We start from the raw sequence: 281,340 nt of genomic DNA on the forward strand, positions 1-281,340 counted from the left end.
AACCTCCCCACAGTCCTCGGGATAAGGGCTGTAAGCCAGGCAATTCATTCATTTCTAACACATAATAAATGTTATTGATAAAGTTATGTATTTTGGACTTTACTTTCCAAAAAACAAAAAAACAAAGGGCATTCAGGTGAGCCTTTCAAAGAATGTTGAAAGAGTTTTGAATTAAATAAAAACACTTTATTTGCATACCAAAAAGACAAAGGACATTCAGGTTGTCACAAGGGCTTAACTCAGGAATGACTACGTTTTTAATTTGGATCTTTCTGGAAATAATAAGGGAGATAATAAAAAAGGCAATATGTGCATGCTAACACTACCAATACAACTATCACCACTGCTACTGCTACCATTAATACTACTGCTACCAAACTACTCTGTTTACAATATTCAGGGAAAATTTGAACTAAAACAAAAGACGCTACGTGCGTGGACACTGTCAACAGAATGCATCTCAAGAATTGATTCGTGTATTAAATTTTAACTTTCTGAGAATGCTTGAAGGGGAAGATCATCTGACCAAAGGCAATATATACATGCTACTATTGATATTACTATGGCTACTTCATTTACCACTTCTACTGCTACTTCAACTGCTATTTCTATTGCAACTATTTGTAAGGCTAAGAGCGTTGAAATTAAAATTTCAAGAAGTATTTGAACATACAGGTTATCAAAAGGACACATCAGCCCGCCATAGCAATGACTTGTTGTATTAAGTTAAAACTTCGAGGACTTCATGAAAGAGCCAGTTTTTCGTCACTTTTTCAACTGATGAAAAAGTAATAGGTTAATACTACTGCTTCTACTAGGACTACTGCTATTACCATTGGTGCTACTAATAGTAATACCAATGCTACTGCTGTGACTACTAATACAACAATGCCTAATAATATGAAGATGAAATTTTAAAGTATTAAGGGGGGAAGGTGAAATGAATCACCACACGTCTTCTGTATGCAGGTTGTAAAAAGGAAAATAACAGCAATATCTTAGAAACAGTTTGGTTTGTGAAGTTGAAACTAACAGGGCCTGTTGTGGGAGATGTTGACCTAACCAAAAGGAAACATTTGCATCCTAATGCTACTGCTTCTGCTACTAGTACTACAACAATTATTACTATTTCTACTACTACTACTGCCACTAAAGCTAAGGCTACTACCATTAATTCCATTGCTACTACGTCTACTGCTACTATTGAAACTAAGGGTATTAAGGCTAAAATTTGGAATGTATTGAAACAGAAAGGAACTTAACCTAAACACACTATGCCCACACTGGTTGTCAAGAGGAAGTATCAGAAATGATTGACAATTGAACGGCTGATGGTATGAAGTTGAAACTTTTAGCTTGTGTTGAAGGGGGTGCTGAAGAAACCAACGGTGTTATGCGCATACTGCTACTATGGTTACTACAACCATTGCTACTGTGCAGGCTAAGAGAGATAAGGTGACAATTTTAAGGAATATTTAGGCAGATGTTTAACTAAATAAAAAAAAAACCATGAACATATGGATTTTCAAAAAGGTGACAAAGCAATATCTCAAGGTCAGCTTAAATTATCAAGTTAGACTTTTACGGGTAAGTTGAGGTGGATTTTGAACTAGTTAGAAGGCGTTATATGTAAAATATTAATGTTACCACTACAGTTTACTGCAACTCATGACGCTAAGGGTACTAAGGTGAAACTTTTAAGGGGGCGTTAATGACTAGTTTCAATTAAACGAAAAAACTATATTGAATTTCGCCGAGTTGTCAATTCGCAAAATTGAATCTGAGAAATGTGGAATTTTGGAAAAGAATGAGATTGTTAAAAGAGGGCTTCAATAAAATTTTGAATGTTTGGTAATATTTCGACTCTCTTGTAGAAGAATGAAGAAGTATCTGTTTTGGAGCAATATCGAGGTTTTGACATAAAAAATGTTTGATGTTGCCAGTTAGTTTGAAAACTTGACGTGAATAGTGAGTGATTTTCACGCTTGTCCTCTGTCTTTGTATGCATTACGAAGTCGTTCTTGTGAAAATTGTGTGATTCCCAATTGATTTGGTAAGAAGTGTCTATTTTGCAATCCGTACAAGTTACATAAAGGGATATCCAATTAAATTAAAGTACTGTAATATAAATGCTCCTATACTCCAATGGTAACTTCTATAGGTGTGAGCAAATGCAAAACACCTATCCTGCCTTAATTGCGAAAATTCTCGGATTAAGTTTTAGTTTGTCAGTAAAGGACTGCTTCCGCAGAAAGGTTAAAGTGGTTGTGGTAAGAGGAGCTTGGTTCACATTTCCATTGTTTGAACAATAATAGTATTGTAGTTAATATGTCATTGCTGTGAAAATATTGTAAATTACAATTAGACACCAACAGATTTTTATTCGGAATTTACTGATAGGCAATAGTGACGATTCAATGGTGTCTTCAGTGTGTGATATTAATTCAAATAAGCAAATTCAAATATGTGAATTCCCTAACATATATGAGAAAGATTGACCGTGAAAAGGAAAGAAAAAAGAATGAAAGAGTACTCTACTAAAATGTAAGCCTGACTTTTCACTCTGAAATGAATATGCCATGAATTCACATAGTCTAACACCTCTACTTACTTATGTTGAATTTTTTTTATGTAGAAGAGGACACAACTAAGAAGGGTCGATGCTGTTCAGGCTAGACACCTGCGTCGAGTCAAAGGTTTCAAATGGTATGACAAGATCCGCAATACTGAGATCCTGAAGACCTTCAAGCTGGCGAACATCTCTACCCAAGTAGAAGCCCGCTTTCTAAAGTGGTACGGCCACCTACTCCGTCTCCCGCTAAGTACCCCTGCAAGGATCATCTCGGACTTAAATCCCTCGGAAAATGGCTGGAAACTCCCTCGAGGAAGGCCACACACTAGATGGGCTGATGTAATAAACCAACGCCTGCTCAATCGCAACAAAACCCAAATGAGGCCCCATCCTTAGCCCTGGACAGGGTTACTTGGAGAAGACTGACAGCGTTGTCAATGGGTTCCCTCTACGCTGGTGACCCTGCTGAGAAAGAGCGTTAATTCAAAGTAAGTCAAGAAGAGGAAGTATAGTGAAGAAAAAATCTCAAGAAAATAAATCAAAATTTTGAATAACATCAAATCTGTACATAGTTATAAAACCTACAATAATCATCTTTATTAGGCTTTATTCTCATTTAGCAAAATTAATAGCGAATATGTTAAATTAGAGATTGAGAAAAATAGCACAGTTTCAATTTCTGAGGTGAATATTACGGGGTTATAAAGTAAGCATAGAAGTCTATATTCTCTCACGCTAATTGAGTGTGATAGGGTAACTATATTTTATATTCATTTGAAAAGTTGACAAAACCGAACGTTATTGTATAAAAAAGAGAACATCAGTTCACTCTCGCTTGATCATCTTGAAGTATTCTTTTGAGGTTAAATGGGCTAATTTTTGTTAACTCCTTTTGAAAAATCGGGCGCACCCCGCTTTCTGTATTCACCTTCATATGAGTGGATAAACTGGAATTCTGAGAAAAATTTTTACGCATCATCTTAAATTTATGCGGTTTTTCTTTCGGACGAACCCTCATATGGGTGTGTGGGTGTGTAAATTAGAATCTTTAAGAAAAAAAAAATGATGCAGACTTAGGAATCATGTAGTTATTATCCAATTTAAACTCTCATGTGCGGGGATAAAACCTGTTCTCCTGTACGAACCTTCATATGTCTAGATAAATAAGAACTGAAGTAGATCTGTTTTGTGAACATCTTGCATGTATAAGATTGAATCCTTATTTCCTTGGTTTTGGAAACCTTTTCCTTTGTTTTTGATTTGCTATCTTCTGAAATACCTACTCTTTAATTATTTGATAATTCGAAGGATATCCACTTGACAGGACAATTTATCCAGAAACGCAACTACTGTTAGGTAAATCACCACTTTCTTTCCATCCAATTTGATTTATAGCGTTGGGTGTAATAGTGTATTTTTATCATTAGTTTTAAAATCTTCATCTTTATTTTCTTCAGAAATGACTTTTCAAGACTTATTTGACCTACAATTTCCTCATCTGACTTATTTTGAAAGTTGGCAACAACTCAAAAAATTTTTCAGTTTGTAAAATATGCATTGAAATTTCAAAGGCAAATTTAGAACTTAATTTAATGCTGGACTGCTCGGAATTTACATTGGGATCGGGCTAATGCAGTGACGAAGTCTAAATATTTCACATATTTAATCGATTCCAAGATGGTCATTGTAGAGCTTGTGCTTCTCTGTTGCTGTTGTTTTTTTTGTTTTTTGTTTTTTTTTGGGGGGGGGGGAATAAGGCATTATCAACTATTAATAATCTGATTCGAAAAACAAAATGTATTAGGGGTATGTAGATGGCGTTAGAGAGTAGGCGTAGCTAAGTTAGTCTTGTCTGTAGGATGACAATTCCATGGATTATTATGAATAGTAAAGGGATATAAATAAAGTATAGAAGGCATCGAAGTTTCACATTTATTGGTGATTTTGAGCTTCTTCTTTCGAAATGTTGTGCTGTGGGTGAATAAATGTGTGCAGTGTGTCTTCATTTCACTTGATCAGATCTAGTCGTCCATATTTAGTCCTTTAGATCAGATCCATAGAATGGAATATTCTTATTCACTATGGTAGGTTAATATTGATATTGAAAAAAGACTGATGATGCAAGGGGGTCTGTGAAGCTAATTGGCTGGAAGTTGGGATAGATTGAGTTAGCCGTGACGAATTTCTCATATTGGCCGTATTGCATAGTCGTATTGCATTGTGTCTTCTTGAATTGTCTCTGATACATTCCCTCTGCTAGGTTTCAATTTGTTGAATTCTTTCTGTTGATCATTGTAGATTTGCAGGGAATTTTCGGTCCTGGGTGAAAATATTTTTCAAAACTTCCTCTATGTATTCTGCTGTAGCCCTAAAAGCCATCAATGTATTCCATTCAAAGAGCCTGAGAAGGATAGAAGGTCAGCAGTAGTGTGACTTTGTGAGTAACTAAGAACTGCTGCAGCTCACCAAGCAGTCTTGGTTTTCGGCCCAAACAGCCAAGCGTACCTTACGATAAATAATTTTTTACACCTCAGTGCTGTTCCATTTACTGAATTTCAGAGACAGAAACAAGATTATAATGAAAAAAACAGTGGAATAAAACAACAACGACAACAAGCTTTAAATAGTAAAAATCCGAATATTATGACTCCACTTCCGGGAGCCTTTATCGACGGGGGAAAACTGTCAACGGATCACAGCTAAGTTAGCAAATATAAAAATCTGTTCAATATGCAATACATGTGTTTCTTTTACCTGCTGTCATATACAACCTTAAATTCCGAATATAGTTCAAATGATCTTAACCAGTGCTGTCACTTACTTGAAGTACTTTTACTTGAAGTACTACTTTAGTAAAATTTTCCATTACTTGTACTTGTACTTAAGAAATTGCCTACGGATTGTTCTGGGTACCCGGCTGACTGACCGTATTTCAAACAGTAGGTTGTACGAAAAGTGTGGTTCAATCCCGCTTTCTGGGGCTATAATGAAAGAAAGGTTGAGATGGCTAGGCCACGTTCTACGGATGAAGGATGACAGATTACCGAAGATTGTCCTTTTTGGCCAACCGTCTGGGGCTACACGGAAAGCAGGTCGTCCTTGTCTGGGTTGGGAGGATGTCATAAATAAGGATTTAAAGGAAATGGGAACTTCCTGGGAGGGTGTAAAGAGGGAGGCTTTAAATAGATTAGGTTGGAGGAGGAGCGTGCGTAGCTGTGTTGGCCTCAGGCGGCTTGGTGCTGCAGTGAGTTATTAGTAGTAGTAGTAGTAGCTTTATAGAAATTAAACCCGTTTTTTCTTCAATCAATTTTTCGTAAATGGAAAAGCAGTGTGGTCTAAGAAATTATTGAGATAATTTTTTTTATCGAATGGATTTCACTTTTTGGTTTCAAAAGTAATCTTTGGTCTTCCTGTTATGTTCTCTTTAAGTTAAAAAAGAAAAATATCCTGTATGCGTTTTCGCAGAGAAACGTGTGAAAAAAAACTCTGTCTTAGAGATTTCTGATATGCTGAATTTGATTGTGTGATTTCTTTCAAAATCCCTAACATTTTTATAGGTATTTTCTCCCTTTCAAAAACTAGACAATTTTCTAAGGCTCGTAGTTTTCGGTGCGTAATTTTCAAGTTAATTCAGTGTTATCCTATAGTTTAACTTGATTTTCTTAGCTGGGTGATATATAGGAGATACGCGTTTTAGACAGCCTGAAGGCAAATGGCACATTTTAATCTAGTTCAACACACCCCTCAACATTTTTCGAAAGCTCCCAACCCATGGTCTAACGAATTCTAAAAATTATCCCCGCACTTCCTTTTAAAAATCTCGATATATATATATATATATATATATATATATATATATATATATATATATATATATATATATATATATATATATATATATATATATATATATATATATATATATATATATTAATTTAATTCAACAGCACACACGTCCTGAAAATTCTCAACCCATACTTTAAAGTGTTTCTGAAATATTGTAGATATGGTATTTGATAACCCGGCTGTACGTAGCATCGTTTGATATAGTTTATCAACAACTTTAAAGTGCCCTTAGGGTTTAGACTAGCCCCTATTTACATTAAAATGAATGCACCATTTACGGTCCTTGTCTAAGGCCCGTTCGGACATGTGCGTGATTACATAAGTGAACTTGTGTGAGAATCAAACCGCAAGAACATCCAATTGTAGGAAAATTTATCTTAATGGCTGTTTCATTATACTTAATTTAAAAAACACTTTCCGACAAAAAAGGTGTTTAAAGAAAAGCAAAGAGTCATATCATACTTAAAACGAGCAGAAATAAAGTCATATTATAATTCGAACTCAAAACGACCATACATTACGATTAAAAAATAAGGAAAACAGATACTGACGTAAATGAATAAATTATTCTTAAAACAAGTAAATATTAAATTGAACATTCAAGTCAAGCTTAGAACGAAAAAAACTTCTTCAAGCAGAAGTTAGCTACAGTCCTCTCCCCATTCTCTAGCCGTAAAAGCTCTAAAGCCTATTGCGTCATTTGCTTTTTATTGAAAACTAATTGTATTTTGAACAGTGTACTTTGTTTTTCAAAACGCTACCGACATATGAAAAATAAATTAATATAATAATCAAGATCGCTGGAAATAATAAAATAAACTGAATATTTAATATAGAATAATATTAGTGCCTGGAAACACAGTAATTCAAGATTTTTTCATTTCTGTTTTTTATTTTTCAAAATTAAGAAAAAAAATGTGCATAGGCCTTAGAAATCTTAGGGTTAGAGGAGGGGGAAGGGTAGCAGTAGCTAAACTCGTGCTTGAAGCTTGTCCTAAACTCGTCTTTGTTTATTTCAAATTTGACTTGAATTTCTAATTAATTTTTGCTCGTTTTAAGCTTTATTTATTCATCTATATCAGTATCTGTTATTTTTATTTTAGATATGAACATTGATTTTAATTTCTGTCCGTTCCGAGTTTCATTTATTCTTTAATTGTATTTTCTGACCGTTTTGAGTTTGAATTATTATAAGACAATATTTCAGCTTGTCTTTAATTTTTTTAAACAAATTCTTTGTTGGAGTTCTTTTTTACATTAATTTTGGTTTGTTTTTAATTGCCAAAGTTTTTTTTATTGGTTAATATAATGAATATTTTCCCAGTTTTCCCAAAACTTAGTTTCTGAAAAATGGAGAGGAAAGGAGAGCAAATGCAAAACTTTAAGAGAGCGTAAATTAGGTTCAATGAGATATCAAACTTAAAACAAGCTAACATTACTGTGGAAAAAGTTAAAAAAAAAACTCAAACGAAAATAGGATCTACGATTCACCAATTCTCGGTTAGTCAAATTTCAAATTAATAGGATCTACAATAAATATATTCGGTATTGCCAGCCCTCCAAACTTCAAAAGGTCAAAGTACCATTTACACTCTGCTAAAAACCAAATAGATAATTGAAATTGAAAGCTTTGTTCAACCATGAATTACCTATACATCTATAAAAAAATTTGACGGAAATTTTAATTCATTCCAAAATCGTTTCAACTTTCACTTTGTTGTTCATTGTTCAAAGATTACTCAGAACTGAAATTCGATTTGCTAGATTTTATTGGGTACCGGAATGTGCAGGCTGCTACCCTGACTTTTGACACCCTTGGGTCATGAAGCTAGGAGACAGTTATCTAGATTTGAAATCTCAAAGAGCACCGGGCAAGGTACAAAGACCCAATTTAGTGAGAACCCTTTCAAAACGTTTAATATCATGAAAAGAGAAATCACCAATGCAACAGCACAAACACAAAAAAAAAAAAAAAAAAAAAAAAAAAAAAGGAGACAGAAGGAGAAAAGGAAGACTGTTTTCCTAAATTAGTGATTAATATAGACCAGCACTTGAATGAGGCCTTAACCCTACTCATCCATACAATCACATAGGTCAAACAGCATAGCCATACACAATCAACCATAAAGAATAATCCATGGACAGGCAGTCATGTCGTCAATAAGTATAAGTCGTCATTTACCAAACAATAGAAAAAATAATATAGACAAATAATTCAGAGGCAACACCCAACACAAGGGCTCATCAGGAGAATACACTGGCCTATATAGGGTTTCGCCACTTTAAATTCTCTACCCAGCACAGTGTTGTGGCTACCACAGAATATCCATGGCATCCCCGTGTCAGGTATCACCCCCAAAATACATGCCTATGAAAGAAAAAAAACAGCAAATGTAAAACCAAACCAAAAGCAAAACCTTAGTATAAATGGATGGAGAAATTGAGGGGATACCAACCCCCACGCATGTACAGAAATTTCTCTGTTTCTAAAGTTCTAATATTATACTTTAGTTTCATGTGAAGTGACTCGCGTTTTTTTTTTTTTTTTTTTTAGAATGCACGATAAGTGCCCACAAGCTTTATCATTCTCATTTCCTTATTATCTCCGGAAACGACAAAGGTAAATAGATAAGTATTATCACCTTCAGTACGTCAGTTTTAAACCAGTGTTTAATATGACAAAATTAGTACTTTTATTTTTCGCGCTTGGGATATCACTTGGTCAAGATGGGCCAAATAGGGGAGACACTGCAAAATCCCGTTCTTTGGTGGAAGATATAAGTGGCGATATTTGCTCAAGGGGTGTGACAAACTGCGGGGAATGCTTGCAGAAGCCAGGTTGTGTTTGGTGCGCCGATAAACAAGTTGGTGACAAAACCCGAGTTAGATGCAAGCCTGCTTTTTCTGAAAATGAATGTGCCAAAGTGGTTAATCTAATCCCTAGTGTGAAAGAGATAGCTCAAACTGGGACATATTTATCCCCTAAGAACATAAAAGCTTCTTTAAGGCGAGACCAGCCCCTAAACATGACAATAAAATATGTACAAGAAGATTTTCCAGTGGATCTATATGTTCTTCTTGATTTATCATACAGTATGAAAGATGACAAGGACAAATTGTCAACACTTGGCGGGGCTATAGCAGAAGAGATGAGAAATATAACAAAAGATTTTCGACTTGGTTTTGGTTCTTTTGTTGATAAGACAGTATTACCCTTTGCACGTCCAGTTTTGTCACAAATGGATATAGACAAGGGAATTACGGTCCTCACCTACGGATTTAAGCACCATTTGACATTAACAGATGATGCTGTAGCTTTTGAAGAAAAAGTCAAGGCCACGAGTGTTAGCACGAATATTGATAGCCCAGAAGGAGGCCTAGAAGCATTGGTCCAGGTAAGTAGTAAGGGAAGTACGATAAGACAGCTCAAACCCTTCCCCCTTTAGACCTGCTCTTTAAAAAAAAGTACATCACCTATCATAAAAATCCATGCTACTTACCAGTTCCAATAATGTCCACTTTAGGACACCCAGAACAAACTGAAAAATGTAAATTGGCTGTTGTAGTACATTTGTTTTCAAAATTTAACAGCTGAACGATTTTCAAGGCTGAACAGACATATGCCCATAAATTAATTTCTAGAGTGGGGGGAGGCTTGGGTCTAGTGAAAATGGGAAACTTGGAAAATATACACAATCAAAATCTTATAACGATAAAAAGAAATAATAAAGAAAACTGAGAGGGCAAATGCCCAAAGCCCCAGTGCACATGATTGAGCTGAACCACTATCTGAAAAACGAAACCAAGCCCAAAAAAATTGGATGTTAGTCATGCTTAACCAAGGAATTTCCATAAATAGAAAACAGGGCCACTCACAAGTCCTATTTTAGAGGGAAGGGGCTATACAATTTAATAGGTGAGAGAGGAAGGATTTGTCAAAGTTTTTTCCTTAATTTTTTTTTTCTGGGTATTAGAAAAAATGTTGCCCTTTTAGATCTTCCTGGGAAGGGGCAAATATCCACTTCCCACACTACTCTGTGACTCACCCTTAAAATCTATTTACAGTGAAATAAAGCTCTAAAGAAAGGCAAATAAACTCCTTAAAAATGAAGTCGGAAGAAAAACAAGCCAAGTCCTGACTCCGGACAAAAATGTATCAAGACCAAACTAGAGACTGACTTAGTGCAAAAATAGACTAACTTCTTATGCATCGTCAAAACAATCCTAGTCCAGACTGCACATTGTCCTCCATCCCTGCTACCTTTTTCATTTTTTTTTCAGAACTGCAGGCAGGCAATTCCTTGTTTAAAAAAAAAAAAACACAAATTGTCTATTTGTGTAATACTTTACAAAAAAAAGCTATACTTTTTTTTCCTTCCTCGTTTTCAACTGTTTTGTGCAGAGGCAAAACATAAGTCTTTGGCCCCTGCAACCAGCATCAACAATTGGAGGGGGGATCCTAACTCTCTAGACTTTGAAAATAGCTTGTAACAAGATATTTACCCCAGCAATGGGTACATTTTTCCATGTTGTTCTATTTTCTTTGCCATAATTAAAAAACGGAAGAAATCCTGCCTCTCCCCTTATATTTTCATGAGTTGACGTCCTGGAATCTACCCCCACCCCTCTGTTCTCACCCACCACTCACCACCAACTTTCCGGGAGAACAATTTGATAATTGAACATTGTCTGAAAGGGTTAGTGTTTTTACACTTTAAAGAAAACAAGATATACCCAGAATAGTTTTCAATTTTTCGTTGTAAGATTAAAAATTAAATACTGCTCTTGCTTCTTGGAAATCTATTTTTCAAATATCAGCATATCTGAAATAATCTATTTAGTTTCACTACTCTTTGTATGCAAAACTGGCATTTTCTTCTTTTTACATCCAATCCTCTCAAAAGCATAAAAAATCAATTGGGGAATCATACACTGATTTGCCAATCCAAGATATTGCTTCAACAAACATAACACATGGTTTCAAAAATAAATAATTAGCGTTTCGAAATTTTTACTTAGGCATCAACTCTCTGTCCTTTTAAACGGAAGGGAATGAAATCTTGAATAAAAATAATGGTTGAGTAATGAAAACTCAAAAAAAAAAACATCTTGGCCGACATATGATATTCCTTTACTATGCAATTTGCAAATAAAGTTTTCATTATATCGGAGTGCTAATGAGATTCAATGACAAAACAAGATTTGTTCAAAAGGAAGTGCGACATTAAAACTTGGAAAGAAGAGAAATTAATCCTTATATGAGGGGGGCTTCTCCCTCGTTGACCCCCACTCTAAGTTTTAGATTGAATTACTGAAAGTATTTGAGTTAAAAATGTAGCAGATGGGTAGATGCAAGTGTCTTATATATCAATTACATTTTTAGATATTTGAACTGAAAATGTTATTGTTTAAGGCAAGTACAAGTAAATAAACTCTTCATTCTTGAGGCACTGTGGAAAATACTTTTCATCCCTTACCAATTGTCCTTCTGTCTAAGCAGTTGTGCACTCTATCTAAGCAGCTAAGCACCTAGGACAAAAGTTGAACTTCATCGTAAAAATCGGAAAACTCTCCGTGCGGAAAATCCTCCCACGTCCCCGAAGAAAGTTACCCCAAAAAAATTTCCGTAGGCCTTTATTTCCCAATAACAAATACTTATGTGTATTTGTTTGGGGGGAAAAGTTTCCCTCAATAAAAAATACTATCTGTATATTTTTTGGGGGGAAGAAAGGCGTGGGAGGGGGTCAGGTACGCTCCAATCTTTTTGATCACTTAAAAGGGACACTAGAACTTTTGATTTCCTTCTGAATGAGCTTTTTCTCAATCTTCTAGGACCATTATTCCGACTCGATACCCCCGGTGAAAACAAAAAATAAATGAACATGCATCCGTGATCTTTCTTCTGCCAAAAATACAAAACACGACATTGCATTGCATTGAAAATTCAGCCTTACATTGGATCTGGTTGCTACGGTTGGTTGCTAGGGTCTCATGGCTATATGCAAATAATATGTCGGCTGGATTAACATAAAGAATTGTACCCTCTGCAGTATAGTCATTCTGGTTACTAGTAAAGGTCCAAGATTGGATCTGGTTGCTATATAAACCGGTTATGAAAATTCAGTGCTAATATGGTTATAATAATGAGGTACGTCCGGGAGTATCGCATGCCTATGACAGTATATGGGTGTAAAGTCCGGATTTATTAATAATATACTACTATTGTCCCTAATTTTCTTACATTGACTAATACATTTATTGACTAATAAATCTGTCCTCGTTTTACCGTTCTTATAATTTTCGTTTTAGTGCCGTGTTTGTTTTTAAGTTTGACTCTGAAATTTGAATTCGGTTCATCTGGGCTTGTGAAAGTTACTTTTTAGAAATAAATCTTATCTCTTATCATGTGAAAGCTTTGAAAAATGTAAAACAGTAAAAGTAAAGGAATTTTCATTTGTAAACTCATAGCAAAAAAAAACCGTCTCTTTTTGTCAAATGAATTAAAAACAGAGCCATTTAAGAATAGGAAATGAATTTCGCGAGAAAGGAATATATTCATTCCAATTATATTCAAAATTATACGAACCTCAGTCAAAAACTGTGTTTTGTCACAATGGGGCATTCAGAAACCAATAAACTAGATAGAACAGTAATGTTATGTTATAAATAAATAAAAAATTCAAACGAAAGTAAGGAGTGGCATTAAAACATAATACGACCGGAAACTGCTCCTTATGTGAGGGGGCTGCCTTCTTAATAACCCACCTCTATTTACGCTAAATAATATACTTGCCCCAATTCCTTAAGAACGAATAATTAAATACGCGGAACGTTAAACTAGAATAAGAAGTAACTACGATAACTTTGAAACTGAAACCAACTCGCGAATGAAAGATCATAGTTGTAACAGTCTTCCTCCTTTCCGACTCTTTCTGTCAACTCCACTTCTTAAAACAGTGAAAAACTGCAGCGTAAATAGTGGGGCGTTGAGGATGGAACAGCCCCTTTCATATACGGAGAGATTTCTGTTCGTTTTAAGTTTTAATGTTGCTCCTTACTTTCAGTTAAAAAACCTCGTTTTATTTTTATTTAATTTCTGAACGTTTTTGAGTTAATACATGTTTTGATTTTGGCTCTCCGCACATGAATAATTAAAACAAAATTTGTATATTAATTTATTTTAAAGTCTACGAAAAAATGTCGATGCCATAGAAGGTAAGACAATTGAGAGACATAAAATATTAGAACTTTGCTGTAGCAAAATTTTGGTCATCGGCAACGCAATAGCGCTGCCTAAGTAAAGAGCCATGTGGAAACAATGTATCATTTAAAATCATATATATATATATATATATATATATATATATATATATATATATATATATATATATATATATATATATATATATATATATAAAATACCATCATTATCAATTTCTGATTATGGCCCTTCAAATAGAAGGAACTATCGTATAAACTTCTAAAGATGTTCGTTCGATTGGAAATTGAAAGTTCTAGTGCGCTTTTAAAGAGTCAAAGTGATTCAAGGGTACCAGCCACCCCTCCACCCACATCATTTCACCAAACACATCTAATCAAAATTTCGAGATAGGATTTTCGTTCAGCATAGTCGGAAGGTCCGATAAATATGCCTTGGGGGATGACAACCCCCCCCCACCCTACATCCCTTAGGACAAGGGCTATGCTATAAGTTATAATAGTTGCACATTATTAACATATAAGATTTTTATGGAAAGGATGGTCGTATAAATTTCAGAGCGAGTTCATTTGATTGGAAATAAGAAGTTCTATTGCTCTTTTTAAAAATCAAAAGTGATCAGAGGGCAACTACCCCCTCCCCCGTGTCGTCTTTTCCCTAAATCTATTCATTAAAATTTTGTAATAGCTAAATTTGTTCAATAAATGGTCCAAAGATCATATAATAAGGCCTTCAGAGTCGACGACCCCCCCCAGAGCCTTAGTGCAAGGGCTATAAGTCATGACTACGGGACATCACACTCATTTAATTGAGAGTTATATTTCCTTTTTAGGAATCATAAGGGATTTTGAGCGCATTTAAGCGCCCCCCCCTTCCCCGACGCTCTCTTTTCCCCAAACCAGTCTGATCGAAATTGTGAGATAGCCCTTTGCTTCAAATTAATCCAAAGAACATATATAAGTACCTCCAGGGTTGACACAACCCCTCAGAGCCTAGGGGCAAGGGTTGTAAGATAAGCCGCGGGGCATATAAGATTTTGTGGAGTGGGTGGTCGTATAAACCGTATATGGGGTTCATTTGCCTGGAAATCGACATGTTAGTGAAGATTATTTTGCAATTTACTGAAAACAAAATATATTTTAAGTATTTTCACTTTTTTAACATTAACAGATCAAAAACTATTAAGATTTTAAGGAATAAACATCAGTATATGTATATTAAACTGTCAATCCACAATCAATAGTTTTTTTTTAGTAAAGTGCAAATTATCTTCTGGTCTTGAGAAGGCATGGATGTTATTAGCCCTATTCATGTTAATTTCTGCTCGTTTTGAGTTTGACTCGGTTATTTATTGTAATTTCTTTTCGTTTTTTGTTTCATTTATCTAATGATGGTGATTTGTGACAGTTTTATGTTTTCAAGATTAATTGACTTTATTTCTGCTCATTTTCGGTTTCACGGAGCTCTTTAATTCCTCTGAAAAACTTATTTTGGGGAATTTCTTTAAATTAACTTCTTACAAAGTGCACTACAACTTTTAATTTACTTTTGAATGAGCCCTCTTCTGATTTTCTAGGACCATTGGCTCGATAAAATAGCCAATGAAAAAAAAAATATCCAATCGTGATGCTCTCTCTCGAATAAAAATGCACAATTCCGAATGTACTGAATTTGATGGTGTAATTTCCATTAGCATCACTTACTTCTTTATGGTTATTTTCCTCTTTTTCCAAAATCAGGTAATTTTACTCAGGCTCCGAGCTTTTAATGGGTAACTTTAAATTTGATGAATTGTTTTTGGAGTCGTCATAAAGAACAGATTCTTTTGGTGTATAAACTGTTATAAAAACTGCTTTTTTAGGGCTTGGGATACACTTAGCAATGGTACACTGCTTACTTGTAGCTTGTTCCCACGAACTGTTTATTACATGAGTGCCGTCAGAAAACTTCAGGGAGGGAGTTCAGGCATTTTGAGTAAGCTGATAAGTCGAGCTTTACAGACTCTTTTTTACCAGCTCCTCTTAATGACAATAATTGAAAACAAAATTACTACAAGATTTTTAGGATAAATATTACTTTTCTCTTTCAGGCAATTGTTTGTAACGAGATAGGATGGCGCAAGGAATCAAGAAAACTCATAATATTATGCACAGACGCTGATTATCACGCGGCAGGGGATGGCAAATTGGGAGGTATAATCATCCCAAATGACGGCAAATGTCACTTATCAAAAATCCCAGGAACTGAAGAATATAATTATGACTGGGTAAACAAGCATGATTACCCGTCAGTTGGACAACTAGCCTACATTGCTTCTAAGAACCGTGCAAATATAATATTTGCGGCAACGCGGGAAAAGGTTGATGTTTACAAAAGATTAGCAGCAGAAATAAACGGAGCTAGTTCTGCACAACTCACAGATGACTCTAGTAATATAGTCGAAGTTGTAAAGAAAGAATATCAGAAAATGTCAGGGACAATTATACTACAGGATGAAGATACTCCCAGTCATATTTCTTTAAAATACTTCGTAAAATGTGGACAAGAAAGTGATTTCAAAGAAAGGCGTGGTTGTGATAATGTGAAAAAAGGCGAAGAACTGGAATTTAGAGTTCAAATTGCATTAACCAAATGTTTAAGTGGTGACACCAGAGACGTATTTAAAATATCTCCAGTTGGATTGCAGGAAGAGGTGTCTATTGAGGTTATCAGCATGTGCGAATGTCCCTGTGCGAGTTATCCAGAAATAAATTCGCCTACATGTCTTGGAAGAGGGAACCTTTCTTGTGGAATCTGCGAATGTGCACCACTGTATTCTGGAAACACATGTGAATGTGACATAGCTGACATATCAGACAAAGGTGATGAATGCAAGCAAGAAGGAGACCAAATTGAATGCGGGGGTCGTGGAGAATGTAAATGTGGAAAATGTGATTGCAAAAGTCGATACAGTGGAAACTATTGCGAGTGTGACAACGAAAGCTGCACGAGGAGAAATGATGAACTTTGTTCAGGGGAAGGTAATAGCCGAGCCTCTTAGAGGAAAAATTAATTAAGCACATTCTTACATTCTTTTTTTAGAGGCTCTGCTTCAATTATTTGATGGAATCTTAACTTTGCATTTTCATAATATTTATTTATGAGATTCATATTCAGAGCCAATACTCGTGTTCTCTCGTTACCGGGCTTAAATATTTGAGAGATTTAAATCTCATAAAAAGGAAAATGGGCTAAAAAGGAATAAATAGACTTTCAGAAACTATTTTCCAACACGGTCCTTCCTATGATTTTTTAAGTTTTACAAGTAAAATAGGCTTTAAGTCCTTTTTGTTAAAATTTTTTTTCTATGAATGAAAAAAAGGAACAAATGAAAGTACATAGGTAAATCCAATAGCACATTTTGACCAATCCTCGGGTTTCTAAACTATAGGTAATGAATTAGTTTTCTGCATTTCCCCCCCCCCCTGCCTTAATGAAGAGATTAAATCCCTTCGAATAAGCTCTGGGGATCACAAATACCTACAGAACTCTTATCAGCACAATAAGTCTGTTTTTGGGAGAAGTGCTTGAAACATCCCTTGATTTTGGGAACAAGGATATACGTTCCACTCATTTCAAAGATAATTAAACGTTCCTTTTATCGAAAATGTATATAAATAAAATTCCATGACAGGAAAAACAAGAAAAAAAAGAATTAGGCAGTTCTACAGGGTCCTTTGGCAATCTACCACAATTTTATGAGAAAAGCTTCGAAAGCCTAAAGTATCCTAAGTGCATACCAGGTATGGGGTCAGTACAAGGGAATTGAGGAGATTTTCCAAGAATGGGGGAAGGGGTAAAAACAGAAATACCAGACACTAGCCTAGAGGGAGGGAGTGATTTCAACCAATCCTAAGATCTTCAAATACGATCTATTTCCTATTAGTGTTCATAGAGGACAAATAATAGAGAAAATCCAGATGGTTTATGCTTTAATTCTATATATCTGGAGTAAAAAATCAGTTTACTTGTGCTGCCATTGCTAATAGCTGTAAACATCATCTGATGTTTATTTCACTGCTACTCTCACCCCCCCCCCCCTTTGGAATATTATAGACAGCTAGAACCGAATCCGAAAAAGATCTCTGAATATATTTTTTACCCCGTGATTAGCTTTTTGTATTCTAATTTGTCTATTTTTTCGTCTTTCCCGTTCCTTGATGTGAATCCCTGCATACGAACCTGTTTCCCAGCTCATACATACGCTTTTAAACCCTGAGAGAGATTATCAGAAAATTCTAATTCCTAACCACCCAAACCTCCAAAAGGAACGGTGTTCCCTTTTAAGAACTGTATTTTTGACATTGTTTTTTTTCCGTTATTTACTTTATTTATCATGTTTTTTTTTTCCTAAACCTAAACCAAACATACATAATTCTGACTTGGTAAAATAGCAAAACTAAAAATAAAGAAAATGAAAAGATTTATTATAGCATAGCTTTTTTACATGCAAAAGGTAGAATATCATTAATAAAAATATCAATAAAAATAATTATTAATAGTTAATCGGACAAGTACGAAAGAGAAGAAACGTTCAGATTCACAGTCACCAGAACTTTGATAGTTTTGGAGTTTGCCGCACAATATCTTGCATTTTCTAAAAAATCCAACTTATTTTTCATAGTTTGTCAAGGTTGTCCCCGTGTAAAAAACAAGATATTACCACAAAACTGAATAAAGACATTACTCTAATTTCATTGATAGATTGAGGATAGATAGATCTAAGGAAAGAAAAAATTACAAAAAAAACTCGTAAATAAATAAAGAAAAGTAAATGTTCTAAGACACACTAAATAACAAATAGATGATAGCTTATCCTGTTTAAATTAATAATATACTGTGCACTAAATGTAAAAGATAAGATCAAAGTTTCTTGCACCATATATATTTGATTAGCCAATCCAGTTACAGAGCTCTGAATCTTGCTTAAATTTTAAAATGTGTAACTTTTTTATACCAAAAACTGAGTTAAGCAGTGAAATCATTTTAAGAATCTTGAAAAATTACGTGATTTCGTTTCTGATGCTTTAAAATTCTTCCAATATGATTCATCGTATGTCAATTGTCAACATTAAAAAAGACTATATTCATTATTGATAATACCACTTTTGCAGTTCGATAAATGTTCTCTGAAAAGGTTTTCCTAATTTTTGGTTTGTTTTATTGCAACATATTTCACGCAAGATGCCACAATACTCGAAAATAAACAGCTTTTATAACGTTTTTTTTCAGCATTGTCTTTCCGTGGCAGTTGGTATCTAGTCTGCGTATGCCACACGAACACACTTCAAAAAGTTTCTTAACAGGCTTATAAGCAGTAAGGGGGGGAGGACTTCCTGCGAAACATTAGGACTTTTGCAATTTCTATTAGACATTCCTATATATATATTTCTCATAATTTGCCAGTTTTTTTTTCATTTCCACGAATTTTTCCCCTCCCTGAGATAAACTCTGTATACATTACTAATTCAGTTTCTTGATTTTGCATAGTACTTCTCTTTCTGTTTTTAAACTGTATTAGCAGGAAATTTAAAACTATTTCGGGCATGAGACTCTTTTCCAAAATGAACTGATATCTTAGACAAACACAGCCAAATTACTTTAAGAATCCTTTGCCATTTTAAAAATTTAGCAGTTCGTCAAGTGAACAAACCGGACATTATTTTCTCATCAGAATTTAACAAAATAAACAAACATACAAATCAGTAAATATCAAACGTAACTAATATTTATTAATACGAAATTACATATAAATACTAAACTAAGTATTTGCAATAGGTAATTACTTGCAGTGTCAACCATATGCAAGCAGTTATTGCTCTATTGGTCAGCGCAGTTAGTGCGAGCGTTTCCTCCCAATGGTGGAACGACAGATCCTGCCAAAATCAGAAGAGGTGTAAGGCAAGGAAGCTTTACGAATCCCCTCATTTTTAAACATTTAATCTCCAAGACTCTAGACCGTATTTCACCCTCCCTTCCCCTTCATAGTACTGACCTGTCTTACTTGGCAAAGACAGACGACATACTTCTGATCAGTTGATCCAAAGCTGACTTTGCAAAACGTTCCAAATATATCTGTTAAGTGAGAAATATTTGCTCTATAACTGTACAGATTTCCTTCAAAACTCAGATCTTATCTCATAAAACTCCAACATAGATTCAAAAATAACTGAAAATCTTGCTAAGCACTCTTGCTTAGCAAGATTTTGATAGCCAGCAAACTTCATAGCCAGCAACTTTGATAGCCAGCAAACCTCTTGATAGCCAGCAAACTTCAGCGTGCAGAAGTGACCGATTACGAACTTAGTTGTTTTTTCCATATGGCTGAACAAATAACCGAGAATTCAAAGAACTGTTTCGAATCTCGTAGACAGGATTTATAATATATTGCATTGATCGGTGCGATCTAGACTTCTGCTTTTTTGCTGCTCCATTCTGCGAATGCTGTCAGAGAATCATTCAGGGAACGATCAGAACCTGTACCTTAGGCAATTGACAGTTTAAGTGAGCTATAAACAAAGAGACAAAAATAGATTGTGTGCCATTAGTCACAATAGAACCAATTATCTTCAAAGGAATAGCTTTGTCGGTAAGGGAAAAAACCTCTCACGGCCTAAAAAATCGATTCTTCTCTGGTATCATTCTCTAAATATGTAGATAAAAGTTGATTTTGGCATATATCCTCATCTTTAATATATCGAACAAGCAAATGTCCGTGGAAGAGTTGTACGTTCGAACTCATTATCTAGCTAATTTTTTCTACGCCACTCGACTTGAGTTTTTTTTAAACACAACAATTATACTTCATACTAAATTATTAATAATTCTTATAAGAAGTTGGTAGAGATGACACTACTTGTACAGTATTTTTTAAATTTCAGACAAAAATTACGTCAATTAATAGCCCATCGACCTTCGATTTTAGAGCCCATCAACCACAAAAGTCTGTTTTCGCTTAAATTGACCCCCTTAGAAACCGACTTCAACTCTAAGGGGTCAATATCGACCACTTTAAGAATAGATGCATTAGAGGATAATCTGTCATTTAAGGGATATAAAAGGTGTTTTTGGGTATTTCAAATCCGTAAAAGAATTCAGAAGTTAAAAAGTAACAATAATAATGAGCTGATTGAAGTCTTGCGTTTCAATAATGTTGAGATCCAATTCAATAATTTATTCTGTGAAGTCCAAGTTAAATTTTGTAAGAGAAAAACGCGACACGGGCAGTCAAAAATAAATATAATGAACATAGGGTAGCCCGCTTTAAGGATCGGAGATTCCTTTTTTAATTAAGTTTCAAATGAAGCAACATAATTATTTAAGGCATATTTTACACTTCTTGCTATTTTCCAAGAACTAATTTTTTGCTTAGTTTTGGTGCAGAAACAGCAATTTAATACCTTGGTGCCAAAACAGTACTAAAATTGATAATCTAGACCGTGTTGTTATACTATCTCAAATAATGGGTCTCAGTGAAGCTCTGTGTATGACCACTTAAGATTTTATTTCTGAATGCGATCCTCATTATCCTTCCTGAAATTTTTAGCGTGTTTTTTTTATGCACTGAGTGCAGCCGTTTTGTTTTTCTTTATTTCATTATTCTTTACACCCCACATTGTTGTTTTCTAATGCCCTACATAAAAAGTAAATAATAATAACCATTTAAGAGTTGAATGTAAATTTTTTATTCCTCTACTACGATAGCCATTGCTTGATGTCTTTTGCTATTTCAGATCATGGCCAATGTGAATGCGGAACATGCAAATGTAAGCCCGGCTGGTCTGGCGAAGCTTGCGAATGTTCAACAGCCACAGACAAATGTATACGAGCCGGTGCAACCGATATTTGTTCCAACTCAGGGGACTGTTTTTGTAATAAATGTTCCTGTAAAATAACAGACGAAGGAAGATACACTGGTGAGTTTTGTGAAACCTGTCCAACCTGCAATGACCAGGAATGTGAAAAGTACAGAATAAGCGTGCATTGTACCGCTTTTGGGGAATCCCCATTCATAGGTGGCAATTGCGATCAAGTTGATAACGTTACAGTAGCGTGGATAAACTCAACAGATGATACTTATTTGAACGAAGATGAACGCATTTGCCGATTCCAGGACGACAATGGCTGTACTTATAGATTTATTTATTTAACAACGGATGTTGTAAAAACATTTAAAATGATTATGTTCGGAGAAGAAAAAAAGGATTGCCCTAAACCTGCCGATATTGCTGCCATTGCCGGGGGAGTAACAGCGCTAACGTTGCTTATTGGTTTGGGTTTAATTCTGCTGTGGAGAATATTGACATATATTCATGACAAGCGCGAGTATGCAAGATTTGAAGATCAAAGGCTCAAGGAGCAATGGGCTAGGGATGATAATCCGATTTACAAAGATCCAGAAACTACATTCAAAAATCCAGCCTACGGAAAAGGTTAATTTGACAGAAAAAATGAGGACTTTCTGAAGCCTACATTACAGACCTTCCATTTTGTATGACTAAAGGTAGGCTTGTCCCAGCATCTGTAGACAACTGAAAATTGCCAGCAACAAAACGTGATATAAATAGCTTTGGAAAAAAAAGTATAGCTTCTCTTTTTTTTAGCAAAATACTGTCAATAAATATATTTACTCTAGCAATGTTTATAGCATTAAAATATTATTTGTTCTGTAATATGTAATTTTCAATACATCAAAAAGGAAGTATACTCATATCAAGAGTATATTGTTGGGTTTCGATATAATTCTGGCAAGTTACTCTGCCACGTTTTCGAATTCATTTTTCCATTCACTGTAGTAAATTCATTGTTATGGTTTGCAATTGGTTTTGGCATGACCTTTTTGGGGACTCTTGAGGCACAAATATAGATTTTCTTATCGATCATAAGAACAGCCTTTTGAGATGATACCTATCACTTAGCTGAAAATTCCCCAATGGCGTAAATTTGTCACCAAAAGGTATCAAATTCTCTTCTCCCACTGAGAGTTCACTTATTTTCTTGCATAAGAATAAATGTTTGATGCAAAGAAATTCATTTTTGACCTTTAGTACTCTAAAATGCTTTATAACTTAACTCTGGATATATTTTGAAAAACTAAGTGATGAAAAATCTTCTTTAACGTCACTTACTTGCATTAGTCGGCCATCAAAATTGAAATCACTCCTTGCCAAAAAATCTTCAGTTAGACACAGCGCAGATGGTTAACAGCTCCATATCGACTGGTGACGTCTCTGAAGACATTTTAGTTGTTGACTTATTCTGTTCAAGACATATTAATAACCACTACTTTTAGTTTGACATTGCAACTTTATACTGCACTCCTCAAAGCTAATGTTTCGCAGGGAATATGCCACGTTTTGGGTATTAAAGGCCTCTCCGCAGGGGGTCTAAATAACAAAAAAAGTGCGCTTTTAGTCTTAAATCATTGAGATAGCTTCGGAGGGGCAGGGGGAGGTTCTTTTTGCAACAATCCTTCAAGAAATTACCTTGTTCAATAATGTTTCCAGGACCTAGATTAACGATTATGAAGCCACGATGGTACGACGATATTCAATGGTATCCAGATTAGATTTTTTAATACATGATCTCGGCACAGGCACACGTGCAAAAAAGAGGGGGCGCTAAAAACACATGCCAGCTTTCCACAGTCTTGGATTTTGTACACATTTTCTGAATATTTTCCATTTTTTACATATTTTTGGAAAATTTTTCTAAGTTATGCCCCTTCCCTTCCAACATAAAGCCATGTACACGCGCCGACCGTGGTAATTTACTAATTATACTAGGTCACCCAATTATTATTATTGTCAGAACTAACCAATTTTAATTCCGTCGCTGAGATAGGTGATAGTGCCTGTACAATTTCGAGCGCTGATAAAATAATTTTCCTGTTTGCAAGAAAACCAGTCTCATTTGATATTTTGAAACCATGTACAAAATTTCAAAGGCATAAACTGATCTATATAAGGGATTATATCCCAAGTATTGTACTTGAGTAAAAAACTTAAAAGAAATAAACGAGTTGTTAACATTTCTGAATTTACAAACAGGTACAAGAAGATTAAAAATTACCTTGGATGGTAATCTCGAGTCATTTTCTCGAAACACTGGACTGAATTCAATAGGCGATTATCTGTATTATTTTCCTTCTAAATCGTGAAATTGAGACGAGATTTATTTTAGTATAGTAAGCATGTATAAATATGGTGCTTAATCTTGAAAAAGTGTACCTCAACTTAGCCCTTTTAGAACATATACTGTGTAGTAGAATAAATGAATCAAAATGTATTTGCATGGCAGCCTTGTATACTAAAGTTTGATTCAATTAAGATAGATGCAGCTTACACCAAAAATCCTGTCATTTCATGTCATCAGACACAAAGAAGTAGTAACACACCAAATTTAGATTCAGAGACACAGGAGCTAGGGTTAAAAACACAAGGGTTAGAAATCTCAGGGCCATATTTAACACAGAATAGCTTTCGAAGGGGATGGAGATTAATATCTTGGCCCCATAAAAAAAAAAAAAAAATAGGCAAACCCATTCTTTACATAATTGACCTATAATTTGAGAAAAAAAGTGATCTTTTGAAAAATTATTTTTTAAGGCGAGATCTTTTCACAGTAAATTATTTATAAATAAATGTTAAATGCTAAATAAAGAGGGGGACTGTCTATACATATAGAAAACACTCAGTTCTTTTAAGTCCTCGGCATCATGTCAAAGAAAAGAGCAATTTAGGCTTCGATCGGTATTTTCCAGAATAGAAGCTTTCTGGTACTCCCAATGATAACATAGGGCAATGTTGGATGGGATTGAAGACTTCTTCCGACCTGAAAATATATACCATGGATTAGACAAGAATATGACGGAACTTTTACTTCCTATGGGCAGGTGCTACCAGGAGTTTTAAAATGCCAATGGTACAAGAAGAGTAAGAATTAGCTGGGATGGTACTTGGTTGGATTTATATGGCAATCTATATCACTTTTCTATTTATGTTTAATATTTTACAGCTTTTTGATCCAAGGGGTGCATTGCTCCCCTATGTAAAGAGCGACCGCTGTCAATAGAAATCGAAACTAAAAAACAAAAGTTTTGATTTAAAATTTATGCAACAAGGATATCTATTATTCATGCTGATTTTTCAAACAGTTCGTGGTAACAAACTGTAGTAAGGAGCGACCCGGCTCAATAGTAACCAAAACTCTAAAAAACATAATTTTGATATCCATAGTTGCATCAAAAGAATCGCATTTTAATACTGATTTTAAATATATAAGTTTCATCAAGATCAGTTATACCCATCAAAAGTTACGAGCCTGAGAAAAATTGCCTTATTTTAGAAAATAGCGGGAAATACTCCTTAAAAGTCATAGAATCTTAAGGAAAATCACATCATCAGATCCAGCGTATCAGAAAACCCAACAGTAGAAGTTCCTATCTATAAAAATGTGGAATTTTGTATTTTTTGCCACAAGACAGATCACGGATGCGTGTTTATTTGTTTGTTTTTTGTTTTGGTTTTTCCCTAGGGGTGATCATTTCGACCCAGTGGTCCTAGAATGTCGCGACAGGGCTCATTTTAACGGAAATTAAAAGTTCTAGTGCCCCTTTCAAGTGACCAAAATAATTGGGGGGCACCTAAGCCCCCTCCCACACTAATTGTTTTCCCAAAGTCACAGATCCCAATTCTGAGATGGCCATTTTATTCAGCATAGTCAAAATTCAAAAAAATATGTCTTTGGGGACGACTTACTCCCCCACAGTCCAAGTGGGAGGGGCTGCAAGTTACAAACTTTGGCCAGTGTTTACACATAGTAATGGTCATTGGGAAGTGTACAGACACTTTCAGGGGGATTTTTTGGTTAAAGGGAGGGGTTGAGGGGAGGGGGTTATGCGGGAGGGGGAGCTTTCCATGGAGGAATTTGTTCTGGGGGACGAGAATTTCCATGAAGGGGGCGCAGGATTCTTTGGCATAGAGCAATGAAAAAAAATGGTTTCTTCAGCTGAAAGTAAGGACCAGCATTGAAACTTAAAACGAACAGAAATTATTACGCATATAAGGGGTTCACCACCTCCTAATACCTAGCTCTTTACGCTAAAGTAATTTACTAATTTCAAATATTTAATCTACGGCCTTTGTGATTCAGGGGTCATTCTTAAGGAATTGGGACAAAATTTAAGCTTTAGTGTAAAGAGCGAGGAACGTATAGGTAGTATAAACATACGAATTTAGAGGTTCGTTACGTAAGTTAATTCGTAAGTTACGTATAATTACTAATAAAAACGTTCGTGAAATTTAAAGTTCTAGTTTCCTTTTTAAGTAACCAAAAAATTGGAGGGTAACTAGGTCTACTCCTCCGCTCCTTTTTTTCTCAAAACTGTCGGATTAAAACTATGAGAAAGACATTTAGCCAAAAAAAATAAATTAATATGCAAATTTCGTTTTAGTTATTCATGTACGGAGAGCCAAAATCAAAACATGCATTAATTCAAAACTTCCAGAAATTAAATAAAAAAAACATGTTTTTTAGCTGAAAGTAAGGAGCGACGTTAAAACTTAAAATGAACAGAAATTACTCCGTATATGAAAGGGGCTGCTCCCTTCTCAACGGGGCGTTGAGGAGGGAACAGCCCCTTTAATCTCTGTAATCTCTAAAATGTACATGCATCTGATTAGATCTACCATTGTAATTATAAAGGTTTACCATAACATCAGCTGGTGTTTCCATTGACAGATCTTTCTTGACCACTTTAACCGTAGGTCCAGGAAAACCAAGAGACGCCAAAAAATTCCCAACAGAACCGAGAACTATTTTAGCCACATTTTCAGCATGCAGTTTTTCATTACATAGAGATCGACTAAAATCATAAAAATTTATATGATTATGTACAGCTAAAAGATTGATACTGTTCTGCAGGAGCGGCTTAAAACACATGTCACTTTATCGTTTCTAATGATTCATCGTTAGTTTCAGTGACATCGTTTCTTTCAAAATATATACATACATATATATATTTATATATATAATGAATTAAGAAATCATCAACGCAACAGCACAAACACAGAAATAAACATACACCATAAAAAAACCCATATAAACAAAGACAGAAGGAGATGTGTGTGTGTGTATGTGTATATGTATATATATTTCTGCTCCATTTGGATAAAAAGTACACATTATCATGGAATACATATTCACAATCATCGTAATTTTGATTTAATACTTCTTAAATGATTTTTTCCGATCCTCGTCTTCAGGGTCATTATTTAAATGACCCCTTTTGACCTTACTTCGAGTACATGAATACAAAAAATACATTTTTTGTAAAAATTTCATTTTAATCGAATCGCTATTGGCTCTCAAAAAAGCGCATTACAATTTCGGTTTCCAATCGAAAACGCCTTCTACTAACTTTCCAATGATCCTCCTCCTACATTTAAAAATAGCCCTTTCTTAATTTTTTGCGACAATCCTTCCTATATGAGTGGTCGGAAGAAAAAAAAGAAATAAGATACACAGAGGCCACGCCGTTCTTTACTATAATAAATAGAGCAAAATAATCTTTCCGAGGTGCCCCTACCAGAGGGCACTCAATTACAAAAATCTTCACTAAAGAATCTCCACGTGGAACATCTGGATTTTGCTACATAATGGTCTATTAAACTTATGCAGAAATTAAATGAATCTATATCAGAGTTCATATAAGAGATAGCATTACATTATGAACTGTCGACCCCTCAGTTGAAGGAACAGGTAGCAAGCCTGTCCCTTGACCTTGCGGCAACTGGCATTGAAACCATAGGCCCCCTACTGCCCACCATAGATCAGTCCGCTAACCACTGTAATATGCTACCTAAAAAAAAAGAAAAAGACTGTATAGCCATTTTTCATTTCATTGCCTTTGAGAGTACTCATCTTTCTTGTGAAGCAGGATGGAACTAGAAAACCTTCTCTCAGGAAGCAGGTATTATATAAATGCGAAACAATCATTTTACTTTTAGAGTAAGGAGCTGACGTATATATAGCAAATAATAATGGGCAAACACGATTATTACGGCAAAAAATAAAATTAATCGCAAGTTGACCAAATTGCTTAAAAATTATAACGCAAATATATCAACTACGGAGAAATACAAAAAGTAATTTTTTAATATATTTAAAATATTAAATAAGACTAAATTAAAAAATATATACATCAATTGCCTAGTAATTGGTCCAGTAATTACAGCTAGTCCAATAGTCTGGAATGTGGTTCTCCAATGTTAACGTTTAATATTAAAGCTACCTTTGTTAACTACTACCAGTACCACTAACAACTCGCCGCAGCACCAAGCCACTTGAGGCCAACATAGCTACGTACGCTCCTCCTCCATCTAAATCAATTCAAAGCCTCCCTCTTTACACCATCCCAGAAAGTTCCTATTTCCCTTAAATCTTTCCTCACGACTTCCTCCAACCCCAACTGAAGACGAACTCCTTTCCGTTTTGCTCTAGACGGTTGGCTAAAAGGGGAATTTTTGGAAATCTGTCATCAGTCATCCGTAGAACGAGTCCTAGCTATCTCAAATTTCCTGTGATTATAGCACTAGAAAGCGGAATTGAACCACACTTTTCATACAGCCTACTATTTAAAATACGGTCAGTCATTGGGGTACCCAAAATAATCCGTAATCAATGTCCATGGAAAATATCTAACAAATCTGCCTCCGTTTTTCAGAGCGCACATGCTTCAGAACCGTGTCTGACCAGTGTTATTACTGTAGCTTCCAATATTCTAATCTTGGATCCTAGACTTATCTTTCTATTCCTCCAAACTTTTTTTAACTACGAAAAAATACCCTGAGCTTTACTTTTAAGGCCAGGAATACCCTGAGTTATTCTACTTTTAACATCTTCACAGCACCCACCGTCTTTACTAATAATACTACCAATGCAAGTGAGGTAGTCCACTTGATCAATCTTTTTGTTACCATACGCCACCTTTTCATCTTCACTTATTCCTAACTATAGCGACTTGGTCTTCTGAACATTAATTTTCGAACCAATTCTAGCCCCCCGAATTCGCAAAACTCCGACAAATTCCGAATTTACTAGACTCCGATAAATAAAAAAGAATTGTCCACAGTTACTGACTTGCTCAGCCTATAGTGCTGAGAGATATCGCAAATCATTTGTCCCATACTTTACCCGTCATTTTAATAATATTGACGCGACTAATATTTAATGTTTGATTAATATGTGTTTGATTAATATAATGTTTGTTTAAATTTTCCTGTGAGTGTTTTTGAAGGTATAAATTATTTTTGTCATGACATGCTAATGCTAGCTCCGGCTATTGTAGTGAATAAATATATTCTATTCTAAAACCTATAAAAGTTTATTCATTTTGCTGACACTTTCATCTAGAATGCTTATACCATCAACATCATCTAAGTCCAGGGAAGTTTTTCTTCCCATTTGACTCTCAAACTACTTAAACATTATAAGGCAAATCCATCAAATGTCAAGAAATAGAAAGAAACATTTTTTTACTGTATGTAAAATATTTAATAAGGCTAAATGGAAAAATATATACACCAATTATCAAGTTATTAGTCGGGCAACCACTCCTAGTCCAATAGGTTGTAATCTGCTTATCCAATATTAACGGTAAATATTAACGCTACCTTTATTAACTGTAACCTAAACTAGTTAACGGTAACCTAGCAGAATACGTAGTTAATTAAAGTAGTACGGTAACTATCCTTTCCAGTCCAATTGCCCAGTAACAACTCTGGCTAGGAGATTACTGTGACTTCAGTAACTACGGTAGCTGCTGTAGTTCGATAATTACGTATTCCAGTAAATACGATAGTCCGGTAGCTACGGTAGTCTAATAACTCCTCTAGTATCGTGCAATAGCTCTGGTAGTACGGTAACTAAAATAGTTATCGTAAGAAAAAAATCTTAATAAAAACTTTGTATCCCACTGCTCTTGTCACAGAGAATTTGTTCTTAAATATTAGGGAGAAAATTCAAAATATAGCAAATAAAACAGGGGAACAGCGGGGAGACGGCAGCCCCCATATATTTAGACTAATCAATAAATCAGTCGAATAAAACTAGTAAAGAGCAACCCGTGCCAATAGTAGCCGAGATACTAAAATCAGGAATTATTATAACAATATAGATATTTTAAAAGGAAATCTGCTTTTTATGGTGGTTGTAAGTACTAAACACCAAAGTACCAGAAAGTTTTTTAAGACAGCATTCATTAAAGTCTGTGAAACCTAAATTAGAAATTCTAGCCCCCTTTTTAAGTAATAAAAGTGATCACGCCACAGCAGAGTAAGATTTTCGGTAATTTCGTTGCGCAAAACAACAATATCGGCCAATTGAAAAGCACAATACAATTAACTTAAAATAACAGACAGCTATCAATTTAGAGCGGCCGAAACGTTATCAATTCACCTCATTCCTCTGATGCAATTTTAGACTATAATTTCTGCACTTTTGGACTCTGGGGTTTAAACGCCATCTTCCCAGTAAGCGTAAATAGAAATAGTTCCATCACTAATTCTTCAAAAAAACAAAACAAAATAGAATTTTTTCCACAAAAACGTTATCTTTTTAGATAGATTTGAAAACTTCGTTTTTACCACGCCTCATTTGAAGGTTTACATGACATTCTTGATGCAAAAGCTATTTTGATAGCCACTCCAAGTCCAATGCTTAGGGACATAGGATTTGTAATTCCATCTAAACCCTAAAAATTCAAGCTACTATTCTGAAATGAATGAATTTTCATGAATTCTCTCTTATAGCTGAATATTAATATAAAACTAAACGTTTTCAGGTATTTGGTATTGAAAAATCGCTTTTATATACGACTAGTCTATGTTCTCGTCTAACAATGAGCCAAATTGCAAATTCTAAGCCATTTTTTATATATTCATACCTGTTTTTTATTTCATCATTGACATAGTTGTTCATGTCTGGAGTTTAATTTTTCGATCAATACAGTTCAAAATTTTCTGATCTTCTTGCTAAGTGGCATGTTATATATATATATATATATATATATATATATATATATATATATATATATATATATATATATATATATATATATATATATATATATATATATATATATATATTTGCAGGAATTTACGCATTTTCAACTAGTAAGAATACTACCTTTGCGCACACTTCCTTTCATTATTTTTCTAACAAAAGTCCCCAATTTTCACCTCACCATCAAAAGTGCATACCTAGACTGCTGTAAATCAAATTCATAAGCATTCGATGAGGCACCAACCACGATTCTCGATTTCTTCTTGAGGTCCCAGTCGACGGATAAAACAGGAGCTATATCAGATGCATCCACTGTTTGAAGCACTTTATGACTAGTACAACAATAAAAACGAATCTTTCCATTCTTTTGAGCAACCAAAAATTTAACCAGCTCCTCAGGATGCCAGCAGACAGCAACACCTTAAAGACAATAGTTTCGAAGAAAAATTATAGAAAAGGAATCACTATAACTATACATCTTATCACATGGAAATACTACTACAATTATAGAGAACTCACCGCAGAATCAAGGCTGCCAAACACTGAAATACTGGGTAAAATTAGTTTTTTTTTTTTTTTGGGGGGGGGGGGTAAGTATGTTTGGTAGTGATTGTGTTTCCTGATTAGACTTTTGTAGAGTTTGGGAGAGGACTATCCCTTAATTTCTTGTCTTTAGGGTGTCTACCAGAACAGGTTGTCGGATATCAAACAAACTTAGAGGTAAATATCACCTGGTGTCTCATTTATGGCTTTTGGAGATTTAAACTTGATCCAACCTTTGCAGGGAACGAAGCCCTGAATTCTTGTCAAGATAAAAACTACTAGTACAGGTTTTCAGAACTCAACCAAAGATACTGGAAAGCTAGCGTTATATGGCTTTTAGAAATATGAACAAAACGCAACCTTTATATGGAAAGGAAAGGGGACATGTCCCTAAATTATTGTCACAGGACCCATACTAAATTGGCCGAGACCTATGCTAAATTGACAGACCACAGTGACTGCAAGACCTCAGCCAGACCTGCTCAAAATCCAAATGAAAAGTCTTAGCTGTGTGTTTTGAGGCCTTTGGCCATTCTTGGCTTTCTGGAACAAGGGGTCCTAAAATTCAAATGATTACGAAATCTACCCTAACATGGTTATCAGATCTCATCCAAACATGGTGGGAAGTAAGAAGGAGAATCCTGACCGTGAATTTTGGAAGCTCTTAGCTCCCCTCCACTACATGAGGGAAAGGAGCCTTAACTCTTGTCACCAGGACATTTACCTAAAGGGGGTATAACAGAATTATGTTTTGAGGCAAAATAGAAAACACTGTCGTATCGAGATAAGAACATTGTGGAAGAACTCCCTTTACCCTCTCGAGTAATCTCCTCATAACATACCTTGGATGGAGTATGTTGAAAGTATGAGAATCGGGAAGTTTGGAACAAAAATGTGTTTCTCCGATCCCCAGACTCTTTCTACTCAAACAGAGCAAACCAATGATCCTCTGTGTTTGAAGACTGGTTTATGTTGCTGGGTCTCCCCCAGGTGAAGAAAAGAACAGGGGTGAAAGTTTTTTGGGGTGACGACCTGTCTTCCCACTTTTCTGCCAAGGTCTGCAGAGAAAACAACAGTCACTTTGCAAAATTTCTAATAACAGCTACGACCAATTGACGTCACTTTTTTTGCACCAATGAAAACCATAAGGAGGAAAATGCTCGGCGATTACAAAATGGACAATCCAAAAGAAAAGGTAGTAAGAAAAGACCAATTCTCCAGCTTTTTGAAGCTAGTTTGGAATCTGTAGCAACAAATGGAAACGAAAATCTCAACGAGTGGTTCGGCATGTGCTTACCATGTTTCAGATACCCCCCCCCCTGAGACCACCTACTCCCGGGTCACCAAACTCACCAAGAGGTTGCGGACACTATCAGTAGTTTTATTGGATATCCTATAAGTTCGAAGATTTGCAAAATCTGTAAGGAACGTCACGCGCAAGCTCCTTAGCGTTGCACTAGAGATGCAAAGGCATTACGTGACCAACACCACTATCGTATCAGAATGAGAGAATAAGTTAAAATTGGAAGCTGATGAGTCAGCGTGTGCTGGCTCTTCTACTCTGTCAAGCCGGGCAGCAGCCAAAAATGGGTTCAAATCACCCAACAGCCTGTGTTTGTGAACATTTGTTCATCACAAAGTTCTTCAAGGGTTATACTTACAAGTATTTTGCAGTGTCAGAGGTAAATGCTCCCTTTTCTAACAGCTTGCTGAATGTGATATGTGTGCAGAAAAACAAGGACCGGTCCTTCTATTTTCCCAGGGTAAAGACTTAAAACCCACCAGTCCGGGCCAGGTAGAGGGATATCTTCCAACCCCGACCCATTTACGGCACAAAATTTGAATTTGATCATGACTTTGGTAATCTGATAAATCACTAATTTGACTTTTCTTTTTCCTTTTTATTTAGAATGAATACAGTATTTCTCCCATACGATTCTTTTTTTACTGCATGTTTTCAACTATAAGAGTTGAAACTCCTCCAGCCCCTGTTCAAAGTTAATTGTCAAAGTTTTTAGTGTCCACAGCAGCGCAACTTTGAACATAATTTTAGGATTGGTGTAGCTCTCACAAAATAATAAGCAGCAGTTCTGAATATATAAAGTTATTTTCGGAATACATTTCAGATGAGTTCAAACTGTTAAGAAAACGCTTTAAAGAGATTTTGTTTTTAGTGAAATCAAAATACTTACAGAAAAATTTACAGGAAACGAAAGCCAGAGTATCTTTCAGTTCATTAGACTAACTCCACCCTCAAACACAGACATATACATAAATGCATTACTCTCCTTAGACTCCCCAAGGCTATACAATCCTTCAAATTTTAAGGGAATGGAATGAAACTCCCTAACCACACCATTTCAAATGAAAAAAAAAAAGAAAAATATGGTTACAAAAAAATCACAAAGACAGTCAAAGAATCCATAGAAGTTAGGTGAGAAATTTTCGATGTAAGGGAGAGCCACTTAAGTTTTTCTCTGCTAATTGGCTGAATCAGTCTGACTTTCAAAGCTAGGCTAGATCAATACAACTAGAAACTCAAGTCCATCCAATGGAAAAACCCTCAGCAACACTGGCTAACTTAGAAATCGGTTATATTTATCATGGATTATTTTTTGGTTTTATTTAGACTGAATACATTTTAACAGTTCTATTCTCCTCCTCTCCCCCCTAACCCTCTGTTTTTCAATCATTTTCATGCAACTTATGTCCAGTTTCAGGCAGGGGATGGGATCAGAGCATTTTCCCAGGATATAATGTTTAAATACTTGACATTTTTTTCCAGATTTTCGGATTCTCCCTGCTCCATTTACAAAATGGCAGCCCAAAATTAAGCCCAATAGCATTCCTTTTTAAGACATTTGGTTAGATAATTTCTTCTATCCCCTTTCTATACACAGGTATAGCTATTAAAATCTCGACCTACCTGGCGACGTAAGGTTATATATGGACAAACAGGACCCTGTTTCTGTGCTCCATAATCTGCACGTGTGATCATCTGAGACAGAAGCCAAATACTGGCCATACATTTTGTCAAAAGAAATTGAGTTAATGCAATCAGTGTGACCCTTCAAATCCTGAAAGATGGGAAAAAAATGTCAGAAAAGTAACTGGAAGAACTGCCCATTATTATCTAAGAGAATTGAAGAGAGAAGTGACATCCTAAGTAAAGATTCAAACAAAATATCCAGAAAAGCGCAAGATGTATTACCATCATCTTGTTTTTAATGTAATTTGAAAGCTGTTGTACTAACAGAATCGTGAATAATAAAGGAGGAAGGAGTTGGATGTTAAAAATGCTACCCTCTCCCATTTTAATATTTTTCACTATACCCCCTTCTCCTCAGTAAATCAATGCCCTAGTATGATTAGCGAAACAACAAAAATTATGACTGAAGGTTTTTTTTCTCAATATTTAGTCCGCTAACGAGTATCAAACGTTAGTGAACTACTCGCAAATCGTCGCAGTCACAGTTGCAAGCAGTTACAGTCACCAGTGGTTGCAATCAAGGTTGGAAGTACTCGCAGTCGCAAGTAGTCGCAGTCACTGGTAGTCAGAGTAGTTGCAGTAACAACTAGTCACGGTCACAGTCGTAAGTAGTCGCAGTCTCAGATAGCTGCAGTCGCAAGTAGTCACAGTCCCAAGTAGTTGCTTTTAAATTCGCAAGTAGTTACATGTATTAGTAGCAATATTCACATGTTGTCGTAGTAGCAGTCATAAGAAGTCACAATCACAAGATTGTTGCAAGAAGTCGTAGTCCCATTCGCAGTCACAAGTAGTTGCAGTTACATTTGCCACTATTCGCAATCGCAGGAGCATGAAATCACAACCACGAGTAGTTACAGTGGCAGGCGTAAATAGTCGCATAAAAAAAGCAGGAGTCTTCGTCCCAAGTAGTCATATTCACAGACACAAGTAGTCAGAGTTTCAGTTAAAAGTAGTCACAAGCTCAGTTGGAAATAGCCTCGATCACAAGTAGTTACAGTAGCATTAGTAGCCGAATTAGTGGTAGGAACTGTAGCAGCAGCAGTAGCAGTAGTAATGGTATTAATGGCAGTAGTGGTAGAAGTAGTATGCACATAGCGTCTCTTTGTTAATTCAACATTCCCTGCAAGTTTCATCTTAGTACCTAAGACCTTTTTGGAGACCCAGGATCAAATATACCTCCCTTTCCCATCTCTATGATGTTTCATTAGTCCATTAGGTGTGTCAAAAGATGCAGGTTTTAAAAGGCAGGAGATGAAAAAGACATAAAAATAAACAATTATTTTTGGGGGGCAATCTTTGGAAGAATCTTTGAGAATATATAATATTTTCAAAGATTCAAAGATTTGAGAATATATAATAACAGAGAATACCTCCAAGAAATTATCAAATAGCATTAAATGGTCATTGAATTCGTTACACGAGAAAGGTGATAATGAAACTTCATAGATCCAAAAACTGTGCTGCGCAAAGAAGTCAAATCAATGTTTTTTCCATCGTATTTTACAAAAAAAATCATATAAAGATTCAAATAGTTGAAAAAACATTTGACAAGAACCCCGTTTTACACTGGTTGGATTTTCCTGGGCCGCTTTCAAGGACTATAATGAGAGAAAGGTTGAGATGGCTAGGACACTTTCTGCAGATGATGGGTGGTAGATTGCCCAAGATCGTCCTTGTCGGCAACCACCTGGGGCCAAACAAAAAGTAAGTTTCCTACCAGTGGGGTGGAAGGATATTGCACAGGAAAATTCAAGGGAAATGGGAACTTCTTGGGAGGGTGTAAGGAGGGAGGCTTTGAATAGATTAGGATGGACGAGGAGCTCAGGCGGCTTGGTGCTCTAGTAGCAGCAGTAAAAGGTAGAATCTAGCCAATTAAATTTTGCAACAGCTAGATTTCCCAAGGAGTATTTGGCTTGTTAAATTTTATACTGGTTGAATTTTCCAAACGCTGCATCTTTTTGGGTAAAATTTTCCTAGTCCGACCTTTTCCAGGTGTTCAATTTTCTATTAGTAGAAATTTACTTGAAATTTACAATTTCAGGGGTTAAATTTACTAGGCTACACGAAGAATTTTAGCTGGATGAATTCTTTGTTTAGCCTCCTCAGCTGGCCCAAATTCCTTGTTGATTCATGTTATTACTCAGAGATATCGAAGGACTTAAATCCCCGTTCGCAAGGAGCAGCTTAACAAGTTTAGGATCTTTCCTTAAATAAATACAGTTCCTCTAGGTCTTTCATTTATTGTTTTTCCACAGTAAATGTTATGATATTTCGAGCTTTGTATCTTAGATATAAGACATTCTGTTTTTCTCCTGTGTTTTTAACGTGTGGGTCATTGTTACATCTCTTTGCCTTACTCTATGCTAATTATATAAGTTTATATATTCTTTAACCTGGAACATGAGTTTGGCTTTATTAGCTTGTGATGGTTACTGGTCAATGGAACGCTATCTTTTCCTATCCCTTTTGTTTGTGTACCTAAAAATGATTATGTCTATTTATTATTGAACCTAAATATCAGTCTAAGAAAACCAAAACATAACGAACTGAATAATATGTAGGTTTCTTACAATTAACATTTCTAATCAATGCGTCTGAATTTCCAGGACTGACTATCTACAGAATCCCAATTTCTAGTTGCACTTTTAGTTTACCTAATATAGTTATACAAGTTATTATAAAAATATTAAAAATAATAAATATAACATGGCAAAACTCACAGAGACAACACCAGTTTCTTCATTCGTAGGACCAGTTTGGAATATTCTAATTATTTTGTCAGTCCCAACAGTCGCAAATACTATTTTACGAGGAAGTTCAGTAAGGCTCGTTGCAGAGCTAATAGCAATAAGATTGACGGGAACTGGATGATTCATGGATTTCAATATATTAAACTTGAAACGCAGACTTGATTCTAGTTCTTCCTGAAAAGAAAAATTATTAGCAATTAACATGCCCAAAGTGAAAGAGAAGGGGGGGGGGAATGGCAGGCTTATCACCTAAGATTTGCCTACCATGATCGCCCCATCATGAAAGAATTAAAAAAGTAAGGCTTAAAACTTTACTTTTCTGTTTAAACCTCCCCTCCTTCTACCAAAGGAACCTGACCTGTGTCCACCAACATGTAATTTGTAGTTTTGACTCTTCACTAATAACATTAAAAAACGTTCTTTTCTCTCTCCTTCTTTCATTTCTCTCTCTCTCTCTCTCTCTCTCTCCTCTCTCTCTCTCTCTCTCTCTCTCTCTCTCTCTCTCTCTCTCCTCTCTCTCTCCTCCTCTCTCTCTCTCTCTCTCTCTCTCTCTCTCTCTCTCTCTCTCTCTCTCTCTCTCTCCTTCTCCTCTCTCCTCTCTCTCTCTCTCCTCTCTCTCTCTCTCTCCTCTCTTCTCTCTCTCTCTCTCTCTCTCTCTCTCTCCTCCTCTCTCTCTCTCTCTCTCTCCTCTCTCTCTCTCTCTCCTCTCTCTCTCTCTCTCTCTCTCTCTGTCTCTCTCTCTCTCTCTCTCTCTGAAAGTTTTGTTATGTAATTTTTTATTATAAGATTGTGTATATATATTTGAAAACCCTATTTCCGTTGCTAACCACCCATCTAAATTCAATATCATTCACTGCCATCAAATTGTAGTCTTCTTCTTTATTTTATACACCACTTTTATTCTGTCACTGGTGAAAAAGGCATGTTCCCAGTTTCTTCTGCTTCCAGGGATATTTTCTTCCATGAAGGAATACTTTTTGAGTTGAAAAATTACCTGTTAGATATTCCAAGTATAGTTAAAATTACTTTGACAATGTAAGTACCATAGTGATTCAAATACATTGAACTCCCTGGCAATTAGTAAATATATTCCTAATTTATCGAAGCCTGCCAGACAGGATAGTTGTTTTCGAGTGCTTCTACTAAATATCCAGGGTCTCTGCTCCTCAATTTACCATCTAATACAGATCATTTCTGACAGGCTACCTGATGTTATCTGTCTATGTGAGACTACTTTAGATTACAGAAATACTATCCTTCTGAATAGGTTACAAAATAGAACTTAGACTCTATGGAAAAAAAATTATTGAATGTAAATTTACGAAACTGAATGTATTTCCATGAATTGACATATTTATAAGTTTTGTTCTAAAAATTCTTCGAAAATTGCTTGAAAATCTAATTTCCTTGTGTCTTCCTTTTCAATCGACATAATTGCTAAGATATTTAATCCATCCTGATTCATTGTTAGTCTCAAGCAAATTTTTTATTAGTTTTAGCCAGTAAAATCGTCCCTCTCCAGAAGCAACACAAACTGGAATGGAAATATTTGAATATTTTAACCGTATTTTCAAAAAATTATGAAGGGGGAAATAGATTTTAAAGCTTCCATTTCTTAAACTAACATTTTTCCATCTATATCAGCTTCTTCCAACTTCAGTATATCATTGTCTGTTAACTTACAATGTATTAGAGAAATTTCTAATTCAGCTGTTTATTCTGGAAGTTCTTCTTTTTCAATATTTTGAAATTTTCATAGAAAACCAAATAATTCATTGTGATTTTTTAATTGTTAAAAATGACCTTTAAGTGACTCACAAGTTTTATCTAAAACAATGTTAAAAAAAGATATATCGTATGTATTTATTGGATTCTTCAATAGGTTCATCATTACCTTCATTATCGATATGCTTTTTTCTTTTCTGAAGCTTTTTATTTCAAAATTCTATCGATGCTTCCAAATCTTCTGCAAATGCTTTTGCTTGAACTAAAAGTTGTTTGAATCCATTATTTTTGTAGCTCCTTAGGCATTTAAAAAAAATTTCAAATGAAGAAAGTGCAATGGATAAGTCTGCAGATTCACTTTGAAGTTCCTTGCTAATATAATTGACTTGGACCAGTAAATCATAGCAGAAAACCAGTGATACTAAAAATTTATAGTCTTTTAGTCTTTCATTGCATTTACCAGGGATTCTGCTTTGATTTTAATTTGTGAATCTTCGAAAATTTCCGAAGTTTCCGGAAATATTTAAGAAGTACTAGCCATCTTTTTGAAGATACCGAAAACAAAAGATATAGGCATTGGAGAATACCAAAGAAGGTTAAAGGTTATGGGAAAATTTTGGCCACATCTCTCAATATTCGGTTATAATTGTGACAAACGAAAGTTGTTTGCTTTCTGTTTTCCTTTTTGCACTTAATCTCCTTTTTAGAGTACCACTATTTTATTTTTTCCCCATATCTCTTTCTTATTTCAGTGGGTTCAACATCTTATGACAAAACTACGGGTAAGGTATCCGTTTTCCACATAGTATGCTTAAATTTTCAATCTAAAAAATATTGGTTTGTTAATAAAGATTATGTAATACAATTAGTACTTAAGCTATTCAACAATTATTAATTGTAGTCAGAAGAATAAATGAATGAATGAATGAACTTTATTACCCGTAAAAGTAATAAAAAACACAAAGTACGGAGTATTATCAATAAACAAAAACAAAAACGATAAACAGCGACGAAAAAAAATTCAAACTAACAAAACACAACATGGACTAATTAACCAGTATCAATATTATTAGTACTCTAATAATTATAAGAACTAGAAGAATAGCAAACTACAAATCCAAGAAACAATTTTCATTTAATACTGGCTATATATCCAGTGCTTCCAATCTTGACTTTTAAAATTCAGGAAAAAGTTAGATTTTTTTTTTCGTTTAGGGAATTAACTGATGAAAATTTATATTATTGGTATTATTTACTTTCCGAGTGAAAGAAATTAAAGCTTTTAATATTTCTTTTTGTTAAAGAAGTATTCTTTTGCTTTTGCTCTAAGTTTATCGGGTGGTAGGAGGTTTCTGAATTTTCCTTTCCTTCACTCAATGTTTCATAGTCCTTCTAACCCCCTCCGGGAAGGAGGCCAACCATCTAATTGGCTTTCAGAAGCTGATATTCCTATATTTGTATCTCCAATATATGTTGATGATAGCCAGAATGATACCATGATTACTGTCTCAGAGACCCCAATCTCCAAAACTGATACTCAGCCAAATGATGATTTTCAGACAGTGAGCAGAAAACAGAAACGTGAAAAGCCTTCTATAAGTCCTCCTGAAATGACTGGAATCTTAAACTCAGTCCAAGCTATGGAGATAAAGGACAAACCCATTATCCTATTTACTCCAACAGTAAAAGACCAATCCTTTTCCACCAAACATTGCTAACATTAGAATGAATCTTTTCAAATCTTTTAAATGCAGCTTCACTGTGAATGTTGACAGAGATGAATCACTAACAGTTTTGTTCCTAGACAGAAATGAAGCCTGCAAATCTCTTAACCTACATAAAATTGACAATATCTCCATAATATCAGATCAGAGGCGGCATTGCCAAATCTTGGGGTGGGCATGGGGCATTTGACAGAGCTTGAGACTTTTATTATGAATCTAACCTACTTTCAAAGTTTACAATGATTAATAGCAAATAGCGTAATTACCCCAAGGGCCATCAGGTAATTACGCTCTTTGGCTAATAGGCGTGCAGTTAGTTCAAATCATTTGAACAGAATGGATTATGTTGGACATAATGGATAATTATGGCCGGAAAAGGGCCCTTTGTGGTGGAAGCTTGGGCCTATGGAAAATCAGGGGTGGGCATTTGCCCACCCCTGACCCCCCAAAATGGCGCCTCTGCATCAGATTGGTGGAAACCACCTCAGAAATATTATAAAAAAGTATAGTTTTGTACAATATACCATTAGAACTGTCAACTGAAGACTTGAATGATGGTCTTATGAACAGCAAAGGGGAAATGCTAGAGGTTCTTGAAGTTCATTGTATGGGCAAACCAGATTCTATGGGACTAATAAGCAGTAAAAGTGCCCTCTTTATCTTACCTGCCAGTTTCCAATTTGACTCGGTTTTCCTTTTTGGTCAGCTAAAAGCTCATAAAATATACTAAGAAAAGCCTCTCCATCGCTCGAAATTTTTAAGCTTGGTCAATTGTCTAAGAACTGTTCTTCCTCTGAATTAGGGTGCCCCAATTGTCTTGGTAGTCACTCCTTGTCTACAGAAAGTAGATGTATTGCAGTTCCTAAATGTACCAATTGTGATGGTAGTCATCAATCAAACAGATCATAATTTATGTCCAAAATATGTTCAATGGGCCAAAGTTTAAGGATTGCCCATCAAGAAAATGCTCCTTTCCCTTTAGCTGCAATGGAGCTGGCCAAGCTTTCCAAAGTGCCATCAGGTCCAAGATCTAATGAGACTAAGGAAGTGAATTTAGCCCAGCCTCCCAACCCCTGACTACAGGTCCCAAAAACAACTAAAATCAGACACTCCTACCTCCAATTGAGATATCTCTCCTCCATTTGGTTAAGGAGCAACCCAATATTGTCAAAGCAAGTCCAGCCCTCCACAATCCTAGAACAATCCCAAATCTTGGTCTGAAAGAGTGGCATCTTCTCCTAATATATCAACTCAAGTCAACACTATGCAAGATAGAGTTGGACCTCATATTAAAAATTTAATTAAATATGTTGCATCAGTGGATCAAATCTTCCAATCAAATTTGTCTAAAGACAAAAAAACTAGTATAACGAAAGAAATTGCAGAATACTACTTTTCCAATTCTATTTTCAATGAGATAGGAACAAAATTATCATTAATTCTCTCAAAGTATCATGCATGTCACCTATTCAACTTCTCCTATGTTAGCTAAGCTGCAGATCCTACAATGGAATAGTATTTCTTTAAATTTAAATAAATTTGCTCAGCTCATACAGTGTGCAAATAATAGTAGGATTATTTGTCTCCAAACCCCTGGGTACAAGTGCTACAGGAAAGATAGATCAACTAATAGAAAGGGAGATAGTGTTGCCATTTTTGTTCATGATTCAATCCAAATTATCCTCAACCTTTAATTATCTACAGGGATGAAATTGATGCTGTGTGTATAATAATTACCCTAGCTAATGGCAATTATCTTGGCATAAAATCACTGTAAAACCCATGTGGGAGCAAGGACATCCAAAGTGTCTTGGAATCTGAACTATCAGGTAACAATAACTTTATCCTAGGTGATTCTAATTCTCCTAGCCCTCTCTGGGAACAATCAGCTGGTAGCAACAAAGCAGGACATTGTGTCTTATTTTCCAGACACTGTGATTTTCACTCCATTTAATTTCCAGACAAGGTATAACATTTAAGCTAACTCTTTCTCAACTATAGATTTGCTTCTGGGTTCTTCTTCATACTATGATCTAGTTCAGATGGTATTGGTCCCGTCTCTGCAATCGGATCATTCTGCAATTCTTACATCCTTTTAAAATTTATACTATTCTCTCAAACTCCACATACCCACATTTAACAAATCTAAAGGCAATTGGTACCTTTTTCGTGAGATACTAAAGGAAGTAGACTTTTCCTTTGTTTCTTCCAATTCTGATATTAATGCCCTTAAGTCTAACTTGAAATCAATCCTGTTGCAGTCAGCTAAATTGGCAATACCAATGACTAAGTTGCATTTGTACAATGACTCCAAAAGACCCGAGAACTGGTGGAATGACAAGTGCAGGTTTGCAGTTCAGGCCAAAAAAAAGGCTCGTAAAATGTTTCAAAAGCACCCATCTCAGTCAACAGCAATCTCTTATAAGCAATCATGAGCTAAGGTGAAACTAGTTTGTAGGAAAGCTAAATAGGGTACACAGTTGAATTTTAGCTCAAGTATTAGCTTTAGAACACCAATTTCAAAAGTTCACCGTTTCATTAGCTATCAAAATAGTGGGAAGCAGTCTAATGATGACCATAGATATGATATCAGTCAGGACAGTTATCCAATTGTCTTAGACAAAAAGAAGGCAGATGTTTTCTAATATCTATGAGAATGACTGCTCAGATTTTCATTCCATCTGACCTCCTTTTTACACTCTACCTCTTACCTGTTCATATAAAGGCACCATGATGAAACCTTTTTCCCAAGATGAATTCAGTGTAGTACTTTAACCCTTTTAATATCAAGCCTTCCCCAGGTTATGATGGTATTTGTATGAAGCGGATTCTTGAGTCCCTAAAGGTGGTTCATACTGCCCTCGTAAGTCTTTATGATCTTATTTGGTCAAGCCAAAACTTCCCAGATGCTTGGAAGATTGCGCAGGTATTTCCAACTTTAAAACCCTCTTACTCATCTAGTGATCCCAAGTCTTACCGTCCTATATTAGTTTTACCTGCCTTTAGTAAAGTTCTGGAAAGACTTGCCTTATCAAGAATTGAGTGGTTTGCTGAAGTCAATAATCTCTTTCCTAGTGAACAAACAGGTTTAATAAAAGAACATCGCTCTTTAGACAACATTACCCTGCTAATAATTGATGTTTGTAACTCTCTCAAAATAAGAAATGTCACAATGGCTGTTCTGCTTGACTGGTCAGATGCCTATGGCAATATAGTTCACAACATATTACTGGAACTTTTAATCAATCTTGACTTTCCTTACTCTTTCATAATTTTTATGAAGTCCTTTCTAACTAATAGATGTTTTTATGTTCAAGTAAATCAGTCCAGAGGTGAGTTAAGTTCCGTTATTAGAGGTCTTCTTCAAGGTGCAATATTGAGTCCTCCTCTTTTCAACTTGCATGTGTCTGAATTTCAAGCATCTCATGCATCATTTGGCTTTTGTGCAGATTATTTGATTATTTGGAAGTCTTGAAGGGATATTGGCCTTCTTCAAAATCTTACTTCACAGGATATAAGATTAGTCCAGAGATTACCATTAGCTTTTGGCTTCCCAATCTCAATCAGTAGAAATAAAACCATTATATTTACTAATGGTACTACAGATCCTCCTATTACACTAAAAAAAAATTTACAGGGAGATCCCATATTGCAATTCACTGAAGTAAATTGGTGTACAGGTGGATTCTAAAATACAGTAGAATGAACACACTAATTCTTTAAAATCTTTGATTATTCAGAGACTTTGTAGGCTATTTTATAGAGACTTGCTGGAAGTAAGTGGGGATGTCATCTTAAACTTATATTTGACTTCCACAAATTATATATTTATTCAGATCTAGAATACGGGATCCAATTTGTTTCAGCTCGTCCCCCATCCTTGTTTAAAACCTTTAAATCTTTACAAAATGCTGCTATTCAAATAGCTTTGGGTGTGCATAGGCATACTCCTCTGTCAAAGTTAAAAATATTGTCAGGATTAGTGTCTCTAAGTGAAAGAGCTGTTCTAAGGATTAAATATTTGTTGCAAATCCAGGCTCATGGAATCAAACATGCTTTATATACACATGTCTTTGCTGGGAAGTCATCCTGTCCCAATGCCTATTCATCATGGAATCAATTTCAACTGGAGGTCCAAAATTCAAATCAATACTCTCCTTATGCATACCCCTTTACTGAGTCCCCTCCACGGGATATGAGTCCATCAGGTTGTCAAGTAGAACTTATCTCAATTAATAAAAACCTGATTCCTAATTATGAGATCCAGACTATTTTGGCTCAACAGATCTCAAAAGCAAACACTAATCATGGAAAAATATATACAGATGGATCTGTCCAGAGTGAGAGAGCTGGAGTAGGAGCATGTATCCCATCCCTGAACTTGAATATCTATTCTCTTCTCCCATTGGTATCTTCTATTTTGTCTACTGAATTAAGTGCCATTCAACTGACCCTGGATGCACTTATAAATTATAACATAGAATCTAAAAATATACTCTGTCTCTCTGAATCCAAATCAGGATTACTATTGCTCCAAAAGATTAATAGAATTGCCAATGACAAGGATTTATATATATTAGAAGACAGCTTCTTAATCTTAAGACTAAAGGCGATCATATTTATTTCCAACATATTCCAAGCCATAAAGGCATCAAATATAATGATACGGCTGATTCTCTAGCAGCAAAGGCTTCCATGTTAGTCCCTAGTCCTTCATCTGATCTCAATTCACGAGATATTATCAGGCAAAGATCCAATGTTAATCATAGTAAATTAATTTTATCCCTGTTTCATACTAGACTAAATTTTGTGCTACATTACCGGCTGAAATCAGGTACGCTACTTCTAAATAGCTGATTATTTAATTGGAAGCTACATCTATCCCTTTCTTCTGTGTCTGCTTCTCAACAGATGAAACAATTCAGCATGTATTATTTGATTGCCAGGCTCTGAGTGATGAGACAATTTCTATAAAGCATTTCTGCTTCTTGGCTAAGATTCCAAATACTTATGTAGCTATCCTGAATTCTAACCTGTCTTGGCATATTGATTGTAAGATATTTAAGGCATCTATTGACATCTTAAAGAAGAGACAAATTGTTTAATGATGATTAAAGCATAAAGAAGTCAATTGAAAAGGAGATGGGTTACTTATAGATTTTGATTGTACAGAAGAGAGCAGGAGTGAGTAGGAAGAGCTGTATTGGTACTGGCCAGCCTAGTGGCCTTAAATTCCTGGGGACAGGCAGCTCAGGTACCCATACTTTACCTATATTACCTAGTTTTACCTATGAAGGAGCCAAAGAGGAGAAAGGACTTGATGTTAATCTATATACCTGTCTACAATTTTTGGAACTGGCTTTGGGTAATTCTTAGGGACACACATAAAATGGGATTTCAGTGCAAAAATCTGGGAGCCCAAATTGGATTTTGGTTCGTTTTCAAGCTCCAGCATAGCTTAGATATGTGTAAGGAATCAAGTGATTTTTCAAAATAGCTTACATAGCAAAAGCATGGGGTGGAAACTCCTAGCTGAAAATACTTTTGGCTGATATTGCAGTAAATACTTAAAACTGTTTTCAAAGTAAAAACAAACGGCTGAAATATACTTTGATGCTCTATAGCTTTAGCTTTTATATAAATTATCTTTGTTCTTTTAGCCTAAAAACAAGGCTGCTATGTTGCTTATTTTAAGAAAGATGGCAAAAATAAAGCATGGAAGGGCCATAGTTGCATACAGAGCAACAAAATCTGCAATAATTTCTCCAAACTAATGGACATTCTTTGGCAAGTGGACAGGAGCTTACACAACAAATGACTACCATATTTAGATAGAGCATTGAATGGTGAACAGAAATAAAACGATCAGATATCTATTTTATCACCACATAAACTAAAAATATGAAATTCATTTTAAAATACTTTTTTGGGGTGTGTCAAAACAAAAACCCAAATGGAGCAATTGGAAAAACAATAAATAACCAGAATAACTAGAAAAGTGAAATAAAACTACACTTTTAAACACATTTAATGGGGCAACATTAAATTAGTGATCTGGAGATAACAGAAGCTGCTTAGCAGTCACATTAGCCTTAACGCATAATAATAGTTTTGTGATCTCTCTATTTGTGATAAAAGAAGAGTAATCCCATCCAATTGCTTCATTTCCAATTTGGTTTGCATAATATTTGTCGCAGAAATTGTTGCCAAAGAGTTTTGTGTTTCTGTTTTCATGTCCTTGTGAGAGAGTACTGAACAAGCATTCTGTCATAACATTTGAAAATGGTAGTGCATATTATTGTTCATATAAAAAGGGCTCTAGGAATTTCAATTTTTGTGTAATTGAGCCCTCTCTCAATCCTCTAGAACCATTTGTTTGATATGACTACTCCTGGGGAAACAAAAAAAACACCATCAATTAATAAATGAAACCAAAAACAGAGAGAAATTACAATAAATATCCAAATCAAACTCAAAATAAGCAAAAATTAACAGGAGTAGTGCTGAAAACTCCATACCTTCTTGACACCAGAGAATAATTTACACTTTTGCTGAAAAAATAAAGATCATTGTGAATTGTCAGCTTAATATACATCTACTGATGTTTTTTCCTTAAAGTTTCAAGAATTTTTATTCATTATAGTTCAAAAGTGAAAACATTTTAAATGTATTTTTTTTTCAGTAAACTGCCAATTATACTCTGGTCTTGAGAAGGTATGGGAGTTGATAGCACTACTCCTGTTAATTTTGCTGGTTTCTGGTTATGCTGGTTATTCTAATTTCTTTTTTTTTTTGGGGGGGGGGGGGGGGGTGGGGGGTCATTTATTTATTGATGGATATTCATGTTAGAAAAACACTTGGAAGATTGCTAACTTTATTTCTGCTCATTTTCGGTTTAATGGAGCTCTTTTCTTTGAAACACTTGTTTTGCAGAAAAAGTCTGACATAGTCTTTTTTGTGGGGATTTTTCTGTTATACAGTTTATTTATAAGAATCTGCAGTTTGGCTTGGTATTTGTACATTGGAGAAACTTGTTCACCAATGTTTAATCCTGACACTATTAGTATAATTTAATTTTAAAATAATTTAATTTAATTGTATGCCTCCTCAAGTTGAGCTGAAAAATGAAGCATAATATCATTTCCAAAACATATTTTCTATGCTCTTTGACCACTTGAACACACTTGCACTCTTTTGATTTATTTAAACTGTGACAACAGAAGTAGTAATAGTAGTAGCCCCAAAAGTTTCAGCTTGATCATAGTTTGTTTTGATTTAGTTTAACATCCACCTAAATATTCCTTGAAAGCTTCACACTAATACTCATAGCTTGCATAGTAATACTCTAAGCTTGCAATAGTTGTAGTACCATTAGTAGCAGTTTGCGCATAGCACCTTTGGTTTCTTCAATATATCCTCCAACATATGCTGAAAGTTAAAACTTAATACCATGAACTGTTCCTAAGGCATTTCTGGCATGTGCTCTTAACAGCCTGTGTGAGCAAAGTGTGTTTGAATTTAGTTCCAAACAGTTTCAATATTTCCCAATTTTTTTTCATTTAATGCCCTTAGTTTTAGAAGTAGCAGTAGTAGTAGTAGCAGTGTAATTAATACCAGTAGCCTTAGCTTTAATGGTAGTAGTATTACTAGGAGTAGAAGCAGTATCAAAAGGATGCAAATATTTTCTTTTGGTTATTTCAACACCCCCCTCAACAAGCCCTGTCAGCTTCAACTTCTCACACCAAACTGTTCCTAAGATATTGGTGTTATACCCTTCTGACAACCTGTATACAGATGGCATTTTTTGACTAAGTTCACCTCCTCCCCCCCCAAAAAAAAGAAAATTCCTTAAGAATTTCACCTTCACACCCTTAGGTATAGCTGTAATAGTACTCATAGTAATAGTATTTGCATTACTAGTAGCAGTAATAGTAATAGCAGCAGTACTAGTTGCAGCAGCCATATTACCTTAAATCACATTGTCCAGCAAAATAAGGATTAAATCCTGTAGAATCGCTGGTTAGTGGTGATGATGGATGGACGTCTCACCGGCATCCCACTCAGTTCGCTACAGCTTTGATTACCATTCTCCATCAACGGCTCTTTTAAAGGCAGCAGTGCTGGGGGTAGTGACTGCTTTTTTGGTGAGAGAATTCCACAAACACACTATTCTGTAAGTGGAGAAGTTATTACATAGTCTAGTGGCAGTTTTCTTCTGATACAGTTTCCAACTATGCCCCCTAGTTCTGGAAGACTGGTCAAGTTGAAATAGCTTATTTAATGGAGATTTATAATTCAGGATCTTATGTATCATAATTATATCACCCCTTTTACGTCTGTTGAGATTTCGTAGTGAGTTTTTGTAGTTGAGCTTTTGTAGCCTGTCTCTGAACTATTCCTAACTTCTGCTGGTCACCTTTGTTGAGGGGGCTAGCAACACACATGCCAAACTCCAAATTAGGCCTGACCAATGCCTTATATAATTTAGTCATCACCATAGGTGACCAACTAGTGATTGTTCTTTTTATAATGCCCAGGGTTTGGAGTGCTTTGGCTACAGCTGTCTGTGTGTGTATAGTGAATTTTAATCCTTTATTGACTATGAAGCATATTGAAGCATTGCCATTACAAGTAGTTGCAATAGAGGTAGTAGTTGAAGGAGTAGTAGTGAAAATAAATGTAGCAGTGATAGAAAAACTAGTAGTAGTGTGAAAATATTCCCTTTTGGTCAGGGGACTTTTCCCTTTTAGCATTCTCTGAAAGTTCTAATTTAAGAACCAAATCAATGTTTGAGATATACTCTTTGCACAATGTGCATACACATAGCATATTCCATTTAGATCAAATTTTCCTTCAATAATGTAAATGGAGTAGCATGGTAATAGTTGTAGTAGTGGTAGCATGCACATTTTCCTCTTTTGATCATCTTCCTTATCATGTCCTAAGAGTTCCAAATTAATATACCTAGTCATTTATGAGTTATGCCCTTTTGACAATCTGTATACACATAATGTATTTTGATTTAGTTTAGCACTCTCCTGAACATTCTCTGAAAGGCTCACCTAAATGCCCCTTTTTCTTAAGGTAATTTAATGTTTCAACAGGATAATGTTTCAGGTAATGATTCAACAGGATCAAAAGTCCTTATTTCACTCCAAGCTGTGATTTAAGGTAATTTTAAGGTCTTTTTGGATAATAAAGTTCAAATATGTATACTTTTCTTAACAGCATAAACTATATGTAAACAATGAATGAATTGCCTAATTTACAGCCCTTAAACTGACAACCATGGGGAGGTTGACATCCTCAATTACCTTATATTACCTTAAATCACAGCTTGGAGTGATATAAGGATTATCAAAGACATAACTACTGGATCCTTCAACAATGCTGAGCAAAATTGTTCTCTTCAAACTTAGATTGGATGTGTTTTGGGGAGTGATAGGCTTGTAGGGGAGGGGCTGGTTGCCCCCATACACTTTCAACTCTTAAAAAGGGCACTAGATATTCCCAACTTCCAATCAAATAAGGCCCATCTGATCCAAAATTTATACAACCATCTGTATAATAAAAACCTAATATGTTTTAAGCATAACTTACAATCCTTGCCCCTCAGCTCTGGAGGATTATATCCGCCTTGAACATATAATTATATGCTCTTTGGACTATTGTTAACAAAATGGTTATGTCACAATTTGGATTAGATGTTTTTGGGGTAAAGAGGGTGTTAGGGATGGAAAATGCATAATTACTGGACCTTTGAACTATGCTCAACAAAATGGCTATGTCAAAATTTTATTCGAAATATTTGGGGAGTTGTGGGATGTGTGTGTGGCAGGGGATGGTTGCCCTCCAACCTCTTTTGACTATTATAAAGGACACTAAGCATTCCAATTTCCAATTGAATTAGTCCCTGAAGTTTCAATGAAAACTCCTTCTATACAAAGTGCCCTAGTCTAAAACCAAAAAAGGGAGGAGAGGGGGCTAGTTGCCTTCTGATCACTTTAACTCTTAAAAAGGCACTATAACTATTCACTACCATTCTAAGAGCCCCCTCCAAAGTTCATATGACCATCCTTTATATAGAAACCTTGTATGCCCTTGGGGCATAACTTCCAACCCTTGCCCTGAGGGTGTGTCATCCTTGAAGACATAATTTCTGGACCTTTCAACTCTGCAAAGGCTATCTCAAAATTTTGATTGGATGTGTTAGGGGTAATAATTGGTCTGAGAAAGTATATTAATATTAGGCCTATGTTGTGCCCACATTGCTTTTTACTTAGGCAATGCCATTGTGTTGCCTATGCTAAAAATTTAATTGTTTATAAGTTAATTTTTTGTATAGCCTAAGGATAATTAAGACTGAAACAGTTAATGGTGGTTGGGGCAGGGTCAGATAAAGGGCAATTGGAATGATTGGGCTTAAAGTAATACAGGGCCCAATTTGACCCATTTACTCCAATTGTCCTTTATGTCCCTACCCTCACCTATACAAACAGTTTCATTTACCCCTAGGCTACATAAAAAACTAACATAAAAACCATAAAACTTTTTTTTATAAAATAGCCTATAGTGTATTTAAATAATTAGATTACCAGGTTTCAATCTACTGTTGTTCATATTTTAACTCATTTAATTTAATATTTTTTCTCACCAAATAACCAGCACAATCACTCAGGCTAAACTGAACATCTTCAAGTCCTCACAGGGTTACCAGTGTTACAACTGATCAATCAAATGGAGAGAACAACAAACAAACATGTTATTATGGCTAGCCTATATGTGTGTTCACCATGGGGGGGGGGGGTTCTCATTGAAACAACTATTGTGTTAAAAAGGAACATAAAATAGGAAATTTAATGGTATAATTTTTCATATATAGTCTAGGGCTACATAGATGTGGAGAGAATGTGGAGATGAATTGTCAAAATTCAAAACACACAATGAAAAGAGCATTAAATTAGCAATTTGAAAGTATCTCATTTTTGTCTTAACATGTCTTCTTCAGGAGAACTACTATTTTTCACCTTTACTGGCTATATTTAGTAGAGTAATCATAAGTTAAAAATATAGCCTAAATATACATAAAAAATATGATAGATAGCCTAGATAGAAAAAAAATAGATAGAAAAGATAGAAAAACATGATTATCTGATTAATATGAATATGCTGTATATTATAAAGTAATAATTTGTTTGTGTCTGTGTTTTCCTTTTGATTGTCTATATGTCTTCAGCCTATAGCCTAGGCCTATATTGAACCATCAGGTTGGCTGGGGGTGGCATAAACATGACTCTAAACTGTGAAAAAGCAAAAAGTAAGCTACCTAAGAATACTTTTCTTTCTTACCATGCTTACCCAGGGAGAGCAATTACCCTGTGATTTCAAGAACATTTTTAACAGGCACAGCCTATAAAGGGGCCTAAGCTAGTAGCCTAAGCTGCAGTCATCTTTTAACAAGCAAATTCAAGAAGGAAATGTTACCTTGAGCTGTATCTAGCCATCTTCAATAGACTGTTTCCTTACGGCACAGAAATAGGCCTAAGTTAATGGCACTGGTAGGCATATACCCAAATTTTATTTGTAATGCTAAACTGCAAACTTTGCCACTCACCTCAGCCTCTAATATTCCACAAGTAACTGAGTTTTTAGAACCAATAACAAGAATAACTTTTCCGTCTCTAATGGATGAGACATTAAAGCACCTGCAATCATTTTCCAACAAAATTTGGTAGACGGGCGAAGCTAGTGGAAGCATTTTTAATTCAACCGGATTTGAAAATGCAGCATTGACAATGTTAAAATTTGATATTAATTGTCGAAGGAAAATGTTGATTAGTTTCTGAACTTTGGGGGTTTTCCGTTGACAATCCAGATTTTCTTTCTGAATTGTAAGATTGCAGAAAGAAAAGTAAATTTCACAATCAGAATCGTGAAAATCTCTGAAACCTGATAGTATAGAGAAATAGTACTTAAGCACTATATTTGAATAGCCTAAAAGGTGGAAACTATCTAAGAATTAGACCCCGATTTACAAGCGGCGTGCCGCGTACGAAAGACACGTCAACGTCGAGAGATTTTGGTAGAGCACTGAAGTGCTGCTGGTACTATTAGTGTGGCGGCACACCACATATTTGTCTATATTTAGCCTTATGTTTTGCAGTGATTTATTAATACCGGTGTGCCATATAAGCTAGCGTGCTAAGGAACTTTGTAAAAGCCTTTTAATATTGATTTCTAAACAGAAAATGGAAGTTAGAGATTACAGAAAAAGTATGCAGAGGCCTAATCTCAAAATTTTGCCCCCCTCCTCCAAAAATTTTATGATACTTTCTTAAATAGCTTATTCTCTCATACATAACAGTTTTCTCGATCTCTAAGAGCATGGTTTGATTATTTATTTGATTTGGCTCATAGCCATAAAAATTTTCTCCTTTACAGATCTTGTGTTGCTTTTATGTATCTACTAGGATTATTCACTCTTATGCTTTATCTCACGTCATGAGCCGTAATTTGTAATCCCCTTGGTCATTCCCTCCCTTCACAGCGTGTTTCATTGCAAAATTTTAGTTTTTTAATTTTAATTTTGGGATTAATGATTATCAGTTTCTGCCTTTCTAGTGACTCAGTATGCCACGAAGCGTCAAGATATTTCTAATTTAAAGGATTACAAAGAGTCATTTAACGTAAAATTTTCTTCCTTTACAAAGCAACCTCAAACTGTCATTTACTAACAAAAGATTTGAACCGCTTGGATCTAAGATAGTATTAAAAAAAAAAAGCTTTTTTGATTTTTTTCGAAATTTACGTATTAAAAACTTGAAGGATAATATCTTCAATCATTATATTTGTTTTAAAATGCAGATGAAAGTTTTGGCTCGCATTAACGATTCTAAGCTAAGAGCATATCTAAGAAGCCGTGAGTTTGAAATTAAATTTTTGAAATCTTCCAATCAAGGCCATATTTTACTTATTTTATTTCACTAATCACTGTTCAACTTCGGCGGAAGAAGATAAGACATAAATTATGTCAAAGCAATGCAAAAGCAGTAATTTCGGTTAGAAAATAACTTTTTTCCGGCTAGAAACAGGTTTTACTTTGTTAGTTTAAATCGGGCCTATTTGGCAAAACTGCCAAAATAAAAAGTTAACAAATTTCATAATTTATCATATTCGTTACAGAGAATTTATTTGAATTTCGAAAAAAAAATGGAATAAGATTAAAATCTTGTGTGAAATTCCATCAAATTCCCAACTTTCCTTCGATTTTTGCAAATAATTTTAGATTTTGATTTGACTTTAAATATATTTAATAACTAGACATATACCTGAGAAACTTCTGCCGCAGAATTGATAAACTCTGCTACCAAATTTTAGATCTCTCCTAGCTGGTCTTGGAATTGGTATCAAAATTTGATTGAAGTTTTAGTCCCCCTGAAATACTTCTGTAACTACTAGGTTTTTTTTTTCGATTCAGTATAATTTAGAGCTTTTGATCCAAATTCTACTGTACCTCAAAAGTTATTGCCCCCCCCCCCCCCAGTTACGACGCCCCAGTCTGCTAGAATGGAGATAGAAAACAACATCCCTTGTGTTTACATGCATTGTGGCTTCCACTGTTCAAATTTGTCCTAGTTCAGGCTTACAAACTGGGTCGAATTTAAATGCTACAAGGTATTTACAAGACGTTGCTATTTGTTGTTTTTCTTCCTCTTCCCCAAACGTACATAGTCCATAGCTACTTTTGTGTTCTGCTGCACAAGAAGAACAAAAGCTGCTTTTCTATTGTGGCACACACTGGGTTGAAAGGTGATAGTGTGATTACTGGGTTTCAATGAGTACATCAACAGGTTTCACAAACACACAGACACAGAGGGAAGCAAACGTTACCGTTTATTCTGAAAAAAAACTTTTGATCCTACCAATTTTTAGTGATAGTTCTTGTGTCGCGTTTTCTTCGAATTTATCAGTGTCACCATGTAGTACGTACAATCGGAGTTCTTAATGGGTTTTAACGGACTCACTTTTTATTTGGATTTGAAAGATGCATTACTCGGAACGTTTTGAACAGACTTGACACTCTTACCTAGTAAGAAAAATTAACGTCAGCCGATGGGGCGCTACAGTTTTCCCTAAAATTCAGCTATTCGCATTCGAAGAGAAAACCTGCGCCGTCTCGGGGTCTACTAAGAATAAGGTAAGAGTGCAAGGCTGTTTGAATTATGGGAAAATTTGAATAGGCCCTAGGAGGGGACAGGGGTATAGCTAAGTATATGTATCAATACTCAGAGGCCTATTGAGTCAGTCTTTTGTTTTTGTTCAGCGAAGACTTACAAAACGTACAAAGCTTACAAGTAAGATTCTTTCTATGACTGAGATGTCCGTATTCTTATTCAGTCCTGTAGTTTCTTTAAAAAAGGTGTTCAAACACGCAGAAGTTTTTCGTGTTTAAATGAGTCTTCTAAGAAAAAAAAATCAAAATTTTATCCTACCAAAAAATTAATTCTCAGTCTAACGAAAAGAAAATCTATCCCAATCCCCAAGATCAGTTAGGAAAATCAAGTAACATAGTCCTTGTTATCTTTATCATTTTAAATCATGTGGCATTAAAAAAATAATTAGTTAAATTCACTTTTCAAAGGTTCAAATACGTCTAAATTTGTTCACATATAATGTTAAGAGTTAAGTGTTGAGGAGGAAGATGGAAATGCACTATAACAGTTTGGTATGTGTAATAACCTAGTCACAGCCAATGCAATGATCGGTAATATAATGGCCCATGAGTTAACAGGGTTTCCATAGGATGTTAAGACAATTAATCTTATCAATTATGTTATTGCAAATCAAAGACTGGAGGGATTTGTAAAATATTAAAATATATAGGAATGCCGTTTTTGACGCTAAAAGTAAAGATCAGCATATTTTAGTGCCTGAATTGGTTTAAAGCAGAAATTTAGGTGTGGTAACTACCTTCCGAGTAGTTATGACCTTGATAAGTCTCATGGATGATGAGATTTGATGATAAACTTAATAGTTTAGAACTTGCACAATATATGAAACAGTTAAAGTAATTTTAGGAAGATAGTTCAGGGAGTAGCATAAGATGTGTTAAGGCATAAGATAGGATATTTAATTTCCAAAATGACTATCACAAGCCCCGAAGGAACGAATTCGCATTTCGGAGTCATAAAACCATTAAAATAAAAATCATGAAAATAGCTCAACAACAAAAAACTGGATAAACATTGACAAAAACACTAAAATCAGAAAAGCAAAGATATTCATTAGTAAAAAAAAAAAAACAAAAAAAAAAACAGACTTTCTGAATTTCAGACAGTTAAAAAAGTAAAAACTAAAACAAGAGAAAGAAAAAGAGTGAGATAAAATGATTATTGAAAACGTTTAAAAGAGAACATATAAACATTGGGGAGGGAACAAAAGATTCAAACATAAAACTTGGGTATCACCAGTAACAAATAAAAAATGGAAACTAACTGTTTATTTTATCAGTAATGAAGGAGACAAAGCTTTTTTCAAACCAGGAGGTTAAGCAACGGATGGGGGACAAGATAGGAACGAGTTCAGAAACAGTACATGGCAGGCGGTGTCTGATTGGGTAGTGTCTTTTGGGGAAAATGTTGTCAGCACGAAGGTTTATTATTGCATTTTCGCAAAACGGACGTACAACGTTCCTTTCCTGTGCTCAAGAGTTTCCAGTTTGGCCTTTTTTTTTAGAAGAAGCGAGTATGGTACCTTAACTTCTTTAAAAATTATTCTCAGGGCTCTTTTTTGAATAGATCCAATTTTTCTGATTCATTATGGGATACCAGGATGCCAAACTGGACACGCACATTCAAGATGCGGGCGGAAAAAGGAAGAATAGATCCGTAAATAATGGAATGGGGGGGGACGTTAAATTTATTCAAGAGCTTTAGGAGAGACAAAGATGCATTAGCTTTATGGACAATATTTTTAACGTGAATATCCTACTTTAAATTAGAGGAAATTGTAACCGCTAGTAATTTTAAGGAAGACACAGAAATATCTGGGGGGATAGGATTAAGGAAAATGGGTGAAGTCTTAAGGAAACATATTGACATTATCATAGATTTAGAAAGGTTTACTCTCATGCCCAAGACCGTAGCGTCCTCTACAATATCATTGAGTATACTTATAGAATTGCTTGCTAAGTTTGGTAGCCGGTTTCAACAACCATTAGGTCATACAACAAAGTTCTACCTGTCGGGACATTCCTTAGCAAGTTTATTTATCATATCAGAAAAAAGGGGACCTAGGAGAGCACCTTGGGGTAATCCACTGTGGACAGGGAGGGGACTGGAATAATGATTCTGATATTTGACTACCTGTGATCTATTTGATAAAAAGGATCCAGGAAAGGATCAATATTAAAATCAGTTACAAGTTTCTCAACCAAAATATTAGGTTAACAATGTCAAATGATTTTTGAAGGTCAATAGAAATTAAATTTAGCCAGCAATTAGGTTTTCCGAGAATTTTTCCGATTGAGTTAATAAGAAAAACAATGTAATGGTAAGTTGAAGTGGATTTGATGTTCCCGAATTGTCTCAGGTCAGTAAAAGGTAAGATTTTCTCCTTTAGCCAATCCGCAAGGAATCCTTCATATAGTTTAGAAAATATAGGAGTGAGTGAAGTTGGATTAAGGAGGAAAGTTAGATACGCAGGTAGCAGCAGGACTATTAAAAAAAATGCTTTAAGCATGGAAGAAGAGAAACAGATTTATACTAGAAGTTTCAGAGTAATAAATTAAATCTTAAGAGAACAAGAGAATAGTAAGGGAAGAAGAGAAGCCACCAAAGTGTAAATTAAGGAGATGTCAAATGGAATCCGTGGATAAAATTGTCATGCAGCCAGACAGCATAATGCTAAGATGTTGTAGAGGCATGTGAAGAAATTAATAAGAAGTTGTGCGTATGGACATGTCCCTGTTAAAGATAGAAACGGGACCTTAATTGGTAATAAGGAGAATGATAAAGAAGGATGGGTAGAACATTCTGAGAATAGGTCGAACCGAGTAAAAGGTGTAGAAAATCATAGAAAAAAGGTACAAGAGCTTTCCAAGAATTTAAAAGTGAAGTCAGATTTAATTTTTCAGAAGTTGGAGAAAGCCCGAAAAAGACTGACAAATAATATGGTCTTATTTTATGATCCCCCTGAACCAATTATAAGACAAGCCTGCAGCTGTTACTTGCTCAAGAAGGACACAATACTTATATCATTAGATCCATTAGTCTTAAATCAATCCATTTGCCGGGCCAGAATTACGCTAATGCTCATACTTCTTCTCGTGGAATCTTGTGGAAACTGCCTTTTTTTCAACGAATATAAACCATTTTCAGCTATTTTCAATCTGGAAAACCATGTACACCAATTTTATAATATGTAACTTGAAATAAGAATGGGCTAGAATCATATCTATAAAATGATATCAAAACTGTAATCTTTTGTTAATATATGATAGCCAGAGAAGAGCAGCAAAACGACATGCTAAAAATTTCACCGGGAACATAAACCTTAAGGATATTGTGGTAAACGAGCTTTTGAAATATGGTGTATGTAATACTGGAGATAGATTTCTAAAGTTTATGAATTTGATTATAGAAGAAAGAAAAATATGTCATGATTTTAGGAAACTGGTTGAACCACTATATAAGGAAGGTGAAAAGGGCGATTGTCCTAATCACATTAGCTTGATTTCTGATGAAACTAAATTACTTAGAATAAATCTTAAAACTGATTAATGCCGCAGACAAATTTTAAGAGAAGAAAAACGCCGTTTAGGCAGTGAAGGACCCAGGGGGCCCTGCCTCCCCTCCATATTTTTCCTGGCGCAATAATTCCTTGCTTTTTTTAGAATAAATTTGTCAATTTGGTCAATTATTGACACCTCTTTCGCATTGGCTCCTCCCCACCACCCAAGATTTTGCTCATAGACATCCTTGTTACACTGGGTCCCCCCAAGATTTTGCTCTAGATCCACCTCTGGGTTTAGGAAGGGGAAGGGATATGTCGAGCAAACTTTCCCTCTTAGATTAATAACTGAGAAGCGCCTTAGTCATCAAATCACTTTAGTCCTAGACTTATTGACCATGAACAGGCATTTGATTTAACTGATAGAAAAGCTTCAGTGAAGGTCTTATCCTTGTATGGCATGCCAAATAAGTAAATTAAGGTGATTAGTTCTATGTATAAATGAAAAAAAAATTCCGGCTGAAAGGAAGAAACGACATAAAAATTTAAAACAAACAAAGATTATTCCATATATGAGGGTTGCTGTCCCTTCCTCAATCCTCAGCTCTTTACGTTAAAGTCTTACAAATTTTAAGAATATTTCTCATTCAAATTCAACAGCCCTCGTGTTTGAGCAGTCTTTCATAAAGAATTGTAACAAAAAGTTAAACTTTATCGTAAAGAGCGAGGATTGATCAAGGGACAGCCCCCCTTATATACCAAATCATTTATGTTCGTTTTGAATTTTGTAGTTACTCCTTGCTTTCAGTTTAATTTAATTCTTGACCGTTTTCCGCACCATAGGGCTGCCACAAGTTCAATGAGTCAAAAATAGAATTTTTTGTGTGGAAAGAACTCTTAGGGACTTTCCTGGCACCGAAAAAGGGACAAATAGGGACCAGATCGAGCTGTTGTTTACCAAACGAATGACACAATCAACATCATACACGATATTCACACCGATCTTTCTAAATCTAAAACCAGGACGTGATCGCTTGTAGCGTCATCATCTTCTAGAAAAGACCTTGGGTAATATCAAGATGAACCGATCACTTTGTTTTTTTGTCTTTACTTCCTATAGACTTCTTCAGAAGTGCAGTTTCCAGCAAATGCTTTTTTTCTGTTCCGAAAGAAAAATTCGAGACTACAAATTATTTATGAATTAAAAATGTAGACTGAAGAAAAAACATTTTCTTAGCTGAAGAAATGACATGGCTTCATCTTGCAAAGAGGGACTTACAGGGAATTGAGAACTGTTTCAGGGGATTTGAGAGACCTTAGCCGATTTTAGGGACCAAGTGGCAGCCCTGAAACCAGGCCAGGATATCCCCTCCTTCCGAGTATAATTAACCCAGAAACTTCCCTCCCTACGAAAAAATTTCTTAATTTACACACTTACAGAATTACATTACATATCTTCAAAACCGTTCCAAGAGTTGGTGTCTAGGGAAAAATTAATTATAGCGTCCCCTCCCGACTCAAATATAAGCGAAAAAAGCAAAATCAAAGTGAAAATTTTGATCAAAGTAGGCGACCTGCCCCCCTCCAGCCAAAACACCCTGGGCTGCTCCGTCGGTTGCCCCCCCCCCCTTTCAAACAGGTCGGCCGATCTTAGACAAATCCTCCCTCCATAAATTTCTGTATATTTCCGAATAACAAATAGCCTACTATATGTAAACAACAGGCATATTGCATAACTTACAGCCCTTTACTCAATGACGGTGAGGGATCATGCCATTTCCAAAGGCACAGTTATTGCATATTTCAACTATGGTGAATCAAACAGCAATTCAAAATTTCGATCTGACGTCTTTGGAGAAAAAAGGGGCGTGGGAGGGGACTAGCCCCCCCCATTTTTACGACAATTAGGTAAATTTTCTCCGACTCGTAGCTTTTGATGGATAACATTAAACTTATTGATCTTTGTGTATCTGGAATCAACATAAAAAGTCAATTCTTTTGATATATCAATTTTTATCAGAATTTTGTTTCTTAGAGCTTCGGTTACTGTTGGTTCGACTGTTACCATTAGGCCCACGCCCATTTATATCGATTATTTTCATAGATTCTGTCCTAAGGAGCATGGCAAAGGCTACGGGAGATCTCGGTATCAAATGGGAATATAAAATCTCCTAGACTTAGATTATACAGAGGATTTGAGTGACTCAAATTGAAATGGTAGCAAAATTCATGGATTTCCAGAGGTTTTGAGGGTTCAGTGTGTAATTTTGAAAATTAATGCTAAGCTATGTTGAGTAGCGGAAAGATTGATCAAGGGAATATTTTCGCTCACAGGGTAGTATTATTAGAAAGATGATAGATGTAGAGAAGATGTAAAAAGTAGAAGAACCATGGGGTACCTTTTCTACCTCATAAGTTTCATTGCCGTGATCAAAATGTATTGGGCTAATTGAGACACTTTACTACTAAGCACAGCAGTACTAGATAATTCCGATTGGGTTCAGGCTGCATTACTTTAAAATGCAGAAAACTAAGAAATTCGGCCATCCTTTTAGAAATAAACCTTCAAATTTAGGTTTATATAAAGGGTTGATTTGAGAACATGCTATGGGCTCCTCCAATCTTGTCTCCGACTCAATCTTCTTCTGAAATCATAACCATGCTTTTTCAACTAACAACCTTTTCGTTTGGTCTTTACGACAGTTGGAATGTAAAATTGGCTGATTTACCATGACCCAGTAAAAATTAATTTTCTTAACTCATTCTATATAAGATTTACATGCCCGATTTATAGAAGATGAGATTCATGAACTTTGATAATAATCTAAAAATCGTGTACATTTCATCAGAAAATAGTACAAAGTTGCGTTTGTTCCATTTTTGGCCTAATAATCGTGGTTGCACACAATGAGTCCTATCCTTTTGAAGTACAGATTCGTGCACCAATTGGCAACACTGGCCATGGATAACTAATATAAAGTGTTACCATGATTGTAGTAGTGACAACCTGCTCGTGGTGCCCTTGAGAGTAGTGAGCACAAACGGGGGTCTAGTACTTCTAATTTCTGTCCCCTTCCAGCTGCTGAATGTCCTGCCCAGTGTCTGACCATTAGGCAGGATATTTTATGGAACATGCTTCTAACACTAGATGGACGAAGACCAAAAACAGGTTCAACTATTATCCGCGGATGCCACTCCCTTGCGCAGAAACAGCAAATATCCCTTAAAGAGCAATCTGAGGTGAAGAAAGAGGCTCTCTTACTAGTACCGATTCTGAGAACCAATTACCACTTGCCACCGATAGCTGGCAAGTGCTGGGTCACTACCCTCTCTCCTTTGTGGGACGCACGATGCTGGCCCAAGTTGGTCTAAAGCCAGACAACTCTAAACTACCAAGGAAAGCTCTACTAAAAAGAGAGGAAAAGATAATTTCAGGAAAATAGATATCATGGTATCTTGTCATCTTTTGTTTGGGGAAGGGGGTAAAGCAATGGGTTTTTATTGCCTGAGCCTTACCCTGTTTTTCTGTCTACTTATAACAATAAATAAATGAAGTGTTATCATAGGCATTACATTCGCAATATTTAATTACGATTCAACCAAAAAGTTGAATGTCGAAAACATAAATTACTTCAATGTCGTTGAATTGATTCCTTTAATAAGTAGTCAAAATAAATTTTTCCAGTCCCAAAGTGAGTAGATGCAAACATAAGAGCACTAACATAAAAATAAATCAAAGAACCATGAACCAAACAACCTTTCCCCTTGTATGTGGCTGTTTTCTCTGACTTTTTTCATTACAATGTCAGTCTAATAACCGGCAAACTTAATGACTAATTAATATTTGCCTTGATAGTGCTGGGCTAACTCCATCCAATGTAGGTCCATCTTAACTAGTTACAAGGCGTCGAAAATGGTTTGTCTGGTTCACTAAACAATAGTTCACTTGGGTGGAAATGTTGAATAGCACCCCTCATCACAGATAAGGATGCAAAGCTCTAAGAATAGGGACAACTATCGGATGCCAATAGACTGATCTACGTTTCTTTATAAGTTTTACTACAGGCGTCAGTCCCATAACAATTTTGTCACCATGTGAACTCAAAAAGCTGAAAAATACGCATAAAGATAAGAACGTTTTCATTAAATACATTCTAAGAACTCTAGATACATTTGTCCAAAGTTTTCAATAAAAAATTCCAATTCATTTCTTTTATTTTATGCCATAGCCTACAACTGCTTTGGAAAACTATAAACACTCTATCAACGTAATCCAAGTATGCAGGATTAATCATCCCCAAAGTCAATGTCCAGGGGTGATATACATTCATTTTCCTTTTGTTTAGATAGAGCGTGAACTAGTGCAAAAAAATAAACTATTACAATATTTCAACATGTATAAAACTTCTTTCTTTTTAGCTAGATCTGTGCTTTGTCCCACTGTGCGATGGCAACTTTTTTCCTAGCCTATTTTCACTATTTGATTCTATGCAGCAACTACACATAATCTCGACATTTAAAAAGAAGATAAGGAGAGGTATGTTCATAAAAAAGAACAGGAATAAAATTTACTTAGAAAAAAAAACTAAAAACAGGCTATATTCCAAACCACGAAGGAATTCCAGGTCGATTTTGGTTAACTTTCTGCCTTTCCCTGAACACTTTTTTTGCTTCTTCAACCTGATCCTTCTGTTTTTCATATTCATCTTCTCCTTTTGGAAATAATTCTGGAAATTCAAAAGTTTCGTCCTTTGCCTAAAACAAAGAGGAGAGAAGACTTAATGATCAAAGGAAACATAATAGTAATAGATGCAGAGTCTATAGGACTATAAGTATTAAAAAAAACTTTATCCCTTACTCTTTTGTGAGAACTAGAGAAAGAGTATTCTGCTCCTGTTCCCTCAAAATAAAACTCCCCTTGTCCCCTCCTCAAAGGAAACTTTTTATAAAAGTTTTGACTCGACCCCTAAGCTGTGAGAAAAAACAGGATAGACTTACCGCAACTACGCATAAAATTCGTCGCCATTTAATGAGATCTACTAACTGGAAGATACTAGCTTCACTTCAGGTTTCAGTTTCCCTCTTTATAATCTTACACGGTTTGTTTTCAGGACTGATGATTCGTGATTAGCTGGGAGTTACTAACATATGGAATTATACAGGTAGATAATAAGGTTGTGGTAAGGTAAGCATACGAATAGGTCTTCTGTTCATTCCTATTGGAAGTCTTCTCACTTTTTAAAGAAACTCAGATGACGAGCACAGGTAACAAGTAACAGCTAAGAGTAACAGGGAGGAATTAGCAGGGAATGTTGAGGGGGATGCTGACTTAAATAAATAGACTTAAAGTTTCCCCAAGTTGTCAAAATGGCATATATGCAATATCTATGGAACTGCTTAGAGTATTAAGTTGAAACTTTTAAGGAAAGATGAGGTGGATATAACACGAAACCAAAAGACAAAATGCGTATTGAGATTGTTAAATACGTAAGCGTGCAATATCTCAGGCATAGCTAAGGGCGTTACATCGAAACTTTCAGGGCTTTAGTTGGGGATGTTGAACTAAAGCATAAGACAATTGTGAACATCCAGGTTGTCAAAGAGATGCACCTACAATATCTCAGGAATGGCTAAGTATATTAAGTTGAAACTTTCAGGGAATGTTAAACTAAATCAAAAGACTATGTGGAATGAGATTGTCAAAAGGGGGCATCTGACAGTGCAAAATACACTCTAGTCTCTAAAAGGCGTGGGCAGTGTTATCCCTTCTTCTTTTTGTGGTAATTCTGTTAGATCTAAATTTGACTTGGATATTCATTCCATTGTGTTCCTTTTGGATCTCTTCTATTTATTGATTATAATTTCTGTATGTTTTAAGCTTTAATTATTATTTGAGTTTATTTCTGATCATCTTTGTTGTAATTCAGCTGTTTACTTTTTTTTTCAAAAACTTCTCCTATGGAAAATGTTTCTTTTTATACTCACATTTATGAAAAACCTATTAAAATCTAGCATTTAAAGCTGTTATCTACAAACATTTGTGAAGAGGCAGAGCTAAATTAAGATTATCAACTATTAATTAAGGACAACGGGTTAGAATTACCAAAAGGAGACAATTTAAGTCTGCATAAAGAGACCATCATCATGGAGACTGCCTGATCTTAACACAAAACGTTTAATATACACAGAAAAGATAAATTTTTCAGTTCTTACCAAGGTTATATAAGCCATTTTATAATCATCATCTTTGACAATATAATTCTTCTCATTCTTTCTGAATCTTCCTGAAAGAGAAATAAGTAGAAATAATTACATACCTGACGCGGGGATGCCATGGATATTCTGTGGTAGCCACAACACTGTGCTGGGTAGAGAATTTAGAGTGGCGAAACCCTATATAGGCCAGTGTATTCTCCTGATGAGCCCTTATGTTGGGTATTGCCTCTGAATTATTTGTCTATATTATTTTTTCTATTGTTTGGTAAATGACGACTTATACTTATTGACGACATGACTGCCTGTCCATGGATTATTCTTTATGGTTGATTGTGTGTGGCTATGCTGTTTGACCTGTGTGATTGTATGGATGAGTAGGGTTGAGGCCTAATTCAACTGCTGGTCTATATTAATCACTAATTTAGGAAAACAGTCTTCCTTTTCTCCTTCTGTCTCTCTTTTTTTTCTTTTTTTTGTGTTTGTGCTGTTGCATTGGTGATTTCTCTTTTCATGATATACAAAAGGGGCATGGACTGTTTATAGTTGAGTCATATTTTTATGCTCAGCAAGCAGCTCATTAGAGTTAAATGAGCTGTCGGTTTTCTACAGTATTTTACACATTCATTTACAAAGTAGCAGTTTAAACTAACAAATAGTAAACACTGCTGGTTTTAACTCGATGCCGCAATTGTTGGGTTGAAAAAGTCCTGATTATTTTTGTCCCTCCTCTATACATTTTTCAGCATTGAAAATATATTAACTACATCCAATTCAAATTTTAGGAAAATCTAGCTTGAGATCTATTACTCAATGGGCTTTTTTTTATTTTGAGGCATTACTCCCCTTGGCTAAAATTAGATATGAACAAAAAAACAACAACAGGTAAATCAAGTGAAAATATGTTAATTTGAGAATCAATCAAGAACTTTATCTGTAAAATCATTAACAGTTATTCAGCCTTACTGAATCCATGGAAGATAAATCAATAACAAAATTTGTGCACAAAGTTATTTTTCAGTTTCCTCAAAACATGTTGATCCCCAACAATTTACAACATAAACAAATACCTATATATTCCTTTTTGGAACTGACAAATTTTGGAACATCTTAATGAAGAGCAATTCATAAATCAATTTAAGCTCTTTTGTTTTTCTAAAATGGTTTTACACATCTGCAGTATCTTGCCAAAAACACTTTCTAATATAAAACGTATTGGAATATAAGAAAAGTGACTAAAATGTTGTAAAAGCAAGAAGGATTACATAAGCACTGTACAGGGTGGCTAGAATGTTAAACTGAAATTTCAACTAACAACCCAAACATTTTTCTTGTCTTTCTGGTCAAAATTAAACTTTAAGCAATACTGAAAATACTTGTATATTTTACCCAATTGACACACTAAGGTACATTAGGCAGTCATGTCCATGTAAGATGTGCTCCCTAAGTGAGGCAGCAAATGAAAATTTGACTATGGCAGTCAATAACAAGGATATTAGTTTTATTTTCACAAAACAAAAGAACAATACAGTAAAATTAATTATATAAGTGAAAAGAATTTCCTTCAATTCCTCCCTGCATTCTATTTATATTCTGAATATATTCGACTTAACCTGCTGAAGCCATATCTTTGTTCTTGAATACATAAATTGTATTAACTTTATGCTAAGGCTCAATAATACTATTTCTGAACAAAGGGGGAAAGGTTAGGTTGGTGCTAATACTGAGGCTATTAAAATTTTCTTTAAGAAGGATTGGGTGTCTATGAGTCAGAAAATACAAACAGACTTTTGGACTGGGTGAGTATAAAGGCTCTGGAAAAAGGCACAATGTCCAAATTTTTAAAGATTTGGACCAACTGTTTGCAACCAATAATTTATGCTTCAGCTATCTAGAGACACTCTTAGCCATTTAATTTTATTGTTTAGTCAAAACAATCTGGGTCGTTAGCTTTCTATCCTGCCTCCTCAAACACAGGACAACAAAAAACAGTTTCTCTAAGTGAAGCAGTTAAAGTTAAAGAGCTTGACAAGCATATATATAGCTCTGCCATATAAAAGAGTTCAGTCTGGCACTAAATGCAGCCAAAGCATAATATTACTCTACTCTTAAATTGGGTTGAAAATCCTTTGAATTTCTAGCATTTTGCACTATTTTACATCTACTGAGAAATCAAATTCTATGAAAAAAAATATTCAAAGTTGATCTTACCTTGCATCATGTTCACTTTAACTGTTATTGGTTTAATGTTGTAAATTTTCTCCAAATAATTTCTGACATCATATTCAGTCATTTCATTGGATACCATCAGATGTACCTTATTGGGAGGAATTGCTTTGGCTGGCTTAACTACCTTCATCCAAAAGTTAGGCAAAAATACACGAAGTTGAGGATTTCCTCTTTGGTACAAAGGATATCTGGAAGATTATAACAAAACAAAGTAGAGTGAGGAACTTAATTAAAAACTTTGAATTATTATATAAAGGTTGCAGGTCAATGTTTATACAGAAATCAGCAAGTAGAGGCAAACATATTTTTGATCTCAATGAGGATTTCAAAATTTCAAAGATATTCTTAGTGTTTCTTGATAATATTTTGGGAATGGATGCCTCAAATCTCGCCCATTTTCATGAAGGCTTCAATTATACTGCTCAATTATACAATTTTTTACTGCTCCTCTGTCTCAATCCCATACACAGAAAATAAGACATCAATTCAAGTGCAAACAGAAATACCTTGTGGCAATAGATGACAGCATTTTTGGACCTATGGGAAATGCTACATTTATGGATCCCAGCTTTTGTTCAATTATGGAAAAACATCCTGCATTTTGGCTAGTATTTTTTTGACATCTTCATGGCATCCAACACTGATAATTTAACCAAGATTGGTGAAACTACAAACTCACTCAATTAACTTCTGATTTTACACCAAACTATGGGGGCAGTGGTGGCCACCTTCCCATGGTGCCCCTGAGTGTATTGGGCTTAAGGTAAGAGCTGGAGGGAAGGCATTTTGGTCTCTGGAAATGTGTAATCTGGGAATGGTGTCAGAGCCTGGAGCCTGCCTGGCCAAAACATTTAGTTTCTTAAACTGCCATTCAACATTGGATTTTTTTTATTAATTTACTCTTTCACCATTACATGGCGAGAGTCTCCTTTTATTTTAGTGGTTGTTTTTACTGATTTTATTTTTTACAGCCTGTTTTTATTTTTCTATTTATGCACTGAGGATTGTTGAGCAGATGTCTTGGCCCAAATATTTGCATTGTATTTTGATTTTTATTGGCTGGAAATATCTTAATTTTCTTCTTTTCAAGTTTTTTGTCATCTTGTCTGTGGTCTCAAAATTACTTACAATTAAAGAGCATAAAAAATGTAGCCAAGTTAAGGTTGGTTTCAAATTGATATAAATTCTTTGAAAAAGGGAAAACCCCACTATGTACAACCTAAGTTGTTTGTCATTGATTAGTATCAACAACAAACTATGGAGGATAAGATAAGCCAAGGCTAGACCTATTGGCTCTCTTGATGTTGAGGAGTCAAAAGCCAATAGCTGGTATATTACCTCAAAAACAGCATTCATGACATTTTAACATGCTCAATGTATTGAAGAGCTTGAAAGAACATTTCCAGCAGCTAGTTTAAAGTATAGAGAAGTCTACCCTGCATTCATTCCTGAATATTTTATTCATTTACACAAAGGCCAGCTCAAAAGCATCTCAAGTGAACAAAACCTATGAAACTGTAATGCTACCCCATTTAACCATTATAAAAAAACTAAAGCAAAATTCTAATCTATGCACTTTTTGCTAGCCTATTTAGAAAATTAGTTGAGTCAGGTGAATTGAATTTTCATGAGTGCATCTATAGCCTTAATGATCTCCTGGGAAGAAATTTTGAAGTATATATATATCCTTCTGGTTCTAGAGGGTACTGAACTTTGATAATCTTAAATAACCTTTTTTAATCTTTTTAATAATCTTTGCAAGTAAAACCTTGCAAAACAGGTCTTCTGCTAAAATATTACTGGACTTGATTATGTTGATGACTTGACCATCCTAGATGAAAATGCTAGCAAAATGAACAAGCTTTTAGAGTTTTTTCAAGTCCATATTGAAAGAATAGGTTCAAAAATGAATGTTAAGAAGACTAAGTTGCTAAGACTAAAAATAAGTGAAGGTGATATTGGGTAACAAAAAGATTGATCAAGTGGACAGCTTCACTTATCTAGATAGTATTATCAATTAAGATGATGGGTGCAGTGAAGACATTAAAAGTAGAATAGCCAAGTCCCAGGGTGTTTATTCAAAGTTGAAAAATATGAAAACACATCTGCAGCCCAAGATTAGAATACTGGAAGCAACAGATATGACAGTGGTTAAGTATAGGTCTGAAGCATGGACACTCAAGAATTTGCTAGATGTTTTAAGAGAAATTGCCTATAATTTGATTTAGGTACCCAACTGACTGACCATGTCTCAAACAATAAGCTGTTTAAAAAATGTGGTTCAATCATACTTTCTAAAGAATACAGTAAAAATCATTAATAAGTGAAAAGAATTTAATTTAATTCCACCCTGTATCTTAGACTACTTATATCCTGAATATTTGACAAAATTTGCTGAGGCCATATCTCTGTTCTTGAATGCATAAACTGTATTAACTTTATGCTAGGGTTCAATAATACTATTACTGAACAAAGGGGAAGAAGTTAGGTTGATGGTAATGCTGAGGCTATTAAATTTTTTTTAGAAGGAATGGGTGTCTATGAGTGAGAAAATGCAAACAGACTTTTGGACTGGGTGAGTACAAAAGCTCCAAAAAAAGGCATAATTGTCCAATGTTTTTCAGATTTGGACCAACTTTTTGCAACCAATAATTTATACTTCAGTTATACAGGAAGTAACTCTTTGCCATTTGATTTTACTGTTTAGTCAAAACAATATGGGTCATCAGCTTTCTATCCAACCTCCTGACACACAGGACAAAAAAGAACCAGTTTCTCTAAGTGAGGCAGATAAAGTTAAAGAGCTTGACAAGCATATGTACAGCTCTGACATATAAAAAAAGTTCAGTCTGGCACTAAATGCAGCCAAAAGCTTAAACTTACTCTGTTCTTTATAAATTGGTTTGAATATTGCTTGAGTTTCTAGTATTTTGCACTAAACTATTTTACATCTATGCCTACTAAGAAATCAAATTCTAAGAAAAAAAATACTAATAGTTGATCCTATCTAGCATGGTTGCTTGAGAATTTACTAGATGTTTTCTAAAGAAAGTGCCTAATGGTTGTTTTAGGTAGCCTACCCAGCTAACTGACCATGTCTTAAACAATAAACTGTTTAAAAACTGTGGTTCAATCATACATTCTAGGGCTATAGTGAGAGAAAGATTGATATGGCTAAGGGATGTTCAGCAGATGAAGGATGACAGATTATCAAAGTTTATCCTCATTGGCAAACCATCAAAAGCCAAACAAAAAGCATGTTGCCACTAAACAGGGTGGGATGATGTGGTAAGGAAAGATTTAAGAAAAATGGAAACTTTGGTAAAATTCTAGTTAATTGACTTCTTGCTATATCAGAAAGGGTTTAGGTTAGGAAAATGAAACTTTCAGGGATAAATCTACAGACTAAAATATGCCCAGGGAAGGTATTTTGAAGCAAATACCTCTACTCCTTCTCCCTCTAGAGGGCCCTGACCTTTGATGACCTTTAAAAATGTGTGTGTTATGAAAGTGAAACCTTGCAAAATAGATCATCTGCTTAATTGAAGTACAACAAAATTGTTTTCAGCTTCATAACTTTGCTCAATTCCATTTTATAAGGTTTGAAAGATATTCAAATACATTTCCTAAATTTTGAAAAAAAAAACATTGATATGGTACAAAATTCTACTTGAATAACAGGAATTGCCTTTTCAGAACTAAAGGCAGAGAAAAAGCAACTAGTAACTAAAAATTAAGGTAAAATGTTGTTTTGTCAAAATTTCAATAGGTATAGACCTGTCATGTAGGCAAATTTCAGGGCCCTCTTGAGGGAGAAGGAGAGGAGGTGGGTACTTTAAAATACCTTCTCAGGACATAGGCTACTTTAGCCTGTAGATCCATCCCTGAAAGTTTCATTTTTCCTAACCTAAACCCTTTCTGAGATAGCAAGAAGTCAATTAACTAAAATTTTACCAAAACTTCACATGAGGGTGTTAAGAGGGAGACTTTGAAAAGATTGGGTTGGAAGAGAGCATGTGTACCTGTGTGGGTCTCATGCAGCTTGGTGCTGCACTGGGCAGCTAGTAGGTGCATCCGTGTTTTTCCTAAATTTCAAATAAGGATAGACCTGTCATATATGAAATCTTCAAAACCCTAAAAATGAAAAGGGTAGACATAGCAATACCTTACCAGGGAATACTTTGTCCTTAATTACCACCTGACTAGACTAATTTCCAAGATATCAAGAAGCCTCTAAACTATAATTGTACCGGATCTAAGACTATCACTATTCTTAACCCAGCATGTAATACAAAGTAGGCCAGTTTAAAAACATTTTCAAAGAAACGTACAGTCTTGTTGACATTTTAAAAATTTATTTTACAGTGAAGTCAAAGAAGATTGCCGCTGATGCTGGAAGCCATGCCGGAAGCCAGAAGCCACGCTGGTCTAGCTAAAATTTAGTGACGTGCATCTATTTTTTAAACTTCACTAAAACTATCTTGTTGTTATATGCAATGAAGACTTCCTACCAAATATCGAGGGTGGTGCTCATAACTCATCATTGATAATTAGTGTGCTCACCTCTTCTTATATTGGCTGCAGAATACATATTTTTGGAATTTTTCTAAATATTAAATCTACTTTCTACTTATATTTGGAGGTATCCACTTACTTTTCACTTATTTTTGGGGGCTTAATTTTTTGTGCCGGCTAAATATTTTGGTTTTGATCCTGTTGATTAATAATCCCATAATGTTTTATAAAATGAAAAGGTCCAATTATTTTTAGCAGTGGCATCTTTTTCGGAAGCGGAATCTTTTCATATCTTAAATGTAATACAGTTTTCAGTTAATTCAGGTAATTTGGAAGCGATTTAGTTCGTTTCATATCTTGTTTATAATCATGTATACTTTGCGTCGTCTTAATTGGGCCGTTCAGGTTAAAACTGACAGAGTTAGTGAAGCATTATTCTCCGGTTTACTATCTGGTATCTACTGCCAGCAGATGAATAGCCATTGAGGTAGTTGAATATGGAATCCAAGGAACCTTCTGCTTCTTCTCAGATCAAGAGAATGGTAAATATATTTTGTTTTATCAGTTTCTGCAAATGAATTACTTCAAAACAAAATATAATGTTCTGCGTTTTCATCACGTGCGCATCAGCATCCTATTTTAAGGTGTTTTATTTTTAGTATTTCTGAAATAAGTTTAATCGGAGGGTTTTGGAGTCACTCAAAGCTGTATATTAAACGAAGGATTACTTGTTGTTATATTTACTTATTTTTACTATTTAATAGGCAGGATAAAACTTTACAATATATAGCCTATAGAAAAACCATAGTACTAAAAACCTGTTTGCACTTATTGTTTGTGATATTTTTTTAGTTGTCAGGTTACGTTCCAACTTTTTTTTTTCTATTCTACGCCTGTATGTCGAAAGTTTTCTTGGGTTTAGCAGGAGGGGGGTCTTTATTTAAAAGATTTAAAGATAAGAAAATTTTGCTTATGTTTTGAAATCCTTGAAAATTTTCCTTAGTAAAATAGTTACTTCTAAAACGACAAGGAAATTGATACGTGGTAAAAATCTTATAAATTATTTATTGGCTGCAGTTCATATTTAATGTAGAAGAGCGCATGTTTTCTTGCCTGCTCTGTAAGGCATCAAACTTATTTAAATGTTAAACCCATTGTTGGAAGAATCAGCTAGTTCCATGCTACATTCCTATTATCTGTGCCTAAACATGTATTGTTTTGTAAAGTAAAGATGATAAAATTTTTGTTATAAACTTGAAGTTTTGCAGGAATACTCAGCCAGCTCCGTAGAAATATGGTTTATTTTCTGATACTACAAAGGTACCAAAAAAATAAGCGAAATTTTGTAATTATTTATTAATTTTTCTGTTACAATGTATCCGTTGAAAAAATAAGCAGAATTTTGTAATTATGTATTAATATTTCTATTACAATTGATCTTTCAACACACAGTGGATTTGCAACATCCATAATTACGATAGATGGTCCAATGTAATATCCTTCAATGTCAAATAACTTCTCCAGGTGATGTTTCTATCCTTTTAGACGATTTTTAGCGAAATCTAGAGATCCCTTTAACCTTCTAAAAAGTACACAAGTACACATCCTTCACAATCACAAAAAAACAGTTGCCAATACCTTGTTGACAAGAATTTTTGCATTCTTTGAGTGTTCCTCGTATTTTCGCGTTTTGTAGCACCGCGAGGGCAAATTTGGACCCAGGAGTATCAATTGAATCATGGGGACGATGGATGTATAAAGTTCTATTGGTGTCCATACAAAAATAAATAATAGAAACTTCTTTGTTTGAATCAGGCTAAATGATATAATTTCATTAAACTTTAATTTCATGAAACTTATGCCTAGGTTTTCAACACCTTGAAAATCTTCTTTGGAAAAATAGATGTTTCTACAATATTAAGGAAATCGATGCGGGATACCTATCTTAGAAGTTAATTCTTAGTGTACAGTTCATTTTCAATGTAGAAAGGCTTGAGAGCTAAATAGTCTTCGAGAGAGAGGAAGCTGTCATAACTTTTCAGAATTGTATAAAAATGAATATTGTCACTTCTTGATGATAATCAATCATCGTAGGTCAGAACTAAGCCAGACAGTAAGACAATAAGGGTAATCTAGATAGTCTAACTAAATATCTGTTCTGTGAGCCACACGTAGGCAATTTGAGACAAAATGATTCTAATATTTATGACCGGCCATATCCACAGGATTTGCAAGCGAATTGGCGAATGAGATTTCTAATTAACAACGCTTTTAATTGAAAACGAAGAAAGATTAATTAAAAAATAAAGTTTTTCTGAGGGAAGTAAAGAGTGAATTTGGTATCTGAGGTAACGGTTTTGGCAGCACTGGTACCGCGTGTTTCGGTGTCGACTGCTTTTTCAATCATGGTTTTTTACCTTCTATATGATATTTATAAAAAAACGGGCAAAGATTAATTTAAGAAACAAAATTGTTTTGAGGGAAGCAAAGAGTGAAGTTGCAATATAAAACTAAAAAAAAAAAATATTACTTCATAGCCTATATAATATAAATCAATAAAACTAATGCAAATAAACCAACTGACGATATTTCCCAATTTTTGTAGGAATATAAAAAACTAGCACTTTACTGAAAACACAGAACAATATAGGAATTTTGGTACAGTAAAAGTAAACGTTTTGAGGATACTTATAATAATATAAAAATAAAGCATTTTAGGATTGTTGCTTATTTTTTTGTTTAATTTGGCATCACCTCTGCACAATGAGCTTAGTCCAATGACTGCTGTCATTTCGGATCTGAAAAGAATACTTTTTGATTATTTTGTAGACATGTTTGAAGTTTTGAGGATACTTCTAATAGTATAAAATAAGCATTTTAGGATTGTTGCTTATTTTTTTTGTTTAATTTGGCATCACCTCTGCACAATGAGCTTAGTCCAATGACAGACTGTCGTTTGGGATCTGAAAAGAATACATTTTGATTATTTTGTAGACATGTTTGAAGTGAACCAATCTTGATATCATTGGGACTAAAGACTCAAATTAGAGTTTGTATAGTAATTTAAAATTCTCCTTTGTATAATATAACCTGACTTTCACAGTTCAGCAGGCTCGAGTTAGCAGGTTTGACCCCCCCCCCTAAATTTTCTCTGATTTCTTAACCTTTTTAAAACAAATTTTAATTTTCTTACAATAGGTTTTAAGAGACAGTTCACGAAAAGAATATTTTAGCACCCCTCTCCCTCTCCGAACAAAAATTCTGGGTAAGACCCAGTACAGGACTGGTTGATGATTTTTCAAGACCCGGAAAAAATTAAGTCTTTTCTCAACACCAATAGCTTAAAACAAAAGAAAGATATAATGTTCTTGGACATTAGTCAAATGTAAATAATTTCTTAGACCACACTGCTTTTCCATTTACAAAAAAAAATAATTGAAGAAAAACGGGTTTAATTTCTTATAAAGCAGTGACAACAAAATAAAATAAAAACTACACTTTAGCTAACCAAAAAATAAAAATACTCCGAATATTTCGGCCCCACATCCGGGAGCCTTTCTCATCGGAAAAAAAAAACAACAAAAAAGGAGAAAATTACAACAATTTAAGACTATTTTTAAGACATTATAAAAATGCCACGACAACTAAACCAACATAAAAAATATAAACAATCAAATATATAAGAAACAAAAACTCACATTTTAAAACAAACACTCCCGCAACTGACTGTAACTTTAGAAAAACTGAAGTAATTGTTTATGTTGGCACTTTCCTCTTCAGTTTTTCTAAAGTTACAGTCAGTTGCGGGAGTGTTTGTTTTAAAATATTCCCATTTATACATCGATTGTGGCAGAGGAAAGTGCCAATATAAACAATTACTTCAGTTTTTCTGTGTAGTAGTGTAGTTTTTATTTTATTTTGTTGTCACTGCTTTATAAAAAATTAAACCCGTTTTTCTTCAATTATTTTTTTAGTCAAATGTAAAACAGGACACGTGGAGTTTCTCACTCCATGACACCGGCCGAAGCTTTCTGGTGCCGTCAGAATCTCATAAAAAGTTGCTGTATCACAGAATTTTACGTATCACCACCTATAAGCCCCGGCCCGGCCCTGTCCAGCCCGGGCACTCCTTTTATACCAAGATACTGAGTGAGCAACCCCTCGTCAAGACATTGTTTCTAGATTTTTTATTATTTAGTGTTATTCACTTAATTCTAACTCAAGTTTATTAGTATTTTAAACTTAAAGTTCCCTTAGTCCATTGGATTTGTATTGGAATCTTAAGAAAACGAGTATATCTCTTCTGATTTTGTAAAGAAGGCCTTAAAGATTTACTGGTTTTATTGAAATTTTCCTAAATTCATAGGGCACACCCTTAAGGAATATTTAAGAGATAAAATTAAAATAAATACTGGAGTGAGCTTAAATAGACTACAATTCTTTGTGTAAAAAAAGAAAACAAATCTACAGATAATCAATGCATGTGAATAACCGTATATACAAACCTTTTGGAAATGTACACTCTTCTGTTAGTTTTAACGTTCTTTTTTTTTTATTAAGAGACCAAACATGGAAGATTCTTCACATGATGGCAGTTAGTACTGTACTGAGAAGAATTTGAAAAGCTTGAAAAACTCGGTCCGATCAAAGCCGAAGAGCCTGAAGTATGATCAGAAGTACCGAAAGCAGTGATAGAGCAGTACAGAATTCATCAGTTGGATTAGACAAGCTAGAAATACTGCTGGTATGTTGTTTTCAGATATAGCACACTGTATTTGCTGCAAGAAAGACCTAAGATGCTCTCAAGGTAATGCAGTGTTGCGGAAGCATGTCACAATATCAGAGCACTTTGTTGTCACTCATAAAACTCGTAAACAGTAAGAAATCCTGGATCTTGGCACAAACTATGATATCTGAAAGATCTCACTTCCAGGAAAATCAGTTGATCATTTGTTGGAGTTTGAAAGTAAAATTAAATGCTTCCTACTGGAACATGATTGCCTTACAGCCTATGTGACAACCTCACAAAGTTGGCAAAATAAGTACCAGGTGAGACCTACTGAGTCGGCTTACTCTGAGCAGACAGAAAGCGAAAAACGTGATGCATCAGGTAATTGGGCCACACTTCAGGCCAGACGTGGTAGGCATGTTGAAATGGTACTGCATGTCTAGAATCGTGGATGAAACAACGGACGTGTCTGCTAATAAATAGCTAGCGATTTGTGTCAAAAGAGATTGTGTCGCTAGAATAAATAGCTAGCGACTCTTTCCCAGATAGAACTACAAATGGGATATTTAAAAAACTAAGCCAATGTTCGCAAGCACTGGAAAAAGCTTTTATACAGACACAAACAACTCTATGATGGGCGGTTGCCATAGTTTGTCAACACTAATCACAGCCAAGTATCCCTGTGTTGTGATAGTTAGGTGCTCGTGCCATCTGTCCCATTTGTATAATCAATATGCCTGGAAAAGCTGCCTAAAGGATTTGAGGATCTTTGTCAAACTGTAACTTCCCACTTAAGGCCCAGTGGCAAGCGAATTTATACTTACAAGCAATTTAAAATATTCACCAAAGTTCCTGAAAGAAAGTTTGTTGCTATTACTCCTACGCAGTGGCTTTCTTTCAATAAACTGCAAGAGGCCTAGCGGTCGGATTTAGCGGTCGAAGACCAGTCGCATGGCAACGACCAGGTTTTATCGAGGCTAAGGAATCCCTCTCAGCGGGTATTGATGGAATCTGTACAATATAATTTTGGAATATTCAACAAATTCAATACGCTTTTCCACAGTGAGGCGCTCATTTTTTCAATTTGGAAAAAGAAGTAAAATCTGTTGTGGCGACATTCTGCATGAATTTCATTTCTGCTTCCTACCTTCGGAACCAAAAAAAGCATCAAGGATGTAGACGTGGTAAACGAGGACAATTATTTTAAGGTTGACAAGGTTTATCTTGGTTTGAATGCCGAAAGCTGCCTTTTGGATTTGATTTCTGATCCCCAATTCGCCAAAAGTAGCGAAAAAGTCAAGATTATGGCCAGCGATTTCTACGAAGAAGCAATAACCGAAATTAAGAAAAGATCCCCGTTTGAAGGTGAAATATAAATTGTTTGTTGAGCTTGTGAGTCCATCTTTCATTGTTTCAGGCGAAGCTAGAACCCTCTTTCAGGAGAAGCTAGAATCCAAATGTAAATAGATATGATCTGCAATTAATCACTTCCAGATAGGAAACCAAACGGTTTTAACCATGACACAATAGCACCTAGCACCTTTTAGGGATTTCATCATAATGTCATCAGTCTGCACTTACTATAATAGCCAAATGAGGAATTCCAATCAGGATTTGGTAGTATTTGCACATTTAATGAATATTTTCTGTAGCCCCATGTTGCACCCAGAGACAAAAAAGTATTATGGTATAAACGTTTAAGTAACCAAATATTTGATTAGATTGGACGTCTGCATTACACACATTTTGCCTGTGGTTGCACCCCCGTTTTCCAGAAAAATAGTACCTTTCGAACAGCACCTTTTGATAACACTGCTTATATCGGTACCCCAGGGTTGCCAGATGTAGCACAATTATGCGGAACGTAGCATAATTAGGAACCAAAAGCATCCAAGGATAATCCTCCTTAAGATAGCATAATTGTAGCATAATCTAAGACGATGTAGAAAAACTCATAACGTCACATCAATAAAACGAACACCAAGATGGTTTATCGAATTTTTCGACCAAACTAAAGTAAAATTTTCTAGCTTAAAGGAGCTTAAAGGATCCTCAGTGCCATTAGGGAAACATTCCTGTTTTGGCGATCTCTGGATGGCTGTCGGCCAGTTCTTCAAACTTGTGTTACTCTGAATGAATGGCTAGCTGAAATTTAGCAATTTGTCCTCGGAGTGTATGGTCAGTCTGCTGCTGACCATTACCTCGGTGAGGTAAAGGTGGAGTCCCAGCGCAACATCAACATCACAGGAGATAATAAAGATAAAATTGGAAACCTTTTCATGAGCTAAACATAGTCTCTGGAAACGAACCTGTGGTGAGAGCTATATTGCCTTCCATAACGATACCTCTCTCAGGGAATTCTGTTCAGATTGTATTCTTATTTATTTTTGCTCCAAACCAGAGGTAGGCTCAGGGTTACTTCTGTGAGGATATTGGGGCATTCCGTGTCAGTTTAACACTGCTCACCAGAGCATTGCGAGACTTCTCGATCTGTGGAGTGCTCTTGAACAGTTTTTCGTGCTAGCTTCAGCAGAAGACCGCCAAGTTGCTGCAGACAAAATCTTGTTAGAAATGAAATACCCGTTCACGAAAGCGTATTTGCTTTTTCTTAAGTATGCTCTCAACGATTTTACTCCTTCGACGCCTTGTTCCAATCGGCAAAGATTCTAATCGGAGATTTGCAGTTTGAGTGTGAAAAGTTCATCAAGACTCTATGCAGCAACTTCATCCAAGAAAGGTTTCTAAGAGACTCTACAAAGATCAATCCGTCAAACGCGAGTCATTTCCGATTATTAGAAAACGTCTTTTTAGGAAATGAGTGTGTCCAATATCTTTTGACATCGGTGCAGGGTGGTAAAATAACCCTTGAAGACGTGAGCACTTTCCAAAAAAGTGTTTAGGTTTTTACATTACCGCAGCAACACAGATGCTCAAGCGATGATCCTTTTTTGAAGTCCCTTCAGTTTGTAAATCCCAAGATGGTCTTGGGAACTGAAAGAACCAGTATTCTGCCACTAGGTGTCGCAATGATCCAAGTCTCATACCAAAACTCACAGACATTGACTCCCAGTGGCGCAAGCTGCAATATGCTTTTAGTGACTCCGAAAAGATGGATGTGAGCAAAATTACTACAGACTTGATGTGGAGAAAAATACGCGAAATGAGAAACTTTACCGACAAAACAGTTTTCCAGATCTGGCAGAATTTGCCGAGAGGGTGCTCTCCCTACCGCATTCGAACGCAGACTCAGAATTTTTTTTTCTTGGATATGTCCCTACAGACAATCGGATCAAGCTCCACAATTCCGAGAACCTCTATGTAGCCACCCCACCCCCAGGTCAAGAAGACGAATCCGAAAGCGAAGATGAAGAAGTTCATTGAATGTGAACCGCATTTTTCCCTTCTTTTTTTAATGTATCTGAAGTAAAATTTTGATGATGATATAAGACACTATGTTTTTCAAATGCCGCCAACCGCTTGGAGAAGAAAGACGACTTGCAAAAAAAACAAAAAAAGTGAACCAAATTGTGAACTAAGATCCTTTCCTTGGACATAAAAAAGCCTTTTTACTTATTTTCTATGCTATTTTACTTTTTTCTTTGCCTCCTTTGTTTATACCTCACTTTTGTTCCCTTAGCGGGTCAAGAATAAATTATTAGGGTATTATTATCAGATTATATTCTATTCAAAACCTTTGTAAAGATAAGACAGAATTCGACTTGTCTTAACTGATCAACCTTTCGTGAAACCTGGGAAATATAGAAGCGTAGCATAAATCTGTCCAAAAAAGCATAAATTTTGGGCTCAAGGAAGCATAGTCCTCTCCGTCCGATCTGGTAACACTGCGCTATCGTTGCAAAAATTTTAAAATTCATCACATGTTATTTCTATATTAGTGATTCACTTCACTATACTAGTGACGAAATTGAAAATTTCGAAAATAGGTAAGCATTCTGATCACGTCTCTTTCTATATAGCTCATTAAAACGACTCACAAGAAATTTGTACTGATTTTTTTTGATGGATACATGTGCAACCTCTAGTCCTAGCCCAGAAAATGAATGCAGAGGAGTGATAGATAGGGATCACACTCTTGAGCATGGCCCTTCTAAACTAGCATATTAAATTCTTATTCATGGGTGGCTCTTACTGTCTTGGAAGCTAGGTGAATGAAACTCACAACAATGAATCTAGGGCCTTAAATGTAGACATGCCATTGGAAGGTGTTGCTAAGCTACTACCCTAGTCCATCCCTTCTTTTTCCTTACTTATAGGGACTAGAATATTATATGGTACAATTTTTATGACTGAATGCTCCTGAAGGAAGTATGCTAATAAAATAAAAGTGTGTATTTTTTTTAGTCACAGATTAGGCCTATTAAGATAGCCTAGCTAATAAATAGATTTGCCTTTAGTATCAAAATCTTTAGTATAAAAAATGTACAACAGTAAAAGAAGTGTAGATAAAGGTTCTCCCCCTGCAAAATATATTAACTAGGATTATTCTGCATATTATCACCTTACCTTAATCATCTTAATCCATCTGAGAGCTTTAAGGTCTTCCATACCTGTTGTGATCTTGGGTTGATGACTGCCAGTCAAATCTCCACTGTTCCTTCTCCCACTTCTTGTCAACTTGTTTTTTTCAAGGACTGAATGGAGAGAGCACTGACACTTAAATTTTTCAGTTTATTCCAGTGCTTTATGACTCTTTTTGAAAAGAATGATTAAGGATTTCTTTGCCTGAGCTTGACTTTGGTAGCTTCTTGGAGTGTCCTATTGTGTTATGCTGACTGGAACTGAGATTGCTAACTTTTCATTCTGCACCTTGCAAGTAAGCATCATATTGCTGCACAAGCATCAGTTAGCTAAAGTAGGTATTTTGAGGTACCTGAGGCAGTTCTCATATGAGGTTGATGTGAGACATCTTATGTATTTTCTAGCTTGTCCTGCACATTTTCAATGAGCCTCACATCTTGTCAATAAGAAGGACCAGCAAGACACATGCCAAAATTGAGATTAGGTCTGACAAGAGCTTTACATAGTTTTATTAATATAGATTCCTATCTGGTATTAATAGTCTGTTTTAGTAATCCAAGACTAGAGCTTGCATGGGAAATAACATGCTGAACATGGCTATGAAGTTTAAATTTATCATCAATGATGACACCTAGATCCATTTCTTCTGCTCTGCCCTCTAATTACTTCTTTACTTTTGTAGTGGGAATATAGATTGTATAGTTAGCTGTTGGGTTATTTGGTCTAAAGTATAATACAGAGCATTTGCCTATTTTGAACTAGAGAAGCCAGTCTTGGGTTCAATCTTGTAGCTCATCTATGTTCTACTGGACACTTTGGGGGTATACAATACCAAAGAGTTTGGCATCATCAGCAAACAGGTATATGCCATTTTTTATATGGTTAAATATGTCATTGATGTAAATAAGAAAGAGAGTTGTATCCTGTACAATACCCTGTGGTATTCTGCTCATTTCTTTGGCTTTGTCAGAGTAAATTGGTTAGCCATCTATAGCAAATAAGTAAACTTTCTGCTTGTGATTTGTAAGAAATTGCATTAGCCAGTCTACAACAGTCTGATTGATGCCAAAGGCAGATATTTTGGAGTGCAGTCAACTGTGAGGTACCTTGTCAAATGCCTTGGCAAAGTACAGCAATAGCAGGTCAATTAGATCTGTGATTTCTTTGTATGATTCTTATATTTTTGTTTCACTTGATTTCCCTGACTGGAAGCCATGTTGCTTGGGTGACAAGATCTTTTTGTTGGCCAAATACTTAAGGATTGAATTTTTGACTATGTGCTTGAGTGTTTTGGCCACTGAGGTTAGGATTTGAATGGTTACCTTTCTTGAAAACCACTGTAATGCTGGCTATTTTCCAGTCAGCTGGCAGCTGTCTAGAAGTAAGTAATTTCTGGAAAATTTTCCTAAACAGTTATGCTATGATTGCTGCAGTGTCTTTTAGTAGCCTGGGATAGGTTATCAGGTCCTGGCAACTTGTTAGTATCTAACATCTGTAAATGTCTGAGAACCTCTGTGAGCAATAGAGTGATGCTATCTGTTTGGGTTTTTATAATTTAATCTTGTGAAGTAGGTACAGGGCCATTGGGTTCAGTAGTAAAAACAGAAACAAATTGCTGATTTAGTGAGTTTGCTAGCTTGTTGATGTAAATTATCTCAACACCTTCCTCTGTTGCCAGTTTCCTAATGCCTTGTCTATTGTGGTCTTGGCTAGAGATGTATCACCAGAATTGTTTTAGGTTTGTCTTAACTTCATTTGTAAGCTTAGATTTGAAGCTTGTATACAAATTGCATGTCAAATTTTTAAGTTTGTTCCTGCTCTTTGAGAATTTTCTTTGTTTTCTGGGGATGGATGCTTCTTGTACTTCTTCCATTTTTTTCCTGTTGATTTCCTTTTTAATTTTTTTTGTCATTGTAAGTAGTGTTCATGGTTTTGGAATGAGCTTGCTTGAAGTGTACTGTTAAGCTTTGCCTAGCAGTATTCCTTTGATGCATTGCCATTGTTGTTCTAAGGAACCAATTAGGACATCATCCCAGGAGATGTTGCTAAGATCTATTCTAATCCTCTCATAGTCTATGAATGTCCTTTTTATGTAGTTGTTAGTTATTTTAAGGAATGTTGTTTTTATTTCTATTGCAACATGGTCATTTTTCCTGTTTGGGGGGCATGTATTTAGTATGAAGAAAGGATATGGGTCTCCTAAGAGATATTAGGTGTAGGAGGCTTCAAAGCTCCCGACTTATGAAACAGGTTGGTTGGTTGACAATTTGGTGGAGGCAAGCATCATAAATCATGTCTTAGATTCAATTCACAGTACCAGAGGTGACATAAGGGAATTGGTTTTTCCAGGTGATGCTTGGCAGGTTAAAGAAGCAAGAATTGTTTTCTTACAAATGTTTCCTTATGTATTGCTTGAATTCTAGGCTTATACCATTGATAATATAAGTACATCACAGTTCTTCACATTTAATGACAATAACAGGACCTGTTATTACCCACATAACTTGTACCCTTCACTTACAAAAAGGAAAATAGTCCCACATTCATTTTACTTGCAGGGTGTGGAAGCCATGGAATGACCTTCCACCTGCAACCCAACAGATAATATAAACACATTCTAAACAAAACTAGCAGAAACATATTTTTACAGTAAACATCTTAAAATCATTTATAGTATTATTTGTCAGTGTTTGTTGTTATTTTTCATAGATTTGTATGTGGGCATCTGGATTTATTCATGAGAGTTTCATTCATCTTTCTGAACTACTTTTCACAATAGAAAAAACACCATCATGTTTTGCCCCTAATAGGGCCAAATATAGCCCTAGGCAATATACAAACGTTTTGCTGGTTTCTGGATTTGTAATTATTTTTTGTACTTATTTCCCATCAGCAGGTTGATCATAAGGCATAATAAGGTTGATTTGAAAAACTAAACAAACAAATCAGAAAACTTTTGTGTCCCCTAGACAGTTCTATGGGCAGGAGGAGAACTGGGACTGAATTAAAATAATTCTTCTTATATTAGGAAGAGCTATTAGGGGGTGGGGTGGCAGGCAAGGGCTAAGGTACAATTATTATTGGAATAGTCATTATATTCAAAAAAAAACTGTTTGATTAGGAATTTAATAGTGCTACTCTTGTGTTATTGTTTAGTTTAGAAGAGGCCTTGCTAAGAGTCTTACCTGGTGTTAGAGTAGAGATACATTGTAAGATAGAAATCAGGTAGAAAAACAAGAAATGTGTATATCAATTCCCTATTCAATGCTCTTTTCAAATATAATAATTACTGGCATCACTGTTGCAAGGTTTGGTGTGATGATTATTATGCCTAGAAAGAGTATTGGATGGGGAGTTTCAGCTTATTGTCCTTAGCCTTAATTATAGTAGTATTAGTAGTAAGAGTAGTTTGCATAGTGTGTTTGGTTAGTTCAACATCCCCATCAGCATGTCTAAAAGTTTCAACTTTATACTCTAGTTTGTTCCTGATATTCTCCTGATGTCCCCTTTTGACAACCTGCAAACACATAGCATATTTAGACATAGTTCAACACCCCCTCAATACTTCCTGAAATTGTCACCTTCATACCTTTAGCCTTAGTAGTAGTAGACAACCACCTCTGGGAAAAACAAACATACAAATAAACATGAATCTGTGTTCATTATTCTCAGATAACTATTAAGTTTTGTATTTTTGTAGATGGGGGCCTAACACCTCTGTAACCGAGCATTCAGATATGATGAAATTGATTGTTTAATTTCATTGAGGTTGCATGTATTTATGGGGGTGTTTTGCTTATTTTTCAAAAATCTGAAAATTCTCTTAAGGTTGTAGATTTTGGTGGGTAACTTAAAATTTAATGAATTTTATCTATTTAGAATCAGTGGCAGCACAATAGAGTTGTCTAAGTATTTATTTAAATAATCTTTTCCACAAAAGAATTTTTTCAAAGAAAAGTAAGTAGCATTAAACCTAAGATGGGCGGAAATAAAGTCAAGCATTAATTCAAGTTTTGAATTTACATAAATAACCATCAATAAATAAGTGAAACTCTGATCAAACAGAAATTACAATAAATAATCAAGTGGAAATAAAAACGGACAACAAACACCATAAAAAGGAGTAGCGTCAACGCCTCCTATGTTTTCAGAAGACTACAACATCATTTTTGCTTTACTGAAAATAATCTTTTATTTTTAGCCATTTGTTTCAATTTGTCAGAGTATCTACAAACAAAAAGAAAAAGGGAAATTGCCATAATAACAAAGGTTACTGAAAAGGATCATTGAAATGTAGATTGGAAGTTTAATATATATTGATATTCACTGTTGAAAGTCTCAGTAATTTTGGATCTATTAATGTTAGAAAAGGATCTATTAATGTTAGAAAAGGGACATTGAAAAAGTATTTTGTTTTCTGTAAAATGCAAATGACCTTTAGAAGGCATAGTCCCCCTGTGTCTTACTATGCCTACGAGCTCTTGATGGATAAGTTAAAGTGCCATAGAAATTTCTTTCACATCACCCTCCCCCCCCACAGCCCCTAAGGCTGTAAAATGTGTAAGTTGCCTATTGTTTATAAATACATTTTTATGTTTGATTCTGGGTTTCCAAAAAGGTTGTGGGCATTAAGGTGAAACTTTCAGGGAATGTTTTTGGAGGACGTTGAACTAAATCAAAATACACTATTTATATGTAGTTTGTCAAAGAATTGTATCTACAGTGCCTCAGGAACAACTGAGGGCATTAACATAAAACCTTTAAGGCAAGTTGAGAGGCATGTTGAACTACAAAGACACTATGTGTATCTAGGTTGTGAAACAGGTGCATTTTTAATATCTTAGGGTTAGCTAAAGGTATTAAGTTGACACCTTCAGGGCATGTTGAGGGAATATAAAACAAAATAAAAACCCATATATTCATCAAGGTTGTCAAAAGGATGCATTTGAAATATCTGTGGAACAGCTAAGGCTACTAAGGGGAATCCTGAAGGGAATACTGAGCTAATTAAAAAAACTTAGTTGCATGTAGGCTGTTAATCTTGCTTGTAGGCTGTTGTATCTGCAATATCTTGGGAACACCTTAGTGTATTAAATGGAAACGTTTAAGGGAAACTGAAGGGGATACTAAGGGCATTCAAGTTGTCAAAAGGACATATCTGCAATATCTTTGGAATGGCTAATAGTATCAAGTTGAAAGCTTTAGGAAATATTGAAGGACATGTTGAACTAAATCAAAAACGCTCTGTGTCCAGGCTGTCAAAAGGGAGTATCTGCGGTATCTCAGAAACGGGAACATGTATCAAGTTGAAACTATTAAGGAATGCTGAGGAGAATTCATAACCAAATAAAGACACTATGCATCCAGGATGTCAAAAGGGCGTATCCGTAATGTCTCAGGAAGGCTAACGGTATTAAGTTGGTACTTCCAGAGAATTTTGAAAGGAGCATTGACTGAAATCGAAACATTCCAAGTGCATCCAGCTTGTCAAAAAGTCATAGGTCTGCAATCACTCAGTAATGGTTAAGGGTTTCTAATTGAAACTTTCAAGGAATGCTGTGGGGCATGTTGAACTAAATCAAAAGACACTATGTGCATTTTTATATGCATTTGACAGGGATGTCAAATAGATGTATCTGAAATATGTAAAGAACACCTATGGGTATTACGTTGAAATTTTTAGGGAATGTTGAATCAAACGACACTATGTTCATGCAGGTGGTCAAAAGGCTGTATCTATGATATCTCAGGAATGGATAAGGGTATTAAGCTGAAACCGCCTGGGAATGTTGAGGGGGATATTGAGCTAAATCAAAACTCTCAATTTGCATCTCGGATCTCGAAAAGGTGTATCTGCAATGTCTCAGCCATGACTTGGGCATAAATTAATGGGTTGAGATATCCAACTGATACATTGAGGGAGTATTGGACGGAAACATTATGTGGATTTTTGTTTTGCCTAAGAAGGGCCAAGGGGAGCTTGTCAAGAAGATTAAATGTTTGGATAAAAATCTGGTTGTGTGATTGTTAGTGCAAAATATTCTTTTTTATGTTGATCAGATACAATTTCAGGCCATGAAGATACCTCAGTTAAAGTTTCAGAATGAAGGGAACCCAAACTGCAAACAAATCTAACTGCATTGACTCTTGACGTTCTATTTTCAAGTTTGTTTTTAAACTACAAATCAGAACTTCTTTTTATTAATAAGCCCAAAATATACTTATTTAAGCCAGTGATTCCCAAGTGGTCTAGGTGGACCCCTAGGGGTCTATGTGAGACTTGACGGGGGGGGGTATGTTGGGGTGATAAAAAAGAGGGGTCCACAATTTATAAACAGGGTCTACGAAAATTTATCTGGTTTGGATAGTGAACAGCTAAATTTTTGGCTTGACTTCACCTATCGATGTAGGTAGATAATATCTGAAGAACCACAGCAACTCTTTATCGTAAAAATTGTAACCATAATTCACGGTGTCATCCACTTACAGCATCTAGTAGCGAGAAATTTGAGTGATAGGAAAGATGCATGTTTAAAAAAGATTTTATTCAATCTTTGAGTCAGTTTAAAAGTTTCCGGAAAGCATAGATCCCGATTTAAAAGAAATATATTTGACAATTTTCCCCAAAAAAATTTAATAGTAGTAACTTACAATTACAAGGGTGCAGTCTCAATCAAAAAAAAAAAAGAAAAAGAAAAAATAGATGGTGTTGTTTCGGCTTTTCTTGGATAATTGAAATGTATAAATTTGAAAGAATTTTCCTGGTCTTCAAACTTGTCACAGGTAGATTACCCTAATGAGGATATTCAGACATATGTTTAATTCAGATTTGAATATATTCTGACACTGAAAATACTACCATGAATCATAAATTCATTTGATGGAATGGAGGTAGAAAATATGAAACTGCAAGAGGAGCTCGATCTTAGCACTAATTAGATCTGAAAGTGAAATTGAAAAGATGTTATCAAATATTTTGGCTGCAGGCATAGATACCCAAAAGATATCCTGGACGGTTATGTGGGGAATTGTGATAAAGCTTTTGATATCATTTTCCTTGTCATATCTTGTCAAAAAAGAAGCAGATTGAATATCACAGAACGGGGAGATTTGCAGTTACTCCTAATAAAACGGAAGCCAAATATGGATAATTTGCTTTCAATCCATCAAGTATATTCCTATCATTAAAATTACGACTATTTTGTGATTGTCATTGTAGAAGTTATGTTATGTTATTGACTTTTAATTTTAATTATATTATAACTGTTATCACGTTACAATGTAATATGAAAGCACAAATGATTAATAATGTAAATAGTTAAGTAGGCTATTTGAATAAATACAATACAAGAAAATATTGTATTTCTACTTATTTTTGTCATTCCGAATGAGAATTTTTCTAAATAATATGTGGGAATTGATTCGTTTCCTTTGCTATGAGGAGATGGCAAAAAAGTAAAGTTGACTGAAATTCCCTTTTTCACCTATCGATGTAGGTAGATAATATTTGAAGAAGCACAGCAACTCTTTATCGTAAAAATGGTAACCATAATTCACGGTGTCATCCACTGACAGCACCTAGTAGCGAGAAATTTGAGTGATAGGAAAGATGCATGCAGGCCAACTAATTTTTTTTTACATCCACTCACAGCAAAATCCATTAATTAATGAACCAATCAATTTTCACTTTCTTCTTTGAAAACTGTTAATTCGTGATTGGAATTCAGCCGCGACAAAAATTTCAATAATTAGCTCTAACCTTCACATTTTTTGTCGAGTTTCGGGAACATGGTAGAAACTTAGCTGCAAGGGATCCACCAGAACTATTGAAATGTCGAAAGAGGTCTATTAGACAAAAAAGTAACCTCTGATTTAAACAAATAAGCATTAAAAAAAATTATCGAATAACAAGATGGTTATAATGAAATGGTCGATCAGTATTCGTCAATATTCAAGGTTGTCAAACAGTTCGTGGTAATGAACTGTAAGTAAGGAGCGATGCAACCCAATAGTAACCGAAACTATAAAAAACAGAATTTTGAATCAATAGATATGTAAAAAAAAATGGTTTATTACGCTGATTCAAACATGCAAGATTCATTAAGTTTAGTTTTACCATTGAAAGGTACGCGCCTGAGAATATTTGCCTGATTTTCGAAAAAAAGGGGGAAACACCCGCTAAAAGTCAATGAGTCTTAATGAAAATTATATCATCAAATTCAGCATATCAGAAAACCCTACCGTAGAGGTTCCAAGCTCCCGTCTTCAAAAATGTGGAATTTTGTGTTTTTTGCCAAAATAAAAATCACTGATCTTTTTTCTTTTTTTTACCCAGGATTGATCGAATCGAACCAGTGGTCCCAGAGTATCCGGAGAGGGCTCATTTGAACGGGAATTAAAATTTCTAGTGACCTTTTTAGTGACTAAAAAGATTGGAGGGCAGCTAGCCCCCTTCTGACGCTCCTTTTTTCGCCGAAGTAGTTTGATCAAAATTTTTACCATTTCCTTCACCATAATTGAAGGATCCAATAACTATACATTTGGAGATAACATGACGCCCAACAACCCATGGGGAAAGGTATTTAAGTTATGAAATTTGCCCATTGTTTAACGTATAGGAGTTGCTATTTGGAAGTAGGCTTACATTTTCCTGGGTTGAGAGGGGAGTGAATTGTTTGCTACGAGATTTTTTTTATTGGGAGTGAAGTTTCCAGAGGCTGAACTTTTCGGGGAAATATGCCAGAATTTCTATAAAAATTCTTTTTATTTGTCTTATCTTCTCTTTGCCGACTGAGTTTTACATGTGAAGATGTTAATAGTAATTGTCCGGTGTAAATTTTCACTGAGATCGAATTGTCCAGAGGATCTTTCCATGGAGGGGGCTGGATTTCCCGGCATTGTTTAGAACAAACGATCATAAATCAAATAAAAGATACAAGTTTTTTCAAACTGAAAGTAAGGAGCAACATTAAAACTTAAAACAAACAGAAATTATTACGTTTTGAGGGATTGCCCCCTCCTTAATGCCTCGCTCTTTAAGCCTAAATTTGACTTTCTCCCAGTTCTTCAAGAAAGACTTCAGAAAAACAAGGGTAGTTTAACTAGAACAGTAAGAAGCTTTTTTAAAAGTACTAAAAAACTTTAGCGCGAAGAGCGAGGTATTGAGGAGGGGCACTCCCCTCATATACGTAATGATTTGTGTTTGTTTGTTTCAAGTCTTAATGTTGTCTCCGCTCCTTACTTTCAGTTGACAGAGCTTGTTTGTGTTTTAAATTTTAATATCATGATAGGGCGAGAAAGGCTTCAGCCCTATAGAATGCCAAAAATTATGCGGATTTCTAGGCCATTTATTTGATTAATCTATTACCAAGTTCTATAATACAATTACTATTAAAATTCTTTATGAAGTTCTATCTAACATGTAAATTGAAAGCCAAAATCTCAATTCTTATACAGAAAAACGGAAAAAAGATTAAAGAAAAAATCTCTTTTTAGTAACCAATAAAAAAAGAAATGTCAGTTGAAAACAAAAGAAATTATTAAAAAAAAAAAAATCCAAAAAAGAGTTGCCATCAAGGAATGCAGAGTTGCATTGAAACTAAAAAAAGCAGAACTAAATAAAATGATAATTGACACTTTTAACGAACAGAAATCATTATCATGGAATAAGTGAGACTCAAAACGAACGCAATTAAAATGAAGCTATGAATTGTCATCAAGCCATGGCTAATTGGAGAAAAAGCCCACAGTCTAGGAAAATTGTGAAAAAAAGAGCTCAACCTCAAACAAATTGCTATACAAATGATTATTTCATTACCCGACCCGAAAATATGAGCTGATTCCAAATCCGAAAAGTTTACCGCTCTAGTTTTTTCACTAATTGGAGTTTTTTCAGGTTGAGACAAAAATGTTGATTGAGTAAATACCAACAAATGTGATTAGATATGTCATTTCTATGCTCTTTTTTTTTTGCTGATGAATATGAAACTAAATGTTTAAGTCAAAAGAATTGTTTTGGGCTTAAAGCTTTGAGAGAGATTGAGATTAGGGAGAGATTCTAGGAAAGTTGTGAAAAAAGGGGTCAACCTCAAACAAATCGCTAGACAAGTGATTCTTTCACTATCCGACCGAAAAATATGTGCTGATTTCAAATCTGGAAAGTTTGCTAATCTAGTTCTTTCACAAATTTGATTTTTTTTTTTTTTTAGGTTGAATTTGAGGTCGATGCGAAAAATGTTGGTTGAGTAAATACCAGCAAATGTGATTCGATATGTAATTTCTACGCTCTTTTTTTGCTGATGAACATGAAACTAAATGTTTAAAGTCAAAAGAATTGTCTGGGGCTTAAAGCTTTGAGAGAGAGTGAGGTTGGGGGAGAGATTCTGGGAAAATTATGAAAAAAAGGAGTTAACCTCAAACAAATTGCTATACAAATGATTCTTTCTCTACCCGACCGAAGAATATGTGCTGATTTCAAATCCGGAAAGTTTGCCGATCTAGTTCTTTCACAAATTTGAATTTTTTTTTTAGGTTGAGGCGAAAAACGTTGGTTGAGTAAATACCAGCAAATGTGATTAGATTTGTCATTTTTACGCTCTTTTTTTGCGGATGAATATGAAACCAAATGTTTAAAGTCAAAAGAATTGTTTAGGGCTTAAAGCTTTGAGAGAGAGTGAGGTTGGGGGACAGGTTCTAGGAAAATTGGGAAAAAAGGGCTCAACCTCAAACAAATTGCTGTACAAATGGTTTTTTTATTACCTAACTAAAAAAATAAGCCGATTCCAAATCCGAAAAGTTTGCTGCTCTAGCTCTTTCACAAATTCGATTTTTTTTTAGGCTGAATTTTAGATAGAGGCAAAAAATGTTGATTGAGTAAATACCAACAAATTTGATTAGGCATCTCATTTCTAAGCTCTTTTTCCCTGATTAACATGAATCTAAATGTTTCAAGTCTAAAGAATTATTTGGGGCTTAAAGCTTTGAGAGAGAGTGAGGTTGGGGGAGAGTTTCAGCCTGCAGGTGTTTATTAGACTTGGCCTATGGCAAAACATTTGCAGTCTCGCGCCTTGGTAGCAGCCAAGACTGGATCCAGGTAAAATCTGCCTGGAACTTCAGTTTTGTAAAAGTGAGTAAGAATGAGGAGGAGGAGGGGAAGTTGAAACACATACTTGGCAGCAACGGAAAAACATTTTGTTAAAGAGCTTCTCTTAGCTGAGAAAAAACACTAGTTCCAAAAAAGAGATAAATATGCTCAGATATAATGCATCAGATATCAATTACATAAGGCAGATAAAAATCATAGTAACACGGAGAATCATTGGATAGTGGCAAAGCTATTCAAAAATTTAGTATTTTTCTTCGTTACCATCGTCTTCAAAGTTTCCGGCACCAACTGTTCCGCAGTTAGAACAGGTTGTTCCTTTACAATTGCCACAAGCTCAGGTACATTTTAAACCATGCTTTTTGCAAGAACATCGCAATGTCGAACACTTGCTCTTGCAGTTACAATGAAACACTGAGAGAAGGAAAGGCGGTGCCGGTGATCTTTCTGAATGCACAGGTCGTGATTCTCCTTTCCGTATAATCCAGCCATACTAAAAAAAATCCAGTCGACTCTCAACGTTTTTCCACTCTCGTACTTAGAAGTATGCTCGAAGCGAATGGTACTTGCAAACATCGCTTTTTGGTGGGAACGTTTTCGCCTGTACATACTCCCCATAACTTCCAACTTTTTCGAAGAATTTCCTGTAGCGGACCTGGTCAAGACTTGTTTCATTTTCTGCAGCCTTAAATAAGATAAGCATGGCCTTCTTTCCAGCTTTTCTAATGTCGTCTTTTGTAGAAGCTGAACCTAGAAGTAGTCTGGCGATATCCTAGAAGTTTTTCTTCTTTTTCTCCGTGGTTCAGGGGTGTGTATATTTTCCTATGCCATAAATTTGCGAGGCGAATCATATCCGAGAAAAGCACAGAGCAAAAGAATTTGATCGCAAAGGGTGTCACCAAGTTTCAGTTTAGCTGCCAATATATCACACAGACGGCTTCCAGTTTTCTGTGACTTTATCTCGGAATGGAAAAATATCGGTTTACAGTCTTGTTTCGTGGGGTACAGTAAATGACTAGTAAGTCCGTATCTTCTTCGATTAAAACAGTGCGTTGGCGTTCTGCTGACTCGGCCACAAGATACAAGACAGATAGTATGAGTGGACAGGCAAAGCTGGCATAAGACTTTTTCAGGACTTTGTAAAAATGATGTCAGTTTCACTTGTTGATAGATAGCCTATCATCCAACCATGCATCCTAGGGCAGAACTAAGGTAGATAGTTATAGGACTAAGGGATGATCGAGATTTTTAGGTTGACTGAGGACGGACAATGGCAAGCCAGAAAAACGTCGAAAAGCAGAAAAACAGAAAAAGATTAAAAAATTCTTCTTTTAGTGACTAATAACAAAAACACAATGTCATTTAGAAACAGCAGAAATTTAATTTTTTTTAAGCTAAGTTGTTCAAAGAAAAATAAAGAGTCGCATTAAACCAAAGACAATCAGAAAAAAGTTAAATAATAATTCAAAGTTTAAACGAACAGAAATCACTATCATTGAATGAGTGAGATTCAAAATGAACGCAGATTGAATTGAATAACCAAGCCAAACTTTAAACACACAGAAATCACTGCAAACAGGAGTAAGGCTAACTCCATCTAAGCCTTCTAAAGGCTTGATCGTCCTTTACTGAAAACAGTTTTCATTCCGTTATAACCGTTTGTTTTACCACTGGTTTACCCTTGCTCCTGCTCAAGAGGGACAATAAATCTGAATGGTGGGTTTGAGAATAAGATTTTTGAAGCTGTATCTCCATTTTCGGCGCTTATTTTAGAAATTGTGGCTTTACAGGGCATACCCATTCACCTGGCTATGCTCTTGTGCTCGGTGGTTACCTGCTTTCCAAAATTGTTTATGCTGTTGTCAGCGGTGAAAGAGTGCTATATAAGGTACGGTCAGGTGTTATTTGGCTGTGGTTTGCCTTCGAATAGTGTACTATGTGCCATGCATGAAGAAAAACTGGCATTCCGAGGTACACACCAGGTAGTGTAGAGTGGCCGATTGAGAGAGAGAGAGAGAGATAGAGAGAGAGAGAGAGAGAGAGAGAGAGAGAGAGAGAGAGAGAGAGAGAGAGAGAGAGAGAGAGAGAGAGAGAGAGAGAGAGAGAGAGAGAGAGAGAGAGAGAGAGAGAGAGAGAGAGAGAGAGAGAGAGAGAGAAAGAGAGAGAGAGAGAGAGATCGGTATATTTAAAACTATTGTACTATAGCTAAATTAAGTTTTTTACAAATGTTTACGTTTAAAGAATATCACACACTACGGCTCAGCAACCGATTTACTAATCTACTGCACCACAATTTCCCTGTAACTGCTAAAATCCTTCATGTTTCTTTTCAGCCGTTTAATATATCATTATTATGCCCTTATTATATTATTCTGTTTTTTCTTCAAGGCAATCGGGAAAGGATTTGTCATCATTTTGCTTGAGGTAATTTAAAACCGCTGACTTTTTTTCCACCAAGAGGAACATGATGTCACTTCAAATGAGCTCGGGCAAAATTATTCAAGTTTCAAATCATTTTTCCGGCCGCATACGTACAACCAGTTTTGACTAGTTTCAGTGATGCAAGTGTCGTTTGAAGTTTCAAATAATAAGGAATTTTGACATTTCTGTAACGTGATGTACCTTCGCTTCAAGTTAAAATATCTGCGGTCTCTCATAATCTCTGACACATTCCAGCCGATTTTTGTGTGACAAATAATTGCACATTTTAGTTACTTGTTAAAGTTCTAAGTATAAGACAGTGTTGCAACAGAACCTCATAAAGTTTATGCAGTTTGATAAAATACGACTATAAAAAACTATTTTCCAGATTGTGATATGCGGTTCTTCCAAGGTGCCTTTCTTGTCTACATAAGTTAATGCTCAAATTGGCTAATTCCTGTTTTGGACTCCTAAGGCAAGAGCGTCGATTCCACTTCCATAATGTATTAAAAAATATAGGAGCTAAGTTGTCGTAAAAGAGAAGAGACAGAACCAGTGCGGTTTTGACAACCAGAAAATGAACATTCTATTACATTCTTGGAGATAAGTTTTTTTTTTTCTCTGTTGGCGGAATAAAAGAGATATAAGCTTTATTCTTCTTTGAGAGAACCAGAATTATTCTGAAAGTTGCTTCTAAAGTTGAACTAACTAATTTGTTTTAAGGTGAAGCAAGACAATTTCATAAGACACAATACTGTCGAAATTTATTATTATCTGAATATTGAAAAAGTTCTACAACCCAGTGAATGTTCGGGATATGTTGAAATAAGATGGAGAACAGTCTAGTTGAAGACTAGAATCATCCAGTGGTGTTTTATAGTGAAGAGTTATACGTTTAAATTGCGAATTTATTACAATACTCTGAGAGTTAAATTTTGTTTCGAAAAGTAAAGCAGTGAATTTTCGAAAGCTATACAGCCTGATTAGTTTGACCTTGTTTGCAAGTTTTTTGACAGCTTGAGGATTAATATAAACCTATTTTACCGCAACAAATATTCCGTAGCGCCAAGAAACAATAGTGAAAGTTTGTGTAAAAGCTATCTACACATATGAGATTTTGCAGTGATAATGAACTTGATGTAGCCTACTCTAAAAGCGTCGAACCTCATTTTCAAAAGATAAAGAACGTTTTAAGTAATTTCAGAAAGTTTCATATTCAGAACGCTAACTAATCGTTCACATTTTCTGGTTCTTTGGAAATTTTCTGGATAAACTTTAAGACATAAGGTTTTTGCTGAGCGAAGTTTATTTAACAAAGCTCATTCTTTAGTTTTAATTTAGATGAAGGATTTTATAGATATTGAAAAACGCACATCTAATTAAATATTTTCAGTGAAGCTATTTAATAAATCCGACTTAACCAAAGCCCTTTATGTCAAATTTTGTTTGTGACAAGAAAGTCAGCCAAACATAATCTTTCAATATTACCATCTTATACAGCCTGGATTTTTTTTTTCTTTCGATCGGAAAAGAGATCCCTTGGAAGTAACTGCGTTCTATTTGATTATTTCTTGCTACAGTATATTGTTTTTAATATGACTATCACATATGCATCAAAGGTAGCCACGTGCACAGGGCTAGGTGTGTTCTGGAAGCTATTGTTCAGGTAAGTAGGCCCTTATTTCTTTCCTTATTTCAGTTTCAGAACTTATCGTGTAACAAAGTAAGGGTTTTCTTGTGGAAACAAAAAATGAAAAAAGGTTGCGTGAGTTTTATAACGGCAAAATTCAAGAAGTGAAGTTAGGTTAATCCTAATGAATGAAAAATACAAAAATATGATGGAAATATACTACTTTAGAAACAAATTTGGGCTATATTTGCACATTAGGGCAGTTGGGGTAAAGCATAGCGGGTCTGCATGCAAAATGTGTTAGCTACAATTATTCTGCATATTATGAAGTGAGAATTTCTTTCTGACTTCACGCTGTTCAAATAATTTACCCCCCTCCTCTAATGTGCAAATATATAGCCTAAATTATATAATGCCAATATATTCAATCACCCTCCACTTGTTTTCCACTGAGCGTAAGCTAATTGTCTCTTAATACAGGCTGGTAAAACCAGTTTGTTCTCGAGTTTTCCACAGCGTAAACTTGGACACAGCTAAACTTCCTAAACACACAATAGTAGCCAATTGTTTTCCACAGCGTAGCCTTTACCTGATCAAACGCGTCATCAACCTGTTAGATCTCAAAAGGTATCTGCAAGGAACGCAATTATTAAAATTCTAAATCAAATGACATAATTTTCTAGCTTATTTAATTGCTGATTCATTGGTTTTGAATGAATGAATTTTTCCTTTGATTTGCCAGTTGTTCGCTGATGTCCATCGATTTCATTTAAAAATTTTATAATTTTGTGCAAATCGCAGATATTTGTGAATGACTCGATTTATGGTTGTTTTTACGTATTTGGTTTTAATTCTTTTGATTCTGACTTTTATTGAATTTTATTCATCTTTTAATTTGGATTTTTTATTGGTTTTGCTGTTTTTTTTTTTTTTAGTTGACTTTCCACGTTTGAGTTAGATTTACTCTGTCTTTTTTTGCATTTTCCTTAAATCTATTTTTTGTTCGCGCTGAAGAAGAGAGGCACTTGTCCTTTCGAAATATTCGCTTTGTGTGTTTTTTGTAGTATTTTCGTTTTTCTTTAGAAACCTCATTGATCGTTTTTTCTTCTTTATGGTATGGCAAGTCAATTCGGTTTATGAAATTATTTTTTAGGCATAAAAGATCTCGTATTATACATTTAACAGATCGGAGCTATTGTAAACCCTATTTTTGTATATATAAGGAGATGTATGTGAAATATTTAAATGAAATACATTTTTGCTTACATTATCACGATTGAGACAACCGAAATAATATATATGTGTGTACTGCTTTCAAATGGGCTTTTCGTATTATTATATCCAAGTTAAATTCGATAGCAAAAGAAGGTTGACATTATAATTGGTTGGTGCAATGACATGGTATGAACGACATTAACATTTAAGCAGAAGACCAAAGCATGGACGTTCTAAATCCTGACAGTCAGCTGCAATCGGAGAACCTATGTATCGGCTTGTGCATGGAAAATATTCTGGAACTGTGAGCAAATCAAACAGTTCGTGGTAACGAACTGTAGTAAGGAGCGACCCGGCTCAATAGTAAACGAAACTCTAAAAAACAGAATTTTGATGCTAAAATATACATCAAAAGAATCAGATTTTCATGCTGATTTTAAATATATAAGTTTCATCAAATTTAGTCTTTGTCATCAAAAGTTACGAGCCTGAAAAAATGTGCCTTATTTTAGAAAACAGGGGAAAACACCCCCTAAAGGTCACAGAATCTTAACGAAAATCACACCATCGCATTCGGCGTATCAGAGGACTCTATAGCAAAATTTTCAAGCTCCTATCTACAAAAATGTGGAATTTCGTATTTTTTGCCAGAAGACAAATCACGGGTGCGTGTTTATTTGTTTGTTTGTGTTTTTTTTTTCTTTTCCCCAGGGGTCATCGTATCGACCAAGTGGTCCTAGAATGTCGCAAGAGGGCTCATTCTAACGGAAATGAAAAGTTCTAGTGCCCTTTTTAAGTGACCAAAAAAATTGGAGGGCACCTAGGCCCCCTCCCGCGCTCATTTTTCTCCAAAGTCAACAGATCAAAATTTTGAGATAGCCATTTTGTTCCGCATAGTCAAAAACCATAAGAACTAAGTCTTTTGGAATGACTTACTCCCCCACAGTCCCTGGGGGAGGGGCTGCAAGTTACAAACTTCGACCAGTGTTTACATATAATAATGGTTATTGGGAAGTGTACAGTCGTTTTCAGGGGATTTATTTTTGGGGGTGGGGTTGAGGGGAGGGGGCTATGTGGGAGGATCTTTCCTTGGAGAAATATGTCATGGGGGAACAGAAATCGAATGAAAAGGGCGCAGGATTTTCTAAAATTACTATAAAAAAAACAATAAAAAAATAAACATGGAAAAGTTTTTTCCATTGAAAGTAAAGAGTAGCATTGAAACTTAAAACGAACAGAGATTATTACGCATATGAGGGGTTCTAAAAAACTTTAGCATAAAGAGCGAGGTATTTAGGAGGAGATAAATACCTCGTTCTTTATGCTATAGTATTTTTAGTAATTTCAACTATTTATTCTACGGCTTTTCTGACTCAGGGGTCATTCTTAAAGAATTGGGACAAAACTTACGATTTAGTGTAAAGAACGAGGTATTAATGAGGGTACAAACCCCCTCATATACATAATAAAAATTAAAGAATATAAAAGTTTGTTACGTAAGTTAATTCTTAAGTTACGTATACTTTTTACTAATGAAAAAATTAGCTAAAAATTAAAATTTATAGTTGCCTTTTTATGTAACCGAAAAATTGCATGGCAACTAGGCCTCCTTCCCCATCCCTTATTTCTCAAAATCGTCTGATCAAAACTAAGAGAAATCCATTTAGCCAAAAAAGGAATTAATATGCAAATTTCATTTTAATAATTTATGTGTGGAGAGCCAAAATCAAACATACATTAATTCAAAAACGTTCAGAAATTACATAAAAAAAACTAGTTTTTTTAACTGAAAGTAAGGAGCGACATTAAAACTTAAAACGAACAGAAATTACTCCGTATATTAAATGGGTTTTTCCCTCCGCAATCCCTCGCTCTTTACGCTAAAGTTTGACTCTTTGCCACAATTCTGCTTTTTAAAACAATTAAAAGCTTTAGCCTAAAGAGCGAGGGATTGCGGAGGGGACAACCCATTTCATATACGGAGTAATTTCTGTTCGTTTTAAGTTTTAATGTCGCTCCCTACTTTCAGTTAAAAAAACTAGTTTTTTTTTATCTTGTCTGTATTAAAAGACACTTAGCTTACTCTCAGTAGAAAACAATTGATTGGTGACAGAATACATTTAACTTGTATAATTTGGGGTATATATTAGAACATTAGGGGAGTGTAAAGTATTTGGACAACGTGAAGCTAGAAAACAATTCTTATTTCATAATATGCTGAATAATCATAACTAATACATTTTGCATATAGACAATTATGCTTGTAGGCATGTAGACAAACCTTTGGTGGTTATTGGAATCGTATCAACTCTATTGTCTTTTGGACCAACAGTACACAAGACGTGGTTGGAAAATTCCGCTTTCAGTTCCAGTACAAGAACTATTTCAAAGCTATAGAATTAGCTTAAGTTGATGTTTTCCTTATGGATGAGGTACCGTTGATTCCAAAATATAGTTTACAAAATACGGATCAGTTTCTGTAGTCGATTTCAAATTCAAACTTGCCATTTGAAGGGACAATTCTAGGTAGTGGAGGTGATTTAGACTTGTGGTTGCCTGTTTACTTCAGAAGCAACCGCAGTGAAGCACTCGATTTATCAATAAAAAATTACCTTTTTAAATATTTCAAATTTTTTTCCTGAAAAAGGTTTGCGTGTCGATCCTGAACAAGAAGAATTTACAAAGTACACTTTGGACCTGGGAAATGGAATTCTTTCCAAAACTGACTTCAGTGAAATCGAATTACCTGAGGATAGGACTTTAAGTGGTAATATAATTGAGGAAGCATATGTAGATCGTCTTCCGAATCAAAATTTCAATGGAAGGAAGGAATGCTTTATTTTAGCACCACTCAACAAAGAAGTAAGCAAAAAAAAATATGAACATCGTCCATCACCTCTCAGGGGAATACAAATCATATAAAATTATGATTTTATTAAGGATAAAAATGAAGAAGGAATTGAATTCACACCGGAATTTCTGAATTCAGTTGAGATTGCAGATTTGTCACCCCATGACTAAAACTAAAGAATATAACCCAATAGTCATGCTTGTACCTAATGTTGATGTTTCAGTGGGTATATGTAATGGAACACAGCTGTTACAATAACGCAATTAAAACAAAAATAATTTCTGGAAAAAAATGCTGAAAAGGAAATTCGCATCAATATGTGCTTAGAAGACAGTCAACAGTGCGAATCACATACATACAATCCTCCCGCATGCTATTTAACAGGGACCGAGAGAAGCTTGGTCTCTTGATACTATTTGTCTCCCAGACTTTCCTAGACCTAGGGATATCAAAGGGATAAAATTAACCTTGACTGGGCTGCCCACTTAATTGAACAATCTGTCTTGGCTTTTTTATACAATTGGCCATGACTTTGACTTTTCCCACAGCTATTCCCTTTTTTGATCTAATGATCTAAGCATCCTCGACGAAAATGTTAGCAAAATGAATGAATTTTTAGAGATTTTTCGATACGATTTCAGAGTGCAAGAATAGGTTTGAAATTTAAACTTATGAAGACTAAGTGATAAGCTTATACTAAGCTTGTACTTATAGACTAAGTATAGCTTATAGGTTTGAAAATTAAAATTATGAAGAGTAAGTGAAGCTTATACTAGATAAGCTTCACTTATCCTGGTAGTATTATTAGTAAAGATGTTGGGTGTAGTGAAGATATTAAGAGTAGAATAGCCAGGGGCCAGGGTGCTTTTTCATAGTTAATAAAAGTTCAGAGGAATGGGAAGATAAGCCTACGAACCGAAATTAGATTGTCGGAAGCTATATTGATGTCAGTGGTTAAGTAGGATTTTGAAAGGGTGGGCGCTCTAAAAAACGAAAGAGATTTGCTAGAAATTTCCTGAGAAATCACCAAGAGAATGTTTATGGGCATCTGGTTTACTGGCTGTATCTCAAACAGTAAGCTGTGCGAAAATTTTGATTCAGTCCTGCTCTCTATGACTAGAAAAAAGCTGAGATGGCTAGGGTACGTTCGGGGGATGAAGGTAAATATAGCGCCAAAGATCTTCTTTGTCGGTCTACTGTCTAGGGTCTAACGAAAAGTATGGTGTCCCCGAATGTAGCGGAAGGATGTCGCAAGGAAAGATTAAAGGGAAATGGAAACTTCTTGGATGGTTATGAAGAGGGGGGCTTTGAATAGACCTGGATAGGGGAGGAGCGTGTGGGCCTCAGGCGGCTTTGTCCTGTAGTGAGTTGTTAGTAGTAGTAGGATGTATATGTAAGGAAAATGCGACATTTTAAATGCAAGTAACAATAGGTCGAGTGAAAAAAACAGGACCATTTAGTACTAAAGTTCAAAACAGTTCAAATGAAGATATTTTTTTTCAACTGGATTTAGAAGAGATATATAAAAGCCAATGCTTTGAGTTGAACACTAACGTATGTGCGATATTCAAAACAGTACACAGTATTTAAAACAATGCGAATCATAGACTTAGGAGAAAGAATCCTCAGCGAAAGTTCATAGAGGAGAAAATCCAGTCAAGTGCAAGATCTGCAGTAAAGTATTTTCTTGAAATTCAAATTGAACTAAATACATGAGAGTTTTATCCAAGCATATGGAGATTCATACAAGTAACAAGATTCACTGGATTACACACAGATAAAAGATAATCTAAACCTTTGTTCAAAAAGAAAGATAATCTAAATCCTTTATTCAAAAAGTAAAGAGTGCTTCAAATTTATCAAGCATGTGTAAAATGGTGTTTTTTTGTGTTATAATATTAAATATATACTAATCTCTTATACATTGTTATTCACATTTTCCTGAAACACAGCTAGTTAATTATAATAATTTTTGTCTTAATTGCAATATAATTAGCCAATTTTTTCCTTATAATTAAAATTTGTCTTTTTTCGCCAATTTTTTTGGCAACTAATTTCTATCAAGACATGTTTTCCTGTTATTTAATTTTTACTAAACGTTTTTCCTTCATCTGTTTTTTTTTTCTTACTAATTATTTCCTAACACAAATTTTTGTTTTTCTGCTAATTAATCTTCAGTAGAGTTTTTTTCGCCAAGGTGTTTTTTCATGCATTATATTTTTTTTCTGCGTAACTAAATATTAAAATTGTGTATTTGGCCAAGTTTTTCTTGTTAGCTAAATTCTTGCATACCCCCCTCCCCTGCAAACTGCATTTTCATGAAATTTTTCTTATTCAATATTATTTTTTCTTGGTAACTAATTTATAACTCGATACTTTTCCCGCTAACGCTAACTAAAACTTTTTCATTCACGAAGTTTTTTTAGTGCTAGATAATGTCTAACACTACATTTCTTTTCAATTAAATAAGTTCTAACCTTACCTTTGACCTTAGTTCCTCCAGAGGCTCACAGGGTGCTAGTGAGTAGCCTTCAATTATCCCTCAAGTGGGTCGCTGCGTCAGTGTCTTCCCACTCTGGGCTGAGAATCGTCTGGACTGGAGGGCTCTTCTGTAACGTTTGTACGTTCTACGAAGCGTGTTGTTTGGTCTTCCTTGGTAACCCGTGCCTTCCGGTTGCCAGTGGAGGGGTAATTTAGGAAGTCTATGATCTGGCATACGGAGCCCTTTTTTTCTTATTAATTAGTCACGGTCATATGCTAAGTAGATTAAGTCTTCGTTAGTGTATTTTTTTAATGCAAATTGAATTTAAATGCAGGGTAGTGTAACTTTTTTTTGCATGTACATTTATTTTAAAATATTTATATTCTGTATTTTTCGTCAGTTTTGAAATATCTGGATCTTTTACTATCTTTCAAGGTCCTCAAAAGTTTGTACGGCCTCTTCACACCTTAAAAGTGGTACATACAGATAAATTATATGCTAGATGCCTACCATCTTAAGGATAAAATTAGTGCCTTTGTATGTTTATCTTTATGAATGAGGTCATGCTAGAGAAATTTTGGTCCAAATACCTGATCCCTGCGGATTTTCGAAAGTTTCCTCCAAATTTATCTCAAGGGACTATCGTTCCCCTCTACCCGCCCTTCTTAGGCATGGATAGTTTTTTTTTTATTATTATTATTATTTACTGCTTCAAGCTGTTGTACTGATGAAAAGAGAGCTGATGGTTAACTCACTTATACTTAAACGTGAAATCGCTTGCAAGCGCAAATAGGATAGACTAATTTTCGAATTTTTTAATATGACCTTTGGTAGAGACGAATTTATCCCTTCCTGAAACTTGATGCCCTTTCCTTTGTTTCTCTAGTCAGATTTCTCTTCTTTTTTCATCTTGTGTCTCGGATGAGATGTTATTCATTGGCTTAAAGTGGCTTCACGGCTGACGGTTGTTTGCAAAACACGTTAACTAAATTAAATTGAATCATGATGCAACCACTTTCTCCCGTACCTTTCATTCACTGGTTTTAGCGATTCTCTTTCCCTCGATTTTTACCCTTCACGACGTCAGCATTAGGACTGTGTAAGGATTAGGGCTAAAACGGAAATGGTACTCAAACAAGTGGTATCCAGAAATGGCCTTGTAGGACAACATTATCCCGTCTCTCTCTCTGTGCAAGGATTTAAAAAATCGTGGTGTGATGAACCTTGTTTTAAGGGAAGGCTGAATAAGGAGGATAATATAGGCAAGGGTGAATTTGTTCTCGTTTGGTCATAAGAGAAGGTATTTGGGAAGGGTGAATTCGAAGATAGGTCCTCATTTTCACCCAATCTGTGGAACTGTGGAGGATGATTTAATTATTCTTTGGGTTTCTGTAAGGGGTTAAACGGACCGAGGGACTTTTTTTTCTGTGTAGTTGCCTGTATAATAGAGGAATGGATAAATTTTATATTAATTGATAGAAGGTTTATGGGGAATAAAAAGTTGGGAAAATCGGTAGACACAGGTATGGCACATGGAGATCATGTTCTGTAAGTTATACAATGATTGGTCTGGATTTAAGGGTGTGTCCTGGGTTCATAAATTTTATGTTGCTGTATTTTAGCACTAGCCACGGCCAATTAAGGCTTCTATTGCCAATAAATCTTATATTATGTGACGGGCTGTTTTCAACAAACACTGAGGATCCAAGGCCATGACCTAAGTCCTTAAAAAGTCTCTGATGCTTGCTTACGTTTCTTCTCGTCTTAACCCCCCCCCAAACCCCACCCATGCAAGCTATAGTAGTGTAATTTTGCTATTTAATCTAAATTGACGTTAAATATCTATCCAAAGATGCTGTCATTGCTATGAAAAACAAGAGCTAAGAGCTCATATGGCACTTGTGACGATGCGAAAAGAGCTAAGAGCCAAGAGATCATATGATATGAGCTCTAACAAAATTCTATGAATCAATAGATTGATTTAAAAAGGAACATAAGAGGCTTAATGCCGGTCAGGATTTAAAATAAGAGCTCTGATACACGATGTCCTTCTAAATATCAAAATTCATTAAGATCCGATCACCCACTCGTAAGTTATAAATACCTAATTTTTTCTAATTTTTCCTCTCCCTTTAGCCCCCCAGATGGTCGAATGTGGGAAAACGACTTTATCAAGTCAAATTGTGCAGCTCCCTGACACGCCTACCAATTTTCATCGTCCTAGCACGTCCAGAAGCACCAAACTCGCCAAATCACTGAACCCCTCCCCCCAACTCCTCCGAAGAGAGCGAATCCAGTGCGATTCTGTCAATCACGTATCAAGGACATTTGTTTATACTATCCACCAAGCTTCATCCCGATTCCTCCACTCCAAGTGTTTTTCCAAGATTTCCCCCTCCAACTCTCCCCAATGTCGAAAGATCTGGTCGGAATTTGAAATAAGAGCTCTGAGACATGGCTTCCTTCTAAAAATCAAATTTCATTAAGATCCGATCATCTATTCATAAGATAAAAATACCCCAATTTTCACGTTTTCCAAGAATTCTGTTTCCCCCTCCAACTCCCCCCAATGTCACAGGATCTGGTCGGAATTTTAAATTAGAACTTTAAAGCACAAGATCCTTCTAAATATCAAATTTCATTAAGATCTGGTCACCTTTTCGTAAGTTACAAATACCTCAATTTTCAAAATTACCCCCCCCCCCACCCCCAATTCCACCAAAGAGAGCATGTCCGGTCCGGTTATGTCAGTCACGTATCTTAGACAGGTTTCTATTCTTTCCATCCAGTTTCATCCTGATCTCACCGATTTAAGTATTTTCTAAGATTTCCGATCCCCCAACTGCTCCCCCCCCCCCAATTACGCTCGATCCGGTTGAGATTTAAAATAAGAAATCTGAGTTACGAGGATCTTCTAAATATGAAGTTTCATGAAGATCCGATCACTCCTTCGTAAGTTAAAAATACGTAATTTTTTCTTATTTTTCAGAATTAACCCCCCCCCTCCAATAGGGCGGGTCCGTTCCAATCATTTAAATCACGTATGTAAGACTTCTGCTTATTTTTCCCAGCAAGTTTCATCCCGATCCCTCCAATCTAAGCGTTTTCCATGATTTTAGGTTCCCCCATCTGGTTCCCCACCAGATCTGGTCAGGATTTAAAATAAGAGCTTTGAGACACGATATCCTTCTAAATATCAATTTCATTGAGATCCGATCACCCGTTCGTAAGTTAAAAATACCTCATTTTTTTCTAATTTTTCAGAATTAACCCCTCCCCCAACTACCCCAAAGAGAGCGGGTCAGTTCCGGTTATGTCAATCATGTATCTAGGACTTGTGCTTATTTTTCCCACCAATTTTCATCCCGATCCCTCCACACTAAGTGTTTTCCAAGTTTTAGGTTTCCCCCTCCCAACTCCCCCCAATGTCATCAGATCCGGGCCAAAATAAGAGCTCTGAGACACAATATCATTCCAAACATCAAATTTCGTTAAGATCCCATCACCCGCTCATAAGTTAAAAATACTTCATTTTTCTATTTTTTCCGAATTAACCGGCCCTCTACTCCCCCCCCCCCCGATGGTCAAATCGGGAAAATGACTATTTCTAATTTAATCTGGTCCGGTCCCTGATACGCTTGCCAAATTTCATCGTCCTAGCTTACCTGGAAGTGCCTAAAGTAGCAAAACCGGGACCGACAGACCGACAGAATTGGCGATTGCTATATGTCACTTGGTTAATACCAAGTGTCATAATATCGTGCATTGGAAATTCGTTTTGAGAAGAATTCAAATTTTAGAAGCCTACCATCTAATTTTCCAAAAGTAAAAGTATCTGCCGTTGAGTGTATGTAAATAAGCCATCGTGACGCCAAATTTTAGACTTTTCTGTTTTATTATGGAAAGGATAGATTTTTTTTTAATATTCCCTGCTTGTGGTCTCACTATTAGAAATTATTGTATCATTCGTAAAGTAATATTGTAACTTGCAGGATTGTACAAATAGTTGTACACAATGCAGGGTTGAATAAGCATATATTCAAAGAAAATGCAATGTCAGATTCCAGCCTTGCTGGTGATCTTTCCTAATTTTTCCTAGGGAAATTTTTTAAAGATTTTTCCACCACTTCCCTTGGAAGGAAGACTAAAGTTTGGTTGTAAAAGTCTACTTCCATCACCAAAGCTGTGATCTGTCTTTTCATGTCAGACATTGTTTTACTGTTTTAGCCTCAAAATTACGCTAATGGGCCAAGATTTTTAAGTTATCCATTTGAAGCATTCCGATTGCTATGGAAGGGAGCTCATAGACGAAAGTACCCATTTGCTCGATTAAAACTTTGTTTGCATTTTCTGTAATGTTAAAAATTATTTTCATTCACGATCTTTTAGTTGAAACAGGACTGTATATATTTTTCCACGGTTAAAGTCGTTAGCCATCAAAGTATTGTATTAAAGGGGAAGGAAGTAGAAAGGCGTTAAGTCATGGCGAAAGTGTAGAACAACGGTTTCATATTGATCCAAAGAAGAGTTGTGCCATGTGCAAGCAAAGCTTCTTGGGCCAAATAACTTTTTTACGTTTGTAATAGTGTTATAGTAAAATGATTGATTGATGTGAACGAATCTTTCAGGACGAAATTTGCACCGAAAGCTAAAGGTTCAGAAGGTATTTCGGGTCTTACCCCCCTCCAATCAGAGCGTAGAACTGTTTCTATATTTTACGATTTTGTACTAGGTGAACGAAACTTAAAGGAGTGGGTCTGCAACCTTAGATTGGGTCTGAAAATGTGTCATAAAGGTCATATTTCTCAATGCCCAGGGCATGAAGTCCAGCCTAAACGTAATTTTTGTTTTCAAACTTAAGTCATTGGTAGTCGTGTCTTCCGAGACTCTTTCAAACTTAAATGTGGGTAAGGTGGATATTGGAACTTGAAGACACCTCTCCAAATTTTAACTTGAACTATAACTTCATTTCTAAGAGACTTAAGTCATTGGTAGACGTGTCTTCCGAGATTCTTTCAAACTTAAATGTGGGTAAGGTGGATATTGGAACTTGAAGATACCTCTCCAGATTTCAACTTGAGCTATAACATCATTTCTGAGAGACTCATTGGTAGTCATTGGTAGACGTGTCTTCCGAGATTCTATCAAACTTAAATGTGGGTAAGGTGGATATTGGAACTTGAAGATACCTCTCCAGACTTTAACTTTAGCTATAACATCATTTCTGAGAGACGAATTCAAATATAAGAACGATTTTTGAAGTTAGTCATACACCGCGGTTTTTTCAAATATTTTCTTTGACATGGCATTCTTCAGGGTCAGTAGTGTGAGGAAATCTGTTCTAGGTAACCTTTTCGAAAAAGTTAAATTCCCAAGCATGATATTGCAATAAAAAATGAAACGTTGTGTTTTATTTTCGATATAATGCAAAGGGAAGGTAAATATTCTAATTCATCATAGCTTTCTTAAGCCATTTTAAAAATTTAAAGTAAAATATCTAATATTTCTTCAACAGTGACTCAATTAACAAATTCACTATTTTAGAGTCCACCAGAGAAAGGCGTTGTTCAATCACATTGTACTTTCCTTCAACTGTCATGGGATATAGTCCTTCACTAATTAACTTCCAAGGAAATTTATTTTGATTTATATGAATGTTTTGAAACTAGAGGAAAACTTGTTTTTATCGGTATTAAGTCTAATAAAAAATACCAATGGAATAACAAAAATGCTTTCAGGAAAATTGACTTCGTGCTTTAGCTTGCGTAGACTCATGTTTAACCTGCATGTTATTATAATGATTCCTTTAAAGGCCCATAAGGTTTTACTAATACCGAGATTGTGCTAGCGTAAAGTATTTGGGATATAAATTTGTAAGCCTTCTCCGGGGCTCATGTTAGCAGAGTGTTAAATATATATATATATATATATATATATATATATATATATATATATATATATATATATATATATATATATATATATATATATATATATATATATATATATATATATATATATATATATATAATATATATATATATATATATATATATATATATATATATATATATATATATATATATATATATATATATATATATATATATATATATATATATATATATATATAACTTCGAAGACCTCACTGCCTTTCCATGAAGAAAGTAAAACAGTTCAAAATAGGGATGTTTGAACTGTTGTACATCCCTATTTTGAACTGTTTTACTTTCGTTATATATATATATATATATATATATATATATATATATATATATATATATATATATATATATATATATATATATATATATATATATATATATATATATCAACGGGAGCTTGGTCCAGGGGGCTTATGGGAACAAAAGTAAGTCGTGAGAAGGGTTTGGCTCCCAGGCCGGTTGATCAGCCTAGAGGGTAGTGGGGCCCAGTGGATACTTTTAAAATCAGTCCATCTCTCACCTTCGTCTCAGTTGTATATTTGTCTGATACCTTTTCTTCACTGTATGTGTATTCTTATGTTATTCAATAAAGGCTGTATACGAACGTATGTAAACCGTTACATCAGCCAATATAACATTCATATAAACTAAGAGGTTTACACTAGCATTTCTTTTGAACCATTGGAAATTTTTCATGGGATTTTTCAACCAATCAGAAACTCTATGAAAAATGTGATTGGCTCAATTTAACGTTATCTAAATTTCAACATTAGTGAAATTTTGTTGTGAATGGGCATTAGCGTTATTTCTTGGAAGACTCTGAAGACAAGAGTCATTTACATAAAGCATATATACATGTATAAATTTTGTTTCTAGTTGGCGTGGAAGCATTTACAAATTGATATGGCCAAATTTGTTCGTGTATGTGTTTTTTTGGTATCTGATAAAGACAGTTTATCTGCTTGTACCGGACGAAGATTTCCGCTAGTAAGTGACATCTCTTTTTACGATTCCGAAGCATCTATATTTTCATTAAATAATATATATATATATATATATATATATATATATATATATGTTTGTGTGTGTGTATTTATCAAATAAATTTATATATATTTAAATATATATTTATTAGAGATTAACTGTTAAACCATTCGATAGTCAGTTATCAAATTCTTAGTTATATAGATATAATAGATTTAGAAATGTTACTTCATTATTTTCTTCATCAGATAGTGATTTAACTGCTTAAACTGTTCCCCAATTATTTTCTTTTTTAGAGATGAATACTAAGCAAAGGTTCCATTATGTCATTTGACGTGTTTTGGCTGGGATGTTCTTGTGTCCTACTTGAGTTACCGGAACAAACAAATTTAAAAAATAAATTGCTGGTAAATTTCGTGATAAGTCAGGCAAATAACCCCTTCTACTGAGCTCATAAGAAATGGCTTTATAGGAAGTGATTAACATTTGTTAAATGGTGAAGAATTTTCTTGAGCAACGCATAATAAATGCTAGTTTTATCAGTGTTTCCCTAGAAAATATTTATCTTTAGCGTTATAGATAAAGAGTCAACCGTTGTTTATTTAGTTTTTGAATGCTTTTCAATTCTGGCTAATTTTTAGCTCGCTGACCCCTTGGTTTAGAGAGCTAGGGCCCTTCCTTTTTATTGCTCTTGGTATCTACCAAGTGACATATAGCGATCGCAAATTCTGTCGGTCTGTCTGTCCCGGTTTTGCTACTTTAGGCACTTCCAGGTAAGTTAGGACGGTGAAATTTGACAGGCGTATCAGGAACCAGACCAGATTAAATTAAAAATTGTCGTTTCCCGGTTTTACCATCTGGGGGGGGGGGGGGTAGGGTGACGGTTAAATCGGGGAAATTAGAAAAAATGAGGTATTATTAACTTACGAACGGGTGATCGGATCTTAATGAAATTTGAGGTTTGGAAGGATATCGTGTCTCAGAGCTCTTATTTTAAATCTTATTTTAAAGCCAAAATCAAAACATGCATTGATGCAAAAACATTCAGAAATTAAATAAAAAAAAAACAAGTTTTTTAACGGAAAGTAAGGAGCGGCATTAAAACTTAAAACGAACAGAAGTTACTCCGTATATGAAAGGGGCTGCTTCCTCATCAACGCCCAGCTCTTTACACTAAAGTTTTTTACTGTTTTAAAAAGTAGAGTTAAGAGAAAGAGTCAAACTTTAGCGTAAAGAGCGGGGCGTTGATGAGGAAGGAGCCCCTTTCATATACGAAGTAATTTCTGTTCGTTTTAAGTTTTAATGCCGCTCCTTACTTTCCGTTAAAATTTTTTTTTTTTATATTTAATTTTCAAATAGGGGCTTTAAGTGAAAAGTAACGTTAAAACTTAAAATGATAACAAAGGTGGTGTGTTATTACATTAAAACTCACTGTACCCGTCGCGCGTAACTGCGATGTCAAAAGAAGGTAAATTCTAGGGAAATCCCCTACAGAACCAACAGAATAGCTGGAGAATTACCCCTGCGGAAAGTTCCCCCTGCGTATTAATAACGATTATATTTTTTAATTTTAAGGTATTTGAAAAACTCCCCACGGAATATTTCCCCCTGAAATCCCACCTCGCGGAAAATTTCTCACGACAATTCCCCTTTATTGGAGAATGACACCTATAAATGGAAGAACGCTAGAATGTGCTGAATTGTTACGGACGAACATCTTTTTGTTTTGTTTTTCAAACGTCATGCTTTTCACATTAGGATTAATCCCAGACTGAGTACAGTTGTAGTTTACCCTTCATCTATGCAAATTACCAAATTAATTTATTTTGTTAACGAATGCAATGTGTCGGGCAAAAGACCCCCCCCCCCCGATAATTTCCCCCTGTGGGATTTTGATCACATTTAAAATAACGATAGTATTCTTAAATTTCAAAAGCATTTAAAAAGATAGGTTGAATACCAAATTAATGAAATAATTGAATACCAAATTCAGAGAAATTTATTGAAAAAGGAATTTATAATTAGTTGATTCATTAGGGACAGACAGACAGACCCACAGACATATATTCGACTTTTTATATATAAATTCACGGTACCAGGAATGTTAAACGTACCATATTCTTCGGTGGTTATAATTTATTATTATAATTTTATAATAATACCGATTATATTTTTAAATTTATTATATTTTATATTAAATTTATTGTTTATTATATTAATTTAATTATAATTTATTAGCTACCATCTCTATGTTCTATTTGTCTTTTTTGAACCTTCATTTCAAGGAGTTGAGCTATAGTTTCGCTATGATAGTCCTTTCATAGAGGTTGTTCTAGGCGGTAAATGTACTTCTGAGCTATTATTTTGGCTGTTTAATAGTGCTTCTGTCATGATTTGTGGTTTTCATGCGTTTTATCTTTTTGTGGTTTGAAAAAGGATGGGTCTTTGCCACACTATTTTCAGAAGCTGTCCCTGAAATTTATTTAAATACCGATTCACTTTTGTCTTGTTCTTTATGTCAATTATTAAAATGATTGAGCTAGAAAACCAGGCAGGTTATCAAGGCGATTCACAGTTAGGGCCTTTTTTAGCGAGCTGGAAAGTGAAGCCGGCTTAGCTTTTCATATTTTTTCCCCATTATTTACGATTAGTGGAAAACTGCCAGACCGTTATTTGCGAGAAGATAATAATTTTCAAGACTTGAAAAGCGAATCCACTTCGCTAATAGAAAGTGTTTCTCGGTAGTGGTACGGTAGTAGTCGGTAGTGGTACGCTAAATTCCAATTACTACGATCGTGACTTTTATAAAACTTCCAATTTTGTCTATTTTCTTCATGCTATTTTTAATTAATTCAAGAAATGATTAGTATTCTTGCAAGATAATAACTTAGAACAATTTATTAGCACAGATTTATGCATAAATACTTATTATGACAATGGAGCATTGATTAAAATTTATTGTTTTTTTTCACTCGTTGTTTGCAACTAACTGGTCTAATTTTCATAAGCTTGTTTTTTAAACCAGCTTAGCTTTCCATTTCTTTTTCGCTACTAGCACTTCTTTTTCGCTAAAGTACTGTTCAGGCCTACGAATAAAAGAATAAAAAAATATGCGGATAGGCCTAATCCTTATTCTCCTTATTCATGATCCTTATCAAGTCACACACTGGATTATAAGGTTTTACTAAGTCTATTTTGGGGTTTACTGACGGTCTTTTCATTTGTGTTAAGCTTCTATTTCTGTCGGTTATCGTAGAATTAGCAGAAATAAGGTCAAGTAATCTTCGTAAAACTGCCACACATCACTATCAATAAATAAATGAAACTCATAACGAACAGAAATTACAATAAATAGCCGAGTCAAACTCAAAACGAGCAAAAATCAATATGAGTAGGGATGATAACCCTCGTGCCTTCTCAAGACCAGAACATAGTTTGTGCTTAGTCTAACTAAAAAAAAAAAAAAAAAAAAAAAAAAAAAAAAAAAAAAAAAAAAAAAAAAAGACCGTGGATTGTCAGTTTAATTGACATATATTGATATTTATTCCTTAAAGTTTGATAATTTTTTATTTATGAAAGTAAGAAAAGTGAAAACAGTTACAACGTATAACATTTTAAACGAATCTTCAAAGACATAATTTCCGGATCTTTCAACTACGTTGAACAAAATGGCTATCAATCCTATCAAATTTTGTTTGGATATGTTTGGGGGAATGGTGAGCGTGGAGGGGGGTTAGTTGCCCTATAATCACTTTCGATTATTAAAAAGGACACTGGTCCTTTCAATTTCAAGTCGAATGAGCCCTTTTTGAAGTTTCTACGACAACTCCTTTGATTGAAGTGCCCTGGTCTAAAACAAACCAAAAAGAAAATTAATAATAATAATAAATTGTACCCAGATCGCTCTTTACTTATGCAGCGTTATTGCGCTGCCTATAATTTAGGGTTGACCCGAATAAAAAAGGGGACACTTGTCTGTTAAACGAAAGTTAGGTTAATCCTAATGAAGTATATCAAAACAAAATTATGGATACTGCGACAAAGAATTATGGAAAGCAGGCCGTGCAGAACGCATTATATTAAATATCTAACTTAACCTCTAACCACCTCTATTTATTATATATTTAAGTAAAATATAGCTGCATCGTAGTTTTTCTTATTCAAAATAAGCAAATCATAACCCATTCCGATGAGGCAAACAGATTATTGTTAGATCTTACACAGCCTAATTCTTGGATGCATTTCACTTAACAGACAAGTACCAAAAAGGGCTGCCCCTCCCTCAAACCTTCACTCTTTACACTAAAGTTTTGGTTTTTGTAACAATGTTTTAGAAAAGGGCTCATTCAGATACATTTACTTTTCAGAATAAAGTTAAATTTTTTTAAGCAAGAGGAAATCAAACCACAGTCCCTTCACACGTATCAAAAGGGAAGAAAAGCAAGAGTGAGGTTTTACAAGGCCAACGAGAATACTGGATGAAACAAAACGGATATTCGAAAGCACAACCCCCTCTCTTTTTCAGCGGTATAAGAAAAAGTTAGAAGGAAACACGTTCACACTATCTGACAAAAAATGTGAACAAAAGAAACTGGATAAAAACAAACAATACGAAAAGCAAACCTAGAAACCAAACAACACGGAGAACCATCAAAAATAAGAAACACATAAAATAAAAAAATTAGCAGAATTAAAAATAAGAAAGCCAGAAAACTCTAATTCCAAAATCGATCCACCCACTCAAAATCCACTAACCCTTTTCACTAACCTCAAGCTCTGTCACAATTTTTTCCACTTCAAAACAAATTTTTTCGATAAAACTGATCGTTTTTGCAATTACATGGTATTGTGTTATACCTTAGTCCCAGTTTTGGTCGTATTTGACCCTTTATGTTAATAACCTTTTATGAGAAGATTTAGACCAACTAATTTTGCATATTAGAATCAGCCTGCAAAGTACAGTATATCTATGCATATATTGTAATCAAGGTTTTGGTTTTCATCGACAACGGTCGCTCTTTACTCATAGTTTGCTACCATGAACTACCTGATCTAAAGTCCTCTTAAATGTGAGGAAGGCTACTAACCCCTGATTCCTTAGTTTTTCCTTTTCACGTTTAATTTTCGTATTTTAACAGTGCCTCAAGAATGTTAATCATCCTTGAACTGGTATACGCTATATTTTTTTGAAGGGGGGGGGGGTGAAATGTAATTTATGGATTTTAAGGGTAAACAATTCGCATTTTTTAAAGCAGATTTCTTCAGACAAATCTTGATCTTGTGGGGACATAATCAAGACATAATCATAGTTTTATTCTTTAGTTTCAGGTTATAGGATGGCAAATCAGCTATTTCAGTTTAACTTAGGAATTCTGACGTGAATTCAATTCCTCCTTCCTGTTTGTCCCTTATAGGTACTGAAATAACACGTTCCTTATTCCATTGTAATATCTAAAATATCTAAATTGTGCAATGACATAATTGTCGTGTTATTCTTTAGTTTAAGTCACATTTTCGTTTGCAACTCAATGTGATTTTTGTTATTTCTTTGTCCATGCCTTTTCTTTAGCTTTTCAGACCGGTTTATCATCTTGTGTAATTTTGCGTTTGTCATAGATACTAAAAACAATAAGACGACTGTTGGGATATATATATATATATATATATATATATATATATATATATATATATATATATATATATATATATATATATATATATATATATATATATATATATATATTCGGTATAAAAAATATACCGATTTTATACGTGCAGATACAAAATACATCTTTTTTCAGTCATTTCATCAAAACATCGATGTATTGCAATTCTTATTCTCAGTTCATTCCATTGACGTTCATATTGGGTTTTTACGTTAATCTGGTTGTCAAAAGATGGTGGGAAATGTTTCAAGCGCTCCCAGGTCTTGACAATATTGCCATTTACGTGAGCACATCCATCCATGGACAGGTAATAACCATGCTCAATTCTCTTAGATCTAGCAAGCACTTGAGTACTCAAAACGGGCCGAAATTTTAAAAGGTTTTTTTTTTTTTGAGATTTTGCGTAACTTCTCTCGTTCTTCCCTATACTACTGTCTCGAGAGTAAATAGGTTTTTTACTGTTTTAAAAAGTAGAATTGAGAGTAAGAGTCAAACTTTAGCGTAAAGAGCGGGGCGTTGAGGAGGGAACAGCCCCTTTCATATACGGAGTAATTTCTGTTCGTTTTAAGTTTAAATGTCGCTCCTTACTTTCAGTTAAAAAAAACTATTTTTTATTTAATTGCCAAACAAGATTTATAGCTTTATCGTAAGTATTCGAGAGCGGTTTGAGAAAAGAAGGGAAAGTAGACATCCTTATGACTGTATAATAGGAAACATAAGATTGAATTAAGCTGTGAAATAGGATTCTTAGATTTGACCCAGGAAAAATTTGTTTGAGTTTTCTTAGAATACCGAGGTTTCTGCACATCTCCATTTTTATCAAATCAATATGGTGTTTAAAAGATAAATTTTCATCTAGGAGGATACCTAGGAAACGGACATGGCCATCCTTTGGTCTACTAATAAAGTTTTTGGATATATGAATTTCAGATAATTGAGAACAAGCCTGAGATATACGAGAAAAAAAAACAAAGCAAAAAACAAGTTTTTGAAACATTTAAGGTGAGAGAGTTAGCATCAAACCAAATTAAGACTCTCTCGAGGAGGTCCACTGACTTTGTACGAACCTCATCCCCTGTTCTCCCAGATACAATAAGGGTGGTATCATCGGCAAAAGTAATAAGAGAATCCGAGGTATGCAAACTATGGTTAAGGGTACGGGAGAACGTTGGACGACATAGACGACAGCAATAAAGAGGATTTTTATTTCTAACTGAAAAATTTAGGTCATTTATATAAATTTCAAACAGTACTGGCCCTAAAATTGACCCTTAGGGACCCCTAGGTCAACACTTGCTGATCAGCGAAAAAGTGGATTAGCAGAAATTATTCAACCAGACATGAAAGACTTGAATCAAAAAAATGCACTACCTCTTACGCCAAAATGAAAAACTATAAAAAGAAGAACAATGTGGGTTTAAAAATCAATGGCTATAAGAACAACCAGAAACAAAGCAGCAGGAATCAAAAGGGAGTGCATGACAGAGTGAAGATAATTCAGCAAAACTGCACAAGCGTGCTCAGTAGAATGATTTGTTCGAGAACCCAATTAAAAATCCTGAAAAAAAAATGTTTAGAAGTAAGAAAATTATTAAGACGAGAAAACATCGCCTTCTCAGATATTTTGCTAAGCACAGACAAAAAATAAATTGACTGATACTTGGCTGGATCATTCCCCCCCCCCCCTCATATAATATGGTGGCTCGAGCACGCTTGAGACTACTGGGGAAAATACCATGCTGAAAAAAGATGTTAATAAGTTTCGTTGAGGGAGAAATAATGGAAGGACGTATAAACCTAATTACTTTAGTAGGGATATTATCAGGGCCAGACGACGAAGAATTTTTCAATCCCATAACAATTCTAGTAATTTCTATCTCCGTTGCTGGTTCCAAGAACATTGACTTAATACAAGGTGGTGCAAGATAAGACCTGAAGCTGGATCTTGAAGGAGAAGAACTAACAGCTGTTGTCAGGTTTACTGTTTTTATATCTAGCTGAGGTAATTTACCCGGGAGCCTTGTGATATTTCAAGTGTTTATGATAGACTTGATATTTTAGAGGCCCATTCACAAAGACATTGTATTAATATTGAGATTTAGCTTGTGCCAATTTGAGCCAATCAAATTTTTTCATAGAATATTTCAGCCAATTAGAAAATCCGGTAAAAATCTGACCGGCTCAAATCAACGCAAGCTATATACCGGTGTTTGGGCCATTATGAATAGGCCCTAGTAGGACAAGAATCCAACTGTATGAGAGAGTCAGTGGAATTATTTTTACTTTTTGGTTAATGATTTTCCAAGTTGTGTTTCTTACTAACTTCAGATGAATAGCCTCCCCCCTTCTCTTCTGTGTGCAAGCATGCTGTTGAATTCAGTTAATATAAGCGAGTTTGAGATTCTTTTTTTTTTGCTCAGCTCCGCCATGGATCAAGTTTGAAATTTTCTCATAAGGGGATAATGCATATATTTGACTTCGATTGGGGGTATGAGTACCTTCGTTACTTTGTTTTAATAGTCTTATCAAAGAAGACGCATAATAATAATATATAATAATAAAATAATAATAGGGTAATATGTAATATTATATTATAAAAATATGATAATAATAAGATAACAAATAAATAAGATCGGTAAACAATTTTTTGCTTAAACTTAATAGCGACTTCAAACCTAAAACGAGCTGAAATCGGCTTGTATGAGGTTCCAGACCTAAAACGAGAAATAGTTTCTATGAATGAAAATATAAAATTTTCAGTGAACAGAGATTACTTTGAACAATGAGGCCAAATTAAGATGAAAAGATAAGTGATTTTTTAACCATCCCCCCCCCCCCCAAAAGTGAGCACCATTTACGCTATACAGAAAAATAAATCGAGTGTTTAGATAGAAAGTTTTTGTAACCAAATGATTTTTCAGGAATAAGACAGTTTGATTTTTCAGGAAGTTTAAGAGGAAGAAGACAGTCACGAAAATAAGTGACTTTCCAAAATAGTAGAACAAACGTAGGCTAACTGTAACAAATTTTTGATGTCGAAAAATTTTGCCACATTTATCTGCTGCGTTGTCGTCCATAAAATCACTTGTTTCGTAAAGTGCAAATGATACTAGAGGTTATTGCTTATTTTTTTTGGATGGGGGGGGGGGATGATGATAGGCGACATCTGTGAAAAATTCTGTTCATTTTTAGCGGGCACTTTTACATTGTTACCCGTCTCAGAGCACTTGGTTTACATTGCAGACGCTCCATCAGCGAGCCCGTTTCGTAGACTGTTCGTCCGCTCCGAATCTGACCCTCTTCGGAAAATAACGTGTGCGATCCGTTTGTGAACCTTGTTTGTCAACAGTTACGTTTGATCAAAAACAAATACCATATGTGAGAATTGGACTTATCGTTTTGGTTTAGAATAGTGTGCTGAATTCTGAATGATTTTCATTATTAATATTTAATTGTTAAGGTCCATTTCCTAAATCATTTTTCAATGATTATGAGTCAAAAGAGGTAAAACATATGTTGAGTCAGAATTCAGGGACGCGGAGATTGCAGCTTCGTCGCCGAAATCTTTATTGCGCCTTTTTTTGCTATTGGTTTCTCTAGCGAGCTTTAAAAATTCTTAGTCAGGTCCATATGTCAAGCTTTGGTAAAGTATGCCATTAGAACATTGGGATAAACCAATGTCAGGGATACAACTCGTGCATCCCACTAAAAGTTTACTGAAGGAACTTGAAATGTCTTGGATATTTGTTCTGTCAATAAGAAATTACTGATTATAACGAATCAGCGCGGATGTAGGTCTTTTTCGGGAGGAGGGGAGGGGCAGTCTCTCCCCTCTTTCAAACAAAATGTATTGTCTATCTTCTATAAAAATCCTTAAAATTATTGTAAATCTAAATTTCGATTTAAGAACCCCATCTTTTTTGCTGGCCAACTACTCCCTCCGTTAGAAAATTTCCCTACATATGCCCATGCAACTCCAGACTGCTTTAAGCAGTCTATATATATATATATATATATATATATATATATATATATATATATATATATATATATATATATATATATATATATATATATATATATATATATATATATATATATATATATATATATATATATATATATATATATATATATATATATATATTTATATATATATATATATATATACATGGTTTGAAAGCCATGTGTGCTGACAGGGAGGGGCCAGAAAGTAACGGCCTCCTGGGACAAAGAAAGACAGTAAAAAAAATTGCTTTGGGACCTATGCCAAGCTTATTTGACCCCATCTGTCCTTGATTCTTTTGAAACCCATGTCTATTTCATGTGAATGAACACATTCATACCTATGAAAATATTGAAAATGCTTTAGTTTATTGACATCAAATTTTTTCATTGGACCCGTTCCCACCTCCTGGCATCATTTCTTGACCGTGCACTTTTTCCAGTCACAGTAGTTCTAGGGCTATGAATGGATATACTTTACCTACTTTTAGCCCTATCTGACAATGTTTTTTATTTAGGATGAGAGATCAAGACTTCTTCGACGAACAATCATGCGCTACCTGAACTTAGCCTACGTAATGGTAATGTCTAACATAAGCGCTCCTGTGAAGAAAAGATTTCCAACAATGAAGCACATGCTAGAAGCAGGTAATCTAGAAAGAATTGTTTTGTTTTATTTTTCCTGGGCTTTAGCATTTTCCTGGAACAAATTCAGAATATTAACTTTTGAGAAATAAAGGGGTTGCTAGCTACAAGCAGTGTTTTAACAGCAGAAAAAGAACTAGCTGGTTTATAAGACTGGCTAGTGAAAATTACCGTGAATATAGACTGAAATAGTAACGTGTTTGAAAATCGACCAACTTCCTTCATCCTAAGCGTCTTTCTGCAATATTTAGGCATTATTAGCTGAATCAATTCTGCAATATTTTTTAAATATCATTCATGTCGTGATTTTATGAATTTGAAAAATAAAGAAAACGGTAAAATTCGTCGAGTTTTTTCAGGGCATGAGTGTAATAATTTAACTTCCGCTCTAAAAACCATTAAGCGGCAATACTTCCCACCGCTATCATGGATTCACTTTCCAAAACTTGCCAATTCTTGTTTTTCACGAATATTAATCTGGCGGCTTTCCGCTTCTCACGAGTAGCAGATGGGAAGCTAATACTTACCTGGAAGGAGAAGGTCAGGATCCTACCCACTCGTATATCCCCCCATTCGAACGATCGATTCAAGACTATTGCTAAAGCTTTTACAGTAATATAATAAAACAAAACTGTAAACTTAACTGCACACATCAGTAAGAAGAGGGTGTCCCCAGCAAAGCTTTCACAATCCCACATCAGCAATCCTATCTTCTTTTTTTCATAAATGAGGGGGTATTTTTCTTCGTCCGTCCCCTCTCTTTTTTGGATTCAGTGGATGTGAGAACTCTCTTTTCTACTGATATCCATTCATCGAGCATATCCCTGATAAAAAACATCAAACTCTTCCAGCGTTAGATCTTTGATTCTAAGCTTTCATGTTAATGTGTACGTCTATGACCTGCATACAAGCTGCAAAAATTTCCACATTCTTCTTGGAAGTATTCTACCATGAACAGATCACCTGGCTCCACCTTGACAGTTCTCCTTTGATATATTCTTAAAAATGATTCTGGAAATCAGTCCAAATTGGAACTCCCTTAATATTGTTAAGAAGAGTCATCTAACTTCTTCATTTGTATGCTACCTAAGCTCCTTCTCAAGGTGGAAAGTACAGCATCTTCATTATCAAAGAGTATCATTAAAATTTTGGAATGGGTATTTTCCAAAAAAGGATTTTTCGTTTATTTCATTTTTTTAATGCCAGAGATTTTTTTTAATGTAAAGGAAGGGGCTTTTTTATGAAAATGACAAAAATGCTTTTCAAAATGTGGGGGTGTTGTAGCCCCGTTTCAATTCGTGCCCTTGAACGAGCAATAAAAACAATGTATAAAAAGGGGAGTGATGGTCTGTTCAAACCGTTTTCTTTTTGTTCTTAAATATCATTGATCCTTCTTTAAAAAAATGAGCTGATAGGAATATATGTAACTATAGTTTCAAAATCAAAGGCAGTGTATTTGTGTTGCCTAAGTAGTAAATAAAAAAGCAATTTTTTTCAACTGAAACTAAGGAGCAACGTTAAAACTTAAAACATACAGAAATTATTCTGTATATGGAGAGGGGGCTGTCCCTTCTACAACTCTCGTTCTTTGCGCTAAAGTCTTAAAGATATTTAAAAATACTTCATATTCAAAATAAACCCTTGTGTTTGATTTGTCTTTCCTAAAGAATCAGGACAAAAAGTCAAACTTAAGCGTAAAGAGCCAAGGTTGGTTAAGGGGCAGCCCGATCAAATTGACCAAATAGTTTTTGTGGGAGAGGGTGCAGAATATTAACTTGCCGTGCTTGAAGCTCTGCTTATTAACGTGCATGCCCGTGCTTATAATTATTTGCTTGCTTATATATGTTCTTGTTGTAGGTGCTTGCTTGGGTTTCCATTAAACCATTAAACTAAACCGAATATAGTGCATGGTGTCAGAAGTAAAACAGTAAACATGGACAGCACACTACATCCGTCCTTGGACTGGTCATCGACGAACCTAAAATCGGCCTGGAAAAGGTTCAGACAACACCGTGAATTAATGTTCTCCGGACCACTGGAAGGCAAATCCCAGGCTGTCCAGTGTTCGTATCTATTGATATGGGTTGGTGATAAAGGAAGAGACATTTTCAGCACATGGACTCTAACAGATGCCGAGACAAACAGGGTTCAGACGTACCTTAATAAATTTGGAGCCCATGTTGAACCCATATCAAACCCCATAGTGACAAGATTTACTTTCCACAAGCGAACACCAAGGTAACGAAAACATTGAACAATATGTGACCGACCTCAAGTTAATTGCTAATGACTGTGACTTTGGTACCAGCAGAGATTACCTGATAAGAGATCGTCTTGTCTTTGGAGTTAAGAGTGACAGGATTAGAGAGAAATTGCTAAGTGAAGGAGGGACATTAACCCTTGCCAGAGCAATGGAGATTTGCCGAGCCATCGAATCAGTACAGGAAACCCAAGCGCAAATGACAGCTGCTAATAAGACTTCAGTGTCCATGATGAAACAAGAGATAGATGCCCTGAAGAAACAGTACAACAACAAGGAATGCTATTTCTGTGGTGCACCTTATACCAAGAATCATAACTGCCCAGCCAGGGGCAAAACATGTTCAAAATGCAACAAACTGAATCACTTCGCCGAAGTATGTAAAAGCAAAGGTGTGAATGAAATAAGCCAACAAGAAGCAGGAACAAGTGCAAGTGAGTTCATGATTGACACTGTCAACAGCATGCTAGTGAAACATGCAGATGGGCCAGATGCTGTAATAAAAATTGTTGACCAGAAACTAGACTTAGTCTTCAAAATAGACACAGGAATTGAAGCAAATGTTCTTCCGGTCAGCGACTATAATAGCATGGTACCTAAACCTCGTTTGCAACCAACAAAAGACATTCTAACAAGCTACTCCGGAGAAAGATTACGGGTTTTGGGGTTTGTAGAGCTATGCATCTGCTACAAGGAAGGTGAGAAACAGGTTCACCAGTTTCATGTGGTCAACACTGATCGCAAGCCAATCCTTAGCAGAAAGACAAGTCAGAATATGAAATTGATCAAATTCATTCTGAATGTACAGAACGAACCTGCAACCTCAATGAAACCCGAAACGGCCAGAATACTGGAGGAATATGGAGATGTTTTTGAAGGTGTAGGAAAACTCCCGGGGAAGTGTAAAATCCACTTGAAAGAAGGAGCTGTACCAACAGTACAACCACCAAAAAGAGTTCCATTCGCCCTACAAGAAAAACTCAAAGAAGAACTTGATCGCCTTGAAGTCATGGGCATCATTGAGAAGACAACTACACCAACTGAATGGGTAAACTCAATCGTAGTCGTCCAAAAACCAAATGGATCTCTTAGGATTTGTTTAGATCCTGTCGACCTAAACAAATGGGTGCAGCGTCCTTACCACCCAATACCATCGTTTGATGATGTAGCAGCAAAATGTTCAGGATCTAATACATTTTTTAAATTGGATGCAAGACAAGGATACTGGTCCATGGAACTAGATGAGGAGTCATCCCTCCTAACCACCTTTAGCACTACATTTGGTAGATATCGCTGGAAGCGATACCCATTTGGAGTCAAATCAGCACAGGGCGAGTTCCAACGGAAGATGGAGGAAGACTTCGAAGGACTCGACATTGGACTCATAATAGATGACATTGCTGGAACAGCAGCAAATACAGAAGATCATGATGCTAAGTTGAGGCTGGTATTACAGCGAGCCAGAGAAAAGGGAGTAAGGTTCAACCGAGATAAATGTATTTTTAATGCTCTAAGCATTCTATACTTCGGGCACTTGCTGACCACTGAAGGGATCAAAGCAGATCCAGAGAAGACAAAGGCAATTGCGAACATGCCAGCACCAGAATCACACGAACAGCTACAGGTGCTCCTAGGCATGTACAATTATTTAGCAAGATACATCCCAAACCCCTCCACTCTAAACCACCCTCTCCATGAACTGTCTAAATCCAAAACTTACGACTGGACAACCCAGCATGAGAATGCGAGGAAGCAAATCCAAGCCTCAATCTGCAAAAACCTCTCATACTTTGACCATAAGAGCAGAAACGTAGAAGTCATAGTGGATGCCTCTCAACATGGGCTAGGGGCCCAACTAGTCGTCGACAACAAAACAGTTGCCTTTGGATCCCGGTCCCTCAGCGGAGCAGAAAAACGGTATTCGCAAATTGAGAAAGAAATGCTAGCCGTAACATACGCTTGCAAACACTTCCGCCAATACATATATGGTAGAACGACCACTGTAACCACCGACCACAAGCCTCTTGAGTCAATACTTAAGAAGCCCATATCCAAGGCTCCACCACGACTTCAAAGAATGATGATAGCAGTTCAGAACTATGACATACAAGTCATATATCGCCCAGGCTCCGAGATTCCGGTTGCAGATGCCCTTTCCAGATTACACTTGCCCGAAACAGATCCAGACACACAGCATGACTCCGAATTTGCAATACTCAGCTTTCTCAGATCTGTCCCAATTCGCGACAACAAGATCCAACAAATCATAGAGCAAACAAGGATTGACCAAAACCTACAAGTGCTGGTCAAGACCATCGCTGAAGGATGGCCCGATCATCGCCATGAATGCAACACAGCAATACTCAAGTTTTGGAATCACAGAGATGAACTAACATACATGGATGACGTGATTCTGAAGGGCGACAGAATCATAATCCCAGAAACACTGCAGAATGACATTTTAAACCAACTACATGCTTCCCATCTAGGAATGGTCAAAACCAAAGAACGAGCCAGGATGGTAGTGTTCTGGCCAAACATTACAAAAGATATTGAGAACATGATTGGTAGCTGCAGTACTTGTACTATGGCACAAAACCAAGTCAAAGAGAGTATGATGACATCTCAAATCCCCACACATCCATATGAACATGTTGGAACGGATATTTTCGAATTCAGAGGAGTTCAGTATTTAGTCACTGCTGACTATTACAGCAGGTTCATAGAAGTCGATAAGCTAACAACTAGCACATCACAGCAAGTGATCACCAAACTGAAAGCCCAGTTCGCCAGACACAGAATCCCGAAAACACTGACGTCAGACAACGGGACTCAGTTTTCGTCGAAGGAATTCAGAGATTTTATTGACAAATGGAGCATTGACCACAAAACGTCAAGCCCAAACTATCCACAGTCAAATGGATTTAGCGAAAAAACGGTACAGACGGCAAAAAGGGTCATGTCCAAAGCCGTAGAGCACCAGTCCGATCCGTACTTAGCCATGCTGGAGTACCGTATCACACCAGTCAATGGGCTAGCCTCACCAGCACAGTTGCTGATGAGCCGACAACTTAAATCCGTTTTACCCGTTCTTCCCAGACACTTAAATTCCAAGGTCATCCCACCCTCATCTTTCCAACAAGCCAGAGAAAGACAATAGAAACTACAAATGGAGTCGTATAATAGACACTCAAGGGACCTAAAACCACTGCTCAAGGATCAGACTGTGTGGGTGAAGCTCGACCACAATGCTAGGTGGCAGAAAGCACTGATACTGGAAAAATACGAATATGCGCCACGATCCTACATTCTTCAAACAGAGAATGGAAAGGTCTACAGACGGAACAGGCGACAGATCAGAGAGAGAAACCAAAGTATGTCCACCGAGCCGCAGTTTGAAGCAACGTCCCCGGAACCCAGTATACCTGGAGATCAATCCCACGTATCTCCTCGAGCCCAAATAGGAATTAAACATCCATATAGCGTCCCGTCAAGTCCCACAAATTTCCCAACGCCACCTCGTGCTATAACTACACCCGCCGAAAGATTTGCTACACCACTAGCAGATACTGCCACTGCAGAGTCTCCTTCACGATCCCCTTCGCACCTAACCCAACGACCAAGACAGCCGCTACGCGGCACCACGCGTTCTGGGCGAATTACAAAGCCACCCACCAGGCTCAACCTTTGATGTTATCAACAAAAGAAGGAGGATGCAGAATATTAACTTGCCGTGCTTGAAGCTCTGCTTATTAACGTGCATGCCCGTGCTTATAATTATTTGCTTGCTTATATATGTTCTTGTTGTAGGTGCTTGCTTGCTTATATTATTGCTTGCTTATATATGTTCTTGTTGTAGGTGCTTGCTTGGGTTTCCATTAAAACATTAAACTAAACCAAAGATATTGCAGAGGGGAGGCCAAAAGCGGATAAAAATTAAACTTTCTCTTCTGATTAGTTTGGAACATACAAACAAGACGAAACTAATGTATATATATCTTGGGGGAAAAGCCACCCCCACCCTGAAAAGGCCGTAAAACTGTTTCACCGACTGGTTTGAAGCATTTATCCTTAAGCCCTTGGACTAAGGGGATCATAAGGCAGACAAAAACAGAGCAGACATTCCCCCCCCCCTGTAAAATGGGGTTAGGCCAAAATTTTCAGAGCTTTCTAAGACAGTACTCTAGAAACGACACTTGTTCCTAAGTAAATATAAAGACGTTTTTGCCGCTGAGTTTGCAAATTGGATGGAATATCCGAGCTGTAAATTTCTGGGATTGTTGGCGGGGAGGGGGAGGTAGTTGCATATCAAATTTTTATCGAGGAGAGGGTGAGAGGTAGATTGGAAAACACTATGTGTATCCTGGTTATCGTAATATCATTTCTGAAGTATCTCAGGAACGGCTTGGGGGATACAGCCTAAACTTTCAAGCACTTTTTGAGAAAGGAAGGAAAAGATTGAAGGTGTGAGACTTCAAATTTTGCGTTGGGGGAGGGGAAGGGGCCAACTAATTTTGTCTCCGATCAGCCAAAACGTCTTTGAACTTTAAGCTCATGTTTCACCTGTAGTCTATGCACAGTTGAGAAGCAAGGTAAATCAAATATGCCGTCAGATTATCAAAATGGCGTATTTGCGATAACTGGGGAAAAGCTTGAAGTATCAAGTTCAAGCTTTTAGGGTGTGTTGAAGGGTGGGACATTACATTGAAATATGACTTGGGAGAGAGGGTAGAACTAAGTCAAAACTCACTGGGTGCATTAAAGTTATCCTTACGCCATATCTGTAATATCTCGGTAACAGCTCTGGGGATGGAGTTGGAAGTTTCAGGTAGTATAAGAGAAAGGAAAGTGTAGGGAAGTATACGTTAGGGGAGCTTGGGATCTCCTCCGTCTCCCCTCCATCGATTGCTAAAGTTTTTCTGAAATTCTGGGTGTTTGTTATTGAAACTATACAATGCAGACGGGATCAAATAGACCTCATAATGGCAAAATATTTAGAAGATTGGTAGCATTGATATGTTACACCAAGAACTGGGCTATTTATTTTCTAAGATTGATTGAGTCTTACAAGGTTTTCACAGGTCAAAAGACACAAAATCTGTGAAAAGAGCTACTGTACTGGCTCAAGACACCCAAAACGGGTCCAAATTTTTCATGTGTCTAATTGGCTATTAATTCACTGGGTATATATCCTGTGCAAGAGGAAAAAAATACCATGCAAAATTGTGTTGCATTGATTCATGAAATCCCAAAATGGGCCAAATATTGTTCTTTTTTTCAATTAGTGTGAAAATTTTGGGATACGTAGACTGGACCTCGGAGATGTTCACGAAGAAAGTAAATTATAGAAGCAAAATCTGATTGCATCTATTCTTAGATGGAAATATTCCATTTGTATAGCAGGGTCTGCTTTGAAATATGAAACCACGAAGTAAAGGCCAAAGAACTCAGTTGAGAAAAAAACAACAACAAGGAAACAGATCTGGTTTTACTGATTCGTGATATCCATTTTTTTTACTTTTAAAATAGCAAAGCAGAAACATTTTTAATAAAGACCTTGACATGCATTTATTTGAAAAAATAAGAGCCGTCAAAATGCCATTAAACATTAGAATATTAAAATGGTGAGATACGTGCATATTCAAGGGTCCCCTCTGGGTTGGCGTCAGGATGGTTTCAGCCCTATAGAAGACTAAAAATTATGCCGATTTTCAATTCATGTGAATAAGCATCCTCCATCCGCTCGGAGTTAATATGATAGATTATTTAAAAAAAAAATTTGCACTATAATGCTCCTGATCAAAAAGTTTGACTGAATATTCAAGTTTTCCTAAATTTTAAATTACAGTACAACATTTTAATTCTTAAGCAGAAAAATTGAAAACAAATAGAAATATTCCCAATATTAACCAAGACGTAACCGCGATAAAACGAAAAAGAATTAATTAAAAAAAAACTTTTCCAAAAAATAGGCTTTTCAAAGAAAAGTAAAGAGCCATATTAAAACCTAAGACAAAAAAATGAAGTTGCATAATATTTCGAACTTAAAAGTAACAGAAATTACCGTCAATGAATAAATGAAACATGAAACGAACAGAAATAAAAATGAATAACTATATAAATCATAACGATAACATATTTCTATAGATCAATCAATAAATCCGAAAACGAACAGAAATTATAATGAATAATCAAGATAAACTTAATATGAACATAGATTATTAGAAGCTGGAGTAGGGCTACCCCCCCCAAGCCTTTGAAAGGCAAGAGTGTCATCTGCACTTTCCTTAAAACAAACTATATTATAAACGTTTCCTCTTTAGTAATTATTGGTCCAGAGAATAAAAAATTACTGAAACTTCTGGTGTTAATATTATTGCTTTTGCTTGTTCTTTCCAAGAATATTGATTATTATGCTGGCTATTTTTTGAAAAATAAATCATATTGTTCAGAATATATATTATTTTCAATAAAATATAAAAGACACTCAAGCTGTTCATAGGGTTTGAGGGAGGAGAGACGCCGCTCTTATTCATAAACTTTGATTGGGCTTTTGATATTTTTGTTGATATGTTGATGTTAAAATAAATAAAAGACTCTGCTCGGGATACAAATCGGTTTTAGCAAAGTATAAATGACACTGTTACCTTTAGAAGATTTAGGAGTGGTACCTATACTTCTATTTGTGATCATTTATGCTCATTTTAAGCTTTTTGATCTATTATTCATTTTGTATTGGTGGATTATCATCTATATTAGTATTTGTTATTTCTATGTTTGTTGCAATAATTCATTTTGATTTCTGTTCGTTTTGTGTTTAATTTATTCATTGATAGTAATTTCTGTTCGGTCTAACTTTGAATTATTCTATTACTTTGTTTCTGTTTGTGTTAGGTTTTAATATGGCTCTATACTTCTCCTTGAGAAGCTCCTTTTTCTGGAACTTCTCTTAAAAGCCTGTATTTCAATTTTTTTCAATTCGTTTATTAACAAAAAAAAAAAAAAAAAATCACACACTATAAACTAACTACACCCTAAGAGAGCACTGCCCGTAACGGGTGACAGTATTCATTCAATCATCAAGAATAGAAATATAAGGTAAGAAGAGAAAAGAAGAAGAAGGGAAAAGAAAAGAAAACAAACGTAAATTAATAAAACAAAACATAGAGAACTATTGGTAAAAGAAATTAGGATCTAATTCAATGTTTTCCATTAAGAAGCTTTTAATCTTACTTTTGAACTCTGGTAGGCTATTAGCATTTCTCAAAGTATTTGGCAAATAATTCCATATTTTCGGTCCTGTATTTTTTGGTGAATATTTAGTACTTTGCAGAGTAGGCAAGTAGTGCAAATAACTTTGCGGAAATTCACTACTGGTGTCCTATTTATGGTTGTTTTGGACTCAAATATGATCCAACTTTAGTGAGGGGGGATGGGGCTCCTAAGCTTTTGTCATGTGAATATTTAGCAGAAATGTTTTACAGATCTTAATCAAACTAGGCTTGAAGTAAGATGAAATGTCTTAATTGGGATTATTTGGGGTCAGAAGACACTTGATCTCTTTGTATTGGGAGGGGAGGTCCATATTCTTGCCATCTGTACATCCAGCAGAAGCGGTTGCTGAATCCAAAAACACTTGGTCCAAAGAAAAAGCACGTATCCTGGTAGTGATTTTTTGTGTCCCCTACCCTTTTTGAGCTCTTTCGGAGGAGAGGGGTCCCTAAGTTTTTGTCATCATGAACTCTAGCGTAACGAGTTGGTATATTTCACCCAGTGTAAGGGAAGTAAGCACCTTCTGAGAATTACTCAGTCCGACTCACGTGGGTAAAAAAATAGGGAGGGAATTATAAAATTCTTGTCCTATTTTATCTACCAAAGGTAGTTGTTGCATATCCCACTTTTGACCTTTTGATGTCAAACCCAATCGTATATATGTGGGGATGGAGAGAACCTATATTCCTTAAATCAGGACATCTAAATGAACGCAACTAGTATTTTTCTTGAATTTTTCATGAATCCAGAATCAGTTCCTCATCTGTAGGGCAGATGGTTCCTAAATACAAGTTATCAGGATATTTATAAGAAAGGGTTATAAGGAGAACCAACCTTTAAAAGAAGTAACAGTTTTGGTCCTTGGATTTAGATTCTGACCCTACTAGACTTCTGTTGGGGACAAGTAAAGGGGCTCTCTAAATTCCCTCCATCTCCAAATATACTCTATCAGGGGGGAACGTCAGTTACCCAAATAAACAAAGTGGAAAATACGATCTACGTTCATTGTTATGGCGTTTCAGGTCTTTACTTAGCCTGACCTCAGTTGGGAGGGAAACAAGGTTTTCAAAATGTCTTGTTCTCCTCCCAACGGCTATCTTGTGAAGTTTAGCCAAACCTAGCCAACAGTTACAATAATGTTTTCAGGTATATTCGTGCTAGATACGACCTCTGTGTGGGTAGGGCTTAGCTGTATTATTGTCACCTGCATGCGTCAGATCTCAGTTTCATGAAGTAGGGATCAGCAACCGCGGTTTTATTCTTGTCTTTAAGCCGTGTAAGTTGGATCTGGTAGCTTACAGATCATTTGCTCCTAGAAGCAACTGCATTTAGGTGTCTTTTATTATTTTTTTTTTCTAATATTTGCCTTCAAATACGCAAATTAACCGTTTTAGGGACCTCCCATTTGCTGCAAGAAACCTCTGAACACTATCACGTAGCTAATAAAAAAAAAGACTTGGAAGATACAGAGATAGGCTGAAGCTTTCGTTTAAGCTATTGCAATACGGGCTATGGACCTTGTAGGACGATAAACTCGAGCAGTTTTAAAAATTTTAAAATCACTAACGATAATTTGTAGTCCTTGGCTCTGTTATAGTTTTTGTAACAACACAGTCCTTGGCAGCAGGCACATAAAAATGCCTAATAGGCCTAATAGACCGCTAGTGCTTAGACCAGTAACGTTAGTTTTGTGCATCTGTTGTACCTTTTTACTCGAAGAAAACAACTGATAGTTGTATTAACAATTTCCTATAAGTTTTTTTTTGCCATTGATCTGTTGCCCCAGGGTACAGTTTATACCGGGGTATAGAATTAAATCCCAGGTATAATTATAAATCCAGTTCAAACCTAGATCACAGAAATCGTGTCAACTTTTGAATAGAATTGAACAGAAAGACTAAGATATCTGGGTAAGTTAGAAATTTGAAGGAGAAAAAAAAAATTCGTGTTTGTCACTGGAAATTGATGCATTATGTTGAAAGCTATGGTAACGGTTTTAATTTGCCAAATAGTCTTCTACATCGTCTTGAAAGCTGAACGATAACATCGGACTAACTAAGAAATTAAAACAACAAATATTGTTTATCTTCTTAAAAAATATATATCTACAACTGAAGCTCAATATTAGTGGCAAGCACACTGCTTTTTATATGGCGCCATATGATAATTTATTAAAAATTTTGCTACAGGTTGCAAAACACGTTTATAAATCTGCAAATTTTAATTTTGTCAAGATTACTGCCGACAAGACACCTTGGTATCGAACCAACAAAAAGTCCAAATAAATGCTAAATCTTACAAATTGTATATAAACATCAAATTTAACAAATATCAAATTAACAAATCTAATAGGATTTCTATTTGAATAAATATTAATAATCACCCTATTCTAAGAATTCCTTTTCTTTAGGGCTAATGAACGAGAATGAACTAGAAATTTTTGAAGATATGGCCAGCAAATCGAAACACAATAAGTTTTGGATGCCTATCGCTTGGGCTGGAAGTATTATCAGTAGAGCTAGAAAAGAAGGACGAATCAGAGACGACTTTGCTGTCAAAACTCTTCTGGACGAACTATGTAAATTTAGAAGTGGCTGTGCCACTATAATTGGATATGATTGGGTGCCTATACCCCTTGTCTACACTCAGGTAATTTATAATCAAAATTCAGAAATATTATGAACGCACAGGGAAATTTTTATATACGAAAGGTTCTACCGTTGGTCTGAGCTTGGTATGTTTCACCGTTTTCTTTTTTGGAAATAAAAACTCCTCAATTCAGTAGCTGAAAATATATTTAACTGTCAGCCAGTCGTCGTTCAACGGTCAAATATGTTTAACGGTCATACGAACAACCAGTCATTATAAAAGTCAGCCGTTAAACAGTAACTGTTGCTCCTTTGGGTTGGGAAATCGAGCCTTAAATGAAAATACGAATAAACCACATCGAAAAGACTGGAAACCATAAAAAGTATATCGTTGAAACTTTCACGATCAACAATCTTTTACCGGAGGATCATAGTTCCCTCTCATAAATCCTCCTCCCAGTCTCCTTAGAAAGTGAAAACTCGAAACATTTTTTGGAAAAAAATCTGCCTAATGAAAGGAAATTCCATTTAGGAATTAGGTATAAAAAGTAATATTTATTTTATCTTAAAAATAAAGTTAATGCCGAAAACTTTGGGATTTTCGAAAAAGAGCTTGAAGCACTGATGTGTCTCTCTTTTCTTTTTTATTTGTCCAGCATTCACAGGGCCCTGAGACATAAAAGAGAGTTATTTAAGAGCTAAATGCTCTCATATACATGCTTTGTATAAATTCATCTTGACTATGCCATCATAAATACCATATGGCAGCAAAATCGGGACCTATTTTATGCTATTGTTTATAGCGTGTAAGGTATCTAGGGTGTAGGGATCTAGAGTGTTATTTTTCTGTTTGAGGATTCTGAGGATGTAAAGGCTAGGAACCATTAACTTGACCACTGAAATGTCCATGGTCGAAACCCTCAGACAGACGTATAAATTCTCCGTTTTAGTTCTCCTCCTCCCAGCCCCCTTAGCAAGGGGAAAGCATAAAATCAAGTTGAGAAAAAAAAACAATGTAGTGAAGGTAGGCAAAATTGGTAGTATAGGTCATTGAGCGAAATAGAAGGGTAAAACTCTTCGGCATAATAATTAATAATAATAATATAATAATTTATTTATAACCCACAAAATACATAAAACTGTGGAATAAATAAACACACAAAAAAGAAAAAACAAGAAAAAAAAACATAACAACATAAATAACATAACAGCATAACAACATACAACATAAATAAATTACCTCAATTCGAAAAATGGCCAAAGAGGGTCAAAAACACCAATCATTTGCTGAGTTTTAAGAGATATATCTTCAGATAAATGTTTCAGTCGCGAGGGCGCATCAATGATGTCAAATTTAGAAACGACTGTATGATTCCGATACCATCTAGGCAGACGCAGCAAATACTTGCAATACTTAAAATTCCTGAGTGTATTTTCTTTGTATCCTTCTTGTGAAGGAGGAAAGCAAAACCAGAAAGAAAAAAAAACAACAGGGGCACAAAAACTAGAATAAAGACGGCATAGTCCTTTTCGGTTATACCGACCACAATTCGATGAAATTTTTCCGTAACCAACCCGCATACTTTTCAGCACGCTGGACGTAATAGCGGAGCAAGTAGACGAAATTGACGTGGAAAAAGAGAGACCCAACCATTTAATACTTGCTGAACGTGGTAGAGTTGAAGAACCCAAGCAAAGAGGTGATGCTGGTGGAGGACTCCCAAAACACAAAAACTCGCATTTGGAGGCATTAACTGAAAGGCCTACTGTGGATAGTGCGGCTGAAAGCCGGTCAAAGTTGGTAATTAGACTATGTTTTGTCCGGCTAAGAAGCAGAACATCATCAGCATATGCAATGTGACTAATGCCTAAATTATCATTGTCAAAAAATTCATGAAGTAATGGATGAAGACTTGGTGCATCATTGCAACACTGTAGGGTTTTTAGTTTATAATAACCACTTGTAATGTTGAGAGTTGTATTTAAAGAATGAGGTCTATACATGATTTGAGAAGCTTACTATTGGTTTTGAAGATGTTATTCTTCTGGACTGATTTTGCATCCTTCTTGAAATATTATTTTATTCAGCAAACAATCTGTTTAAATTCATATATTTTTCAGGCGGTTACGATTGCAGTGTATACCTACTGTGTATCTACACTATGTGGGAGCCAATTTAGCTTCAGGACTTATAAATCGGATATTGAAAGGCTTTTTGCTTCAGAGTTCCGAAGTGGTGATGCTAGCACAGAAAATAGTGGTGCTTTTAAAGATCATGGAGACACAAACGTCATCTATTTTCCTCTTTTTGACTTCCTTCAGGTAAGTGGTGTGCATTCATGGATTCATATGAAAATTTAGATTTTCTCTAAAAATTTTTATGAAGGAGCACTTAAAAGTAAATTGGAAAAATCGACTTTAAATCTTAAGTTGAGACAGCAAATACCACAAGGCCAAGAAAAATCAAGGGTCATGTCTATTAAACTGGACCTGTATATTCGAGTTAACTGCTGAGCTTTGGTGTACCTGGTAACTCCCTGGAGCTTCCAACCCTGGGTTCATAGACATATCTTGTGATCTAATTTTACCTTTTCTTTTAAATTGTTTTCTATTTTAGTGAATTCGCCAGACGCTTCACTGTTAGTAGCACCAGTACTTTTTAATCCCTATTTACGAACTTGAGTCGGTGAAGAAATAACCGTTGTACCTTTTCTGTTCTCTTTTGACTTTTTTTTCTATTGTCCGGGGCCACAACCAAAAGAGAACCAAACATCTTGCTAGCTCGGTTATCAGATTATGCATTTATGTTTGTGATTCCAGGAATTAACTGATGATCACTAAAAAAGTGTAAATATGCATAATGTTGGTCTGGTCAGTATATCCGAGGGACCCCCCCCCCTAGATTGTTTGCCCTGCTCTGATTCCAAATTTTTTTTTTTTAATTCTCATAGAAAAATGTCTCTTTTTTTGTATTTTCATTGAAAAAAAATACGTTAGAATTTACAATTATCCCCTCCGCATCTTAGACTTTGAAAAATGCATTTTGCCCCCTCCCAAACGAAAAAAAATCGTTAATTGGCGCCAATGTATTTGACAAATGAGGCTGCTTGTGTATAAGCTCGTTCGTAGGTTTAACACCAACATTGATGAGAATTTTGTTGATTGCCAAAATTGCCAATAATTCTTTTCTGTTTATCAGAGAAATTGTTTTTGTTCGTATTTACGTCAGTTTTTTTTAATGAGTGTTTCTTTTAGGAAAACATATCTGATATGCCTCTGTCCCACGACTGTGTCACTACGACGGAATTTTCTGACAGTAATAACGGATTTTAAGCTTTTTTGTGTATGCTTCTAGAAAATTACTGTCAAAATTTAATTGAAACCGCAAAATCACGACAGAGTTTTTGCATTAAGAGACACTGTGCCACATTGCGAAAGGAAATTCCCTAAAAGAAGTTTCTTTACTTTTTGGGCTCTCCAGACTATCAGTAGATTACCCAATGTGATCCAATGATCTCTTTATTTGGTCAGTGAAAAATCCCTACGATCCATTATATTAGTTATCAGTAAGCAGGGTTTTATCCAGGTTTTTTTTTGGGGGGAGAGGATACAAACGAATTTTTTTGGGGGGGAGGCTACAAAGAAATTATAAAACGCACAAAAAACTTGTTTATATATTCATTTTTGTCACGTTTTTACGAACCAGACAAACATTTAGGGGGGAGTCAAAACCCCCTACCCCCCGCCCCTGGATACGCCTTGTCAGTAAGACCTAAAAATATTTACCCAGATGTTGAGTACCAATACGAGTATCATTCAGTATCCAAAATCGATTCCTCTACTCCCAATGTATGCTACTCCCTTCCTCAAATCGCTAAGACTTTTGGTTAGTATTGACAGATTACCAAAGATAGTCTTTGTCGGCCAACCGTTTAGGGCCAAACGAAAAGCAGGTCGTCCTTTAATGGAGTGTGAGAATTTCGTAATTCTCAGTAGTATTAGTAGTAGTATTACTGATAATGGGAAAAGTTTTAAAATATATATATTAAAGTGTTAAGCCTCTTTATATTTGTAATCTGAGAGATGATTCATAATACTGCCTTAAAACTGCCTTTGGAAACTTACATTTAGTTAATTTAAGGCTCGATCAGTCGCCAGATAAACTCCACTTATCTGATAAAACTAAAAAATATAAAAAAAAAACTAAAAAAGGCCAAAAAACTAAAAAAAAAGCTAAAAAAAAAATAAAAAAACTAAAAAAACTAAAAACTAAAAAAGAAAAAAAAACTAAAAAAGGAAAAAGACTGAAAAATAAAGGAGAAAAAGAAAACTAAAAAAAGTAAAAATAAAAATAAAAAAAAAACTAAAAAGAAAAAAACTAAAAAAGCTAAAAAAAAAGGTAAAAACCAAAAAAAAACAAAAAATTTATTTCAAAACTAAAAAAGAAAAAAAAACTAAAAAAAGGAAAAAAACTGAAAAATAAATGAGAAAAAGAAAACTAAAAAAATAAAAATAAAATAAAACTAAAAAAAGGTAAAAACTACAAAATAAAACTAAAAAGAAAAAAAACTAAAAAGCTAAAAAAAGGTAAAAACCAAAAAAAAACTAAAAAGAAAAAAAGGAGAAAAACCAAAAATTTATTTCATCATATACCAATTCAAAAACGAATGTATATACAGACCGGGGCACCGGGACACAGGGAATATAAATAACCGGGATACAGGGACACAACTACAACGGGGACGCTGGGGGGCACAGGGGGATATATAAATGACGACGAGGACACAGAGAATGTTCGATTAGCGATCACCATCAACAAAGCTCAAGGGCAATCATTAGAATCATGAGGTATAGATCTGAATACGGATTGTTTTTCCCATGGAAAATTCTATGTTGGTAAACCTGGCAATCTATTTATATGCACAGACAATGGGACAACGAAGAATGTTGTATATTCGCAAGTTTTACGTAGTCAAAAACTTATATAGATATCTATCTATATTCACAGGTGGGACACAGGGACACAACTACAATGACGCGTAACGGCTTACGCGCGCGGGGGGGCTTGGGGGCGCGAAGCGCCCCCACCACCTAGGTGTTGGTAGGTATGAGAAACCCAACAGCTAGTTTCTCATAATATCAAAAAAAGAACTGTAATCACCATCATAACCAAGATAACTTAACAAAGAAATGAATGCGGATTGGTAGTTTATAATGTATATTCTAATATTCATTTATGAAAGTCTGAATAATTTTTGCTTTGTAAGGTTAAAAAAAGAGAAAAACATTTAAAATGATTTTTTTCAATAAAGTGCAAATTCTGTTTTTGTCTTTAGAAGGTACGAGGAGAGTCAGCCGTACCCCTCTTAGTTCCTGCTCCTTTTGAGTTTGACTCGCTTATTTATTACGATTTCTGTTTGTTCTGGGTTTCATTTATTTGTTGATTATCGTATCAACATCGTATTATGATTTATCGTAGTTTTGCGCTTGAAAACTATAGTGCCTTTTGGTTGTTTCTACATGTCCCTAAACACTCCCTGACATCAACTTAACACTAAGTTGTTCCTGGGATATAGTCGTTAACCCCTTTTATAACCTGCATCCACATGGGATTTTCGATTTAGTTCAACATCCTCTTCAACATTATCTGAAAGTTTCACCGTATACCTTTACATCCAGTTTTACCGATAGTAGTAATCGTGGTAGTAGTATTAGTAGTAGTAGTTGTTGTTGGTGTAATAGCAGTAGTTGTTGTTAGTTTGACATCCCCCTTTACATGACCAAAAAGTTTCAACTTATACCCTTGACCATTCCTGGGATATTGCTGATGTTCTCTTTTGACAACCTACATGCACAGAGTATTTTTTGATTTAGTTCATTATCCCTCTAAACATTCTGTGAAAGTTGCACCTTCATACACTAAGCTTTAGTAGTAATAATGGTTGTAATTGTAGCTGTGGTATTAGCAGAATTAGTAGTAGCAATAACAGTAGCAGTAGTAGTATGCAAATATTGCCATTTGGTAAGTTTAATATCCCCACACAAAATGCCCTGTAAGCTTCAACTTTATAGTCCAATCCATTCCCAAGATATGGCTGATGTACCCTTTTAACAGCCTTCTTGTATATAGTGTGTTATTGATTTAATTTAATTTCTCCTCAATATCTCTTATGATTCTCACCTCTATACCTTTACCCTTAGTAGTTTTAATACTATGAGCTGTTCCTAAGATATTGTTTTTATGCTCTTTTGGCCCCTGCATGCACGCATTATGTTTTGATTTAATTCAACATCCTAGTCCACCTTCTCTGAAAGTCTCCCCTTAATACTATTAGTCTCAGTAGTAGCGGTAATCGTAAGACCAATAGTAGTAGGTACATAGTGCCTTTTGGCTAGTTCAGCACCCCCCTCAATTCCCCAGAAAGTTTCAACTTAATTTTCTAAACCATTGTTATAGTGTTGCTGATACATACGTTTGACAACATACATGCACATAGTGTGCATTAATTTAGTCCAATTTCCCCCTAAACATTCCCTGAAAGCTTGACCTTGACACACTCAGCCTCAGTTGTAGTAATAGTCCTAGTAGCATTAGTAGCAGTATGTACGTGGCGCCTTCTGGTTTCTTCAACTTCCCCTCAACATACTCTGAAAGTTTCAACTTAATATACGAAGAATTTCTGGGAAATTTCTGATACGTCCATTTGACAACCTGCTTGCAAATAGTTTGTTTTGAATTAGTTCAACATCCTCTTACCATTCCCTGATATTCTCACCTTAATACACTTAGTTTTAGTAGTAGTAATAACAGCAGTAGTAACAGTAGTAGCAGTAGTGGTTGTGATAATAGTAGCAGTAAAACCAGCAGTAGTAGTAGCCTGCAAATATTGCCATTTGGTTCGTTCAACATCCTCCTTTAACATACCCTGTAGGTTTCAACTTAATACTCCAATATATTACTAAGATATTGCTGATACGCCCTTTTGACAACCAGCATGTGCACAGTGTGTTTTGTTTGAATTCAAATTTTTTCTCAACATTCCCTATTGTTTTCTTCTTCATACCCCTTGCCTTAGTAGTAGTAGCAGTCGCCGCAGTAGTAGGAATTGGGGTAGTAGTAATAGTAGTGGTAGTAACAGTAATAATGTGCATATATGGCGTTTTGGTCAGTTTACCATCCCTCCCATCATGCCCTGAAAGTATCAACTTATTGTTCTAAGCTACTCCTAAAGGTAAAAGGTAAAGGATACGGCATTAGACTTTACAGTCCGTAGCGACGGTGCTGATCTCCGTTTCTAGGCCCTTTAGCCAGGAAGTGCAATGGGGGATTGGGGGCCAGCCATCCTGTGCTTTCGCACACCCTTCCTGTTTACCTTCCCCAGCTTACAGAGTCACGCCACTGACCCCCGTCCCAAACTGAAGAATTGGGTACACTGGGATTCGAACCCGTGTCCTCTCAGACAAGGGATCCCGAATCCAGCGCACCAACCCACTCGGCCAGGAGCTGCTCCTAAGATGTTGTTAAAACACCCTTTTGACAGCCAGTTTACAACTTTCAACTCGACATTTTCTGGAATGTTCACCTTAATACGCTTAGCCTTAGTAGCAGTCGCAATAGAGGTAGTAGTTGTAGTAGTAGTAGCAGTGTGCACAAATTGTATTTTAGTCAATTAGTAGTAGTAGTAGTAGTAGTAGTAGTAGTAGTAGTAGTAGTAGTAATAGTAGTAATAGTAGTAGTAGTAGTAGTAGAATAATTTTATTAGAAATAAACATTTCTTAATCAATAGCACAATATAAGCAAAGCTTGCGAGGCTGTGCTAAATCCAAGGAAAATAAAGAGAGAATATAGAGAATGAGAAAATATGGAGAATGAGACCAAATACCGAAATCAACAAAAAAAAAACATAAACAATTCATTACCTTGCGTGACTCCAAGACAACAAAAATAACAAACAAAAAAATACATAAATATTACAAATGAATAACCTATGGAAAATTTATTTTAGTTAATCTGTTTCAAAAGTATACCTACAGAGCAACTCCACACGTAAATCAGACTTAAACTATTTCCTTGTTATCTATACTCAGTTTATTCCAAATTTTTGAAGGTCTGTAAATAAGTGAAAAAGAAGACCTACTTGAAACTAATCGAGGAACCTCAGTATTATCTCGTATCCGAGTAATGTGGTGGTAAATATCAGACCTCTCACAAGATGTTCCTGCAAAACAATCAGGAAGGCTCTCACTGTAATACTTATATATAAAAATCAACGTATAAAAATCACGTAATCCAGCTGCAGGCATTATATTTAAATATCTATACACAGACCTCAAAGACTCCTGGTTCCCAACACCACAAAAAACTCGGACAGCATTATTCTGGACCACACGGATTGGATGAACTATTGAAGGGAAAGTACCAAGCCAAATCGACAAGCAATACAAAATGTGAGGGTGAATCAGGGAAAAATATAACAATAGTAGAACATTCTGGGGAAAAATATGCTTTAATTTGCGTATGATACCTAAGTTACGTGACAATATTTTCGAAACTGACTTCACATGATCTTTAAATGATAGGGTTTCATCAACATTGATTCCGAGGTATTTGGTGAACCTTATTCGTTTAATAATTCCCCGCTCCGAAATAATTTCCGTAAACCAAGGGTAAAAATTCGGAGATCGAGAGAAAATAAAAAAAATTGACTTATTTATATTCAGGTCAAGGTGGTTTATTTTAAGCCATGTACATATCTTGCTCATTGTTGCATTTATCGTTGACATGAGCAGTTATTATGTTGGGGCAACACACACCATGGTTGTATCATCAGCAAATAAGGGCATAGTAACCTGGGTCTTACTCGGACCGTTGTCGACAAAATCGTCAATTCTGGGCAAAGCTTTCACAACATGCGGCAGACCATCAATAAAAATTAAAAACAGAGTCGGACCCAGTACGGATCCTTGGGGAACCCCCCAATTAAAAACATTTTTATTAGACAAAAATCCATGTAAATTGACATACTGCTGTCTATTTTGAAGATAAACTGCAAAGCAAACACAATGTAGCACCCCTTAATCCATAAAATTCACATTTTTTAAAATAATATTCCATGGTCAACAGTGTCAAAAGCCTTAATTAAGTCCAAAAATATACCAGCTACCCTAAGCTTTCTATCAAGAGCATCATTAATTATAGCAGTAATAAATGAAATTGCCATTTCTGCTGTTCTACCCTTCCTGAAATCAAACTGATTTGGATGTAGAAGTTTATGACACTCCAAATGCTCGCAAATTCTAATATTAATACATTTTTCTAAAACTCGTGAAACAACGGGTAACAATGAAATTAGTAATTAATCCTCATTTCCTGAAATCTCCAATTCAATACCCTATGTCATTCCTCAGACAAGTCCTTTTGACAATCTGCTTCAGAGGCATAGTTATTCGACCTTTCAACAAAAATGGCCATCTTGAAATTTTCATCCGATGAACTTGGGAAATAAATATGCGCCGGGGGAGGGGGGGCTGAATACCCTTCAATAACTGTTGAATCTGAAAAAGGACTCAAGCACTTTCAATTTCCAATCAAGTGAGTCCCTTCCGAAGTTTCTACGACAACTCCTTCCATACGAAGTGCCTTGGTGAAAAAAAGAATATTTTGTCCTCACTTCTCTCTTTACTTAGGCAGTGCTATTTAGATTAACGGATGTTCTCTAAAGAAAAAATGCTTACAAAAATGGTAAATTACTATAAAGGACAAGAATTTTAGACTATAAGCTTGTTTTTTGCATTACCTGATTTGACTTGTACTTAATTGATTGAATAAGGACAAATATTGAAAAAATAAGGACAAATTTATGGTATCGTAGATTAAGGTTTGTTTAACCATACACTCTAGCAGAGCACAAGGCTAATTTACTGTCCTATATAGTGTTCGACAAAAAAAAACACACTATATTTACGACACCACAAAACTGTAATAATGAAGAATATGGCACTTGCATAACAATCAATTGGAGATAATAATGATAACAATTGCTTTACTATGCTCAATAATTTGAAACAAAAATTTATCGCATGTAAAACTGCTATTTATATATGGTTTGGAGATAGAGCTTGTAGAATTTGATACTATGTAACTAGAACACAGGAATACATGCTTTTAAAATATGGATAGATATATGCGACTAAAGAGGGTTAATTTTAATGGATCGTGATAGTATTTACTTAGATTTTGAATAAATACAGCAAACATTTGTTTTTTGGCTTTATTTGTCTTTTCTGGAAGCCCCCCCTTTCAAAAAAATCATTGAAGATGGATTGGAGCTTAGTAAAGCATGTCCAGCTCATAACCCAAATTTCTGTAACTAAATTTAGTATCTTTTGCAGTATCCTTTTTTACCAAAACTGACATGTTTGGCAGATAACATTAAGTGCCCCTTCGTAAAAGATCAATGTTCTCTTCCAAATAATCAAAAATTTAAGAGACCTTTAAGTAACCTACGGATTCAACTTCAAGAAATGGATCCGCTGGGCCCACCTTGCGTGCTTGGCTGGGCAGACATGAATCCAAGGAGAACTTAAAAAAAAATTTCTGTGACTTTTCATATAATCCTTGTATCTTTCATGCAATTTACACGCTACTTGTGCCTAGCGAATTTGGATGTCCTCTCGAAATATAACCGCCACTGCCTCAAATATATTGTGTATATATTTCGTATAACAACACGAAATATATACTTCCTTGATAAATTTTCCTTGAGTTCGTATAATTTCTTGCAAATTTTCCATTTTTGCTTGATTCTTAAAATTTCATCCCGCCAAAAATATCCTCCCCAACTTAAAAAAAAACTATGCACAAGCACAAAATTGACGTTCTTTGCAGAAAATCCGCCAAAAACCTTCTGGGTACTCTTCTTAGTCTCACTGAACTCCGTATTGCAGGATCCTAAACTAATGAAATCTTGGGACAGAGAGCTTATTTAAGAACTGAATCCTGTTAAGTTATTGTGTGATATAAATGTCTTGTATCTAAAATGCAATATATAAGATTGAGCACACTTGTCTTATAATGAATCTGAAATAAGATGCCACTTTTTATCGGATGTCTAACTGATCCATCACTACTAATGGTAGAATCCAACTAAAGCAGGATCGTGTTCTCTTTGATGGGGTTTAAAGTAATAGATTCAACCCTAAAAGGGGATGTGCAGCAGACAATGGTGTCAATTTGGGGGAGGAGTTCTTATTTTAAGCTAAATGATATATTCAGTAATGCAAAATTTTACGGCCGTTTACTTATTTCATGAGGAAATATAGGCTTTTCAAGTGGGGATGCCCTTATACTAGCCTATTGGGTAATACGTCATCTCATTTCATTTCTTTTCTAGTTTTTCTTTTATATGGGATGGATGAAAGTGGCCGAATCCTTGTCGAATCCATTTGGAGAAGATGACGATGATTTTGAGACCAATTTCCTTGTTGATAGGAATTTGACGGTAATTATGCTCTGCATCAATTTTTTTTTCAGTCGTTTGGATAAGACTGAATAACTGATTACCAATTACTAAAGCACAGTAGCAATAAAACCCTCATCATTAATAAAAGCATTTTTAGTTCAAATTACTTTGTGGTAACGACGATAATCTTTGTAACTCGCCTTCTACTTTTTATATTTTTTTTTCACATATATTCCCTCCTCTTCGTAGTATGCTCCTGCGTATACTACGTATGCTTGAGACAGGACTGTCTTAAATACGAATAAAATCTTACTCCTTGTACCCTATGTAATTGTTTTTTTTTTATAATCAAATTGACTAGCACCAGGAACACAAGAGAATAGTTTCGGCCAGAATATGGTTATAATAATTTGGAGGGAAAATCCTGATGTAGCCAGTTGGATTATCTTATTAAATAGGTAAATGGCTTATCAAAAAGCTATTTCAATAGCCTCCCAGTTTCAGAAGCCATACTGCCATGCGGCGTCACATTCATTCATAAAAGAATATACAGTTCCAACAAAATGAACGGTTCTTACTTAGAAAAGGTCTGTTATTGTGTAGACTGTTTTTAGACTTTTATTGTTGTATTGCTACACACTAACTATTAGGAGATATGTCTTTGTATGTCTTGTGAGGAAGGGGACTGCTGAAGCCTTAGGAAATTGATTTTTAGTTCCATATTTTCTAACTTTTCATAAAAGTGGTCGGAAAGCGATCAGAATGAAGAGGAGATTTAACATATCTCCTCCTTTGGAGGAATTTCATTGGATTAAACATGTAATCAGAATGCTGGGGTTGTTGAAGCTCTCCTTTTATAACAAAAATATTTTGATTTTAAAAGGAAAAAAAATTAATCCAGATACTTTCCTACGTAGAGGTGGAAAGGGCATGAGAGTATCGCCCAGGGGAAATAGTTGCCAGTGAACCCGTTCTTCCGGCTGAAAACTGATAAGTATGACCTGATATTCAAAAGATTTTCGTAGATTTCAGATGTGATCATAATTTTTGAAGCTTTTAGCCTTGAATATGATACTAAATTGGCAGAAATTTTATAAAAACACCATTTTCTGAATGAAATTATATCCATTGAAAAACCTTATTTTTGTTTTAATTCAATTTCTCAAAGGGAAATGAATACCAATGCGAAAGTTTACTCCATGCTACTCATACAAAAAAAATTCTCATAACTTTCAATTTTTCTCCTTTATATCTGATAAAAATCTAGAAATTTTAGTACTCGTGTATAGATCAGTGATTCCCAGCTTGGGGCACAGGCCTCGCTAATTGGGCGTGGCAATATTTTGGTGGGCTATATGAAAGGCGTGCACCCTTCGGCTGATCATACTCTAGAGCCTTAATCTGATGACGTCACATTCATATGCATTTCAAGAGCAAAAAGATACATATAGTATTGCAATGACGTCTTGCATTGTATAAAAGGTATTGTAAACATTTAGCATAATTAGTATATTATGCTAAAAAAATTAGTATAAAATTTGCCTAGAAGACGACTCGAAAAAAGATACCTAGTTAATGGCGATTTAAACTTCCTTCAGTTGAATACGCGTAAAATTTGAAGTAATAAAATTTAAAGAAGATCAAATATAGGACTTTTTCTTATGTTGATATTATTCAGAACTGAAGTTCTCTTCGTGAGACCAACTTTACCGCTACCAAACGGGAATGACTTTGATACTTTTACTGCTGATGATGAACACTGTGTATGTGTTCGAAATATCCAGTTAAATAATTTTTATATCTATTCACTGTCAATTAAAAGGTTTCATCCCTATTTTGAACTGTTTTACTTTGGGAATGACTTTCTCTGGAAGCGCTTGGAAACAGCTCATTTGTCAACAAATAAATCGTGTTTTGAAACTCCTCCTATTTATGCTCAAGACTTCCAGTTCCAATTTCATCAATTTTTTCTTTAAATCAGAGATTTTTAGCCTGTATCATGCCAGTTTGGGTTTTAAGAAACGAAATATTATCGGCATGGATCTAAAATTTTGGTCATTAAAATGTAAATTACAATTATATGAATATCATTTTGAGCTGCTGCGTTGTTGTTTTCTCATCACATGTATATATATTTATGTTTAGGTGACGTATCTAGTGGTAGACGACTTGCACCAGCGACATCCTATCTTACTCAAAGATCAATACTGGGATAGCATAGTGCCAGAATTGCCTTACACTTTTGCTTCTGATAAGTACCGTAAAGACGATTATCTGGGCTCTGCAGCCAATTTGAGTTGCAAATCAGATGATTTGGACTTTGTTCCCATGGAGCCCGTTGTAGAAGAAGGAGAAGAAGCCGACGAAGAGAATGGGCTAAAACCGGTAAGAAAGGTTACCAAATACAAAGATTCCTTTGCATATTGTGCTTCAGCGATGGTCTGTAGATCGTTGCTGGTCCGTAGAAAGTCTCTTGAAGACATGTTCAGTCACTAACTTGCCATTTAAAATTGGTTTGCATTTCTGCCCATCCTTTCAGCGGCCCATGAGAGAATTTTTCCAAAATAATACACAAAGAATTGAATATACACAAAAACAATTCAGACACGTATATAGAATAAAAACAAAAATTGCCCCCCCCCAAAAAAAATAAAATTCGAATAAGGAACAATGTACCCTATATCGCTATGCTACTCAATGCTCATATTTAAATTATGTGACTCGCTGCTCACAGTGCAACTCATTGCTCACACTTGAAGAGAATTAAAAAAGATGGGTGTTTCAACTTGCAGTTGCAGGCTATTCTAATAATGGTGGATATGGAGAGTTGGGGCTCTCCAGAAGGAGATATGCTATACAAAAAGAGTCCATGTTCATAGTCCAAATTTGATCCATATTTGTAGTTTTATTTAATGATATAGTTTGATTTGATTTTATCTGAAATACAGCTATCAGATTTGAGAATTGAGGTTGTTTGCCTTGTAGAATTGCTATGTTTGAGAAATGTTATAATCTGCAAAGAAAGTTTTTGTCCTGGTGTTGCTGGTTTTTTGGTTTGGAATGGGGATCAGGGGTGTGACTGTAAGTTTAGTCAGATTCAATTCAGACAAATGGGTATATGGAGAAATCTGGTGAAGTTAAACAGGAAGAGTGTGCGAAAGCACATATTTCTCTTCCCCAGCTTCCCCCATCCTCTACGCACTTCCTGACTGAAGGGCCATGAAATGGTTTTCAGCAGCGCCAGTAGGAGACTGTAAAGTCCAGTACCGTATTCTTTACCTTTTTTTTACCTTTTACAAATTTTTTGGCCTATCCTTGAACAACACCGTTTCAGAAATGTTTGTAAATATACATTGTAAATCTTTCGTTTAAACAGCATATTTTTCAAATATGATAGTGTGCTTCAAATGAAGAAAATGGTGTTTATGTGATTAATTGAAACGTGCTGCGTATTATAAAGTAAATAGTTCATCAATTTTGATCTATTGTTTTGTATATAACCTAGGGCTATATATGGGATTGGGGGGGGGTCTATTTGTGTCACAAACATTACTTTAACCTTGAAAACGGCATAAAATTAGCAATCTAAAATACCTCTCTTTTTGTTTTAGCATGTCTCCTTCTGGACAGCCTCCGCTTCGCGTATTTACCTCTAATAATTTGTAAAATATTTGATGATTCCAATCCCTATACCTAGCTGCTATTTTTTCCTTTTTTTCCTCTTTTTGAGAAGTTTGCTTTTTTGTTCGTTTTTATTTGCGCTAAAGGAGACGCGTCGTGTATTACCTCTGTCTACTTTTTTTAAGTTGATGTCTTGCTTACTGTGTTTATTCAATAAAAGCTTAAGTTCAGTACTGAATGTAATGCTCACCGTAATGATTAGAATTTATTGCCGTTGGTGACTTTATTTGACTTGGAATAGTCCTAAGTTCAAACGCTCTGATTGGATGCTAGAAAGTATCTACTAGGGCTTGACGATCTTAAAGTAGTTATAGTCGGCCTACTTTATTGCTGGTTTCTCTTTAAGTTTTTTTCTTTTGTATCGTAAGTTAAATTTCATCTTTATTTTGCCTTTTGTTCTGCTGACAACGTCTACTAGAGATATAACTGAAATATTCAATTAGTTTTCATGTACAATGCACAATTCTGAATAAAAATCAAGTAATTGTGGTAATCAAGCCATGGCTAATTGTAGAAAAAGCCAAGACAGATAGTTCGATTGAGTGAGGGACAAATCTGGCATTAACCCCCTTATTAGGATTGTATAAAAATGATGGTAGTCCATTTGTTAATAGATAAGTCTGTATATTATCCGTCCATGTGTCATTCCTAGGGCAGAAGAACTAAAATAGATAGTCATAGAACCTATAGTTCTCCAAGTGTTGGAATTCTCATGTACAATGCACAATATGTAAAATTACCTCATGTAATCATCCCATTTGTTGTTTGTATGAAGGAAAGGCAGTGTGGTTTTCGTTTTTAATTAAAGAATACAAATATTCCATAATGTTTAGCTATTATAAAATAGGATATTTAACTATAAAAGTTATTTGGACGAAAATCACTCAATAATTTCGCACTATAAATAGGTATTTCATTATTAATATACTCAAAAAATGTACTCAAAAAGTATACTAAAAAAATAAACCATATTTAGTAGGAATGGAATTAAGTACTAAGACACAAATATAGAGATCTCACAAACTTATAGCAAGATATATTTTTAGGTATAGGATAAAGTATAAGGATTAAGTATAAGTATTTACAATAATGCCCTGGAGAAACTCAATTAGTTTTTATTAATATATAGTCGATTATTTTAACCGATTAATTGTCAATTAGATTAATCGATTAATATATAAATGTAAAAAAGGGGTAAAACACGGTAGCAAGTCAGTCTAGCTCTTTAGCTTGGAGATTTGATTCAATTTTGGAATCGAAATTTCAATAAGTTCTAAGATTTTGAAAATACATTCCTCTTTGAGTCAAGATTCCAATTGTAAATTAGAAATTGATATTAAACTATTTTATCCGTGCATTCGGATAAAGAAGTTATTTTTAGAAACTTTTGGGGAGATTTGTTTTTGGCGGCGGCGGGGGGGACGATTTTTATCCAGTGCTGACAAAGAGAATTTAATATGGTTTGGTTCTTGTTTATGGCTTTTGTCTGAAAGCGCTTTGTCAATAATCAGTAAAACAAACTAGTCAGTTAATAAATAAATTGAATTATTTTGTGTGGTCTTGATTAACTCTTTTCAGTAGGAAGAAAAAAAAATCAAGCTAGATTGAACTGTAATAAAGAATGTAGAGATAGAATTACTGGCTGAAATAGAATAATTGAGTAATCTTATGCGGAAATACATGCTTTCATTTACGGAAAATACCACAAATAGATTTTATTACGAACAAAAGTTATTTTAAGCAATTGTCATTTATTACCTTGATCTTTAAATACAATTCTAATTCAATAATTATTATGGTTGCTTGTATGACGTTCAAAAATACCTGTTGGATCTATGTGTATGAGTTAAGTCTGGGACCAAAGAATAAACGCGATGTGTTACCCTATTATCGGTGTCGTTTATGACCTACGGAAAAATTATAGGTGGTGACACCTATTATTGGTGTCGTTTCTACTGTCAAAACGACCTCTATGGAAAAATTCTGGGTTTGCTTTTGGTTTAGGAACAAGCCTATTTATTCTACTTTTGTTTCTTAGAACGGTGAACAAAATGGAACCAAGCCTAATTCAAGAAGACCATCATTGTCGGGCTCAATGACAAGGGTTAGTTCCCGACCTACCTTAAGACATAGAGTATCAATGATCTCGGCCATAGCGAGAGCTTTTGGTAGCAAAGGAGACAATGGTAAGTTGTTACTAAGCACAAAAGATAGTAGGAATAATGAAAAAAGGGAAAACCCATCTCCGTATTTGAGAAGATAACATTGCTACCAACGCCATCTAATGCTACCCAGCAAAATTGTCAAGTTAATTGAATAAAAATATCAGTTGAATTTATTTACTTAATTTTGTTTTTATGTACTGACTGATGGAAAGGGGAATTTTTTTTAACTGATACAATAGGTATATTTTTATGCAATTGTCTAAATTCTGCAGAACAACCTAGCCATAACTATTTTATTATCAATTAAAATAGTTCAAAAATAAAAAAGCCTACATACCTCTTGAGAGTTTCAGACAGAATTAATGAGGTTTAACTAACATCTCTAAATAAATTTGAGCTTTTAGTAGATTAAGCCTAAACTTTGTATTTATTTTTCTGGTTCTATTGGGCATCGCTCCATTGTCTGTGATTCTAGTACTTTTTGATTCCTCTAAACCTAAGGATAAACAATTCAAGTTTCTTTTCTTGTCAATTTCTCACACTCGTTGCTAAAGACTTCATATTGCCAACCCTACGGTATTATTGAAAACTACGAAAAAGCTATTCCAATCATAGAGGTTATGAATGTATAAATATTTGTATTGATCTCCAGAGTCTAGAAAAGGCAAAACTTGTTAGAGAAGATGAAGTCAACTGTCAAAAACTCTTCTTTATCTGGCCTCGCTTAAATATTTCACGCAAAAGTGTGTCCCCGAAATTCAACCCACACAAAACTCACCCCGGCGAAATCTAATCCCAAATCAGTTTTGTTGACATGCGCTTTTGTCGATTTATTTGTAATTGTCAACTATGTAAAATGATGATCTTAATAGTCATAAATTTGTTTTTGCTAGTGTTGATGATGCCGGTCATGATGCCAATCGAACGATTAGGTTGGCTTAGTGCAGTCTTTAACAAATATATGCAGCTTTGCACTTGAATTGGATAATTTTGAATTTTATTTGCTAATGGAGAACAGGAGAAATCCTCTATCTATTCCATGTGTATGTGCGATTCAAAATTGCCTAGAGGCAAATGTAAAGTTTTGTATTTTGTCTCTTTAAGTTTGAGGTAGTTCTGGATTGAGCATCGCGAAATTATCTGTGCGGATTGACTTGCTGATTTCTCTGTTCTGGGCTGGTTGATTTTTTTTTCTGGTTATCTTCAGATCTTTCATCCGGGCTTCATCCGTAAAATTGTAATGGCAAATTTTTACGTAAGTTTGAATTGTTCTTGGCCATTTGTAGCAAGTTAATGGCCTCAGCCGTAAATGACAGTGCAAGCACACACACTCTAATCGGTGCCATAAGGGGTGCCGTAAGTGAAAACATACACATTAAGTTATCAATATTTTGCTTGAAATTCCAGCAATGTTGTGATCCTGAACATTCTGAGCTTAAAAGTAGCATCATTATTCGAAGTCCTATTATTTTAAAGTCTTAGATAGAGCCTAAATCGGGCTTAAAATTTAAAAACTCAAATAAAGCGTTAAGAACTGAAAATGAAGAAGTTGTTATCGCAGTAAGTTTTATGCTAATAGTTTGATGTATAGACGAGGCAAAGGTTGCGCACCATAGGGTAGAAATAACAAAATTTTGCAACTTCAATGTAAAATTCAAGGGTGAAAAGCTACTAAGAAATTTGGATCTGATCGATGGACATTTCTTATTGTTGAAATGAGTCAAGCTGAGACAATTTCGTATTAATCAAATGAATTTTTTCTTTCTTCAGCCTCCGAATGAATTGAAATGATTCATCTAATTCTGCATACTTAAGAGGAAACTTTTCAGGCTCGATAAAATTGTCAACCTCTTTTTTATTTTCATGAGCTTTGAAGAAAGGTTTATTTTTCAAGAATTTCTTAAATAGATTCTGAGAAATTTTCTCAGGGAAACTGCCCATGGACATATAGGAAAACTGCCTACATTAGGGACCAGTCATGAGTGCGTGGCTAACCTTTTTGCCAAAGTGGTGAGGGGGGGGGGGATCAAAATATAGAAAAAAGAAAAAAAATTATAAATACCCCAAAATCATCAATTAAATTAGTGGAGAGTTGGGATTAAGAATGTTGCTTTTTTAACAGGTTAAAATGACCATTTACTTTTTAAACATATGCTGTCTTTTTATCTTTAATTTGTGTTTAAGATTTCAAAATGCTCTCTAATAATATTTATATCTTCTACTTTTAGTTGGTGGAAGTCGGGCATCGTTGACAAGTAACCGCAGAAATACCAAAAGGGTCTCACGTCAGAATTCGAGGACAACTGATGGGACTTTCACCAGGAATAATACTATGGCGGTAAGAGTCGGCCAAGAATTAGTTTTCGAATACAATTTCTATTTCAGTGTCTAGTCGTGGTTCTGTACTATCTTATGCAGCTCTGTCGTTCGGGGAGAATGTTTGTCGTTACAGTGAATTAGCTTCTCATGTGACTGGTGGATTGTGGGTACCAATAAGTGTTTCCGCTTATTTTCTTTTTCATAGGCAGCACAATAGCGCTGCCTAAGTAAAGAGCAATGTGGGCACAATGTATTTTTGTTTTGTTTTTTTTGTTTTAGACCAGTGCACTTCGTATCGGAGGAGTTGTTATTGTAGTTGTTATAAAAAGGCTCATTCGATTTTAAATTGAAAGGGCTAATGCCCTTTCTAATAGTCGAAAGTGATTGGAGGGCAGCTAATCCCCCTCCCACGCCTATCATTTCCTCAAACACATCCAATTAAATTTTTTAGATAGCCATTTTGTTCAACGTAGTTGAAAGATCCTGAAATTATGTCTTAGAGGATGACAGCAAACCTAACATAAATGAATATAGATACATTTTTATGCGTATTTTCAGTTTTTTTGGTGTACCCCCCCCCCCCTAAAAAAAACCTTTGTAAAACCCCCTCTGAAAAAAATCCTGCACACGGCTTTGGAGGGCTTACCTGGTCTAATCGGCATTTCAAATGGTGTATAATAGAACTTTCAAAATAAAAATATAAGGCAGCGTCATTCAGCCGGGGGGGGGGGGGGGGTGCTGGCATCCCCTTGCTCCACTTACGGGTGCCCGTATGTACTACTCCTTCCCTCCTCTTTATTTTGGCTTACTAGATATCTTAACGACCAAATATTTGAAAGCTTAAATGTGAATTCGGCAAAATCAAGATTTTTTTTGTCTTATTTTCATTTTGAGCTACCATACGAAATAGCTTTTTATGTATGCAGAAGAGCGTATCGATGGGCTACTAATTGTGATGCCTTTTCCACAGCCTTGAAAAGCTAAACAATACAAATGCTTACTTCAAGGGAAAGAAAAGTTGCAATTAAAGAAAAAAATATTTTTTGTAAGCTGGGCTTTGATTGGAGGGACAACTAATATAAATTAGTAGAAGCGTTGTTTTCAATGTTATAGCTATCGGAAGTGTTATTACAAGGTTCGCCACTTTTAAGTATGCAAATTCCTTTCTGACTAATTTTATTTGGTAGAAACTTCCAGTTTAAAGTAATACACGCCGAAAAATTTATTTTCTCTATTTAGATAAAAATGGGAGTCGAAAAAAGTTCCAAAACTGCAGCAAGTCGTCCAATTTTTGTTCTAAAGCCACAGGGGGAACTTATTCAGGCAGGAAATATAGTGCAAGGAAACTATGTCCAATTGAACGTAAGAACACGCCACAGTGACTCCCTTGTCATTCCGAGTTCTTGGCTGTGTCTACGCACTGATTTTCTAGCGCTGCGTCCTACTGAATCCCTTACTGCAGCAATTTTTCTTCTGTCCTTGCATTCCTTGCATGTCCTTGCACTCCCTTGACATTCCGAGTTCTTGGCTGCGTCTATGCACTGATTTCCTTGGGTTGCATCCTACTGAGTCCCTCACTGCAGCAATATTTTCCTCTTTTCTCAGCCTGAATAAGTTCCCCCTGTGGCTTTAGAACATAAGTCCACAACAGTCCCATGGTCTCTAAACTTTGTAACCAACTAACAATCGTTAATTTTGGTGGAAAGCTGCGACAATGGAAAAGTTTTCGAAACTGAATTTATACACTCTGGTATGATTTTGTCACAAAATAGGTCTCCAGGGAGAATATCTTCTGCTGATTGGTCCAAGACATTTTTGGGGCAACTATAGCTGCAAACGATCATCCAAAGGTTCACCTTTTATGTCCTGCAACAGAAAGGATATTTGTTAAAAAATGGATTTTTTATCGAATAAAATATGGGTACGGATCTTTTTGGGTCACCCTGTAGGCAATTCTTAAGATATATTGGATATGTTTTTCAAAACTGGCGATAAAGACTAGTTTTTCATGCTACTTAAAATAAACCCCAAGGAGAATCCTACATGTATTTTGTCAAAACAATTTCGGCTTATTTTAGCTTGCCTAAAAGATAATCGTTTTAGACGAGGTTAATTTTGTACTGAATCAACCAAGTGTAACAAAAAAAAAAGATCCAAATGATCTCTAAGATAGGTTAATGCCTAGAAAAGTAGACTGAATTGGAAATATTTTGGATCAATAATTTCAATCTATCCTCATTGCCAGAAAAGAAAGAATATGGACAACGTCAATATTTGCTGTCTAAAAAAGTAGTAACATATGAGTTGAATACAAAAAAAAGCAATGGCAAAGTAAATAACCTATGAAGCAGAATAGAAGACTAAAAACCAACAGAAGTAAAATCATTTGTCTTGGTAAAGGAGGTCTTTTTTCTATGCAAAGTATATTACCAAACCTAACAAATATTTAATTGTGGTATCAATGTAATTGTCAATTTGATTTATTTGTCAATCCCATTTGTTTTAACCCAGAATACGAGAAAATAGATAGATTATTTGACCGGTTCAATTTTCCTAAATGGGCTTGCTAAAGAAAAGAAAATTTGACTATAGGATTAGCATATTAAATGATTAAAATTAGAATAACAAAATACGATCCCTCTTTAAATGCCTTCACAGAGGAAAGGGGATTCTCACCAATAATGGTGCAAGAAGAATACTCACCTCCAAGAGATTTGGAAATTATCCCTGTTCACCATACCCTTATATAGATAGATTTTAGTTATAGCACGACATGGGAATTTTATTCCCTAGACCACATGTTCTTTAAACTACTTTTTAGACCCCCCTCCCTCCCTTTAAACTGTGGCTCACTCAAATCCTTATTCTATCCATCATCATCAAAACCAACACATCGACCCATTACTGTGTTACTCTGCTACCAATTTTCTTTCCCCCTCCCCCTTTTTTTATCGAACAAACTCACTGTCATTTCTTACTATAAAAAGAAAATGCTAACGCTAAAAGGCCAAAACTAAACCGGGTGGTTATTAAGAGATGGTCATTCCTAAGTTTAGCATTTTCATGTGCAAAAAAAAAGAAAGAAAAAGAAATTGTTAAGGATAATATTGTGACGAGCAATATTAATACTTCACAGCAATTCTCTTGGCCCTCCCTTGTTTCCTCAAAAGATACCCATCCTTCAAACCCCTCAAGCTTCTGCAAGAGAAGATAACTCACGTAGTATGAGTGTTTTAAACAAAGGGTTGTATATTTCTACCCCCCTTTTTTTTCGTAGAACTGTTGTAAAAATTATACTTAACTTTTGTGAAAAGCCACGAATTTTGATTATGAAATGCGAATTATGTAAATATTCTTCAATGAATGCTTCTGAATGGAGTAGAATAAAAAACATTCATTCTTGTATTTAGGACGAAATGTTTAGGATGTCTGGAATATCATTGAACAAGCTAGATTCTCAAGGTGAAAACAATATTCCCGGGAAAGGAAACGCAAGTGACCCTATAAAAATTCAAGTAAGTCTGTGTTTTTTTTTTTTTTTTTTTTTTTTATTTAAGGTGATTCTGAAACTGCATATGCCGCTAGTCATAAAAGACTGTGGCTACCTGTTTTTGTCGGATTTCTTTTTGCCGAGTTTTACTGCCCTCTTTATTCATTCAATTTCGATTTTCAATTTAATAATGGGGTTTACCCAAGAAAGCAAACAACAAAAAACAAAGAAAACACACAAAAGCAGTACAACAGAACAATTAACCCTCCTTAAGTTTCGCTTTCTGGGAATAACCCCTGAAACATAGAAATGTATATTAAAAAGGAGAAGAAAAGAGAGAAAGAAAGAGAAAAAACAGCACTTTCCCTGCCCCTGGTCGCAACAACCCTTCCAAGCAACAACTCATTCCACCTGGCAACACACCCAAAAAAACCGTTTCCTTCCAACAAAATTAATTTAGTTCTATCTTTTTTTTTTCTTTTTGGTGGGAACTTGAGATCAAATGAAATTCAATTTAACTATTCCTCGAAAATTTATGCAACCAGAGACAAACTGTTTTAAGATGTCTACGAAAATCACACACATTTGCCGACTTTTTTAAAAATTCGGCCAAATTATTCCATTTGCCCTATACGACGCATTAAAAATAAAGATTAGAATATCGTGTTGGATAATTGTGTGTTTCATCACCAGAAGTAAATAAATCAGGAAACACTTATGAACTATATTGGAATCCCACTTATACATAAATAATGCAGATAAAAATTTTCCCAGACTTGACTGGAGGATAATACTTAACCGTACATATTGAGATCTGACTGCTGTTTCATTACTATATCTGTAAATACTCAGAGTACCATGTTCTGCATCACACGTATTTGATTCAAGTGAACTCGAAACGTACTAGACCATATACTCACACAATAAATCAAATATGGGCGGACTAAACAGTTTTATCACATAGTTCAAGAATATATTCTTTATCTTTCTCATCATTCCAACATTTAGTGTAATCTTACTATTGTAATCATCATTCCAACATTTATTGTAATCTTACTACTAATAAAAGACATATGCTTTTTAAAACAAAGGCATTCATTAACAATAACACCAAGAAATCTGATATTATTAGTACGGTTGGAAACTATTAGGCAGTTGAACAAAGATTCAGATAGTTTTCAGTTAAAATTTTTTATAATTATCCGACAGAGGTCCTGGTTTGGGTACTTGGAGCTCCGATGCCCAATTTTTCGAAAAGAGAAATACTATCTGAGAATATAACTGCTTGTGTAGGATGCTTTTCTAGCCCAACTTTCACATAGGCTTTCAAAAACTGGTTCAAATCTTGTTTGTTTTTTTTTGCTTGATTTTGACATAGACTTTGAATGCTGGAAATTGCCCGCATAGTTTGTAGAAATTTTTCCACATTTTGGGACTAGAGACCTAATTTGATCCTCATCGTGGTCGGTAGTTCTTTCTTGGGACCCCTATCTAGTGAAGATTTGACACTTGTCGATATACTGAAATTGCAGTTTTCACTATCCTGGCAATTTTATTAACTATGCTGTTTGACTTGAAAAGACTTTCCATTAAAAGGCGGATTTTCTAAATTCAGTAATTAGATAGATAGGCAGATCTTTACTCATATGCAATAAAAAAAAATATATAACAAGGTGTAAACAATGAGAGCACATACAACACCATACACCCCTGGCAAGACTCTGTGGCCGGGAATGTAGGGAAGAATTCCCCCCCCCCTCCCAAAAAAAAGAACAAAAAAACAATCAACTAGAAAAACAAGCCACAAACTAAAAAGAAAAATAAGTGGCAGCCACCCTTCAGTGATTATTGTTCAAAAGATTTTTGCTGGGGGAGGGAGGTCAGACCATGGAGGGATGGCCTGGGGTCAGCTCCCATGATCTTTGAAATAAAATATCGGTAATATTTTTTGGGGAGGGGGGAGACGTTCCGACGCTTTTAATGACGTTTTCTCTCTTTTCCATTGCAAAGGACGGCTATTGGTTAAATATAAGGAAGACCAAATATCAGAGTCTTGTCTGTTTTTGAAGGAAAGTTGTCTTTCCATGGGGCCTAATTGCTACATGTATGATGAAAAGGCAAGCAAGATGTTCGTAAATTGTATCATGGTCTGCATTCTGACTCTTTTTTTTTTCTCACCTAAAAGCCGTCACTTCTCACAAAAAATTAAGCTGCCTGAACTACCTGAACTGAAGTGTTTGGAAGCAGAGGAACAGTAGGAACATTTTCAAAAATCGATCTAAATAAGTATTGTTCAAAAAAATCAAGATATGACGGGCAATTAAGGCACAAAAATTAAAAAGAAATTTTAGAAAATCCTTTTTTTGCTATCTTACGTATTAACAAAAGCATGGGAATAGACTTGGGAACAAGCTTGGGAAAACCCCTTCTTCTACTTCCCCTTTTTCCACTTCGATCTTAATTATTTATTAATTAATGCAATATTAGGAATTAATGAAGCAAAAAAGTAAATAAATTATGATCGACTACCATCCACTCACGAAAGATATTTAATGCCAAAAATTTGCACAAGTAAATTTGCACTACGAGAATTTAGACATTGTTCCAAAAAACTCAGTGTAGACTATTCAAACCTTCTAATGAGATCCTCCGGACAGAGTGGACAGAAGTTGAATGATTAAAAAAGAAACTTTAAAGCACCGAAGACATTGAAATTAAAATAATATTTGCAAAACTCGATCCATCTTAAGTCTATTCATACCTAAAGGCTCGATTTTTTCTACGATATTTCATTTGTTTGTTGTACAATTACTAAGATTTTTTAGTTGTGCAAATTCTCCAAAGCCATTGATGGTACAACATATAGGTTCAAATTGACTTTTCAATTGTTGGCAAGCTTTTTGACCAAACCTACGGCAGCTGGAGTCAAACCCTGGGCCATCAATTCACTTTTTTTCTTTCTTTTTTTGCAAAGGTGAAGAACCGGAGGGCGTACTAAAACACCATTGGCCCTGGTTTTGTCTAAATTTAATTTGGATTCATAGTTAAAATTGACGCCAATGTTTTAGAAGAGACAAAAATATTATAAAGATAGAAATTATGCTTAAGAAAATCCTTTGAAATTAATAAAAAAAAAAAATCTAACGTTTAACGTCAAAACTTAAACGTTGAAATTAACGATTTGTACCAAAATTTAAAACTCCTTATTAAAAATTTATTCAAAATTCAACGAAACCTTTGTAGAATTCTAGATGATGATCTATTTGCCATATTAGCAAGTAGTTGAATTAGGGGATTTAAACTTCTAGGGAGGAATTCAGAGCAAATTATTCTCCGGAAAGATGTCTTTTTTTTATTATTATTATATTAACTCCTTCTCTATTTCTAAGACTCAGGAAATATAATAGAAGACAGATTTACTTGTGTTAACTTTAGCAAAATAAAGGCTATGTTTCTCCTGAATTTTGGTTTGAATATACTTTGTTTTGACTCTAGTGCTTTGAAAATAAATTCAAGGGTTGGGTTAAATTTTTAGGGCATATTAGGATTTGTTTTTCAAATTTAAGACACATTTTCTCAATTTTTAAAAAAATTATGAGGCTATAAGCAAGTTTTTGGCTTAATTTGTCCTGTAGATATATTTTTGAAAGTTTATTTTTTGTAATACAAGACTTGTCCAGCTTCTTTTGGGGAGGAAGGGAGCGAAATATTACAGAAGACCTTCATGGGTCATAATTTAAGCGCTATATTAATTCCTGAAGCTTTGATTCATTCACTTCAGCTTCAAATTGATTCACTTTTTCAAGTTTTTCCATTTACTTTTAACAACTTTTCCGAGATATGAAAAAGCTCATCATATAAATTTAATCCAAAAATTTTATAAAGGGAGTAACTTTGCAAAAATAAATTTATCTTTTTACGTTACGCTGGATTATTCACTTTGCCCAAAACTTTATTCATTCCACCCAAAAAAAAAATAATCAATTTCTCTCTAAAAGAAAGAATATGGCAGAAGAAAAAAGTATCACCTTTCACCGGCTTATATTTTATTTCTTTTCTACTAAATATTTTAGGTCCACCTTCCCTCTTTCTACTACATTCAAAACAACTAGAGAGAATAGTAGGAAAGAAAGAGACTGGGGGCGTACCAAATAATGTAACACTTATCAAAACTAAAACATAAAAAAAAAGAAAAAAAAACATTCTGACATTGTACTATCCAATTTTTTCGGACTTAGAAGGAGAGAAGGCATTTTTACGTATGTAAAAACAAATCATATCCTCTTCGCAAACCTCACCTGCTCATTTCAGGGGTAGGGCCTTATATAAGTTTTGGCTTATTATTTGTCTTTGAAATGAACCAGGACGTCAATTATTAAGTGAAAAACCGTCGATTTTATGCAATGATAATAATTAAAAAAAAATTAACCTTTCAATTAGGTTACTAGTCTGAAAGGTTGTCAAAATAAAATGCAAGAGAAGACTCAAGCTGTTGAAAACCTCTTTTTGTGCTCGTAATATCAGGAAGTCTTTCAAACTCAAAAAAAAATCCAGTTTGTTTATCATTTGCTGCGTTTTCAATTTATAGAGAGAAAAATTTGTGTATAACGTGTCGGTTCTCATAAAACTTTATATTTAAAAAAATTTGTGGTCATTTCTTACCATTTGATGAAGACTGTCTATTTTCAAAACTAAAATTTATTCTCAATTGACAAGTTGGTTTTAATCTTAAAAATTAAAAGCTGATAGTTTTCTATTAATAAAATGGGCCGCAAAATTAATATTTATTGTCAAAATTCCTGCTGAATTTGAGTCTAATCTTGGGAATGAAAAAGAAGACGCATTTCACTCTTCTTTTATATCTCTAGCCTGTTGTTTTTATTAACAAGCTTTAGTATAAAGAGTTGGAGAAAAAATAGACCCGCACACCTGTAACACTTCAATTTTTTCTTTTGAATCTAATATCATAACGGCCGCAAAAGTTTTCCCCTGGGGGGGGGGGGGGACAAAATTAAAAAATGTTTTCGTGTCTATCCCTGCTCTCTTGTGCCATTGCAAGATTTTGCTTTCTTTCCTTTTTATTTCTGTCCTCCAAGGAGGGTTGACCGTCTTATTGAGTATATGATGCGTCACCACAGAAATCTGGAACCTGGTAATAGCAGCCTGTTAATTATAAATGAATACTTAAACATTGGATTTAAAGACAAAATGTATAGAGGGCTGTTTTGCAGTGGATCAAGTCAGAAAGAGCAGCTTCTGAGATATAGGCTCCCAACCTCAGTGACTTAGCTCTTATTTCAGTCCTAAATTTACATAGTCCCTTTCACTTAAATATGTATTAACTCCTCTTATAAGAATCCTCTTTTACGCAATGGTCGTGATCAAAATTTTAAATTCAGTTATAATTCAGCTGCAGTAATTCAGTCAGTGTTCTTTTGCATTTTTGTCAGACTGGAGCCGATACTCTGCTTTCTTAACTTCAGCTCGCTCTATCAATTGGTTCAGCTCACTTTCTCTATCTTCTATGGTTCCCAAGATGTTTAGAAGTTTCGTTGTTCCTAAAATATGTGCCACATTCCCTTTTCTGTTTGAATAAAAAGTTAAAAAGCGGAGTTTTCGATATCAAAATTACTTTTAGAGTATCTTTGGTGCAAAACAAAACTTTTGTGTCTACACCTAGTCTTTCAATATGAAAAATTGGAACTCGTATATTATTTTTTCTGTTCTCCCTTTAAAATCCATGTCCAGTAATTAAGTCATTTTAATTTCTACAGCTGAATTGCTTTATGTGTTTGCTTTTTAAGTTTTAACAGTTCTTTTTATTTTAAAACTTGCCTAGTGAAAGTACAATATTCAATCTCCAGTAAAAATCATTATCTCATTTTCGGGAAAAATAGCCAACACCATCTAACTTTACCAAATCAAATTATTAAGCTATTCTTTGAAAAATGAGACTCCAGCTTTCGCTAAAATAACATTAAAATTTTTTTTGTGTACATTTAAAAAAAAAAATTATGTTTAGCAGCCAAGAGTAATCTAGTATTATCTGTTTTAGTTCGAAAAGGGGTAATAAAGGAAAACATGAAATTTTCTGACGTTCATAATATTTTAGTTTTGATCCAAAGGAACTTAAGCCCTTACTGAAAGTCCAGTTCATTTTTTGTAATTATATCAGGCCAGTAACTTGTTGTAGCACAGTGGATTGGTGCTCTGCTTGGCAATACGGGGCCCAGGGTTCGATCCCCGCCGCAGCAAGGTTGGGCGACAAGCTTGCTACTTGTTCCTGTAAAAACACCCAGCAACTGAAACGTCGATTCGACGCCCTATGCGCCAGCAATGGCTCTGGAGGATCTATATCCTTTTTTTATATCAGGCCAGTGGTGAAGCGTCGAAGATCCACTCCTATTCAGTTTTCTAACGTCTTTTTCGGGAGTAGGTCAATATCTATTAAAATCTATTCAAATAATGAAATTAAATAGACAAGATTAGTGTTGCCAATTCCCAGAAACTAGGGGGGAGGACAAAAGATATTTTTCAAAATCTAAGGGAGGAGGAGCTGTGTTGTATTTTTTCAACTTTTTTCATTTAAATTAAGAACAAAAATCAATGAAAAAACTGAAAAAAGGTATTTTTCAAGATATAAGGGGGGAGGGAATTCTAGGTACCAAAGCCTCCCCCTTCAATTTACGCCACTGTCACAAGATTATGTAGAATACACTAGAATGGTTTTGAACTGAGCTTAATGTAGTTGATACTTTATTTCTTATTTTTAACCAAACGGAGTAAAATATGTATTACCCACTTCTTTCGTCTCACCATTACGACCTCATAATGATACGGAATTATATCCTATAGTATACGGGAAACAATATCGTTTTGAGGATATACATTGGTGAGCATTACAGGTAACTATTCTGTAATTACAATCAAACGTAAAAGTCTAGCCAAATTCACAGCCAAATATAGTTTTAGAATATTTATTAAAAAAACAAAACAAGTTTTTTTTAAAATGGAATTAAGGAGCAAAATTAAAACTTAAAACGAACAGAATTTGTTCCGCATATAAAGGGCACTGTCTCCTCCTCAACTCCCCGCTCTTTACGCTAAAGTTTTTTATTACTTTAAAAAGTTGAGTTGTGAGAAAAAGTCAAACCTTAGCGTAAAGAGCGGGCGTTCAGGAGGAGACAGGCTCTTTCATATACGGAATAATTTCCGTTCGTTTTAAGTTTTAATGTCGTCCCTTACTTTGAGTTAAAAAAAAACTTTAATTTTATTCGTTCGAATTTAGCTCATCATACATGAATAATTGAAACGAAATTCGCATATTAATTTTGGCAAAGTTCACCCCCTGTAAAAAACACAAAAAAGCTAGGACAACACAAGAAAAAGTCGTTCATGACGTGACAGCATAAATAAAGATAATTTTCAGCCAGTTACCACCAAGTGTTTGAAAACAATTATATTGTATCAATAAATCTTAAATTGCTTGTACCACGGTGGCTTTTTTTTGTCTGATCATTTGTGGCACGTCTTTGTAAAGTTTGGTTTCATTTTAGACCTCAGATAATACAGCAAGTTTTCATATTGGGTCTGATACATCTGCAAAGAAGATGATTTACTCAGGAGAAGATTTGGATATTGTTGATGCTGGTAAGTATAAATCTAGTTGACTTGGACTTTTCCCCACTTTTTGCTTTATAAGTAATACAATGTTCAACGGACAGTTAAATTAGTTCAACTTCTGTTCATGTGAATTTAATAAAAAAAGTAACATAAAAAAGTAGTACCACCCTACCCTTTCGCCTATGACGTATTGTTATTTGTATAAAAAAAAAGTTATATTCGTATATACGAATCAAAAAAAGAAAATATCAGCTGATCGTGCAATTTTGAATGTCGGAATGGCTCTTTCTAATTCCAACGCCAATTATTTACCTGAAAAAAGTTGATATTAAAATGTTTTTGAAATTTGGTTTCAAAAGATGGTAGTGTAATTAATTAGCAGTGTAAATTTTTTGGGATTTATGTAATTTTTCGTTTGTTATTTTTTGTTGTCATGGGCTCACGCGAGGTAATGTATTGTTTTTGTTTTTTTATGGTTGTTTGGTTTCGGTATACGGTCTCATTCTCCACATTCTTCATTTTCTCTCATTCTCCATATTCTTTTTTTTTCTTGAATTTAGCACAGCCTCGCAAGCTTCGCTTATGTTGTGCTATTGATTAAGAAATGTTTATTTCTAATAATAATAAAATTGTTCTAAAATAATGCAGTACAAACTAATTCTATATACACCTCAGAAAAAAATTTAAATGAAACGGTAAATAAAGCTAAATAGTGGTAACAACGATAAGGTAGAACATTGTTCTCGTTCACCTTAGTATTGAATTAATTCCTGGTCAAAGATTTGGAATGGCCTTTGGTTTGAAAGTAAAGGAAGGCATGGTCCCTCCTCATTGTCATATCGGCTGATGAGAAGCTAATGAGAAGAGGGAAGTGCGTTCTCTCTTTTAATGTCTTATATCAGCTTTTATATTTATATATATATATATATATATATATATATATATATATACTAGCTGTTGGGGTGGCGCTTCGCGCCACCCCAACACCTAGTTGGTGGGGGCGCTTCGCGCCCCCCCCCAAGCCCCCCCCGCGCGCGTAAGTCGTTACGCGCCATAATAGTTACGCGCCATTGTAGTTGTGTCCCTATGTCCCACCTGTGAATATAGATATATATATATATATATGGTTTTAACTACGTAAAACTTGCGAATATACAACATTCTTTGCTGTCCCATTGTCTTTGCATATAAATAGATTGTCAGGTTATCCCCCTGTTTCCCCCGGTGTCCCCGTTGTAGTTGTGTCCCTGTGTCCCGGTCGTCATTTATATTCCCTGTGTCCCGGGTCCCGGTCATCATTTGTATCCCGGTGTCCCGGTCTGTATATACATTCGTTTTTTAGTTTTGTTTTTCTCCTTTATTTTTTTCCTTTTTTTTCCTTTTTTAGCTTATTTAGATTTTTAGATTTTTTAGTTTTTATTTCTTTTTAGTTTTTTTGTCCCGGTCGTCATTTATATCCCCCTGTTTCCCCCGGTGTCCCCGTTGTAGTTGTGTCCCTGTGTCCCGGTCGTTATTTATATTCCCTGTGTCCCGGTCGTCATTTGTATCCCGGTGTACCGGTCTGTATATACATTCGTTTTTTAGTTTTGTTTTTCTCCTTTATTTTTTTCCTTTTTTTTCTTTTTTAGTTTATTTAGATTTTTAGATTTTTTAGTTTTTTTATTAGTTTTTAGTTTTTTTTTTCTTTTTAGTTTTTTTGTAGTTTTTACCTTCTTTTTAGTTTTGTTAATTTTTTTTTTTACTTGTGTCCTGGTCGTCATTTATACTCCCTGTGTCCCGGTGCTTTGTTGATTGCTAATCGAACATTCCTTTTGTCCTGGTCGCTTTCTCTTTGAGTGTCGTCATTTATTTTTTTCTTTTTTAGTTCTTTTAGTTTTTACCTTTTTTAGTTTTTTTTTAGTTTTTAGTTTTTTTAGTTTTTTACCTTTTTTAGTTTTTTTAGTTTTTTAGCTTTTTTATTTTTTTTATTAGTTTTTAGTTTTTTTTGTAGTTTTTGCCTTTTTTTTTAGTTTTTTGTCCTGGTCGCTTTCTCTTTGAGTGTCGTCATTTATTAGTTTTTTCCTTTTTTTTTTTAGTTTTTTATTGGTTTTTACCTTTATTTTAGCTTATTTTTCAGTTTTTTCCTTTTTTTTTGTTTTTTTTTTTTTTTTATTTTTTTTAGTTTTCTACCTTTTTTTAGTTTTTTTAGTTTTTTTAGTTTTTTAGCTTTTTTACTTTTTTATTAGTTTTTAGTTTTTTTTTTGTAGTTTTTGCCTTTTTTTAGTTTTTTTCAGTTTTTTTTTTAGTTTTTTATTGGTTTTTACCTTTATAGTTTTTTTAGTTTTTTAGCTTTTTTATTTTTTTTATTAGTTTTTAGTTTTTTTTTGTAGTTTTTGCCTTTTTTTAGTTTTTTCAGTTTTGACGTCACCTAATCCAGTTTTTTCAGGTGACGTCACCTGACACATCCATCCACACATCCATCCACACATCCACAGACAGACAACTTATTTTTATATATATAGATATATATATATATATATATATATATATATATATATATATATATATATATATATATATATATATATACATATATATACATATATATATATATATATATATATATATATATATATATATATATATATATATATATATATATATATATATATATATATATATATATATATATAAATTGCTAAAAAATTTGATCCTTGACCATTTTTGACCACCTTCCCCTTCGCATCTGACGTATAATTATCTGTATCGAGAAAGAAAAGTTCTATTCGTGTATATGAAACAAAAATGATAATATCGGTTGATCGCGCAATTTTGGAATGCCAGAACGACTTTTTCTAATTTAAATACCGATAAATTACTTGAAGAAAAGAAATTGCTTAAAGGTTTTAATTTGTTCCCAAAAGATAGCGTGTTCTTTACATTCGCAAATTATTCAACTTGCCAAATTTTCTTTCCGTGCACGCTATTCAATGTTGCCAAAAGGAACTCTCAAATAAAATAGGTGCAAGTTCTTGAACCGATGGCAATTTGACAACGGTATGTACCATGTGATAACGCAATGGATGAAGTTCAGATTTTGGCGATTTAAATTATTTGCGTTTTATTTTGCATTTGGGTCGTAGATTGTCAAAATCTGTAGGTTGTGTATTTTTTAAATTCTTTATTATTTAGAAGACAACAAGTCAAACAGAATTTTAATATCTAGACATTTAGGTTTTAGGCTTATGTTTTAGTTTTTTTGGGCTTAAATATTTTAGCAAAAAGTTATAACGATAAGTGACTCGTCAGAAATTATAATAGCTTTTGAAAATTGCATCGTTTCATTCTAGGCTTATTGACTTTATACAAGCATATTTTGCGAAAAATTTACCCTTTTTTGTTCTATTCCTAATTAATCTTAAATAAATATGAAAATCTAGATTAAAAAGCCAAACGCTTGTTTTTGTATTTTTAAGACGTGTCATAATTTAAATAGAAGTAGTTTTCATAATTTCCAGTTATTGTGTTTTTAGGGAGCCTAGTCTTCAACTAAATTTATGTTTTTATTTACAGATGGCTCTCCTAGCAAGCGACGGGAAGGTAGATTAGATTCTCTGCTAGAGGAAGGCTCCAATGAAAGGTACATACTAATAATAGTTTAGTTTCAACCCGCTATGAAAAACGAAAGAAGAGAAACAAGAAAAGCAAATCAAATAATGACATAAATAAAAAGGATAATTGAGAACTAAAACAAACGAGTAAAGTCATCAGGAGGTAGGACCTGGGCAAATTATTGAAAGTGAGCTCTTTTTTTTCGAAAATTCCCCTAAGTTTTTTATCCATATCAGAGACCATAAAAAAAAATATTATTTTCAAATTTCTAAACTATGGAAGCAGTTGTAAGAAAAAAAGGAGATATGGAAATAGCATGATCAGGTTGAATGAACATCTTTGAGTGAAAATCGGTAAAACAGTATGAATCCCCGAATGAAAGATCGTATTGAAAAGCCGGTAAAGGGTGAATGCAATTTAGACAGCAATTTTTATCAGTTCGCTGTAGTTTTGGAATTACTAGACATAATCTCCACTTTGAAGGTAGCAACGGTGAGAGACCAGAAATATTAAAAATATTTACTCATTTATATCCCATACCATCAAAATGAAGAAAGCGGGTTTAGAGAAAGATGCACAGCGCAGAGGGATTAGGAAAAAGGTGCACTATGGGAGGTTGAGAGAGTATCCTCTCGTTCGAAGTTTGAATCATCATTCAAAACAACTGAGAGAATCCTTTATAGTCCTGCTAATCAAAAGTATATCATACGCGTAAGTATGATAAGAAATATTTACTGAATTAAAAATCAAGAAAAGATGAGAAAAAAGCGATGAAGTACAAAGTTTGGAAATATAGCAGGAAAAGACTTCGCCTTGTCGGGCGCCAGTCATAAAATGACAGTGCAATGTTACTCTTTAAGACCTATGTATTTATTCTACCCCCCCCCCCCCCCTACCCCAAAAAAACTAGCTGAATATCAACGTTGTACAAAATTTTCCTTAAATGAAAATCTTTAAGGGAAAAATTTGACCGAGAATATCCAAAGGTTTTGGAAGGGTCCTAGGCACAAAGCGTTGTGCAAATCTTTTCATATTGCTTCAATAAGTATGGATAGTCACCTACCCAACCTGACAGCCTACCAAAATAGAAGGAAAGGTCTTCGAACAAAGGTCATGGAGAGGTTCGAGGTGCAAAGCGTTGGTCAATTTTTTTGTGTTGGCTTCAATAAATAAGGTTAGCCACCCACCCAACCTGACAGCCTACCAAAAAAAGAAGGAGAGGTCTTTGGATAAAGGTCTTGGAGAGGTCCGAGGTGCAAAGCTGTGTTTGTGTTGGCTTCAATAAGTAAGGTTAGCCAACCACCCAACCTGACAGACTACCAAAACAGAAGGAGAAGTCTTTTGAACGAAAGTCTTTGAGAGGTCCGAGGTGCAAAGCACTGGTAAATTTTTTTTTTGTGTCGACTTCAATAAGTCAGGTTAGCCAACCACCCAACCTGACAGCCTACCAAAACAGAAGGAGAAGTCTTTGAACGAAAGTCTTTGAGAGGTCCGAGGTGCAAAGCACTGGTAATTTTTTTTTTGTGTTGACTTCAATAAGTCAGGTTAGCCAACCACCCAACCTGACAGCCTACCAGAACAGAAGGAGAAGTCTTTGAATGAAAGTCTTTGAGAGGTGCGAGGCGCAAAGCGTGGGTCAAATATTTTCCTATTAGCTTCAATAAGTAAACTTAGTCACCCCTCCAACCTAATAGCCTTCCCAAACAGAAGGAGAGGTCTTTGAACAAAAGTCTTGGAGAGGTCCAAGGAGCAAAGCATAGGTCAAATCTTTTTTTTATTGGCTACGATGAGTAAGGCTAGGCACCTAATCAATCTGATAATCTACTCAAGCAGAAAACCTAAGATCAATCATTAGTCAATCATCGATATTGAATACATCGAAACATATTATGTATGATTTATATATATATATATATATATATATATATAGATTTATTTATAAAAATGCATGATGTGCCACACTGGCTGACGTACAGCAGGGCCCAATTTAAATTTAAAACGCCGTCAAAAACGTCTTCGCTAGACTGCAGCTTATTTCACCAATTACGAATCTGCTGACAGGGCTTGTTTCTGATGAAATGATATAAGAATTGTAGAGTAGAGAGTTTTCAGAAGAATAGTATAAATAAAATAGTTTCCTAAGAAAAAATTCCGTCATGATAATTACACCAAACAGAGGGGGTTGTGTTGTTAACTCCAAGAAAGAATAATCTGTCCTGTTTTGCAATTAGTTCCTTTATTTGATTCTAAATCACTTGACGGAAATTTAAGAAGTTTTTATTTTGTACACTGTAGTTACTTTCTGTACTCTGATTTAATCTTTGTTTTAATCGGATACTAACATTCGTAAGTGGCAACCCGAAAGAAACCCATTTTCTGAAAAAAAAAAATTAAACCTTATTTTTCACAGTTTTTGGGTCTCGGTATCGATGCCGTTAATGCATCGATACGAAGATACAGAATTAAAATAATATTTTTATATTACTTGAAATATTTTCTCTCTTTCTTTCGCTTTCTTTCCCCCCTCCCCCTTTCTCTCTCTTTCTTTTAAAAATACTCTTCCTTTTTATATTTATTCTATATATAATTTGAATTTGTTTTGGGTAAATATTTCGACTTTGCGCATCATCAATTTGCTATTTACTCACCTAAGATCCAAAATTCACAAAATGTATACTGAAATAGGAAAGTTTCCCAAAGATGGAGTAACAATTGAGCTTTTTTTTCCAGTTATTCCCCCCCCCCCTTCTCCAGAAAAATACCTGGCTCTCCGCCACTATCAAAGAGGGTGTCTAATGCTAATAATTAATTTTATTATTTACCATGATTTCAATTTTTAATGTAGCTCTTACAAGAATTAAAACTGTTGGTGTCACAAATAATACACTGTTACTTATTTAGGCTAAAAGATGAAAAAGAAATTGATAACATGGGTGCCACAAGTACTAAAATGTAAAGAGCTCATGACTTAGGTTTTTTTTTTCTGAGAAACCCATTTAACTAGCCTGTCTTATGAGTTTTCAAGCTCTGTGATTTCCACTTGTATGATTTTGAATTATTCTAAATTTTTAGCATATCTCAGATATGGTTTGAATACAAGTTAACGCCGACGTAAGTGGAAACAAGTTTTGTACATATATGTATATACATAGTTTTGCCTAACACCTTGTGTTTTACTGATCGACTGATTATCTGTCGGAATGATTCCGGGTAGTCAGTGCTTAGAGCTTTCGTTTTGTTTTGCTTTAAATGTTCTCATAAATTTTTGCCGGAGTCGACACAGTAACTTGACATTCGAAAAATTTCCAGACTTAAAAAAAATGGTTTAACAGACCCCCTTCTACTTCTTTGCTCATATTTCAAAATCAAACTAGCCAACAAAACGTCAGACTAGATGTCAAAAACCATTTTAAGCAATAATAACATAATAATGTATTTGAAAACCCGTCGATTGCAGTAAGTATAGAATGACAGAGTTCAAAAAGAAAACGAAAGGCAAAAAACAAGGAAATTGAATAAAAAAAAGAAAACGAACTTCCTAAACAAAACGGTGGCAATTACATTACAGTAACTTCTAAAAAAAAGGAAACCAACAAAATTAAAAAGAAACAAGCATAATACCGGCTTGTCCATTCGTTTGTTAGAATTACAGGGTTCATTTTTCGCCCGATAAAAAGTTTTTCAGCTATCAAATACGGGTCAGGTAGGCTGTAGTGCCGAATTAGGAATCTATGTCGTAATCATGATGACAATTGTGTTTATGACGGAAAATTATTAGAAATCACTGTAAAAAAATGTCTCTTGGGAGATATGAAAAGCTTCAAATATAGTCAAAAATCAATCGGGTTCGTATTCTCTGCTTGAAATTATAAAAAAGATAAATGAATAGAAGCTTTAAAAAGACAATATATTCTGCAGTGTTGCCGTTAAGAGACAGAATAACATTACTTATGCGTAATATAAAGGATAAGTAGTATCTGTTTTGATGACGAAATGTTGTACTGTCCAAGAAATTTGTTGGCTTTTTTCAAGTTGTTTATTTGTGTTGAGTCATTTTATAATTATGTAATGTGTACCCTAAGTTGTTACTAACTTTAATTTTTGGAAAAAGTAATATTGAAATAATTTTCAATACAAGAGGCTTATTGTCATCAATTTCCAGCTTAATTCGCATTCAGTGTAAAATAGCTTGATTCATTTCTTACCATGAAAAGGCTTGTTATCTGGGGAAAAAAAAATATGATTATCGGCTTTATCAGGTGGTATATGATTTAATAGCCGCCATTCCAACCAAAAGTGGTCAACTTGAATGGGTTTTCATCCCTGATATTAGTGGGGGTGTTTTCTAGAGTTTCCTATGGGCTCTAGCTTTTAGATATATTGTGTTGACTTTTTGTGGTGATGTAATTAAGAAGGGGAAATCAACATGCACTGTTTTTTTTATGAAATTTTCAGTAGTTTAAAACTCAAATCCACCAATATTGGATTGATCATAGGCAGCGCAACAGCACTGCGTAAGTAAAGAGCCAAGTAAACTCTATGTATTATTTATTTTGTTTTTAGTTTTTCCCCAAGCCACTTCATATGGGGTTGTCGTTGAAACTTCGGAGGGGGGCTCATTCGAATGGAAGTTGGAAATTTCTAATGTCCTTTTAAAGAGTCCTAAATAATTGAAGGACAACCAACCCCTTACAGCGCCCTATTTCGCTGCGCTCCTCCAAAAACATCCGATCAAAATTTTGAGATAGCTATTTCGTGCAGCGCAGTTGAAAGGTCGAATAACTATGCCTCTGGGGATGACATGATCTCCCACAGCCCTCGGAACAAGGGCTTTAAGCTATACAATTTGCCCATTGTTTATGTATAGGATTTTTTATAGGGAAGGGCGAGGGCATGTTTAATCTGAGGTTTCCAAAAAGTATAATGGTATTAAGAAGAAACTTCCAACGAATATTGAGCAAGATGTTGAACTAAATTAAACACTATGTGCATTCAGGTTGTCAAAAGGGCATATTTGCATTTTCTCAGGAATGGCTTAGGTATTAAGTTGAATCTTTTAGGGCATGTTGAGGGGGATATTGAACTAACCAAAAGCCACTATATGCATACTACTATTCCTACTACTACTACTGCAGCTAAGACTTAAGGGTATTACGGTGAAACTTTCAGGGAATGCTGAACTGAATCAAAACATGATATGTGCCTGCGTGTTGTCAAAAGGGCGTGCCAGCAATACCTCATAAATGGCTTGGAGTATATTGAGTGGGATTTTGAGCTAACCAAAAGGCACTAAATGCATACTACTATTGCTATTACTATTAACGCTAGTACTACTAATGGTGCTGCTGCTACTATAACTAAGACTAAGGATATTATGGTGAAACTTTCAGGGAATGTTGAACCTAATCAAAACACACTATGTGCATGCAGGATTTCAAAAGGATGTACCAGCAAGATCCCAAGAATGACTCAGACTATTAAGTTTAAACTTTCAGGGTAGTTTGAGGGGGATACTGAACTATCTAAAAGACACTATGTGCTCACTATTACTACTACTAACACCGCCAAGGCTAAGGTTAAAAGAATGGAGCTTCTGGGAAATATTGGGGGTGGGGAAGTTGAACTAAATTAAAACACGCTATGTGCACACAGGTTGTCAAAGGAGCGTATCAGTAATACCTCAGGTACGACTTAGGGTAATAAATTGAAACTTCCAGGTCATGGAGAAGAATGTTGATCTAACGAATGTGCAAACAACTACAACTACTACTATTACTGCTAATACAATTACGACAACTGCTGTGACTATGGCCACGACTCCTTGCGACAGCGACTGCGACTGCCGCTACTTACTACTGCGACTACTTGGAATTACCACTGTGACTATTTGTGCCTCTGGTAGCAATCAATTGCTACTTTGAGCGCGACTGTGACTGCAACTTCGTGTGACTGTGACTACGACTACTTGTAACTATGACTGTGGCTACTCGTGATTGCGGTTGCAACTACTTTTGATTGCGACTACCCGTTACTTTGACTAGCTGCAACTGCAATTACTTCTAACTGCAACTTTGACACTTGCTACTGCGACTGTGACAACTTGTAACTTCGACTGCTTGCAACTACAACTGTAAATGCTTGCGACTGCAACCACTTTCAACGACTTAAAACTGACGGTGACTACTTGTGACCACGACTGTGAATAGTTGTGACTGGAACTATATGTGACTATGACTGCAACTAATTGCAACTGCGGGTGAGGCATTTTCATTTCAAATGTTCTATAGTTACAGTTTCTCCACACTACCGTTTTTACATGAATCGTTTAGAAAGCTGATCAAGAATCTTATATCGCATTATTCTTATAGCTCTAGAACCCAATTTTTTGAGGAGACTTATCGGATGATTGGAAAAATAATTTCCCCTTATGAAATATGTAAATCCAAATTTGTTACTAAAGAAAAATGGATATCTTTACTTTGTCAGCTACCAATGTGTTGCTTTAAACTTTTCTAATTCTGTTTAATTTTCTTTTTCATCTTTCCTTCTTTCATTAATTTTATGTAATATTTAATTCATAATAATTGCCAAGTTTGTTGTCGTTATTGTAAATAGCCTGTATTTTCTCTTTATTTTTCAGGAAAGATACTATTGATGTCCAACCTAATGAAGATACCACGCCTCTCATTGCATTGAACACTCCAACATCAACAGTAACCCCTGCAATGCTTAAGCTGAAAATCGAAAATGAATCAATAAAACCATTGAAAGACACACCATCCCCAACCATTATTGACGCACCCTTAACACCACAGAGTCGGCGTTTAATGTCGCCACTTTCATTGCTAATAGACACTGTCCAGGGTTCACCTTCTACTTCACCGCCAGTGTCACCTCGTCCTTCCAAGTTAGGCATGAAACCCGCTTATAAGCCGACTCGTGATGACGATGATGCTATTAGGGAGGTTGAACTGGAGACAATAGTAGAAGATGAGAGTACAGAAGAATTAGAAGGAAAATCGGTTGCTAATGACTCTGAGTCAAGCACACCCTTTCTGATTACGAAGTCTGAAAGCATCAAGTCATTCCATAGTAAAGACGAACCCGTCTAACCTCTTCTACAGCTAAGAGCTGACTCTTCATACCTATCTTTGATCATTCATCCACAATAAAGTAAACAAACTAGAAAATTAAAAATCATACCTGAAACTCAGATGATTGTTTCTCCGTTATTAATATCTTTGTATTTATGCACAAGCGAGTTGGTGTATTTCTTTTACTTTCTGTATTTGAAGTTTTGTATTTGAAGTTTTAGTCACTGCAGATCTGCGGTGTGCAAGTTTAGCGTTGTGTTGATCCACACGAGATTCTTGGTGAATAATCCTGCAGCGAGCCTCTTTGTCTTCAGAATAACAAACATGGTGCAAGATTAAAAACTTGAAATAAAAAGAAAAATTCCAATTGGTAGAATTAATTTTATTACATCTCAATTAACTCATTTTCATTTCAATCTCATTACCAACCTTGGGGTGAATAGCATTATTGCAGGCAAGTGTGTATCCAGTATTTTCGTTCGGTGGTGGGGGGTTACAAACTTGAAAAACGAATCAAGAATTTGTTTATATGTATATTGTTACGTTGACGAAATTACGTTGACGTCACCTGAATATGTATATTCAGATGACGAAATTGGAGTGGGATGCCGTTACTTAAGTGTAGAAGTTCCTTGAGAGGTCTGGTCATTTTTGTAGGGGTCATTCTCTCTTATAAAGAGGAAACTATCCGTCATTGTTACATAATTCATAGAACTTGTTTAGCCTCCACACAGGTTTGAGCCTCTTATCCTTTGGCTGGCTCATCCTTCTAGGAAACTAGTGCTGCGATTTATTTGTAGCCTCATAGCAAGCATTGGCTAAATTCTGCCCTAATTGTAGAGTCGTGCAATCGTAAAGACTTATCTGAAAGCCAGTCTTGAAGCCCTCTCTAACGTATCGGAGCCTTGTTTTTATATTTTGACAACAGTTATTCTTGATGAAAGACTTTTTAATTGCTGTCTTGTGGCAGAGAAGCTCACTTTTATATTTCTGATTCAGTTTGAATTCTCTTGAAATTACTTTTACAAATTCGTACCTGTCCTGTAGTGGGGCAGTGGCTTTGACCTTAGCTTGGTAATACGGGACCCAGAGATCGAATCACGCTGCAGGACTGGACTGCAGGGCCGACGCAGGGACCTTAGTAGTCAAGAAGCGTCGTTAATTCTTAAATAATAATAAATAACAAATTCGTACCTATTCTTTATTTAGTTTTTCAAGTGGATTGTATTAATACAGGGTTGTCATTTGTGCAGCCGCAGAAATTAATCCGAAACTATTCTTGTATACCCGAACCATCTTGGGCTTCTCAAAGTCCAAAAAGTTGATAAAGGTACTAAAGGTGTCTACTTGACAAAGCTGATCATTATTTTTTTTTTTTTTTTGGGGGGGGGGGGGGCTTCGAACCATAAGATACGGTGCCGCTTATATAATGAACACGTAAAAAAACACCGTATCTAGGTTAAAATGTCCGCATGCTCAAATACCCTACGTAATACCGTATTTGAAAAAAAGTGTTTATATTAACGCATGTAATGTAATATTGCAACCAAGAAAGAATGTGAACATAATACTGTATAATAGTGAAAACAGGAGTAAATGGTGAGAGTGATGAAAATCAACCTTTAACACTTTTTCCTTCTGAAACAGACACTGCCAATTATATAGTTGAAACCAAGGAAAATAGTATTTTTTACCTGAATATAACAGGGAATATCAAGGGTGTCTACAACGGGACGTAGTAATGCTTATGTAATATGTAATAGTATATGTCACATCTTATTTTAAAAATTGGGTATCTTAAGTTACAGCGATGTATATGCTAGCTAGTTGAATATATCTCAACTATAAGTAAAAGTTTTATTTTTATTCTGTTTTTACAATGTCACTGCCCTCACTAGAGAAATATAAGGGTATTAGTCGCAAGATGGCTATTGAAGCTGACAAAACTGTTATTTGCAAAAAAAGACAAGAATGGGCTAGACTTGGAAAGCAACTCATGGCCACTTGAGTAAACTGTTTCTGAGTAGCAGTTTTTTTGCACTAAATTCAAATTATTTTGCTCATGTTTTCTTTGTTTTGACTGTTTTCTTTGTTTTGTTAATAATCTTTTTCACTAGCTAGGAAATTCAAGAAGCACACACTTCAACAATACACTGTTATGTATCACTCACTTTTGGAATCATCTTAAACATTAACTAGTAAATTTATTTAATTTCTTTGGAATTTATTTGATAAGGAAGTTGTTTCATATTGCGCATATTTGCTACTAAAAAAAAAAAAAATTCCAACTTTGCTTTCCATTGGGTATTCGTGAGTGATAATTTTTGCTGTTAAAACACTGCTTGTAATCTCCTATATTTACACCAGAGCTTGCAATTTTTTTTAAGTTTTTTTTTTTATTTCTAATGTCAACTATATGTAATTTGGCTGTTAACGATGTGATAATGGTTGCTATTTTGCACATATTTTTGTTCTTCTTTTTTCTATGTTTTTAGTGTCGCAGCCCTAATTATGACAGTAAAAAGCCACGTCGTTCGACCCAGGGGTAAAAACTTTCAGAACTAGAACGCCTTAACTATGAACATTCATAAAGAAAATCTTTGAAAATAAGGTTTTATGTTCCAAAAACATAATCCAAATTTGATGATATGTACATTATAAAACAGAAAAAGAAATACATCTTTCTTCTTCGTCATCTATTGAGCATAAGCACATCGTTATAGCGGCAACACTCAAGAATTACGCTGTGTAAAACTCGAGGACAAACCGGCTTCATCTGTCTGTGTTAAGCACTACTGAGAGATGTAAATTCCTATACCGTGGTTTTAAGAGACAATTAGCTTACGCTCTGTGTAAAATAAGTGGCGGGCGACAGAATATATTGGATTTATATAATTTGGGCTATGTATTTGCACATTTGGTGGGTTGGGTGAAGTATTTGGACAGTGTGAAGCTAGAAACTAATTCTTACTTCATAATCTGCAGAATAATGGTAACTAACACATTTTGCATGCAGTCCCGCTGTGCTCCCCCCCCCCTAATGTGCAAATATATAGCACATTTGTCTTCAAAGTATTATATTTTCGTCATGTTTTGGAATTTTCATTCGGATTAACCTAACTTTACTTCTTGAGTGTTGCTGATATAACAGATAAGTACCGTTAGAATTTTCAGCTATATAATTTACTTAAGCTGCCAAAATTATCATATTTCATGTATATCAGTAACTCCCGGTGAAAGTTACGATAGCTTTAATTTCAAGTGAAAGTGCCTATTTTTCCATTCCTTATCATTCCATCATAGTGTTTTCTTCTTCTTTTATAATTGCTAATTAAGGGTGTTTCTAATAATTATATTATAAGCATAGGATGAATGTGATCTTTTAACTATTTTGTATTTTTTATATAGCTTTATAAAGTGTTTTTTAAAAGCTGCTTACATTTTTGTAATCATTTTATGTGGTAAATTTTTAGCAATAAAAGGTGCCTTTGTAAAATCAATTTTTAGATTTAGCTTTTCTTACAATGTATACGCGAAATTTTGAAGTTTTTTTTTAAGACTAGTGTACATTCACACTGAAATTACCTATAAGGGTAAAATTCTTTTAATGATTTCAATACAACAACAACACAATGACACAATTCAGTTTTAACTTAATTTTATCCTATTTTTAAAATATCCTCTTTATGAACACCGAAAACAAGAAGCACAAAAGGGAATTTCTCAAGACAGTGAGAAACAAATTAGAATGACTATGTCCAAGGGCCGTCCTCAGCAATACAAACATATATAAGAAGTAAAAACTTACAACAGGATAAAATCAATAAAACTAAAATGAAAAATTTTTCAAAACAGTCCCAGCATCCTTACCTCAGCGAAGTTCAACCAGGACTAATAAATAAAATGTGATGAAACGAGGCAATTCAAGAATGATTTAAAAACACGTTTTTAATGCCAGCCTTGCTTTTTAGGCTGCTGATCTCATAGGTCTTTTTGTGACAGGTTCCGTGTTAATATCTATTGTTTTTTTTTTTCTATATTATTTCGTAAGGCCATTTTTAAGTAAATATATGTATAGAGCAGTTAGTGAATATTCTCCCAACTCCCTATTTAAGGAAATATTGTTATTAATCTTAAATCTGATTTCAATTGCTTCTCGAACTACTTACTTTATGCCTAGGCCATTGCTAATAATGGCGGATTGTTCAAAAAGTATTTTGTAGCTAGGATTTTCAAAAACATGGCTGCTTAAAGCAAAATCAAAAGAAACAGAAGTAATATTAGAATTCAGAGCTTCGGTGATGTCATCCTTATGCTGTTGTAGGCGTTTCTCCAAATTCTGGTGAGTCCTTCCTACATAGAATTTGCCACAGTCGCATGGTATTTGAATTTGCCTTCGTCGCTATTTATATCCTCTTTATGCCTACGGATTATTTTGGTTACCTGACTGACTGACTGTATCTCAATCAGTAAGCTACAATTCCTAGTCGGCCAACCGTATAGGGTCGAATGAAAAACAAATCATCCCTGAATTAGGTGGGGGGGGCGTCTTAAAGAAAGATTCTAGGGAGATCGGAACTTCTTGGGAGGGTGTAACTTGTAGGCATGAATATATAATTAGTCGTAGGTAATAGGCTTGAGACTGTCTGTGCAGGATTTCGACTCTTGTTGATAGAAGAGCATCGCCAAGTGCTGAAAACCATGTTGTAACCAAGATGGGTCCAGTATTGCACAAAGCCTCGGGACTTCTCGCTCTCCGGTTCTAAGCCGGTTTAAGTGCTTCGGTGCAGACTTGAGAAGATATGTTGATCCCCGCCCCGCCCTGCACTGGTATCCAGAATCATTCCTTTTCCTGAGGCCAAAATAATTTCAATGATTTAAAGAACATGAAAATTGGAAATTGGAATGTTACGACGTTAAAAAATGACTTTCGAACCGACATTTTGCCTGACGAATTCAAACGATTCGAACTAGACTTGTTAAGTGTTTCAGAAACTCCTATCCCAGGGATAGGAAGCATGAAATTAGGTGATACAAAATTTGTTTGCTAGGACAGGAAGGGTGGGGTACATAGACTGGGAGTAGGGCTCATGATGAATAAGGAAGCTGCTAAGTCTTGTTTATGCTGGGAAGGTATTAATAATAAAATACTAATTGCTCATTTTATGACTAAAGAGTTCTAGGTATCAGTTATAGCAGTATATGCCCCTGTAGAACCGACTGACGGAGATACTCGTGACTCAGATGAATTTTACTTACAGTTACAGGAGTAAATAGACAGGGTCCCAGGTAGAAATGGGGTGTTTTACATGGAGATTTTAACGCCCAGGTCGGTAGAAACAGGAGTAGATCGTATCTTAGCCTTGGTAAATTTGGTGCAGGAAAAGAAAACAGTAACGACTTCAGAATTTTGCAATTTTGTCGGTAAAAGCATCTAGTTATAACCATTACGGTGTTTGGTCACAAAATGGCCCATAAGTTAAAACGGTATTCACGTCATGGTAAGATAGCAAACTTTATTGATTATGCTATAGTAAACCGAAGACTGGCAGGATCAATACAAGATACTAGGGTATATAGGAGTGCTGCTATTGATGTTAAAAGTAAAGATCACCATCTAGTTGTGTTCACGTGATGGTAAGACAGCAAACCTTATTGATTATGTTGTAGTAAACCGAAGACTGGCAGTATCAATACAAGATACTGGGGTATATAGTAGTGCTGTTATTGATGTTAAAAGTAAAGATCACCATCTAGTTATGTCTAGGGTTAATTTAAAGCTGAAATTTCGGAAGGGTAACTACCTCCCGGAAAGTTATGACGTTAGGAAGTTATACTAAACTTGAGAGTTTAAAATTCGACAATGTGGAAGACGCTTGGAAAAATTTAAGAAAAATCATTTGTGAAGTTGCTGATAGTGTCTTAGGGAAGAAATTTAGGACTGCAGCTAGGAATATTAGTTAAAAAGCTTTATGTTCAATAGTGAGAAGGGGTTTGTACTGGAATTATCTGAATGTTAGATCATATGAAAACAAAAGGAATGTAAAGAAAGTTGAGAAAGCATTAAAATATGAACTAACGAGGTGTGAAGTGGCGGCGGCCATAGATAAAACTGCCGAGGATTTGAAAGATGCAGCTAGACGGCATGACTATATTTATAGTCAAATGTTTAATATTAAAATATTCTACTGGTATGTTACTAAATTGAGAAGAAGGAGCAGTCAATCCGGACTTGTCCAGGTTAAAGATAGGAACAGGGCCACAATTAATGATAAGGAAAGAGTTAAAGAGAGATGAGCAGAAAATTTTTAGAATGTGCTAAACCGAGATAGAGTTGGAGAGAAAGATATAGAGGAAAATGAAGAAGTTTGTGATACCTTGGAGGTGAAGGAAGACTTGTTTTGTAAGGAAGGATTAGCGACAGTACTAAAAGGATTAAAAAGTAATAAGACTCCAGGTACTAATAGTGTGGTAAATGAGTTTCTAAAAAAGGGTGGTGCTGAGGATAGAAATAAGGTACTGAAGATTATGAACATGATTTTAGAAAAGGGAAGTACCTAACGATTTTAGGAGAACGTTAATTATACCACTGTATAAGAAAGGTGATAAGAGTGAGTGTGGTAATTATCGAGGCATTATTCTGGTCTCTGTAGGTAGCAAATTACTTGGTATATGTTACTTTTTAGACTGAGACATGCCGTAGACAAAGTTTATAGAGAAGAAAAGTGCGGTTTTAGAAAAGGTAAACGACGTGTCGACCAAATTTTTACTCTTAGGTTGATAGTTGAGAAGTGCCTGAGTTGCCAAACACCTTTGGTCATCTGTTTTACAGATTATGAGCAACCGTTTGATTGTGATGATAGAATAGCTTTAGCAAAGGTCTTATCCTTGTATGGTATACCAGACAAGTACATTTAAGTAATTAGGGCTATGTACGAGAATAACACTGCTCGGTTAAGGTAGGAAATGAGGTTAGCAGCTTGTTTTGTATTAAATCAGGAGTTAAGCAGGGTTGTGTTCTATCCCGCTTTATATGAGCCATCTTGATGGGTTTTGTCTTAAGGAGCACAGGAAAGGCAATCGGGGACCACAGAATCAAATGGGGAGGAAAAACTCTCCTGGACTTAGATTATGCTGATAATTTAAGGATCCCAGATGAAAGTGTGACCAAAATGAATGAGCTTTTAGAGGTTTTGCGAGTCCAGGGTGCTAGAATAGGTTTGAAAAAATTAATGTTAAGAAGACTAAGTCACCAAGGCTAGGAATAAGTGAAGATGAAAAGGTGATGTTGGATAGCGAAAGGATCGATCAGGTGGGCAGCTTCATTTACCTTGATAGCTTTATTAGCAAACAACGATGGAAGCAGTGAAGATACTAAAAGTGGAATAGCCAAGACTTAGGGCATTTTTTTCACAGTTAAAAAAAGTTTGGAAGAATAGGAAGATAAGTCTGCAAACCAAGATTATAATACTGGAAGATACAGTGATGACAGTGGTCAAATGTGGCTCTAAAGCATGGGCGCTCCGAAAAGCGGATGAAGATGTTTTCCAGAGAAATTACCTACGGATTGTTCTGGGTACCCGGCTGACTGACCGTATTTCAAACAGTAGACTGTACGAAAAATGTGATTCAATCTCGCTCTTTAAAGTTATAATGAAAGAAGGGTCGAGATGGCAAGGGCACGTTCTGCGGATGAAGTATGACAGATTGTCCTTCTCGGCCAACCGTCTAAGGCTAAAGGGACAGCAGGTCGTCATAGTCTGCGGTGGGAGGATGTCATAAAGAAAGATTTAAAGGAAATGGGAACTTCCTGGGAGGGTGTAAAGAGGGAAGTTTTGAACAGATTTGGGTGGAGGAGTGTGCGTAACTGTGTTGGCTTCAGGCGGATTGATGCTCCGGTGACTTGTTAGCAGTAGTAGTAAAGGTGTAGTTATTAGACCATTCAATTATGCTGAACAAAATGGCTATCTCACAGTTTGGTCGGGTTACGGCGGAAAAAGAGCGTGGGAGTATTTCGGATTACCCTCCTGTCTTTTTGATCATTTAAAAGGGGCACAAGAACTTTTAATTTACGTTCAAATGAGTCCTCTTCCGATGTTCTAAGACCATTGGTTCGACACGATCACCCCTGGGAAGAACAAAGAAAAACAAACGCGCTTCCGTGATCTTTCTTTTGGCAAGGAATACAAAATTCCACACTTTTGCAGATGGGAGCTTGATACTGTAGGGTTCTCTTATACGCTGAATCTGACGGTACAATTTTCGATAAGATTCCTTGACTTTTTGGGTGTGTATCCCCTTTTTTCGAAAATCAGGCATATTTCTCAGGCTTATAGCTTCTGGCGGGCAACGTTAAACTTAGTGAATCGTGTATAATTTGAATCAGCATAAAAACCCAACTCTTCTGATGCATCTATTATTCTCAAAATTATATTTTCTTTAGTTTCGGTTACTATTGGGCTGAGTCGCTCCTTACTCACAATTCGTTACCACGAACTGCTTGGAAACAAGATCCCACATCCCATCTAAATAGCCTCAAGGATTTTTGGTGAAACACTAATTTATAAAAATGCATTACTAGGTAATTATATGGAAGTTCCTGCTAGCTATTATAAAATTCCTAGAGCCCTTTCCCCCAAAATGAGTATGCATTCCTCTTGGGCTACCTAGACCTTCAGCTTGTACCACCTGTTCCAAAGAAGTTCAAACAATTTAGGATCGAAAGTGGCTAGGTTATGACATATCTTGTTACACTGTCCATCCCTTACCAGTGGCGTCAATTCACAACAATTTAGAGGGGAATGGGGGCAAAATTTAGTTTTCAGAGGTTCTCAAATTTGTCATTTTTCGCTTTTTCTATGAAAATATCAAAAATGAACTTTTCAATAAAAATAACTACGAAGAGATATTTTTTTAATCTAAAGGTGGGGGGGGGCAGGCTTGCAAGGAATTTTTTTCTGATCCGAAGATAGGTTGGATGAAGTAATCTGGAGGCATTGTGGTTCTCAACTCTGCCATAAGTTTAACTCTCCATAATCAGTTTGGGATAGCTTATACAGGATTTCACCTCCTGTTGATGAGAGTGCATCGCCAATTGTTGAAAATATACAGTGACCAAGATATCGTTAGTATTGCATAAGGCCCCCATACGACTGAAGGTGCCAGAGACGTTTCGCTGTCTGGTCGCAAGCCAGCTTAAAAGATTTGTCTACGCTTTTGTCTCCAGCCTGTTTCAGTGACACCCTTTCGTTTTCTTAAGGAACTTAAACTCTCAATAATTCGTATAATATGAACGTTGCAACATGAAACATTGGTACATAATTGCGGGAATAGCCTATTCATCCATCCCCATTTCAGATAAAGTATTTGAGAAGAAGATAATAACATTAGAAAAGAACACTGAATCAAATGTCTAAGTGAAACTAAGCAAAAACTAAATGGATTGTTTCTTTTTCACAAGATTACTTTCTTTTGTGAAAACTTCGTTACATAAAAGCTTTGCAACCCACCGTGAATTCAACTTAAAAATTTGAACTTGTGAAGTTCCATAGGAAGATGATGATTTTGTCACACGAAAAAGTACGTAGTAAGAGGGGGGGGGGGAAGTAGTTAGAAATTTGGGGCGTAAATTTTAGGAAAGTTTGGGACGTAACTTGCCTTCTTTGGCTAGTCTAACTTCCTTCAAATTATTCGTTCGATATAGACATTAAAATTGAAAAACTTAGTGTGACTCTTAAAATAGAAAACTATAACAATCTCGCCAAGTAAATTGAAAGTTGAATGGGTCCTATCACCAAAGGAGAAAATAAAAAAACAACAACAAAAACAAGTTTCTGGTCCAAATTTTCTGGAAAAGAAAATTACCCTCTGCATAAGAATATAAAAAAAAAATCATCTGTAAAAGAGAATGTGATTCAGACGGTTTTCAAATTTCAAATCCTTTAAATAAATTGAAGTTATTTTGGGCTTAAGAAAAGCAATGGTTTCATTCAGTGCAGGAAGGGGAGTAACATATCTTCTCAAGTCTACACGAAGCGCTTTAGTCGGCTTAGAATCGGACAGTAAGAAGTTCCTGGGACCTACAGTTGAATGGAGGCTTTGTGCAATCCTGGGCCCTTCTTGGTTACAACACAGTTTTCCACACTAGGCGGTGCTCTTCTATCAACAACCATCCCACTCGGTTCAAAACTCCGCCAAGCTTGAAATCCGAAAAAAAAAAGTCTAAAATAAAACAAGTCTAAAACAGATATTTGAAGTCTATGGGAAGCTCATTTTAACAGGAGTAACTTCCAGACCACAGCCCTGATTAGATGAGAATCATGGTTACAGCGGTAACTGCAACCTAATAATGCGTTTAAGAAATGGCAAGTGAGAGAAAAAGTCATTTCTAGCTTATTCAGGAAAGGTAACTATTATTCTAAATTAGTCTTATATACACAAGGAAAGAAACTTGGACATCCAAAACCATGGCATATACCGTGTGTTCTATGATTTGGATTTAGATTCTCGCATATGGCTATCAACTCTGTTTTATACATAGGTGAAGTCTAGAGAGCCCCAAGATATCTCAGTTGTGCTTTGTTCCAGTGCAAAACATTAAAAATATGCATAGTTTCAATGTAACCTAGCGGGTATGAACAAAAATAGAAAATTATGTGGAATAATAAGAAATTATTAGGAAAGTCGCATGATCCTTGATAATTCGGGTGAAAGGAGAACGTACCCAAGGCCTCTAAACCGCAGACGTGCATTTCAAATACAAATACCAAACTGCAGGAGCTCAAAACTTATTTTTGCAGGAGAGTGTGGTTTGATTGTGGGTGTCAAAACTGTCCATGACTTAAATTTTGAAAGGAAAAACCGACTATACAAAAAATTACTCTGTTTAAGCCCCTTTCTCTCTTGAAATGCAAAAGGCCCATTTAAATACGAAACAATTACCGAAAAATAAGTGTTTTTCAGTTTATTTAATGGCAATTAAAGAACACTTAAAACAGTTTTTTCAACGTTCCTCTCTCTTCAGAAGCAAAGTCTTGGGTACTTATCGGGTGAGTCTGTTCAACTAGTTCACAGGAAATAAACGTGGAGACTTATTTAAGATATAAATAATCAGATAATACGAATTTATTCGTACAGTTTCCAAAGCAAAAAGTTCTACGTTCAACAAGAAAACGAAATAATAACAGAAATAAATACATTAGCTAAAGAGTTCTCAACTTGACAAATTGCTACTATACACCGAATTTTAAACAAATAAAACATATCAAAATAAAGATAAAAAGAGCAAAATAAGTTAATATATTAAATAAATACATAATGGCTTTCAGAAAAAATAGTTTACTTGTGCTACTCTTAAGTTGTTCATAAAGAGAGAGAAAAAAAAAACTCAAGTCTATTTTTGAACAAGAAGTCACTGGTCCAAATTGACTATTCTTAAAAGCATCAAATGGTACATTGGAAGTAGCTAATACAGTAAGTACAGTAAAAAATAACGAATTACACAAATGCCAATTCATGATCTACCTCTTTCTGCTAATATCAAGGAAAAAACGCATTTAGTAAATTTATAAAACTCAGGGATCAATTGGAATTTTACATAGGCAGTTAGATTAAGCACTACAGTACTACTGTTAAGAACTCTTTTCACATATTATGCCTAGCAACAATCAAAATTTGCTTATAATCTAGCAGTAGATAACTTCGAAGACCACACTGCCTTTCCATGACGAAAGTAAAACAGTTCAAAATAGGGATGAACTGGATATTTCGAGATTATACAGTGTTCATCATCAGCAGTAAAACTGCTTTTTTACTGCTTTATGAAACTTTATGTAAAGTAAAACTTTACAGTTTTACTGCTGATGATGAACACTGTATATGTGTTCGAAATATCCAGTTAAATAATTTTATATCTGTTCACTGTCAATTAAAAGGTTTCATCCCTATTTTGAACTGTTTTACTTTTATAATCTAGCAGCTAAGGCACGACTGACTTTTGAATTCGAGGGTCTGTTCAACACTCCAGATATGAAATCACCTGCTTTAATTAGTTTTCTCAAGTCAACACCAGTTTCAATCCCCAGTCCGTTTAGCATATAGACAACATCCTCAGTGGCCACATTTCCTAAAAAATATGATTCAGGGGTAAATGCAAATTTTTGTAAAGCTGTTACAAACAAACAAATAAACATAAGAAGAAACAGTTTTACGTTTAATATGGGAGAAGAGATTATTTTTTTTAGAGAGAGGAAGGTTCAAATAAAGAACAAAATATTTTTTAGGATAAAATTGTTAATTGTTCCTTGGTGTTCTTCAGAGCAATCTTAACGACAAACCACATTCAAATTAGTTTTTTGCTTAAAAAAGTTGGTTCAAATTCTTCAGAAGTTTTTTTTTTATACTTAAATGACTACTGTTGCGGCTACAAATGTAATCCGTAGCCATAACAGCCCTAATTTGATTAATTCAATAAAAAAACAAATTTTTTCAGCTAAAAGTAAGGAGCAATATTAAAACTTAAAACGAACAGAAATTATTATGTATATGAAGGAATTTCCTCCTCCTCAACATCTCGCTCTTTGCACTAAAGTTTTTTAGTACTTGTGAGAAAAGCTTTTCATTGTTCCAATTAAACAACCCTTTTGTTTCATGAGTCGTTCTTAAAGAATTGGGACAAAAATCAAACTTTAGCGTAAAGAGCAAGGTGTTGAGGAGGAGGCAACCCCCCTTCATATATGTAATAATTTCTGTTCGTTTTAAGTTTTAACATTGCTCCTTTGCTAATTTCTGATCGTTATTTAAATAATCCCAGGAAATCTGGCCCCACCTCCACGGAGAAATACCCTCCCCCTCTGGACCAGTGGTTCTCAAACTGTGATACGCGTACCCCTTGGGGGTACAAAAAATTCTTTAGGGGGTACGCGGCTGGCCAGCAAACAAAAATAAAACAACCCTTTAACTCTAGGGCTTGTAATTTTATTTATATTTTAGTTATAGTTTACTTAGTACCGGTATCTGAGAAGGGGTACTTAAAATGTTTTGTGGTAAAAAGGGGTACAGTGTCTAAATAAGTTTGGGAACCACTTCTTAGACAATTCAACCCCGGTGAAAATTTACCCAGGACAATTACCCTTAACGACTCCAGGCGTAAAATGGAGACGGAAAAGAGAAAGCAAGAAATATAAAAATGATTTTTCATAGGAATTCTGGCAAAATATCCCAGTGTATAATATCCTCTGACAAATTCAAACCCTGGAAACTTCCCTCCCCATGGAAAGTTTCACCGTTAAAAAACAACCCAGCAGAAAATTCGTCTCCCCACCCTAGAATGCATGCATGCTTCCCAATAACAAATACAATGCGTAAACAATGGGCAAATTTTATTACTTAAAGACCCTTCCCCTGGGCTTTGGAGGGGGGGGGTCATTTTAAATCTAAAGGCATAGTTACTGGGCCTTTCAACTATAATGAACAAAATGGCAATCTCAAAATTTGAATCGGACGATTTTGGGGGGAAACGGGTGGGGGGGGGGTCTAGTTGCCCTCCAATATTTTTGGTCACTGAAAAAGGGCACTGGAACTTTTAATTTCTGTTCAAATGAGCCCTTTCACGATATTCTAGGACCACTGGGTCGATACGATCCCCCCTGGGGGAAAAACAAATAAACACGCATCCGTGATCTTTCTTCTGGTAAAAAACACAATTACACATTTTTGCAGGTTGAAGCTCGAGACCTCTACAATAGGGTTCTCTGATACGCTGAGTCTGATGGTGTGATTTTCATTCAGATTTGCGACTTTTAGGGGATGTTTCCCCCTTTCTTTAAAAATAAGGCACATTTTCTTAGGCTCGTAACTTTTGATGGGTAAGACTAAACTTAATGAAACTTATATAATTAAAATCAGCATAAAAATTCAATTCTTTTTACATATCTATTGGTATCCGTTTTTTAGAGTTTCGGTTACTATTGAGCCAGGTCGCTTCTTACTTACAATTCGTTACCACGAACTGTTTGAAAAATAAAAACAAAAAACAGTACCAGTCACCAGCACAGAAAAAAATGTTGCAATGAGTAAAATCAGCAGCAGTTTCGATTGGAAATTAGGTAAATAACATGCGGCAGAAGTCTTCACCGAGCATTACAAGGACAGAAATCCTTCACTCAGTCTAAGTTGTGATCTAAGGTAATTTAAGACGCAGTTTCGATTGGAAATTAGGTAAATAACATGCGGCAGAAGTCTTCACCGAGCATTACAAGGACAGAAATCCTTAACTCAGTCTAAGTTGTGATCTAAGGTAATTTAAGACAACACCTACATTAAAACATCCTCTCTATTGGCTCTCTGACAATACTTTTCCAAGGCACGTTTTTTTTTATATACTTCTGCTAAAAGAATCTTAAACGGACGTAGCATCTTTCGCTGAGCATTACCAGGTTAGTAAGCTTTCTAATTCAATTTCGATGCCCATACTGATTTGCTATCACAACTATACTGTAAAGTGTAACCAAATTGAGATGATATAAACAATCAAAAATCACTCCTCAACCAAATTAATTTAAAAAGCACTCCCCCAAGAAAATAAAGAGCGATATCAAAACGTAAAACAAGCAGAAATAAATTCATAGATTAAGTCAAACATGAATAATAATAAGTCAATCTTAAAAAGAACATAAATTAATGTGTATGAATATAGGAAGCTAGAAACGAACAGGAATATAAATGAACAACAAGTCTAACTAAAAACTAAATGAAATCAACACAAAGAATTGTAATATCACTACCTCTTTAAATATACTAACTAATCTTATAAATAAACAGTCAAAAAATGTATTTCATAAGATTAAAATGGTCTATTCAGAGAAAAAGTTTGACACTAAGACAAAACAAAAGAAATCCCAATTTGGAAGCCAAGGCTCATGACTGATATTTTTTTTAAATGTATCATGTGTATCCAGCTTACCAGCGTATCCAGTAAAATTTTTATTGAAAAAGGAACTTACCAGAATGCGTGGTGAATTTTCTCTTAAGTAATAATTTTAAAGCTAGGATGCATTTTTTTTTTCCATAAGTTAATCTATTTTGATTTTCATGCAGTTCAAGTCAATGCTTCTTCTTTCCCAGAGGTTTCCTGAAAGAGAATTGGGTTTTCCAAAATCTCCACAAAATTTACATTAACAATAGTTAACGATTTGTGCTTCATCTTTATACGATATACAAATTCACGCTAGTAAATACACATTCATTGTTTCTGATCGTCAATTTTGGAGGATATTCAGGAAAACCCAATTCCCATTTTGGTATATGAGGAGAAATTTGAAAAATTCGGGATGGTAGAAGCACTAGAGCTTCTAGTTAAAAAAAAAAAAAAAAAAAAAAAAAAAAAAAAAAAAAAAAAAAAAAAAAAAAAAAAAAAAAACTGATACATCTTTCCCGTCTGAATACTTGTTCATGGATCTTACTATACTCATATCAATGCACTAAAGCTTAGATATAGGAAAAACACCAAGCCCTACCTGAAGCTCCTTTGGCATATGGACATCCTCCCAGACCACCAACAGACGAATCTACAGTAGTAATTCCCATCTCAATGGCAGCCAAAATATTTGCTAGAGCCTGTCCATATGTGTCATGGCAATGAATGGCAAGCTGCTCAGGTCTAACTTTTTCAAGTACTGTTGATAGCATTTTCCTTATACTTCCCGGTGTTCCAACTCCAATAGTATCACCTAGAGATACTTCATAGCATCCCATAGCTAAAAGTTTCTCAGTAACAGTTAGTACAGTCTCTGGTTTTACATCGCCTTCATACGGACAGCCAACAACACAGCTGACATAGCCCCGGATTTTGATATTATTCTCTTTTGCTACTTGAGTTACTTCAATAAAACGTTTTAGACTCTCTTCTATAGACGCATTTATATTTTTCAACGAAAATGTTTCAGAGGCTGCGCCAAAAATAGCAATTTCATTTACACCTGCTTCAATTGCTGAGTGCAAACCTTTCATATTTGGTACTAACACTGGATAAGAAATATTAGGATATTTTGTAATTCCTTTGAAAACTGATGCATTGTCTCCCATTTGGGGAACCCATTTCGGTGAAACAAAGCTTGTCACCTCAACAACTGGCAATCCTGTTTCTGATAGTAAGTTTATGAAGTTGATCTTTGCCTCTGTTGGAACAAGACCCTTTTCGTTTTGAAGCCCATCACGTGGTCCAACCTCAACTATCTTCACTTTCTTTGACAAACTTCTACTTAGTAGCCTTCTTGAACAAACTGATGACATCAACACCATATTAAGTCTAAAAAAAAGTGTAATGTTGAAATATAAACCTACTTAATAATTATCATGTCAGTAAGCATTATGGGAATGTTTCTGAGAACCTTTAGTAGCCATAATTTTTCCGTACATATACCAACAATCATTTTCATCGGATCAAATCAAAGTTGTTCAATTCATTATACCATATGCTAAGGCAGTAAGAGTACAGTACTATTTGCAAAATTTTTGGTTAGTTAAAATAATCAACTTTAGGTCATCATAAGCATATCCCAGAGCTTCCGAGGAGAGGGTAGGTTCTTGCGTACTTTTGGATGGAAATTCTCTGTTCTCCCTAATTATCCTTACAGATGGTGGATAATGTTTTACAAGCAGCTAATCAGGGTAGCAAGAATCAGGGCAGCTAAAGCTGCAATAAGCTACTAGGGAAAAGCTGTAATTAGTTTCTAAATTCAAATAACCGAAACTTCTTCAAATAAGCAGAAATTGTTTTTGTTTTCATAAGTTTATTCTAATGAAAATGGATAAAACCTTTATGAACACAGCCAAATAATTATTTTGGAAATACCATTTTTCTTCCCATCAATATTGAGAACTTCAATCTTAAGTCTTCTCTAGTCAGATTAAAGATAATACCACCCTGAGAAAAATACGAATCATTCCTTAAAGTTGTGACCTACTTAGATCGTTTTTGTGGCCAGAAATGTCAATATGCTAGTTAAAAAGAACAAAAAAAAAAACATGCAGCCAATTTGGAGGCCAGACCCTGGCACTAAGCATATGGTAGGCTTGTATATATTGTTTCTCGTTGCCGCTTGTCTTCTAACTGCAGATAATGTGAACTTCTTTTTGATGTCAGGGCTTCAGGTTAGATTAGATGCAGCCACCCTGAGAAAAATACTGAAAGGGCATATAATTATAACAAACAGATTTTATTAAATAAATGCACATTGTTTGTTTAAAGGGAGTATTTGTATACGCTTTTCTTTTGTTTTGAGTCATGGGGTGTCAAATAGGCAATAACAATTGAATTAAGGAAGTCTGGCGTGAATTCAATTCATCGTTCCTGTTTAAGCATCAAAGAATTATTCATTTTATAGGATTTGTTTTCTTATGGAACTCTTTGTGACTCTCACTGTTGCTTCTCTTCTATCCACAGACTCCATTAACGATTTGATACAGTCGTTGTGATACTGGTTGCCAAATGTCTTCTAGCCGCAAATCTCGCCTAGGCTTCATTCTCATGCATCATTACCTTGACTTTCTTCCATGCCTTTTACTTTAGCTATTTGGACTCATTCAAAATCACATGTTCCAATGCCTATGCCCTCTGAAATATCTAAAATTGGCACAATAATTTGTTTATTCTTTAATATCAAAGAGGCAAATCAGCAATTTCAGCTGAATTAAGAAATTCAATTCCTCCTTCCTGCTTAGCATTATCCTTTTTCAATTGTATTTTTCTGAAATATTTCAGTTCTGCAATAACATAATTATAGTGTTATTCTTTAGTTTTAAGTCATATTTTTGTTTGCAATTCAATATGATTTGTTGCTGTTTCTTGGTCCATGTCTTTTTCTTTAGCTGTTCAGTCATTTGTCATTTTGTGTAATTTTGCTTATGTCATGCATAGTAAATATTATTCCTCCTTCTATCCTTCATGGACACAAAAATAAAAGTTCTTTATTCAACTGTAATTTTCTTCAAAGCAGTTTGTCATCTTGTATAATTTTCCATGCATCATAGATACTACATATATACAATATAAGAGCCCATGGGATGGAACTAATGTACTTTATGCTCTTGAAATGTGCTTGTAAAATGGCATCAGTCTTATGGGTTTTTTTCAAAGTAAACGCTCAAAACGAATTTTCTCAAACTCATGATTTTTCTAGATTATTTTTTCAGGCCAGAAAATGCAAGGATGTTAATTAAAAAAAAAAAAAAAAAAAAAAAAGAAAAAAAAAAAAAAAAAAAAAAAAAAAAAAGAGCAATCTTCGAGTAAAACCAAATTTACACAATAAATAATTATTGCTTGTTTAAAGAGAGTAGCTGTTTAGGGACATATAAAAGCACACATACAATATGTATATATATATATATATATATATATATATATATATATATATATATATATATATATATATATATATATAGCTCCTACTACTAAAAACTTAGGGCAGCAGAAAACAAGCTGAGGCCAACAGAGGTGCACAAGCTCTTCCTCCATCCTTATCTATTCAAAGCTTTCCTCTTTACACCCTCCTAACAAGTTCCAATTTCCTTTAAATTCTTTCTTACAACATCTTCCCACTCCATTCACAGGGACCTCTTCATCCCATTCCTGTTTGTTTAGCTATTGTTGGATGGTTGAAAAGGACAATTTACAACAAAAAGTGTTGTAGCCATCCCAATTTTTCTCTCATTATAGCCCTAGAAAGTGGGATTGAACCATATTTTCTGTACAGCTTTCTGTTTGAAATATAATCGATTGGTAGACCATTGATAGACAATTACTATGAAAAACACTAAACAAACCCTCCTTTGTCTTCTGAAGCCAATATTTCAGAATTGTACATGACCATTGTCATCACTGTAACTTCCAATAATCTAATGTTGATTTGTAGAATTATCTTCCTACTCTTCCAAACTTTTTTCAATTGTGAAGATAAAACCCTAGGCCTCTGCTATTCCACTTTTATTATCTTCATTGTATCCACCATCTTTACTAACAATAATACCCAGCTAACCAAAACAATCCACTTGATTGAATCTTCTTGTTAACTAACATCATCTCTACACATTCATTTATTCCTATTCTAAGTGACTTAGTCTTCTTAACATTAACTTTCAATGTTTTGCACCCCAAACTCCCAAAAAATTATTCGTTTTGCTAGCATCTTCATCTAGGACATTCAAATCATGAGCATAATCACAGCCTATGAGAGAATTATGTTTCTATTTGATTCCATACTTTCCATGAGGCCCTCCATTCCAAAGGCTCACAACTTTTGCTGGCTTCCTTAATAACAAAGTCCGTCAAAATGATACATTTAAATGGGGATAGACCTTAACTCCTGATTCAATACAAAATCAGCTATTAACCTCATTTCCCACCTTAACAGCAGCAATATTGTTCCTGTATATAACAGTTAGCACTAATCACTTTAATGTATTTATCATGTAAACCCTACAAGGGTAGGATCTTCACTAAGGCTCTTCTACTGGGTATATCAAATGCCTGTTCATAATCTTATAGCACAATTACTAATCTAAGATTAAAAATGTGGTCAATGCATCCTCTACCCTTCCTAAAATCACACTTTTTCCCTCAAAACCTTATCTACAGGATCTCTAAGCCTAAAACATATTGAAAAATTTTGCTTCCTATAGAAATCAAGCTAATGTCTCTATAATTACCACACCACACACACAAAAAAAACAACAAACTAAACTAAATTAAGTCAAAACATCACCACACCATTTGAAGTTGTATGCTTTCCATTATGACCAACAAGGATTTCCAAAAAGGACAATGCACCATAAATGACAATAAAAAAAATCCTGATTTACCTAATTATTTACAGTCCTAAGAAGTGAGATCACACCATACTTTTCATGGACCTAACTTTAAATAGAGTATGAAAGATGGTTGGTTATGACAGGCAGCATCAGACTCCCAGCAAGACACTCTCATGATGAGGTTGGCATCGGTCAGTAATTGAATGGGATGGGCAATCCCCCTCATATTTCTATGACTTGTAATATGCCCCAGAAATTTTCATAGTCACTTATTCTTCTGAACATCTTCAAGTCCCAAAACAACGCCCTGTGCCTTGACTATTTTATTTTTTACATCTCTATAGAATCCACCATTTTGACTATTAAAGCTACCAAGATAGACAATGCTATACATTTGGTTGATCTTTGTGTTCAATCTCATCTTCTCTTTTCATCCTCATTCATTCCTAATTTAAGCAATTTAGTCTTAAAGAAGAATATAAAAGAAATTTTTTTTTTAAATTACTGAAAAAATTCCAACAATTTGGAAGTGAAAGGACAGTTATTTTGCACAGAAGAGTCAGAGACAGTACTGAAAAGATTGAAAAATAATGAGGCAGCAGCTGCTGATAGCAGAGTAAATAAGTTTTCGAAATATGATGGTTGGAAAGTTTGAATTAAATTACTGGGGGGCATAAGGTATAATTTTAAGAAAAAGGGAATGCACCTAGTGATATAAAGAAAACTTTAATTGAACCCAACTACAAGAAAGGTGACAAGCGTGAAACAAGCCCCTGTGACAACCAAATTCCCAAAACCCATCCTCTAGAATTTTACCCCATGTTTTTTACATAGCCTAAGGATATATCTGGCCCTATTATGAGGGAGAGTGCTCAGATGTAATTACAATAGTATTAATCATAATATTGGAAACAGAGTTGAAGGGAAAATATATTAGGAGTTTTTTCAATTACCAATCATTACTTATCAAGGTTGAATGTGAACCCACCGCTTTCTAAGTATGCTAATCGATTCCCTTGGAAATAAATTATAGTAAATTTATAGATATTCACATAATTTAACTAGGAAGAAAGTAAATACAGCATTTGATGCCTTTTTTATGCTCTTTCCAAATTCAATTATTACTTCTAGGGAAAATTCCTTTTTGAGCCCTTAATGGGGGTCCAAAAGGTAACTTGCTACCTTATCTATAGTTCTTACACTATGATTTCAAGTTAGGGCAGATCACCTTCGTTTTGATCTAATGTTATTTTCCTATCTTAAACAATGTTTAATATCATTTTCAGGAATCGGTATTTTTTAGTCAGAAATTCCATGTTTATACTCTTAAAGATAGCCAAAAATATGTACAAAGTATTTTTCCAAAAAATACCACTGGTAATTAAGTAAAAAATAAACTGATTTTATTTGTTTCATCTGAAGTCTTCGAAAACTTGAAATGGCCTCTCTTGAAATGACAACCTTTATTTTTGGTCAGATTATGGCTTATAAAGCCAATAATGCTCAGGGTTTTTATTTGTATTTTTAAATAAGATATTGACAAGATATTTTTACTACATAAGATAGTATTCTCTGTCTTCTTTGTTTTTATTTTATTATTATTTTTTTAATGGCTCTGTCCAATTTGGTCAAAACCCTTATCTATCATGACTTTGACAAAATGATTGGTCCAATTTGAATGGGTTAGTTTTATTACGACTTGACAGCTTTGTTGATGACTATAGAGGAATATAAAGAACTAATCTTTATGGAGATACGATGGATCTAATAAAAGGGAACCAATGTTTACCCCCTCCATGATGGCTGGTTGGTCTCCAATCCCTTTTGACTTATAAATAAGGACTAGAACTGTCAATTTCTGATGTAAAAAGTATCCTCTAAAGTTTCTATGACTTTGATGAGGAGGCAGTCCCCCTCCAATACATGGCCAAAAACATGTGCAAAGTATTTTTCCAAAAAAAACACTGGTAATTAAGTAAAAAATAAACTGGTTTTATTTGTTTCATCTGAAGTCTTCAAAAGCTTAGGTTTTAGTTTTTTTTTTGAAAATGGCCTCTCTTGACATGACAACCTTTATTTTTGGTCAGATTATGGCTTATAAAGCCAATAGTGCTCAGGGTTTTTATATGTAATTTTAAATAAGATATTGATATGATATTTTTACTATATAAGAAAGTGTTCTCTGTCTCCTTTAGTTTTTTTTTTTTTTTTTAAATGGCTCTGTCCAACTTTGTCAAAACCCTTATCTATTATGACTTTGACAAACAGATTCGTCCAATTTGCCATACTAAAGCCTATTCCTAATGGGTTAGTTTTATTACGACTTGACTTGATAGCTTTGTTGACGGCTATAGAGAAATATAAAGATGCTAATCTTTATAGAGATACAATAGATCTAATAGAAGGGAGCCAATGTTTGCCCCCTCCCTCACGGCTGGTTGGCCTCCAATCCCTTTCAACATAAAAATAAGGACTAGAACTCTCAATTTCTGATCTAAAAGCATCCTCTAAAGTTTCCATGACCTTGAGGAGGAGGCAATCCCCCTCTAATACAGAACGCTTATTTTGGGGTTAAATATTTCTCTTCATTTTCCTAATTACAGTGTAGGATAGAAATATTCCAAAAATCCTGGCTATAGCCCTAGGAATTATACATCAATCTCTACCTCCACCCTCCCCTTGTCTCTCCCATTGACGGGAGATCAGACATGGTCTGGTTATGTCAATCATGTATCTAGAACTTGTGCTTATTCTTCCCATCAATTTTTCATCCTGATCTCTCTACTATAAGCATTTTCCAAGATTTCCGGTTTCCAGGATTTGCTTCTTCCCCCCCCCCTCCACCGCCCAAAGTCCCCAGATCTGATCCAAATTGAAAATGGAGTATCCAAGACATGATATCTTTCTATATACCAAGTTTCATTAAGATCTGATTGCCCATTCATGAGACAAACATATCTCAATCTTCACAATTTCCCCTTCCTCCAGACCCCCCTCCTAGACGGTTGAATCGTGGAAATGACTGTTATAAAGTCGATTTGTGCAGGTCCCTGACATGCCTACCAATTTTCATTGTCCTAGCATGTCCAGAAGCACCAAACTCACTTAAGCACTAGACCCCCCCCCCCAAAGAGAGCAAATCCGGTCCGATTATGTCAATCACGTATCTAGGAGTTGTAATTGTTCTTCTCACCAGGTTTCATCCCAATCTCTCCACTCTAAGCATTTCCTAAGATTTCCAGTTTCCCCCTCCAACTCCCCCCAATGTCACCAGATCTGGTTGGGATTTAAAATAAGAGCTTTGAGACACTAGATCCTTCTAATATCAAATTTCATTAAGATCTGACCACCTATTTGTAAGTTGAAAATACCTCATTTTTTCTATTTTTTCCAAATTCACCATCCTTTAACACTGCCCCACCCCCAGATGGTTGAATTGGGGAAGCAACTATTTCTAATTTAATCTGGTCTGGTCCCTGATATGCCTGCCAACTTTCACTGTTGTAGCTTATATGGAAGTGCCCAAACTAGCAAAACTGGGACCAACAGACAGACAGACCAACAGACAGAAATTGTGATCACTATATGTCACTTGGTAAATACCAAGTGCCATAAAAAGGCACTTCAACTTCTACAATGGGGTCCTCTTACAGTTTTGTAGTCATGGAGGGAGTTTCAAAGTTTGTATTTTAATGCCAAAACATCCCAGTTCTCATTGAGCCTTCAGATAAATTAAATTTTAAAAAATAAGTTTTTTCAGCTGAAAGTAAGGAACATTTTCTCATTGATCCTTCAGATAAATATAAAATGAGTTCTAAGGGAGAGAAAAGGGGAGGGCCAATGTAGAAAATGATGCATAATCTAGGGTCTGTAAACAGAACTTTTGCTTTTTGTGAAAGGGTAAAAAAGAAAGACTTTAAAACATCCATCATAAATTTGAAATTGATCTTTAATGTCATTTGATTTATTGGAAAATTTCTGGTCTATACTTTTTTGTAAGTCAAAAGTGATTGGAGACCAGTCAACCACAAAGAGTATTTTTCAAGGAGGAAGGTACATGTCTAGACCTAAACCTTTGTATATGCCAGCACTGTAAAAAAATGAGGATTTACTGTCATTTACTTGATAAATTTATCATTTATGTTCAATTATTAACTAATTAAAGTTTGCATTGCATAAAATAAAGTTTTTGTATATAAAGTTTTTAAAGTATTATATATATATAATATATATATATATATATATATATATATATATATATATATATATATATATATATATATATATATATATATATATATATATATATAATAACATATAACAACCTGTATTTTCTCTGGGTTCTTCCTACTCACTAACCTGATTACTATTTGAAACCCTATCAATTTCAAAGGCCTCCGAGTACCTTTGACTTAAACTGGAACATAACACTTATGTCGTTGTAAGCATAGGCAATTAAAGACACAGGAAAAAGTTAAGAGAATCACCTTAAAAAGTTAGCTAAAAGTGATAGAGATATAAACATATCTCTGTATACAAAAAACAAGATCTTAAACAACTCTGTATTTTTCAGTGTTGTTAGAAACAAAGAAAAAAAACAGGATACATCAGGCTACCTATACAAAAATGCAGTTTTCCTTATTGTTTAAGGTGAAGTCTGCAAGTTTCATATCTAGCTTTTCACCAATGGTGATTCTAATGGTATACTTTTTTTTTGCTATGACCCTTCTTTTATGGGTTTCAGGCTCTTTTATAAAAATTTCTGTAAATTTGTTTCTAAAATAACAGTTTACTAATAAGACTAATGAAAATAATGATTACCATTCCTGAATCAGCAACAGATGGCAGCTTTTTCTCATTTTGACAGTTTTTTTTACAAACATATTTTTCAACCTTTGGTTACTGTGGATTGTTCTTAGCCCCTTTAAGAGCTCAAAATGGAATTTCTCCCAGAAGAAATTATTGAGTTTGGATAGAGAATAGAAAATGTATCAAGGGATGTATTCACTTTTTACTGGCAAAATTATTTGAATATATATAAATTTACCAATTTTATATTTAACCCTCAAAGCAGAATCTTGTTTTTATTAGAAAATGGCTACCAGAAATTTTGAAAACTACCTTAAAATAATCATAAATGCTTAATTGGTCTATCTTATTCCTATAGGTCCATTGCTTCACTTTAATGTGCAGCTCTCCAGAAGGAGACATGCTAGAACAAAAAGAGACACATTGTTAGATTGCTAATTTTTATAGTTTGTGTTCATGATTTGACAATTCACCCCTAAGCCCCAATCCCCTCCTATGGTCTCAAATAGACTAACCCTAGACTATGTAAAACAGAACTAACATGATAATTGATAGCATTGGTTCAAAAAGATATAAAAAAGGGAAATATGATTCATGTGTGTTTACTGCATATTATAAAGTAAGAATTCAATCATTGATCCACTGTAGAACCAGTTTATTTTTGGGTTAGCATGAGGCAAGACAAAGAGAAGTAACAGAATAGATGAAAAATATATAGGCATAATAGGGGCTATATATTTGTACATTGGGGGAGGGGAGGGTGTAAAGTATTTGGACAGTGTGAAATTAGAAAACAAATCTTATGATATAATATGCAGAATGATTGTACCTAACCCATCAGGCCAAATTCACTTCTAAAGTATTATATTTTTATCATAGCCTACTTAGGTATATTTCATGGTAAAATTATAGCAGTTCATATAACTGGCTTACCAATAAAGTGAATAAACAACCTGATGCCTTTTTTTATGTTCTTTATGAATATAATAATTGCTTCTACTGTAAATTCAAATGTTTTCAAAAACAACAGAAAAAGATGGCACTGAGAAAACATAGTATTATTTTTTGGAAAACCAGCAATAACTCATACTTTAACTGAAAATTTGTCATTTTTAAGAGCTCAAAAAGTGCTTAAATTTGACTTTGTGGTAGAAGCAATTATTATATTCCTTAAGAACATAAAAAGGACATCAAGTGGTATGTTCACTGTATTGGTAAGTCAGCTATATGAATTGTCATATTTTTTTTTAAATTTGTCATCTTTAACAGCTCAAAAAGTGCTTAAATTTGAATTCACAGTAGAAGGGATTATTATATTTGCAAAGAACATAAAAAAAGGCATTGAGTGGTATATTCACTTTATTAGTAAGCCGTTTATATGAACTGCTATAATTTTACCTATTGCATTAGAATTGAGCATCAGAGAAACAGGTTCTACTTAGACAAAGAATATTTGGTAGTAGGTACCTTACACAAGCATAGTTTTCTGTGTTTAGTCTAACTATTTAAACCATTAGAGGGGGCTGAGGATGAATTGCCAAGAACAGGCTTACACTAAGCAAAAATCAAAATGTGTATTGTTTTGTTTTAGAATAGCTTCTTCTGAAGAGAAGCTATTCTTGACCTTTACTGCCCAGGCCTAATGGATATCATACAGCAATTTGACTATTGAAGCAATAATTAGCTCTCTAAGTACTAGAATATTACCCTATAAAGTGTATGGTTTGGAAGATTCCCAGCTCATACCTGAAACTGTTACTAATTTACATGCTACAATAGCATAGGCTATTAGCCAGTAAAGTTCTAGTTTATTGACTTTGACTATCTTGGAAAGGGGTTAGGTTAGGGAAAATGTTAGGTTACATTTTTTCAGAAACTTTCAGGGATGGGTCTACAGGCTAAAGTAGCCTATATCCTGGGAAGATATTTTGAAGTACCCACCTCCACCCCTTTTCCCTGAAATTCACCTACATGACAGGTCTACACATATAGAAATTATGACAAAACAGCATTTTACCTTAATTTTCAGTTATCAGTTGCTTTTTCTCTGCCTTTAGTTCTGAAAATGCAATTCCTGTTATTTAAGAAGAATTCTGAGCCATATCAATTTTTATTCAAAATTCAGTAAATGTATTTTCATATCTTTACAATCTTACAAATTGGGATTGAGCAAAGTTGTGAAGCTGAAAACAATTTCACTGTACTTCATTCAAGCAGAAGATCTATTTTGCAAGGTTTCACTTTTATAACACACATATTTTTAAAGGTCAGGACCCTCTAGATGGAGGAGTGGAGGTATGTACTTCAAAATACCTTCCCAGGATACACATTGGCCTTTAGACCCATCCCTGAAAGTTTCAATTCCCTAACCTAACCCCTTTCCAAGATATCCAAAAGTCAATAAACTAGAATTTTACCCTATTAGCCTACTTTCTTTTAAAGGGCTAGCCTAATTAAGCAGACATTTGCAAAACCACAAACATAAGACTAAACTTCAAACAGGGCAACCATTTTTTCAGTTTTACTTCTACCTTTGTAACATTCTTGAAGGTATTTTAAGTCTAATATTCCCGTTTATCTCCGAGATATGATATATTTTTATCTAGAAAAAAATTTATAATTCTGGCCTACATTTGAATTTTGGCAGACCATTACGGCGGGTTAACATTAGTTAACGAGAGTTCCCACTGATGAAATTGCCAGCAAAAACAGCGAGTATTCGCATGATCCGTCAAATTTCTTCTTTTTTTGCTGCAAGGTTATGCGTCACGACAGTCCAACGGCTGCGTTGAAATATTTCTACTGGGCCGTTGAAAATCATACCCGTTATTCTGAATTGAAACCTTTGTAGAACCATAAATTGCAATTAATTGAGAAACTATATATATTTACCAGAAGTTTTCCTTAATATTTGACGAACAATATGAGGGCCGTGTCTTTTTAACACAAGATTTTAATGCGTGAGACTTGGGAAATATTTCAAGAGAAATGAGCATAGAAGATAAGAATTGCATTTTTCATTTGATATGATTATTCTACGCGCTTTACTCCTCGAATATTTTTCCTGACTTCTAGAACTTTATTTAGCCTTTTCCTATGCATCTGCTTTTCAAATATTTCATATTATTTTTTGTGCTTGAACGGATACAGGAAACCGTTTCTGTGTGAATATTTTTGCCATTTCAAATGAGTCTGGTGTTTGCATAAGTTTGAGTCTCAGTTAAATCTCAATATGAATGTGACTTTAGCATAACCAAATTGAGCAAATACTTAAAGAAAACGATCTTCTTTAACTTGCATACTTTTTGAATTTATCTCAATGGGTTCTTTGATACCGTCTCACAGATCACTCCAGTATTTACTCATTTTTCTGCTAGCAATTATTTGCCTATATTTGTTTCGGTAATCGTCATCGACATAATAACGCTCCTTGATCTTTCGTTTGACTCTTTCAGTTTTTGCTTCTTGATAGCCCTGGTCTGTCAAATATCTATGTTGTCCTCTGTTATATTTTACTTTTTTATAATCTGGATCACGAGACAACTTACAAACTATTCTTATGCATGCTCAAGCTCTATTCCTTTCAGCAGCCTTTCTCTTTTAAATATGCTTCTCTTATGTTCGAGGAGGCTAGTGTTATTTCTGTAGTGCTGTTTTCTTGTAATAAATAGTTCAGCTGCTCAGCTCCGATACTTTTCTTGGTTTTCCTTCCGTTTAGCCTCCTGTCTAGTCAGCATCCCAAACTACATACTTATGGTGTTAATTGTCAAAGCATCATCAATTGAAACATGAAATTGCTTCATAGCTGTGGCAATTGCTGTACTTTGTGTGTAACGAGAATTTTAAGAAATTCATTTGCTATTGTTATTTGAAATATCTTTGTTATTTTTTTTAAAAACAAATTCAAAGAGATGGACTAATACGTCAATTAAAAATTCACAAAAATAACTCTTATATGACGTTCACAGTGTTTCCCATTTTAATGCAGACAATCTGCGTCTATGTAGCACAGAACTAGGAATATCCTCTCTTATCATGTGTTTTGTCAAAAATTATAGTTGATTCTAATATTTCCATTACTTTGGGCTTGATTCCATTCTGTACTATAAATATTGATAACATGCAATTCCTTCATGTAACACTATTTCTAGCTGTAGTTTTCCTATACTCTTCTTATTTTTGTTTAGCCTTCCTATTTTTGTTTAGCCCTGGTTTATTTTAAGACCGAATGTTACACAAGCGAAAAACCTGTCGGCTTTTTTCTAGCAGAACCTTGTAAAGAACGAACTACTTTGTCATCGCTGTTACCCAAGACACCCTTTGAAGCACATTATCATTGATTTTTTTTTGCTCTTCAAGCCAGGGGATTGTAAGTTTCCTGAAAAAGGCGTTCTGCTATGACAATTTTGATGATTTACTTTTGTTCATTTCCAACACCTATTATAGGGGTTTTGGGCTATTTTTCGTAATCCCCGTAAATTTTTTTTCAAAATGAAATTTTACTATGAAGATTAATTAGATAAGGGTTACATTCCCGAATCAGTTAAAAACGGATATTTTTCTCAATCACCACTTTTTTTGTAAGAGAGCTTTTAAATTTTTGGTCGATATAGGCAGTGGTTCGTTCTTTACTGGATTGCAGCTAGACTAAACACGATAAGTAGAAATAATTTAACTTCATATTGCACACCAATAGAAATAGCATTTTAAAAACTTACACAGCCTATAAAAATAGCTCCTTTTAATGGGTATCCCAAGAAACCGACTTACAAGTTTTAAGATCCCAGTGCTTCTACTGCTTACAACTGTAAGCAGTTATATCAGTCAATATATTTCAGTAAATGCTCAAGAACATTATTTCCGTTGTTATTAATTGTCTTAAATAAGTAAAATAGGAGATTTCTTCTGTCTTAATCTCCTTGGGATTTTTGTTTTGTTCTAGCCTCTGCGGTTCACCTCCTCTCATCATTTTTGCCTTGTAATGTAGTTGCCAAAAATTGTTTTCTGAGCTATATTTAAAGAGAGGACCAACATGAGATTTAGGATCAAGCTTTGAAAGAACATATAATGCACTATTGAGCTTCCTTATAGAAGAGTTGAGCAAACGGTGTTCGCTCATCTATTTACTAGCCCTACCTTTCACGGCATAAGCACTATAAGGAACAAAGAATAGCACATCATCGGCACCTAAGCAAAAACGTGTATTTCGCATTCGAGTACTTTATGGGGAGAGCAAAAATAAGTTTATGGAAATTGTTTATTTTAGTGCTTAATAAAGAATAAAATTTATACAAATTAAAATGCATTGATGAAAAGTACGGCTTCACTTTGGTAGGGGTCTGCACATAATAACAACGGGGATTTCAAATCTCGTGAGCATTCATTGATTCGCCCCACCTTTTTGTTCTTATGCTCGTTACTATGTCTGAAAGGTATTTTTACATCGTTAAAAGCAGGGCTCGGTACCAACTTGCCAAATCGGCACCAAATTGAAAAGAAAACGACAGTGATTAAAGCTTGAAAAATTTCCTAGTTTTTGGTGTTAATGTATAAAAACGGGAACGATTTCATCATGATCATTAAAAAGAGAAAGGAAACCCTCGAAAAAAGACGTCTGTCGTGACCAGGTAAAAGAACAGCATAGAGGCCCCGTCGTTCCTTATTCAATGCTTCTGACCTGAAGCACTTGACCGTGGGAAATTATATTGGGTCTTGAATTGAACATAGATGAGTTGCATCTCGTACCTTACTATGCGGAGTAAACTATAAGGGTACCAAAAGGCTCCCATGTAAAGTACAGAGCTATGCGTATTCTGTGTGTTTTCCTTATGTTTTCTTCATTCCAGTCACTTCGTATGGAAGGAGTGATTTCGGAAACTTAGGATGGGACTCGTTCAATCGGATACTAGAAATTCTGGTACCAATTTTTAAGGATTTTTACTAACTTACTTAACATGCTACTGGTGGGTTTTCTATGCAAACTATCTTCGTTAAATGTTCTTATCTTATAAAAAAAAAAAACAAAAAAACAATACGCTCTTTTCTTGGAAAAAGCCAGCTTATCATTTTCACTTGTAGCCTACGCTCTTAAAACGATAGAGAAAAATACAAGGTGGGTCTATTTTTTAGGGTATATCTCCTACCCCCTTCTTTGTAACTCCTGTCTCCACTTCAATTCTGTTTAGTTAGTACTGCGCATGCTATGCCTTCTAACCCCCTTGCTCAACTATGCATATGCCCTGTTTCTGACCCCTATGGTCGGCTGAAGGCATCACCTCTCTTAGATCCATCTTTGAACCCTTTTGTTCTGTATGCGTACGTTCTATTTTTGATCTCTTTAGTCTGCAGTGTGTATATTCTACTCTTTGCAGCAGTAGCTGCAACAATTTAAATTTTGTCAAAGAATATTGAGCTTAAAAAAGTGTGATGTCTTTGGCGCTCTTGATAAGTGTTTCTTCGTGTGTTTGCCAAGCTAGACTAATCAAGCATGAAGTTTTTGCAGTATACAATATTGGAACGATGAAAATGGTTATAAACTTTAAAAATCTTTAGCTGATTCACTGAAAAACTTAGAAACCACGACATGGAATGATGTCATGCGAGGATCATAGGCCCGTGACTTACAAAAGCGAGGAAAGGCCGAGCGTCAAGTTTCTGACTGTAAGGAGTGGTAAGTTACAAAAAAAGGAACTTTTTTCTTTTGCCTTTGTTAGAAAGAAATCTGATCTGTGTATCTCATTCTCTTAAATAAAGATTTTAGCTGTCAGAGTATTTGTCAGCATGCGATTTTTTTTTTTCACTAAAGCTAGGATTTATACGACAATCCTAGAATCATGTATTACTGTAAGCTACATAAAACTTGAAAATAATATTTTAATATGAAAAAGTTCTCAAAAATTATTCCTGAAAAGAAAAAAAAGCCAGAAGGATGACGTCACGCGAAAATCAAGGCTTCGAGTTACTGACTATAAGCCTAACCCGAGGCAGACTTATTGCTAATGAAGCTGGCTCGTTGGCTGTGACACTGAGGCACAACCTACCGACTGAAGCAAGTGGGGAAAGAAACATATACAGGCCCCTGTATTTGATCGCGGCTTTGGCACTGACATGTTTATGAAGTTGATCTTTGCCTCTGTTGGAACAAGACCCTTTTCGTTTTGAAGCCCATCACGTGGTCCAACCTCAACTATCTTCACTTTCTTTGACAAACTTCTACTTAGTAGCCTTCTTGAACAAACTGATGACATCAACACCATATTAAGTCTAAAAAAAAGTGTAATGTTGAAATATAAACCTACTTAATAATTATCATGTCAGTAAGCATTATGGGAATGTTTCTGAGAACCTTCAGTAGCCATAATTTTTCCGTACATATACCAACAATCATTTTCATCGGATCAAATCAAAGTTGTTCAATTCATTATACCATATGCTAAGGCAGTAAGAGTTCAGTACTATTTGCAAAACTTTTGGTTAGTTAAAATAATCAACTTTAGGTCATCATAAGCATATCCCAGAGCTTCTGAGGAGAGGGTAGGTTCTTGCGTACTTTTGGATGGAAATTCTCTGTTCTCCCTAATTATCCTTACAGATGGTGGATAATGTTTTACAAGCAGCTAATCAGGGTAGCAAGAATCAGGGCAGCTAAAGCTGCAATAAGCTACTAGGGAAAAGCTGTAATTAGTTTCTAAATTCAAATAACCGAAACTTCTTCAAATAAGCAGAAATTGTTTTTGTTTTCATAAGTTTATTCTAATGAAAATGGATAAAACCTTTATGAACACAGCCAAATAATTATTTTGGAAATACCATTTTTCTTCCCATCAATATTGAGAACTTCAATCTTAAGTCTTCTCTAGTCAGATTAAAGATAATACCATCCTGAGAAAAATACGAATCATTCCTTAAAGTTGTGACCTACTTAGATCGTTTTTGTGGCCAGAAATGTCAATATGCTAGTTAAAAAGAACAAAAAAAAAAACATGCAGCCAATTTGGAGGCCAGACCCTGGCACTAAGCATATGGTAGGCTTGTATATATTGTTTCTCGTTGCCGCTTGTCTTCTAACTGCAGATAATGTGAACTTCTTTTTGATGTCAGGGCTTCAGGTTAGATTAGATACAGCCACCCTGAGAAAAATACTGAAAGGGCATATAATTATAACAAACAGATTTTATTAAATAAATGCACATTGTTTGTTTAAAGGGAGTATTTGTATACGCTTTTCTTTTGTTTTGAGTCATGGGGTGTCAAATAGGCAATAACAATTGAATTAAGGAAGTCTGGCGTGAATTCAATTCATCGTTCCTGTTTAAGCATCAAAGAATTATTCATTTTATAGGATTTGTTTTCTTATGGAACTCTTTGTGACTCTCACTGTTGCTTCTCTTCTATCCACAGACTCCATTAACGATTTGATACAGTCGTTGTGATACTGGTTGCCAAATGTCTTCTAGCCGCAAATCTCGCCTAGGCTTCATTCTCATGCATCATTACCTTGACTTTCTTCCATGCCTTTTACTTTAGCTATTTGGACTCATTCAAAATCACATGTTCCAATGCCTATGCCCTCTGAAATATCTAAAATTGGCACAATAATTTGTTTATTCTTTAATATCAAAGAGGCAAATCATCAATTTCAGCTGAATTAAGAAATTCAATTCCTCCTTTCTGCTTAGCATTATCCTTTTTCAATTGTATTTTTCTGAAATATTTCAGTTCTGCAATAACATAATTATAGTGTTATTCTTTAGTTTTAAGTCATATTTTTGTTTGCAATTCAATATGATTTGTTGCTGTTTCTTGGTCCATGTCTTTTTCTTTAGCTGTTCAGTCATTTGTCATTTTGTGTAATTTTGCTTATGTCATGCATAGTAAATATTATTCCTCCTTCTATCCTTCATGGACACAAAAATAAAAGTTCTTTATTCAACTGTAATTTTCTTCAAAGCAGTTTGTCATCTTGTATAATTTTCCATGCATCATAGATACTACATATATACAATATAAGAGCCCATGGGATGGAACTAATGTACTTTATGCTCTTGAAATGTGCTTGTAAAATGGCATCAGTCTTATGGGTTTTTTCAAAGTAAACGCTCAAAACGAATTTTCTCAAACTCATGATTTTTCTAGATTATTTTTTCAGGCCAGAAAATGCAAGGATGTTAATTAAAAAAAAAAAAAAAAAAAAAAAAGAAAAAAAAAAAAAAAAAAAAAAAAAAAAAAAAGAGCAATCTTCGAGTAAAACCAAATTTACACAATAAATAATTATTGCTTGTTTAAAGAGAGTAGCTGTTTAGGGACATATAAAAGCACACATACAATATGTATATATATATATATATATATATATATATATATATATATATATATATATATATATATATATAGCTCCTACTACTAAAAACTTAGGGCAGCAGAAAACAAGCTGAGGCCAACAGAGGTGCACAAGCTCTTCCTCCATCCTTATCTATTCAAAGCTTTCCTCTTTACACCCTCCTAACAAGTTCCAATTTCCTTTAAATTCTTTCTTACAACATCTTCCCACTCCATTCACAGGGACCTCTTCATCCCATTCCTGTTTGTTTAGCTATTGTTGGATGGTTGAAAAGGACAATTTACAACAAAAAGTGTTGTAGCCATCCCAATTTTTCTCTCATTATAGCCCTAGAAAGTGGGATTGAACCATATTTTCTGTACAGCTTTCTGTTTGAAATATAATCGATTGGTAGACCATTGATAGACAATTACTATGAAAAACACTAAACAAACCCTCCTTTGTCTTCTGAAGCCAATATTTCAGAATTGTACATGACCATTGTCATCACTGTAACTTCCAATAATCTAATGTTGATTTGTAGAATTATCTTCCTACTCTTCCAAACTTTTTTCAATTGTGAAGATAAAACCCTAGGCCTCTGCTATTCCACTTTTATTATCTTCATTGTATCCACCATCTTTACTAACAATAATACCCAGCTAACCAAAACAATCCACTTGATTGAATCTTCTTGTTAACTAACATCATCTCTACACATTCATTTATTCCTATTCTAAGTGACTTAGTCTTCTTAACATTAACTTTCAATGTTTTGCACCCTAAACTCCCAAAAAATTATTCGTTTTGCTAGCATCTTCATCTAGGACATTCAAATCATGAGCATAATCACAGCCTATGAGAGAATTATGTTTCTATTTGATTCCATACTTTCCATGAGGCCCTCCATTCCAAAGGCTCACAACTTTTGCTGGCTTCCTTAATAACAAAGTCCGTCAAAATGATACATTTAAATGGGGATAGACCTTAACTCCTGATTCAATACAAAATCAGCTATTAACCTCATTTCCCACCTTAACAGCAGCAATATTGTTCCTGTATATAACAGTTAGCACTAATCACTTTAATGTATTTATCATGTAAACCCTACAAGGGTAGGATCTTCACTAAGGCTCTTCTACTGGGTATATCAAATGCCTGTTCATAATCTTATAGCACAATTACTAATCTAAGATTAAAAATGTGGTCAATGCATCCTCTACCCTTCCTAAAATCACACTTTTTCCCTCAAAACCTTATCTACAGGATCTCCAAGCCTAAAACATATTGAAAAATTTTGCTTCCTATAGAAATCAAGCTAATGTCTATATAATTACCACACCACACACACAAAAAAAACAACAAACTAAACTAAATTAAGTCAAAACATCACCACACCATTTGAAGTTGTATGCTTTCCATTATGACCAACAAGGATTTCCAAAAAGGACAATGCACCATAAATGACAATAAAAAAAATCCTGATTTACCTAATTATTTACAGTCCTAAGAAGTGAGATCACACCATACTTTTCATGGACCTAACTTTAAATAGAGTATGAAAGATGGTTGGTTATGACAGGCAGCATCGGACTCCCAGCAAGACACTCTCATGATGAGGTTGGCATCGGTCAGTAATTGAATGGGATGGGCAATCCCCCTCATATTTCTATGACTTGTAATATGCCCCAGAAATATTCATAGTCACTTATTCTTCTGAACATCTTCAAGTCCCAAAACAACGCCCTGTGCCTTGACTATTTTATTTTTTACATCTCTATAGAATCCACCATTTTGACTATTAAAGCTACCAAGATAGACAATGCTATACATTTGGTTGATCTTTGTGTTCAATCTCATCTTCTCTTTTCATCCTCATTCATTCCTAATTTAAGCAATTTAGTCTTAAAGAAGAATATAAAAGAAATTTTTTTTTTAAATTACTGAAAAAATTCCAACAATTTGGAAGTGAAAGGACAGTTATTTTGCACAGAAGAGTCAGAGACAGTACTGAAAAGATTGAAAAATAATGAGGCAGCAGCTGCTGATAGCAGAGTAAATAAGTTTTCGAAATATGATGGTTGGAAAGTTTGAATTAAATTACTGGGGGGCATAAGGTATAATTTTAAGAAAAAGGGAATGTACCTAGTGATATAAAGAAAACTTTAATTGAACCCAACTACAAGAAAGGTGACAAGCGTGAAACAAGCCCCTGTGACAACCAAATTCCCAAAACCCATCCTCTAGAATTTTACCCCATGTTTTTTACATAGCCTAAGGATATATCTGGCCCTATTATGAGGGAGAGTGCTCAGATGTAATTACAATAGTATTAATCATAATATTGGAAACAGAGTTGAAGGGAAAATATATTAGGAGTTTTTTCAATTACCAATCATTACTTATCAAGGTTGAATGTGAACCCACCGCTTTCTAAGTATGCTAATCGATTCCCTTGGAAATAAATTATAGTAAATTTATAGATATTCACATAATTTAACTAGGAAGAAAGTAAATACAGCATTTGATGCCTTTTTTATGCTCTTTCCAAATTCAATTATTACTTCTAGGGAAAATTCCTTTTTGAGCCCTTAATGGGGGTCCAAAAGGTAACTTGCTACCTTATCTATAGTTCTTACACTATGATTTCAAGTTAAGGCAGATCACCTTCGTTTTGATCTAATGTTATTTTCCTATCTTAAACAATGTTTAATATCATTTTCAGGAATCGGTATTTTTTAGTCAGAAATTCCATGTTTATACTCTTAAAGATAGCCAAAAATATGTACAAAGTATTTTTCCAAAAAATACCACTGGTAATTAAGTAAAAAATAAACTGATTTTATTTGTTTCATCTGAAGTCTTCGAAAACTTGAAATGGCCTCTCTTGAAATGACAACCTTTATTTTTGGTCAGATTATGGCTTATAAAGCCAATAATGCTCAGGGTTTTTATTTGTATTTTTAAATAAGATATTGACAAGATATTTTTACTACATAAGATAGTATTCTCTGTCTTCTTTGTTTTTATTTTATTATTATTTTTTTAATGGCTCTGTCCAATTTGGTCAAAACCCTTATCTATCATGACTTTGACAAAATGATTGGTCCAATTTGAATGGGTTAGTTTTATTACGACTTGACAGCTTTGTTGATGACTATAGAGGAATATAAAGAACTAATCTTTATGGAGATACGATGGATCTAATAAAAGGGAACCAATGTTTACCCCCTCCATGATGGCTGGTTGGTCTCCAATCCCTTTTGACTTATAAATAAGGACTAGAACTGTCAATTTCTGATGTAAAAAGTATCCTCTAAAGTTTCTATGACTTTGATGAGGAGGCAGTCCCCCTCCAATACATGGCCAAAAACATGTGCAAAGTATTTTTCCAAAAAAAACACTGGTAATTAAGTAAAAAATAAACTGGTTTTATTTGTTTCATCTGAAGTCTTCAAAAGCTTAGGTTTTAGTTTTTTTTTTTTGAAAATGGCCTCTCTTGACATGACAACCTTTATTTTTGGTCAGATTATGGCTTATAAAGCCAATAGTGCTCAGGGTTTTTATATGTAATTTTAAATAAGATATTGATATGATATTTTTACTATATAAGAAAGTGTTCTCTGTCTCCTTTAGTTTTTTTTTTTTTTTTTAAATGGCTCTGTCCAACTTTGTCAAAACCCTTATCTATTATGACTTTGACAAACAGATTCGTCCAATTTGCCATACTAAAGCCTATTCCTAATGGGTTAGTTTTATTACGACTTGACTTGATAGCTTTGTTGACGGCTATAGAGAAATATAAAGATGCTAATCTTTATAGAGATACAATAGATCTAATAGAAGGGAGCCAATGTTTGCCCCCTCCCTCACGGCTGGTTGGCCTCCAATCCCTTTCAACATAAAAATAAGGACTAGAACTCTCAATTTCTGATCTAAAAGCATCCTCTAAAGTTTCCATGACCTTGAGGAGGAGGCAATCCCCCTCTAATACAGAACGCTTATTTTGGGGTTAAATATTTCTCTTCATTTTCCTAATTACAGTGTAGGATAGAAATATTCCAAAAATCCTGGCTATAGCCCTAGGAATTATACATCAATCTCTACCTCCACCCTCCCCTTGTCTCTCCCATTGACGGGAGATCAGATCTGGTCTGGTTATGTCAATCATGTATCTAGAACTTGTGCTTATTCTTCCCATCAATTTTTCATCCTGATCTCTCTACTATAAGCATTTTCCAAGATTTCCGGTTTCCAGGATTTGCTTCTTCCCCCCCCCTCCACCGCCCAAAGTCCCCAGATCTGATCCAAATTGAAAATGGATTATCCAAGACATGATATCTTTCTATATACCAAGTTTCATTAAGATCTGATTGCCCATTCATGAGACAAACATATCTCAATCTTCACAATTTCCCCTTCCTCCAGACCCCCCTCCTAGACGGTTGAATCGTGGAAATGACTGTTATAAAGTCGATTTGTGCAGGTCCCTGACATGCCTACCAATTTTCATTGTCCTAGCATGTCCAGAAGCACCAAACTCACTAAAGCACTAGACCCCCCCCCCCAAAGAGAGCAAATCCGGTCCGATTATGTCAATCACGTATCTAGGAGTTGTAATTATTCTTCTCACCAGGTTTCATCCCAATCTCTCCACTCTAAGCATTTCCCAAGATTTCCAGTTTCCCCCTCCAACTCCCCCCAATGTCACCAGATCTGGTTGGGATTTAAAATAAGAGCTTTGAGACACTAGATCCTTCTAATATCAAATTTCATTAAGATCTGACCACCTATTTGTAAGTTGAAAATACCTCATTTTTTCTATTTTTTCCAAATTCACCATCCTTTAACACTGCCCCACCCCCAGATGGTTGAATTGGGGAAGCAACTATTTCTAATTTAATCTGGTCTGGTCCCTGATATGCCTGCCAACTTTCACTGTTGTAGCTTATATGGAAGTGCCCAAACTAGCAAAACTGGGACCAACAGACAGACAGACCAACAGACAGAAATTGTGATCACTATATGTCACTTGGTAAATACCAAGTGCCATAAAAAGGTACTTCAACTTCTACAATGGGGTCCTCTTACAGTTTTGTAGTCATGGAGGGAGTTTCAAAGTTTGTATTTTAATGCCAAAACATCCCAGTTCTCATTGAGCCTTCAGATAAATTAAATTTTAAAAAATAAGTTTTTTCAGCTGAAAGTAAGGAACATTTTCTCATTGATCCTTCAGATAAATATAAAATGAGTTCTAAGGGAGAGAAAAGGGGAGGGCCAATGTAGAAAATGATGCATAATCTAGGGTCTGTAAACAGAACTTTTGCTTTTTGTGAAAGGGTAAAAAAGAAAGACTTTAAAACATCCATCATAAATTTGAAATTGATCTTTAATGTCATTTGATTTATTGGAAAATTTCTGGTCTATACTTTTTTGTAAGTCAAAAGTGATTGGAGACCAGTCAACCACAAAGAGTATTTTTCAAGGAGGAAGGTACATGTCTAGACCTAAACCTTTGTATATGCCAGCACTGTAAAAAAATGAGGATTTACTGTCATTTACTTGATAAATTTATCATTTATGTTCAATTATTAACTAATTAAAGTTTGCATTGCATAAAATAAAGTTTTTGTATATAAAGTTTTTAAAGTATTATATATATATATATATATATATATATATATATATATATATATATATATATATATATATATATATATATATATATATATATATATATATATATATATATATAATAACATATAACAACCTGTATTTTCTCTGGGTTCTTCCTACTCACTAACCTGATTACTATTTGAAACCCTATCAATTTCAAAGGCCTCCGAGTACCTTTGACTTAAACTGGAACATAACACTTATGTCATTGTAAGCATAGGCAATTAAAGACACAGGAAAAAGTTAAGAGAATCACCTTAAAAAGTTAGCTAAAAGTGATAGAGATATAAACATATCTCTGTATACAAAAAACAAGATCTTAAACAACTCTGTATGTTTCAGTGTTGTTAGAAACAAAGAAAAAAAACAGGATACATCAGGCTACCTATACAAAAATGCAGTTTTCCTTATTGTTTAAGGTGAAGTCTGCAAGTTTCATATCTAGCTTTTCACCAATGGTGATTCTAATGGTATACTTTTTTTTGCTATGACCCTTCTTTTATGGGTTTCAGGCTCTTTTATAAAAATTTATGTAAATTTGTTTTTAAAATAACAGTTTACTAATAAGACTAATGAAAATAATGATTACCATTCCTGAATCAGCAACAGATGGCAGCTTTTTCTCATTTTGACAGTTTTTTTTACAAACATATTTTTCAACCTTTGGTTACTGTGGATTGTTCTTAGCCCCTTTAAGAGCTCAAAATGGAATTTCTCCCAGAAGAAATTATTGAGTTTGGATAGAGAATAGAAAATGTATCAAGGGATGTATTCACTTTTTACTGGCAAAATTATTTGAATATATATAAATTTACCAATTTTATATTTAACCCTCAAAGCAGAATCTTGTTTTTATTAGAAAATGGCTACCAGAAATTTTGAAAACTACCTTAAAATAATCATAAATGCTTAATTGGTCTATCTTATTCCTATAGGTCCATTGCTTCACTTTAATGTGCAGCTCTCCAGAAGGAGACATGCTAGAACAAAAAGAGACACATTGTTAGATTGCTAATTTTTATAGTTTGTGTTCATGATTTGACAATTCACCCCTAAGCCCCAATCCCCTCCTATGGTCTCAAATAGACTAACCCTAGACTATGTAAAACAGAACTAACATGATAATTGATAGCATTGGTTCAAAAAGATATAAAAAAGGGAAATATGATTCATGTGTGTTTACTGCATATTATAAAGTAAGAATTCAATCATTGATCCACTGTAGAACCAGTTTATTTTTGGGTTAGCATGAGGCAAGACAAAGAGAAGTAACAGAATAGATGAAAAATATATAGGCATAATAGGGGCTATATATTTGTACATTGGGGGAGGGGAGGGTGTAAAGTATTTGGACAGTGTGAAATTAGAAAACAAATCTTATGATATAATATGCAGAATGATTGTACCCATCAGGCCAAATTCACTTCTAAAGTATTATATTTTTATCATAGCCTACTTAGGTATATTTCATGGTAAAATTATAGCAGTTCATATAACTGGCTTACCAATAAAGTGAATAAACAACCTGATGCCTTTTTTTATGTTCTTTATGAATATAATAATTGCTTCTACTGTAAATTCAAATGTTTTCAAAAACAACAGAAAAAGATGGCACTGAGAAAACATAGTATTATTTTTTGGAAAACCAGCAATAACTCATACTTTAACTGAAAATTTGTCATTTTTAAGAGCTCAAAAAGTGCTTAAATTTGACTTTGTGGTAGAAGCAATTATTATATTCCTTAAGAACATAAAAAGGACATCAAGTGGTATGTTCACTGTATTGGTAAGTCAGCTATATGAATTGTCATATTTTTTTTTAAATTTGTCATCTTTAACAGCTCAAAAAGTGCTTAAATTTGAATTCACAGTAGAAGGGATTATTATATTTGCAAAGAACATAAAAAAAGGCATTGAGTGGTATATTCACTTTATTAGTAAGCCGTTTATATGAACTGCTATAATTTTACCTATTGCATTAGAATTGAGCATCAGAGAAACAGGTTCTACTTAGACAAAGAATATTTGGTAGTAGGTACCTTACACAAGCATAGTTTTCTGTGTTTAGTCTAACTATTTAAACCATTAGAGGGGGCTGAGGATGAATTGCCAAGAACAGGCTTACACTAAGCAAAAATCAAAATGTGTATTGTTTTGTTTTAGAATAGCTTCTTCTGAAGAGAAGCTATTCTTGACCTTTACTGCCCAGGCCTAATGGATATCATACAGCAATTTGACTATTGAAGCAATAATTAGCTCTCCAAGTACTAGAATATTACCCTATAAAGGGTATGGTTTGGAAGATTCCCAGCTCATACCTGAAACTGTTACTAATTTACATGCTACAATAGCATTGGCTATTAGCCAGTAAAGTTCTAGTTTATTGACTTTGACTATCTTGGAAAGGGGTTAGGTTAGGGAAAATGTTAGGTTACATTTTTTCAGAAACTTTCAGGGATGGGTCTACAGGCTAAAGTAGCCTATATCCTGGGAAGATATTTTGAAGTACCCACCTCCACCCCTTTTCCCTGAAATTCACCTACATGACAGGTCTACACATATAGAAATTATGACAAAACAGCATTTTACCTTAATTTTCAGTTACCAGTTGCTTTTTCTCTGCCTTTAGTTCTGAAAATGCAATTCCTGTTATTTAAGAAGAATTCTGAGCCATATCAATTTTTATTCAAAATTCAGTAAATGTATTTTCATATCTTTACAATCTTACAAATTGGGATTGAGCAAAGTTGTGAAGCTGAAAACAATTTCGCTGTACTTCATTCAAGCAGAAGATCTATTTTGCAAGGTTTCACTTTTATAACACACATATTTTTAAAGGTCAGGACCCTCTAGATGGAGAAGGAGTGGAGGTATGTACTTCAAAATACCTTCCCAGGATACACATTAGCCTTTAGACCCATCCCTGAAAGTTTCAATTCCCTAACCTAACCCCTTTCCAAGATATCCAAAAGCCAATAAACTAGAATTTTACCCTATTAGCCTACTTTCTTTTAAAGGGCTAGCCTAATTAAGCAGACATTTGCAAAACCACAAACATAAGACTAAACTTCAAACAGGGCAACCATTTTTTCAGTTTTACTTCTACCTTTGTAACATTCTTGAAGGTATTTTAAGTCTAATATTCCCGTTTATCTCCGAGATATGATATATTTCTATCTAGAAAAAAATTTATAATTCTGGCCTACATTTGAATTTTGGCAGACCATTACGGCGGGTTAACATTAGTTAACGAGAGTTCCCACTGATGAAATTGCCAGCAAAAACGGCGAGTATTCGCATGATCCGTCAAATTTCTTCTTTTTTTTGCTGCAAGGTTATGCGTCACGACAGTCCAACGGCTGCGTTGAAATATTTCTACTGGGCCGTTGAAAATCACACCCGTTATTCTGAATTGAAACCTTTGTAGAACCATAAATTGCAATTAATTGAGAAACTATATATATTTACCAGAAGTTTTCCTTAATATTTGACGAACAATATGAGGGCCGTGTCTTTTTAACACAAGATTTTAATGCGTGAGACTTGGGAAATATTTCAAGAGAAATGAGCATAGAAGATAAGAATTGCATTTTTCATTTGATATGATTATTCTACGCGCTTTACTCCTCGAATATTTTTCCTGACTTCTAGAACTTTATTTAGCCTTTTCCTATGCATCTGCTTTTCAAATATTTCATATTATTTTTTGTGCTTGAACGGATACAGGAAACCGTTTCTGTGTGAATATTTTTGCTATTTCAAATGAGTCTGGTGTTTGCATAAGTTTGAGTCTCAGTTAAATCTCAATATGAATGTGACTTTAGCATAACCAAATTGAGCAAATACTTAAAGAAAACGATCTTCTTTAACTTGCATACTTTTTGAATTTATCTCAATGGGTTCTTTGATACCGTCTCACAGATCACTCCAGTATTTACTCATTTTTCTGCTAGCAATTATTTGCCTATATTTGTTTCGGTAATCGTCATCGACATGATAACGCTCCTTGATCTTTCGTTTGACTCTTTCAGTTTTTGCTTCTTGATAGCCCTGGTCTGTCAAATATCTATGTTGTCCTCTGTTATATTTTACTTTTTTATAATCTGGATCACGAGACAACTTACAAACTATTCTTATGCATGCTCAAGCTCTATTCCTTTCAGCAGCCTTTCTCTTTTAAATATGCTTCTCTTATGCTCGAGGAGGCTAGTGTTATTTCTGTAGTGCTGTTTTCTTGTAATAAATAGTTCAGCTGCTCAGCTCCGATACTTTTCTTGGTTTTCCTTCCGTTTAGCCTCCTGTCTAGTCAGCATCCCAAACTACATACTTATGGTGTTAATTGTCAAAGCATCATCAATTGAAACATGAAATTGCTTCATAGCTGTGGCAATTGCTGTACTTTGTGTGTAACGAGAATTTTAAGAAATTCATTTGCTATTGTTATTTGAAATATCTTTGTTATTTTTTTTAAAAACAAATTCAAAGAGATGGACTAATACGTCAATTAAAAATTCACAAAAATAACTCTTATATGACGTTCACAGTGTTTCCCATTTTAATGCAGACAATCTGCGTCTATGTAGCACAGAACTAGGAATATCCTCTCTTATCATGTGTTTTGTCAAAAATTATAGTTGATTCTAATATTTCCATTACTTTGGGCTTGATTCCATTCTGTACTATAAATATTGATAACATGCAATTCCTTCATGTAACACTATTTCTAGCTGTAGTTTTCCTATACTCTTCTTATTTTTGTTTAGCCTTCCTATTTTTGTTTAGCCCTGGTTTATTTTAAGACCGAATGTTACACAAGCGAAAAACCTGTCGGCTTTTTTCTAGCAGAACCTTGTAAAGAACGAACTACTTTGTCATCGCTGTTACCCAAGACACCCTTTGAAGCACATTATCATTGATTTTTTTTTGCTCTTCAAGCCAGGGGATTGTAAGTTTCCTGAAAAAGGCGTTCTGCTATGACAATTTTGATGATTTACTTTTGTTCATTTCCAACACCTATTATAGGGGTTTTGGGCTATTTTTCGTAATCCCCGTAAATTTTTTTTCAAAATGAAATTTTACTATGAAGATTAATTAGATAAGGGTTACATTCCCGAATCAGTTAAAAACGGATATTTTTCTCAATCACCACTTTTTTTGTAAGAGAGCTTTTAAATTTTTGGTCGATATAGGCAGTGGTTCGTTCTTTACTGGATTGCAGCTAGACTAAACACGATAAGTAGAAATAATTTAACTTCATATTGCACACCAATAGAAATAGCATTTTAAAAACTTACACAGCCTATAAAAATAGCTCCTTTTAATGGGTATCCCAAGAAACCGACTTACAAGTTTTAAGATCCCAGTGCTTCTACTGCTTACAACTGTAAGCAGTTATATCAGTCAATATATTTCAGTAAATGCTCAAGAACATTATTTCCGTTGTTATTAATTGTCTTAAATAAGTAAAATAGGAGATTTCTTCTGTCTTAATCTCCTTGGGATTTTTGTTTTGTTCTAGCCTCTGCGGTTCACCTCCTCTCATCATTTTTGCCTTGTAATGTAGTTGCCAAAAATTGTTTTCTGAGCTATATTTAAAGAGAGGACCAACATGAGATTTAGGATCAAGCTTTGAAAGAACATATAATGCACTATTGAGCTTCCTTATAGAAGAGTTGAGCAAACGGTGTTCGCTCATCTATTTACTAGCCCTACCTTTCACGGCATAAGCACTATAAGGAACAAAGAATAGCACATCATCGGCACCTAAGCAAAAACGTGTATTTCGCATTCGAGTACTTTATGGGGAGAGCAAAAATAAGTTTATGGAAATTGTTTATTTTAGTGCTTAATAAAGAATAAAATTTATACAAATTAAAATGCATTGATGAAAAGTACGGCTTCACTTTGGTAGGGGTCTGCACATAATAACAACGGGGATTTCAAATCTCGTGAGCATTCATTGATTCGCCCCACCTTTTTGTTCTTATGCTCGTTACTATGTCTGAAAGGTATTTTTACATCGTTAAAAGCAGGGCTCGGTACCAACTTGCCAAATCGGCACCAAATTGAAAAGAAAACGACAGTGATTAAAGCTTGAAAAATTTCCTAGTTTTTGGTGTTAATGTATAAAAACGGGAACGATTTCATCATGATCATTAAAAAGAGAAAGGAAACCCTCGAAAAAAGACGTCTGTCGTGACCAGGTAAAAGAACAGCATAGAGGCCCCGTCGTTCCTTATTCAATGCTTCTGACCTGAAGCACTTGACCGTGGGAAATTATATTGGGTCTTGAATTGAACATAGATGAGTTGCATCTCGTACCTTACTATGCGGAGTAAACTATAAGGGTACCAAAAGGCTCCCATGTAAAGTACAGAGCTATGCGTATTCTGTGTGTTTTCCTTATGTTTTCTTCATTCCAGTCACTTCGTATGGAAGGAGTGATTTCGGAAACTTAGGATGGGACTCGTTCAATCGGATATTATAAATTCTGGTACCAATTTTTAAGGATTTTTACTAACTTACTTAACATGCTACTGGTGGGTTTTCTATGCAAACTATCTTCGTTAAGTGTTCTTATCTTATAAAAAAAAAACAAAAAACAATACACTCTTTTCTTGGAAAAAGCCAGCTTATCATTTTCACTTGTAGCCTACGCTCTTAAAACGATAGAGAAAAATACAAGGTGGGTCTATTTTTTAGGGTATATCTCCTACCCCCTTCTTTGTAACTCCTGTCTCCACTTCAATTCTGTTTAGTTAGTACTGCGCATGCTATGCCTTCTAACCCCCTTGCTCAACTATGCATATGCCCTGTTTCTGACCCCTATGGTCGGCTGAAGGCATCACCTCTCTTAGATCCATCTTTGAACCCTTTTGTTCTGTATGCGTACGTTCTATTTTTGATCTCTTTAGTCTGCAGTGTGTATATTCTACTCTTTGCAGTAGTAGCTGCAACAATTTAAATTTTGTCAAAGAATATTGAGCTTAAAAAAGTGTGATGTCTTTGGCGCTCTTGATAAGTGTTTCTTCGTGTGTTTGCCAAGCTAGACTAATCAAGCATGAAGTTTTTGCAGTATACAATATTGGAACGATGAAAATGGTTATAAACTTTAAAAATCTTTAGCTGATTCACTGAAAAACTTAGAAACCACGACATGGAATGATGTCATGCGAGGATCATAGGCCCGTGACTTACAAAAGCGAGGAAAGGCCGAGCGTCAAGTTTCTGACTGTAAGGAGTGGCAAGTTACAAAAAAAGGAACTTTTTTCTTTTGCCTTTGTTAGAAAGAAATCTGATCTGTGTATCTCATTCTCTTAAATAAAGATTTTAGCTGCGCTACTCAGAGTATTTGTCAGCATGCGATTTTTTTTTTTCACTAAAGCTAGGATTTATACGACAATCCTAGAATCATGTATTACTGTAAGCTACATAAAACTTGAACATAATATTTTAATATGAAAAAGTTCTCAAAAATTATTCCTGAAAAGAAAAAAAAGCCAGAAGGATGACGTCACGCGAAAATCAAGGCTTCGAGTTACTGACTATAAGCCTAACCCGAGGCAGACTTATTGCTAATGAAGCTGGCTCGTTGGCTGTGACACTGAGGCACAACCTACCGACTGAAGCAAGTGGGGAAAGAAACATATACAGGCCCCTGTATTTGATGACGGCTTTGGCACTGACATTTAGTTTGACAGGTTATATATTCGCATTTACTGACAATAAAATTTTCTTTATTTACAAGGATGAATCAAGATGATTTTTTATATACCTTGATGCTAATTTTTGAGGTTTGGTTTGCCATTCGCCTCGTTCTGCTTTTATAGAATTTATTTCATCATCATTTAATTTATTAAGCAAGGTTGGATGACCACTCGAATTCCAGCATGATGGGTTAGTGCTCCAAAAATAACTGCCTCCATTTCAATATTTCGAACTCCGTTCTGATGAAGCTTGTTCAAATATGCAATCTTGTCAGCTTTTCTATAGTCAGAGAAAGCTCCATCCAGTCTTCCTTGGCCTTCGTGAAAGTCATCAGGACACATTGCCTTCCCTATGGTTGTGTTCCACGGATCTTCTGGTCTTGTAAGATTCTTTAAATTCGTCGCTAAGTTGGAGTCAAGTTCTACTGGGCGACTCATTTTCTGGCGGAGCACAGCAAGGTCAAAATTAGCCTCACTGAATCCATTCAGAGATTTACTGGTTATCACAATATTTCCACCTTCAACGCTCATTCCTCCACAGGTTCCTATCCTGAAGGAAACTGGATCCTTTACTTATTCATGATACATAAGTTTAATAATTTCATGAAGCAGGATACCGATAGATGGGACACCCATTCCATGGTTCACTGAAAGAATAGGTCCAACTTTAAACATTGAGTATCTTTGCGCTGACTTTGAAGCATCTAACAGAGTAGTACCGGTCGGCAGACTATACCCTATCTCCTTCATAATGAAATGCGCAAACTCTTCTATGCGAGCTGGCGTACCACCCACGCAAACAAACTTAACATCACCAAATAATGCTTGGAGATCCTGAACTTCAGTATCTAAGTAAATGTGGTATAATGTATTACTTGGCATCCGCTCAAGATGAGGGTTATTTACGTGAAGTTCGTTTTCTGTTTTTATTTTAATTTGAAAGAAAAATTCCTTTTTTCAAAATTTAATTTCTGTTCGTTTTAGTACCATACCCAGGGGTACCCTCTATAAAAGGAGGGCTACTGCCCAGTCAGAACAGATGCTTTAAATCAAAGTTAATGAAATGATTTCAGATTTTAATTTCATAAGTGTTAGATGGACTTGAAACTCTTCTGTGACTTAGGTATTCTTCTCCTATAAGAAAATCAATTCGTTAACACCCTAATTGAAAATGTGTAAGTATGCGATAAACTACAGCTGTTCGTTTTATTGGATAAGCGTGACCTAGGCAAAGAACAAAACAAGCAAATAAATAAGTATTCGTAATAGTTGTTGCCACCATTTTTTTTTATCAAGGAATGATTCCTTTCCTGTCAAACCAAGTTGGGGAGTAATAGGGACTTCCTACTAAAGCAAGTTTTATCGTTCCTGAACTTGGTTAGACAGAGACATTGGCGTAATTTCGTCAAAATCCTATGGGAGGGGGCAAAGTTGGAGCCAATTTTCGCAGATCAAGTAAAAATGGCAGTAAAAACTGAAAAATGAGCAATTTGGTACCATAAAGATATTTTACAGTAATATAAAGGTAAATATATACTAAAGAAAACTGGTCCGTTTCTGCTGATGTTTGAATTATGCAGGCTTATCTTAGTTTTGAAAAATTTTTGAAGAAACTAAATTTCAACTAGGAAGGGGGGCGGACGGGTCTGGGTGGGGGGAAAACCGAGGTCTGGGAGGAGAAATTGCCCCCCCCCGTGTACCATAGCGCATTACACCCCAGGACAGAGAAGGAATCATTTGTTAATAAGATTATTACTTTCCAGGAATCAGTTGGTACGTCTAGTTGTCCTTATCCACCACAATTACAGATGCAAATTACTTTCAACAGTAATTGAAATGAAAATATATCTAAAATACCCTATTTCTTTTAACAGACAGTAGAAATACAATAAAAAAAACTTTGTTAAAATAAAAAAATTGTCAAAACACCTATATCCTTTTTTTTATTTTTCTGATAGTGATTGCGCAAAACCAAGAAAATAGCCTGGTGGATAACCTGATTTTTGAAAATATTCCAATATTTTTTTTTGGTTTTAACTTGTTTACTAAAAAAACCTGATAGTAGAAAAGAAAAACCTTTCTAGGCACTTGCAGAATTTTGTAAGCTCCTTTGCTGTGAATTATTTCCAAATACTGATGCCCCATTCTGATAAAGACACACAAAGATGTGACCAAAAAGGATGGAAAGAAACATTAACTTCCATAAACATACCAAAAAATAAAGTACCTTCTGGGCCTTTAAAGTATAATCAAAGAAACATAAAAAGTTCAAGTCACGTCATTTCAAATACGAATGCGAGAGCTGCAACAATGGAAACGTATCGTTCCTGCAGCTAAAACTCAGGGAAGCGCTCCAGTTGAATGCACCCGGTCCTTCGCTCCCAGCTCCTGTCTCCAACGGAAAGCACCATCCAAAGCTATGATACTACTGTTGATGCGATACTGAAGGCAGATAAGGAAAAACAACTTAGAGAAGGAAAACGGACAAATGTTGCGATCTTTGGTCTCCCGGAGTCAAAAGACACCTCTGACACAGACTTGGTGATCAACCTGACTACAGAGAATGATTTGGGAGCTCACCTGCAGCACCACGACATTCGTGAGGTCGTACGCGTGGGAAGTCAAATAAATGGCAGTAAGCCACGCGTCTTAGTAGTCAAACTGAAGGACCCAATCAAGAAGCGACAGAAAATTCTCAACGCAGCCCCAAATCTAAGAAAATCGACCAACGAACTAGTAAAAAATCAGGTCTACATAAACCCTGATCGAACACCAATGCAAAGGGCACAATTGGCACAACAGCGTCGAGTAAAGTCGAGCCAAGGTCAGGAAGCACAGCAAAACTCTAACGTTACTGGAAGCACCAATCCCAGGTCCAACGGGAACCAGAGAATGAGACAACAAGCGAGACCATCAAATGGTCCCAGCCAACGACAGCCCCAAAATTGACGAGGAAAAGGCCCAAGCCATACAAATGAATCCAAAAAATAAAATAAAATGCCTCTATTTCAACGCTGACTCTCTCTTAAACAAAATGGAGGAAGCAAGGCAGGTTATCAAACTGGAAAATCCGGATATTGTGGCAATAGTAGAAGTTAAACCAAAAAACTACAGATACTTACCTACCGTCACAGAGCTCAGTATCAAAGATTATTATCTGTATGAACAAAATCTGGAAGAGAATACAGGTAGAGGGCTAGCCTGCTATTGTCGAAAAGGCATCAACGTGTATCTAATATCGATGTCAACCGACACGATTGAGCCCAAAGAAAGTCTGTGGATCTGCATTAAGTCTAAAACGACCAGTGACACTGTTCTTGGAATCTGTTATCGTAGCCCCAACAACACTAACACATCCGACGAAGCTCTGTTCTCGCAAATAGCAGCATTCGCTAAGAATACCAATCAAAAGCTTGCTATTGTAGCAGATTTCGATCTCCCTAAGATAGACTGGAATAGGCGATACACCACGGAATCTACTGCAAGCTTGACGAGTAAATTCCTGGACGTTATTAACGAACACTTTCTAGAGCAGCTAATATCTGAGTCAACAAGGATGCGGGGATCTGATACACCAAGTATCCTCGATTTGCTACTGGTAAGCGATGGAGACCTGGTATCAGATATTAAGCAGTTGTCACCAATCGGTAAATCGGATCACTCGGTAATTGTGTTTAGCTTGGAAACGGAGGTTTTGAGGACACGTTGGCAGCGAAACGTAACTACTACAAGGGAGATTACGTTGCTATGAGAAGAGAGCTTTCGGGTGTCAACTGGATTGAAGAATTCAGTGGGTTGAAGTCGTTAGACACCATTTACAACAGGTTCACTACGATTGTAGCCTCAATGGAAGAACAATTTATCCCTATGCACAAGAAATACACCCGTGTTGCATTACCTAAAGCCAATATTGAACTGATTAAAGCAAAACAAAAAGCATGGAGAGACTACAAAAGCAATCGACAAAGTAACGACCGAGAGAAAACATTCAAGAGGCTCCGCAACAGGGTTCGGAAAGCAACAAGAAGAGAAGGAAAGCTTAGAGAACGTAAATTAGCTTTCTCCTTGAAAGAAAACCCAAAAAGTTTCTGGAAACACGTGAACAGCAACAGGAAAAACAAAAGTGGAGTCTCATCTCTTTACGATCCCGTGAAACAAAATCTGGTACACGACCCAACGGACAAGGCAAATACTCTCAACAGCCAGTTCATGCCCAGACAATCTACATCCAAAACTGCTCAAAGAACTTGCAACGGTAATAACAGAGCCACTAGTCTACATTTACAGAAAGTCTCTTGAACTCGGTGAGCTTCCCGCTATTTGGAAAAAAAAGCTATTGTCGTCCCAATATCCAAAGGTGGGAAACGAGAAGACCCATCAAACTACAGAGCGATAAGCCTCAATTGTATCACGTGTAAAGTACTTGAGTCTTTTATTGCAGACCACACCCTAGAACACTTAAAACGGGAAAAAATACTTACCGAAAAGCAGTTTGGTTTTCTTAAGGAACGATCTGCAGAAATCCAGCTGCTTTGTGCCACAGATGATTGGAAGAGAAACATCGACAAGGGGTTCCAGATTGATCTCATATACTTGGATCTCAAGAAAGCCTTTGACAAAGTTCCCCATAAGTGTCTCGTCCAGAAGCTCAGGAAATACGGTCTCTCCTCATCCGGGTCCTCATCCAGTCTTCTTCAATGGATTACGGACTTCTTAACTGGCAGAAAGCAAGTTTTGTGCGTAGCAGGTTGTCTCAGCAATACCGAAGAGGAAGTTCTTAGCGGAGTACCCCAGGGGTCAATCCTCAGCCCTCTTCTGTTTAATATACATCAACGACCTAGTTGAGGGCATTGAATCTGACATCCTTCTCTACGCAGACGACACAAAGCTCTATCGTGTCATCTCGTCATGTGAAGACATTCACCAGCTGCAGGCGGATCTCCAACGAATCGATGACTGGATGAAGAAGTGGATCATGGAAATCAATACCCAGAAAAGTCATATCCTCACTCTGGGTCCACAAAACTTTTCGTCCTCATACTCTCTTGGTTCTGCTGCACTCACTCTTAGTAAAGAAGAAAGAGACCTAGGCATCTTAGTGGATTCTGAACTGAACTTCAGTACCCACTATGAAGCTGTCGTCAAGAAGGCTTCCAAAGTTGCTGGTATGATCAGAAGAAACTTCTTGTGCGAGGACGACAAAATGCTTGCTACGCTCTATAAGTCCCTTGTCCACCCGATTCTTGAGTATGGACATTGTTCTACAAGACCATACTAGAACAAGGACATAGATGCTCTCGAAAATGTTCAGAGGAGGATAACTAAATTCTCTCTCAGGTTACGCTCCTTCCCTACGAAGAGCGGCTTAGAAAGCTTGAAATCCCAACCCTCGCCTATAGATTCCATCGTGGTGATCTTATTGAACTGTACAAGCTCTGCAATAGAGCCTATGATAACGTACCAGCCCAGAGAATCGTGCAGTTCAATAAAAATCTTCTCCGAGGACATCAGTATAAAGTGAATACGGAACGCTTTTACAAGGACATGGGCCGATGGACTTTCGGCAACCGAGTGGTTCAGCATTGGAACAACTTATCAGAAAGAGTAATCTGCTCCACAAACCTACTGACATTCAAGAAGGAAGTCGATGAATATTATTCAAGTGACATTTTCTCCTTGTGCAAATTTAGAAGAAATGCAAATTAAGATTTTTTGTTTTGTAGAGGCTTAACGGCCTGCCATCAAATTTGCGAATATATATATTTATTTATTTATTTTTAATACAATAAAATCTGGATAAATTCCTGTGTCTCGTGGTTTGTTCTTTGCTAGGTGTCAGCTATCTCTACAGCTACGATACCGATGAAAATTACATAATCCCTATTTATCATGATCTATATCGATTCCTTGTGCAATATATTATACTGTCATTCTTTACGGTAAAAACCTAAAATATGTTTTTTTTTTATTTTTTTTTTCTTTTTAGTTTATTTCCTTTTTTTAGTTTTCTTTTATTTTTTTTATTTTGTTCATTTTTTTTTCCTTTTTTTTATAGAAGATAGTGTAACGGACATACATACAACTTATTTTTATATAGATAGATAAACCAAATTACTCATCATACGTAAATCTATTGAACAGCTCGCATTTGATTACTCTATTATTGACTGTTTGATTGAAGGAAAGAATGAATAAAGTTTCAATGGTTTAATCCATGACAAAAAAAGAAAGAAAAACAAGAAGAAAAGAAAAAAGCATAATATTATTGCACATCTCTTGAATAAATTTGTCCACTTTACATAAGCAAATAAATAGATCCACATCACCCACAGGAATGTTTAATTATACAACAAATAATAAATAAACAAATAAAAAAGCATCCTCACATAAAAAATGTATCATACACATTTTATAACAAAAACATTGCATACGATAGGCGACATAACTTATTTATCTGTATAAATAATTTGGCTTTATCTGGTAATTGGATACAGTTCTAGAAAACAAAGTTTTGGCTATCTTGTTTAAAACAATACACATAAAAGTTTCAAAAAATGCAATATACAGTGCTTGGTAACAAGACCATGATTAAATTCTATGGAATCAATGTGGTTTAATCCAGCAATTACAAAGAGAGGTTTAGAAAAGAAAAAAATATTTGAGGCTATATTATTTCAAGTCAGCATTCTAAACTCTCAAAGAGCTCAAAGTTGCTTTTGAATATTATTATAAACCCACAAAAATGGTGAGAAGTGAAAACAAAGACAAAAAAGTTGAAAAAAAAAGATAGAGAGAGAGAGAGAGAGAGAGAGAGAGAGAGAGAGAGAGAGAGAGAGAGAGAGAGAGGAGAGAGAGAGAGAGAGAGAGAGAGAGAGAGAGAGAGAGAGAGAGAGAGAGAGAGAGAGAGAGAGAGAGAGAGAGAGAGAGAAAGAGAGAGAGAGAGAGAGAGAAGAGAGAGAGAGAGAGAGAGAGAGAATAGAAACAAAGAAGGAGCATAAAGCGTAAGTGCTGAATCGCAAACATAGAATTAGCAAAATATACAGAAACAATGAAGACAAACACTCAAAATGACACAATATTATTTTAAATGCATAATCAAGCGTTAAAGGTAACAGACCGAATTAATATAAATTTATAAACAAACCAAAGTATACTTAAGCACTCAACATGATTCATGTAGGCGTTAAACAAATGTATCTTCTTAGCCAGTTTCATGCGCAAACAACAAATGAACATATTCTAATCAAAATGAAAACAGGCTAGTATGTAATGGGTGGACCAGGTTTTCTATTACCGAATCCATTTGGGGTAAGCGTTTGCAAGCCAATTAATACACAGTGTAGCCTTTTAGCAAACAGCTATTAAGCGCAAACGTTTTATGAAAGTCTGCATGTTCATTAATATTTGAAAAAAATAAAATTATGTGTAAACAGCAAAGATAAGAATTAAAACTAGAATCACATATAGCACTATACAATACATTTTGATAATAATAATAATGAGAAAAAGATATTCTTATAACATAGATAACAGCAGAAATAAAATCAGGCAAATATGTACAATTTGATACAAAGTAATAAATTTGGTCCTTCAGTTTCTTCATAAATAGTTCTAGCAATTAACTACCTTTCACACCACCAGTTATTAAACTTAGATTAGAGAAAAATAGAGGTACACACATAAATTTAATTCGTTTTTTTCGTCTATCAGGATTCTTATGATAATAGCAAATAAAAAAACTCAAAACCTTTGATAAAACTAGTTATTTAATCCTCAGGCAAAATTGAAGCATCAAATAATTGGTAATAGCATTCGTAAGTAGTTGCGGACAAACATAAGGAAAATGTGAGTGAATAGAATCGAATCACTGGCGCCTAAACCTGAGTGAAGTAGGAATCCAAAAGTAGTAGCACCAGGGATAGTACAACCCTCTGAACAAAATTCCCGCTTTACAGTACCAGCCCAAAATCTCAAGCTACCCAATTTGACTAAACACTTTGGAATACCCAAATCATGATGGTTATCTTGCTGAGTACATTGAATGACAACCCCCCTCCCACCCATAGGCACAGATAAAATTACAGTAAATGTGTAAAATAATTTTATCTGAAACTTATGTGGTTGATTGTTTCAGGTTTTGGATTTTCAGAGTTTCACAAGGATTTAAGGAACCATTTTTATGATAGAATAAAAATAACACAAAAATACTCCTGCTGGTAGATTAATTCAGCTTATGAAGTTATGGGCTAAAAATGGAACCGTTCAAACATCCAGTAGTGGAAAAATGTAAGCGCTTTCTTATTTCACGGAGTAAGGATAATTTTCTTTTTCGTGTTACAGAATTTACTTGGTCAAAGAGCTTTCTTAAAATATTATTTAACATGGATGAAAGTCTTTTGCATTTCTTGGATTTTCGTCTTAATTCTAGGGAAGAATCTTGCAAACATACACATTTAATAGAGAATTAAGTAATTTGATACTTGAAAAAAATGATGTAAAATGGACTTGGTCCGATTGGCCTGTAGAAGACTCTGATGGCACTGTTGGTAAATACAAGCCTTGAAAATCACTATGAAAACAGGAAATTAAGGCACGTTATATCGAGACAAAGGATCTCAGAGGGAAGACCTTGCCTTTTCACTTATTGCAGTTGTTTCATATTGGCTAATTAAGCCAATCACGCTGGTTTACTTATGATCCGCAAGGATGTCAACTTGTTTCCGATTAATAGATTATTCTAAACTGACCAATATTAGACTGTTTTAAATTCTTATTTTAAGTAGCCTTTGTAACAGAATGGCATTGTGAAACCACCATTACAACGTTTCCCTACTTCACAAATCGTCTAAACAGAACTGCTTTGTATAGGTTACGAAAGTGTTCGGTATTCAGAAAAGGCACATTCTTTCCTCTTTTATGAATTCAAAATTTTCTTTACAGCAAGTCCATAGAAATACCATAACGGTACGCTGAGTCATGTTTAGTTGTATGTCAATCTTAATAACCTTGCTAGCTTACTAGCCAATTTTATAGTATTTCTATAGTATCTAATTCGTGCAAAGAATTTTACTATTTACCAAAATGAAGATTTATAGTTATTCACACGAATAATCATGACATGATTGCTGAATTATTACTGTCATACTACCCTGTTTATTCCACTTGTATCTTATTCCTTATTCGAATACAGCTTTTTCGCTACAGATGTATCATATCTTGTCGTGAAAACGGTAGCTAATGCTCAATACTGAATGGCAATTACTTTTGAACATATCCAAAATTTGATATTCTGAATGACAGAGTGCACCCGTAATTGGACAAGCACCATATGCCAAACAACAATTTATACGAAAAATGTGGTTCTATCCCATTTTCTAGGGTAATAATGACAGAGTGGCTGAAATGGCGAGGACACATTTTGCAGATGAAAACACATATTGCCAAAGATCGTCCTTGTCAGCCATTCATCTAGGGCCAAACGAAAAGCAATTCGTCCCCTAATGGGGTGGGAAGGGGCAGTAGGAATGATTTAAAGGCAATTGGAACTTCTTGGGAAGGGTAAAGAGAAAAGCTTCAAATAAATTGGGATGGGGAGTAGCGTACGCAACTGTGAAGTCGAAATCGGCTTAATGATAAGGTCGCAAAACTTGGGTAGGGAAGGAGGGTAAAAGAGGCATCATTCGGACAGACAATGTTGAATTTAAAAAAAAAAGTTAGTCTACTATTGCTGAAGCTGAAAGTTTTAAACTTTTTTAAGTTGACGGTTTATTATGAGCTTGTATTTGAATGGATTTGTAAAGGTTTTGAAAGGTATCTATAGTTTAAGAAAGGTCACGTAACTAAGACAACAATTTCCTATACATAAACGTGAAAATTTACAGATCTCGTATTTTCATTTTCATGCCGGATCTCAAAGGCATACTTGTTTAGTAAGGAATCCTAACTATATTTGAGATGCCCCAAACTCTTGTAGCAAGAATTACAATTCCGAGTAACTATGAAAATATTTACAATTTTTTTAGGCCTTTTCAGGTTCAGAAAAATCTCCACAGCGACGTTTAACTCACAAAGGTGCCAAATATAAAAAGAAATAAAGTAAATAACTAACTTTACGGGTATCTCAAACTAGGCACAAATACCATTAGAACAAAAGGTCAGAAGACGACCCAGTGCTGAAGGAAGCACCATCTTCTAAAGGGCGCAAAAACTCTTCTACGATCTCTTCTTCAACTAAAACAACGGGTGTCTCAGGGGTAGGTGTGAGGCTGGAAGCGCGGGATATACCTAATTCAAAGGTTTCAACAATTTGCACTTTACTTGGGGTGTAAGAGGACAGACTACCTGCGGAGTAAAGGTATAAATAAACAAGACTTAATTGAGCCATACAGAGTAATATTTATAACAGGTAATGTTTAAACACGAGATGTATCAAGGGTAGAAATACGGTTGAAAACACAGAGTATTTCTAATCCAAACGCTTCCAGAACTTTGATCCGTGGGATACAAGATGGGAAGATAAATACAAGAAGGAAGATAAAGAGCTTCATGCAGGGATGTTACAAACTAAAAAAGACTTTTTTTCTTTAACTAAAAGAAGGTATTTCTCAAAGGTCTGTCCAATTAATAAAGAAGCGGGTAAAGGAAAAAAAAAGAAAAAAGAGATTTCCATGGAATTTTATGATTTCATATTTAATATTTAGATTGATGAACGTTTATTTAGTAGACAAAATATGACATGTCTTATCTTATGTGAACTAAAAATACGAATACTTATTATTGATCAAACTTCAATCATTTAATCATGTGTCTACCATTTAAGTAACATCAGAATAAGAATAAACAAAAGGATATATTTGTCTAAAGCAAAAAAAAAAGAAGGACAAGTTCAAATGCACAAAATCAAAATATAAGGGCGCAAAAGCACGCATAAGAGCTCAAAAACACTTAAGAGTTCAGACCTTGCACGCAACGAAATCTACAGATTTTTCTCAAGAATCTCGTCAATGTACACATAGGATTACAAAGGCTTAACGGTTTTATTTTGCACAAAGGAAACATTTCCCCACTCTCACAAGCACACATAAGAGCTCAAAAACACTTTTGTTAGAGTTCAGACCTTGCACGCAACGAGATTTACAGATTTTTCTCTAGAATTTCGTCAATGTAGGATTACAAATGCTTAACAGTTTTATTTTGCAAGAAGAAACCTTTCCCCACTCTTTGTTTTAATTTTATTTCATAAAACACATGTTACACCCATGCAAGCCCGTATCCAGGAGGGGGGGGGGTAAGGGATTTGATCCCACCCCCGAAATGTTTGTCCAGCTCGTAAAAGCGAAATAAAAGTGCATATATATAAAAAAATTAAAGTGTATTTTAAAGTTTTTTGTTTTTTTTTATAAAGGTTCAGTCATCCCGATAGCAACCCTGCAGAATCCACGCGGACTTCTAAGAGATGTCATGCCTGGACATGGGTCTCTATCCAGAAAAGTAAATAGACAATGATATCTAGCTACACATGTAAGTAAACGCTAACTTTGAGGATGAAGACGTTAATCCCACCCTCCATCTCGAATCCTCACTTTTGACACGATCTTTTACTTATCTAAAGCCACTAGATGTAAGAGTTAAGTTTAACAATTTAACTATAATTGTATCTTCATCCACTTAATCCATTGTTCGCCAACTTAGAAAAAAAATATATCAATACGTTCCATTATCTGATACTTTCGTTTCAATCTTCTATTAAAATATTTAAAAGGCAAGTCCAATTGTTTATAAATTTGATTTTTTTAAAATTGAAAAATAGTTGTATACTCACTTAGAACGGAAAAAAAATATTGATGCGTAATAGATAGTCGTTTCCGGGATTCAGTTTTTAACTTTGCGGCGATTTTTTTTTTTTTTTTTTTTTTTTTTTTTTTGTGGTCGTTAGGCTATTAAGATGTATCTTGCTTCCAATTTGAAACTTTCTATTTACTGGGATTTAAACATATTTAAAAGGGTAGAATAGACAAGTTCTAGGCAGTATCAACGCCAGAAAAACATATGATGGGGGACCCCCTGTAATATATACATGAACTAGATAATTCTAAGAAATGCAGAATATAGACTCTTTTCTAAAACAATCGAAAAAAAACAAACTATTATATGCAAATAGCTTTCTTAACTCCCTCCCTTTCTGTTGTACATCCGTAAAACGTTATGTGCTTATGTGAAAAAAAAAACCTTTTGACTCATTCTCACTATTTAGAAAACTCCGAAATCAATTAATTATTAAGTAAACGATCTGATATGAAAGATCAGAAACGCTATAATTTTAAGTGTAGGCAGAAAATAATTCCTTTCAGTGTATATTATTGGTGGACTTCCTTCAGCCACTATACGGCTTCAATTAATATTAAGTGGAGGGAATATACCTTGCAAATGACAAATTGGCTAGATGAGGAAAAACTTTAAGTGAATTATATGAACATTACAGGAAAATGATATAAGAAAAACCAGAATATTTCATAAGAGGGTCGATACTCCCTCCTCTGCTTACGTCACAGAAATTGCCAGAGGGTGGAGGGCAGTAGCACCTCTGGGAAACAAAAATACATAAAAAAAATGTACAAAAGCAGAAAACTGAGTTATCCGAAAAACTGAGTAATCAAAGCTCCTTGTAACACCTGACCCCCCCCCCCCCCCCCGACAAGTTTCATTGCAATGCTCATATGGCTTACGTTTCGTCTTTTAGGGAAGTGTCCCTTATATTGCAATTTTACTCCAAAAGGAGCGCCTTCGCTCCACCTCGAGTTAAACTGAGATGTAATCACCTCGATTGACCAAAAACAACACCAGTTGATGTCTGCATTCGCTTTGATTCAGAACAAATTAAATAATGAGTGATAGTGAGATAGGGATTGGATTGTTAGACAATCTAGTTGATGAAGATTATGATCGTGAGAGGCACGGAAGGCAATATTTAGCTCACTCGCGTCGCAAAATACTTAATGATAAAAAACAAATAATGGCTCTCAGAGCCCAGAGTTTCAAACTTGTGCTCGATATAGATCTCGGAGCCCTGAAATTAGTTCAAGGAACGAAAAATCTAGCTCTCGGAGCCCACAAATAGGTTCTAGAACCATCAGACGCGGCTTTGCGAACCCCATAGAAATCCATGACAGATAGCGGAAGGCTTCTCCGGAAAAGCACAAAGGTAAAAGATTAAAAGAAAGCACGTCAAATGACACTTCATTCAAAAAGATTTTTGAGGAACGCTCTAGTAACAAAGAGAGTCCCAAGGTCCATAAGGAACTTGCTAAACTTGCAAACAGAGCTTTCTTTGAGCTTTTGGAAATAGGGAAGCTAAAAGATTTATTTGAGCGCCACCCTAGGCCTGCGAATACCGATAAAATTGTCATTCCCAAGGTGAATAGTGAAATCTGGGCTACTCTCTCATCACGGGCTAAACAGAGGGATTCACAGGCATTTCAAGTGCAGCGTACTGTTGTTCGCTCAACCATTTGTGTTTTAGATTCAGCAAATACGATTGTAGAGTTTGAAAATGAGCATATCAAAGAAAAAATTGTCAAAAACCTAACAGATGCAATTCACATGCTTGGCCTCACCAAGGGGGGCCTACCGTTATCGCCGATTGCAAAACAAGGTCCCCGTCCAATTTATAGCAGAAGGCAGGGTCAGGATCGTTAAGAGAGGCCCAAATCCCAGAATTTCCAGAAAAGGGATCGTAAATAGCAAATATGTACCCCGCCCTTGATTTCTGTGGTTTTTGTTTTGAATTTCAATAGGCAGTCACAAAATTGGCTGATAACTTTAAAGCGTGGAAATTGGTAAGTTCGTCTCAAAATGGCAGCCAAATCAGTGATTTAAATATTTTGAATATTGTAGCTGCAGGCTATAAGATTGGATTTGAGAAAACACCATTAAAAGCTCTGAAAACAAAAAACCATAAGTAGCTTACATAAATAAAATGGGAGGGTCAAAATTGAGTTTTGTAATTATTTCGCAAATAAGGTCTGGCAGCTAGTATTGCTGGACAAAGGGTGGATACCTGCAGAACATGCGCCGGGAGTTGCTAATATCGCGGATAAAGCATCACGAAAATTTGATAACAAAAAAGAATGGAAATTGGACTCTGGAATATTTATTATTTTGAATTCTTTGGTATGTCGGTTGATAGATATTGATTTGTTTGTAAGTTGATTAAATTCTTAGACTAAACCATTTGTTTCTTGGGAACCAGATCCAGAATGATTTTTCGTAGAAGCATTTGCGATGAGTTGGAAGCCTCATTCCTTTTATCCATTCCCCATGTAGTTTATTTCCGAGGACCCTTCAGAAGGTATGAACAGATCAGGCAACTGCTATTTTGATATTTTCAAACTGGACCACATAAGTCTGGCATCCCTTACTATTAAAGCTTTTGATAGGAATTCCCATACTTCTACCAAGTGATATTTTTACTTTGTCTCTCCCACAGAAGCCGACCTTGCACCATCCATTGTCCAAGACTTTACGCCTAGCGGCTTGTATCGTCTCCGGCAAGGGCTTCACCACCAAGGATATTCTCCTTCCACAGTCAATATTATCATGGATGGATGGCGGGATTCGACTAAGCGCCAGTATATGGTTTATATTGTGAAATGGATCGACTTTGGTGGAAGAAACACAATCCGGGCCTTGGAGGCAACTCTACCGGAGACTTTAACCTTTCTTACAGAACTTTTTCCCTCAGCTGTTGGATACAGCGCTATTAATACTGCGAGGAGTGCTTTATCGGCAATTTTACTAAGACTTCAGTTAGGCAGTAACCACATCACCAAGAAGTTCATGAGCCGTGTCTTTACTAGAAGGCCTAGTCTACCCAAGATTTCTAGTACTTGGGATGTAAAAAATGTAATCGATCTCTTTAGATTGCCAGCTTGAGATATCAGAAATCTTCAATTAAAGACACTAACACAAAAAGTAGCGATCTTATTGATTCCATCAGCTTGTGAAAGAGTTCAGTTTTTGGCCAGTTTGTTACTGAGTAATATAAAACATTATGACGATAGAAGTTTTGATTTTCAAATCAGTGTGTCGTTAAAAACAACGAAACCGGGCAACCACAAATCAGTAGTTAAATTTCGGTTTTTTCAAGAGTCATTCCTGTGTCCGGTTAGGCGCCTAGCTAGGTATATTAAAATGACCTCATATCCGAATAGAGACGACGCACTTTTTCTTACATATCGTAAGCCTCATACTGCTGCGTCCAAGTCATCCATTTCTAGATGGATAAAAGAAGTATTATTTCTTGCAGGTATAGATATCGGTGTTTATGGTGCTCATAGCACACGGTCTGCCTCGACGTCCCACCTCAAAGCAAGATGAATTGTTGGATCAAATAGTAAGATATGTAGGCTGGACAAATGCTAAAACGTTTGCAAGATTCTGCAATAAACCAATTGAAAGTGGACAGCAGTTATCTGTCTTTTGAAATTACTCATTGTATTGCGTTATATTTGAAATATCTTACTAAAATGATTTTTTGTACATCAGCCTCTTTTTTTCTGAATAGGGGTATTATTGGTCATTAGTGTTGGTTTAGCTCATGCTGTACTTTAAATCTCAGTTTAACTCGAAGCGGAGCTAAGGTGCTCCTTTTGGAGTAGAAACTTACCAAGTTTGAAGTTTGATTGTAATTCTACTCCAAAGATTGAGCTGCCCTCCCCGTTGAACTCTCAGCGTTTCATTATGAGCTTAGTCACCACAGACTGCAATGACTTTAAAGTACGGGTGTTGTTTTTGGTCCATCGAGGCTATTCCATGCGTCTATCTCAGTTGACCTCTCAGCTACGCTGGCACTCCTTCTTTGGAGTAGAATTACAATCAAACTTCAAACTTGGTAAGTTTTCGTTTAATGTATCAAGTCTTCCCATCCCAATGGTGACTGGTGGCACGATCCTTAGAAACGATCATTAACAATACATGAACTAAATTTTGCATGGAAAATAAAAATCATCATCTAAAATAGAAAAATCATCGGCTAGTTTTACCACTTTTTATGAAGAGAAGAAGGGTATTTGAACCAACTGATGATTCACATAGTTCAAAAAGTTTGTTTCACCGTTCATCTTTCGATATGCAAGCAGGGTTATCATCCCTAGTCAGTTTCACCTTCTTTACTACTTAGGTATGTTTCTCTAGCAGTAATACCTATCCATTAATTTACATAGTTCGTTTTTACTATTCAGTTTGACACACATATAGTTAAGGCTAGTTGTATTTTTTTTTTTTTTTTTTTTTTTTTTTTTTTTTTTTTTTTTTTTTTTTTTTTTATAGGCGAGTTGCAACCTCTCAAAAAATAAGTCTAAAAGCAACCATAGGCGCAGATAGGTCCAACCTTAGGGCGAGGAGGGTCAGGACATTTTCCTTGTGTGTGTGTGTGAGAGAGAGAAGTCGATATTAGTCAACTTCTCAAGAGAATAAGAATATCCTCTTCAAACCCCCTCCCTGCACAAAATAAAAGGAACTGTGTACAAGTCAGAGGGTGTAAATTCATAAAATCCATGATGGAAGCTGTTCAAGAATAAAGACACACAAAACCTTAACATTAGGGTTGGAGTAGGTGCGTCAGATAATTTCCGAGGGAGAAGGGACTGGCACGTCAATTAGGAGTGGTGCAATATTCAGTCCCTATATTTTTTGCCCCCTCCTTCAGCATTTTGAAAATGTTTTTTTTTTGTATTATCATTGGAAAAGAAATTGGAAAAACAACAAAATAGCCCCCTCCCCTCTATACCTTTTCGTGAATTGACGCCCATGGGAAGGGGATAGGGACTTAAAAAAAACTAGTATTCCCCCATGTTTTGGGACATAAGACACAGAAATTTCCGTACTCAAGAATAAGTTGATACCGATCTTGGAAAATAGAAAAAAAAGAAGTAATATCAAATTTCGAAGTACTGCCCACACCCAAACAGTTAGATTTCATACGATGAGTGGTTGAAAAAGTTTATTTTCTCTGCTTCCTAGGCAAATTTTAGTCTTAAATTTAGATTTTTTTTTTGACTTATTAGACAGTGTTGGCTTTTTCTTCTTTACATATTCATGATTTTCGATTTATAGTTATCTGGATTTCTTTCTAATGTTTTGTACGTACTTTATAAGTTTTTTTTATATATATTTTTCTTCGCAATTTTTTTTATAAATCAAGTTGATGTAGGTAATAATAGCTGTCATTAGTGAAGAGACGGAAGAGGAGGAGCAATCAATATCAAAATCAGGTTAATCCATAAAAGTTCAGCAAAGACTAATTCTTCTTCCCATGGAGACTTGCAGGGGACAAGACCAACATTTTCTCAGAATCATTTTTCTAGTTTAATGGAAATAGCTCTCGCACGAAATATTCTTCCTTCTTTTAAATTTTGATCAGGATAGGCTACAATAATTTTAGGCTACTTCAGTTTTAGTTTAAAGTAGTTTTTATGGTCACACTTTCCTTGTTTCATACTTTTTTCACTGATGAAGACCAATTAGTCGAAATATCTGGGCCTTATTAGATGATTATCAGTTCTTGTGGAGGATTTAAATTTAAATTGCAGAAGACAAAACCGATTTTAGTTTTTACGCAAACTGAATCAGACAAAAATAATTGTAGTCTCGAACTTACCACTATTATCAACACTAGATGTCACTAAGTTATTGGCACTTTCTAGGGAAGATGCATCCTCGCTCGTCAGATTCTCAAGTAAAGATAATTCAGACGGGTATTCGTGTAACAGCGTTGCTTCATCGTTAAAGGATATATTCAACTATAAAAAAAAGAAAGATTATGATTCGGGTGGGACCTAGCACTAAAATCGATGTTTTAATACCCTTTAAAACCAAAATTACTGCTCCGCACATTTCGCAGCATATATCCACAAGAAAGCTCAAATTGCTTAACAAAAGTAAAAAAAAAAGCCTGATTGATTTTTTTTTTTTTTTTTTTTTTTTTTTTAGAAAATTACAATTGTTCAATAGAAATTTTTGAAATCAGGGTTGGTATAGAGCCTTATAAATGTATATTTTATTTTCTCCTGGATACTTCCTTAACGAAATTTTCTGCACCAAAAAGCAAATCCTTTTTTTTGGGAGTCGTGTTTTCAGTAAAGCGCTAGTTTTTAGAATTCGCACGAAGCAATAATTTTTACTTGTTTTTAGTATTTATTTCGCTCTTTACTTCCGTAGGTTTTTTTTAAAATTAACATAATTCATAGGAACTGACATTTTAATCAAACATGAATTTAAGGGATGAGGGTTCCCCCTGAAATCGGTTTGAAAGACCCCAACTCATGCAGAAATGAAAAAAGTGGCTCAGAACAGAATTTTTGCGCCCACTCCCTGAGGAAAAATTCCTCTATGCCCCATTCCCCCCTTGTCATACTTCTGCGCATTTATAGTTAGTGAAACTTAGTGTCTTAGATAGTGGTGAGTGATGTTTTCAGTAAGGTATAGGCTGGAGTTTCTCATCTTCTCAGGTATATACATGAAAATGATGAGGCTGCTAGGCTAGTTTTATGTATGTTCTAACGCAACACCCTTTACTATTACTTAGAAAACCCCAAAACTGTCAATTCTATTTAATTTTGTCCTCTGAATACTATTGTAACACGTGTGACCCCAGTAGTTTTTTGATTTTTAGAAAAGTTGTACTGAAGTACCATGATTAAATTCCCGATCGATTTCTATGTTCTTTGACGATATACAGTTAAACGCCGCATTGAAAATCTTGGGAGAAGTTGGAGTGGGGGCATCTGCAAGCTTATTATAGTGTGTATGTGTGTTGGGGGTGGTGGGGGGAGGGTTAAGTCGCAAAAATAGGGAATTTATAGCCCACTACTTTCTATTTTCCCAGGGAGGCGTCAATCCGAGTAATCTCAAGGACCTGGAGACCCTTCCTACGTGTAGGTATAGCTGTGGACAGTTCCTAAGCATGCAGTATGCGGTAATTTCGAGTTTATCTTATAAAGATCCTTCATTTTATTTATTAACGTCCTTTGATGTACCGCTGGTTAGAAAAATAAGAATTCTTCTCTAACTTCCTGTGTCCTCGAAAATTTCGTAATGACATGTTCAAACACAAAAGCAAGATAAGATAAACTTTGTTATTCGACTTTGCATCAACTTAGTAGAAAAAAAAATATGTATTTTTGGGTACATGAATTTACACAAAATAAAAGAAGAGCCTATATAATACATTTCTAGTAATTAAACCCAAATATTAAATATGATCATTTCTTATACTAGTTTTTCTTTTTCTTGAGCTCTAGTTCTCCACCAGCACCATGCGTAGGTTAGGGTTTAAACAATGAGGGAGTCGGAACACCAAGAAGTATTAAGAGCAGTAGCTGAAACTTCGCAAAAAAAATATCTATGGACCAAATACCACAAACGTACATGTCATCCTTATAATAATCATCACAAGCAACATTACCGAACTTACATTACAAGTCCAAAAATTACAAAAAGCAATACGAAAAAGGTTTAGGAAATATACGAAACATCGCTGAAGACTGAAACCAGAAAACGAAAAAGTAAAGGGCAAATTATATTCTGTTCTTCAGAATGCATGGGGGGCATAAGCCCTACTGATCTTAGTTTCTGCTCGATTTGAGTTTGTCTCAATTATTTGTTGTATTTCTGTTCGTTTTGGATTACTTATTGATGGCTATTTCTGGTAGTTTTAAGATTGCAAAATAATTTGACTTTATATCTGCTCATTTTCAGTTTAATGTAGCTCTTTACTTTTCTTTTATATACTTGTTTTATTGAAAACTTTTTAAAATTAATTTTTGTTTGTTTTTACTGACATATTCGTTTTCACTGGAAAAGAAAAGAATATTTTAAATCTTTTCATTTTTTCTACAAGAATCGATAGTTTGACTTACTATTTATATGTTGGAAAATATTTTGAACCATTTTTAATAGCATAGGTCTTTTGAATAGCATGGGTCTTTAGGACACACATAGTACTGTTTAATTTAGTTTTACAACTCCTCAAGTTTTCCTGAAAAATAAAAATAAAATAAATCCCAAAACACTGTATCTATGATATTTTGATACCCTGGATCCACTTACACTCTTTCGATTTAGTTCAACTGTAAGAGCTGAAATAGTTATAGCAGTAGCCCTAAAAGTTTCAAATTGATACCTTCAGTCGTTCTTGACATATTGCTCGGATGTCTTATTGGCAACTAGCATACAAATAGTGCCTTTTAATTTAGTTTTTAAGCAGCATAAATTATCCGCAAAAGTTTCTACTTTATATCCTATTCTAAGATACAGGGTATACCCTATACCCTAGCAGAAGTAATAGTAGGAGCAATAGGAGTAGTATTAGTGATAGCAGAAGTAGTAATAGTGGCAAGCAGTAATGGTATTCACATGTATGCCTTTTTGGTCTAGTACAACATCTCTTCCTTAGGGAAGTTAGTTCTAGTACAATATCTCTTCCATCTCTTCCTTCAACATTTCTGAAACATCCTGTTAATAATACTAGTAGTACTACTAACAGGATGTATGAAAAGTGTCTCAAAAATTTCTTGCTAGTACTATACTAGTAAATACTAGTATTAGTCGTCATAGTAGCAATTGTGGCAGTAGCAGTAATAGTAGTACTAGCAGTTGTAGCGTTATTAGTTGCAGTTGTATGCACATTTTACCTAATTCAACATCCCCCTTAACATGTCCTGAAAATTTCAAATTATTACCCTTGACCATTCCTGGGATACTACTGATATGCTCTTTTAACAGCCTACTTGTACAGTGTGTTTTGTTTAGTTAACCGCCCCCCTAAACATTCCTTGAAATTTTCAAAATTTATACCCTTAGCTTCAGTGGTAGTAGTAACAATAATAGTTATAACAGCGGAAGTAGCAGCAGTCTGGGGCACAGCTAAGGGAGGAAGGGTGGACTCCCCCTCAAAGTTCCGAAGCGTCGGCATGCAGTGTCGACGCCTTGGAACTTTGGGCGTCTTAATATAGCTTATGTGTCCGCATTTGTCAGCAAATTGGACGATTATGTTGGCACATCCCTTATCCCTTATATGTTGGCACATCCCCCCGACTGACAACCCTAGCTTCTTCCCTGGCAGTAGCAGTACTAGCAGTAAGATAATTAAATCCTTAGCCGGTTTAAACCATTGAATTTTGATACGTTGGATCTAACTGAATTATGTCCATATGCAGAATAACTTCCGGTTGCCGAAAGCATAAATGCAACTAAATAAAAAGATGTTTATTTAAAAGAGTGCTACTTGAGGAGGTATTGACCAAAAATATTTGAACTTGAAGCGGAAGAAGACACGAAAAATATCACCAAAGGGATTTGCACATACCTTACAACTGCCCTTACAAAATCTGAAATCAGACTCTAAATTTTCTCCATTTAATTTACAATGAAGGATTTTTTTTAAAGAATCTTTACTTGTATATCCTAGCTGGAACTGTTGGTTTTCCCCTTAAAGATCAACCCAATTTTCTGGTTCGATAAGGTTCCACAGAGACTGAGTACGTCACTGTGACGCAGTGGAATTAGACATGTCTTATCAAGTAAATGAAGCAAAAAAAAAAAAAAAAAAAAAAAAAAAAAAAAAAAAAAAAAAGTAATCTTAAGTCTTGATGCCTCGGCAACATCTATACAAATTATTTCTAATTCTTAATAAGAAAAACGAAATCCACGTGGCTAAATCTTCTCCAGATTTTTTTTTTCTTTGGCAAATGAGATAATTGTTTAATATATAGGCAAGAGGAGTAAAAAAATAAAGCAGAATTGAAATATGAAGATACAAATGAATAGCCTACTAAAGAACTGAAGAAATAAAAGAATGATAACTCACTTTTTTTGTTTTGGATTTCTTTCTAATGTTTGATCGACCATTAATGATAATATTGTCATTAACAAAAACGACGTTACATACTGGAGGGGGAGATGAATTTTCTTCTGCGTCTTGCTCAACAAAATCAGATGATTCAGCAGCACTGGGGCTTATAAAAGTAATACCAGAATCCTTTTTCTGTAAGAAAAAAAACAATGTTAATTTGTCTATCTAAAATCAATCAAGGTCAAAACAGTAACATTGCACTGGTATAGAGCAATGCGTTTCCACTTGTTTTGTTTTTTCCCCAGAAACTTCGTAAGGAACGGATGGTCATAGAAACTTAAGAGGGGGTTAATTCAATTAAGAATTTGAATCTATAAGACCGTTTTAAGGGTCAAAAGTAATCAGAATGACCCTCCCTTGTTCCCTGCCCTTTTTCCCAGGATTCTTTCCATGGTCCCAAGTCAAAATACTGAGATAGCCACTTCACTCAAAATGGTGGAAAGGTAAAGGAAAATGTGCCTCGAAGGAAAAAATAACCAAAATTTTAGAACAAAAGTTGAGAATGTTGTACCTTCTTAAAACCAGAATCATTCAATCAATTTAAATTTGTGTGAGAAGAATTACAATTTAAACCCATGTACTATTCAAAACTACGCTCTCCCGCTAGTTTTTTTGCAGAAAGATTGTGTTCTCGCCTGTTCTTTAGATCAGAGTTAATCAAGGGTTTCAATTGTAGGTCCAAAGATTTTAGTTCCAGGAGGGAGATTACCGATGTAACTCTAAGGGCAAGGACGCAAAACCGAAAACAAACGGTAAAAAATAGGATTAAGAGCAGATTAAGTCCTTTACTAGTTTACAAAAGTAAGGCTTATGTATAAGGCTCTTAATAATCATTCGATCGTCATGACGTCGATAGCTTTTAGTGTACAATTTTAATTCTCTAACAAGAGCTAAGAGTTCATATGGCACTTGTGACGAGGTCGGAAGAGCCAAGAGCTCATATGGCATGAGCTCTAGCACAATTTTAAGAATCCTTCAGCCCCCCAGATGGTCGAATCAGGGAAAACGACTTTATCAAGTCCATTTGTGCAGCTTCCTGACACACCTACCAATTTTCATCGTCCTAGCACGTCCAGAAGCACCAAAATCGCCAAAGCACTGATTCCCATACCCCTAACTCCCCCAAAGAGAGTGGATCCAATCCGGTTCCTTCAATCACGAATCTACGACATTAAATAAACGTTTTCCAATATTTCCGATACCCCCCTCCATCTTCCCCCAATCTCAACAGATCTGGTCGGTATTTGAGATAAGAGCTCTGAGACATGAGTTTCTTCTAAATATCAAATTTCATTAAGATCCGGTCACCCGTTCTCAAGTTAAAAATACCTCAATTTTTCTAATTTTTCCAAATTAAAAACCCGCGGCTCCCCCAAAGAGAATGGATCCGTTCCAAATATGTCAGTCACATATATATAGCTTGTGCTTATTCTTCCCATCAAGTTTCATATCGATCTCTCCACTCTAAGCGTTTTCCAAGATTTCCGGTTTCCCCCTCCAACTCCCCCAATGTCACTGGATCTGGTCGGGATTTAAAATGAGAGTTCTAAAGCACAAGATCCTTCTAAATATCAAATTTCATTAAGATCTGATCATCCGTTGGTAAATTACAAATGCCTCGTTTTTTCTAATTTTTCCGAATTATTTCCCCCCTCCCCAACCCCACCAAAGAGAGCAGATATGATCCGGTTATGTCAGTCACTTATCTTGGACTTGTGCTTATTCTTCCCACCAAGTTTCATCCTGATCTCTCTGCTTTCAGCGTTTCCCAAGATTTCCGGTCCCCCCCCCCAATGACACTGGATCCGGTTGAGATTTAAAATAAGAGATTTGAGTTAAGAGGTCCTTCCAAATATAAAATTTCATAAAAATCCGTTCCTTTCTTCGTGAGTTAAAAATACCTCGTTTTTTAATGTTTTAGAATTAACCCTTCCCCCCAACTCCCCCAAAGAGAGCGGATCCGTTCCAGTTATGTCAATCACGTATCTAAGACTTCTGCCTATTTTTCCCACCAAGTTTCATCCCAATCCCTCCACTCTAAGCATTTTCCAAAATTGTAGGTCCCCCCCAACTCCCCCCAATGTTACCAGATCCAGTCGGGATTTAAAATAAGAGCTCTGAGACAAGATTTCCTTCTAAACATCAAACTTCAATAAGATCTGATTACTAATTCGTAAGTTAAAATACCTCATTTTTTCTAATTTTTCAGAATTAACCCTCCCCCTAACTCCCCCAAAGAGAGCAGATCCGTTACGGTTATGTCAATCACGTATCTAGAACTTGTTCTTATTTTTCCCACCAAGTTTTATCCCGATCACCCCACTCTAAGCGTTTTCCAAGATTTTAGGCTTCCCCACCCCAACTCCCTCCAATGTCACCTGATCCGGTCAGGATTTAAAATAAGAGCTCTGAGACACGATATCTTTCCCAACATCAAATTTCATTAAGATCCGATCACCCGATCCTAAGTTAAAAATAACTCCTTTTTTCTAATTTTTCCAATTTAACCGTCCCCCCCCCCAGATGGCCGAATCGGGGAAACGACAATTTCTAACTTAATCTGGTCTGGTTCCTGATACGCCTACCAAATTTCATCGTCCTAGCTTACCTGGAAGTGCCTAAAGTAGCAAAACCGGGACAGACAGATCGACAGACAGAGACCGACAGAATTTGCGATCGCTATATGTCACTTGGTTAATACCAAGTGCCATAAAAAACCTCAAGCAAAAAATCGCAAGTTTTTTTTTTATTCTAGATATATAGAGAAATATCACGAGTCAGTTTATTTGAATTAGTCTTGTAGATAAATGTCACATAAACTACGAAGCAATAATTTTTATTCGTTTTAAGTTTCAACTTCACTCTTTACTTTCATCAGAAACATTGTTTTTAAGTTAATGTTTTCTTCCTTTTTTAGGAGTGAAAACACAAGAATGTGTTTGCATAAATTGTTTCTAGTGTCATTCTTGCATAAGCTTTGAATTTGGGTGAAAAAATTTTTTCACAAGGCAGTTCATTGCAAAATTCACTTTTCAGTTTTCGCTTACTAGGCGATTAGGAGGGGATCCATTCAACAGAGGGATTTTGAGCATCTGGCTGAGGATTTTTGCCATGGATATTTCGTTGGTACACATTTTAGATTTGCAAGCCTATTCACTCCGGAAATGAAACAAAAATATCATTTTTGGTGACACACACCACTCGTCTAGCAAATTTACAACAAAAGTATATTGGTATGATCAAGAGCCTGAAAATGAGCCATTAAACATCTCTCTACAAAGGTGCAATAGCCTACTAGTCAGCAGACGATTTGAATAAATATGGAAGTCATTCACGTGTTTCGTTTTCAACTTATTCTCCTCGTTTTTCATATTTGAGGGCCAAAAATCTCCAGCTTGACGGTTTTCAACCCTGCAGACATTAGAATAGTACTATTTAGGCTTCCCGGTCGTTCAACTCCAAGAACGCCATCAAAAGTGTCATTTTTGGTAATATATGGCACTTTATGAAGACACTATCATGACAAATTTGAAAAGCATTAAAATGAGATGAATAGCTTTGAAATGGGTTATTACCCAATTGCTCTATGATGTTGTAATAGCCTACTAGTCAGCAGGCGATTTATGAATGAGCAGGGAAGTCAAAACAAAATTCAAGAGCAGTATCCCCATAGGCACTTTAGAATGAGCCATGGCCACTAGTCCTTTCTTCCTTTAATAATATAAGATCACGAAGAAGTTTAACGGCAAAACGCGGATGTTATTAATTGTCTTCAGATTGCAGGTGTTAATTACGTAATAGTGGTTTGTTTACTTTGGTTGTTACATGACAGGGAATATAGCTGTGTTAAGGATAACGTAATCTCACGTAACATGCTAGACTTCAGGGCTCCATGGGGGAATCCCCGCTTGTAACTGAGCACAGTACACACATGGGTGTTGCGTAATGACGGTGCACACGTGAGTCTTACGTCCCCTCCCCTTATTTCTGGGACAGATTCATGGGCGATGTGGTTTACATTTGGAAACACGGTTTAAAGTCATTAGACCTTTTCCACAAACATTTAAATAGTTCCGACGAAAATGTAAAATTTACAGTGGAGTATGAAGAAGATGGCAAACTACCTTTTCCTGATAACCTATTGATTAAGAGTGATTCCCATTTACTGTTCTCAATATATAAAAAGTCTACACACAGGGATAGGTATTTAAACTTTCATTCATGCCGCCCAATTTCAGTGAAACGAGGGGTTGTGATTGCACTGGTGGATAGAGCTTTCAGAATTTGTTCCCATGAGTTTTAGATTCTGAATTGTTGTATTTGAGGGATATTTTATTTTGTAATAATCACCCGATTAAATTCATTGATAAAATAACGAAAAATAGACGCATTAAACATAACAATATGGTTATTGGAGTTTCGCAGTGTGCAGAATTAAATATGCCTAAAAGTTTCATTTTTTTTTGCCTTATGTACCTATTTTGGGGGAGATGCTTAAACGAATTTTGCGGAAACATAACATTGATACACGTTTCCAATCAGTGAAACCAATAGGTAGTTTCCTTAGTTCTGGGAATGGTTTAACCCGGGGAGATTTATTTAGAGGGTTTTATAAAATTTCTTGTTCTTGTGGAAAGTTTTCTATTGTTAGAGCTCACCAACAATTTACTGAAAGATTTACTGAGCATCGCAACTCAATAGAAAAAACCTGATGAGGCCAAAGCTATTTCTAATGATAGGGGTTTTTCTCAGTGGGAGAGGGAGGCTATAGAAATTGAAAAAAAACATGTTTGCTAATCTTTCAATCAATAAAGACACGGAAAATTTAAATATTGACCCAATTTATGATTGTCTTTTGAAAAATGAACCAATAGTCAATAAGGGAATTAAAATTTTACATTACCATCAGGAGACAAGATTACCTACTGTACCAAAAAGAGTTGGTTCAATATTAGCTAACAAGAGGATTATTTCACAACAGAATAATTAACTTAGTTCCAATTTTTAAAATTTTTCCTCAGTTGCTTTGATGTTCCCATTGGAGTAACTCTAATAGCTTCTTTTCCTTACGTGGATCAGTTGTGACAATTGTATTTATCAACATTGGTTGTTTTTAGGTTTTTTTTCTATCTTGTGCTGAAGACGCCTAGTTTACTCTAAATAAAAAAAAGTTTTCAACTGAAAGTAAGGGGCGACATTCAAACTTAAAACGAACAGAGATTATTCGTATATAAAAGGGGCTGTCCCCTCCCCAACGCCCCACTCTTTCCGCTAAAGTTTGACTCTTGTCACAGTTCTACTTTTTAAAACAATAAAGAACTTTAGCGAAAAGAGCTGGACGTGAAAAACTTAATAATTAAAACAAAATTTGTAAATTAAATTTTTTTGGCTAAATGGCTTTCTCATAGTTTAGACCGAACGGTTTTGATAAAAAAAGGGTGGGGGAGCGAACCCAGTTGCCCTCCAATTTTTGGTTACTTAAAAATGCCACTAGAACTTTTATTTTTTTACGAACGTTTTTTTCTTAATTTAAAGCTTGAATATTGTCCCAATTCTTTAAGAATGACCCCTGAATCACAAAGGCCGTAGAATAAAGAGTTGTAATTACTAAAAATACTTTAGCGTAAAGAGCAAGGCACTGAGGAGGAGACGAACGCCTTTGTATACGTTATAATTTATGTTATTTTGCTTTAATGCTGCTCCTTATTTTCGGTTAATAAACATTTTTTATTTATTTTCTCATTGGTTTTTTAAATAATGCTAGAAAATCCTGCGCCCCCTCATGGAAATTTTCCCTCATGATAAATTCCTCCATGGAAAGATCCTCCCACGTGATTCCCTCCCCCCGACCTCCCTTTAACGTGAAAAAGTCCCTCTGAAAACGTCTGTACACTTCCTAATAACCATTACTATATGTAAACAATGGTCAAAGTTTGTAACTTGCAGCCCCTCCCCCGGGGACGGTGGGGGATTAAGTCGTTCCCCAAACATAGTTATTAGGTTTTTCGACTATGTTGAGCCAAAGGCTGTCTCTAAATTTTGATCCGGCGACCTTGGGAAAAAATGAACGTGGCAGGGGGCCAAAGTGCCCTCCAATTTTTTGGGTCACTTAAAAAGCGCAGTAGAAATTTTAATTTCCGTTATACTGAGCTTTCTCGCGACATTCTAGGACCACTGGGTTGATACGTTCACCCCTGGAAAAAAACCCAAATAAACACGCATCCGTGATCTGTCTTTTGGCAAAAAATACAAAATTCCACTTTTTTGCAGATAGGAGTTTTAAACAACTGCCAATAGGGTTCTCTGATACGTTGAATCTGATGGTGTGATTTTCGTTAAGACTCTATGACTTATAAGGGGTGTTTCCCTCTATTTTCTAAAATAAGGCAAATTTTCTCAGGCTTGTAACTTTCGATGGGTAAGACTAAACTTGATGAAACTTGTATATTTAAAATTTGCATAAAAATACCATTCATTCAATGTAACTATTGGCATCAAAGTTCCGTTTTTTAGAGTTTCGGTTACTATTGAGCCGAGTTGCTACTTACTACAGTTCGTTACCACGAACTGTTTGATACAGGCGAAATATCCGCGTTGTTTTAGTCTTTCATCTCTTTTCTCTCTACTGGTCGTAGTCTCGTTTGATGTTTTTTTTCTCTCTTTGTTGTTTGCCACCCTCATAAGAATGTTTTCAGAGCTGAAAACCAGTGATTGCGTAGAAATTATCGACACACATATTTATATTGGTAGATACTCTTATGCAGTGCCATTATACACAATTCCTGGTTGATTATTATATTGTCTGATAATTTAGTAGTTTTTTCGATCACCTGAGCATTATGCATAATGCCAAATTAACCACTATGTGGGTAGTAAGGTCATTAGTAATATCAAGCCTGTTCTTTTATTTAATATTTCCTACGCCCCCCCCCCAATCTAACAATAACATACCTTAAGCTAAGAACATCAAACAGACAAAGAAGGACAGTAATTGTTTTTTTTTCTCTTTAAAACACGATATAAATATGGTGAGCAAGGGATAGAGAATTCATGTTATCACAACGAAAATTTAAAGATATTGCTCAAGATTATCTATTATTTATCGAAGCTTTTACCATAAAACTTTTTTTTTATCTTTAATCAAACAAACCGCGGCAGACATTCAATAAATAAGACAACTTCATAAGTTTACTATGCATAGCAATGGATTTAGTATCGAAGCTACAAGTAAAACAAGAAGAACATTATCAAACACTAAGCAAATATGTTTGAAAAATATGAACTAAGGTACTGGATATCAAATTAAAACTTAATATATTGGGACCATACATAAACAACACCATTGAACTGGTTTCACAACAACCAAGTGAAAGCATGTACAAGTGCCAGATCTTGTCAGATGAGCGTTAAGCCTCGTGACATGACATAATGATGTACACTGTGTTTTCATCCTTGTTACAATCTTGCTTAAAGATTTACTGCTTCTGCAACCTTCAACACAATCTACTTAAGTAACTGGTTAGATCAGTAATTTTCAGTCAATGACTAACCTCCAATCCTGAAAATCATCATGTGACGTTATACAAGGGGTACCTGAAGCGACTACTTCGCATTATTAATGTGAAACCAGCAGGTTTCCAATCTCCACAAGTGAATGCTACGGCGCGACATGTTCCTTAGCTCGTCACCGTACATTTTAGTTCATTTCTAATAATGTTACTCAATCTGGAATTTAAATCTTGACTTAGATTTTATGAAAACCCATATGTTCTCCTTGTGGTATGAGCTTTTCTATGGATAGTCCACGAAGGAATTAGCTCCCAATGAAAGAGGGTGACTACAAGCTAGTGAGTAATATAGAACTAGAGGAGATTAGTTAAGTCTTCAACATAGTGAAAGGGAAAGCCTATCAAGGGTTTTCCTGCTAATCCATGTTAATATTTTTGATGAGTTCTATTACCATCAAAAACTTCACACATTTTACAAGTTTGCAAGTGGCGGGGTTTGCAAGTGGCAGGGGTTTGCAAGTGGATGGGGGTTGCAAGTGGATGGGGGTTGCAAGTGGCTGGGATATTGGGAGACTTCTCTGATCACTTCTCTTAGTTTTGAGAAAAAGATGATGCTAACAATTATGGAGATTCCCGACCAATAGCCTTAGACAGTTGAAATAGTGATAGGAAGGAAGTTACAAATTCGACTCTTTAAGTACATTTTATCGTATGACGAACAAGCTGGCACGTGTGTTTAGCTACACATAATTTTCGACCCGCCATCACTTTGAACTAATCAGTGTTGCTTATAAAAGACAAGGGATTATGATTATGCGTAGACATTGATGTGTACCTAAGCGCGTAGATGAATAGGACTTAATGGAAATAAGGACCAGGATTTATATTACAAAACCTTGATCCTAACATACTAAGAGGTAAAATGTGTCTATTGGCGGTACTTATTGACCTTAAAAAAGCTTTTGACAAGGTGGAAAGGGATAAGTTAACCAGTTGTCTGTTTTAAATTGGGCTATCTTCTGTGAAGTGGGTCACCTCATTTCAGGGGGGTCAGAGGGGTCACTTCCTCCGGGCGCCGATATTTTAGGGGCGCAAAGTTTCAAATACATAATTTAATGGTTATAATCATTTTGTAATTTCTGAAATTATTTTTCTATTAAATTAAAGTAGACGGCGCATTTAATATATAATAATTAATAAAATAGTTAAATAATATCCTAATAATAATGATTAAAGTAAGATACTAAAAATTAAAAAATAAAGTATCAATTAATTAATAAAAAAAAAAAAAATAAAAAAATAAAAACAGAAACCGAAAATAAATTACCAACTAATTAATTGAACATAATTTTGTTAATAAATGAAAATTTTGTTAAAATCTGGCCTGAAAATTTTTGGGGGACAGGGAAGGAGGGGCATAAATCAATATTTTGCCCCGGGCGCAAGAGAGGCCAGAACCGCCACTGCTTCTGTGTTCATTTTTTTTTTTTATTAAATCTATGTGACCTGGTTATAAGAGTTGTAACAATGCCACGAAAAATGATTCTTACTTCAAAATGAAGGTTCAAACAGGCAAGGGAACTACCTCATGGATTATTCAACATTTTATTAAATGAGTTGATAAGATTTCTGGGGAAACATAAGCTCCATCCCCGAAGTTAGGACTGTTCGTAATACCAAATATTGCCAATTTGGAAATCAAGAGCATCTTTTTGTTAAGTCAAGCACGATTAAACCTTTGTGTATAGCCCAGGGCTACATCAAGGCATTAGGAAGTGGAGGAATGGGTTGAGACTGAGACGCAGTCAGTTAAACCGGAAGCTAATCGGAAAGCACATGATGAGGTTTCTGGGGTTTCGGAAAGCAGGTTTCGTTAAGGTTTCGGAAAGCAGATGAGTTGATAAGGTTTCTGAGGAAAACGTAAGCTCCATCCCAGAAGTTGGGATTGTTCATGATACCGAACATTGTCAAGTTGGAAAACAAGAGCACCTTTGTGTTAAGCCAAGCACGATTAAACCTTTGTGTATAGCCCAGGGCTAAATCAAGGCATTAGGAAGTGAGAGATGGATTGAGACTGAGACGCAGTTAAACTGGAAGCGACTCGGAAAGCAGATGATAAGGTTTCTGGGGTTTCGGGAAGCAGGTTTTGTTAAGGTTTCGGAAAGCAGATGAGTTGATACGATTTCTGGGGAAAACATAAGATCAATCCCAGAAGTTGGGACTGTTCATAATACCGAACATTGTCAAGTTGGAAAACAAGAGCACCCTTGTGTTATGCCAAGCACGATTAAACCTTTGTGTATAACCCAGGGCTATGTCAAGGCATTAGGAAGTGGGGGGATGGGTTGAGACTGAGACGCAGTTAAACTGGAAGCGACTCGGATAGCAGATGAATAGACATTTTCTAAGCGTAACGAAGTAAGAATTTTGTCATTGAGGGGTTTGGTTCAGAAGAAGGGATAAATTCCCGTAAACTTTATTTTAACTTGTTCTGAAATTAAAGTGACAAATAGTGTCAAATGCCCGGGCTATATTTTCGTTGGTAATGGAACTTGGAAGCCAAATATAATTGAAATGAAGTAGAGGGGTAAAACAAAATCATCAACTATTTTACTTAATAACACCTCAATGGGATTTAAGAATTTAAGCGTATACAAGAACTTGTTCAATAGTAAAATCAAACGTATCAATCATTATGGAGAAGAATTACGAGGTGACATAGCATATCAAAAGGAGACTATGATTATACTTTTACAAATGACTCTTTGGCCTTAATGTTGCAACACATGATGACGCTGTAAAAACGGACATAGAACTGTATACTCTACTATTGCATATGAAATCGCAAATAGTCAATTCCTAGTGGAAAGAGATCATCAGGCGATAGATTACTTAAAGTAGCATATGAAGAGCATTCAAAGATACAATCAATTAAATCGTGTTCCTTTTAGGTTAAATAAATCTTAAATTGTTAAAATATCCGGGTAAATTGCTTGTCATCTCTGTGGTGTAAAACAACTTACGAGAGGATATCCCCTAGATCTCAAAAAATATTAAATAACCCCCTCTATCCCAGTACATTTCTAAAATTAGACGCCACTGGGGGATTGGGATCACTCTGGAGCGTAGATGTTTTAGTCCTATGTTTAACTCTATTGAAAATGATGAGAGCCCTTTTCTCTGCAATCCAAAGCGATTTCAAGATCGAAGACGTAATACATCAAATAATATTCATTTGATATTCCCTTATAATTTGTTGGCTTCAATAAACACATTAATCCATCTATCTACCAGTTTAGACTCAAAATCCTAAAAAAAAACTGTTAGAATGAACAAAAATTATGCGTAAAATCAATGCATGAAAGAAATTATTAGGGAAGTTAATTCACTAAAAATAGAATTAATCACTAACGATGACAACAATGCCTATAGTACAACAATCTACTTACCGAATAAATCTGTTTAGTAGGAGCTCGTTTAACATCTTCTACATAACTTGGCGTCTCTGTTCTATTACAAAAGTTAAAAACCATAGTATTTTGCTGTTCAGATTGCCGACCTTTGGTACTCTTTTTGGGAATCACATTTTCATCTATTTCATTAGGTTTTTGCACTAGAACTTCACCCGGTTTGTTCTGATTTTTCTTTTCTAATGGAGGGGATTTTCTACTGTCAACTTTCTTTTCTACTGGAGGGGATTTTTCCCTCTTTGGCAGTTTTTCCACAATTTCGGTTTTATTTTCTATTTTCTGCATTGCTGGACGAACTATTTCAGTTTGTTTTTCTTGCAATATTTGTTTCGTTGGAATTTCTTTCACAGTGCCACTTGTATTTTCCACTTTTTGCACTGCTGGACGAATTATTTCAACATGTTTTTCAAGCAATTTATCTTTCTTTGCTGTTTCTATGACATTTTCTGTTGTATTTCCCAATTTTTGATTTGGTTGATTGATTATTTGAACTTGCTTTTCCTGTCCTGTTTCCTTCTGTTGTAAGTCTTTGACTTCCTTTTCGGTTCTATTTTCCTGTTTCTGCACTGTTGGGCGAATAACACCCACTTTTTTATCTGTTGACTTAATGGCCGACTTACTTTTGTTAAAGTTGAAACTGACAGATTCGCCTTCATTACGTATATTCTCTAAAGCTCTAGCTTCTACTCTTTTAAACGCGCCATCAGCGCTATCTACATCATTAGATTTACCTACATCACCACCATTGTTATGCAACGCATTTTGTGAAATATGTTCATTCTGTGTTTGGGCAGTAATTTGGGCAACGGGTTTTTGAGTTTTGTTTTGGATATTGTCAGAAGGAGCTGGAATAAGAGATTTTTTCGGCTCAGCTCTAGTTATTCTAGACAGCTCATTAGCTTCACTTTTTTGAACAACATTCCTTAACTTGGCAACATTGGCAGCACTTTCATTTCCAGCCGTGTTTATATTATTACGTTTTACAGGAGGCATCACAGTTTTATTTTCAGAGAGCTTGTTTTGACTAAAATCAACCGAATCTTGATGCGAAATCAAAATTATTTCTTTCATTCTTGGCGGTGTTGGTATTGACCGAACAGTTTGCCGAAAAGGTCGACTTCCTGGGCCGAATTTAGGTGCCGTTATTACAGGCTTAGGTCCAGAAATAACAGGTTTGCTAAATCCTCTTGGTCCTAACATGACACGTGGAGGTGGGGTAATTTTTCGTATTTCAGGTGCCTTTGGGGGTGACGGTATTTTAGTATTTACAGGAGCAGGCGAGCCTTCTCTCGACCCTTTTCCTGACAGATTGTCAGAAGGTTTTTTTTCTTCAAACATCCTTTTCACCTGCTTAACTGTATCAGGAGGTGGTAACTGGCTAACCTCCATGCCATACCGAGTATTTGTCGAAACTCGTCTGACCTTTGGGACCGTAGGCAAACTGACCTCTGGAGGCAAAATAACCGGAGCTATGGTAGTTACTGGAGGTGTTCTAGAGTCTTCAACAATAACTACTTCTTTGAAAGGTACTAGCTTGTTACGGTTCGATGAAGACCTTAAATCACTAGTTGAAACGCTACGTTTGCTTAGCAATGGAGGTTTGAATGGTATAACTACGCGATGATCCGCTTTTCTGGCAGAGTCCACAGAAACAGGACGACAGGCCTTGATAACATTATTCCGAATAATTGGTTCCGTGGCAGTGGGACTTGGACTTAAAAATCCATTTGTGTCTTTGTCTAACCAATCTTCTAAGCTAGCGGTTCGCCTTAAAGTACTCTTCTGCTTATCTTGATCGCTCACCGTTTTATTCAAAAATCGAGAACGTAACTTGTTGACAATCCCGGGTCCATATTCAAGTTCTTCTTCTGAAGATCCAAAACTGTTATAGCCATCTTTTGTCCTGTTCGGTGGAAAACTGTAAGCACCATTCTTTCTAACAGTTCCAAGCAGAGGAACTGTAACAGTTGTGGCCATCACCCTAAAATAAAACTATAATTAGCATCACAGATTAACCCCTGGGGAGGGGGGATATCACAAAATTTTTGCAGGGATGACTGCTGAAACACCGAGTGTCCTAATCACGTACAGAACATGGTTCAGAATTGGTTATTTTTATCCTGAAAAAAAGCATTGTTATAAGATCTTTTTGTATTTATTGATAAGATGTCCTATTCTTAGCTAAGAAAAATCAAAACATAAATAACGTCATACGTACCTACCTGCTATTTTACACATATTTCTATTAAATTAACCACAACCTCTATTTTAAAATAATAATAAAAAACTTTTTAAAATAATAAATTTTATTTAAAAATAATAAATTTAATAAATTTTAAAATATAAAATAAAAACAGATATATTCTACTACCACAGTTGGTGTTTTAAAATTTTAAACTTTCCAAACCAGCAATACATGGCACCTTAAGAAAAACTGCTTTTAGGCTCAAATAATGAATCAATCTCAAATACTATTAGAAATGATTGATTCTGACATTGTAGTTTAAACGTTTTAGGCAACACTGACATTTGCTTTTCAATGGGAAAATATGCAAATGAACAAAATTATGATTATTCAAATAGGTCAGATTCCATTCATAACAAAGATGTAATTCACGACTATTGATATTGTAAGGAAAATAACCAATCTTTAATCAAAGACTTGTCAAAAGCCTAAACAATTGGTACACTTCTATAATGAATGTGAGGCTAAGATACAGTTTTCTTATATTCTAGTTTTTTCCATTCTAATGCCAGTTCTAAGAAAATTCCAAAATTTCCCGATCCTCTATTCCATCAAATCTCCCAAAAACTGGCAACAACCCATCTCTTGGTTGTGATAATTTCAGTTCGTTCACAGATTTATTAATTCATTCACAGAAATTTATGTTCTTTAATGTATATATTCACTCAGAAACAAGTAATCTTGCGACAAGTAAGTGTAAATTACACCAAAAGGACAAGACAGTCATGTTGTTTGATTAATAAATCTGGTATATGATATATTGATGCATAAAAACTATAGGAGAGCTGAAGGTAAGACACCAATAGTTGCACAGGGTACATAAACCTTAAGTTTGACTTATTAAATAACTTTATTTGTGCTTGTTATAGGTATTAATAGCAATCTCAACTTTTCATTGAATTTTTTTTTTACCTTCTTCAAACTTAACTCTTGGAATGAAGCCTCGTAAAAAGAGCAAAAGGCCTAAAGCCTAAAGGCCTAAATTTTTATTTGCTCAACTTTTTTACTTCGAGCTTCAGATAAGATAAAGTCTCTCAATTCAAAGTATTAGTAAAATCATTTACGCGCAGATCTATAGAATCCAATAATCTGATAAAATTTTTCCAAATAGCCTAGCCTAATTTCAATATTCTTATTCAAGGGAATAGGGTTATTAGGAGGGGAAGAAGCAAAAATTGAGAGAGGGGTATTACGGTCAGAGCCTTCCAAAATCTTAGTGTTTTATAAAAGCGCGTAAGATATTAATGAACAAGGTATGCGTCGTTGTGCGCGTGAAAGGTTTCCAAAGAATACGAGAAAACAAGCAAAACGGATATAAAACCTCAGTGGTGACATTTTCTGATGACTTTTCACTATAGATGAAAAGATTGAATTATTGACAATGCCCATATATGCGCAATCCTTTATGTAGCCTAGACTGTGCGGCATGTCGAAAAAATCCACAAATAAGTGCTTAATCAATAGGTATATCCTTTAAATTAATTCAGATCAAAATTTAAAACTTTGACGCATATTTTTGTTTCATATCCTAGTTACCCAAACCTGTTTCAGCTACTCCTTTGACAGTTGATTTTTAGCCGGTGAAGATTTAATGAATAAAAGAAAAAGTTTTAAATACCGAACGTTTAAACATTTGTTTTTAGTTTGACAAAAAAGTAAAGAAATAATTTATTATATTTTTTTACAAAGCAGGTAAAGGTGCTTAAACAGTATTTTATTTAAGGCCCCTTTCTTCACTAAATGCAAATGGTTTCCCCATGTTTTAGCATTAGTAACAAACTTTTCTCTCCTTTTCACGATCTTTTTTAAAATCTCTGGCCTTTTATTTTCCTAACATATCCCTACCAATGGTGGAGAAACTCCCAAAGGTTTATGTTACCTCTGAAACAAGTGATTGTGTGACAAGGCTACTCTTCGAATTTAAACCAATGGACTAGATGCATTATCCCATTTATTAGATTCCATCCATCCGTTAACCAAACAAAAATTATTAAGCTGATTAGGCTTCTTCTAACAGAATAACCTCAACTTGCTTAAAAATTTTCAAAAGTAAAGATTTCAAAGAAAAATTCAAAAATGTCCTTGGGTAGATGGATATAGCTAATGTCGAATATCTTATGCTGAAAGGTTACAAGGAAATTGAACCTTAAGACCCAGATTTTTTGTTTCAACTTTGCAGAGGATTTTTGGGAACACCCAAGGTCTCTATACCTCAAAATGGTGCATTAATTCCAAGGTTGAATTGCAACCTTTTGGTGCAAAGAATTATGAGAGTCCTGAGATGGGGCAACCCGAATTCAATCAGTCTTTTTTATACTAACGACATACTTTGATAGCATTTACGTAGCTTTAATTAACCTTACACAAGGCATTAACTGCTTTTGAAGAGCTAAACCACCCTCCAAGCCAGATCCCTGTCTACAGATGCTAATACAAGTAAAAGGTATTAAAAACATTCTTTTTAATACGTTTAGAAAGAGCCTTGAGTCACTCATTCGCGTAACACACGAGTTTCACCACGAATCTAAAAAAGTCGCGCCGGAGCTTCCAGTTTCAGAAACTGCACTAGAAAGTCTCAAATTTCAAATTCCAGTACTTTTGGACAAAAGCCAAAACAGCACTTTTCTCTCACAGTTCTCTAAATTTGTATACGGGTACTCCCTTATTAGATGGAATTTCATATATATTAATCTAAAAAAAAAACAAGTTTTTCAGAGGGAAGTAAAGAGCGAAGTTGAAACTTAAAACAGACAAAAATTATTACTTCACAGCCAATCAATAGAACTAGCACATATAAACCAACTATTTATGTTTTCCTATGCTTTTAGGATTATAGAAAACTAGCGCTTTAATGAAAACACAATAAAAAACAGGAATATTGATTTGGGAGTCAAAAGTGAGTATGTAGACTGACAACAACAAACAATCTATAAAGCTTTTCATAGTCTTGCACCGATTGTAACATCGGTAGCTTTCAGTATAAAATTTAAATTATCTTAAAAAAGCGTAAAACTAAATATTTTTTTAACAACCGCAAAGTCCAGCATACAGAAACATTGGATTGATTCACCAGGTAGCATTTTGGTCTCGCCAGCTACAATACCAATAGTGAGTAATATACAGTCTTAAATTGTGAGAAATATGCTTTAGTATTAGAGAGAGAGAGAGAGAGAGGGGGGGGGGGAAGAGAAAAAGAGAGATCGGTATATTTAAAAACTATCATAGCATAGCTAAATTCAGTTTTTTTTTTACAAAAATCATACATTTAAACAAAAATCACACACTACGACTCAGCATTAAAAAATTATGTGAAGAAAGGCACAAATGAGTTGGCGTAACGATTAGTTCGTACTTTAGGGGGTAGAAGTTTATTTTGTAACCGAGTTCGGCTATTGGGAGGGGCTGGTTCGGGTAGTATTGATCGGTGGCTCTTATTGGCTAGGACGGATTTTCCAAATTGCTGAATAAGGTGTTCAAGCCGGACTTTAAGTGGAGATAAATTTAATTTAGCGAGGGCTTGATCATAGGGTATGTCACGGTTTCGGAGTATAATCCTTGTTGCTCTTTTCTGGACGCACTCTATGTCGCGTAATAGGTACGCTATGCGGAGAGCAGATGGACCCCACACCGGGCACGCGTACTCGAGCAACGGGCGAACATAACACATGTAGGCATGGAGAAGACTTTCAGTATCACACCCAAAACGCCTCATTTTTGTAAGTGTCTGAAGGCTTGCATTAGCCTTGTGGACGGTTAAATTAATATGGGCACTGAAACTACAGTCACTAGTGAAAGTTACTCCTAAGATTTTTATTTCGTTCACAATCGGGAAAGGGACTAGAGGCATATCTATATTCCGCTTCAGAGGGTTGAAACGAATTATCTTCGACTTGGCTATGTTAATGGTCAGATCATGACTTGAGCATTCGGTCTTTAGCTGATCAAATAACTGGTCTGAAAACTGCTTTGTTATGATAGTGTTTTCGACCAGGTAAGCGAGCACTATGGAGAGATCATCTACAAACTTTTAACGGTCGTCGTGATGATTAAGCAGGGAATGAATTACAGTCAGGAAAAATATTCCAGCTAATTTCGTGCCTTGTGTGGCCCCGCAAGAAGTATCTGACCATGATGAATCCGAATCGTTTCCGTGGAGTGCAAAGACTTTTTGTTTTCGGCCAGTTAAGAAGTCAAGTACAAGGCCAAGGGTGCGTCGTTTGGCCCCCATTTAATGGAGATTCGTGCCTGCAGTGAGGTGGCGGATTAGGTCAAAGGCCTTTCGGAAATCCACTGCGCAGATGTCGACGAAACAGCTACCTTTTTCAAGCCATTGGAGGACACAGTCAAACATCCGTACTAGGTAGATTGTAGTACTATACTTGGGGAGTCCACCGTACTGGAATTTATCAATACGCCCATGAATTTGTTTCAGAAGAAACTTGAGTATAAAGGCCTCAGTTACTTTCGCCAAACAAGGTGTAAGTGAGATCGGGCGGAGATCGTCGCATGCAATAGGGGTGCGCTTTTTTGGAATAATTCAATATAGGCACTTTTCCACTGTGACGGGAAATAGCCAGAAGCAAAACACTCGTTAATGATGCTGGACAGTGGTAATGCTATGAAGGCTGCATATTCACGTAGCAGTTTGGCAGGTAATTCACCAGGGTATGAAGATGTATTCGGTTTGATCTTCCGTAATTCCGTGTAAACGTCAAACTCACTGACTATTATGTTGTTCTCAGGCTCACATTTTTCAAGTAAGGTGGACTTTTCATGAGCCGTAATAGTTGGATAGGTAGTGCAGATCTTGGTGAAGAATTCACTCACTTCTTCTGCACTGATTAAGGACCCACCATCGTTGCTGATCTTTACACTGCTGTCAAAAGCTTGGCCGGCCACTTTTTTCACAGCGTCGTGCCAGTTTTTAAGGTCTGAAGTAAGTAGTTGGGAGGGCATGGTTTCACGACCATAGCGAGCTTTGGCTTTCTTTACCGAAGAGACTATTTGATTTCGCAATTTTTTGCCGTTGATACTTGAAATGAAGATGAAATAAGATATAATATAAACTTTGGAAATTCGATTATATCTCTCTATACAACAGTGAGTTTCAAGCTATGATACAAATTCTAAAGCTAGTCTATAGTCCTAATACTATCAAGATGGCTTCATTTCGAATTACTGTACAAACTAATCATGAAATGTCCTTTCAGAACCAAAAGGAGAGCCAGTTATGGAACTGGCCCATTGCGCAGGAATGATACCAAATTAAACTTAAAAGAAAATAAAGCAACAATCTTAAAATGAATGTTACTTTATTTATAAAAGGGATTGATAATATTTTTATTCTAGAAAAAGTGTCCTTAATTGGTTTGCTTTTACTTTACCAAAACTCCTATATTATTTTGTGTTTTCAGCAAAGCGCTAGTTTTCCATGATCCTAAAAAAATAGGGAAACGTAATTAGTTGGTTTATTTGTACTAGTTTTATTGATATATATTAGATAGGTTGTAATGTAATAATTTTTGTCCGTTTTGATCTCCAACTTCACTCTTTACTTCCCTCGGAAAAACTCAGTTTTTAAAATTAATCTTTGTTCGTTTTTTATTAGAATTTAATGTAAAAACAGCTTTGCCATGATCCTTCTCTTATTTATACGGAATAATGAACGTTCGTTTTAAGTTTTAATCTACTCCTTAGATACAGTGAAAAAACTTACATTTAGTATAATTTCTAATTATCACCGATGTGGGGATATAAGACACCTCTAGAAAATACCACAAACAACCTTGACAGCTACGAAAAACTTTCGGTCTAAAACATAAGTTTCATTATCTATACTTCACAAAACATTACATGTTTTTCAGGAACGTTTGTCTTTCGATGATCAAAAATCTGTTTATACTCGGCCGACTTCGCCTGAAAAAGCCATAATGAAGACAGGGCTTTATAAATCACCTACTGACTAGCAGAAACTAGAAGGCTACTGTAACAAAAGAGGGCTGTTCGAGAGCTAATTTAAAAATTTATATTTATGAAAACACTTTTTTTTTTTATAAATTTGTATTCTTTTTTATATAATTTATATTTTACCTAATCACTTTTTTATAAATTTGACTTGATGGTACATTCCAACAAAGTGCACCTTCGGTTGTTTCCCCTATTCTTTTTTTTCTAATGAAAAAAGTGCCTTTTCCAATAACCAAAAAAGGCGTTGTTCGAAACCTAGACAAGAGCAAAAAACTAAGGGGGGAAAGGAAATTTGAAATCTAATAGATGGTAGAATATGTAAAAACCGAGTAAATATAAGCAATAGCGTCCCTTCCTCCAAGTTACCGCCGTTAGAACTAGCACACAGACTTCATCGCAGAGTGAAATTGGAAGGTTCAATTCGAAACTGTTGATCAATCAAGCTTTATTTGTGGTAGATTTTTAGTTGAAAACTTTTAAATTTTAGTTAACTTGTTTTCGCAATAATCTTTTATTTTTGAGATGAAAAGGCGATTTATGAAACTAACTAAGAGGGTCTGGAGGGGGGAGTATATGCGAGGAGTTCTTATAAACCTCCAGTTAAGGGCTTTGGACCATAATTATTGCAATGGTGCCGTTTTATGCTTCCAAAATCTTCCACTCAAGAAGTGGCACCAAAAATACCATTTTTAGAGCTATATTGCACTTATGGATGGTAAAATTGACAAAAAGCACGTGAATATGAGTAATAGGTTTAAAATGAGCCATCCCGGGATATGCTTTAAAAAATGAATGCACCACATTTGCAAAAATAGTGGATTATCTGGAAAGTAATCATAAGAAGAGAAACCCCATGATTGAAAAAAAAAAATCAAAGCTGGAATCGAAAGCACAATACTCTAATTTGATGTCCGGCGCTGCACTAACAGAACAACGCTTCTAATAATGTAATTTAATCTATTGGTGTTTGTAGGACTTTAATTCCATAGCTTATTAAGGGGCCCTGAAGGAGGAACATGCGGGAGGTGTTCTTGCAAACCTCCAGTTAAAGGTTTTGGACCATAATTATTACATTGATACCATTCTATACTTCCAAGATTTTGCACTTGTCATGGCACCAGAAGTACCGTCTTTAATGCCATTTGAAACTTGCATATGGTAGAATTTATATAGCCCCACCCCTTGAGAAATGGCATAAAGTGCCTTTTTTCGTGGCATATGATACTTGCAGATCTAAACCACGTATATATGAGAAATAGCTTTTCAATGAGCTCTTAAGCATATCTCTATGATGTTCTAGTAACCCGCGAGGCCTGGAAAAAAGAAGAGAACAAAGACCGTTTTAACGTCTTTTAACTTTAGTTACTATGGGCTGTGCTTTGCTCTTTACTAGGTTGCAGCTATCGCTTCAACCATGACAAATAGCTCATTGCAAATTCGCTCCCAGAAACTAGTTCACATTGAAATATGTGAAATCTAATAGATGGTAGAATATGTAAAAACCTAGTAAATATAAGCAATAGCTTTTCATTGAGCCATTAAACATGTATCTACGATGGTGTGGTAGCCTGCTAATGTTTCAGTAGCTTACTGATGAGCAGACGATTTATGAAACTTAGCAAGGGGGCTGGGAGGGGGAGTATACGGGTGTGGTTCTTGAAAGCCTCCGGTTAAGGGTTCTGGAATATAACTATTACAATAGTACTTTTTTGTACTTCAGAGCTTTTCTACTTAAGAAGTGGCACAAAAAGTGCTGTTTTCAGTGCTATATTGCACGAATGGTAAAATTGAAAAAAAACACGTATATATGAGCAACGGCTTTCAAATGAGCCATTAAACATCACTCAATTTCTGCCCCAGCTATTCCACTTGATACACGACACCAAAAGTGCCGTTTTTAGTGTTATTTGGAACTTGTAGATGGTGGAATTTATAAGAAGAACGTAGATAGGAAGAACATCTTTTGTATGAGCTACAAAATCTGTCTGAGATGTTCTGGTAGCCTTCTAGTGCCACCCCTTAAGAAATGGCACCAAAATTGCCATTTAAGTGTCATAAGGCACTTGCATATAGCAAAATTTACAAAAAAAAACACCCAGATATGCAAGATATCTTTTGAATGATCCATTAAGCATCTCTCTATGACGTTCGGGTGGACCGCTAGGCCTAGGCTGAAAAAAAAGAAACCGATGAAGTGATTTTCATTGTTGTTCAAGGAGGGGAACGCTCTTTACTAGGTTACAGCTATCGCTGCAACCATGATACTAGCCTTGGCAATAGGTTGAGTCATTAGGGACATGGAGTGCTCTAAATAGACAGGCAAAACAGACAAACCAAACATAGTATATATATATAGAAGAAAGTAGCCTAGTTGATTTGATAGCCTGAATTGCTACACAGGTGCTATTTACGTCAGTATGGGTAAATCAAAACAAATTTTAAAAGAGTAAACAGTTACTTTCTGGACAAACCTGCACAGGGTAGACAATAACTTTCTGGACCCATTTTCGTTAATATTTAAGAAGAAAATGCTTCCTCCAGGTCAATAAACCGTTCAGAATTTTTTAGGAGTTGATGTTTCTGTTTATTCCTAAAAGTTTCGCTTCCCTGAGTCAACTGTTATTTTTTTCAAATATCATACAAAATTTATCGGCGATTCAAAGTAAGTATTTCTATTATTGTGACACTGAGTGACAAATACTGCCCTACCACTCCATCAAGAATGGCCCTCAGAATTCGCATGAATTCCCTTACACTAATAGGAATAGCAACTCCGAAGCAATTATAAACCGTCTTTAATGTTTCATAAAGTAATTGCCACAAGCCTATGGCTTTCTCCTGTTTTGAATAAAATAAATATAAAAGACAAGCTACAAGTGATTTTTGGGATTAGAAACAAATATCACCTCCTGAAAATCTCTGAATATTAGATATTAACGAACATCTTTTAGAAAATGGGGATGTCTACCCTATGTAGGTTTGGCCAAAAAGTGATAGTTAATCTTACAATACAATTACCTCTAAAAATTTTAAGTTGATTCACCTATATTCAAATGGATACCGCCACCAATGGAACAATTTGACCAATCAAATCAAGTACTTCCTTCTAGGTATTCCATCCTCTGCTAACTAATTCCTATACCTGCCTATTCAGAGTCCTCGATATTCCTAGTAGCTATATGTATAGCAGAAATTATCATATCTACAAAAGACCAAGCTTTCCTTCTAACTGAAGATACTATGTTGGAAAATTTAAGAACTGACGAAGAAAAGCAATGTTCATTAAAAAAAAAAGAAAAAAAAGAAAAAAAACACGTGACTCGCGGTTCGAATTTGAGATTGGCCAGTCTAGTGTTTGAAACTGGTAGCTGCGGCTCGTTTCCTGTCAAATTTCAAAAATATTTCCAAGGAAACCGAGTTTTTCCCAAGACCTAAGAACCTAAAACCTAAAAAAAGCAGAAAAAAAGTCTCATAATAATTCAAACTGAAAAGGAACAGAGATTACTATCAATGAATAATCAAACTCAAACGAAGAATAATTAAAATAAATAATCACATCAAACATTAAATGAATCCTAAATCCAACAGAAAGTAAAATGAATAATGTAATCGAACTTTAAATGAACAAAAATTACCAAAAACAGGAGCACAGCTACCACCCCCTAAACCTTCTAAAGACCAGAGCTTCATTAGCGTTTTGCTGAAAGCAAAATATATCTTAAAGCATTGTCTCTTTTATAAATGTAAACACATATCAAAAACAAGGGCTAACAGCTCATATGACACTTGTGATGAGGTTGGAAGAGCCAAGAGCTCATATGGTATGAGCTCGAGCAAAATTCTAAGAATCAATGGATTGAATTAAAAGGAAAATCAAAGGCTTAATGCCGGTCGGGATTCAAAATAAGAGCTCTAAGACACCAGGTCCTTCTAAATATCAAAATTCATTAAGATTCGATCACCAACTCGTAAGTTAAAAATATCTCATTTTTTCTAATTTTTCCTCTTCCTTCAGCCTCCCAGATGGTCGTATCAGGGAAAACGACTTTATCAAGTCATTTTGTGCAGGTCCTTGACACGCCTACCAATTTTCATCGTCCTAGCACGTCCAGAAGCACCGAACTCACCAAAGCACTGGACCCCCCTCTAACTCCCCCAAAAGAGAGCAGATCCAGTCCGGTTACGTCAATCACATATCTACGAAATTTGCATATTCTACCCACTAAGTTTCATTTCGATCTCTCCACTCTAATCGTTATCCAAGATTTCCGGTTTCCCCCTCCTACTCCCCAAATGTAACCAGATCTTGTCAGGATTTAAAATAAGAGCTCTGAGACATGAGTTCCTACTAAATATCAAATTTCATTAAGATCTGGTCACCAGTTCTTAAGCTAAAAATGCCTCAATTTTTCTAATTTTTCAGAATTAACACCCCCAAAGAGAGTGGATGCAGCCCGGTGTCAATCACGTATCTAGGACGTATGCTTATTCTTCCCACAAAGTTTCATCCCGATCTCTCCACTCTAAGCATTTTCCAAGATTTCCCATTTCACACTCTTACCAATTTTCACCGTCCTAGCACGTCCAGAAGCACCGAACTCGCCAAAGCACTGGAAATCCCCCCCACTCCCCCAAAGAGAACGGATCCGTTCCAATTATGTCAATCACGTATCTAGAACTTGTACCAATTGTTCCTATCAAGTTTCATCCCGATCTCTCCACTCAAAGCGTTTTCCAAAATTTCCTTTTCCAAGATTTCTGTTTCCCCCTCCAGCCCCCTATGTCCCGGATCCGATTCGAATTAAAAATGGAGCATCTGAGACATAAGATCTTTCTATAAATCAAGTTTCATTAAGACCCGATCAACCATTCGTAAGATAAAGATACCTCAATTTTCACGTTTTCCCGTCCCCCCTCCAAAAATCCCCCCCACTATCACCGGATATGTTCGGGATTTAAAAAAGGAGCGTTGAAGCACAAATTCCTTGTAAATATCAACATTCATTAAGATCTGATCACTCGTTTTTAAGTTAAAAATACCTCATTTTTCTAGTTTTTCCGAATTGCCCACCCCAAAGAGCACGGATACAGTCCGGTTATGTCAGTCACGTATCTTGGATTATTTCTTATTCTCCCTACTAAGTTTCATCCTGATCTCTGCACTCTAAGCGTTTTCAAAGATTTCTGGTCCCCCCTCAGCTCCCCCCCCCCCAATGACGCTCGATCCGGTCGTTATCTAAAATAAGACATCTGAGTTACGAGGTCCTTCTAAATGTGAAATTTCATTAAGATCCAATCACTCCTTCGTAAGTAACCCTCCACCCAGCTCCCTCAAAGAGAGCGGATCCGTTCCAGTTATGTCAATCACGTATCTAGGATTTGTGTTTATTATTCCCACCAAGTTTCATCCCGATCCCTCCACTCTAAGCGTTTTCCAAGATTTTAGGTTCCCCCCTCCAACTCCCCGCAATGTCACCGGATCCGGTCGGGATTTAAAGTAAGAGCTTTAAATATAATTAAAGAATAATTATATTCTTCTAAATGTCAAACTTCATTGAGATCCGATTACCCGTTCGTAAGTTAAAAATACCTCATTTTTTCTAATTTTTCCGAATAACCTTCCCCCCACCCCAGACGATCGAATCGGGAAAGCGACGATTTTTAATTTAATCTGGTCTGGTCCCTTATACGCCTGCCAAATTTCATCGTTCTAGTTTATCTGGAAGTGCCTAAACTAGCAAAACTGGGACAGATCAACAGAATTTGCGATCGCTATAGATCACTTGGTAAATACCATGTGCCATAATTATTGAAAATTCCACAAATTATTTTCATTATACACCTAATAATCAGTCTGCTTTCACTAGATCGTTCCAGCAATCTTGATTAGTATAGTGATTCCCTTCTCTCTTTGTCGATGTTTTGACCAGGAAAACCACACTTGTTAACAGAACAAAAATTACATTCGAGCCATTTAGGGGGTTTGAGAGGGAGGGGGAGTAGCCCAGCTCTTATTTATAGCCTTGTGATGTTTTTGGTGTTGTTGATGCTATACACTAGTCAAAATGCAAATCCTTTTCAGTCCAAAAAGATGCTCTGGCCTTCGGAAGGTTTAGGGGGGGGGGGGGGTAACCCTAATCCTGTTTGTGGCAATTTTTGTTCACTTTAAGTTCGAATAGAAGGTTCATTTTAATTTCGATTAGCTTTAAGATCCTCTTATTCGTCTATAATAGCATTTGTTATATTTATGAAGGTGAATGGTCCTTCACTTAGACAGTGCTTCCCCACAATTCTGACTCATGGTCCAAAATAACGAGAATAGTAGTTAAACAATATCTATAAAAAATCAAGAGTCTACGAAATTTCATATATTTAAGTTTTATTTACGAAAATCCATACACAAAAAATATCAAATATAGAAGTGTCATATAGGAATTTCATATATGGAGAAATATGATATACGAAAAACACAACCTGGACAAAATACATGTATGAAAAACTACTATCTATTTTTTCAATGTGGAGCTTTTTTTCTGTTGGTACTTTTTTTTATTTATCGTATATTAAATTTTGCAATGTATGATTTATCGTATATAAAATTTCTGTGGGTGAAGTTTCGCGTATATGAAACTTCATGTATGATTATTCCGTGCATAAATTTTATTATATGAAATTTCGTGCTTCCAAAAATGAACAATATATTACGAAAATTATTGAGTTAAATGATATCCTCTATCTTATCAAACATTTAAAATAATAAACATCAACTGAAAATTCTTCAAACGCTGACTTTTTATATTTGAATCTACCAAGCTGATAAGAAAAAAAACCTCAGTAAGACACATGCTTCCGGCATTAATTGATAAACAATAGGAAACTTAATAAATATAATCATAGTTTTGCTATTGACAAGCCAATGGCATAACTGTGATGTAATTTGGGGAATGCACTAGGCACGAACATATGGGGGGAGGGCCCTTAGCCTGGACATACTTAATCTTAGGACCATTTTGACTTCCAGATTTCCTTCGAATAGCTCACTTGTTTTGTTCATCCCCCCATAAATTCCAAGCTTTGTGGTCGCCAAGCTCATTTTCTATTTGCGATGACTTCTGTCCATGATAAGTTTTAGGTCATTATTCATTGTAAAACTCAATAGGTAGTTTCGAATATTATCAGTTAATTTTTTTTAAAGTTTGATTATGCCATCAAAAGTAGCGTGTATTTGAAAGGAATAGAATTCACAGAAAGAAAACAGTGTCCTATTAAGACAGTTAAAATTAGTTTGATTGCCATGAAGCAATTTTAATGGAGAATGTTTTGAACTGTAACTTGTTTGGGCAGCTTTTTATTTCTAATTTCTGTCCGATGAACGCCCTTATTAATGGCACTTTCTGTTCATTTGAAGCTTTATGTCTTCATTCATAGTAATATGTTAAATAAAGAAATCTGCTTGAAAAATTCGCTGCTCACATGTGAGTTGTGATTAGAAATCAAATAAATTTAAATAGCAAATCATTATTGGATATCCTGCTTATTTGTAACTTGAAGTTATTTTATTTATAGTACTTTATTTGCTTTAAGTTATGTGTTCCCTCTGAAACAATCCAGCACAAATCATCTAATTAGGCTGGGTATAAATTTTATTACCTTTTATACTATAAAAGGTTCGAGTTTGGGGTCTCTGCTCCCTCATAAGTTCCTTTCTTTGTCCCTATCCCCGACAAGGAAATCCTGCTTGCCTGGCCTTATAGTGGAAGCAGTGTGCATTTCAGGAGACTTCCTAACAAAAACTGGAATTGCTAACAACGCCGCGGGGTGAGCTTGAGGATATATATATATATATATATATATATATATATATATATATATATACATATATATATATATATATATATATATATATATATATATATATATATATATATATATATATATATATATCTATCTATCTATCTTCTATATATATAAAAATAAGTTGTCTGTCTGTCTGTGGGTCTGTGGATCAGGTGACGTCATGTTTCGGCTGACGTCATGAAATTAGTTGCCGTAATTTTTGTTATGACGATGCTTAGTATATTGTAAAACACATTAATTTGGTTAATAATATACCATTTAAAACACCAAAATGAACATGCTGGAGTAGTCACTCGGTGAGAGAGGGTGTCAGAACGGAGAATGAAGGTCCCAGGTTCAAATCCTGGTTAGGCTAAAAAAGGTAAAAAACTAAAAACTAAAAAAAAAACTGAAAAAACTAAAAAAAGGCAAAAACTACAAAAAAAAACTAAAAACTAATAAAAAAGCCGAAAAACTAAAAAAACTAAAGAAACTAAAAAAAGGAAAAAACTTAAAAAACTAAAAACTAAAAAAAACTAAAAAAAAGGAAAAATGAAAAATAGAAGAGAAAAAGAATACTAATAAAATTAAAAATAAAAATAAAAAAAAATAAAAAAGATAAAAAGCTAAAAAAAGGTAAAAACCAATAAAAACTAAAAAGAAAAAAAGGTAAAAAACTAAAAAAAAAATCATCTAAAAAACTAAAAAAAACTAAAAAACGTAAAAACTAAAAGAACTAAAAAAGTAAAAAAAAAACTAAAAAAAAAAAAAAAACTGAAAAATAAGCGGGATATAAAACAGGGGGATATAAATGACGACCGGGACACCGGGACATAAAGAATATAAATACAACTCATGTTTCCAAATGACGTCGTTTGGAGCCCAAATTGAAAATCCAGATCAATTTATGTCTACTTTCAAAGTAAAAGGGCAAATTTATCATAGAGCAGGGTCTCTTCTACCATTCTCAGGCGAGAATCATAAATTTTTACAATTGTACTTCATCAGTGATAGAAATTCTGAATTGAATGCACGTTGCGAAATTTCTCCCAACATTGAAAGGACAATCGTTTCCCAATTACAACATCTTTTCCACGAAAATAATAATTTAGTGCGTCTGTTCAAAACAGCCATCGATTTGATGCCTACTTATACGCATAAAATTGTTATTTCCGCTGACAAAACGCCTCCTGGCCAACATGTGCGTAGATACAATGCTCCAACTATCGACGAAGTGGCCATCGTTATGGTCGGTGATCAGTTTTTGGGACACAGGGACACAACTACAATGGCGCATAACTAATATGGCGCGTAACGACTTACGCGCGCGGGGGGGCTTGGGGGGGCGCGAAGCGCCCCACCAACTAGGTGTTGGGGTGGCGCGAAGCACCACCCCAACAGCTAGTATATATATAAAAATAAGTTGTCTGTCTGTGGATCTGTGGATCAGGTGACGTCATGAAATTAGTTGTCGTCATTTTTGCTTTGACGGTGACGTCATTCAAGTTATATAAGACATAAGTTCACGTAGAAATCTATTAATGTTTAAGTTTACAATGACTGATGAAGATGTTCAAAGAGTCTATGCCAAAAAACTTGCTGCTGATAGTTCCTCGGCTCGCTTTCTTTTCTGACTTTCTCTATCAGCAGCAAGTTTTTTGGCATAGACTCTTTGCACAGGGGGATATAAATGACGACCGGGACACCGGGACACAAGGAATATAAATGACGCCCGGGACACTCAAAGAGAAATCAGAGACTGGGACACCGGGACACAAATGACGACCGGGACACAGGGAATACAAATGACGACCGGGACACAGGGACATAACTACAAAGGGGACGCCGGGGTGCACAGGGGGATATATAAATGACGATGGCGACTCAGGGAATGGTCGATTAGCAATCACCATCAACAAAGCTCAAGGGCAATCATTAGAATCATGAGGTATAGATCTGAATACGGATTGTTTTCCCATTGACCATTATATGTTGCATGTTCAAGAGTCGGTAAACCTGACAATCTATTTATATGCACAGACAATGGGACAGCAAAGAATGTTGTATATTCGCAAGTTTTACGTAGTTAAAAACATATATATATATATATATATATATATATATATATATATATATATATATATCTATATTCACAGGTGGGACATAGGGACACAACTACAATGGCGCGTAACTAATATGGCGCGTAACGACTTACGCGCGCGGGGGGGCTTGGGGGGGGGGGGCGCGAAGCGCCCCCACCAACTAGGTGTTGGGGTGGCGCGAAGCGCCACCCCAACAGCTAGTATATATATATATATATATATATATATATATATATATATATATATATATATATATATATATATATATACTAGCTGTTGGGGAGGCGCTTCGCGCCCCCCCGTGCGCGTAAGTCGTTACGCGCCATATTAGTTACGCGCCATTGTAGTTGTGTCCCTGTGTCCCACCTGTGAATAAAGATAGATTTATATATGTGTTTCAAACTACGTAAAAATTGCGAATATACAACATTCTTGGCTTTCCCATTGTCTGTGCATATACAAAGCCGTATGTACTAATAATGACGTCATATGCAAACGCTCTTTTTACAAATAAACAAACATGCATACACACAACTCGTTTTTATATAGATAGATAGATAGATAGATGCAATACAAATTAACTGCGTAAAACTTGCGAATATACAACATTCTTCGCTGTCCAATTGTCGCTGCATATAAATAGATTGTCAGGTTTACCGACCCTCGAACATGCAACGTACAATTGTCCATGGGAAAAACAATCAGTATTAAGATCTATACCACATTTTTCTAATGACTGACCTTGAGCTTTGTTAATGGTGATTGCAAATGCTAATCGAATTGGGAATTGCAATCTTTTAAATTGAAAAGGCAGATCCGTTGGAATCATGGGAATGCGAGGAATAAGAACAGCCTCACCCTCAAAAGGCCCTGTCAAGATTGTGGCCTCTATTAGGTTTTCCATTGTTTTTTTTTACGGCAAGTCGAGTGCCATTGCAAAGCTTTGGTGGGTTTATATTTCTTAAAAGTATTATTGGTACGCCTATTTTTAGTTGTAGCACGTGTGGTGGAAACCCTGAAAGATCTATGGAATTTAAAAATTCAGATGGATAATTAACCGCTTCATTTGGTTCCAAAACTGTGTCGACTGACTTGTAAAGGACTGCCTGGTCTCGAATCTTGGTCAAAACAATATTGTTGATTTCGTGGACGTCTATATTTTTGGGTGCGAGAATCGCTCTTTCACTTAGCCATTTATTATTTTTATAATTTTTTAGAATATTCGGAAATACTTTTTCAATCAATTCATTTTTGGACGTCACTAAATTACAGAAATCAGCAGGTAGTTGTATACGTCCTGAAATTGAGTCTACTGGGAGCTTTCCGTTTCCAATTGCCAGCAATTGATCTGAAAATGTTTGACCAGAGTCATCGTTTTGCAATCGGACACGCATATTTGTAGTTAATTTTAATGTTTTTACGTGTGCCCATAAATTAGAATTTTTCAGGCAAGCATTCATTTCGTCTGCAGGAGTTGATCTAGGTATTATAGGTAATGTTTGTCTGAAATCTCCCGCAAGCAATATTAACGTGCTACCAAAGGGTTTCGACTTCCCTCTCAAATCTTTCAAGCATTGATCCAGAGCCTCGAGCGATTTTTTGTGTGCCATTGTGCACTCATCCCAAATAATAAGTTTGCATTGCTGCAATACTTTACCCATCCCAGATGATTTGGAAATATTGCACGTGGGAGTTTCTGTAGAATGCAAATTCAGAGGCAATTTCAAAGCGGAATGAGCAGTTCTTCCACCAGGCAGCAATGTTGCGGCTATTCCGGACGACGCAATTGCCAACGCTATATCATTTTTTGATCGAATTGATGCCAGAATCAGTTTTATCACAAATGTTTTACCAGTACCTCCTGGCGCATCCAAAAAGAAAATTTCTCCAACGTTGTTATCGACACAATGCATTATCGTATCATAAATGTCTTTTTGTTCCGACGTTATCTTGGAAATGTTATTTTGTACATACGACAATAGATCACTCGTACTGTCACTTGGTTCACGATCCAATTCTACACATGTCGAAACAGCAGCGATACGGTTAGGTGAAGGCATTCCCAAATCCTGAAGAGGTTTGTTTGCCATACGTACGCACAAATCTATATATATAAAAATAAGTTGTCTGTGGATCTGTGGATCAGGTGACGTCATGTTTCGGCTGACGTCAATTAGTTGCCATCATTTTTGTTATGACGATGCTTAGTATATTGTAAAACACATTAATTTGGTTAATAATATACCATTTAAAACACCAAAATGAACATGCTGGAGTAGTCACTCGGTGAGAGAGGGTGTCAGAACGGAGAATGAAGGTCCCAGGTTCAAATCCTGGTTAGGCTAAAAAAGGTAAAAACCTAAAAACTAAAAAAAAACTGAAAAAACTAAAAAAAGGCAAAAACTACAAAAAAAACTAAAAACTAATAAAAAAATAAAAAAGCCGAAAAACTAAAAAAACTAAAGAAACTAAAAAAAGGAAAAAACTTAAAAAACTAAAAACTAAAAAAAACTAAAAACAAGAGCTAAGAGCTCATATGGCACTTGTGACGAGGTCGGAAGAGCCGAGAGCTCATATAGTACGAGGTCGGAAGAGCCAAGAGCTCATTTGGACGAGGTCGGAAGAGCCGAGAGCTCATATGGTACGAGGTCGGAAGAGCCAAGAGCTCCAACTCCCCCCAATGTCATCAGACCCAGTCGGGATTTAAAATAAGAGCTCTGAGACACAATATCATTCCAAACATCAAATTTCATTAAGATCCAATCACCCGCTCATAAGTTAAAAATACTTCATTTTTTCTAATTTTCCGAATTAACCGGCCCCTACCCCCCCCCCAGATGGTCAAATCGGGAAAATGACTATTTCTAATTTAATCTGGTCCGGTCCCTGATACGCTTGCCAAATTTCATCGTCCTAGCTTACCTGGAAGTGCCTAAAGTAGCAGAACCGGGACTTTAGGTTTTCTCCCTCCAACTCCCCCCAATGTCATCAGATCCGGTCGCGATTTAAAATAAAAGCTCTAAGAAAATACCTCATTTTTCTAATTTTTAAGACTTACTCCCCCCCTCCCAACTACCCCAAAGAGAGCAAATAAGTTCCGATTATGTCAATCATGTATCTGGGACTTGCGCTTATTTTTCCCATCAAGTTTCATCCCGATCCCTCTACTCTAAGTGTTTTCCAAGATTTTAGGTTTCCCCCCTCCAACTCCCCCCAATGTCATCAGACCCAGTCGGGATTTAAAATAAGAGCTCTGAGACACAATATCATTCCAAACATCAAATTTCATTGAGATCCGATCACCCGTTCGTAAGTTGAAAATACCTCATTTTTCTAATTTTTAAGACTTACTCCCCCCCTCCCAACTACCCCAAAGAGAGCAAATAAGTTCCGATTATGTCAATCATGTATCTGGGACTTGCGCTTATTTTTCCCATCAAGTTTCATCCCGATCCCTCTACTCTAAGTGTTTTCCAAGATTTTAGGTTTCCCCCCTCCAACTCCCCCCAATGTCATCAGACCCAGTCGGGATTTAAAATAAGAGCTCTGAGACACAATATCATTCCAAACATCAAATTTCATTAAGATCCAATCACCCGCTCATAAGTTAAAAATACTTCATTTTTTCTATTTTTCCGAATTAACCGGCCCCTACTCCCCCCCCCAGATGGTCAAATCGGGAAAATGACTATTTCTAATTTAATCTGGTCCGGTCCCTGATACGCTTGCCAAATTTCATCGTCCTAGCTTACCTGGAAGTGCCTAAAGTAGCAGAACCGGGACTTTAGGTTTTCTCCCTCCAACTCCCCCCAATGTCATCAGATCCGGTCGCGATTTAAAATAAAAGCTCTAAGACACAATATCATTTCAAACATTAAATTTCATTAAGATCCAAATACCCGCTGATAAGTTAAAAATACTTCATTTTTTCTATTTTTTGCGAATTAACCGGGCCCCCACTCCCCCCCAGATGGTCAAATCGGGAAAACGACTATTTCTAATTTAATCTGGTCCGGTCCCTGATACGCTTGCCAAATTTCATCGTCCTAGCTTACCTGGAAGTGCCTAAAGTAGCAAAACCGGGACAGACCGACAGACAGACAGACCGACAGACAGACCGACAGAATTGGCGACTGCTATATGTCACTTGGTTAATACCAAGTGCCATAAAAAGGAAAAATGAAAAATAGAAGAGAAAAAGAATACTAATAAAATTAAAAATAAAAATAAAAAAAAATAAAAAAGATAAAAAGCTAAAAAAAGGTAAAAACCAATAAAAACTAAAAAGAAAAAAAGGTAAAAAACTAAAAAAAAATTCATCTAAAAAACTAAAAAAAAACTAAAAAACGTAAAAACTAAAAGAACTAAAAAAGTAAAAAAAAAACTAAAAAAAGGAAAAAACTGAAAAATAAGCGGGATATAAAACAGGGGGATAAAAATGACGACCGGGACACCGAGACATAAGGAATATAAATGAATCAGAAAATACAACTCATGTTTCCAAATGACGTCGTTTGGAGCCCAAATTGAAAATCCAGATCAATTTATGTCTACTTTCAAAGTAAAAGGGCAAATTTATCATAGAGCAGGGTCTCTTCTACCATTCTCAGGCGAGAATCATAAATTTTTACAATTGTACTTCATCAGTGATAGAAATTCTGAATTGAATGCACGTTGCGAAATTTCTCCCAACATTGAAAGGACAATCGTTTCCCAATTACAACATCTTTTCCACGAAAATAATAATTTAGTGCGTCTGTTCAAAACAGCCATCGATTTGATGCCTACTTATACGCATAAAATTGTTATTTCCGCTGACAAAACGCCTCCTGGCCAACATATGCGTAGATACAATGCTCCAACTATCGACGAAGTGGCCATCGTTATGGTCGGTGATCAGTTTTTACCTCGAGATATTATTCTCAGGGTTTCCACCACACGTGCTACAACTAAAAATAGGCCTACCAATAATACTTTTAAGAAATATAAACCCACCAAAGCTTTGCTATGGCACTCGACCTGCCGTAAAAAAAACAATGGAAAACCTAATAGAGGCCACAATCTTGACAGGGCCTTTTGAGGGTGAGGCTGTTCTTATTCCTCGCATTCCCAAGATTCCAACGGATCTGCCTTTTCAATTTAAAAGATTGCAATTCCCAATTCGATTAGCATTTGCAATCACCATTAACAAAGCTCAAGGTCAATCATTAGAAAAATGTGGTATAGATCTTAATCCTGATTGTTTTTCCCATGGACAATTGTACGTTGCATGTTCGAGGGTCGGTAAACCTGACAATGTATTTATATGCAGCGACAATTGGACAGCGAAGAATGTTGTTTATTCGCAAGTTTTACGCAGTTAATTTGTATTGTATCTATCTATATAAAAACGAGTTATGTGGATGCATGTTTGTTTGTTTGTAAAAAGAGCGTTTGTATATGACGTCATTATTAGTACATACGGCTTTGCATATGCACAGACAATGGGAAAGCCAAGAATGTTGTTTATTCGCAATTTTTGCGTAGTTTGAAACACATATATAAATCTATCTATATTCACAGGTGGGACACAGGGACACAACTACAATGGCGCATAACTAATATGGCGCGTAACGACTTACGCGCGCGGGGGGGCTTGGGGGGGGGCGCGAAGCGCCCCACCAACTAGGTGTTGGGGTGGCGCGAAGCGCCACCCCAACAGCTAGTGTTCTATAATAACTAAAGTGTAGTTATAAATTTCTGATGTAAAATCAAAAGTCATATCTGATGTCTCTAACTGTTTTCGATGGAGTATATCTTCGGACATTTTTGACTTATATTTTTCCCATAACTCTGTAGGAGCTGATGGAGAGCAAGTTGTTAAAATGATGCCAAACAATGCACGAATTTGACTTGGGGTTGACGTTTCGCACGCGTCATTGATGCAGTTATCCCAGTGTTGGTCATTCTCCAATAAATTCAGAGCTTGGCATGCACTACGGTAAGTGTCATGTATAGTACCGTTTACAGTTCTCAAATACTCAAAGGATGTCGGACCGGGTACATTCACCAAAAGCAGGCGTAGAAAGAAGCATTCATGTTGATTGGGGTGAACGGTGTAGAGTCTTCCTATCGTGGTATCTTTGAAGATGGTAGGTTGGGCGTCGACTGACTTACCCTGTTTTCGACGTTCAAATACTTTATTTTTAGTATTCCACGTGTAATACGAAGGCACTTCAGTATACAGCAGTTTTTTTGCAAAAGAATCATTTTTGCAAAGCGAAAAAAAAGCTGTTAATGTTGTACCCGGTGGATTCAGGACTCTTTGTTGCACGTTGGTTTCCGTGAAATAAACACGTTGACCATTCTGTAAATGTACCGCTAAGTGAACAACAGCTGGACTACGTTCATGTATCGGAAATGAAAGAATTCGCCAAACAGCTTCATTACTGCTTATGTATCTTCCAGCCTGATATTGTACGATTTCGTCGAAATCTTCGATTTCGGGCTGCAAGCCAAAAACTACCATGTCATTGCCTTTGTTGACGTATTTACATATGTATTTGATTGCCTTTACGGAGTTACAGTATTCAACGTTTATGTGTGCATTAAATGTTTTTGATAATAATGGGGAATATGGAACAACCCACTGGTTATCTACTTCGATGGTGGTACCGTTACGCTTCTTTATTATTGCTGTTTTACCGCCATCTTCAGTAGATCTTCTTCTATATTGTGGGTAACCATCATTGCCAGTAATTGTGTTTGATACTAAAAGTCGAGGATATTGCTTTGTGCACCTTCCTTTGGCCATGCATGGTGAATTTTCGTTCAGTGCACTGCAAGGTCCATGTATCATATTTTTTACAATAATATCATGTAACCCCTTATCGACATTTTTATCAGGTATTTCAGCGGAAATCACATCATCAATTTCGTTCGAAGTATTTTTTTTATGTAGCCAGATTAGTATATGTGCGTGTGGCAAACCTCGTTTTTGCCATTCCACTGAGTACATCCAGCATCTCACTGACCCAAACACTTCAAGTTTTACTATGTAGTTTATCAGTGATTTCAACATTTGCCGGAAGACACGGGCCGTAATGTCATGCCTATGAACCGCCGATTGTCCTTGAAGTAAAAGCTGCAGTATCTCGTCCCAAGATTGATTACATGTAAATGTAATCAATAAATCTGGACGACCATAGAGACGAACATACGCAATAGCATCTTGAGCATATTCATGCATATGACGGGGACTGCCAGCATATGACGAAGGTAAAATTGTTAATCTTCCAACGTTTGTGGTATTACCGTCATTTATAACTGCATCTCGCAAATGAATGTATTGTTCAGAGCGGAGCTTGGTCTGATTCAGGCGGATATATAGCAAACGTTCTGATTCAATTTTAGCATACATATCAACGACAAATTGGTGAAACAATTCACGGCATTTTAAAATATAATTTTCTTCATCCTGCCGAATCATTAGTCTATAGGAATAATAATGCATTGCACTGCATTTCTTATTCATTTCTTTGTTAGTGGCTGGATTCATCAATTTAATACTAAAGTTATAGCCGTCGGCTCCATCCCAAAAAATGATAGGATATTGTAGGGCATCGTAGCATCGATGAGTTTCAGCAATTCTTAACAACTGAGCGTTTCGCTTATGAAGAATAATATCTCGAGGTAAAAACTGATCACCGACCATAACGATTGCCACTTCGTCGATAGTTGGAGCATTGTATCTACGCACATGTTGGCCAGGAGGCGTTTTGTCAGCGGAAATAACAATTTTATGCGTATCAGTAGGCATCAAATCGATGGCTGTTTTGAACAGACGCACTAAATTATTATTTTCGTGGAAAGGATGTTGCAATTGGGAAACGATTGTCCTTTCAACGTTGAGAGAAATTTCGCAACGTGCATTCAATTCAGAATTTCTATCACTGATGAAGTACAATTGTAAAAATTTATGATTCTCGCCTGAGAATGGTAGAAGGGACCCTGCTCTATGATAAATTTGCCCTTTTACTTTGAAAGTAGACATAAATTGATCTGGATTTTCGATTTGGGCTCCAAACGACGTCATTTGGAAACATGAGTTGTATCTTCTGATTTGTGACAAAAAACGCTTAGATTCTGACGTAGTTCCAGTAAGGAAAGTCTTTAATGGCTCTGGTGGTGCAGCCAATAGAGGAAGTTTAACTTTTCCTGAGGCGCAACACATTCCCATTGTTTCACCATTGAATTTCAAGGCCTTGCAATAGGGACAAATTTTAGACATTGTCCCGATTTGAACACATCTACTCAAGCTATAATCATCGACTGGGTTGTACCTGAATGCCAGGCGATAACTTTCAGGTGCTCTGATTCCTCGGCACGCTTTCTTTTCTTACTTTCTCTATCAGCAGCAAGCCTGATTTCTTGCTGTTCTTGTGATTCCTCGGCACGCTTTCTTTTCTTACTTCTCTATCAGCAGCAAGCCTGATTTCTTGCTGTTCTTGTAATTCCTCGGCACGCCTTCTTTTTTCACTTTCTCTTTTAGCAGCAAGTCTGCTTCCGCGTTGCTCTGGTAGTTCCTCGGCACGCTTTCTGTTCTTTCTTTCTCTATCAGCCTCAAGCCTGTTTCCTTGCTGTTCTTTTGATTCCTCGGCACGCTTTCTGTTCTTTCTTTCTCTATCAGCCTCAAGCCTGTTTCCTTGCTGTTCTTTTGGTTCCTCGGCACGCTTTCTTTTCTGACTTTCTCTATCAACAGCAAGTTTTTGGCATAGACTTTTTGAGCATCTTCATCGGCTTTTGCCATTGTAAGTTCATCAGTCATTTTAAACTTAAAAAGTTTAAGTGTATTAAAGTGTGCTGAAGCTTCAGCTGTCCCGTGCAAGCGTATTAGGAAAGGCTCTCAACTTCAGGGTTGGTCAAAAAACCCTTCCCTTATTTCTGCGTGCGAGTCTTCTAAAATTTGGCTGAATATTTGGAGGGATTGCGGCAGGCCTAAGTCTGGGACTATAAATGGTCTGCGGCTACGTTCTAAACGTTTTTTTGCTAAAGTGTTAAGAAAACATAAGGTTGATCTTATTGAGAAAAACGCTCATAAAATTGCAGAGAACCCTTCGAAGCTCTGGAAAAAATTTGAACGCCCTTGTGAACACATTAGTGCAAATAATATTCCTGAGCCTGAGTGGATAAATTATTATAAGCATGAGTTTTCTTCTCCCGATCCTGCTCTTGAGTCAAAATTTGAAAAAGAATTAAGTGCTTGTCTGAAGAAACACGAACCCTCGACATTTATTATTAAGCCAAGTGATGTATCGTTTTATTGTCAAAAACTAAAGAGAAGAAATTCTGCGGGAGTTGATGGAATTACTGCCAGACATTTTGATTATGCAAGTGCTCTTCTTTTTAATCATTTATCTCTACTTTTTCAAATGTCTATTGAAAACGGAGTTGTTCCTTATCAATTTACAGTTGGTCAAATAACCCCTATCCCGAAAAAAGGCAAAAAGGATTTTACTTCGTGTGATTCGTTCCGACCTATAACAGTTTCTTGTACTATTTTTAAATTGTTTGAGTCAGTTATTTTGGATGAAATTGTTTCTAAATGTTATGTCCCACCCCACCAGTTTGGTTACCAAAAGGTATTAGCCGGGAGCATGCCCTTTTTGCTTTAATGAATGTTCTTGCTGATGCAGAAAGAAGTAGATCCCATATTATCCTTTGTGCTTTAGATGTTGCTTTTGGGGTAAATTTTTGTATAGTGAAGTGCCTTCTGTATATGTACCATCACCTTAAGGCGAAGTTAAAGGGGGGATCTTCCCTTTTTAATATTTTGAAAGGAGTCCGTCAAGGTGGCCTTACCTCACCTTCTTTATTTAATAACTCTGTTTTAAATGCCCAAAATTCTGTAATTTTAGTTGTATTCACCGTGGATTTAACTTGTCTTAATAACTTTTGCAGATGACGTTTTGAATCTAAGCCGTACTTTTAGTGGATGTGAAAACGCGTTTAATCAGCTTTATAATGAATATAAAAATATTGGGCTTTCTTTCAATGTTGACAAAACTGCTGTTGTAGCTTTCAATTTTAAA

The 281,340-nt window shown here is 35.3% G+C and overlaps 8 protein-coding genes and 1 long non-coding RNA gene across 15 annotated transcripts in view; 2 read left to right on the top strand and 7 right to left on the bottom strand.

Moving 5' to 3' along the window:
• The first annotated feature begins 9,066 nt into the window (after positions 1 to 9,066).
• Positions 9,067 to 22,310, top strand: LOC136040646 (integrin beta-PS-like). The gene is made up of 3 exons (XM_065724933.1): positions 9,067 to 9,813; positions 15,727 to 16,657; positions 21,410 to 22,310. Exons 1-3 carry the CDS (start codon positions 9,094 to 9,096, stop codon positions 22,111 to 22,113), a joined length of 2,355 nt encoding a protein of 784 aa, XP_065581005.1. The 5' UTR covers positions 9,067 to 9,093; the 3' UTR covers positions 22,114 to 22,310.
• LOC136040647 (nucleoporin Nup37-like) lies at positions 18,083 to 52,263 on the bottom strand. Its single transcript, XM_065724934.1, has 6 exons — positions 52,086 to 52,263; positions 36,993 to 37,196; positions 34,210 to 34,360; positions 30,938 to 31,160; positions 26,388 to 26,541; positions 18,083 to 24,509 (listed from the first exon to the last, which is right to left on the bottom strand). The coding sequence occupies exons 1-6, from the start codon at positions 52,227 to 52,229 to the stop codon at positions 24,414 to 24,416; spliced, it is 972 nt and encodes a 323-aa protein (XP_065581006.1). The 5' UTR covers positions 52,230 to 52,263; the 3' UTR covers positions 18,083 to 24,413.
• A 10,480-nt stretch (positions 52,264 to 62,743) lies between these two features.
• Positions 62,744 to 71,129, bottom strand: LOC136040530 (large ribosomal subunit protein uL23m-like). 2 transcript variants are annotated; one of them, XM_065724711.1, is made up of 4 exons: positions 70,975 to 71,129; positions 66,626 to 66,831; positions 64,415 to 64,485; positions 62,744 to 62,956 (listed from the first exon to the last, which is right to left on the bottom strand). In XM_065724711.1, exons 1-4 carry the CDS (start codon positions 70,986 to 70,988, stop codon positions 62,798 to 62,800), a joined length of 450 nt encoding a protein of 149 aa, XP_065580783.1. In that variant the 5' UTR covers positions 70,989 to 71,129; the 3' UTR covers positions 62,744 to 62,797. The 2 variants fall into 2 exon arrangements, with proteins under 2 accessions (XP_065580783.1, XP_065580784.1); XM_065724712.1 differs by lacking the exon at positions 70,975 to 71,129 and adding an exon at positions 70,814 to 70,948.
• Positions 71,130 to 79,722: 8,593 nt separating this feature from the next.
• Positions 79,723 to 176,416, top strand: LOC136040572 (bestrophin-4-like). 2 transcript variants are annotated; one of them, XM_065724806.1, is made up of 16 exons: positions 79,723 to 79,831; positions 93,916 to 95,614; positions 108,948 to 109,058; positions 114,857 to 115,028; positions 119,245 to 119,374; positions 131,314 to 131,552; positions 133,613 to 133,813; positions 142,885 to 142,992; positions 145,099 to 145,338; positions 148,673 to 148,820; positions 151,028 to 151,137; positions 154,529 to 154,633; positions 162,165 to 162,258; positions 165,784 to 165,850; positions 168,895 to 168,933; positions 172,463 to 176,416. In XM_065724806.1, exons 2-16 carry the CDS (start codon positions 95,544 to 95,546, stop codon positions 172,932 to 172,934), a joined length of 2,307 nt encoding a protein of 768 aa, XP_065580878.1. In that variant the 5' UTR covers positions 79,723 to 79,831; positions 93,916 to 95,543; the 3' UTR covers positions 172,935 to 176,416. The 2 variants fall into 2 exon arrangements, with proteins under 2 accessions (XP_065580878.1, XP_065580879.1); XM_065724807.1 differs by lacking the exon at positions 168,895 to 168,933.
• A 7,606-nt stretch (positions 176,417 to 184,022) lies between these two features.
• Positions 184,023 to 200,265, bottom strand: LOC136041022 (hydroxymethylglutaryl-CoA lyase, mitochondrial-like). Of its 3 annotated transcripts, none has more exons than XM_065725538.1 (3): positions 200,163 to 200,265; positions 188,432 to 189,222; positions 184,023 to 185,040 (listed from the first exon to the last, which is right to left on the bottom strand). In XM_065725538.1, exons 2-3 carry the CDS (start codon positions 189,213 to 189,215, stop codon positions 184,880 to 184,882), a joined length of 945 nt encoding a protein of 314 aa, XP_065581610.1. In that variant the 5' UTR covers positions 189,216 to 189,222; positions 200,163 to 200,265; the 3' UTR covers positions 184,023 to 184,879. The 3 variants fall into 3 exon arrangements, with proteins under 3 accessions (XP_065581610.1, XP_065581609.1, XP_065581611.1); XM_065725537.1 differs by having other exon boundaries at positions 200,063 to 200,181; XM_065725539.1 differs by lacking the exon at positions 200,163 to 200,265 and adding an exon at positions 197,544 to 197,770.
• A 4,431-nt stretch (positions 200,266 to 204,696) lies between these two features.
• On the bottom strand, positions 204,697 to 215,744 carry LOC136040767 (uncharacterized). Its single transcript, XR_010620878.1, has 2 exons — positions 215,633 to 215,744; positions 204,697 to 204,794 (listed from the first exon to the last, which is right to left on the bottom strand). It is a non-coding gene; the product is annotated as an uncharacterized LOC136040767 (long non-coding RNA).
• Positions 215,745 to 220,373: 4,629 nt separating this feature from the next.
• Positions 220,374 to 220,763, bottom strand: LOC136040699 (uridine phosphorylase 2-like). Its single transcript, XM_065724999.1, has one exon. The coding sequence runs from the start codon at positions 220,761 to 220,763 to the stop codon at positions 220,374 to 220,376; it is 390 nt and encodes a 129-aa protein (XP_065581071.1).
• Positions 220,764 to 220,805: 42 nt separating this feature from the next.
• Positions 220,806 to 221,114, bottom strand: LOC136040700 (uridine phosphorylase 2-like). Its single transcript, XM_065725000.1, has one exon. It carries the CDS (start codon positions 221,112 to 221,114, stop codon positions 220,806 to 220,808), a length of 309 nt encoding a protein of 102 aa, XP_065581072.1.
• Positions 221,115 to 228,562: 7,448 nt separating this feature from the next.
• Positions 228,563 to 281,340, bottom strand: part of LOC136040865 (titin-like) — a 76,325-nt gene continuing 23,547 nt past the window's right edge. The window contains exons 1-5 of one of the 3 annotated variants that reach the window (XM_065725252.1): positions 268,038 to 268,091; positions 253,100 to 255,101; positions 242,098 to 242,274; positions 237,889 to 238,030; positions 228,563 to 230,573 (exon numbers count right to left, since the gene is read on the bottom strand). In XM_065725252.1, the coding sequence (XP_065581324.1) occupies positions 230,374 to 230,573; positions 237,889 to 238,030; positions 242,098 to 242,274; positions 253,100 to 255,097 (2,517 nt within the window). In that variant the 5' untranslated portion in view covers positions 255,098 to 255,101; positions 268,038 to 268,091 and the 3' untranslated portion in view covers positions 228,563 to 230,373. Of the gene's footprint in view, positions 230,574 to 237,888; positions 238,031 to 242,097; positions 242,275 to 253,099; positions 255,102 to 261,081; positions 261,100 to 268,037; positions 268,092 to 281,340 lie in introns of those variants that run through there. The other 2 variants (XM_065725249.1, XM_065725250.1) reach the window with 2 other exon arrangements.

The sequence above is a fragment of the Artemia franciscana genome, chromosome 21 (genome assembly GCF_032884065.1).
Source record: "Artemia franciscana chromosome 21, ASM3288406v1, whole genome shotgun sequence".
In the NCBI taxonomy this organism is placed as follows: domain Eukaryota; kingdom Metazoa; phylum Arthropoda; class Branchiopoda; order Anostraca; family Artemiidae; genus Artemia; species Artemia franciscana.

Coding starts and splice junctions, on each gene's coding strand:
- LOC136040646 (XM_065724933.1), top strand. CDS start 9,094: ATGACAAAATTAGTACTTTTATTTTTCGCGCTTGGGATATCACTTGGT. Junction 9,814..15,726: donor GCCTAGAAGCATTGGTCCAG/GTAAGTAGTAAG, acceptor TTTCTCTTTCAG/GCAATTGTTTGTAACGAGAT. Junction 16,658..21,409: donor TGAACTTTGTTCAGGGGAAG/GTAATAGCCGAG, acceptor TTGCTATTTCAG/ATCATGGCCAATGTGAATGC.
- LOC136040647 (XM_065724934.1), bottom strand. CDS start 52,229: ATGCTTCCACTAGCTTCGCCCGTCTACCAAATTTTGTTGGAAAATGAT. Junction 26,542..30,937: donor TTTGATTTACAGCAGTCTAG/GTATGCACTTTT, acceptor TTATGATTTTAG/TCGATCTCTATGTAATGAAA. Junction 24,510..26,387: donor AAACACCAGCTGATGTTATG/GTAAACCTTTAT, acceptor ATATATTTTCAG/GTCGGAAGAAGTCTTCAATC.
- LOC136040530 (XM_065724711.1), bottom strand. Junction 64,486..66,625: donor TAAAGTGAACATGATGCAAG/GTAAGATCAACT, acceptor TTTCTCTTTCAG/GAAGATTCAGAAAGAATGAG. Junction 62,957..64,414: donor AAATGGCTTATATAACCTTG/GTAAGAACTGAA, acceptor TCTTTGTTTTAG/GCAAAGGACGAAACTTTTGA.
- LOC136040572 (XM_065724806.1), top strand. CDS start 95,544: ATGACTATCACATATGCATCAAAGGTAGCCACGTGCACAGGGCTAGGT. Junction 109,059..114,856: donor CCGGACGAAGATTTCCGCTA/GTAAGTGACATC, acceptor ATCTTTTTTCAG/TCATTTCATCAAAACATCGA. Junction 148,821..151,027: donor TGGTAGCAAAGGAGACAATG/GTAAGTTGTTAC, acceptor TTCTACTTTTAG/TTGGTGGAAGTCGGGCATCG.
- LOC136041022 (XM_065725537.1), bottom strand. Junction 185,041..188,431: donor ATATGCCAAAGGAGCTTCAG/GTAGGGCTTGGT, acceptor CATATTTTTTAG/GAAATGTGGCCACTGAGGAT.
- LOC136040699 (XM_065724999.1), bottom strand. CDS start 220,763: ATGAGCGTTGAAGGTGGAAATATTGTGATAACCAGTAAATCTCTGAAT.
- LOC136040700 (XM_065725000.1), bottom strand. CDS start 221,114: ATGCCAAGTAATACATTATACCACATTTACTTAGATACTGAAGTTCAG.